This window comes from Grus americana, chromosome 3 (genome assembly GCF_028858705.1).
Source record: "Grus americana isolate bGruAme1 chromosome 3, bGruAme1.mat, whole genome shotgun sequence".
Taxonomy (NCBI): Eukaryota; Metazoa; Chordata; class Aves; order Gruiformes; family Gruidae; genus Grus; species Grus americana.
This window is the reverse complement of record NC_072854.1, coordinates 62,027,751-62,289,285: the sequence shown is the minus strand read 5'-3', so window position 1 is coordinate 62,289,285 and position 261,535 is coordinate 62,027,751. Positions and strand designations below refer to the sequence as shown.

The 261,535-nt window shown below is 42.0% G+C and overlaps 7 protein-coding genes, 1 long non-coding RNA gene and 3 other non-coding genes across 18 annotated transcripts; 6 read left to right on the top strand and 5 right to left on the bottom strand.

The window, feature by feature from the left end:
• Positions 1 to 124,433: 124,433 nt before the first annotated feature.
• Positions 124,434 to 158,561, bottom strand: LOC129204922 (uncharacterized). The gene is made up of 4 exons (XR_008576535.1): positions 158,443 to 158,561; positions 152,333 to 152,606; positions 143,496 to 143,585; positions 124,434 to 124,769 (listed from the first exon to the last, which is right to left on the bottom strand). It is a non-coding gene; the product is annotated as an uncharacterized LOC129204922 (long non-coding RNA).
• An 11,064-nt stretch (positions 158,562 to 169,625) lies between these two features.
• Positions 169,626 to 173,621, bottom strand: RPS12 (ribosomal protein S12). Its single transcript, XM_054821733.1, has 6 exons — positions 173,520 to 173,621; positions 173,330 to 173,381; positions 172,810 to 172,926; positions 171,067 to 171,169; positions 170,487 to 170,588; positions 169,626 to 169,712 (listed from the first exon to the last, which is right to left on the bottom strand). Exons 2-6 carry the CDS (start codon positions 173,341 to 173,343, stop codon positions 169,650 to 169,652), a joined length of 399 nt encoding a protein of 132 aa, XP_054677708.1. The 5' UTR covers positions 173,344 to 173,381; positions 173,520 to 173,621; the 3' UTR covers positions 169,626 to 169,649.
• On the bottom strand, positions 170,042 to 170,176 carry LOC129205468 (small nucleolar RNA SNORA33). Its single transcript, XR_008576753.1, has one exon. It is a non-coding gene; the product is annotated as a small nucleolar RNA SNORA33 (small nucleolar RNA).
• LOC129205469 (small nucleolar RNA SNORD100) lies at positions 170,656 to 170,739 on the bottom strand. Its single transcript, XR_008576754.1, has one exon. It is a non-coding gene; the product is annotated as a small nucleolar RNA SNORD100 (small nucleolar RNA).
• LOC129205457 (small nucleolar RNA SNORD101) lies at positions 172,046 to 172,120 on the bottom strand. The gene has a single exon (XR_008576743.1). It is a non-coding gene; the product is annotated as a small nucleolar RNA SNORD101 (small nucleolar RNA).
• Positions 173,622 to 178,813: 5,192 nt separating the features above from the next.
• Positions 178,814 to 196,607, top strand: SLC18B1 (solute carrier family 18 member B1). 4 transcript variants are annotated; one of them, XM_054822084.1, is made up of 14 exons: positions 178,814 to 178,951; positions 179,777 to 179,916; positions 181,015 to 181,110; positions 182,778 to 182,851; positions 183,638 to 183,785; positions 186,620 to 186,776; positions 188,304 to 188,440; positions 190,091 to 190,192; positions 191,185 to 191,276; positions 191,943 to 192,038; positions 192,830 to 192,904; positions 194,320 to 194,413; positions 194,507 to 194,553; positions 196,040 to 196,607. In XM_054822084.1, exons 2-14 carry the CDS (start codon positions 179,785 to 179,787, stop codon positions 196,110 to 196,112), a joined length of 1,323 nt encoding a protein of 440 aa, XP_054678059.1. In that variant the 5' UTR covers positions 178,814 to 178,951; positions 179,777 to 179,784; the 3' UTR covers positions 196,113 to 196,607. The 4 variants fall into 4 exon arrangements, with proteins under 4 accessions (XP_054678059.1, XP_054678056.1, XP_054678058.1 ...); XM_054822081.1 differs by lacking the exon at positions 178,814 to 178,951 and adding an exon at positions 179,087 to 179,261; XM_054822083.1 differs by lacking the exon at positions 178,814 to 178,951 and adding an exon at positions 179,093 to 179,126.
• A 1,794-nt stretch (positions 196,608 to 198,401) lies between these two features.
• On the top strand, positions 198,402 to 204,877 carry LOC129205069 (pantetheinase-like). Its single transcript, XM_054822085.1, has 7 exons — positions 198,402 to 199,084; positions 199,180 to 199,310; positions 200,181 to 200,373; positions 200,907 to 201,198; positions 202,237 to 202,610; positions 203,973 to 204,143; positions 204,557 to 204,877. Exons 3-7 carry the CDS (start codon positions 200,254 to 200,256, stop codon positions 204,674 to 204,676), a joined length of 1,077 nt encoding a protein of 358 aa, XP_054678060.1. The 5' UTR covers positions 198,402 to 199,084; positions 199,180 to 199,310; positions 200,181 to 200,253; the 3' UTR covers positions 204,677 to 204,877.
• Positions 204,878 to 205,950: 1,073 nt separating this feature from the next.
• LOC129204080 (pantetheinase-like) lies at positions 205,951 to 217,167 on the top strand. Of its 2 annotated transcripts, none has more exons than XM_054819371.1 (8): positions 205,951 to 206,164; positions 208,280 to 208,511; positions 208,616 to 208,746; positions 210,977 to 211,169; positions 212,640 to 212,931; positions 214,084 to 214,457; positions 216,247 to 216,417; positions 216,677 to 217,167. In XM_054819371.1, exons 2-8 carry the CDS (start codon positions 208,299 to 208,301, stop codon positions 216,776 to 216,778), a joined length of 1,476 nt encoding a protein of 491 aa, XP_054675346.1. In that variant the 5' UTR covers positions 205,951 to 206,164; positions 208,280 to 208,298; the 3' UTR covers positions 216,779 to 217,167. The 2 variants fall into 2 exon arrangements, with proteins under 2 accessions (XP_054675346.1, XP_054675343.1); XM_054819368.1 differs by having other exon boundaries at positions 206,036 to 206,164; positions 208,270 to 208,511.
• Positions 217,168 to 218,818: 1,651 nt separating this feature from the next.
• On the top strand, positions 218,819 to 227,157 carry LOC129204079 (pantetheine hydrolase VNN2-like). 2 transcript variants are annotated; one of them, XM_054819366.1, is made up of 8 exons: positions 218,819 to 218,954; positions 221,097 to 221,328; positions 221,433 to 221,563; positions 222,664 to 222,856; positions 223,394 to 223,685; positions 224,647 to 225,017; positions 225,177 to 225,347; positions 226,647 to 227,157. In XM_054819366.1, exons 2-8 carry the CDS (start codon positions 221,116 to 221,118, stop codon positions 226,764 to 226,766), a joined length of 1,491 nt encoding a protein of 496 aa, XP_054675341.1. In that variant the 5' UTR covers positions 218,819 to 218,954; positions 221,097 to 221,115; the 3' UTR covers positions 226,767 to 227,157. The 2 variants fall into 2 exon arrangements, with proteins under 2 accessions (XP_054675341.1, XP_054675342.1); XM_054819367.1 differs by lacking the exon at positions 218,819 to 218,954 and adding an exon at positions 219,507 to 219,834 and having other exon boundaries at positions 221,212 to 221,328.
• Positions 227,158 to 232,052: 4,895 nt separating this feature from the next.
• On the top strand, positions 232,053 to 246,008 carry TAAR1 (trace amine associated receptor 1). Of its 3 annotated transcripts, XM_054822461.1 has the most exons (6): positions 232,053 to 236,524; positions 237,722 to 237,801; positions 240,941 to 241,068; positions 241,342 to 241,408; positions 242,677 to 242,899; positions 243,282 to 246,008. In XM_054822461.1, exon 6 carries the CDS (start codon positions 243,386 to 243,388, stop codon positions 244,385 to 244,387), a length of 1,002 nt encoding a protein of 333 aa, XP_054678436.1. In that variant the 5' UTR covers positions 232,053 to 236,524; positions 237,722 to 237,801; positions 240,941 to 241,068; positions 241,342 to 241,408; positions 242,677 to 242,899; positions 243,282 to 243,385; the 3' UTR covers positions 244,388 to 246,008. The 3 variants fall into 3 exon arrangements, with proteins under 3 accessions (XP_054678436.1, XP_054678434.1, XP_054678435.1); XM_054822459.1 differs by lacking the exon at positions 241,342 to 241,408; XM_054822460.1 differs by lacking the exon at positions 241,342 to 241,408 and having other exon boundaries at positions 232,053 to 236,557.
• A 5,827-nt stretch (positions 246,009 to 251,835) lies between these two features.
• On the top strand, positions 251,836 to 253,786 carry TAAR2 (trace amine associated receptor 2). Its single transcript, XM_054819422.1, has 2 exons — positions 251,836 to 252,082; positions 252,669 to 253,786. The coding sequence occupies exon 2, from the start codon at positions 252,692 to 252,694 to the stop codon at positions 253,784 to 253,786; it is 1,095 nt and encodes a 364-aa protein (XP_054675397.1). The 5' UTR covers positions 251,836 to 252,082; positions 252,669 to 252,691.
• Positions 253,787 to 261,535: the final 7,749 nt, after the last annotated feature.

The following is a 261,535-nucleotide window of genomic DNA, read 5'->3' as shown; positions in this document are numbered from 1 at the left end:
CAAGGCATTTGACACTGTCCCGCACGACATCCTTGTCTCTCAATTGGAGAGACATGGATTCGATGGATGGACCACTTGGTGGATAACGAATTGGCTGGATGGTTGCACTCAAAGAGTTGTGGTCAACGGCTCAATGTCCAAGTGGAGAACAGCGACAAGCGGCATTCCTCAGGGGTCGATACTGGGACCGGCACTGTTTAACATCTTTGTTGGCGACATGGACACTGGGATCGAGTGCACCCTCAGCAAGTTTGCCGACGACACCAAGCTGTGTGGTGTGGTTGACACGCTGGAGGGAAGGGATGCCATCCAGAGGGACCTTGACAGGCTGGAGAGGTGGGCCTGTGCGAACCGCATGAAGTTCAACAAGGCCAAGTGCAAGGTCCTGCATGTGGGTCAGCGCAATCCCAAGCACAGCTACAGGCTGGGCAGAGAATGGATTGAAAGCAGCCCTGAAGAGAAGGACTTGGGGGTATTGATTGATGAGAAGCTCAACATGAGCCCACAGTGTGCACTTGCAGCCCAGAAAGCCAACCGTGTCCTGGGCTGCATCAAAAGAAGTGTGACCAGCAGGTCGAGGGAGGTGATCCTGCCCCTCTACTCTACTCTTGTGAGACCCCACCTGGAGTACTGCGTCCAGCTCTGGGGGCCCCAGTACAAGAGAGACATGGAGCTGCTGGAGAGAGTCCAGAGGAGGGCCACGAAGCTGATCAGAGGGCTGGAGCACCTCTCCTATGAGGACAGGCTGAGAGAGTTGGGATTGTTCAGCCTGGAGAAAAGGCAGCTCCGGGGAGATCTAATTGTGGCTTACCAGTTTCTGAAGGGGCCTACAGGAAAGCTGGTGAGGGACTGTTTATCAGGGAGTGTAGTGACAGGACAAGGGGTAATGGGTTTAAGCTGAAGGAGGGTCAATTTAGATTAGATGTTAGACAGAAATTCTTTACTGTGAGGGTGGTGAGGCACTGGAACAGGTTGCCCAGAGAGGTTGTGGAGGCCCCCTCCCTGGAAGTGTTTAAGACCAGGCTGGATGGGGCTTTGGGCAACGTGATCTAGTGGAGGGTGTCCCTGCCCATGGCAGGGGGGTTGGAACTAGATGGTCTTTGAGGTCCCTTCCAACCCAAACCATTCTATGATTCTGTGATTCTGTGAAATCAAATTGATGCTACATGTCGTGATTATAGAGGACTTTTTCATCAGAAAGAGTAGTTAGCATTTCAAGCACTTAAGTGATACTGTTATTATATCCTCATTCACTCAGGTTGGTTCTTCACTGTTTCAGTTCAAAAGGAATTCAGAGGATGCAAAATGATATGTCATGTAAGGACTTCCTAACCTAAAAAAAAATATAAAAATCAGGCCTCCCTTTTCAGTGTGTGTTGCGTTTTTTCCACTTTAGTAGCCATATTTTTATGCAGCATTTATTTAATTTCTGTCTAGTAAAAAAAATTCACCCCATGTCTTCGCTTCTAAAAGGTGAAAAAACTCACAACTTCTATGATAAATCTTGCTGTGCTTCTTTAAAGGGTAACTCACTTTAAAAAAAAACCAACAAACTGTGGTGAGGTGTATTACTCAAGTCCTGAATTTCACGTTAAAAACAAATAAATCACCAGTGAAAAGCAATCAAGTATTTGGTACTGAAAAGACTTACTATAACACAAAAATGAAATACAGACTGTGAATTATTGCAGGAAGTGCTTATAAAGTTCATTATCACTTTTCATATTTTCAGCAATTTCAAAAGCCAGAGAGAATGAATATACTTATATTTTATCTCAATCTTTCACTTTGCTTTACAGTTCCTGCCAGGAAACTTGATCTGTAAGGCTGAACTGTAGAGACATTCCTATTAATTTAGATATTCATCTCAGCTACAGTATGCAGCGTTGATTCCTTGTTAGACTGAATGGTTAAAGTGAGTATTTGCAACTTTGATTTACATCTTGCAAATTGTATTATTTATAGCAGTTTTGCCCTAAAATGGCTAGTTAGCAGAGTTCAGTGAAAGTTAAAATGACTTAAGCCTAATGTTAGATCATGCATGCTATACAGTGCTGACTTTCGCTTCTGGAGAGCTTGATTCCATATTTACAACACAAACCGCAGAGAAATGCAAGCCAGAATTCATCCCCAGTTAAAGTAACCCACAAACATCTCATTAAATCATTCAACACACAATATCAAAAGCTGAAAATATGGCTACGCGCTTGCATTTTCCAGCTCCCTGCATGATTTTAGCTCTTAAATGGTGTTCTACCACAGGAAGTGATGGCACATTGTGTATTTGATATCCAGGTCAAGCAGAACCCCCAAAAATGTAAGAACAGAGGATGACTAGAGTCAAGTACTGCTCAGTAAACATTAAAATTAAGGGTTTCTTTTTAACTAATATCACCTCACTCATCCAACTTTAAAGAAGAGCCCCACAAACAACTGAAAGGACAAAGAAAGTTGGAAACTGGAAAACTATAGAAATTTCTGAAGGGGAAAAGTTTTATGCCAGCTTCACTGTTAAAGGGATCACAGTCAGCTCTAATCATATTAGGATTTTCATTTGGCTCCAGCACGACCTCTAATTCCTGAGACAGTCATGTGCTGGGCTTCACCACAGAGATGCTGAATCAGTAACAGTCTCCTCAGCGCTCTCCCATCCTGAAAGGAAATGAAGAAAGGAAAGAATACGTTATATGCCAAGCCACCTGCCTGGAGACACAAAGTAAGACTTTTGTTGTCTTGGATAATTGTATATAATTATGTTTTTTCACCTCAACATTTCATTTCAGACTTGGCCATGGGAGAAAATTCCATATTGTATTGATGCTTTTCTTCAATTAACAATACTAATAATATAAAATTTGTAAATGTCGCCTCATGCTGGATTTACAAAGTCATTATGGAACCAAGCTAAAGTATCCTCAAAGAGAGGATTCTGTCCTTAAAATTATGTATGCAAAGAAAGGAAGACTGGATCATTGCTCAGAGTGCTTGCCAATGACTGGTTAGACCTAAATTACTTTCCTAACCTGATGAGTGTGTAGTTTCTTACAGGTCTCGTGAGATTAATTACATGGTGACAGACATAGAGCTGTATCTTGCAGGATATCCTATAGGTGAGGTGGAAAGGACATGACCTTGCACAGGGGATTCCTATGAGAGGGTGGCAAAACGCATTTACATGAACTTTCTTCCTGCTGCCAGATCTCTAACTGCTGATTACATTTTTGCATCCTAGCCTTTTTAAGTGTATAATTCAGCCTTTTTTCTTAGCAGATCATTTCCCTATTTGACCCAGCCCTCTTTTTGTGGTCTGTAGATCTATCTCAGCACAGGCGGCCACAAAATCTGTCTTTTGGGGCATCAGACCCTTTTTCCATGGACGCTCACATGGCATTTTTACTCTTTGTGCTATGTATAGTGCAAGAAGGTAGGAAAGCGCAATACCTTTTTTTCTGAAGGCAATGGTGCTGCTTTGGCATATTTTGCGCGTTACCAAGCTACTGGGCATACATTCCAAGTAAGTTCGAATGTCAGAGCTACTACATCTAAAGGGCCACATTAAAGAGATCCAAAATCAGCCCAGTCTTTTTATATAAAGAGCAGTAAAAGCTCTCCAACTTAACCTAATAAATTACTGTTATAAAAACAGTTTTATGTAATGTGCAGAAGTCTAAGAAAAACTGTTTTAATGGTTATATAAAAGAGAGATTTGCAAATCTGTGAATATAAGTTAACGTTATGCATTTTTCAAGTAAAGGGAAAAAAGAGGGCCTAAAAATTGCCAAAGTAAAATGCAGAATAATGGAGTCTCAGTTTCATTTTCATCCAATTAACTACCTTGAGAATGAAAAAGCTGTTCTACAGAGTTCCTTTTAAAAGTTGGATTAATTTAAGTTTGGAAGTCAAGTACTAGGAATCAAGTGCTGTGCCTGCACTTTCCATGACCAGCTGAAGGAGACGAGAACAGACAATGACTGAGCAGAGCTCTGATGAGTAATTCACCACATACATACACAAAATTTTGACTATGATGCAGTCAAAGGGGTTTTGGCTATTGACTTGAATGAGGTCAGGATTTCAATCACATTTATCTTAAAAAACTGTAACTCAAATTTGAGAGAAAAGGAATCTAAGTAATTGTCAGGGGAAAAAAAAGAAGTTTCAGGGGTCTGAGTTTATTTGCAAATCAAAATTTAATTTCATTAATAGTTTTGGTTGAAAAATAGGGATTTGTTAAAAAATTGTAAAGCATTGAATTTGTTTCAAACTCCACTTTTTTCTGCTCAGAATGAATGAAGGTTAAACTGAAATCAAATAATGGGCTTACGCATCTGAAGATGTTTCATTGTGTTTTGTGAAATCTTTGTGTTTACACAAATGATAATTTATTTAATTTCCTTGTTTGTCATTTTACCCCAAAATTTCTGTTTCAGTTAGACATAAATTGGCAACCTCCTTTTCTTTTTGATGTCAAGACTGAGAAGCCCATTTTTCACAGAGCTTCAAATAAATCATATATGATAACACATATGCATCTAGAAATACATTTTTTCAACTGACTGTCGAAAATTGCAAAAACTGACTCCTGAAGTCAGACAGAAAAAGATTAAGACAGAATAACAGATATTCAGTAACAAAACCATGAAATAACAATAAGAAAGAGGTTCAAACTTAATAGGTACGTCGCTTGAACCTGAATACACACGGTAAGTCACAGGGAAGAGAAGGTGACCTTCTATGCCCAGACACTATTACATGTGCCCTTGTAAATACATCATACCCAGAGCTGTCTTACCTACCCCTTTTCAAAATATCCTCAACCCAGCCTCCACTTTGTGCTCTAAACATTTCTGCAAGTACTTTTTTATTCTGTATTGTCATTTTTGCACCTAATTTTCAGCCACTTTTTAATAAAATGTAGCGTACAGCCTATACAGACACGTTCTGTAATTCTGCGTGCAGGGCTCAGCACAGCAGCGTTCCTGTAACTGACTGGCACCTTGGCCAGGGTACAATGCAAATATTAAACAATATTAGATGGCTGGGTTAGCCATTGCTGTGATTATCCTGTGATCTAGACACCTTCTCACCGTCCAAACATTTTAAAAAGTTTCCATTCTTCTTCGTGCTAAGTATATTTTAAACACCTGCTGTGTCTATTGCCTTCTATCAGAAATTATATTTGTAGGTGTCAACCAAACCCTTGCAGCTCACCAGTTATAAAAATACTGCACATTGTTATCTTGTTTTTCCTTCCCTGGTGGAAAACAGCTTTAGTCTCTCAAATGTTTCCCGTGCATTGTCCCATCTCCAGAGCAATGGTATACTTTCTGTGAGCAGACCCAAAGTGTCCAGTTTTACGGAGGAAATGGAGCTAGCACCTCATACAGTCTCCAAACACTGGAACTAATTTGGATTTCTCTCCTCATTCATACACTCAGTCTTCTCCACCCACTCTGCTCCACCTGTTTTCCTTTTCTACTGAAGTCATACAATGAACTGATGACTGAAGATTTTCCTATCCACAGTCCTTGCAATTTCTTTCCAAGTCAGGGGCACAGCATGATAGCTGCACTTAACTCTATTTTGATTTTTGGGCCAAATTCAGCACGGTACCACCCTGTACAATCCACTTGAAGTCACTGAGATTACACAAAGAAGAATTCAGTCCACTGTTACAAAGGCTTTAACATGTTTTCCCAGCTCACTGTGAGCACTAATTGCCTAGAAAACTCTCACTTCATTTGTAGTATCTGGCAACCTTAAATCTGTTTTTCCTTATTTTGCCTCTTTGGTGTCTCCACCCGCTGTGCAGTGCTGCTTTGCTTCCTGAATCATCTTGAGTGTCATTCAATACCTGCAACCAGTTGGACACCCACAGCTTCATTCATTCCCTTCCCTTCCCTTATCAGCTCACTCCTTCACTTCCCCATACATAATCTAGTTACCTCCAGGCAGTGTCTCCCCGCTGGGCACCTCACTGCACTCCCACAGCTGGGAATCCTCCTCTTTTCTCGTTCCCTGTGCCCAGCTAAAAACTACGAGGATATCCTCACAGTATTTCTCCAACTCATTGGCCGCTCTGAAAACCCAAGGGGTCTCCTGTATCCCTCGCAGCAATTTCTCAAAACACGATGCTCTCCTCCCATCAGTTCTAATGACCAAAACCATTTCCGGCTTGCGCATCCCATTGCACCACTTAACCCTCTCTCAGTGGGAAAATCCCAGCAGTGCCAGGAAGCCCCAGTGTGCCTGGAGTTTCAAACAGAAAATCTGATGGGGAACTTGGCACGAGACAGTGCTTTGCCCCAAAGGACATACAGTACAGTCTCTAGAGGGGGTTGAAAACACCCCGAACTCAACAACAACAGAAACAAGACAATGGCTGAGAAGAAAGATCAAAATACAGGTAGGTGACATATCCCAGAAGGTAATGACAGACACAACCTTCCCGGGACCAAGGTCCTCACTTCTCCACCTGAACTGCAGGCATCAACAAATGAGATTCACCTGCATGTGACCAGAGAACAATCAGGCCACAAGACTCACAAATCAAATGCTTGGCAGCTGAATTTGTGTTTGGATGGCAGTGAGCTGGGGCAGTGCCCTACGCATTGCTCGGGAGTAAGGTAAGTGCTGAGGATGGGCCGAGTGCAGCATATGCCACATCTGTTATTTGCCAAGGGGAGGCTGCTGCATCTGTGGTTTTGCCACCAGCTCCTCAGAGCAAACGCGTTCACTATAATATTCCCCTGAGCAGCAGCTGCAAGAGGATCACTTAAAATTGCATAAAGCATTAATCTGAACTCTGAGACAAGTTTGGTACCGCACAGTTGGACATAAGCCAACGTGTCCCATGTAGTAAAGGGGAAGGGGGGAGGGAAGAAAAGAAAGAAAGGAAAAAAGAAAAGACAGTCCTGTCAGTGGTTTTAAACTGCCACTTTTTTTTTTTTTTAAATGGAAAAATTGTTACAAATGGGTTCTTCAACATATGTTACTAATTTCATTGTACTGGCTTCTTGCCAGTTAAGCATCAGTCCTGGTTTCTTTGCTTTCAGTTTTAACTAGCAAAACTCATGAGGTCATTAACGAAAATGGACACGAACTTTTTTTTTCTTGCACACAACTGCTATGGAGCAACTGACCCTTCTGAAGGTTTTTATTTAATAAAACCTAAGCTTCTTTTTTTTTTTTTTAATAGGGAGATGTGCTCCTCCGCAAAAATCTGGCGTTTCTACTATAAACAAAGCAACATGTGAAGGACTTCAAACACATTTACTGGTACTGGCAAGACTAACAAAATCAGAAACTTTAAAAAACACTCATAAATGTTAAGTAACATTTCATAAAGCTACACTGCTATTTACTTTGCTCAATATGTATACGTGCGAGAGACCAAAGCGGTACTGAAAACTAACAATGAAAGAGAATGTGGTTTGATAAAAATATCTACATATGGAAATGTTGATTGAATGTTATTAATGTTTGATTTGGCTTGCAGAGAACTGCAAAATCCACTTGAAGAAAGAATGCCATTTCATGGATTTCTGTGCAAAGCAGCATCTCCCACATTGCAAGAGCCACGCTGAGCCCTTAATCCAGCGCACACACTTGCTGTAGGTGCAGGCAGGGAGCACAGGCTCATTTGAAAAAAGAACTGGTTTATTTTGCAAGTGGAAACTGGCATTATTCATCCCAAGGAGTGGAAACAGAGATTTGGAACTGCCATGAAAATGGTGCTCTTACTGGTCGCTAAGGGTGCTGGTGCCGCTGTGCTGTTGCACCCCAAATGCCTGCAGTCTCCACTCCCTGTCTGCTTCCTGGCCAGCCCATGATGGCCAAGCCCGTTGTGAAGTCCTCCGCAACCGCTGCTCCCAGTACCCATCTCCAGCACTAAGCTGAAGGCTGTGCTTTGTAACCTAGCAAATGAGAGGAGGAACAGGATCCTCTAAAGGCTTGGCCCCACTCTGCCTCCTGCTTCCCTTCTGCCATGTACAGGTAGCGGATGTCGTTGGATGGTGGGCGCTGGACAGGACCTGGGAGGGGAAGTCAGCACTAATGTCCAGCAAACCTTATATATCGTACCTATCTACTTCATTATACCTGTAAATAAACTGTCCTTTAGGAAAGGAGAAAATAAGTTTCACAACAGCAGGCATAGCATCTATGGGTTATTATTATATATGGCAAAATAAGTACTAAATAAATTAATTAATAACTGCATCTTCACATTCAGCAGACCTACCAATATGCACAAATAACAAGGCTGGAGAAATGCATGCTCTTAGTACTTTTATCCTTGTCCTTAATTCCCCCCCTTCTCTCCTGTTGTTTAGTGCATGGTCCTATTACATCATGTCTAAAATTAGATTGCAGGATCAGGCTTTCTTGTGAAATATTTAGTGCTACTTTCTTTAGGCGAGACCAGGAATTCTACAGGAAAGGCCTTTTTTCACTAGTTTTTATGTCTTAGCCTGATCCTGCTGTTGCCAAATGAAAGAATGTCTTTTTCTTGGCTTCAGAGAATCTTGGGCTGGGCCATGCAGCCAGAGACCACAACATGGCATACTTGTTAGATAAAGGAAAATGTATGTATGCATGTATAAATAGCTGATCTGCCTGCTAGAGAGGATTAAATCATGCTCAGAGATTTATTTTCTAATTAAAAAATTATGATTCAAATAGAACCCAAGTCCTTCTCCTATGCCTAAGCAGCCCTGCAAATTATACTAGGAAGAAATACAAGAATACATCTTACTACTCTAAAGATGCAGGGACCATAGTAGCTAGATAAGGATATGCAGATGCAATCTAATATCCAGAGCTCTGTTACACACAGCTATGCATGTGCACACACGAATGTATGCATGGTTTCCAAGAAAGTCTCTGGTAGTATAGGCTTAGAAAGTACAGTTTGGCTAGATAAAGGCTGCAGATCACTACCTTAACTGTTTATCTCTTCCATCAAACTATTTTTGCAACTTTGCTGTAATTACATTAAGATGTTTTATTTGGTGGAGAAGGATGAATGAGAAATTAAAACTGCTACTTAAGGGTTTATGTAACTTCAGCTCAAATTCATGTTTTACTCAGAGAGTCCTCTGTGCTTTAAATTAAGTGCCTCTGTTCCATAAATATTTATAAATGTAAATTTTTCCCTCCTCTCAGATGATTTGTGAGAACAGGTACTTTGAAATATAATGGGGTATTTTTAATAGATCCCTATCTTGGCATGGTCTGTTCAATTCCTGGTTGCTTTGCTTTCACCCTCAGGAATATTGCTGGTCCTGAAGATCCCCCAAAAAGTATCTGGCTTCTAGATCCCCTCAGCTGATCACGGCAAGGACAGGCCACAGTAACTTGTGAAGCTAAACCTATAAAATGATGGTGTTCTTTTGCTTTAGGTTTGATTGTCTCAAAATGCATCCATGAGAAAACAGATGTTTAGGTAAGGTTCAAACTCATATTTGTTGGTCAAGATTTACCTCACCTAACTTTAGACATGTGAAAGTTTGTTGGCTGAGACTGTGCCTACATCAGCATTTTGGCTGCAGGCAAGCAGCATGGTTTTGAAGTGAATCCTCTGATCGTTGCCCCTTACTGCACATTGGTTTGGTTTGCAGAGCAATTTCAGTGGGTTGAAGCTGGATTCCTCTAGAGGGAAATGAGACCGGAAGTTCTACTTTCAAGACCAAAATGCTTCCCAAGCCCTAGTGGGGACATAAGGTTGCTAACCCTGTACTGGTCCCATGGGCAGCTCTGAACCACAAGCATGAGCTCAAGCAACCCCCCTGAACTGCACGCGGTGCTGATGTTGGGGCCCGAGCACCAAAGCTGCTTTGGTCTCCTGGTCTGCTCCTATCACATTGAGATACTTGCTAACACTGACACAGGCCAGCTCGTGGTTGGCCATGTCAAGCCTCCTTTATGGGCATTAGAAATAAATAAGCAGAGGCAAAACATCTTCCTTATCTGAGACAGCTATCTCAGGATAAGATAAATGGAAAGGACAACCAGCTTAGATGTACGCAGTCAACTTTGGTGTCCTGAGTGAAGACAGTCAGTCCCTGTCCCACATGCGCAATTCCAGATATAGGCAGCAATAGGTGAGGAACCAGCTGCAGACCACTTGCATGTGGTACACAGAAGGAACAATGCTGCAGCCCTACATGGCAAGAGGGGACGTGACCGTCAGGGGAATCTTTGCTCAGGGTTTCATCCTGGGCCCCTGTGCATGACCGTGATACAAGCTTGGGGCAGGACTTGCAGAGCTGAATGCACCTGGGAGCAAGGAAGGACTTCCCAGATTCTATCATTGTAAAGGATCTGCCCATTCCTGACACCTCCTGCAAACTCAACCCTTCTAAGCCTCGGAGGGAGTACTGAACTTCTCCAAGTTCCTTACAGCTCCCTACATTTTACTCAAAAAAAGAAAAAAAAAATCCCTCAAAGAAACACACTTTTTATCTAATTAAGGACCACACTTTTTATCTAATTAAGAACATAGAGAACCTATCTGCATTGATAAAACCTATTTCATAGAAGCTATATAGAACCTATTCTATACAAATATCATCATAACATACCTCATAAAATTCCTGTTTTCTTTTTCATTTAAGATTAACTTCTAAGTTTCAAATTGAGAGAAGTAGGTTTATAGTTTAATTTACCCTATGACTAGTTATGTTCTGTTTGAGAACGTCTACATTATCCATTTTCTGGAGCGCTAAGAACTCACCATAGCAGTTGCCAAATATGTAAATGTTGCAGCAATTACATTTTCATTGCCCAGGAAAAATGACCTTGTAAGATTTTGAATGGATGCAGTTCTTTGGTGCTGAAAATATTTTTTACAATCCAGAAAAAGTTTTTTTTGTTATCCCTTACTGTAGTAGGGGCCTAATACACACTCTAAACATTAAAGTTTAATAGAAAAAGTTATGATATATTTGACTGATTATTTTATCAAAACATTCCTTTTCTGATCTCAGAGGAAGACTGAAGCCAACCAGAAATACACCAATGATTTTGTCATCTATCAAAGATTTATTAGATAACATATTTCACAAAGAAAATCTATTTGTCACATATGCTTGACTAATCTATTAAACAGGCATGACTTCAAAGGATACATAGGTGCAATAACCCATTCACACAGAACAAGTGGCAGGACTGGGATGTAACACTTGCAAATTTAAAGAAAGTGGCATAAACATATGCTACAGAAAGGAGAAATATCTACATACATGGCAAAAGGCAAACTCAACTGAATTTGTAATCTGGCTATGCATAGCTACATACTGGTTCTGGCTATAAATTTTTTAATAGATATACTGCTCTGTCAAGATCAAAAGTTTCTGAGGAATGTCCTGATTTTAAAAACATTTTGTTTCCAAGGGGAATGACAAGATACATATGCTTTTCGGTTTTACCACAAAAATACATCTTTGATTTTACACTTTGTATATTGGAATATAAAGACTAATATCTGGAATGAAAGGAATTGAAATCTACAGGTTCCTTGACCTACAGACATTGTTAACAGCTTAGTTTACAAAATATATTTTTATTCTCATTCTGATTTGAATCAAAATTAATTTCATTATATTCAAATTTTGCAGGTTTTAATTCTGACAGGTTCAGTTACTCAAGCATTGAAGCACTTCTATTTTAATAATGTCCTTTCCTCATCCCCAGGTGATATGTGGCCAAGAAGCAAAATAAGAAAGCATTGGCCAAGGTGGTAGCATTTTGTTTCTGACTGCAAAATGCAGCATACATGACAATTACATTATCTTCTCTGTTATGGGAGGGTATATCCTACGACACGCACTTTGAAATTGTACGTGGTACTATTGTTCTAACTTACAAACATAACAACAAATATGATAAAGTGGCCTAATTATTAAATCATGCATTGTGCCTGGGACAATGTTTACATGCTTGAAAACTAAATTCTTCCTGTTCACATTGCCATTTGGTCTCTTGCAGTATTTAATACTTTGCTGTTGAAATGGTTTCTCTCATGCTTTGGATTCCACCTCATTTAATCTAGGATGCTGAGCACTGAGAAGTACATGAATCTTTCACCTTTGGACACTTGGAATGAAAAGCAGAAAAAGGAATTACTCTTGCCTTAACAGGAAGCGTGTTGGTGTTGCCAACACAATGTGTCATTTGCCCGTGCAGAAGGAGGATCATGGCAAGGACGGTGAGATATAGTAGTTGAACCTTTTGGGCTAATAGTGCAGCTCTCATGCACCTTGACATTACTCTTTCTGGCCTGAGGAGGAACGGTTCAAATATAAATGAAACAAATGAAAACACTCAAGCTCCAAAATCCATATTGATTTCCTGTTCAATAGCACAATCTGAATGAATGATCAATATTTTCACATCTTCATTTGTGAAAACGTTCCTTTTTAGATACTGGGATCTGTGAGTATATTCACAGTATTTGCCTTTGACAATAAAAATCTCCCTGGTATTGACTGCACAGATAAATAAATATTTTTATTGGGGGGGGGGGAGAGAGAGAGGGAAGATCCTGACAAGCTATACACACATAGGGTGTTTTAATGACATGATTTCGGCTCATTTGCATTTCCACCAGCAGAACTCATGGTGATTGAGAACACCTGAAGCCAGAGAAGTACCAGTACCTGAGAGAGGGAGTTGGTCATGCTGTCAGGAGGTCTTAGAGCACATGGCATCAGCTACAAGGAGGTTGCACTGTCAGAGGACTCTCTTTAGAGTGTGAGCATGTCCCCACCATGCTCCTGTGGAAAGAACCAGCTTGTAGATTGCCTCCTGGAGATCATCAGGTTTTCAGTGGAAGCTACTGAAATACACAGTCAGATTTGGTTTGGGAACCAGACACCACTGACTGCAGGATCCTAGATCTCTTTTAACCTTTTGGAAATGGTAACTTGCCTCTTTTGCTCCTAACACAGATTCCAGCTTCTGCAAAGCTCAGCAAACAAGGCTGGAAAACAAGCTGAATCTAGAAAACCTATGTGAAATCAGAAAGAGAATCTCTGGCCTTCATCAGAGAGGCACTGCTCTGCAATGCTTAGCTTGTTACATTTTGCTCTTCACTCTCTTTTAAAGATCCATGCCTTCCCAATGTTCAAAATAATGAGATGTTTAAATTAATCCAAGGAAATACCACATAATAACTTGTAATTCCCATTCATGGCAGTGAATGGGTGAAGAGAGAGGTAACTAGTTTCAAACTTCCCTGCTGGTCAGCCTAGCTAGAAGTCTTCATAGGCCTCCTGCTCCTGCAGACATCCCTGGTTTTTTAGGTCTCCAGGAAAACTTTCGCTGGCACGGGATGCTGTAAATGGCAGGCTCATTTCAATGCTGGCAGCCTGATGCCTGTCCCTGGAGAAAATAGGCTGACTTATCTTGGCCAGGGTTTGAACACACAGCTTTTGGACAGGAGCTTGAGCAGATTAAGGTGCATTAATTTGCCTAACTGCCCCAGCTACTATGCTTGAAACCTTAGGGCATCAGCTTAGTTTACTAGGCACAGCATCTCTATGTACTTTTATTTCACTGCTGTTTTATAGCAGGGTATTGTCTTGTACAGTTCTCCTTATCTACGCTTTTAATGGGTGTTTATAGTTTGTGGCAAGCAAATAAATAAAACACCCTTTTAGAATTAGAAAACTGAAATGTAATACATATAAACCAATCAAGGCAATCCTACAATCTGACAATGATTAACCACAGCAGCAGCAAAGTGAAGCTGTTTGTATGTATTGGAATAAAAAAAAAACAACAAACCCTCCCAACAATCTTTTTCATAGGTCAGTAACCAAAAGTACATAATATACCATGTGTTAGATTGAGCTGATCATCAACAATCAAACAGATTTCACTTGCACGAACTTTGAAGTGATTTTATGTTGACTGCGCAGAGTATGCGTGCACTCCCCAGGCCCTTCGGCAGGACTACGCCGCGAGCTTGCCTGGCTGCGCTGCCTGCGCGCTTGCTCGGCTTTGCCTGGAATGCTGTGGTTTTGCAGTCCAGATGTATATGTTGGTGGTGGTTTGGGGATTATTTTTTTTTAAAACGAATGGGGCTCATGGAAAGCAAAATAAATATCGTGAGTTTGCATGTAAAAACACGGCTGGAAGATTCTAAAGTAGAGTAAGATCATTAAAATAAGAACAACTTTTCTACCTCCAGCTGTCTTAATTGACTGCCTGAATATTTTCTATCTGAAAATTATTTATCAACGAGATCCTTCACAAAAATGTGCTCATTACCATGAAAACTTGTTGAAAAAACAACTGGGCCAGTCCAGCTAATTTCAGTGTCAAAATGTCTCATCAACAGGATTGTTCAAAGGTTACTATAGTCCAGCATAAAATAAAATCAAAATCAGGATGGAACACAGTATTCAGAATTTTATTTTCAAGTGAATATCACACTCAGTAGAATAGAAGCTGAATAATACATGGACACTTGGGTCAATGTGTCAAACATTTTTACTTGAGAGCATTTCAACCTTCAAAACTTTTCCACTTTTGCCCAACTTTAGGTAGATCAGTAATTCTGACTTAGCTACATCCTTGGCTATATGCAAACTTGTAGATGTGTCATGGAAGGCTGTAAAAGTATTTTCTGCTCCTATGGCTGTTAACATTGCTCTGCTTTCTGGTTGTGGTGGGCCCTGCCTTTGCAGATCAGAGATTTCCAAAGAATATTAGTTATGACATTTCGGGGCCTCGCCAGAGGCAGAAAGTTCTGGAAAACTCAAGATGTGTTATTAAGCACTTTCCAGCTCTGCTTAACACACATCAGGAGTGAGGATAGCCACCACGCTTGGCGCTGAGTTTCAGAGTGTCCTCGGGTTTGGCTACGGGCAGTGCAGGCACCAGCCGGGGGAGAGCAGCAGCCCGTGGGAACAGCGCAGCGACTCCACGCCAGACCATGCTATGGAAAGAAGATATGCTCTCTGCCGTGCAGAGCACTTTCCATTAGCAACTTGAAAATCTCATCATTTCTTCTTACTATCCGCATTGATTTCCAAAGTCTTTTCAAACCAAATTTACATATGTGTCTTTCATGAAATAAAAAAAAGCCGCGCTCCTGTGTTCTCAGGTGCATTCCCCAAAGCATACGTTCTCCGGCCCTTGTGCCTCTCGAGTCCCCACTAACACGGCAGGCTGTCTCTCTCGTGCGCTCTTTCCCTATACACTGTTTTTTTCCTTGCCAACATCTGCCTCTGCTCTCTTTGCTCGCTTTCCCCCACCAGGGCAAACTAAGGGCAGCAGAGGGTCGGGCTGGCTTGGGGGATCACAAAGCTGGAACCCATCGGCAGCTTGATCCCACCGGGGGTCCCTCAGCTCCAAGTCCATCAGTGGTCTGGAGGGGGTGTACCCCAGGGCACAGAAGGAAATGGCAGTGGAACAAGCGTCCTTGTCAGGGATGGGCAGTCACTGTCTCCTGGAGAAAAAGGAGCTGGAAAAAGGAGAGAAAAAAGCTATGCCTGCTCATAACACATTGTGGGATTTTCCATGTGTTTGATGGTGGGGGTGCCACCTCTGCTAGGTATAATATAGTTGTGATAAAGCAGTTTACCCTTGCAAGGCAGCACAAATTTACTTGGGTGACCTAATCAGTCTTTCTTCAGTATTTTGGTTTCAACGTATTTAACTTCTGAGCCATTTAAATTGCAAAATGAGTGAGACTGTCCAGGCTGCCAGCTGTATGTGTCATTAAGTACTGCAGGGTCATCGTTCAAAGGACCTTTGAGTGGAAAATTATATTTGTGATATGGGACAATAGATACAGTAAATTGCTTACTCTTTTTTTTTTTTTTTTCCAGTTTAAATGACTGAAATGTTTACATAATGTAGGTATGTTCAAACCAAAAATGATAAATGAACAGTCTTTAATAGGAACCTTGATCTCGGAGAACACCCGTCAGTTTCATAAAGTTTTGGATGTACAACAAAGGAATAAGTAAACCCACATATATACAGATATATATACATAAAAATTTATATATGGACATATATATCACCGTATAAGTTCCTACACAGGGAATATATAGAATTGTAATTCAGCCAGAAGAGAACGAGGAAAATATAATGGCAAATGTTTTTGCTGGCAAACGGTTTTCACATCTTCCCATTCTTGCTGACATTCTGCTGCTCTTAAGGCATAGGACTTACTCGGGTTTTATTTATGCTTATATCACTAGGCTCCCATTCAGGAGTATATCTGCATTGAGTATCTTCACTAATGAGTGACAAGGATGTTAACTAATCGGTTTTGTTGCAATGTGAACATGCAGAGTCAGCTACAGTCAGGAGGTTTAGTAGCACATTTTAAAAAATGCAATTCCCATCAGCCTGGCATTAAGTTATTCCCCCAAATGGGCAGCCTCCCCCCTTTCTGACAATACTATTTGGTGCTCACAAAGAGCTTTTACAGTTGGTTTCTGAAAGCTGGAGCAGTGACTACAAACAAGCTTTTCCTCCTTTTGGGGGTTCAGTGCTCTCATGCAGCTGTTGTTTTAGCCTCCCGTACAAATAGGTTTAAAAAATAGGCACTTCCTTACATATAACTATTCACGGCATCTGGAATGACAGGGTGGGCACATTACAGTAAATGGTGTTTAGAAAGAAATGTTGTGAAAACAAAGAAAGCCACATAGGAAAACACTGACAAAACCATACAAATATGTGGCTTATCTATTTTGACTATTTGCTTTCTTTATGTTTTGGAGGTTTTTACAGAATGCATGTGGCCCTCACTTCCAGGCACACAGTATGTAGTTTCAGGATTCTCCAAATGGAGAGATTAGTCTGAAAAACTGTGAATATAATTAGATATGGAATACTTTTAACAGCTGGAGGGATTTCACACTTACAGCCTAATTTACAAAACTTTGGGCTTGGCACTGTTTCAACACTAGCACTGGAAGTAATAATTTCTCTGGCATTTTTTTGGCTCCTGAAATTATTTATGTCTATACATATATCATTTTAAAATCACACACACACACACAAAGAATACTTCTACCTGGTTAGTGATAAATGAGCAACTTTAGAAGCAGTGTCAGAAGTAAGTCAGAAAAAAGTGATCCCACACAAGGCCCATGCTTAAAAATTACAGCTAATTTCTCTCCCTGTTTATAAAAAGTCTTGTAGAAGTTTTCTGTGTCACTGAAAGTGTTTCAGACATTTTTCTGATACTATAATGGAGTTAATTTGTATGAGATTTACAAAGCAAAACCACTAGCAAATAAGCAGCACATCAAATACGGTACCCAGGAAAACAGATTTATCCAGTAGGTGAACCAGATGCCATATCCGAGATGAAATCTAAAAGAAATTAGAACAATAACAATACAAAGAACAGATGATTATACTTACCATTTTCATGTCTTTTCTTGGCTGTGTTTTAATAGCAGAATAAGATGTCTATGCAGACTCTGAAGTATCTTGTAAATTGCAATCCCAGCCACTCTTGCTCTGACAGCTCCCGTGCATGATTTCCTTTCACTTTTGAGGCTCTAGAAGTTAAATGCCGTCTTAGCAGAGTATGCTAAAGTGTTCCTCTCAAAGGGAGAGGGTTATAGCTCTCACTAAAACAATAGCTTACTGAATTGAGTTAATGACTGTGTAGCATCCCCAGACTGTTAAGTCTATATTAGAAGAAAAATATATGTTTAGTTCTTTGATACTCTGTAGATCGCTAATACTGATAAAAAATAGCGTAAGCCAATGACTTTGTGATGATACCCAAAACAGTGCTTTTCAAAACATGTGCCATTCCTGGAGAAATGCACCGTGTAAGGTCCTCACAGTGGTGCATACTTAGGTCTTGCATTACATGGATAAATAGTTCCAAAAGAGTTTTTACACAGATACAAATGTACACTCTATTTGCAGCCAGTGAAGGGGGAAGATATTCATATCCTTCTCCTAAGGTTTCAGAATAGGTTCATGCCTGCAGACTTCTAGGTTACAGAGCTAGTCTCCTCTTGAAGGAGGCACTTGAAGGAGTAGGCACTTGAAGAGGCACTTCTTGTGTTGTACAACCTCCTGCAGGTGTACGGTTGTGGACCAGTCTCGTGGACTTCAGTGACTCAGTGAATGTATGAATGCATTTACAGCCATTTTTTTTTAACTTCACTTCCCACCTGCCCCACACCACTGGTAACTCATACACTGCCTGCTATTTGGAGGAGGAGGGGCTCACTTGCTCCACCCATTAGGGTCTAGCCTGGACCCCATGGGACTCAGGCCTTTACCAAACATGCCGATAACAGGCATGGATTTGGTGACTCAGACATCTACTGCAAGGAACTAGCATTGCTAAACGTCATTTAATGCCACACACCAAGTAACCATCCCATAGTGAAACCTCTGGCTTTACCAAGCCTAGGTGGGCTTCGCATTGGCGATGAGGTGCTGAGAGGACTGAGATGCCTTCAGCAGTGCCCCACAGCGCACACCGACTGGGCTTTGTTTATCCTTTCAGAGAATGCTGACCCCTCCTCAAACTTTCAGCCGCAATGGAGTTTCATTAAGCTATTGCATTATGAATAAAAATAGGTTTTCACTTAAAGGCACAAACATACTTCTGCTTCTTTCCCCATTCCATCCCTCTGGAAGCAACTTTTGAATTTTGCAAAGCTGAATGCCGTAATGAAAAAAACCTACTATTCTAATATCTTCCTTTGTACTGCCAAAACATCTACCTCTACCATTAATCACCAAGAGGGCTTACCCCAAATTCCAATTCATTACAGCAACAAACATGGGCTGTAAGCATTCATTAATACCTCAAATAGACAGGAAGGAACACATAAGGACAAATTCCTCATTGATCCATATGTTTAATATATAGCACGTATGTTAAGAATTACATCTAAACACTGTGGCATGTTTCAAAAATAAAAACCAATTTGGGTAGTCTGAAAAGGGTTGTGTTTGAATACATATTGATAGCAGAACAGTTTTATTGCTAGAGAAAAGTCACTGCAAAAAATGAATCCATAAGGGTTATTTGGGTAAAATAGATACAGAAGAGAGAATTTAATTTGCTTGTACCCAGTTCTGCAAAAATAAAATAAGTAATGAAGGCATATTTCTGTAACTCCATGCCTGTCACATTTGGACTATTGAAACGTTCATGCATCTGATCCAAAATCCTCTAAAACCAATCTCTCCCCAGCCTCTGGATCACGTATGTAAAATCAAACACACAGATAAATCTTTACCAGATTGGGTTGTAAATAACTACACTTCCCGATCCATCCCATATTTAATAGCTTTAATCTCTTTCCGTGGGCCTTTGCAGACACCATCTTAAAAAATCACTTCCATCAACTCCAACAAGCAGCTGAAAAGGAGCCTCCAGGGGCTGTAACCCTGCTCTGGCAGCTTGAAGTCAGGGGTCCCCTCACCTGCGTCCCCCCTGGTGTCTGCCAGCTCCAGGTACCCACCCTGACCGTGCCCCTGTGCACTTGGCATAGAAAATCGGGGCAGCCTCAATGAGTTTTCCCACTGCCTAGCACACACACCCTTGCAAACCTTACCTCTCCCATTCTGTTTTTATTTTAGCACCCATGAGGGGGGAGGTGAAATACAAGATATTCACGTGCCAAAGAAAGGATGGATCAGGTGTCAGCTGACAATTGTCTCCGCTAAGGAGGCAACGTCAGGAGCTGGCAAGATCAAACGCCGGGAGGAAATATGGTTGTAATATTAATAAACACCTGTCTGGTATTACTGTACCTGCTGGACTTCTCCCAGAGAGATAATTAATCACCTAAACCTGGCAAAACAATCTCCTAAGGCCCATCACCATATGCATTACAAGGTCAGTCTGAACCTGCTCCAAAACCCGTGCTGGACACCCCATGAACTCCAGACGTCAGCTTTTGAGTCAAGGAGAGCTGGCAGTTCCCGTTCCTCCCTGTGAGCAGGATCAAGAGGGATGCTCACTGGAAAGCATGAGGTTTTTGGGGCACAGCTGCCACTCTCCCTCTGCAGCATTGGGGAGGCAGGGGCGCAGGGCCAGGGAGGTGCCTGGCGCCCGGCGCTGGAGGGGCTTATCCCCTCATTTGCACACATCATGGTCCAAGCTGGCTGGAGTCCTAAAACTCACTAGAAATGTCATGGGCATCCTCCAGCTCCTTGGGAAAACTCTGTGGGATTACTTTAAGCACATTATTTTGCAGGATCGGGGTCTGACTTGGCTATCCAGTCCCTTGGGTATAAAGAGGTCACTCACTTGACCTGGCTGCAGCCCCCATGCTAGCCTAGCGCTGCCAGAACATGCTGCCCTCCCACTTTAATCTCGCTGTGCAGACAAACCCTGATTCAGTTACATAAATAATACTGACCCACTGGAAGCCATCCAGCCATTAAACCTCTTGATTCAGAGTTTAAGCCTGAGATCAGGATGAGGCCTAATGTGTGTGGAGTGGAGATTATCCCACATCTGCCAACCGTGGTACGCCGGCATCTGCCGAGCACCTGGCGGGGGTCGCGGTCAGATCCACCCTACGGATCCAGTAGAGCAATTCCTATATTCCCTTCTCTTATTCAAGTGCCAGGACGTCATCAAATATGTATTTCTAAGACAGATTGGCCCCTAATTGGATAGCATGCGCGGCAGCCCCAGCTGAAGACAGCATGTTAGCAAAAGTAACTGTGCCCCGCTCGCGCAGCCCACATGCAGGACTGCTGCTGCCAGAGGTGCAAAGCCTTGGTCCGAGCTGTGCCGCCCAGCTACGCACACCCGGGCGAAGGTGTGTGCACAGAGCACAAACAGCCTTTTGCATTGGCCTGTTGTGCAGTCATTATCTCTTAAGAAGTGGCGTGAAAAGGCATCTGCAGGCTTTAGAACTAGCAAAGGACATAGGTTAAGATCCAAAGGGAAAACTCTCATTGTTTCATGAGATCCCAGACTTTATCCATTACCTCCATACTGCCTACTCCACTTCAATGAATGCTCTGTTAGCCCTTCCTCCTTCAGCTGCACACAGGAGTAGAGCAGTAGCCCCATGGCAGAATATTCATTAACACAGAACCGGTGTCCTTTGTCTCCCTTGCACGCTGAGCAGTTTTGTTTCACTTGCACATGTGCTCTTCCAGGCTTCTTTCTGCAGGTTCAAACCCACAATAACTAACTCGCCTTCATCTGCAGTATAGTAGGCTGCAGCTATTGCAATAAAATAGCTGTGATCTTCAGCGACTGCAATAGGACGTTGTCTTGAGATCAATTTCCTTTTACAATAAAGTCTTGGCTTTGCCTGAGCATTTATGAAGTGGTGGGAGGCCATTATCCATTGAAATTATCTCTTCCATATACTATACCATAAAAATATGGCCCTCTATGTGTAGTCTTATAAAGGTATTTGGCTGACTGACTGACTTCAACCACCCAAGAAGAGTAATAAGTTCAGTAATCCTCTGGAAATGCATAGCCTGGAGTGTGTTATTGCAGCTAGTACACAGTGCACTCTACAAAAGCAAATCACAAAAACAATTAGATTTGTGCATTTACAATCCTTGATTGATACAGCCTTGAAATAAATCACAGAGTTAGAAAAATATACTGCTGGATTAGCAAACCACATTTATAGTAGTGTGGCTTGCAATGTCATTTTCCTGAGATATTTACAATACGAACAAAATCAATGACAGTCTTGAGCAAGCTGCTGTTGTTACAGGGCACTATAAATAGGCTGTGCATCTAAATTTTTAGTGTGTGCAGAACAAATGCAACCAGGTTATAACTTGGAAGTATAGGTGGGGAAAGATTCTCAGATTGGTGTCTGAGGATGGCCAGCCTAGTGAGCTTTAAAACTGCACTTGAAAAAAACTTTTATCAGTGGGGCATAGGTGTATTCTGATGCCAGTAATGGACAGAGGAGTTATTTTATCTGAAAATAGTATCTATGAGGGGCTAATTTGTTTGTTGTGGAGTAAATGTGTTATGTTCACTGATCTTCCTCGTCCAGTGTCTGAAGGAACAGGGAAAAAGATCTTCAAGCGTGTAGCTGCACAGAAATGGTGTAAGATGCAGAGCCTGGTAGAAGTCCTAACAGGCTTCACAGCATGTAATCAGACTGCTTTGAAGTTTGACCACAGTCATCACCGCTACATGGTCAACTCAGCAGCTGGGATATTATTTATCAGGGAAGCATTTCTACGCAGCATTGCTGTTAGGTGTCCTTCCCCCTGCAGCTCCCATTGCCCACAGCACAGTACCTTCACGGTATCCCTGCATCTCTACAGAAGTGAGCCATCAGCAGGAGTGCAGACTGAAGGCCCTTCTGGACCCACAATTAAATATAGTGATGGCAAACCGGAGAGTGTAAATTCTCCTTGAGGCCATCATACCTAGAGAGCAAAAGTTAACAAAGATACTGATGGAAGGAATAGATACCTTCCAAAATAATAGTACTACAGTTACAGTTTATGCCACCCCAAACAGCAGCATTTCATATCAGCAATCAAGGCTGTGAGAAAACAGCAGTAAGGGAGCGGGGAGGAAGGGGGGCAGAAGCATTGTATGCTGATTTCAGAGTGCTTTGTAATTACATTAGAACATTTTAAGACACAAGTTGATCAAAAAAATCAGTCACCAATTATCCAGTAGTCAGAAGGCTAGTGTATCAGGGGGTTTTTACTTTCAACATCAGCTGTGCGAACCAATGTTTTACAGGGGGAGACAAAACCATTGCTGGAAGAAAAAGCACAAGTGGTATTTGGAAGCTGTTAAGTTACCTGAGTGAATAAGCAGCTCATGATGCCAGCCCATCTGAGGCCACATCATCTAGTTTAAATATAGCCTTTAAAACTGTCCAGATCATTTACAATTCCCAATAAGCATCTACTGTGTTTAAGATCAGTCACAGCTTTTGACTCCTGGTTTTGAGAGCAAATAAATGGTTGTCTGTCGAGGGTGAGTTAGACAGGGACTATAAGAGATTGGCTCTGTTTCCGCTGTTGTGGACTTCAGCCAAAGAAGGAAGGATTATCACTACTAATACAGCATGGGACTTTGAGATGGTCTATCAGATCATGGAGCAGAAGAAAATGTAACCCAAACTCAAAATGTAAAAGAGAGGTAACTAGCATGGCCTGACTTTGACAGTGTCTAGGCAAGGGTTCTGCTGGAGACAACCATTTCAAGCCCATGCTACACTGTTCTTTCTCCACAATTTATGCTTCAGCAGCAGGAAATGAACATTTAAAATTTGGACTGAAGTTTGAGGTAAACAGTGCACTTTCTTCCCTTTCTTTTGCATCTGCCAGAGTACAGAACTCCGAGGACAAGGAAGGATTTTACCAGTAATATTTATTGCTGAGTCAAATCTCTTAATATTTGCACACTTTGAGGCCCGCCCCACAGCCAGCATAAATCAACATAGTTATCTCAGAGTTGCATTGCTTTGCTCTGCTGATGATTCAGTCCAACAAGAATAAGAGAAGAATAAAAATAGAGACCCCTGATTGCCAGGAATAGAAGAAAGTCAGAGTAAAAAAGGCCAGGCAAAGAGAAAGTGTTGCTTATGAAGTTTGTGTATTTTCTTAGTACTTACTTGTTACAGTAGACGCCCTGCAGGTCAGATTTGATTAGTTGAGAAATTGCAGCATGGGATCAATTAATCTAGCACTGTATTTCAGGGAGTAGTTTATCAATGGATTTCTTTACAAAACAGCCGGACAACTATTTCATATTCCACTGGTTCCACTAAATCTGCATAGAATAGAAATCCTGCAGCTGCCTCTATTTCTTTCAATCCCCTAGCTTCACTAGCCTGGTGAGGACGCTGATGGCTGTAACGTGCCAGTGTAATCCAAAGTGAGCACTTGGTTCTTGCTGAAGAAGATATTCATAATATGATTTGATAGTCTCAACATTTTTGTTTCTGGACAATTTTATTATGTGAAAACGGTCTGCCTTGTAATAGGTGTGGTCAGCTGAACTGCATATGGAGAAGATGCTCTGCGTGATGCCTGAACACCAGTGCACAGGTGATGGACATGCGCTCCCTCCATCCTCCACACACAGATGGGCCTGAGGCTGTTCTAAGAGAGCAGTTCAGATAAGGATGGGATACAGCCATTTCCCACAATGTAGCACAGTCAGAAAGATCCCCCAAAAGAGTTTTTATCTCCCTTTTTTATAGAGACTTGGCCCAGCTGCTTTAGCCAGGTTCCATTTGTGGAGCTTTTTTATCTTAATGACAGTCCCAGAGTAACTTCAGCTGTCTCAGCAGTATTTCGTCAAGACTTGTGAAAGAAGCTTCCCAATTTTGTGGAGACTTAGGCCACGAGTCCCTCAAAAACATGGGCTCTGGCAGTTTTCCAAAGAGCTATAACATAACACATCTCTGGCTGCACAATCAGTGATTTTCAGGGCTCAGATAGACTGTGTGCAGAGGACTGGATCTCATGATGAAGGACATGATGGCCCCTGAGCTGCCCCTGTGTGGAGCAGCAGTGGCTTGGCTGGGGCCTCTAGCACCTTGTGGACCCAAAGTGGGTGGGAGCATTCTCCATCCTAAAGAAGATGTGTAAAGGTAAGCAGGGCTGTTCATGCAGGTTGTAATCGCTGTGATATTCTTCAGAGACATTGCCCAAGAACTGTGCTAGAAACAAACCTTGAGTGCACACACTGCTACAAAGTCCTACTTTGTCCACAGCTACTACACTGAAATATCTTCTCTTGACCTTTTATGGGAGATATTTCCCATTTTGCTCATTATCTTTGAGACAACTTGAGAGCTGTGGTCAGATACGCCTTAGACCAGGTTGGTAGGTTTACTTAGTTCTTTCAGAACCTGAAGAGATACTATTACTGTACACTAACAACATGCATCTACAAATACCTCATTATGTCTATAAATTAATTAGTTCCCATTTACCTGTTCATGTAAAGGAAAAAGCTCAGATAATAATGTACTGCAATCAGGTTTCAGGATTTGACTACCAAGTGCTGATACTTGCTAAATAAATAAATAAATGAAACAATTGATTCTGAGGACATAAACTTTCATTGAGAGGCACTGCAGTGGCCAGATGTAGGCACTTCACTGCTAGAGGAAGAATAAATTTTAGATAGGCTTTTATTGCACATGAGGCAAACGGCTTTACTTTCTCTGTTTAACACAAATACGCAAAGCTTGCCTTTGTACCACAATGCTACCACTCTCTTGGCAGCAATATTAAAGAGGTCCCCTTGTTTTGTTGGATATTAATACCAGGCTGCACTCTGCAATGTGATTTTAAAAATAGAAAGTAAGTTAATTGTTGCTGGGAAATTTTAATTGAGGCTGATTAAAGGAAGCAACAAAATATATTGACTACTAAACCTCACTTCTTGTTTTAAGTGTGACCTGTAACGGACTTCTCCAAATCATTACGTGGTCCCTCTAAGCATTCCAGGTTTTTCATTTGAAATTCATTAAATGTTTGTGTGTCTGATTTTTTTGGGGGGGGTTCTGAAAAGTTTTATAGTCACAGCTGCACTAGTTATGGATAGGTTTATAGTGCCTTGCCCATCAACTGGCCCACATGTCCAGGCCAGTTTGTTTGATACCCTACCTTTCACAAGCATTCAGCAGTTCTGGAGGTGTTCTTATAAAGCTGCCAGTAAACGTACCAGCTGGACTCGTTTATGTACATGAGCAGCCTCATTCCGGCTGACTTACAAAAAGCCAGTGGCAGTAAATCTGTGGTCAGTCCATATATGTACTTTAAAGTATTTTTTTACACTTCTGAAAAGAAAATAATAAAATATTGCTAAGCTTTTTAGTAAGTTATATGTGGTCTTCAGAAGAACTTGAATGATCCGTGGTGAACAAACAAACTTCTGAGAGTCCCTTTTTCTTTCCAGTAAATTCTTTATGCTGTTCAATTAAAGCTGTTAGAAAAGTCTGCTCTCTTAGAAGCTCACTGGTGGACTGCATTTTTGTAGAAAATCATGTGAACAAATTGTTCATTATTTTCTTTTGTGATTGTTGCAGGTGCAACATGAATAAAGGACTTCTTGAAGACTACAAACACCTTCACATTGCCCAGGGAGGTTTGGTGGTAAACAACGCTGGTTTAAAATGTTCGGATGAGTGGCAGAATGAGAAGGTGCAGACAAGCTACCATGAATAATACATGCAACAGTTACCTCAACAAAAATTAGCACAGGTGAAAGGACTTCCAAAGGAAGGAAGGGGGAAAAGAAAAAAAAGAAATAATAAGAAGAAATGTTTTTTTCAGCATCTCCACATTTACTCTGAGAGAGATCCTCAGCATAATGAGACGGGATGTTAAGAAAGGGAACTGCTGCTCTCTGACCACGTTGGCCCACCTGCCAGCATCATGCTACTTGGAAAAGACTCTTTCTTCTCTTTTCCCATCCTTTTTCTGGATCTACTCATAGCTCTCCTGTAGTGTGTGTGAATGTCTCAGTGCTGATATCAGTTAGTGCAAGGTTTTACTAAAGTTTACCAGTAGAGATTCCAGTCAATCCCATCTGAGATGCTTCCTGCTATGAGGGAATTTACTTCTGCACTTCTAGAAAGAGCAAGGTCCCCGTGATTTCTATTTCTTTAGGAAAATGAGAGCTTTCAGCTAACCATATGTGTTATTGCTGTAGTTCACTGGTGTTTTTTACCAGAGCTAGTTTTCAAATTAATTCTTTGACAGCATGTCTACTGAACACAAGTTACAGCTTCATGGAAACAGTGGACTTTCTTGCTTTGTGTTTTACCACAGGAATACTTGTGGCATGTATCACTGTCTCCTCTGCTCCCCTACAGTCTCTGTAGTTTTTCCTATGAGATAAGTAAGTGCGTTCAAGCTTCAGTAAGGAATATAGCTGGGATCTTACCAGGATAGCTATCGTAGCTGTATTTTTCCAGCCATAGTTCTGTTGCAATAAAAAGATACTAATACACATTATTGGTATCTGTGCTCTGTTGCAGTCCTAGGACAATTTTCATCTCTAACAGTGCACCTTGCCTTCTTCCTCCCTAGTCTAGAATTTGTTTTGATGGTTGCCACCAACTAAAAATAAAATGGTTACAACCTCCATATGGTACCCTGCAAACTATAAGCATTAAGAAATGAAACTCAGAATTTCCTAAAGCAACCTAATACTCACTTTGGTTTGGGGATGTATTTTTGACTTTGTTAAAATGTATTTGCTACAAGCAGCTGTCCTGTGTTCTGGGAGCCCTTTCCAATGCTTCAAATTTCATAGCAATTAACAGTTGCAGGGAACAGTCAAAATACAGTGCTGTCGACCCGTACAATCATAAGTCTTTCCTAAACCCACAGCTTGTAAGTCATGGAAATTCATGCTCTAGGAAGCTTGGAGCCAAGCTGACCTGAGGGCATGGAGGCAACCAGCTGTGCTGCCAGCAAAGTGACCTGAGTCAGGGGCTATGGCCAAGCCCACAGCCCCTCAAGCGTCTGCACTGATGTTCATGCTTCACGGTTAATCCAGCCATCGGTTGCCTTCTGCTCCTCACTTGCATGTCCCAGGATAAAGCCTTTTTCCCCAGCTTTCCAAAGGAAGGAAATAAATACTTCTCTCTGGCAAACCGAATGATTCTCACGTCTTAAATAGCACCAGTAAATCTGTATCAGTTCAAATTATTGTTACCTGGTCCCTTTATTAAAAGTGTAGGAGAGGTGGCAGAGGGTTGTTTTTCTGTGTCAACGTTTCATTTCCTCCCAGCATGAGAAATAACTTGGCAACTGGTTTCATCGGGTGGAGAATTCACAGCCTACACATTGCACTCAGATTGTGCCCTGACAGTTCGAAAACACTTCCAACGTTACCCACCTTCTTTGGTTATTTACTACAGAGAAAATCAATAGGTTCTCATTCTCTCTTACTTTCTCAAATCAAGCTAGTTGGTTTTAACGTTAACCACTTTTTATTTATATTTCTGACAAATTGCAAAGATTTGACCTAAGGTGTGGAGCTAGACGTTTCATATCTTCTTACCAGTGCAATGTTTTTTGGAGACTAGTTATATCATTGTAGAGAAATGCAATACAAACTTTATGTGTATGATACTAAGGGGGCAGCGTCTAGACAGAGATTGGGTGCCTCTAGACTTGTGTCTACTACAGGGATTGATAGAAAAATGAAATCTCTTAGTAAAGCCTTCCTAGAAAACCACATAAGCATTAATGGCTTTATTTATGGCGCTAATATTTTAAGCATAACATAATTGTGACTTCAGCCATTTGGAATAGCAAATGAGTCAGGGCCTGATGCGTAACTCCTAGAAGCAAATGCAATAGATTGGTGTTCAGGTTGGTTTGGGGTTTTTTTACCTCTCTTTAAAAGAGTACCTTTCAATCTGCTTATGTCATTAAAAGAAAGGTCATCAGCTATGGCTAGTACTGATATTTTATTCCTAGTTTAACTGCAAATTTTTAAATGCTTATGTGGTGTGCAAATTAGCTGCTGAAGAGCAGCCAGGAGTGGCAGGTGAACGTGGCAGGGGATGTCAGAAGTGACTGAATTTTGGAAATGGGATGGCTTTCTTAAAATAGATCACCAACATGAGTCATAAAGAGATTTCAGGGAAACTCTAACTCCTACTGTTAGACAGTGAGGTAGAAACGTCTGTAGGGTCCCAAGGCTGGATCCAGAAAATGGCAAGATTGTGAGTACTGGAAAAAGTCAGTGGAATAGACTGTCAATAGCTTTGCACTTTTTACATTACTGTGCTTTATCAGAGCATATGAAAATACTTTGTGTACATATAGTAAAATATGTTGTATTGATTCACGTGCCTCATGTTTGGGAGGACAAATTCTGAAGATCCAAAGAAAGTATGCTATATTTGAACAGTTCTGTTTTGTGTGGAAGTGCAGACACTGAAAAAAATTGTAAATTTGAAGAACCTGAAAAATGCCCTTAAACACATGTTTACCTTTTGGAAATATTACAAGAACATAGCAGGGAGCTGCCTGTCCAGAGGCCAGACACTAAAGAAGGAAAACAAAAAAGATTTACAAAAGCCTAATATGAATAAAATTACTCTCCTAAAAGCCTAATACAAATAAGATGCAAGGGGCGACTTGCTCTGAGGTCAGCATGACTTTCACTTAAATGCCAGTGTAGTAAAATCTATGGCCCACATCTTCAGAAGAGGCCACTGGTTTGGGATATCTTGAGCATTACCTTGGTACCCAAAGTTCAGCATCGCAGTATGTGGCATCCCAAACCAGCAGCTGCATTTGAATCTTGTTCTTATTATTCTTTCAGAAAATTCATTGCAGTGTAGGGGCTGTCAGGTCGTAGTTCTGTTCATCATTATTACTGACTTGTTAACATTTCTCTCATGCAACTTCTGCTGTAGTGGATCTAAGGTTTATTATTATGACATAACCTGGAAAACATTTTAGCTTTTTTTTCTTCTCTTGGCAAGAAAACGCTCCCATTCTGGGATGAAAAGATAACACAAATGAAACCAGACAAGGATCATTACATTTGCTAATCTGAAGTGAGAGATTAATGTTGTACTCTGGACTAGTTCTAAAAAAATGCAGGGTTTTACTCCATTTTCAGAACAACACCTGCATCTGCTGAGGTGTGGAGAGAGGGAAAGGATCAACACTGATTTTCCAGTCTCTTTTATGGAATAAAGGTAGTGCTGTCATGTTTTGCAGCTTAACGACTTAAGGATTTGCATGTCACTACATCTTGTCCACTGTCACTTTGTTAAAATCAGAGTGCAAGAAAGCAAGAGAGGGCTCATTAATTACTTCAGCTTCTTGGTAGTAAGACATGCCTTTGATTTTAACTTTTTATTTAAAAATGTAAAGCAAAGTTACTAACTTTGCGAGACTGTAAGGACAAAGAGCTCCTTCTCACTCTGGTGAGCAAGGGAGCAGTGAAATATATTGAGCCAGCGCTCTCTTTGTTACATTACTCATTACTGCTGGGGCTAACTGCTTACTGAGCCCAGTGGCTGGTAAACTGAGATGAGTTCATGGGTCCTTGCTCGTATGCTACTCTTCAGCTTTGTTGTCCAGAATATACACCGGGCTTTTCTGATGCAGAGGGTTACAATGCAATGGTACTCTTAGGACCCAGCACGCTCCCAGTGCTTTGCTGTTTGTGAAAGATGTGCTGTCTCGTGCTCAGCATTGCAGATGACACTCCCAGTTGGAGTCTTGCGTTATTAGTGCCTAAATTAAGCTGTGTGATGAGAAGATTGTCACACAGTCACACGGCACTGGCTCTAGGTCTTGGGTGCCCCTAAACCTGGGAACGGGAACTGCAAGGATGGACCAGAAAGGAAATGCAATGCTTGTGGCTTGCCAGCCTCACTCCAAATCAGCTCTCACAGCACAAGCACTAAGGTTATTGAAATATATTGCAAACCAAAAAAAAACCCCAAAACACCAAACGCCAAACCCCAGAACAGTTCTTTTGCTTAGAAACAGAGATACAGAGGAAAGAGAAAGCAACCTGTATTGCTGCTGAAACTTCAGATCAGATCCAGTGGACACTTCCTGAAAATGCAATTTCTCGACTGGCTTAATTTGATCAAAGTGTGTTTTGCTGCTGGAAAGGGTGCTACTGCCATTTTGCCTACTTCTGCTTACATACTTCCACGGTGTCTATGCAGGGCTGTCTTCAAGTTACCACAAGGTTGCACTGAAATTTGACATCTCTAACTCCCATTCCTGTCTATGAAGCTTCATAAATTAAATATTTAATCAAGATGACTAATTTTAATGTGTATTCCCATGAATTACCTACTGTCTTCCATCTAACCTCCAGAAGGCTAAGAAGGTATAATGAGGATGAGACATTAACTAGTAAGGCTAACAAAACCACACCAGCTATGGTCTAATATTCAACTCAACTCAAGACAAATTTTTTATTCACTATGAAGAAAATGCTCTCTGTTGTCTGGGTTCCAGCTTCAGTGTGTAAATTGCTATACACTAAAAATTGTATATTGAGGTTGTAAGGGACCTCTGCTCATCTGGTCTAACCTCCTTCTAAAACCAGGGTTGTTTCAAAGTTGGATTGCTCAGGGTTGTGTCCAGCTCCGTTCTGAATATTTCCAAGAACAGAGACTTCACAGCCTCTCTGGGCACCTGTCCCAGTGCCTGGCCACTCTCATGGCGATATTTATTCTTCCTTTCATCTAACTGAAATATCCCCTGCTACAACTTGTGCCCATTGCCTCTTGACCTTGCTGAGGTGCTCTTCTGAGACGAGTCTGGATCCATCTTCTGTATAGCGCCCTTTAGGTAGCTGCAGGCAGCATTTAGAGACCTGAGGCTTCTTCAAGCTAGGCAGGCTCAGGTCTTCACGTTTTCTTCACAAATTGTGTGCCACAGCTCCCTAACCACACATGTAAGTGATCAGCTGCACTTTGTGCAAACATGTGAAAACCATCAGGCGGTTCATGACTAGCTCTTGAATGAGACTTGACACAGAAGTAGGTAAAGAGCCTTGGATTCAGGGTGAACATTGCCAGACAGAGGAACATGTGATAATGCAAAGGGGGAGAGTGCTCCAGAATATGTTACCCAACTTCTCTTGTCCTGTGCCAACACGACACCTGAGCCCTCTGTGTTGTCACCTCTTCCTACAGCACCTCACAACCACAGGAACAGATTTTCACATGTGCTCATGGACGAAGGCTTTTTTGAGAAATATGTGGTGCAGTATGGCAGTTGCCAATGTGAATTTGGGCAGGATGAGACAGAACAGACACAGAACTGATGGCAGTCTAAAGTTTTGCTGCGAACAAGCAGGGATCTCCTGCCTATAACCTCATTTAACCTCACTGGAACATTAAATATTAGAAAACTGGAAAATCCTGAACATCCCCATAAGTGTTTTGCCTTTAACCTGTTGGTGGGTCTGATTTTATTCACTTTTAAATAAGACCAGGTTTGCCTTATATGAGGAGCTAATACGATAACTAAGCCCATTTTCAGCACAAGGGTGCAAATATCTTTTTCATTGTTCCTTCCAAGGCTTCCAGAAGAACCACACTGTGCAAGAGGCATTCAATGTCAGCATTTCAGGGGTTCACTGTTAATGATCATGGCTGTGGATAAAAGACTGGTTGGCAAGTGATACCCTGTCACCCACTGTTGTGTCATATCCAATATCTTACATTAAGGATGCTTTAGGGGAAATAATAATAATTTTGAGGGGGAAAAAAATTAATAGAAGTAGAGGTTTGGCAAAAACAAATGTTTTATCAGGAACAGCCCTTGCCAAGCATAACATTTTCTCAGGAGCCAGTCTTGGCAAAATGAATGTTTTATCAGGAGCAGAAGTTTGGAAAAAGTAACATTTTATCAGAAGTGGAGACTTAACAGAAAATGCCTTTTTATCAGGAGTGAGGACCATGGCAATTTAAGGAGAAAGGCTTGCTGAAAGTGGAGTTTTATCAGGAGTTCTGCTTGAGGAAAATAGTGTTTCATGAAGGGCAGGAACTTTCCAAAAATAATGTTTTATTAGGAGGAGGAGATGGATGAAAATAACATTTTATCAAAAAGAAGGGAGGAGGGATGGATTTAGTGAAAGTAGTGTGCTAACAGCTTCTACTTTCCAATATGGGAAGCTTTGCTCCTGGAAAAACATTATTTGCACACTGAGTGCTTGCCCTAGCTAAAATGCTGGTTTTGACAAGCTGTGCTGCTGATAAAATGTTATTCTTGGCAAGCCCATCTCTCAAAGAGATGTTTTTAAAAAGCTCTCTTCAGAGAGAAGATGTGCAAATTGACTATAATACCTGCAGCAGAGCCAGGTACCTCTGTGAGCCAGTTTTTCATCTGCTTATTAGCTCTCCATGGCTTCCCTTCCGCCTTTTGCTTTACAGTGATGATGTTGATGCACAGTACTTTGGATCCTGAAACACCATTCTGCTTCCAAATGAAGGCTCCTCCATCATTTTGTTTCCCTCGGCCTCTCACTGACTCAGACTGGTTGACTCTTCTCCAAGTGTACGTTATGCATCCTTTCCCACCAGGGCTCTGCTCCTCTCTCCCCACACCTGGAAGATTGCTTACGCCTTGTTTCTAATTCCTCCAGTCAGAGTTTGACACCACTGGGCTTGAGATGTCCCTGAATGGAGTGAAGGACACAGTGGCAAAAGCCATATGGAAAGGTCTTCATTGCATCTTTTTCTGGTAGTAAGAGACTAATCACAAAAGACTGAATTTCTTGCAAAGTACACTCTCACAAAGAGGGGCAGGATAACAGGTTGAGTCACTTAATACATCTCCATACCTCATCACATCTCAAAGTCATGTTGTACAATACATTCATGTGCTTCCCAATGGAGTTCTGGGCAAATATCCACGGCAGGAGTCTCCCATACATGTTACCTGTAGGTATCACCACTATGAAGGAACTAGGACCATGCGTGAATGTAGGACCAGAGCCTCTTAACAATTTGTGGCTTGAATATAAAAGTTGAGATGGCATGCAATAAACTGGAACAGGAGAGCGTCAATCACTACGACCGGATGGATGGGATTCTCCATAGACATTGCAGGAATTTGCAGGGTGTCATCAGAATCACTCACTGTTTATTTACAATGTCACTGAGCACCAGTGGGGAACCATGAGAAAGGCTGACTCAATAGCTATTTTTAAGAAAGGTGACAGGTGTGAGCTGGTTGTCATAGGCCAATCTGTTGTCCTCCCTTCCAGGTACTGTAAGACACCAGGAATGACATGGCTGGCTATTTTGAGAAGGGGGACTCTAAAGCTGATTTCAACTTGAGCTCTTCTTTTAAGGCTGTAAGAGGAAAGGTCCTATAAGGAACTGGTGAATGAAAATGGACAAGCATATGTGGTGCAGTATGTTAACTACTTCAGCTGAGAACAGGATATGGGACATGCAAAGCACATGAAAAATCCCACAGATCTGACCAAGAGGACCTTAATTTTCTTACTATCATAAGGAAGAAAGACTGTCCTCCAGTGTTTTAAAATTTTCCCAGTGCACATTGTCCTTTTATCCAGGTCCCACTGAAGCATTTCCACATTTGAATATTGTAAGTTAACATCATTGCATTAGTGATTGTTCTTCATTGTAGCCAAAATCACTGTGCCATGAGAGATTGACTTATTACTTGTACTATGAGCATCTGTATATCATTGAGTTACTGATGAATTGTCAATGTAGCCTCTAAAAAGGTATTTTGTTGTTTTATAGTTCGACTCTTCATGTGAGAGAGGAGGGATTGCCTTTTAACAGCAAGAGAGTCAGGTACGATTCAGTTTTTCCATGGGTGAATAGATCTAGGTAGTGAAGGCTTTTAGAAGAAACCCTAGATGTTTGAATCCATCTTTTGCGATTATCAACAGCAACTGGCAGAGAAGCTACACACGGGGCGGGGTAAGGTGGGTAATGTCTCCTCTTGGTACCAAGTAGCAGAAGAAGCTGCAGGCTTGAGGTGGTATGGGCTGACTAGGGAGGGTTCAGGAAAATACACCCAGGTCTCTGACTACTGCATTTCACTTCAGGTTCAAATGAATCTCATACTCCAAAGAAGGTCTTACCTGAAACCGCTGACTAAATTTTGTTTTCAATTTGAAACTCTAGGAAACTGCTTTCATGGAAATCTATTTGTACACGGTTTCTACCAGAAGCAGTAAATTCTTTCCAGTTCACTGGAGGTTTTGCCCAGGTGATGCTAACCCAAGTTTACAGCTGTGACATTTCTGCACATCTGTCCCTGCCGCAAAGCTTGGCTTAGCTCTTCTGGACACCCCGTTCATGCCCTACAACTCCCACTGAAGCAGAGCGTTCCCCAGGGCCTTGCCTGCAGAGCTGGGCTGTTCCCTGCTAGCGTTATAAGGGTATGAGTTGCGCCTGAGGTAAAGCACCCTGCCCATTTCAGCCTCTGAGCTGGAGTATCCCTAGAGAGCACTTTGCTCTCTGTCCGTGGCTCTGCTCGCAGCAGCGCTTACTCTGCGCTTCCCTTAAACAGGCAAGAGAACAACAGGTGCAGCAGCAAGAGGGCATCTGTCCTGGTTTTTTTCTGCTGAGTTATTCGGTTATTATAAAGTACTTATTAATAACATAGGACTGTTGTTGGTTTTTACACTTGATTTCCAAAAGATGATTTGTAATATGGTAAGGGTGATCTAGCCCTGTGCATGTATTGAGATGGGCTGGAACTATTTGTTTCAGGTTACACAAATACTTTGCTTGACCAGAACCAAAGCAATGTTTTGGCTTGGCTGCTGGACCAAAAAAAAAAAAAAAAAAAAAAAAAAAGCTGTTCTACACATAAGCCTAACCCCAATGCCAAGTAGTTTCTGTCGGAAACCGTTTGCAGGGCTCCTTCCTCGTGTAGGATTTTTCTGTGCATCCCCAGCTGCAGTCCTATCATAGTCTTCCAGGAAACACCATGACAGAAGGACTCGCAAGACCTTAGACCAGAGATGACTCTCAGCCTGATGCTGTGTGTTTATTATAGTAAGCTATGTCATTGACCTCAGGGGGACAAGGGCTTGGCTCCTGGCTATTGAAATTACCACTGATCTCTGTCTAAATAGTTGCTGCATTTATAGCTAGGCAGAAGATTTTAACAACTGCGGAACGATTGAAGGGAAAATTCATAGTAACATTTAAAGAAAAACTGTAATTTCTTTTTTTGAGAACAGTAACATTAAAATTCAGCCTTTACTCACTTCTATTATAATGGCATCCAAGTTATTTTCAGACTTTTCCAAGTTTCAGATAATAGTACTTCCTCCTCCTCAAACCTTGTATTTCTCGAACTCTTAGTATTGTAATACCCTGCAATGCAAATATTGCATTCAGTTCTTTTCCCCTCCCTTTTTGTCTTCCCTGAGAAAACTGCAACACAAGTAACTTTCATGCCTTGTTTTCTCTACCTATATTTCTGTCTCTGAAGGAAATGGTAATGATGCATTTAAACAGCTGATAGAGACCTTAAAGCTTGTCCTGTAGCTTAGGAAAGCTTTCTCCTCCCCCTTTTCTAAATTCTACTTTCTTTGTGTTTTTTTTTAAAAGAACTTTAACCATCAGCAACCTCCTTCAAGAGAGGGCCTACCATTTTCTGAGAAAATTCAAGCAGTTTTCAGGCTTAGGATCTACTGGACATGACTGTTATAGAGCATTTTCTGTAATAACCATAGCATGCTGTTTAGCAGAAAATACGGAACTGAGCAGTACATATGTATATTTTTTGCAGTGGAAAGCTCAGCCCATGGGCTGGACGACGTTTTCCCTTGAACGCGCTGCAGGCTCGATGCTCCCGTTCCGCAGACCCCCATCTCCATCCCGGGCAGCAGCCCCGTGGCACGCTGCAGTGGTTACAGAAAGGATGGCATTTTTCCCTCTTCCTTTGAATTCGCCTGGCTTCGGGGCTTTAAGTGAGACCATTAGTGTTATTGAACTTAGCATTTGGTGGTTTATATATGATAAAGGGGTTATTACACAGTGATCCCTGTATGTTTAGGTCAGCTGTGGCAATCAATCAATGGACACTTTGCTTTTGACAGCACATGCTTCCATAAAAAAATTCTCTGGCAGAGCCCTGTTAGCTAGTAATGACAGAGTAACCTCTGTCAAGTAATACACTTGATAAATTTTACATGTGCTGTTGACTGACAGAAGCTCCGGCTTCCTGTCTGACCAGCATACACAGGCTTCAAAGAGCACAGAAATCCCTTTCTTCTCCCCGAAAGGAGCGCCTGAAATCCATGCAGGTAGAATCAGACCTGTCTCTGAGGGGGGAATAAAACAACGCCGCACAAAGGAGAGCCGCCTTTATGCCTTTACAAAACTAAACTTGCTCTTTCCCCTTTCCTTGCCTTTCCCTGTCAGTCACAATTACCGGAGACTTGCTGACTTCATGCAAAACACCCGCCTGGGCGAGCAGTCCGGGCTGAAGGGGGTAAGTCTCCCTCCCGGTCCCGCCGGCCATGGCTGCCTATCTGTGGGATCGGCGGGACTGCCGCGGTCGCCCTTTGTTTAGTCTGGGCGGAGGCGGTAATTGTCTGCAGCTGCGGCTCCTGCTTCCTCGCTTGCCTTGGGTAGCTCCGAAGGTACGGCTGCAGCGCAATGGGTCCACAGAGGCATCCCAGGGCTTCCTAGCGTGCTGATGCTCACCGGTGTTTCGTCATGGTCGGACAGTGGGCAGCAAGCCTGGGCGGCTGGGGCCACCCCCGGGCAACACAGGTAGCTTAGGTGTGCACGGCCACGGCAGAGGCGCCTTCACCACACAGACCCCCATCGACATCCGTGGTGGTGTTGGGTAAACAGGTCTGCTGGGCTCTCACTCTTAAATGCGCTGACCACATGGGGATTTCCAGCCAGCCACATTCCTGGTGTCCTCTCACCATCATGCCCAGGCCAGGGAGCATGGCAGGCTTTAATCCTTACTCTGTCAGCTGCTCCTTCAACACCAGTTTGCATTTCAGCGTAGATACTGATAGCTGTCTTTAGCATGTTACGAAAAATTAAATTTCCATGTGGCCAAGCAGAGCTCATATGAAGGAGGCTTAAACCCGCTTGCTCCTTCATTAACCACGTGTATCTGTTTGGTTTGGAGAGAAGGGGATTTCATCATTCGCTTCCACAGGGGCACAATCTGATTATGTGGGATTAAGCCTGAAAACCACCCTAATCCTAAATGCAGCAATACGTAAAGACTGTCGAGTGTGTGATCTCAGCTCCCGCGCTTGGCTGCATGGGGCAGACCCGTGAGGGAGGAGCTCGCAGCAGCACCCCACTGTCAATTACCACATGGACTAATTGGAGTGTAATTTAAAGGGATTCCAAAGCCCACTTGTCAACAGGTGTTCTTTAGGGTTTACTAATCAAAACAATCCTGTTTATGGAAAATGTTATTTAAAACCAACATGTAGGCTGCAATAATAAAGTGACACAGTTTCTCAGCAATTGCAACATCACTTGGTGAAAGCTGGCCAGAATGAGAAAATATAAACCTGGACGCCAATTGCATTTGTGCTCATGAGTTCAAACCATTGCATTTAGAAAAAAAAAAAAAAAAAAAACAAAACCAGCATTTTTTGCGCCTAAAATGCTCCTTTAGTTTTCATATATGTATCTCCTAATACCAGGATGAGTTCCTCTGGGACTACCAAAGCCAAACGTGTACTGAAATAGAGTCTAAAAGACTAATTGTGAATTTGCTATGTCTGTATTTTTTATTTGTTATGAGCATACTTTAGGCTTTCAAGTAGAATGCAAAATGATGACATGGGCAGTTAAATAATACTCATAATCCGTCATTCATTTGGTAAAGGACCACTACATAACTTCTGATATAATAAATCTTCAAAATATATTTCTCCTTTCTTCCCTTCCAACTTAAACTTGGAAATCCTATCAGAGAAGTTGCATGCGGAGATTTTAATTATGAACTGAAAAGAATATATTCACAATGAACAACCATAAGGAAAAGTGCTAAACTTTGGAAATGTAAACGATATAGCAATTCAAACCAGTCTTAAAACTTCTGAGATGGAGAAGATTTAAAGATGAATATTTCTTCTGGTGGGATATAGAAATCTTGATGACATCATTTTATATGGTGAAGTATGTGGTTACAGAGAAATAGTGCTTCATTTATTCACAATGGGAAACATCTTTTCATTCAGGATATTTAAAAATGATCATTTCAAAAATAGTTATTCGAGGAATTCATTCAAAGTCAGGTCAGAAGTAATTTCTGATGGAGACAGATCTTCTGAAAAGGCCCATTTCACTCATTTTCCCTGCTACGTAAAATGTTGAGTGTGTACATATGATGATTAATTAGGCACATTCCATCTAACTGTTCATTAGTGGAGCTTGAAATGGTGAGGAAGGAATGTTGTAGGTGAACTTAAACTTTCCCATAAAATATAAGCTTGGAGATAAAATTCTGGTTTTCCTAAAAAGAATATCAGCAGCATGAAACTTTCACCCCCTGTAATTAAAAGTTTACTGTTGAGTACATTCCTATTCTCTCTCCTGCTGCATTTAACATCTTACGGAAGAAATTCAATGCACTACCAAGGTATCCTTTGCTCTAAACAGTCTTAAGCAACATTTTGAGAGAGTTATAAACTGTTTTTCCCCATCTTCAGCCTGCAAATGTGGTTGGAATACAGTTTTAAGCAGGATGAAGGATTAAACAAACAAAAAATAATGAAAAGTCAAAATATGCACACTGTGCAAAAGCATGGTCGAATACATTTTGCCTTGTATAAACTTCAACCAGTCTATGTGGGTTTTAACATATTTCCATGACTTTAAATAAGAAAACATCTTAAAGCACAGCCCATGGGAAACCCAAGCTTGATTAGTTTTACCTTTTACTACAGCCTGCAGAGTGTAAAACACAGCACATCAGAATTGAATTTGTCATCTCCAGACCTCACAGGAATTTTAGGAACTAAATAGTTAGGAAGCATCCTGGTACTTCTCCTTGCTTTAATCATAGTAGAAGTTTCAATTTAAACATTCAGGAAATCTCCCTTATTTAAAGCAATCAACTCATTGCTGACAGGGTCTGGCTTTACTGTGTTTAATTTTTTGGCATCATGCAAAACTTGATTGGTTACAGCCAGTGTGTGAACAGGTCCTTTCCCTCCCCCTCCTCCCCAGAAAACGTAAAAAAAAATTCCCCAGATTTTTGCTGTATCATTCCCAGCCTTACACATCCTAGTATGTGAGCAAACCAATGGGATATTAGTGCAAAACCTCAAATGGAAAATGTATATAACAACTAACACAGCCAAGGAAAACCTTATTGCCAAATAGCTCTCCTATGTCTTTCAGCTGCAAAAGCTTAGAATCCATTTTTTTGGTCCAGTTATTTAACTTTTTTGACCCTTATTTTGAGTGTGCCTCTTCTCATCTGGTTAGTCATAGATTCACAACACATTTCTAAGACTGCGACCTACTCTGGATGAAAGAAGAAAGCACTCACCTTCCCTGCGTCTTTGAGCTGTGGTGTTGGTATTCACATAAATTAGGTTGCACTCTCAGATAAGGAACCTCTGGTGAGCCCCAAGGCTGTCTGCCAGGTCTAACATTTTAGGATAAGCATTGAATATTGACCACAAAGTAACATGTAACTCCTGATTAAAGACTCTTTTGGTAGGATGGGCTGTGAGTAGATTAGAGTTTACCGCTTCCATGCTTACCTCAGCTGATGAAGTATCTACAGTCAGATCTCACATGGAAACCATATCATTTTAGGAATCCGAAGAGATGATACCTTGGACCAGTCTCCTCCGACTCTGAATTGCACTTACAAGGCCCACGTCTGTGAGTGTGAGTCCATCGTGGCTCGGGTGAGCACAGGCTGGAAGAACACACACTCAGGGTCAGAGAAGGATGCCCTAAACCAGATAGGTTTGAAGAGCACCAAGCAGTAAAACAGGTTTGAGCTATCTTCCTGGCATATTTTCCCACAGGACAGGGGAAAAGATAATGCTACAACACACAGCTGTTCCTAAAGCTGCAAAGATCAGTGCGACCTGCACAAAACCTCTGCTCACAGATCAAACAACTTTCAGCAGCTCCTTCCTCATTCTGTGCTGGATGAGGCTTTGGGCAACCTGGTCTAGTGGAGGGTGTCCCTGCCCATGGCAGGGGGGTTGGAACTAGATGGTCTTTGAGGTCCCTTCCAACCCAAACCATTCTATGATTCTCTGCTTGCTTTCCCCTGCTGTCCACCTACAGCCTACTGACGCACACATTCACAAAAGACAGTCAAACAGGGTTTTGTCCCACTCTTCCTCTACCCCGTGCCTGTGCCTGCACCCGCACTCACATGGCAGCACGTGGTCGAAGGTTGCCCATGAACGTTTGTGTGCTGCGGTTTGTAGGGGCAAGTTCAACACCTTGGATGGGAAATCACTGAGGTGTGAGCCACCAAAATATGGCAATTTTGTTTTTTCCTCTTTCCTTCATGACGTTTAACTTTCATCAACAATAATTTTTTTTTTCTTTCCATCCACCATCCACCCTGTGGCTTTTTTTCCAGCACAACAAGGTGTTGAATCCCACAGAGAGGCTGAAGAGCTATAAGCACACAGCTCTTCTGCTCGCAGCAACTGTACGCTGCTTCTATGCCACTTCTTCCTTGCTGAGTTTTACTCAAGTGGCAACAAGGTTCAGGTGGGATGGCAACTCTTTTTTTTTTGGGGGGTAGGGAGTAATAATTAAACAGTTTTATTTTGTGTTAAAATGTGTGTTAGGTTTTTTTCACTCATTTTAGTCTGGTTTTATGTGGCTTCCCTGAAGCTGCTTAGATAGTTGGGAAGGTACCATGGGGGCGGAGGGAAGGTGCTGGGGAAGAGGCTAGGGTAGAAGCACGCTGGTTTTCCGAAGGATACAGCTTCAATTTTATCCAGCTAACACTAAGTAGAAGTGGTCATATTAAGTAGTCAGTATTTACAGTAAGTATTTCACTGGATGATGCTGTGCCAATAAAAAAAGTACACATTTTCAGATCCATATACAGTTTCTAATATTTTCAGAGTCTATAAAAACTCTGTCTTTGACTTGCTTCATTCTCATCTGTGAGCATACTTACCTCAGAAAGCTTAATGAGTAATAATGCTGGAGTCTCCATCAGGAAGCAATGTCTCCATCTTCCTAAACGTCTATTGAAACTTGAGACCCAATTTACTCCAGCAAGCTGTTGCAGTTACCACAACTACTTCTGCAATATAGATTTCTTTTTAAAAATGTATTTTCTTATACTTTTCCTCAACTTCATCCAGAGATCTAGATCCAAATGCAAAACCTAGTACCAGGAACATGGAAGGTATTCGTCTAACTCTGAAAGACTTAAACTTATATCTGTGTCTCTGAAAGCTGTGGACACTTTCTTTTTCTACAACCAAGAAATCTCTCACCTTTTAGTTACACTGGGCTTGTCACAACTGCTACAATGTACAAATGAATCAACATAATTACTGGTATCAAAGTCAACATGATAAAATATCCATAAAGTGCATAAATATTGGTAACTTGTGCAAATGATAAGACTGTAGACCCTAAATCAGGAAAATTTTTCAGCACATTGACTACTCAGGCTTATTTCTTTGATATCACTTTCCCAGTTTAAAGTTTGACTGTCCTTGACACTGCCTTGAACAGGGGATCTGTGCTTGTCAGATCATAACTAAGAAGGTGATGTGAACTAATCAGAACAGCCATTAGGCTTGTACTGAGGAGTTGACATTTCCTAATATGAAACTGTGCTGCATTTCTCACCCTGTAGTAGTTCTGTAAGCCTTGCTTACAGCTGCCGTGGATCATTTCTTGAGGACAAAGTCCACATAGCTCACAGGCTGACATTGCAGGTTGGCCTGGCTCCACTTGCACAATTTCATGGCTGCAAATAAGCATCTCTTCTTCATTTTTCCCTCTATTTTTTTTCCTATGGTCACATTCACAGATTCTCACCTTTTGCATTGTTTCTGTGCAAGCTCTTCAGCTTCTGTTTACACCATCACAAATGCAAGTTAGCAGAGTTCTCTGTTCCCTGTATTGTCCCTGTCTTTCCATTTGGTGAAAGTTTATTAAACAGAACATTACAAATAACACCACATAATCCTAGTCTCCTGCTACCTACTGGACTTATTGTGGCTCAACACAAGTAGAATGAATGTGGTATAAATCTTAAACTGTGCTTCCTTTCCTGCTACTTTGGGCCAGGCTGTGAACTCACACTCGTTAACCATGACTTGTTCTAGTACTTCTACTGTCTTGTGTGCCTCTTCTTCCAACAGGACCTAGTTGAATTCAACAACAGTTCGCTTAACTTGAATTAAGCATTGGTTTGCTTAACTACTTTTCCCAACTCTTCATGAAAAACAAACCAGAGTTTCTCCTTCAAGGTTTATGCTTCAGGCTGGCATGAACACCTCAAAAACCAAGGGGAAGCAGCAGTTCTCGGCATGTACCTCGGCAAAGTGGGGCAGAGTAAAGAGCAAGACCAACCTTCTGGGGAAGAATGAAGACTTGGTGGTATATCTCCAGGGTGTATTTCACACAGAATTGCCTTACAGGTGGGAGGGCAGGGAGACTCCTGGTGCATCAGAGGGTCATGCAGCTTGCATGGGGCATGGAAAGCCGGCTCCCTGTTCTCTCCAGCCATGCCCTTGCATGAAGGTCACGGGCAGCATCTGTTTTCTTCATGAAGGGTCATCCATTATAGCAGTAATTCTCAAAGCAAAATCTATCTGCAGACATGACGTGGTTTAGCCCCAGCCGGTAGCTGGGTACCACGCACCACTCACTCACTCCTCCCCTGGCAGGTTGGGGAGGAGAACGGAAAAAACAACGGCAAAGCCTCGAGGGTTGGGATAAGGGCAGTTTACTGGGACAGCAAGGGAGAGGGAAACAATCAACAACAGTACTGATAACAGATATTCACAATGGGTGATAACAAAGAACAATTTACCGATCCCATGACCGACGGACCAGACGCTCAGCCTGTCCCAGAGCCACACCGAACCCGCCCCTGCCCGACCGGCCCCCTTTTATGGTGAGCATGATGTCAGATGGTATGGAATAGCCCCCGGCCAGCTTGGCTCACCTGTCCTGGCTCTTTGTGAAATTAACTCTATCCTTGCCAGAACCAGGACAAGACACTATATTTAAGAAAAGACAAAAGAAAAAAAAATAATTCATGCAACTTCTAAAACAGATCAGAGTCATGATCCTCACATGGTTTAAATCAGTAGAGCAAATAACACAGTTAATAATGTTACGTTGATTTATGTGAATGAAGTCTAAATCTGACCAATTGCATCTTGGCTGTGGTGCACCCCGATAAGACATCTAACATGTTATGCCTGTCAGTTTCCCTCAGATGCTTAGCACATGCCACTAAAGCTGAAAAAAAAGGGACATGCTGAGGGAGTATCACTGCATTACTGGCTACATGCTTTTTTTTTTTTTCTTTTAATAGTCGTGAACAGGGAATGAGAAGTGGGGATCAATAGTAGATGGCTGTATTTCCTGAGCAAACATGGCTGGAGCTACTTAGTGCTTCTAGCTTGTGTAGCGTCCTAAGGATCATTTAATTTTTCTATTAAGGCCTGAATGGAGTCAATAGAAATATTTTTTAATTAACTTCGGAGCATACTAATGAGACTGATATATGTCTTGTTAAGCACAATGAAGGAGCCCATCCACGTTAGACAACCATCGTGGAACTATTGATAGAGAAAACCTATGCAATGACAGGCTCGTGTTTCTCTCTGAACATAAACTATATACTAAACATCTTGGCAGAACATATATGGAAATTTTGGGCAGAGATAGATTCACATCTATCAAAATGGAATTAGTATTACGTATCTTAAGTCCTCTCACACTTTTGGAGTGGAGATGAACCTCCTGCTTTATGACTCTGCTGACCAGTGTTGCATAAAAAGTCCAAAATCAAGCACAAGATTAATTTAGGTTCCTTTTTCCAAGAGGCTTAGCCTCAATTTCTACATTGAACAACTTGGTAGCTTTCTATTCTTTATTCTGGATCAGCAGTCTTTGGCTCTCTATCCTATATAGGTAGTCGTGTCAAATTGAAAGGTGCGAATCTGATAGAATAAAACGAATCTAAGCAGAGGTTATAGATGGAATATGCATAGTACTAGGAATTAAGCTTCTGTGGAATGCAGATTTACAGTATGGTATTTCTATGAAGAAATATATCCATATTAAATAACTTGAGCTTTAGAAAAAGAAAGCTGGAGTCTTAATAAAAGCTAAAAAAACCCCCCTCACATTGTAAAGATGGAAATCTCTCAACACCAAGGCTTATGGGGTCAAATTCCAATGCTCTCAATAATTATTATATAAATATGGATTAAATTCTCTGAAATCAGTGGATTTGCTTTATTGGTACAACTGGGGGAAAAAACTGGCCCACTGGATAACTGATGTTAATGCACATCTATCGAGGTAATTTCAAGATAAAAGAAAGGTCTGAGACATTAGATGCAATCTCTTAGAACGATTAATATGCAAGAAGATTGATAGGTCCAAACTTCCATCTCAGATATTGCATTTGGATTCTGGAACAATATTGAAAAATGTATTGTGAATGCTCAAGCTTTAAGATAATATTGCCCTTAAAGATATATAGAGAATAGTAAATCATATTTTTTAATTATTTTGTCATATTGTTTGCTGTACAGAAAAAGATGTTTCACACATTAAATAGGCAACATCAAGACACCATACAGAACAATTGCAATCTACAATAATGCAGAAGGGAATGACAAAGTACGGAGAAAGCTGAAAAAAGGGTAACACAGGAAAGAGGTATATTTAAAAGGTCACAACATAACTGAATGATGTTATGTCATTGGAAGGCCTACTGTAATACTTTTAGATATTTTTTGCCTTTTTAAGTTTCCTTAAAAGAAAAATACATATGAATAAACTGATTTTTTTGAGTAGTAAATATTTTTATATGGTAAATATATTTAAAATAAAAATACAAAACAATTTAAACATAAAATAGATTAAAATACTTTAAGCAATCTTTCTTTTATAGTTTTCATTTCAGCTTTAACGATATCAGCAGTATTTCTTTCTGTACATGGCTGAATGTGCATTTGCTTGCTGAGAGCAGAGAAATATTAGAAATTCTTCTTGAATAATAGACTTGACTATCTGTGGAATTTATTTCTCAAAGTGTTGAATCCCTGCTAGAACTAAATAGAAAACAACACATACTTTCTTTTTTCAGATGTGTATTTCTATATTTTTGGCCTCTTGTGGGACAGTTAAAGCCGATTTTCACAGGCCTTGTTCAAGTGAGGTGACCTTGTTGAACTTCCCACTGACTTCAGGTTGTAGCACTTTACACCTCCAAAACGCAGGCTCTGAGGATCTTTCCTGAATTAAGCCATCTTCAACAGTCAGGCAGTAACAGACATCCTGACATCCCAGGATAACAGACAGTGAAGGATTTCTGTAAGGAGCTTGCTGAGAAGCCCATCAAAACCAAAGAAAATGGCAGGTAGACTGAGAGGTTTGTGGGGTGGGCACCACTTTGGTCTACAGGACAAATCCCAAAAGGGCTGTGCCCTGTGCCTCTGGGGAATTCCCCAAAGATTAAACTTCCTCAAAGGCGTCTTTCCTGCCTCCACTTTGGCCATAAGACCTGAGCTGTATGGTTTAGCCTCCATGGTAAACTCAGAAAACAAAGAACCCAAAAGAGAGTGGCAAGTGAAAAATATGGGTCATATTCCTCTGAGCACCAACCTTTACCCAAGAGGCCTGCATACTAATAACTCACTTTGTAGGAAGACAATCTTTATTAAGGTCAAAATAATACTGAAAAAAAAAAAGATAAATCACTCTTAAACTGAAGAATAACATCAAGGGAGGGGAATAAATATAAACTGACACATAAATTACAACCACAATATATGTATAAAATCAGCAATACAACGTGATTTATGAGAGTATAGGGTAAGATCCCATGATTCAAGATGCCAGTAGGTCCAACAAGCATATATAATTATAATAAAGCCAGGTTTTCCAGAATGACCTATTTGGAAAACATATTGTTATTATTAGGTTGCTAGTGCATTCACTGGATGTAAATCAATCTCTTCAGTGTAGGTGTTGACAGTAGCAGTTCTGGACATGACAAAACTTTATGATACCAGAGCATCAGCAGTCCCACCTGCAGGATTCATTCATTATTTATATGTTTGGGTGTTTTGACCAAGAAAACTCCCAAAGATGGTAACTTTCTGCTATCTTACAGGCTTGTTATATAGCCTTTCCCTTTACGCCTTATTCAGTATTAATTACCTGATGCTTTGCATGTCATTAACTTGGCTTCTTCTATATGAGACAAAATCACAGTCAGGTTAGTCCTTTTTTTATTGCTAGCTGGAGAGGTTACAGACTTAGCTGACTTCAAGGCAATGAAACGTGTAGCCCTGCTATTTTATTACAGTAAGACCTTATGTTATGTTTGAGAATGGCTTCAGGGAAGGCCTGTGCCAACAGTCGTCTAAGGCAATGATGCAATTTATTGCTAGAAGGCTGCCTTTCACCAGGGCATGAACACTCAGCAAGGACGGCAGTTTAGCCCGTTCTGACAACCCAGTGCACTGGGATGAGCATCCTTGGCTTGCCAGCGTTATGAAGCTTAGGCAGAGGGTTGTGCAAAGGTGGGGGCTGTGCGGACGTCTCTTTGTGGCTCATTTTTATAGGTGAGGTTTGCAGGGGGGTGTGATCGACCCAAATACACATCAGTTGGAGAGATGAGGCTGCTATGTGATTTATCTATCATTGACCTGAATCTCACCTATGCTAAAGGTTTTTTAAATTGCTCTGAATGATTGCCCAGTGCCAGCGTGCAAAACAACTCTGTGTACATGGCCCAGGGGATCAGTCACGTCACCAGTGTTACACCAGTGTCACACCGAGGGCAAAGGAGACAAGATAGTCTGCTGCAATCATCCAGGCAGGATGTCTTAAGTATCTCCCCCCCTAATCTGAGAAGGTGGCAGTAGATACTCTCCTGTCTTGGATTTCCAGACCCCTTTGGGTAGGTCAGAGATAATTTGGCATGGCTGGAGGAACAACATGCACGCTGTGAAGCTGTCTTTCCCCCCCCTGCTTATATGCCCCAAAATGCATCCACATGCTTGTGGTGTCTCTTTACTCCCTTGAATGGGAGGGAGCTCTTGGGCTTGTGCTGGTGATTCCCAGTTAATTCAATGATTCAAACTGGGAAAGAAAAAAAGTTAGAAAGGTCAGCTGGTATTACCGCTTTCTTTATTCTACCAAGTGTCTGGAGTTATGTTATCATCTTCATGCGCTATGGTGAGTGGACCCAGTAAATAACTTATGCCGTGCTCTAATGAGTACTTCCAAAGGAAGGCAATTTAATTAACTTAGAAGACAAAGACATAAAGGGGACACCATCCTGCTCTAATTCAGAACAGTTAAGAATTTTATTAGTAAATTCTAGAATAGCTTACAATTCTGTGCTTTCATTTTGAAGTTCTGGACTATGTCCAAAGTCAAAAATTAAAGCCATTTTCTCATCCAAACACACCCTCATCTTAGCTTCCAATTGCACATCAAAAGATCCCATAATTTCCTCTTCAAAACACTAAGGTCTTAGGTGCGGAAAGCATCCTTCCTCCTCCCTGTACCCTCATGATCCTCTCGCTGCCTGCTCTATGGCTGGTTTCACTGCCCTCCCAGGACTGGGATCAGCTAAGCAGGGCACAGCAAAACACAGCAGCTTGACTTTGCGGGGTTCGGTAAGTGACCTGTAGGCTTCATCTGCATTGTTTTGTGTTCTTTTAATTTTGTAAGAGGCTGTAGTGGATCTCTTTCTTACAGCTATTATTTTGGGGGAAAGGAGTTGCATTTTTGTTCTTCCTGCAAAGTTTCACCAGTGAAATGTGTGACAACAGAGTGAATGAAGCTGGAGATACAGCAAACTAATAAAGAAAACCCTTACACGGCCTCAACGAACTTCATTTGCTCTCCCACTCCCTCTTTTTTTTCTTGTTTCATCAAATAAAAGAAGTTCTTTCTTTCTTTTTCCTACTTTAGTTTAGAGTGCTTTTAATTATTTTTTTAAAGGACAGCTGTTTGTCATGTTCTGAAGGTTAAAGTTGGACTTAAGCAGCTTACCCTGCAGAATGAAATGTAAAGTGAGGATTTTTTCAGCACATAGACAAGTATTTTATATACTGTGATTTTGGTAGGAGGTTATTTTTTTTTGAACAGTTCATAAAGTGACTGTTGTGACCGGAAATTAGTTCTAGAAGTCAACTACTAGTTACTTTCTCCCTCCTGCTCTCATTTATATTTTCTTTATAAGTTTAGTGAAATAAATACTGCTGAAAAAACATCTTTTTGGCTTCACTAATAGGAACATAAGAACAAATTAACTGAAGGTTAGTGAAGTTTCACTGTGTTACCCATGGCCTTGTCAATCTTTCTAGTCTTTGGGAGTTTTTTTAATTTTATTGTGGATATGGTCTTTTTCTTTCCCTTATCTTTTAAAACTTTCTCCCAGCAAGACAAGCTGAAGGCAAAGGTACAAATCTTTAAAATCCCTGTGAAAAAAGTCACCTTGTTTCCATCTTTCTTCTCCTTCCTAATGATGATGATCTCACTCCTCTTCTGTAGTTGAAAACCACATTTGTGGCTACCAATCAGTCGCAGGCTTTCAGCCAAGCGTCACTCATTTTTTCAGCCTTCTACGCCACTAATGATCCCTAAAATCCCTTTGGGGTTACAATATTTACACCTCCACAACTAGATAGCTAAGGAAAAATAAAGTGGGCAGAGTCTGCTGAATTATTTTGGCATTTAAACTACTTTCCTGTACTGAGAGTGCAGGCATATCGGTACTACTTAGAAGAAAGTTAGTCAGTAATGAAGTCGTCAGCATCTCCTGTCAGTGCAATGCACTGAGCTGTCAGAAGTTGTCTAGTGGCTCTTGCTCCTCTCTGTTTTCCTTTGTCACTGTTCTTTTGTGTCTTCCAACTTCCCTTCCACTCCGACAGCCAGGGCAACTCAAGGTAAAGGCTGTTTCACAGATGCCAGCCATGTTACTGAAATGTGTAACATCTTCCTCCATCCCAGGCATTGAAGTGGATGAATAAAAATATGATCATACAGTAGAGGGAAGTAAAATAAAATCTCACTTGCATACAGTCCACCGTTCTCATTAATTCAAAACCAAGTCTAGAGCAGGCGTAGCCTCCTATAATAATTCGTAATGCACAAAGGCACAGCTGAAACTATGTCTATCAACACAATCTTAAATTTATGGTTTTTTATTTAGACCAAAGTAAGGCAACACATTTCTACATGACTTCACATAATCCTCTGTGCAAACATTCTAAGGACCTAATTAACAGGAAATTTTGAGGAAAAAAAAAAAAAAGATGATGATGAGGGCTATCTAAAGGAGGTTTTGGTCACTCTGGAGCCATATAACAGCAGCAAAACCAATTCTGATCAGTAATTTTTAGACTTGGAGACTTAGTGAGTTTTGGGAGATGGGAAGCAAAATAAATGACAAAATCATGTGCTTAAAATGATGTAAAAATAAGTGAACAAGGGTTGAAATAAGAAAGACTCACTTTCTACCTGCCATGTCCATTGTGACTCCTTAGATATTCTCTTCTGAGAAGGAATCAAAATCCACATGGTGGCTTACTGTCAAAAAAATACAATTTGACACAGATAGATTCTTCCATTATATCATTAAATCAATTTAGAGCTGCTGCTGTTTCCATTGTATCATTAAATCAATTTAGAGCTGCTGCAACCCGTGTTGCTCAAAGAAGGATGTATTTCTCTGCAAGTCTTGTTTCCTAGCTTTATTAAACTGTGAATACAAGAATCATGCATGACCTGCAAAGGGTATAAGGTCAGCTGGGTTACATCACTATTGGTATGTGAACCAGCTGTCAAAAATGCAATAACAATACACTCTGGGAGATTACGGAGCTGGAGGACCCTAGCACATGCAAAGCACAGAGGGTGATTTTTCAAAGAGGTGTGCGCTGTCATCAACATCGGAGAACGGAGCAACTACATTCCTTCACTGGATTTTCAAAATGTACCTTATGGCACTAAGACACAAGCAACCTTCTTAACTCAGCCTTTTTGTTTAAAAAATACAGTTTTTGTAGGACGTTATTGACAGTTTCATCTCTGTAAGTAACTGAGTCTGGTACACAAATTCTCAGTGCTTTTCTTGTCACATTCAGCACTATCTCCAGGCTATTCAGAAGTCTGTACTACTTCTGCAACTCTAATGCTGTGAAACAAAGAGCCAACATCATGCTGCGAGGTCATTCAACATATGTGACAATTTGTGATGCATTTGCAAATTGAGTATTTTGATTAATCATACAAAGACCATGTAACTAAACTAAAAAAGTTCCACCTTACCACTAAATAATTCAGTGTAGTAATAATAATCACATGCCACAGTGGCGAGTTCAGTGAAAATTAGATGCAAAAATAGTAGATGTATTAACTAGGCCAGATTGAAAAGGCTTTTGTGATCTTGTGTTTAACATTGTCACTGGCCCATCATACAATGTCAGTCACTACCTTTTGCCCAGGGAAGCATTCAAAGTGGCTGCTGAGACTTCAAGATTACTTTTCAGACCTCTGCGCATGCCCCCGCAATGTGATTTGGCTCCATGTTAACCACCGCTTCAGAATGGGTGCTGTGACTCATGCCCTGAATTACACTTTTGAAACTGGGCTTTAATTTCTTACTTGTTCATAGAGTCCTAATTCAACTTTCTTAGAGAAGGTTGTCATTTTCCTTTCATTTGCAATCTGCTTCATCAAGCTGCTGTCTTCTGGCTTTCTCTTTGTACATGCAGTAACCGTAAAGACACCGTACAGTATACCTTAAAGTATCATCCAACCTCTATAGAAATCCTGATCCTTTAGAGCAGTGTATTTCCTGTACACACATGTATCTCACTAGCAGCTGTTCCCAAATATATTGAGGTCTCTTATTTTCAGGTTTTTCCCACTGTTTTCCCATGCCTTTCTTTTTTTCTTACTGACAACCATGTCGCATAACATTTGTCAGATTAGCTTCTAATGACTTTGAAATGTATCATAAGATTGGAGAGAAGCATTTCAAGAGACTGACTTCTTGCTTATGTCAGTCTGATACTTTTTGGCAAACAAGTTTTAGGAAAAAAAATCCCAACCATGAATCTTTGAATTTTTGTTGCATGAGTGACACAGATACAAACCTCTACAAGAAGTACATGCCTTTTTTTTTTTTTAAAGTATTTCTGCTACAAAATAGAGGTAGAAGACTGTGTGTGCATGAAGAACCAAAACTTTTACTGAGAAAAATGTGCATCTTTCTTTATCAGACTATTCAGTTTAGAAACAGCATAAAGAAATAAATGAACATTGTTGCCACATTAATGATTTTTAGCTACAAAAGCTACAGTAGGAAAAAAAATGCTAAATACTTTACTTACATTAACTTGCTAGAAATTTCAGGTCCTCCTTTTGAGCAGCAATGAATGAATGATAATAAAATGCAAGGCATTAGTCATACCAAATACTTTGTAAATACCATGTAGAATCAATTGCTGGAAACTCTTTGGTAAATACTATAAACAAGAAACGTATTTGTAGAAATTACGCTGACTTACTGGCAGAAAGATGGGTTACATTTGTAGGTATTCTTTGCAAAGAATCATTCAACCAGCTGTACCATGTACATATTCAATATTAATATATATCACTAATGTTTACATATAGCAATGAGAAGTACTCTGGGGAAAAATGAAGTTTTATAATACATTTGCCATTCAGTTTTATTTGTCAAATTTCTAAATGTGATTCACCCATTTTAAGCTCCAGCTTTTCCAGTAGAAATGTGTGGGTTTATGCAGCCTGTTTCCCTACAGCAGTGATTTTCAGACCAGGATTTGGGAGACTGTAAGAAGTGTCTAAGAAAACCAAATCTAATGGCAGAAGAATTAATTTCACTGTGCAGAAGTTCTGTATTAGAAGATTTTGAGAAAAGATCCAAGTACCAGAAAACAGCAAGATTACTATTTCTGTATCAGTAAGACAGAAAATTTATCTAGATCATAGTGTTGTTTGTCATGAAAATTAGAGATTAATTTTAGAAACTCAAGATGGATAGTTTCACCACAGAACTCTGGAGACTTTTCTTCCGAGTAATACACCTCAAGGATATTTTCCTTACAAACTGAATTATACTTTTCTGATTTTCATCTTATTCTTCCTGATTGTTCCCTCTTGCATCATCATGGTATCCCCACTGTCTTGAGTGTTATCACTTTTCCAGCATTTACAATGTTTTATTGTGTCCCCTCGTTAATCATCACCTAGATATGCTACACACTGGTAGCTCTTTCAGGGGAGTCCAAAGTTTCTCACTGTAGGAACAATCCCAGCTTCTTTCCCCAAGAAAAACGCTCCAGGTGTTAACTCTGGACTTTGCTTCCAAAAACACTTGCCTTGTACCAACTTTCTGTAGTAAAAATACCTATCATAAATATCATCATCATTATTTATAATGATAAAAAATTGAGGTCTCTAAACAGAGATTTTCAGACTGGTCTCCATCCTCCATGGCTCAGAGAATATTTTTCAGCAGACAATAAATTGAGTGAAATATGTCAGATTTTTTGTATGGTAAAGAGAAGATTAGTATCAAATGATGAGACTGCTTTTGGCCAAAATATTGGGAAAAATAGAATATGTTAAAGTACTGAAAAGTTTTCTTCTGTACAGTATTTTTGTTTTCAGAATTGCCCCAATATTTAAAAGGAACTGCAAGGAAGAAGAAAAAACATTAAATTATCCTGAAAATGTTACAGCAGGGGGCTGAAGAAAACTTCTAAGGTTTCTGATTTGAGTCATGTGAGACAGACAGCTGAAATACATTCCCCAGGTTCCCGGTGGAGGCCTGATCCGGCTTATACTTGTGTATCTCTTTACACCTGAGTGCCTCAGCAGCAGGAATGTGTCGATCCTCAAATGTTCTGTGGGGAAGAGGAGTATTACTGCCCCGTTTTACAGATGGGATGGTGGGGCAGAGGGCGACAGTGGCTCCTGGTTCACAAATGCTGCCACTGATGGAAAAGCACCAGTCCTTCCTTCCTGTCATCTCACCCCAGCATCGTCCTTCTCTCTGTGCCAGCAGAAGCACTTGCGCCATCACCAATCAAATCCTAAAACAGACACCTTCCTGTGTTTAAAATGAAAGATTTTCTTCTTTTGTGGAGGGGAAGATGGCTGGGGCAGTTCTAGCACATGCATGCCCTGCCCTGGGTCCCCGCGTGGCACCTCTGCTGACTGCACTGCTGCTTTTGGTGGCAGCTTGGACCTCCTCGGCACAGAAAAACCGGTGCCAAAGCCCGTGTGAGAATTTAGCCCATGTGCTTAGTGCAAAGATGTATCTGGTAAAGCAAGGAAACTGCAGCAGCACCTCCCAAACTTGAGGCAGTAACTAATGGCTGGATCAGCGTTCGCCTCAGTACTGAGCTGGGAACCTCCCTAACTTAAAAGTGTAAGTTTCTAGAGCTACAGAGCACCCAGCAGTAGCCAGCAAAAATATATTATGTACACAGGTAATCCTCCTAGGACTAACTCTAGATTTACTAAATTTACTGTATGCCAATAATATTTAAACAAAGATCATTAGTTGATCTGTCTTTTATTTTGTTAGTAAAAGTCAAAAAACAAGAACAAAGGGAAAAATGGAGCCCATTATACGAATTGTAACTGGAACTGTTTAAAAATAATTGAATGTGTAGCTGTGGGCATAGCCTACAATGTAAAGTAGCAGCAGTTATAACTATTCTTCTCTCTAGGTCAGAAAGAAAGGTGGGCTGGAAAGAAGACAGTACCTACCTGCCAGCATTTTGTTGGCACATACACACACAGCACCACCTCTTCTATCTTATGTTGAAACTGTGGGCATTTGGGGGCAGAGATCTGACCACATAACGGCCTCCTGTAACAGTACTTCTTCTGAGTGGAGTTATTTTTTGATTCTTATTTCAGCTTTGTATTTTACTCCATTCATCATGCCCACACACAAACTTTGGTGCTGTCAGTCTCTGCAGGATGATGAAATTGAAAAGAGAGGCTAGAGGCAGCTTTCCACCTTCATTCAGCTTTCTCATTTTCCCAGTTTACTGGTGAAGACCTAGCTCACAAGCACAGAGGCTTTTTGGAAGCAGCTAGAGCTCATGAAGGCATCACGTTTGTTCCTTGGTCATTGGTTAGTGACCTTAAGCTAAAGAACCCCTCTCCAAGGCCATGCCATGGACATCACTACCCACTATTGGTTGCTACGGATCCAGACTACTTCACTGGAAGTGATTACTTCACTTAGGCTACGTAACTCAGCTATTCAAAGGTGCTCAGGGTCATCCCATCACCCCCTGCCTCCCACTTCCCCACATTGTCCCCAAAAGACACCATTCCCCCAAACAGTTATGTTCAGAACAACTCCATTTACTGCAGCGAGAAAGGATTAGGGGAGATGCCCTGTGAAGGCCAACAGAAATATCTAGGGGAGCATGGAGCTAATGAGGATTCGTCAGCCCAGCGTAGCTTGGCAGCCTGGCTCCTCGCACCTCGTCTCAGCTAAAGCTGGTACTCAAAGCCGAGGGCCAATATACTGCCTGACTCTGCAGCGAAGACATGCTTAACGGGGCTATTACATTTTCCACGTAAGGGAAATCCACCACTATTTATATCCAGCTTAGTACTTCAGATTCAGGCAGAATACTTCTGAAACTACATCCATCCAATATTAATAGCATCTGTCTCGCAGATTAACTATCACATTGTGTTTTTATTTAAACATCATCACTGAGCAATCACTCACTAAATTATTTAAAGGAAACAACAAAAAATTGTTTTAAGGTCACAAGAAGGATGTCAGTGGGCCAGTATTACTAAGCATTTTAAAACCTGGAAGATTTCATTTTAAGGAACTGTAATAATGCCTTTCTTTGGCATATGTAATTCTATATTTTATATTTATGAAGATGGACATTTCTGAAGTGTTTAATGAGCAGCAATATAGTTGCTCAGTTAAAATGCAAGGCCTTATACTATTTTTAATATTATCCAGTAAGTAACTCAGTGCCATATGCTTCTGTAGTTTGACTGCCAAAGAATTCAGCAAGTTGCTTTGGAGGCTGCCTCAGAACTCCACACCCCAGCCAAAACCACGTCCGTGGTACAGAGCTATTGATGTTCTACCACTGTGGAAAATAAAAATGGCCCCACAGAGAAGTTACACAGAGGCTCTGCTAACTCCATTGAACGGGATGTGGGTTGGAGCAATGTATGGAATCAGGGCAAAGCTTAAATACTAGACATGCTACACTGGAAAAAAGCAAACAGCGAGGTGCTTACTCCTCTGGATTGCCAGATGACCTCTGCTCCCCAAAGCATAAGCCACACACTAAACTTTCATGCACTGCCTTAGGGTACATTAAATGTTTCAGACTGGGAAATGGCAAGAGAGCCATTCTACTTCTGACTTCTGCCACTGTCCTTGAACAGGAAACCCCAGTCACCCAGGAATTCTGGAAGTGATCACGGACTGCCCAAGAGGCAAAGATTTCAGAATATTGCCAGAGGAGGAGGTGATGCGTGCCGAAGAGACCCCACCGTAAAATAAGCTACTGGAAAAAGAGAAGCCATATGCCCTGTTCACTGATGGGTCATGTCACATTGTGGGAAAACATTGGAGGTGGAAGCCTGCTGTATAAAGTCCTACACGGCGAGTCACAGAAGCTGCTGAAGGACAAGGTGAACTGAGTTAGTTTGCAGAGGTGAAAGCCATCCAACTAGCTTTAGATATTGCTGAACAAGAAAAGTGGCTGATGCTCTGCCTCTATACTGACTCATGGATGGTGGCAAATGCCCTGTGGGGGTGCTTACAGCAATGGAAGCAGGGGCAAACCCACCTGGGCTGCCCCACTGTGGCAAGATACTGCTGCCCAGCTAGAGAAGCTGGCTGTAAAGGTACGTCATGTACATGCCCATGTACCCAAGAGTCAGGCCACTGAAGAACATCAAAACAACCATCAGGTGGATCAGGCTGCTCAGACTGAAGTGGCTCAGGCGGATTTGGACTGGCAACATAAGGGTGAATTATTTATAGCTCTGTGGGCCCATGACACCTCAGGCCATCAAGGAAGGGATGCAACATATAGATGGCCCCATGATCAAGGGGTGGACTTGACCATGGACGCTATCTCACAGGTTATCCATGAATATGAAACATGCACTGTGATCAAACAAGTCAAGCGGTTAAAACCTCTATGGTACAGAGGATGATGGCTGAAATATGGGGAGGCTTGGCAGATTGATTACATCACACTCTCACAAACCTGCCAAGGCAGGCACTATGTACTTACAATGGTAGAAACCACCACTGGATGGCTGGAAACATATCCTGTGCCCCATGCCACCACCCAGAACACTATCCTGGGCCTTGAAAAGCGAGTCTTGTGGTGACATGGCACCCCAGAAAGAATTGAGTCAGACAATGGGACTCATTTCCAAAACAACCTCATAGACACCTGGGCCAAAGAGCATGGTATTGAGTGGGTGTATCACATCCCCTACCATGCACCAGGCTCTGGGAAAATTGAATGATACAACGGACTGTAAAGACTACACTGAGAGCAATGGGTGGTGGGACCTTCAAACATTGAGATACACATTTAGCAAAGGCCACCTGGTTAGTCAACACTAGGCGGGCTACCAGTAGAGCTGGCCCTGCCCAATCGAAACTTTTATATACTGTAGAAGGGGATAAAGTCCCTGTAGTGCACATAAAGAATATGTTAGGGAAGGCAGTCTGGGTTACTCTTGCCTCAGGCAAAGGCAAACCCATCTGCGGGATTGCTTTTGCTCAAGGACCTGGGTGCAGTTGGTGGGTAATGAGGAAAAGTGGAGAAGTCCAACATATACCTCAAGGGGATTTGATTTTGGGTGAGAACAGCCAATGATTTAAATTGTTAATAGCTACATAATACTGCATGTCATCACTACTATGATTGCTGTATGCCATACCAATGGTATTACATTAAGAATCACCCAGACTAATGATGAAACCGAGCAAGGTGCAGAGGTGATGAAACCAGAACTGGCTTCAGCAACGAGCACCCAGCAACTTCCTCGAGACTGACATCTTCAACCTGCAGACCGTGAGAGTGGACCATGCCAGATACAGCAACTATGAGCTCCAGATGCAGCGTGTAACAATCCAACATCACACACCATCTCTCTTGCCCTGAGAAACTGTTATGATAGATGGAGCCAAAAAGTCATGTACTAAATGAACTCAATGGAAATTTTAGAGGGATGGTCCATAGACTAAGGGAATGATATCTGTGTGTACATATCAGAAGACAGGAGAAGTGATGGTGATTAATTGGAATATATTGGCAAGTATAGGACCTGGGCATGACGTAGATGGTATGGAATAAGGGGTGGATACTGTCCTGGTTTCGGCTGGGATGGAATTAATTTTCTTTCTAGTAGCTGGTATAGTGCAGTGTTTTGGATTTAGTATGAGAACAATGTTGATAACGCACTGATGTTTTTAGTTGTTGCTAGGTAGCTGTAGTGTCTACACTAAGTCAAGGGCTTTTCAGCTCCCCACACCCTGCCAGGTGCAGAAGACGCTGGGAGAGCACAGCCAGGACAGCTGACCCAGGGTGGCCAAAGGGATATTCCCGACCACAGAACATCACACTCCAGATATAACTGGGGAAGCTGACCGGGAGGTGGAATTGCTGCTTGGAAACAGGCTGGCCATCAGGGGTTTTTTTTGCAGGTGGTAAGCAATTGCATTTGTGCATCACTTGTATTATTATTATTATTATTATTATTATTATTATTTCTTCTTCTTCTTCTTCCTCTTCCTCTTCTTCTTCTTCTTCATTATCCCATTAAACTGTCTTTATCTCAACCCGCGAGGTTTTTTTCCATACTCCTCCCAATCCCACTGCAGGGCGAGGGGTGAGCAAGTGGCTGCATGGTGCTCAGTTACCGACTGGGGTTACACCATGACAGCCACCTACCTCTCATCTCAGCAAGTATAGGTGACTGAGCTAGAAACAGATGCGTGAAGGTTAGAGAATGGGAAAAGAAAAAAGAAATTATCATCAGCAATAAAAAGTGAACATGAACAGAAATTGAAGAGATCCATTAGCTATACACATACATTTATTTTGTTGTCTTGCTTTGCACTATATAGGTTATTTTGTACAATGTTTATCTGTTAGGTACAGTATCTAAATCTTTACTTTTTAATTGTTTACCTTACTGGGTAAAGATTAAGCTCCCATTTTGCACTGACTGAATTGTTTCCGTAGCTTGTAACAGCAAAGCACTTCTATTCCCATCTTATTTTTTAACACCATGCAAAATAGTTCTGTTTTTCAGTAATCATGAGGAGCCACAAAAAATCTCAGTGTTTTCATTCAACATCTGGATACTCATTGATCAGCCCTGCACTAATAGAAGCCCCAGTATAATCTAAAAACCAGACCCAAAGATGCACACCAGGACCTCCTTAAGGTGCAGTTCCCACGGCACTGTCATCCTGCAAGGACTGCAGTAATCAAGAGACTCATTACAATAAGAAATTGCTTCATTTCTAAATCAGTTCATTTTGTTGTAGTAGTGCTGATTTGATGGTAGAAGTGTGATGTGATGAGGGCTCTGAGCTCAAAACCTCGTCGTCTTTTTCTGGCTGCAATATCTGGTTTATAAAAGATGGACCCTCCCTACAAGCTTTACTTTTTGTTAAATGAAGACAGATAAAAATCTTCTCTCTCCTGTCAACAAAGCAGCTGAACCTCCTGTGCTTAATATGATAGAAAACAACAATTAAAATAAAATTTACCTCACACATACACCAGTCTTAGCCTATCTGGACATTTTCTATACAATTTCATATTTTTGGCCTAAAACCAATAATGGTTGAGAAGGGACATAAATGGAAACAAAGGAGTAACAAATCTGAAACAGATGTTAGGAAGCACTCCCAGCACAGGAGAGCTGATGTACTGAAAAGCTACCTGGGGGCAGGACATTAAAAGATGCCTCTCAAGAAAGCCTGTGAGGAAGAGCAGAGCAACGGAGGAAGGCTTGATCCAGATATACCTCCTCGTCCTCCACACCTCTCACTTCACCACCTCAGGGGATTCTGCTTTTCTAACACAACATGATTCTGTGGCCCATTCAAGCCCACTTTAGAACAGAAGTAAAAATGTGAGGGAGAAATTTTGAGTGAATTTCAGATGAAAAGAGTAAGAAGGAATAAAAGTGCTGTTTTGTTCTTTCCCCTCTAACAGAAATAGGCAAGAGTGGCCCAGGATGGGACTCTGAGAGGATTAAAACCCACCATCATTAAAACCCACCATCCAGTATCTATCTGTGCCATTAGCACTTTGTTCATTAAGCAGATAATTTTCACAGTCTGGAAGATGTGTGGGAAATGAATCTTTAACCAATGCTGATGACCATGTCAATAGCTATACAATTTATAGTGCGCTTTTTAGGATTGTCTCTAAAATACCAAAATTACTACCTGTCGAATAGGGCACCCACTATGATTAGCCCCACGTAGCCCCTTCAGTTATCCTTAATGATTAACAATGCATCCTGTAAAGTACTTTGCAATCATTGACATAACCCTTCAAAACCAGGGGAAAGACAGGCCTAGCAAGGGGAAAATGAGTTATAGGTAACACGGATTTCTTTATCAGGGACCTCAGGACTCAGTCCTCAGTTCCTACCCTCAGTCTGCTATGGTTACCTTCTCAAAGAGGGCATTTGTGTGTTTCTGTCTCTTTTTAAATGTGGACAGAAACACACAGGGAAATTAATTCCTTCAGGAGACCAGAGTGGTCTGTTTTGAGTGGCTCAGGGGAGGATTTTCAATTCTCCACACTCCTAAATCCTGCGGATACTCCTCAGACCCTGTTTGTTAGTGCCCATGGGACATATGCTAAGGTTGGTGGTGATGAGGGACCAGGAGGTAAGCTCTGCATTGCTGAGCCCAGAGGCAGTCTAAACAATGAAGCCTGAATTACACCATATCACTCGTGACATACGAGTAACTAAAAGGCAGAGCTTTAGCAGCAATGTTCTTGATCATCAGCTCCAGAAGGCCAAACTCAGGCAGCTCCAACCTACTGGCATTTCTAGAGTGACCAGTTCTAGTCCACCCTCGCAGGCAGTAGTAGGAAAGAGTGGTGCTTGTCTGGGATGGAGTTTTAACCAGTTCCTGGCCAGAGTGTTCAGGATCTTTTCATGCCTTCATGGGACAGGGCAAAATGCTGAACCCCTCACTACCTTCTCTTTAGTGATCACTTGTTAAGTATGCCACCTGCTATTGAGCATGGGGTAACTCACGGAAGAGGTGATTCGGCAGTCAGAAGTGGGTATCACATTTGCAGTGACTTTCTGTCTGGTGGACGGGTGCACGTGACTTTAGACCAGACAAAGACGGTTCGTGTGCACTACTTTTTGTCCATGCATCACACTCTCCAGCTTTCTGATGCAACATGGCAATCTGCCACAATGGAAGGCACCAATGCCAAATGTGGATTGACTAGCATTTCCTCCCCTCTGTCAACAGCACAGGTTAACACTGTGGGTGCTTTGATGGGTCACGGTCACACGGTCTCTTCTCTCCATGTTAGGGCTGCATCCTCTCCCGATTACTCTAACAGTTATTTTGTTGTTTATGGTCTAACTTGTTTCTCATTTCATATTTGCAGTTATTCTGGATGCATTACTTCTCACTAAGAGATCAGGCAGTAAAGAAATGATAAGGGAATAAAATACAAGACTTTTTAGAAAGTAGCTAATTATCAACCCAAAGTCTCCAGTGTGTAGCAGTTTGTATGTGCAAAACTTCAGTTTTGCAGAGGGTCTGAGTCCTAGATGTGATAGTATGCTGATACTTTGTCATTAGTATAGTGGTCCTGTGTCTTTACAGTGATTACAGTATAGATATTATCTGCATTTTTCTAAAGCTATAACTACTTTTATCTAGGTAGAAATACTCATTCATGCTCTCTGGGTATAATTTCCATTACAAACACATAAAGTCTGCTTTCTTCCTGACCCAGAAATACTCGTCTAAACTACAAAACTCTGTGCTACAGAAGAGATGCAGCATCAGAATTCAAAGCCAAAAAATTCCATGTCCACTAGGAAACCCAATTATTTTCTTGTTGAGCTCAGCCCACTAAGCAAAACATTTGCATTACTCACAAACCAGCAAGCCGCCAACATGTTTAGAAATGAATGCAGTTGTGTTAAACCCCGCTGCACATCCTTGCTTTCTGACTGTGACTGCAATGAAAATCCTTTGCAGCTGTCATGTGAGTGGATAACACAAATGATGCCTGGAGGGGATATGCTTTAATTATGAAATGTTAACTTTTTGTGACAGATAACAAACATGTAGCCAGTCAAGTAACAAGGGTGTCTCAAACCTGGCTTTGCATATACATGATATGATCCCCTCTCAGTAACTAAATTCTGGATAACAAAATAAGAAGGGTCCTAGTTTCTAAAAGAAAACTCTCTTCTTATTAGGAGAATTATTTGCAGACATAATGTGTGCATGGTGCTGGCACTTTGGCAGTGCATGTTGCAACTGCCTTTTCCCAATTTCCTTCAGACTCTTCCTTTTGGTAGTTCATGTTCCTCCTTTGAAATCCCATGCAAGTTCCTACATCTTCAGTGTTATCACTTTTCACTATTGTTTTGTCTTCTGAGCTAGAATATGCTGACTTGTGGGTCAGTAAAAGGTTATTAGGCCATCGTTCTTTACAGGGACATGTTTTTATTACTGTCCTAGTGTGGCCTGTTAATCTCCGGATCATCACACATTCTGCTCTTCAGACCAATCTCTCCTGCTCTTTGCACTATTTACTTTGGTTAGGATTTGCTTCATGTTTGCTGCTGCCTTCATCTGTTGGATGCTTTCCTGTTGAGCCTCTATGTTAGTCACATGCTTTGCTTCCTCTTACTCCACCACACGGGCAGCTGCCAGCTGATCCACTTGGTATATCCTCAAGCTTCTAGCTTTGCCATGTTTCCCCAGGATCCTCCTGCCATGCCGCCACTGCCTTGGACTTACATCCCCCCCCGCCGTCTGTCCTTAATCTGAGTTACCTGTCGAACCTGGATCTGGCTGATTCTCAGCACGTTTGTCATGGCTACCTGATGGCTGAGCTAGTTCATCTTCCTGCCAGTCTCTTAGGCCTGGCACTGTCTTACCATTGCTTCATGGTGACTCAGGGAAAGGTGGCTTGTGATCAAACTGCTCTCAGTACTGAATATTTTTAAGCACTCAGTAATGTAGCATAACCCATTATGAGAAGCCTTTGGTTTCCTAGCCCCAAGTCTAACTTGTGTATTTTCCAGGCAGTGGTAAGTGGCTACAAGCGTGCAGCCCTTCCCCCTGAAAGTGAGCCATGAGGGTCTGTGCCGGTCATGGCAACCGTTCTGGGCAAGGGAAGGATTTACTCCGAGATTAAATTATATGCTTGATGACAATACACCTAAGTTAGGGCTATCATTCTAGCACAGTTTACAAAAAAGGTGTTAAAAAGATAGATGAAGAGCTGGTATGTATGCATGCATGTTAAGTTGTTAACTATGGAAAAGAAAATTTATTCACAATGCCTGGGCTGGAATAAGGGACCCTAGAGCTCCCTTCCTTGCCTGCACAAGCTACCTAAGTCCCCATATGGATCACTAGCAACCCTGGCAGGCTGCTCCTCCTTCCTCTAGGAGAGACAGAGGCAGGAATTTGCAACTGCAGAGTGGAAAATGATCTGCTGCTCATGTTTACAAGTGTCCAGCATCCCTCGTAGCTTCAGGATGTCCTGGAGGCACTTGGTCCCTTCATTTTTTCTTTATGTAGGAAAGCTGTGTGCTGCCCTTTCCCCTCATAGAATCAAGGATGCAGTCTAACCATGAATTAATTACTATTTACAATACGTCTCAAACTCTGTCAAGTTGCTCGAAAACATAGTGAAGGTGTGGAGGACAAGGGAGGGAATGGAACAAGCTCCAAATAAACAAGTAAATAAGCAAGCCAAGAAGCCTACCAAAGAAAAAACAAGTTAATGCGCAATGCCCTAAATCTGCTCTCTAGAGCAGGTTGACCACTGGTCTCCAGTTTTTCACGTTTGGTGCCACATGGCGTATGCAAGCCATGACAAGACTCTGAGGAATCAGGGAAGCTGGAGTCTGGCTGGCATATGAAATCATTCCTGAAGTGCCACTGCCTGTGACACGAGGGATCGTTCCAACATCTTTGCTTGCCTTCAGGACTTTTTTCTAACAGGTGCAGCAGATGAACTTCTCTTACAGCCTTCCTTGCAAGTACGAGACCAACCCACTGCGAATCCGGTATGCCAGACGACAGAGGAAGGTGGCTTTGCTCATACTAGCAGGACTCACAGCATTTTTGTGAATGAGCAGCATTCTGCAGAAGGAAATACTGAATGCTCTGATTTACTGTCACGTGGGACTGGGAGCATGAAAGGCTTGGGCTTCCCAGCAGCTCTGTCCTGCCACATGAACTTCAGGGCACTCTCTGGGCTGAGAACCACCCTGAATTGCAAGGCAAAATGCTACAGCTAGGACTGGAAATCTGCTGCAGCTCTGGGGTGGTTTATGTGCCCCAAACCCTGTGGTGACCTAAGTGATTAAAACAGTGGGGGTGGATTAGGTCCTGCTCAGATCACATCTCCCATGGGAGGATGCCCAGGCAGGTCAGTCGGGGTGGTGGGAGTCACGTCGCAGGCTGTGGTCTCGGGTAGGTGGCAGGGAGCCAGTACCAGCCTGCAGGACTGTCATTCCTCCTTCCCAGCTCCTGACCCTCATTTCAGAGAGGGGCAGATGTCCTCCTGGCCTCTGAGAGCAGCCAAGGCAAGTCGGACTGTGGAGGGCAGGCTTAGGTAGCGGTACACGGAAATGGTTCACAGTTCAGCTGTTTAAAAGGTTGAGGTAAAAGGGACAAGGATATAACTCTTGAAAGGACAGATAATAGCACTCCCCAATAGGTCCTGCGGTTGGTTTAATAAATAGTTTATTTGGTCTTCAGCTTCTGGAAGTTGCTGGAGTTATGTGACTTAAAAAAAAAATCCACAAAGTATTGACAATTATTTCATCACTTGCTTTTTTTTGCAAAGACCTAAAAGTAAGGATTTTGTTTGAAAAGAGGGGATGGTGGTGAAGATTTGTTAGTTTAGGTTTCCCCTTAAAAATTACTTGCACCAGAAGCAGGAGAGGAAGGAAAACCGCCTACATTTCCTAGCTAGGAATAATATCCATAACTACAGAAGAAATCCAGAAACAAGGGTCTGGGCCTCAGCAGACTAAAAATCCCTTACCAATCTTTCAGCACAACCTCAGCACACTTTATATGTGAGAAGCGATATTCATTATTTGAATTTGTGCAGCATTTTACAGACTTAGACACTTATTTTCCCCTGTCCTTCCTGAGGGCTTTCTGAGTTAAAATAATGGCTTATTATTTGGGCAGAGAAGCATTCCTGAAAAGTGTTCTCTTTGCTTTTGCTCATGAATTACTGATGGAAATGAACAGCTGGTAAATTAAGTCACCCTGGTACTTTGGGGAAAAAAAAAAAAGATGCTTCAACTTCAAGTTTAAGATCTATTTACCTTTCTAAAGAAAGAGAGTGGCTTTTCTCTCTACTGTTATATACCGACCTTGGTTCAGTCTTCATCAACTACATTTGTCCTTTGGGACTCATCTGCATTGAAAAAAAAAGAATGACAGAAAAAACAACAATATTGGATGATCTGATTACAATATATATTTGGTTTTGTAATTGTTTAAACATGGCTCCATACTGTAGCGTAGACAAGAGCTAACTTGATTGTAGCTTTGAGGCTATGGTTGGAGGTCTTTGTTGTAGTAAAATACTGAACTTACACTTTATTCATACTATGGAGATAACAGCCACACAGGTGTCCTTGTTTAAAGACCAAACACGTTTGATTCATGTGCCAGACACATGTGCAATTATTTGGTGACACAAGCCTAACAGCATGGATATCCCTTTTAGCTCTGACAATATTTGGTGCCGGTGGTATATTTTTGCAGTTGTTTTCAGTAGAAGTGAGCTTCTGACGGACCACAAAGGAGCGATAGTGAGACACTGAACTCACAGCCTGAAGGTAAAGCTAAAACCATACCACCTTTTTCGAAATTTCTTATTCTTTTCCTCGGTGCTGGTGAAATTCAATGAATGACTCCTCAGTAGCAGATATTAAGAACTGCTACAAATCTGATAATACCGACAAATATCTTGTTGAGTCATCAAATAGCACTGAAGTAGGTGCTCATTTATACCACATATAGGTCTCATTTATACCACAGTGCTGATCTGAGGCAAGCTGTGTTGTGACAAAGTATTTAACTCTGTGAAATGTCTCACCTCCCCCTTCCCAAAAATAAGCATGGAATTTGAATGATCCCAAATTCACTGTTGTTAGTGACAGATCAGATTGGGGAAAATTCTGAAAGTTTTTTTGTTTTTTAACCCTTGCTTTTATCACAAGTTCATATTCCCCATAGTAAGATTTAGTCCTTCTGCTATAAAATAAGACATCATGGTAAAGAAAGAGGAAAAGAGAGAAAGAAAGAAAAAAAAAGGTTTCCTGAACTGCTTATAGTATTCCCAGAGGACATCTTGGCATCAACTGGAAAGTTTCACAAGCTGTCTGTGAACATCAGAGAGTAAATGCTCATTCGGGCTGTGGCTTTGGTGAGTCAATCTGCTCACACTTCATCAGGAGTGTCAGGGGATCCTGATAAAATGATAACGATGCTGTGCACTGGATAGAGGAGAACATAAATAAGCTACCTAATTCCATTTCTTTTAGCATTTCTTTATATCCATATGCTCGAATCATATCACACCAGCCCAGCCTTTGTACTCAGAGAGTTCCTCTGAATTGGATTAGGTAATATATTGAAAGCCATATTTCTTGCAGTGTCTTTGGTGCCTCTTCGTGTGCGTGTGTGTGCATTATTTCCCTACGACTGTGTTTTTGTATATGCAGAAAGCAATTAAAAGCTGCTTCTCCCAGTCATTTTGCTAGAAATCAAGGTCATCCCCTGGGAGTCATTTGCTTGTGATGAATAGATGAATTCATGTGTAAAAATCCAAGAATATTATGGAAGAGTTTTATTTTGATGCAACAGACAGCACTGAGTAAGCAGTTGGCAAGCAGGGCACTGCTTTCCCCGCTGAGAGCTCTGTGTTAAATCAAAGCTTTGGGATACCTCTCCTTTCCCACTGGAAAGGGAGCTAGTGACAGCCACCAGCCCCCACGCCGCTCTGAGCAGCTGAGCAGAGGGCAGCGTGGGAAGCACGGCTCACCTCCGAGCTCACAGGAGACCACTGATGCACCTTGCTTCAGTTTCAGATAAAGGCATCCTGTTTTACTTGGCTTTCCTAGATGATGAAATTAAAGGCAAAAAAACCCTCCCTCAGGAATACTACCCCAGGGAATACCATGCATAGGACAGCAGACATATTATCCATACTTGTTATACTGAATATGCAAGTTCTTCATGGAAGGTCTGTTTGTGTGAGATATCTGTAAAGTACCTGGTGCTGTTCCAGTACGTGCTGGTAAACTAATAATAATAATTTTGAATTCCTTCTCTTTACTGCTGGTCGTCAAGATACTTGCATATGGACAGGTATGATACTGTGTACCCAAGTGGCTTATATACTAGACAAGCATCTGCAGACCCAGCACCCTGGATATTGTTTACTGCTCTCATTTACTTAGCACAAGTTTTTGCATATATTAATTCATAAATGTATATTATACAGCTCCCTGCTCCACACCTCTACCCATGCCCTCACTAAATCCCAGTGAGCAGCTCTCTCCTCCTGTGCAGTGCGTGCCTGAGCAGGGCAGTCAATGAGAGGAAACCAGAGGCAGGCATATTGCCCTTGGTTCGCATACTTAGAATTGGCAGTGACCTTGAAAAACAGAGGGAAGGAAAAAAATAGGAAGACTTTTTGTCATCCCCACAAGCTGTTCCATAATTGTACAGTTGCTAGATCTGATGCAAAGGGGGAGTTCAGAAAATGCAGTTGGGGATCCCAGAGAAAATGGGGCCATCCCTTTTGGGTAGCAGCCCACAGTTAGATCAAATTATGCTGATCATGAAACTGTATCCTTAGACAGGAACCCACAGCTGCAATTGCAGAGAGAGTCCTGGAGCATGCGTGGAGCAACTGGAATATTCTGGAAATGCAACTGGAAAAATTCAGGAGTTCACAGCTGAGCATGTGCAAAGTGCAGTGAGTCAAAGGTCTGCAAGTTGGCATCACTTGGGAGATTTTCCTGAGGATGCCAAAAGGCAGCACACTGCTGGGACAAAGAACCTTATCTCTACCAAGTTTCAACCTCCAACAATATATTGGTCAAAGAGGAGGCCATGAAAGTATATGTGAGTGTATATTCTGTCTGAAGAGTAACTAAAGAAAAGCTGAATTGTTTTTACCGCCACTTCCCAGGAACATTCATCCTGATGTCAGCTCTTTGATGGAAAATTTCATTTGGAATGATTCAGTTTAGGCAACAGAAAGTTGTATGACTAGATAGAGAAGTGATGGCCCATCTGCCCGCTTTCAGGTTCCAGATGCCACCCACTCCATCTGCTGTGGTTTCTGGTTACCCCTGGCTCCGCGCCCTCCTGCTCGAGCTGCTGTTGACCATCAGCCACCAGATGTGGTCGCTTCTGCCATGTCCTGGAGGCGAAGAACCTCAACCGGGACAGCATGTTACCCTGGAAAGTCATCCCCTCCCCCTTCAGGTGATGAACCAAGTCTCACAGCAAGTCAGCTTTTGTCAGGCTTTACATTTGTGGCAATTACATTTTTCCTTATCCTTCTCAGTTCATCATGCCATGCTTCTCCATTCATCATCCTCTGAAGCCTCCGTCTAATATTATTTCATCTTGACCATGTAGATCAATAGAGATGGGACTGAGTATTGCCTTTTAGCACAGTTACAATGATCTCAATTAAAGGGAATAAAAGGCCCCACAGAGATCTATACAGCTGGAAAGATTTTCACTGAAATAGTAATATGGAGCCTATTGGCTTCCCCTCCCTCACTGGATATGATTAGTTTCCCATTGAGCCTCTAACTCTCTCTATCTCATTAATACACTGCATTTGACTGAGCAACAGCTACAGCTGTTCATTTTATATTCCAGGTATCCATCTCACAGGCTAAGACAGACAAAATAATTACACAGGCCTCCCCTTGAGCCTGACCACACTGAAATGGACTCCCTGCTCAGTGGGAGGAAATAGGAAAGAAGGACAAAGACTGGACTTTGCCACTTTTCCAGGAGAAGTTCAATAGAAGTTGGCCATGGCTGACCAAGGAGGCATGGTAGGACCCGGGCAGGGAGAGAGATACTACTCCTCAACTCCTCTCCCTCTCCCTACTATAGTCCTTGCCTCAACACACACTCATAGATCTGTGTGATTCAAATATTTTGATGTCCTAATAGCAAAAAGACAATTGTTCTGCTTTGTGCTGTAAAAGGGAACTCAGGAAAGGAAATCCAGAAACAAGGTGATGAGCCATCATGAAATGCCTGACTGTCCTGCTCTCAATTACAGTAGGATCCTTTTACACTATCCAGCATGCAGAGTGAATGCACTTGTGCAGAGAAAAGAGGTCTCATGGGAACAGAATTCAGGTGATCCTCTTATTTTCACTTAAAACATCGTTAAATCACATTTAACCCAGACTCTTACATGGCTATTCAGATAAGTACTATGGAACTGATACAAATGACTAGGAGCTTACCCTCTCACCTCTTAACTGGTTCAAGGAAAACAAAAGGTAGATTTTTTTGCAAGTCATTTCTCACTCTATCAAAGGGCACTGTGGCTGCGTTGTCACAGACCTCTGGGGCAACAGGCTGCATGATACAAATCTAGATGACAAAACACATTGGCAGGGGGATAGTGTGATTAAAAGCATTGCAGGAACAGTGTGAATGAATGCTATTTCTACATTGAACATGGCAGGTGTATTTGTCTTAATTAATGATAAAGTAGAAAAGGAGAGTAACCCAGCATCAGCAGTTGCAAAGTTCTAAACATACAATAAAATTTCTTTGGAACACAAACCTACTTAAAATTCAGTGTTTATTCTGCTGTTGGAATGATGAAAGACTGTGAAATATGAGCACGCAGACTTTAGGATGTCTGCAGGTACAGTGGTGGTTTGAACACCCTGGTGCTGAGTATATTAAAATCCCCATGGATGTCTATAATGGTCCTTCCACATATTGCATGTCTAGTATCTGTAGTACTCGGCAAATTTAGCACTGGTATATCCCTAGCATGCAGGCTGAGGTTTCAAATTACTGATGAGGCCTTCTGCTTCTTTAAACATGGTATTAAGAGTACCTTAGAGTTCTGAGCAATATCACCCTTTTTTAGATCTGTCCATTCATCATAATATTGTGCCAGGGTTTGTTAGGTAAACTTGATTGACAGACACCCATCTTTATCCTCTGCATGACTGGAGGTCAGCACTGGTGGAAGGTAATGCTTTTTTAATTAGCTGCTAGGGTATTAAATTTCCTTTGTGTGGATTGCATGTTGCATTCCTGTGAGTCACTATCTGAAGAGACTGTCTTTGCATTCACTATTCAGTATAACACAGACAAGTGGAGAAGAGTCATAAAAGATTCATATCAAAGATGTTTATGAAAAGTCTTGGATTTGGACAACCTCCAGGTTTTCAGCAGTGACTATAAGACAAGAAAAACAATGGCTTTAAAATGATGATAGAAACCAATTCAGAGACACGCTTTACTCTCTGCACCGGGAATCACAAAACCAAAATACTGGCTATAAATTGCGGATGTCATCTCAAGTCCTCTATAGATACTGATTTCTCAGCTAGAATCAAAAGGAGTATGCAGATAGGGACAACAAATCAGGTGTTCAAAATGACAATAATCCGTAGAATACCATTGGAACTGGATTTTTCTTTACCTAAAATCACCCAGTGCATAAATGGGTTGTGGCAAGCACTCTAAAAATTTCCAACAATCCTCTAAGAAGGTAGGGGTATTTGTTTGAGGAAAACACAATACATTTGAAAATTTATACAATACTGTTTCTGATAAGCTTACAGCAGACTAAAGATGAAGGGAAATGGCAGAAGAATGGAATGACTGGGCATCCATGCAGATTCCACATAGGTGGGCAACAGGTTCTCCATGCTTTTAAAACTTACGTGGAGTTATTTATTGTTACATGCAAAGTAAAAATATGTAAAGCACTGCTACCTGGACTAAGCTACCCCTATGATTAAAATTCATGTGAGACTCCTAAACTCAAGGGCTTCCTTAGCAGTGCTTGGCCAATTGCAGCTAAAGGACCAACAGCAGAATCACTAGTGGCAGCTAGCACTGAAGATACTCTTCAAAATAGGGTTTACTAGAACCACACAGCGTACTTAATACATGAATGCAACAGTGAATTTTTGGAAAAATGTCCCCTTTCTTTTCTGGTTGAAAGTTCCACCTATAAAATGTTATCATAACTAAGCACTTGCTCCTGCAACTAATTCAATAAAGCTATAACTCAGGCAGGGACTCATTTACACTTAGATTATCCCTGCAATTCAGAAAAAGTTGAACAAAATGAGGCCATACATTCTGTGCATATAAACAGTGAGATCTGGCCTCAGTCCAGGTGGTGTTATATCCCATAGCATGCAGAACTATACGCATATGTTATGTGTAAACATTCAGAAATATACTTCGGCTTTCCCTTCAATAAGCTGACTCCGTAAGTGTTTTCCCTTGAACTGGGGAATTGCTACTTAGAATAACACTTCCTAAGATAATGTCCCAGTGAGAGAGAGAGGCATAGGCTGATGATAAATCTTGCTTGCACACAAATTACTCCGTCTGTAAGGGAAAGGGCACTGCAGACAGGACTGGAAACACTCTGATCTCCAGCTAGCTCCAGGTGGTCTTAGCCAACTTATTAGCTACGGTGCAGAAAACTAAACAAAAATGCGTAATAATGTCCAGGATAATCACATAACATTGCAAAAAGGTTATTTTGAATCAAACTTACAGGCTGTTCAGAGAAGTTTGTAAATGACTGTCTGTTTCCCTAAGCATTTTCTGTGTGAATAATGTCATGTGTTATGTGTCATGTGTGAAGAAGAACTTCTGTAAAATATTCCAAAGTTTTATCTGAAGTTGAAAGTGTTGCCTCACTTTTTCTCTCTTCACACATGCACACACAGGGTCATAAGACTTATTAGTAGAATCTATATGCAAGCTTCTAAGTAAGTTTCACAAGTTACTTTTCTTTGTATGTGCATATGATGATGGGAGACAAAGATGCAGAAGGGGAAATAATATTTATGAGTGATCGTTCAATTTTTAAAACATATGGAGATCATAGTTTTCAAAATAAGAATTAGTTGCTTATGAAAAAGGGAAAAAATGAACAGAACTGTTACTTAAGTCTCAGCTTCTCTTATGTTTTTATAGGACATTTTAGAATTTTTAATTTCTTTGTGATGGTTTCAGAAGTTCATTTAATTGATTTTTCTACTACTTGCTTTCCCTAACCTGTCAGCTTGCTTGATGGTAAGTAATATCTGTCATACCAGTGTGGAATGATTTCTGGATCCTTGGTTATTCTCAGCACGTGTTTACAGTGAACAAAATGTGATGTCTGCATTTCGAATATATAATACACTTTTTGTTTAGAGATGAATATAGACTCCAAGATTTAAGGTGGCATGTCAGTTATAGGGCAGGATATTTGCTGCATGTTTTTACCTTTTCTTTCTGTAGTGATTCTAATTTGGGAGAGAAGCAAAAGAAAAGTTGTCTTTACTTTTCCATCACATTTAATTGGCCTGTGGAAAATGTAGGAGTCTCACTCAAGATTTATAAACAAATACACCATTATGTTTCTCATTAGTTCGAAGAATACCTGTATAAGTGGTAGCTGTCAGATACAATAAGTGCCCCCCTCCTTTTTTGCTTATATAATAATCCCAGCATTCAAAAGACTAATCACTACACACTGATCTACAAAGCATCTTATTTCCTCATCAAATTTCCCTGCTGGGCTTAGCCATGCTTGTCAACTTCCCAGATCCCCCTTTCAATAACTGGTTTATTCTTAGCATCTTGCCAAAATGCATTCCTAGGAGTAAACCACGGAAGAATGAAGTTCTAATTTCTTTATCTCTCTCAAGAAGAAGTTTCTACCCGTGCTCCTGGGAAAGGTCACAGGTAATTTTGGCTGCAGGTTCCCTTGAAAGAAACAGGCATGTACAGCACATTGGGGCCCTTTGTCTACCAATACAGATGACCACCAAAGATGACAAAGGAGAAAAAAAAAGGAGCGGAGAGGAGAGGAGAGGAGAGGAGAGAAGAGAAGAGAAGAGAAGAGAAGAGAAGAGAAGAGAAGGAACAAGAAAAATAAGAATCAGAAGAAAAATCAGAAGAAAAATCAGAAGAAAAATTAGAAGAAAATGGAAACGGAAACAGGAAAAAGGAAAAAAGGGGAACGGAAAAGACGGAAAAGGAAAAGGAAAAGGAAAAGGAAGCAAAGAAATTGATCAAGCAATAACATGATCTCCTATGTCAGTATTAAAGTCAGCTACAGCTCCTAGGTAGTGCCAAACTGAAGTTCAAAGACAGAACTGCCCTGTCCTCTAACCCTCAGCTGTGCTCTCCTGGTTAAAGCTGAACCTCCCCTGTCACCCTGGACAGGGAACAAAGGCGAGCACTCACGTGCCCAGCTCACACCCAACATGATGCAGAAAGCCAAGCAGCTACACATAAATGATCACGTTCTATCTGTTCTTTGGATAAATGTGCTCTGCAGGTTCTAATGCAGAAGCATCAACGAAGTTCTAACGAAGCACTGTTCCCCAGATTCTGTACTCGTCTGCGAGTTTAGCCAAATTGAGTTGAATAAGTACATCCCTATGGAGCAAGAGCTGAAAATGAGCATTTACTGACTTTCTAAGCACTAAGTGAATTAGGGATGGATTATTAGCTTCATTTAATGAGAGTCTTACTTGTTCTTTCTTGTAAAGACTAAGCTTATTGATTTTACAATCTTGCCTATATTTTCTGATGCTTTATTTATTACTAAAATGCTCATTTACTATATTCACATATATGAAGTAAGTATCACTGAAAACAGAACAGCAAATGGAAGGAAAACTGTAAATTTTCAATATTGTTTCACCTCCTACTTGATGTCTGTCATGGGTTTCACACAGGAAGTTCTGCATCAGTTGAATAACCTGAAGCATAGCCCTTAGCAAGGCATGTCTCAGGTGCCTTCCTTCCCCATAAATACACCTGTAATACTTCCCGAGCCCACAGTTTCTAGGCACGTTTGAAACACAATGCATGATTTGCCAACTCCTACATGAAAAATGTTATTTTCTCCAGATCACAGCATACGAAAGATAAAAGATGTCGTGCTGCTCTATTTTTTTTTGTTGTTGTTGTTGTTGTTCTCTAATTTTGACTTTTACCTTATTTATTTGTCCTAAATTCATAGGCAGGTCCTATATACTAGTCTACTATATCAGAATCTAAATTACTCAATTTCTCCACCTGCAATAAAATTACCATTCTCTGCAGCTCTGCTTTAAACCTGTTAAACCCAATAATCCTTTAGATCAAAACTTCTCTCTTTTACTCAGCATGAGTCAAAATTATATTTACTGTATAAACAATGATCTGCTTAGAAAATGAAGATAACAGGTTTTTTTATGACCAGGGATTTTTGGTTTCCTTTATGCAAATTACTCTCAAATCTTGACATTTTCCTTTTCAGTAGGATGAGTATAGCTCTATGGAGAGCAAGGAGAAAAAAACAGGTTAATTTACAGCGTGTAGACTATGTATGTGTGGATAATGCTCCCGGCTGCCAATGCACTTTAAAAGGAAGAGACAAGATACAAAGGCTGCTTCACTGTTGTTGAGGTTGGACAAAAGAGCGATGTGGAGACAGAACATCTCCTTCACAGCTAAAGAGCATTCTCAATTCTCCCTCTCTCTTGTTCTTATCTCGCTCTCAGGTTACTGCATTTTCTGTTCCCCTCATGCCACTGCAGTAGCGTTGAGGACAAGTGAGATAATGCTTGGCCCAAATCCAGGCAATCATTTTGGAGTAATTAGTTTAGGCACTGCACACCCAACCCATACTTTTTTTTGGGGGGGTAGGTATCAAGTGGCTCACGTTACCTGATTACCTGCCTGTGTTCGCATGGCCAGCCCCAAGGTTCAGTTAAAGCTCGTCCCCAGGTAGCAAGTTGAGGGCTTAATTGAATGTGTCAGTTTGTTCTGACAAACCTGGCTCTGCTGCAATGAGTTACTTCTCCTCCTGCTGCTGTACGCGACCTCCATTTTGCTGTTCTACTTCTTTGGCACTTCTAGCCCAAGAATAAAATCTACACTGTGATGATCTTGGAGCTGCTGTTAATTCTGATATTACTTCCCCCCCCCCATTTATTTGGAGAGCTGGGGAAGAGCAACGTGTACTGTGAGGGACAAGCAATTATTCACCCTGAGAAACCATGGGCACAAGTAGCTAGGTGTGCACTTTTCAGGTGGATGCTAGGATTTGCAAAGGTACACGCAGCGAGCATCCCCTGCCTTCCCACTGATTTTCACAGAAATTAGGCAGTTGTGCAACAGAAACACACTCCTCTTGCATTCAATCCTCACATGAGAAATGCTGTATAGGGACAGACGATGACTGCTGTTGACATGCACTTTATGCAGACAGCTTCCTTGCTAGGGTGGCGGTTTTGCACCACTTACTTTACCCTGCCCCATCCAGTGCTTGCTGACTGATCCTTTGCCCCCCTCCCCATGCACCCCTCGAGCCCAGGGTCTCTCTGAGCCAAACTCAGTGTGCATTAACCAGCAATGGCATCTTCCCCACACCCCTTCACCTACACACCTCCTCCCTGACCGCAGGGGACTCTTCTAAGGGCAGGAAGGAGCTGGAGCTACGTCTCCACCTCATCCTCACCTTGCCCCTTGTTGCTGCGACTGTGAGCGAGGCAGCAGCTTTATGCCAGCTGTGAAGGTAGCCTTGTGCTGTGGATATATATCCACCAGGAATCGGGCCGAGGCCGCGAACAGCTTCACAAAGACGAGAGAAGAGCTGTTGGATGCTAAAGGCTCCCAGCCAGTACTAGCCTGGATCAGATACAGATTGGCAGCCGCGAGGTGCGTGGCTCCAATTTCCCATTACCAATTCCCCCGAACTGCTCAGTCTCCCATGGTGAAAGCTCTAATTTAGGAGAGATCCTGTAGGTCTGTGTTGTTCTTGTCCTCTCTGCTTTGTTTCTAATTTTTAGAAGCAAGTCCATGAAGTCTTGCAGCCAGATGCCCGCTGGGTCTCAGGTGAATGTAAGCAGGCATCCTGAGAATAGTTCAACTCAAGTACTAAAGCTGTGGTCGCTATTTATATTCCTAGAAATCAGAGCAAATAGCAGTATTTCAGTCCCATTTCACCAAGCTGATTAGCTTTGCAATCAGTGCATGAAAGAATTTGAATTCATCAGCTACTCAGAACTTTTAATAGCATAACCCAAGCAATGGAAATAAAACAGTGGAAAGACGACTATATTTCTTTAAACAATTGATTGCAAGGCGAAAAACCCCAGAAATATATTTGCGGTTAGAATTTGATCAAATTTGGGTAAGAGGTGCAGACTATTCTTGTAAGACACAGTCACTGTGTTAATACAATGCTGTTCAAGAGGGACCTTGGTGATTTCAGCGTTACTTGATTTCTTTAGAAGGCAGCCAGATTCTGGACTGGTATGAATGGATTATTTCCTTCGAAGCTGGCAGAACTGTGGTGACTGCAACAGCTGAAAGTCTTGCTCTGCACTGCATCAGCACTATTATTATTGCAGTTTTCATCCAGTAAAACTAAGTAGATCAACATAGTCATGACTCGCTCCAAGTTTTTCAGCAGCGTAGGAGAAATTGGATGTCGTCTCCAGTGGATAAGGGTCCAGGGACAGGCTCCTTCTGCCAAGAGAAAGACAGTAGGAGGAGAAAGGTATGTTTAAGATGAAGAAATGTGGGGGACTGGGCTTCCTGCTGCCCCTGCAGCAATCAGGGGAATAAAGGGGAAGGGGCAGGGCTGTTTCAGAAGCCCTCCGGGCCCAGCCTCCCCAGCTCAGCACCAGCCGGAATAACACACCGGGAAAACATTACATCATGTCTGCGGGTGCTTTTATCCCACTGCATGCCGGGTGTGACGTGAACCTGCCCACTGTTGGCGAAGCACCAGTATCCCTCCATGCCAAAGGAGCCCTCCACACCTCGCCCGGGAAGCTCTGCCCCCCTCGCCCCACCGTCTCTCCAAACGCCGTCCAGCAGCTCAGCAGCGTGCCCGCCAGCACCGGCGTCCTCCCCGCAGTCTTTGCGCAGTGGATGATTATCAACATCGTGCCCCAAAAGTTTAGTGGCATGAAGTGAAAACGGCACAGTGTGAAACAGAAATGGGGAACGTATGGTCGCCATACAGCATCACCTGACTTGAAAGTACCTCTTTTTTCATTCAGTAGCAGCCTTTATATTAGGGATGGGCAAAAACCCGGGGTCCACATCTGTTACACGAGAGGGAAGGTCCTAAGTTTAAAATGAAAAAGTTCAGCTTGATACATGGTGGGTTTTCTGGGCTTTCTTTAGAACTGAGGCACAACAGCAAAACAGGCTCCCGATATTACAAGCAGGGTCTAAACTTCATGACATTTTTCTAGCAAAATAAATGCTGATGATTTCTTTATTCCTTTGTCTTCCTTTCTGAGCTCTTTCAATTCTTTTAAGAAATACAAACTCCTAGTATCTGGTTTTGATGGATGCAGCTTCTGACAGAATGATAAAAAGATAAATAATGTAATTACTGATTTCTCATAGAACGGTGCTATATCTGAAGCATAACCAGGAAACATTAAGAAGAGATTGCATGAGTTGATGAAAAAAATCTGCAAAAGACCAAGGAGATGTGGAACTGTGGATCAATCACCTTGCCACCTGACCCACTACACGGCACGATGGCAAGCTAAATTAGTTGGAAAGGAGAGATCAGGATTTGTAGTTTAAACAAATAGAATTAGAAGCAGATAATCCAAAATTTTGCCAGTGACATTGAGAAAATCATCAACAGGAATATTGTTCTTTCTCATTAAAAATAGTGTCAGCCTGTGGGGAAGACACACTTCTTGACAAAAAATCACAATGTAACAAAGACATAATCTAGTCATTATTTTGGACACATAAGATATTTAAAATTAATGGCATTTTTTCCACCACTTTTAAGGGCATAATCTCATAACTGAATTAGGATTTCCTGCAAGTTTCACAGTCCAAAATGGCATGTTATATGTATTTTACTTTTTGCTAACCTACTACTCAATGGAAAGATTAGAAAAGGATGTAAAAATCATCAGGCAGAAGGTCTGACAAACCATTCATCTCAACACCCTGTAAAGATAATTCTCAGCCATCTAAGAGGGATATTGAAGAGGTTCTGGCAGATAAACAGACTGGCAATAAAAATCTCTAGGGAAACATTGATTTCCCATCATTGCTAAAGAAAGAATGGATTGCAGAAAACAACTGGCTACACAGGTGGACTGTTTTCAGTACACCATTTCAATCTGTCTGTTGCCCCTGAAAAGAAAGGATTCTGTTATTCCGCAATAAGGGAAATCATAGACAAGCGTAGGTTTGGTCAAGAAAGAGCTAAATAAAAACGAATTTTTGTATTTTAAAACCAGACACAAGAATCCATTAGCAATTTTCCTGTTGGCTGGAAATGTTCAAAGCACATTTGAAAAAGAAAAGAACTGTGAACAGACAGACTTACTCTGAGGCACTATTAATCATTGATATCTTCATTTAATAGTCATGATGGGCTTGACTGCAGCTGCACCATATACCTGGAGAGGCGATATATTATGCAGCATTAGGAGCTGTATGGATGGGAAATTGTGACCTTGAGAGCTATGCCTCCTTCTCTGTGTTTTCTGTTTGCTGGAAAAAGGACCTCACAGTTACTTGCCTATGGTCCACATTTCGAAGACAGGATGGGTAAGAAAACTCTGTCATCTCCTGCCCATTTGTGGTGTTGGAAAGCAGCAGCTTCCTAATGCACTGTCTACTGCAATCTTGTCTCTACTTGCTCGTCTGGACCCACCTCCCATATACCTCATGCAGGGACTACGAAGGGGCTTCCTTAAGCATAGCTTTTTGCACAAAATCTACCTATGTTTAGAAAAGAAAACAGATCACTTTTTTATCCGTGTGTATGCAGTAGGGAGTTTTTGGTCACTTTTCAGCCTCAGTTCAGTTTTAAAAAGTTTGAAATTATTCAGCAAACCTGGGAAAAAACCAAAATTAGGATGCTTCGGAGTTAACTCAGTCATCACTTTGCCAACCAAGCAGTCCCTGCTCTGACAATTTCCTACTCCTCTTGTCCTGACTATTTTGTCTACTGCTCTTTCCTCAAACAAGTCACCTCATGCCATCAGCGAATATAAACACGACTCTTCTCCTCCTCACTAGGTCAGAGGGAAGTGTTTAACACGCTGGAACTCACCAGCACCAGTTACTTTTGTCTTGACAACTGAAATTTTGCCAGAAGAGAGAAATGGAGGCATCCCATCAATGTTTGGAGCCATTAAATGTACACCCGAGCACCCTCATAGCTACTATTACCAATTAACAAAACCCCGGCAGAGTATTGAGGAAACTTGCGATCCGATTCTGTAAATACTCACCCACGTGAGGAGGGCTGTGCAGCTGAGTGGCCTCAGTGACTTTACTACCAACGCCCATGGGGATAAAAAGCTCCCTACTCACTTAAGCATTTGCAGGAATCCTAATCTTCGCCTGTGCTGTTCCTAAGTGTGTGATATGAAGAACAGTTCTGAGACTTTTCATCACTTGTCATATTTTTGTAAATTATCCTACGCATTTTAAAGTTTTCATTATTCCAGTAGTTACCATGTTTACACATAGACACACCAGATAGGTCATGGTATTTGACTCTGGACTTCTTTTTTAATTAGTTTTGCTGACCAGGGACCCACTGTTGTTGAAACAGATGTTGCAGCCCAATAATAGCTCTCAGCTGCCAACAGCAAACTGTGGAACTCGGCCCTCGCCATGCAGAACAAATGAGTGTAATAAGAGGCCAGTGAGCTCCAGACAACAGGGACACTCCACAACATGTGTGTTTACCAGCTCTGTCTTAAGGCACATAAAATTTTAAACACACTTCTTTTTCTCATCTAAAATGTAACAGCTGAGCAACTATTTCTCAAAAATGCACGTAATGCCACAGAATAAACACATTCTTTTCATTCCTTTGTCCCGCATGTTTGTTTAACTATCTTATTTTTGCTATGAGTCACATGCAGCAGGGATCGGACAGGCTCTTCCAGACTTGAAAAGAAGACCCAGTGAAGCTCAACCTGGGGAACTCAAGTGAAACCTCCAACAACTCATGTCCTCTTCAGACAGGTACAGAAGGGAACTGTAACACTTGCTTTCTCAGGCAAGAATGAATTAACTCCCTGTGAACACTCACTGGCTTTTCTTTAGATGGACTGAGGTTCTGACCCAAGGTGCTGATCATCCTAAATCAATATCCTCTCCTGCATGATAAATCCTGTACTACAAGGATTGAAAGACATAGGTCTAATTTTTCTACCTCAATATTACACTTTTTCACCTCCATCATTTCATTAAATATCTGAGATGCAGATTATGTAAAACCAGACTTTATTTTTTCTGTCTTGTATATTAAATTATTACTGTCCAGTGTTTCTTTATAACCTTCTTAAGTCTTTCAGGCTATTTCTTTCACTTTAGAGAGAGTTATCCAGTACTATTAGCTCTTCTTAGGTAAAATTCATTTTATAACATTAATAAAAAAATTACATAGATCAGGCACAGTGTTGATCTCTGGACATGTCTTTGTATCTGCCTGTCTTTCAACAAGGGCGTGAATATCTTTCTTAGGTTGAATGGTATATTAATTTACTAGCAGACACGTCGATATTGTAGAAATAATGCGTTTCTGTAAAAATTTCTAACCTATGTGTAAAAGTAGGAGTATCAGTGGGCATGGCTATTTAACAACAGGTGAAAACAATCTTGAAAAGCAATGATGCTTATGCAGTGCTGGTGGAGAGCAAATTAGATAACAGCTTCTGGTGTAATACGGTGTAAAATTAAAGAAAAGCAAGAACCCATCATTCACATGGTTACAAAAACACAGAGGCACAAAGTCTCATGTACAGTTACTGTAAGGCTCAACTTAGGAAACTGTTCATTTTTTAGTATTTTAATACCACAAAAATGCCAACAAAGGATTCAGAAAACAAACAAATGAACAAGCAGTTAGAAGGAAGCTAGAAGGGCAGCTGAGGAATGGATGAGAGGTGGATTGACCTAGCATCAGTGATGTGGGAGTGGCTACGTGATGGAGGCAAACAGAGCACCCAAATAAAACATGGGAGACAGGATGCCATTCTGCTAAAAATTTTATTTGACTAAGCTACATTTTTTTATCCCATCAAGGGCTTTTCCAGCACCAGCAGTGAGATTTCTAAATCCCTTCTGTAACTTCAGAGTGCATTTCAAGTGCCACTGTGACTCATCACAAAAACCCTCCTGGGACCTTGTCGTTTTTATTTACAACTATGAGAAGTGTTTAAAGCAGACGTAGATAAACATCAGGGTGAAGAAAGGCCACCCAACATAGCCCAGGCTGCTGGAAAAAGGGGTAAATCCATCCTCCCATCGTCTCTCCCCACCTCGGCTCTTGTGCCCATGCAACCACACCACGAATGGCTGCTTACAAATGGTTCAAGCAGACCAGTGGTCCACCCTGGCTCGCCCAATGACCACCCAGTCTCTGGGGACAGCACGAGGGGAACACCGAGCACAGGCAGCTGAAGGAACTGTGCACCGGGACACCTTGCCCTGCCTGCGTGTCCTTAGTGCTGAGCAGCGACAGCAACGAGCTAATGGGAACTCAACTGAATGAGGAGTCTGCTGTTTCCTCACGTCCTCTGTAGCTGTAACAAGGTGGGAGTAATATTTTGGGTATCCACTAGATCTATGAGATCCTGATTTTAATGGGTGTTCGTGAGTACAGTAAAAAGGAAATGAAAAGGAAAGGATTTAGAACAAATACTGGCTTGGGAACCTTTCTCTAACACATATACAATATATAAATCTGTCTAGTAAAGCGAGTACCGCATAGATTAAAAGGCTTGTTCAGTCCTGGTCTGGACGAAGCACAGTAGACCACGGAAGCCACAGTCTTTCCTCTCTTCCTGACAAACACAGTTTTCCCTGCTCATGGTGATTAGGAATGCCGCTCCAAAGATCATTTCTCAACCTCACTGTTTTGATCATGTTACAGCTCTCTCTCTTTGCCTCGTCTCTGACTCGTCAAACATAAGCTAGCAGGCTTGATTTCACAGCCCACTCTTGTCTCAGTCAGCACCGAGAGCTAGACTCCCCCCCAATCCATCTGTGTTGAATTTTTACATTTGTAAGCAACCACATCTGTGTGACTCCTTGCGTTGGGTAGAGTTTGCTGTAAACATCCACAAAGTCAGCTGTTTTTCAGACCTTTTCTTAAAACTCCTTTGCCCTTATACTCAGGAAAGAAACCAGTAAGACTTCTGATGGGCTGAGACCTCTGCTCGTCTGGCTGACAGACACTGCCTCTGCTTGTACTCCTTCTGCAGCGGCTTTCTCCTGACGTCCTTCGCTCTGGTCTTAGACTTGATGCCAAAGTCTTGCCTTGATGGCAAAGCCAACCAAGGGTGTTCCTGCTTCTCCCCAGACTTAAGCAGAAATGAGCTCAGGATTAGTCAAATGATTTAGTGTATCCAAGCTGTAGTAGCTTCCCAGGCGGTAGGTGCCAACGACGTCCTGCAAGCCAGATCGCTTTCAGGTAGCCCTATTTGTAGTTCCCAAAACGTAAGGCATTTCCTTGGGAGTACAATGGCATTTAAAGGATGTTTTGAGACACTAACGTGGCAGTAGTCCCCACTCAAAACTGTAGAACGAAGCACTTTTCCACTCACGCAACAACTTTCCCCATCCTTCTAGGAAAAAGGGCAAACGCCTTTTGTTTGGGAAGGACTGCATACACACACACTCCAAGAGAAAAAAAGAAAAAGTGAGAGAAGGAAAGAAAAAAGGAAGGAAGGAGGGAAGAAAAGAAAGAAAAAGAGAAAGGAAGGTATCTTGCATATCTCTGAACTACAGGAAAGCATCTGGCTCATGTCTGTAACAGAGAGAATAAGGATCACATTCCCAGAGACACATAAACGTTGCTTCTAAGACAGAACGTATGATTCATTTTGCTATCCTAAAACGAAAGGTATCATTTGGCCTCCCTGCCTGCAAAGTAGACAAAATGTATTGCAGGCGTGTATGTAGCAAAAGAGTTTTCTCATGTGCTTTTATTTTGCTGTCGGTCACCGGAGCGTGCGTGGCGCTGGCTCCTTGAGCAGCCGGGCAGGCTGGTTGCAGCAGGCTCCAGGAGCGGGCAGGCACAGCGGGATCGGCATCGCACGCCAAGGACGAGAGTTGGACCATCGTGCAGAGGAGGAATTGTGAGCACGTTTAACGCTGTAATCTTAGTCCACTGATAATTGTCCTACTGCTGGGGAAGTCCGACACAGATACCCGCCTCTGCGAGGGCATGTCTCCAGGTTAAAAAGTGGCAAAGGGTATCAAATGGAGCATAATGGAACAAGATGGGAATGGGAGTCAGTGTAAATTATGAGGTCAATGCACACTTACTCATTTTAGCTTTTTTCTATTTAATACATAGAGCTGTAGCAGCTTTTAAAGGTATGCCCTTTGTTTCTGCATATGTGTGCTTTTAAGTGCAACATATGCTCTTTATATGCATGCATGAGCAGTTAACTTACGGAATTCACGCATCTTTCTGTGTCTTGCATATTTAAAGTGTTTTATAAATGAACTAATCTCTCCTGCTTTGAGTGTAAGACAGTAACTAACTAAAGGCAATTATGAAGAATTGTCCTTTATTGGCAAACTATTCCCTTAATGTCTTCCTTGAGGTTTTTGTTTTTCAGAGGGGGTTTTTTGCCTTCTTCTGGAGCATCTGGAGGAGGTCAGCCCTGGAGCCGGATTTCAGCCTGGAGAGCAGCACAAGCCTGTTCCAGGAAGGCAGTTCCCCTGTTCCTCAGAGAATTGTCCAGACTTTATGGGTTTGTCTACATTCTTCTCTGCTACAGCTAGGTGTGCAGTCAGGCATTTTTATCATGCTTCCCTGGCATGGAACTACAGCACTGTCGCATTTTTATATTTTCAAATCTGTCCTGTTTCCCTGGTGCTGTTCCATTCCCAGTTGCTGGCATCCGTGAGCACATGTGATAAAACCCAGGAGATATTTTCAAGGACACTTAGTTTTCTTCCCCAAAATGCACTCCCCCAATTGTAAAACCTTCTTTTTCCCTCCTGGCACTGTAGTGCTTTCATAATACAGAAGGAAAACAGGGATATAAAAGCATCTTTTCATTCCAGCATTTTCTCTGCACTGTGTGCTGTGGCCGGCCAGCTCAGAAGCCCAAACATTGAGTTTTTCCAGCAGAAGCAAGCTCCGAGATCACTCTAAACTGCAGTGAGAGGAACTGAACAGGAGGAAATGCACCATTTCAACTGGAACTGAAATCCCTCAGTGAAGCTGTAGGGGCGTTTTCTCAAGGAATTTTTGGGAAGGTTATCTTGTAGGCACAATAACTAGGAAATGAAACGGATCATCAAGAAAATTCTTTGGGATTTTCTTTTTTTTTTTTCCCAGTGCCCATCAAGGAAATGGTTCCCTTATAAATCAACTCACTTTTTCTTATTAAAAATGATTTGATCATGTAGGCCTGGGGCAATACAGAGTTATGTGAAAGTTGATATTAGAAAATGAGGGAAAAGAGAGAATTAAAAGCAAGATGAGGGAAGTAGATGCGACGCCCACTGCTATCTGTTGTGCCCAGTGGAAGCCAATGGGTCTTTCAACATGCATCTAAAGTACTTTTATTGGATTTTAGAGTGAAATTAAACAAGTCATGTTTTGTTTTCAGGGAGGCACACTGAACTCACCATGTCCATCTTCCTCTTTTCATACCAGCAGAACTAATCACAATTAAACCTTAAACAAGACAGAGGCTCTTATATTAATTCTTGAAGAAATTATTTGCAGTCTTCCCTTCTGAAAGTAAAAGCGTGCTGCCCACTTCTATAGGTAAGTTTCTGTTGCACAGAAACACAACACAGCAAAGGTGCTTCCTCTTTCCCTCCCACAGGTCTCCCACAACAGCCTGTCTAGCAGCTCCACAGCCGTCACCTTGCGTTTTTGTCGTGCCGTTACGTCCGCGCAGAGCGCAGCGCTCGGGTATCGTCTTGCATAAGCACACACCATGCGCAGAATCATGCCATGAATCAATAATGCCGTCTGGGAAAGGGCTTAGAATAAAATATGACAAAGAGGGTGCAAACCTCACCCAAGAGGAGGTTTCAGTGCAGGTTGCACATGGCTGCTTCAGCCCTCGGCGGGCAGCGACAGCCGAGGAGCGCCGGTCCCGGCCCCGCGGCCCGCCCGGTCCCGGTCCCGGCCCCGCCCGGTCCCGGTCCCGGCCCCGCTGCCCGCCCGGTCCCGGCCCGCTGGGGTTGCGGCCGAGGACGTGCCGCCGGGCCGGGCGGCGGGGGCCGTCTGCTGCCCTGGGCTGCCCTCTGAAGGCTGAAGTTAAATCCACAGCGCTGGATGAAAGGCGCTGCTCTGGCTCCCCAGCACGTTATTTGGAGGGGACTGCAAAGTTTTGCTGCTGGGGAACACCGGGGAAGCAAAATAAAGAGAGCCGCGTTTGCAAAGGTTATCAAGCACAAGAAAGGCAGCCTGCGTGCGGGGCAGCGGATCCCTGCCCCCGCGTTAACAAACACCTTGCAGCACTGGAGGCAACTGAAATATCGAAATCCATTTGTCTGACGTATACTTTTAAAAATTGATGCTAGGAATTGGGAAAATAAGGAGTACTTTAAAGCAAATGCTGGCACCGACTGTATGAACAAGTTAAGCTGTGCCGCTCTGCTTTTTGTCTGCTTGAGGCTAAGAGCAAGTTGGCGCTTTATAAAAGAAAAATAACCTGCATTGCCCTTACGCCATCCTTATGTATGACTGCAGTGCAGAGAACCATGAACTGTCCACCCTACAGCAGATACAGGCCTCTTTGTCCCTATCTATCTGAACCTATCTATAGCAAGATTTTGTATAGACTAATCATGTTTGCTCATTCTGCTCATTCATATTTTTCTTCATTCACATTTCTCCTTACTCAGATTTGTAAAAATAAAGCATTTCAGTGACAGACAGTTTGCCCATCGTGGGGAGGGGAAACGAAAGCACATATGTTTCAGTAGGTATCACATAGATTTCTTCCCAGCCCGCATTGCTGGCTAGCTATTCTACACTATTAGAAACGTGATTGAAACCATTAGCTCAATTTTAATGAGCTCCATGTGCCATTTCAGTTTTTTCTCCTGGAAAAAAAATGTCTATCATATAATTCTACACACACATAATTGAGATAAATCCCAATTTGGGCCATTTCTCAAATGTTTGGTTTAAGACAATCCTTTTTAAAAAGACATTGGTGAAAAATAAACACAATTACATATACATGATTGGTTCTGCTTATTGCTTCCGCTAGGCATTAGGAAATCTGTGTGCATGTGTGTTCGTTTATACAATGATGCTCACAGCTACAGTGAATTATGGCATGTTATAGCTGTGAGTGTACTCTGAACCAAACTGCTTTCTCAGCCTGATTTCCTAAGGAAATGAATCTTATACCAACACGAGATACTCCAGTAACTTCTGAATCCTTTGGCCTCTTTCAGCTAAATTTGATAAAGGTGGTACAGATCTCGAAGACAGCAAAGCACCCACTGGTGTGGGAAAACAGGTGGCAGGCTAAAAGGAAATGCCATTAATGCCCATACCCTGGGTATGCCACAGCATGACCCTGCTCCTTATTAGACTTCAGAGAATCCATGAGGGAGCCCGAACCCTGCATTTGGGACCCAGCTCTATTAGAAAACCTGCCTTGAGTTTTGTGAATTGCCTGCTTTTGTTTTAAAATAAATGATCAAATGCCTTCTTCACTGATGTGCTCTGTAACAGAGTGATTTCTTCCTCCATTAATTTATCTGCCAAAACAAGATTTCTACAGTTTATTTGTACTTGTTTTGCACAGTGTGTAGGATTAAACTAGTGCTTCTGTTTCTGCACTATGAAGATGAAACCAAGATGCAGAGAGGTTAAATGAGTCCTCCTGAAGCTTCTAGTGGTTGACACAGGGACTGGATCACAATCCAGCGACGTCTGTATTCTGCCTGGTACAAGGATTTAGGCATAAATGCTGTTTTCTGAACCCGGGCGGGGGGGGGGGGAGGAATAGCTTTAGAAAAGCCTCAAAGGTTTCTAGTTTGCAAAAATCTCCCATTAGCATTTGCCCATGTGGATACCATTTTACTTCCTCTGCAGTCCCATCAACTCTATAGCAACCCACGTTACACAAAACCAAACTGTTTGAAATAGGTTTTATCTCTACTTTCAGGTGAAGGGTCTAGCTACTCACTGGTCTATACTACTGGTGAGCTAAACCCTCTTGCTTTCATCCTAAAAAACACCAGCAGAGATGGACAAGAGCCTATGATGCCCTCTGGGGCTGACAGGTCCTTCCCCACCTGGATCCCAAGGCAGGAGAGACCTGTTCAGAGGAACAATATTGCAGCTGGCATGTAGGAAACACGAAATAGAATCCTGCATGTTCTCTGCCCACCATTATTTTGTGCACTGATATGGGGTACTAACCCCAAAAGTGTGTCATAAACAACAGAGTTTAACTCAGTTACAAGGCATAGAGTCTATATGACAAAATGAAGCCTAGTGGAAGTTAAAGACGAGATTCTTTTTCATGGAGTATGGATCTTGATCTGAATACCTAAATGTAGCAAGCCTGAATTTCTCTTAGTTTTCAGTAGGATATTTCTTTTTCCCATCCTCCATTACAGAGAAGAATAACTATTTGCAAAAGGAAACTATCTAGAGGTAGCAGAGTCTTTACTAACAGCAGGGCGGGGAGAAATGCCTCTAACTCTCTCAGTGGCCCACAGGTATCATCTTTACCATGTGAGAGTAAAGACAAGTTCAGCTGCATGTACAGCTTCCCCCTTAGTTAAGGTACATCATGTAGACAGCGGTACTCTCTGACCAAAACTATGCACTTGTCAGCTGGGCATCTTGAATTCAAGGACTTACTTAGAAAATATTTAACCAGCAGAAGAGAATTTGACAGAAAACTGTTATAATTCAGTATTTAACCTATTTTTGTAATTACTAGGGCTTGAATTACAGTAACTCCATCTGAGATGGGGCCCAGATGCCAGGCACTATACAAACACCTAATAAGAAACTGCGGCTGCTCTGAGTCACTTACATCCCAATCCTGCAAATGTTTAAGAATGTGTTTAACTTTACTACTGTCAGTATTAATGGAGCTGCTCAGAGAACTAAAGCTAAAGAGATGACACCAACGAGAGCCAGAGATTTTGAGACTGAAGTGTTTAGGTGTCTAATTCCTACTGGTCTCAAGATGATAGTTTGGATCTGGCCTTATGTGACTTAACGACATTTACACAGCAAATCTTAAACAGACCTAAGGCAAGTGCACACATTCACATAATTTGCCTTCCATACCAGTGGAAGGCTACTTCCAATATGCCCTTCTTGAATGTCACCTCATTAACTTACACGGGCATTTTTTAACCGAAACGTCCAAACTATCCTAATATTTGGGTGCTGTGCTTTTCAGCTTCTCAGGGCAGGGTGCAGTAATGCCCCTAGTGCCATTTGCTCAGCGCCCTGTGCCCTGAGAGCTGCCGGGTACCCAGAGGAAATACCTTGGTTGCACCGGGGCAGCAGGCAGGGGAGAGGCTCTCGCTTGCTACAGGTGCTGCCCGTACCCTAAACAGCAGTATTTTAAAGATCACTGTGGATTAAGAGAGTGGAGGGGTTTCTTTCTCTTCTTGTCCTCCCATTCCCCCCCATCCCTTCTGGTGAGGCTGCAGGCTGAAGTCCCCCTCCCCGCCACCTTCTCCCCCTGTTTGCTCCCTCCTTTCTCTCACTTTTTTAAAAAATACAGTTTTCTTTCAAGTCCTCTACAGTTACAGTGTTTCGGCCATCAAAGTCCCCTCCCAGCCATTTTCATTTACCTTGTGACTCTGACCCTTTGTAAGGCTGAGGATATTCAGAGTAAACCGATCCCCGAGGTCCCCAGGGATGTTATTCTCATTTATTCACTCAGCCCTTTGAATGGAGCAGCCTGGGGTTGGCAGCGGTTCAGCAGCCTTGCATTCAGAGTGCACACAATCCTTTTTCTTTCAGGGGGCCCTTCAAAATAAGGCCCGAGGTTTGCCGAGGAGCTTGAAGGGCTGTCAGTCACACAGCAAGTTACGTTTCACTCCCGGCCACCACTGAAAGCGATGAGGAGCAGGCAGTAACTGCAAAGGATGATCTCTCAGGGACATGTCTTCTTCGCCAGCGTGGCGTGCTCTGGGGACATCCGTGTCCGCCGCCAGCAAACCCCCCCGACCTGGCAAGGACGCCAAGCCCTGGGACGGGGGCCAGAGCGCGGCCCCCACGGGAACAGCTGTGCAACGGACACCCCCTTTCTTCAGGTGCGTGGTGGGCTGAGGGAGCACCTCTAGTGCCATCTGCGTGTCCACCGGCAGTCATTACCTGCGACAGCTGGCCCTCCTTTGCGGGAGGGAAAAGGCCCCTCCTTTGCATTTTCATTGCAAAATGTTTGGGAATGGTCCCCTGGGACTGATAAGACAGAGACACGTCTGTGAGTGTCCCGGAGGGAGGGAAGGCTGTAGGAAAAGGCTCATGGTTATGTACCACTGTACCTGCCAACTGGTGTGTCACAAAAGGCTAAAATTACCAGCCGGTCATTATCTGATTAAAGAGAGCCTTTCATTTGAGATTAAAAAAAAAAAGAAAAAGAAAAAAAAAAGAAAAGAAAAGAAAAGAAAAGAAAAAGAAAAAGGAAAGAAAAAGAAAAAGAAAATCCTGGCTGAAAGCAATACCTCTACTAGGTTACCAAACTTACTAGACATTGCGCTCTTTGCTTTTTACTTCTGGCAGCGATGAATAGCAAAGTTAGAAAAAAAATCAAGAAACGTGGGGAGAATAAACATTTTGCATTAATCAAACATTTTCTACATTTCTTTCCTCTAACACAACATGATCTAATTTATCTCCCTTTTCACATAAAGGCCGTATTTTTTAAAAGAAAGGACGACTGCCCATTTTACATATTTCCATTTTTGTTCAACTGATTCAATAAGGAACCTTCCCTGGGAAAGCTATTCAGGTTTCATTAGTTTACAGTTGCCTTGGAATCCCTTTGAATTACAGCAAGCATAAATTATCATTCTGTCAGCTAACATCAGAAATACCTCTTTAAGGCTCCTTGGACTCAACAACGGCTGCTAAGGTTTGGGAATAAATGTACGATGTGCCGGGGCTTCACCAGCTGGTTAATGACCTGCTGCAGTAGTTATAGGGCCCAAGACGAAGCTGAGGAAGATTAACTAATCTGGCCAGTCACTAGTGTGCTGGCGCTGAGCGCCGAGCAGCGTGGAGTGCGTGATTGTAAACTTTATGGTCTGACCTCTGCTGAATTAGGAGCTGGGGTTTTGGGGAGTTTTAATGTTTTATTAATAACGTTTCCAGTGTTTATCCTTTCCTGTTTGAGTGACTGAAAAGGTAATTTCCAAACACAGGAGTCAAAAAGGTGCGTTTCTTTCAAAAAATGCCGTGTTCTCTACATGCAAGTCAAACAAACATCGTTCAAGCTTCAAATTATCCCTGCGTTACAGCCGACAAACCTGAGGTCAAATGTAGTTCTTCTTCTTTGTTCATGTCTGTTCAGATGGTGCATCCTTCAATTGCTAATCGCTGAGCTACAGATTAAATCCTCCACCTCTGCAAGCCACCAGCTCCAAAAACTCTCAAAGTTCAATAAAATCTGAAACTTTTCTGGTCTCACCCATCTCCGTTGTGTTTGATTTCCTATCCAGGCAATGTGAAAGAGTAACAGGAAGGGAGAGTGTTCATACAAGATTGGCATGGCTAAGAAAAAAAATAGGTATGTTATTGTCGTTACAGTGCAGCTAAAATGAACTCCCTTTTAACACATCTTAAATCCTGTCACTTTTATGCAACTGTTTACTCTGCTACCCAACCAAGGATATACAGACAGTATCTCTTAAGTATGAAATATTTTTATAATGAAACACTCATCTTCTGGATTTCTTCATATGCAGGGAAAAAGTATGTCTGATGTTAAACATATTTTCCTAGTTGGTTTCTACTTTGGACAGAGGAAAAGAATTGGCAGAAAATATATTACCTTTTTGGTGTTTTTCAAACTGCTACAAAGCAATTCAGCCAGACTGGATGACATCAGGAAATCCTGTCTCCTGTCTCTCCCGTGGTACTGACCAGTACCAGCTTGGGTGGGCATCTGCGGGGTGGCCCACCTAATGGAGAAATTTCCTCCAGTTCCTGAAGCTTGCCTGCATAGATGAAACTTCAAAGTATTTATAAACCTTGCAAAGTTCTTTGACTTAAATTTTCTATTTTAACTAGATGTTCCCATTAACTCTAGAAATCTCATTTCTTTTTTTTTTTTAATCCTTCTAAACTATTTATCTTATGCTAAAGAATTTCACAATCTCCATGAAATATTAAAGTAACTAAATTCATGGTGGAGTGCCTCTGAGTCACGTTCAGCTGCCTCCTCATGCTGGAAGGATGAGGCTCAAATTTGAAACTCTTTGGTGCCTGCACTGCTACTGGCAGACACATGCTCTGCCCTTCGTCCCTAGGGCGCAATGTCATCTTGATGTTCTCTGCAACCCAACTGGCTTATACAATGGCTTATACAAACTGTGAGGAGATACACACACCGGCATGTGTGCCACGGGCAATGGCCGGACCGCTGTCCTGGCATACGGAGAACCTGGATTCAAATCTAGTCTCCAGAAGCCAAGATCCTATTTGCCTTTACCATGGTGTTCTCTTGTGAAAGGGTTGCCCATCTGCTGTATCTCCATGCTTTCTGTGAGAAAGGAGGTGTTTTGGTGTTAGTTACACAAGAAGGTTCCTTGCCACGCACAGCGAGTGGAGAAATACACTTAGTTCCCAAGACTCTCTGCCTGACATTTCCTGATTGTTACCCTGTGATTTTCCACTCCAAATGCAGATCTTGGTGAGGTTTATTCTTTACTGCTTTATTTTTTTCTCAAAGTGGACTTTGTTAGACTGGCTATTGCCAAGGTGCTTGAATGCTGCTGTGAAGGACAACAACAAGAACTTGCCAGAATACTGTCCTGCAGCTGGGTGAGTCTGAAAATGAATCAACTACTAGCAGCAGTATAAGGTATTATAATATCACTAGCTAGAGAAAACTTGAGAAATTGCAAGATTTTTTTTTCCTTATCCCACACAGGATGAGTAGTACATTTGGGGTCAGACACGACTCCAGGCAGTCAGGTCAGAAGTGCTCATATGGATGCAACTAATGCATCTCGTCTCTTCTAACATGGAAAAGTGTGCACCGCCCATCTAATTTTCACAGCTTTCTCTGTGTCAAGAAATGACTGTCAGAGAGATGCCATTCCATATTAGTTTCTCTCAAAGCATAAGGCTATCTCGTGATTGCATAGACACAGACATGCTTTTCATGTCCCTAAACCAGAGTTTGGGAGGGATTACCCTGTTGTGCAATGAGAAGAGTGAGTTGCAGGGGTTTAGGAGCTTGGGCATTTAAGGGGAAGGGCAAGGGGTGTTTGCATCGTGGAGAAAAAACACAAAGGAGGGAGAATGTGAGAGGATCACAGCCACACTGGGGAGAGGTGAAACATGTCGTTCTCTGCTGCTGCTGGGAAAACAAAAGGAACTCTAGGGGAGTGGGAAAGAGCATGTGAGCCCTTGGGAGGGAAACCAGAGCGAGCTCAAGGAGTGAAGGGAGCAGTATGCAACGGAGATGGAGAGTGGGAGCAGGGAGTTACATCATCTGACACTCAGAGATGTGCTACGGGCAGTGGACGGCTCTAGGTTAGATGAAAAGAAAGTGAAGGGATACAAGCAGGACAATGGGCAGCACCAACACATCCTTCCCCTTCCCAACCCTCACACACATAACTAGAGAGAGGCAGGGTAATGGCACGGGGGGACTTGGACAGAGTCACTCATATGTTTATCTAACAAGCAGAAAATGAGGCTGAGACAGCAAAAAGAGACCCTGCCTTTCTCTGTCATGCCTATGTTAAATCTTACTCCTCCTCTGTCTCATCTTGATTTTTTTTTGCAGTCTGCCCCTTTAAAAACTACTCACATAGCCCTGTCTGAAGCTGAACCAGCCGCAGGGAACTGAGACAGCCAGCCATAGAGATGTTATAAAATTCCCTCAGGGCCAATTTATTAATTCTAATGAGAGTTGTGTGTGCTTAGAATAGATACGTTGCTACAAGGGAGGCCTTCATGCAGCCAGAATCACTTCTCATGGCTCCGCTGAGATGTAATCTACCAGTAAAAGCACTGCTTGAACAAACGTTTTTATTGTAGGGTAGGTCTCCTCCCCTCCCATACAGCAGCCCAAAAAGCAGCGCTCTCCATCCAAACACCCATGGGCAGACCTGGAAAATCATCAACTACTTGGCAGTATTTAGAGCCATTGTTTTTTAAAACAAAACTTAGCCTCGTTTGTGATGTAATACAGCTGAAGCGTGACATGCAGCATCCCTAAGACGTGTCGCTGTGCCATGCCGCAGCATGCCTGGCCACCTCCCGCAGCCCGGCTGGTGCGGCACAGCGTGTGCCAACAGGGCAGCAAGGGGTGTCGGGCATGGGAGGGGGTCTCGCAGCAGAGCAGAGATTCGGGACAGTGCTGCGGGTCTTTTCACAGCCCAGCGAGTCCTCTTGGCTCTTTCAGCTACGACACGACCTCCGAACAGCCTGGGATGGAGAAAAAGCGGCGGTGGCAGTGAGCTGTGTACATCCCGGCCCTCTCACGGCTTCGCAGGTGAACAAAAGTGACTCCCCAGGAGGGAGTCATTTGCTTTATAAAGGAAAATTACTTTAAACTTCCCCACTGGTAGTCCCTCCCATTCCCCACCACATTTGAGAATCACAGCTAGTGGCAAAAGCAAAACTGAAGCTCACTAAGAGAAAAGACGTGGCCTGGGAGAGGCCAACCAGTTTTTAGACTTAAAAGAGTCTTATGCATGGGACCATATTGTCAATTTTTCAAAGACCCCCATGAAAAAGAGCAGGGCTTTACTAAAAGCTGATTCATTACAGTAAAACACTATCCAACAACCCCGATCCTCTGGTTATGGTCTGAGCTAAGCAGAGGTAGTAAGTCCACTCCGGAGATGGACATCCACTCCGGGGATGGACATCTGTGCTCGCAAACTGGGCTGTAGGATCAGGGCCTCTCTCTTTAGCATGTCTCAGGTCTTCCCACACACAGCGCAGCTTTTGCAGTTTCACTCCAAGCACTTTGATGTTTCCTCATAGGTTCCTTGAGTTTAAGACTAAAAGGCTCATTAGATATGTACTTGACTTCTTGCCTAAAGATGGCCTCAAAATTTTACTGCCTACCTCTGACTTGAACTTAGTAACTTGAGTGTGACTATTATACATCTCCCAGAAAGAAATCCAGGCTTAATCCAAAGTTGGCGAGATAGCAAACTCTTCTTTCCCTTACTAGCTTGTTTCAGTGGTTGATTTCCACCTCCCCTGAAAATCCCCTCTTGTTTCTACATTGGATGCATTTGGCCGCAGCCTCCCCCCGTGAAGATGCTCCAGAGCATCCTGAGGCTCAGCCCCGCGCACCCGCAGGCAGCCAGAGCTGTCAGAAGGACTGGAAGGGCCCGGGCAGAGCTGGTGCAGCGTGCAAGTGACAAGCTGACCCGTGCCCCTGCCAGCCATGTCCCTGTTGCCGTGACATTTGCCTGCAGAACGCAGGACTTTCAAGGCATTTGGCTTGTAAAACCGCTTGCAAGTTCGTGTGGCGACTTACCTCAGTGAAATGCAGTGCATTTTGTATAACCTTACAAAATAAGTATCTTAACGATGTCGCTGCGCGCTTGTTCTCAGCCGTATGTGTGCTTGGATGGGTACAGACACACAGGCAAGGCAAGGTTCGTAAGTAGAAATATGTCTTTTCTTAGGCAAACTACTGTAATTGGAAATGGCTGACAAGCCCCTCTTTGGTCTGAAATAGAAGTAGCAAGCTTTAAAATTAAATACAAGTTGAGAACAATTATCCTGGGCGGAGCAGGAGTTCAGAAGTCCTTATACATGTGGGAAGGGCACTTTTTCATGTGATTTTTTTTTTTTTTTTAATATAGGAAAAATATGGAGCAAAGTAGAATTATGTTACTATAGACCAGGAAAGCCTCTGCCTCCAGTGCAACCCTACAGCCGGCTGTGCAGCTGGGATTTGTCATAATGTCAAACAAAACGTAACCACATGCCTTTCAAATGCATTCCAGGGGGACCTTCAGCTCTGAGTGGCACGGCCACATCCAAACAGGGTGGTTTGCAGGGGAAATAGCTGATGGGCTTTGCCTAGGGCACAATGCTGCAGAGCTGGTACGCCATACTGCTACAGGGATCTATCGTGTAACATACTAGTATAGGATTAGTGTTAATGTGTTTCTTCTGGGTTTAAGCTGAAGGAGGGTCCATTTAGATTAGATGTCAGAAAGAAATTCTTTACTGTGAGGGTGGTGAGGCACTGGAACAGGTTGCCCAGAGAAGCTGTGGATGCCCCCTCCCTGGAAGTGTTCAAGGCCAGGTTGGATGGGGCTTTGGGCAACGTGGTCTAGTGGAGGGTGTCCCTGCCCATGGCAGGGGGGTTGGAACTAGATGGGCTTTGAGGTCCCTTCCAACCCAAACCATTCCATGATTCTATGATTCTCTCTCTGTTTCTTCTAGAGCCTCAGGATTGCAACCGAAGCAGAGGAGAAAGGGAGGATTTGCAGATAGGCAGAAGGGTGGAGAGTTGACGGCTGGAAAGAGTCATTGAGCATTGGTACAGGAGCCAATGCTGCAAAACCATGGGCCTACAAGGAGCTTGGCACATGCGAATAAGCCCATTGAATTCCGTTATTTTCAGTCATAAATGTGTTTAAGACTGGGTGCCACGGTAACTGGTACCATAGCAAGGAGATTGAGCATTATGATTAATCTTATGTATCTTATGTAAAGCAAGGTAAAATAAATACCAACAATCAAACATTCACACCAAGAGCATTTAAATGGCACTTTTTTGGTCTTTATTCAGTAGGAAAAGTCAAAGGTAAATTAACATACTAATAAAAATAAGACATTGTTAGCAGTTCCGCTTTTCTGATGAAATCAGAACTGAGAAGCTTTAATTCTCTGAGGTTTTTATTTGTTGGGTATTTTAAATTTTTATTTTACTAACCTCCCACAGCTGCCACCATTCATGACATGCTTAGCAGAAATTCAAGTGTAACTGAAGACCCAGCCAAATTTCTGTCTGCTGGTCTCACTGTCAGTATGTCATGTTTCACTTAATTTTTATACGGTGCAACTGGTGGAATAGACAAAGGAAATCCCTAGCACAGAAGTTCTCTGCCAGGAAGTATCAAACTGCTTTTTTTCAGAAGAGACTAACACAAACTGTAGATAAATGAAAGGGAAATATTGTTATGTTAATTTATCCTAACAGAATCTAATGAATATTCCTCCTAGACGGAATTTTTTTTTTTTTTTTGTTTTTGTTATGCAGCAGACCAAGGATTTGTCTACAGCAAAACTGGACTTCTGATATTATCTTAACCTGCTATGACTGTACAGAGGGCTTATGATCCAAGGTAGCTGTATTGCTGCAACACAAAACACAGCTGAAAATGACAACTCATTCTCTGTGAGCTCTTATCGTGAGGCAGCAATAAAGTCACTCCACCAGCCATGGAAAAACTTGTGACAAAACCAGTAACAAGCAACTCCCTCCCTTGTTTTTCTTCATTGTTTTGCATTGTTTTAACCCAGCTCACAGAAATCATCTAAACTCCAGTATGGCTCCACAAAAGTTACATTTGCAGAGCAAGGTAGGACTGATCTGCTGAGGTCTATCATAACCTCTGATGATAGTCTCCAAATGATAATCTTCAAATTTAGCTTCACTGCCAGAGAAGCTGCGTGCAAACTTCCCACCTTGTTAACATTTGTCTTCTGTGGATTAATACTAGAAATGGGGCTGGACTCAAGAGCTGACCTGTTTCCCCTTTCCTTGATTATTAGAGAAACTAAGGTCTGAACTTAGAAGTTGTTACCTTGACTGAATCAAAGCCACAGAACAACACCTGCTTGGAAAGTTTGGATATGGATCAAGACTTTGTAGCTCAGGCTGTTTCCCCAAAAAATGGAGTGCTAAGTAATTTTGCACAAATCTCCTTTTTCTCTTATCCATTCCAGCAAAATACACTTTAACAATCAAAAGTAATGTTTTATAATTACATATTGATTAAAAAGTTATTTCTGTAAATAAATCAGTGAATATGATCAAGTGTTTTAGTTTACAAGGGATGTGTGCATTCTCATATCGTTGGATGAATCCATTACTCTCCTAAAAAAATAAGAATACAGTTGTTTTAATTCTAGTTGTACTTCTCATTACCAAGGCTTTTTCTACCTTTGAGAAGGTGGAAGCAGTCCTCATAAAGCTGTGTCCTTAAATGTCCCCTACTTCACACTTGAGAGATATGCAATGCCTCTTGTTAGGCCATTTCAGCGTAAAGCCACCAAGATGCTGTTGTGTCCTAGCCCCTACTGCACCTGTGTCAGGAGGGTACCTTGAAATTACCAGGTACTAGAGAGGTGCTGTTCGATCTGGGCTCTACTTCACAGTGTCTTAATCCTTGATCAATGTTTGGCTTCTGAAGTCAGTAAGAACAGCTGAATGCAGCCATGACACTAAACCAGATGCGATTATGACTTGCTAAGATGTATGACGTGCAAGGTTTTGGCGCAGTATTTTAAGAGCCTTTTAACAGAAGAAGGAAGGTAGAAGCCAGGAACATGCTGTAAAGAACACAATAAGTAAGTGAATCACTCCCAGGCAGGAGGGAAAGAAATGACCCAGTCCCCTGCAAATAAACTCCTTAGCAAACAAAGCTGGATCACTCCTCTTTATGTAGAGAAGCAGCATGACAGTGGATGGTTTTTAGGTTGTTCCACTGTTAATAACAGTAGCAGGAAAGATGTGACTAAAATCTTCCCAACGCCATAAGCTGCAGGAAAAACTGGAGGAGTGACTAAGGGGCATCATCACAACATCAAACACAATCCCGGTCAGGTAGGGACAAAGTTGGCACTAGCTCATCAGACACACAGATGTACACACATATACACACGTGCACATGCATGCACACTCCCCCTCCATCTCCCTTGGGAAGGAAGAAGCCAGTCTCCCAGTTGAGGCTGCTTAATGGCAATGGGTGCTCAGGGCTGCCAGGACCCCAGAGGGAGCCTGTGCCAAGCCTAATGCAGATATTGCCAGGCTGTGGCAAGGTGTTTCTCCTGGTGAGCAGTAGCCAAAGTCCCTCTGACAAGTAGCATCCAGTGCAGAGAGCATCTGAGATGCAAGGCTTGCCACAAGCTCCCATTATCGTATGTAACAGAGGTGATGTACTGATACAAGTTTCCGACAGAAGGGGCACTGCATACAGTGGAATCAAAATCTGAATTAAGTCATCTCTTGGATCTATGGTTACAAGTAGTACAAAGTAGGACAATACATGAAACTGAAGGTTTGACCCCTTGAGCTGTTAAACTCCTTAAGGTGCTTTCGGTCCAGTCCCTCCTGCAGCCTTTGGGTACAATCTTTGCCTTTCCTTCTAAGCTGCTGTGCTGGTCTTGATCCTTAGGGGGCTGCCAGGCTCCACTTCAGAGGCAGCTTGAGCTCTATGGTGATGCACTGATTTTTAGTATAATTAAAAATTGGTCATTTACTTTGGAAAGGAAAATCCTTTGGAATAAAATATGTAACACCAGCATTAAACACGAAATACTGGTAATACAGTGACACTTAACTTAGATAACCAGCCAAAGGACTGACAGAAAGTTGTGCTGCTTGGTAGAAGAGGTCTCCTGGTATTCAACAGAGCTCAGTGAATAGCCAAATTTTTGTTTGTTTGAAGTCCTAAAAAAAGCACTGCCAAAAAGGGGAGGAAAGTGAGAAAGGGCAATATTTTGCTCCAAATGAAATTAATTTTGGGGAGACTAGACTGAAAAACCCAAAATATTTCCATTCCAGTTCAGGCCTTTTGAACAGAAACAGGGCAATTGAAACAAAGGGCAATATTCTGGCAGCATGTGTAAGTGTGCTATTTTTTTACTCAATAGCATAGAGATGAAGGCAGCCGCTTCCAAACTAGAGTATATTAGGAAAGCTTATAGGGGAGATTGGAAGGCCTCAGAAAAGGGGTGCCAAGGGAAAAAGGTGAGAGCTCTTGTCTCCAGGGCACTCACTGTGGCACTCTCAGGCTCGATTCCTGCCTTTCCTTGAGGAAACGGGAACCACCCCACCTCCCTGAGTGTACAGGGGGTGGTGGAGCTCTCCATAGCTAAAGAAAACTTACCTAAAAATCACCACCTCTCCAACTGTCAGTACCATGAAGCTAGATACCAAAGGACTTCTCTGAATAAAACTGTTTAGCAAACTCAGATTAATGGCGACAGAGTGACGGAAGCATCTTTTTTCTGGTAAACAGTTTATTGCTAATAAAAGCAGTCCTGGCCCGAGATGGCAGCAGCTCCAAAGGTGCCGTAAGATGCTCTCTTCAGGCAGGTACCATCAAGTACAAACATGATTGTACCCCACATATCTGTTACAAATGGTACTAACTCCAGCGTGTTTAGCACATCCCAGAAGGCTGGAGGATTTATGTTTGGAGACAGCTGCCGAGGCATGCACAGTGCGACCCATCTCGCGGTAGGTCGGTTCTCCTGCGCTCTCCTCCGTGCTTTGTCTGACCGGCCCATGCGGCACCAGGGCACCTCTCCAGGCTTCTCCTCTTCCCCAGTCTCCTCTGCTCCTTGCTTAGTAGTAATGTGACATGAGAAAACTCTTTAAAGAGCCAGTATCAAGGGGGAAACATTATTTTGGTGGTTGTTTCCAGGCATAAGCTATCATGACGGTGTGCATAATAACTAGAAGGTGATAGAGCAGTAAAGAGTTTTAAATTTTTCTTTTGATTTGGTCTCACTGGAAGAGTGATTAAGAGCATGAACCAGTGGGATTGTTGCTTTTGCTGTGTAGAGATCAGTCAACTAGGCAGTAAATATAGGCAAATATCTCATTTTATATTGGCAGCAAATGAAACGGTGGGTCCATTTTGATTATATGAATGTAAAAAATCTTTAGTATGACACATTTGATTTGTAAATGTAGTGAATGAAAACCAAAATAGTCTCAATTTTAAAATTAAGCAAGTTATTTCATTTGGACAGGAGTTAAATTCAGTGTGGAAATGCTTCCCATAATATGGCAAAATATAAAAGGAGTTTTATACAGTAACATACCTGTTATATGTACATACGCGTACGCATACTCCCAAACACACACGAAGATGTATAGGTGTATATATGTATGTGATAGCAGAAATATATAAAAATGGAGCCAATACTGAAATCTTACTGAACCCTAAAATGCACTTTAGCACAAGTATAATTGCATCTACACTGGACAGCTTCAAACACAAAATCTGCTTTCTAACATGGATCTCTGTTCTTGCCAATTAAAATGGGAAATCTTCTTTTGAAGAGTATCCATTTACATCCTGAGTTGCTAAGCTACAGAACAGAAGGGTACTGTTATGCACATCTTGTTTTCAGAGGCCACATCTCTGCATTCAAGGACACCAGCACATATTGGTTTAGTTGTTGCCTTTGAGAGCAAGTGTTTTACTGAAGCCCTTGAAATTCTGGCCCAGCAGTGGGAATTTTGCTATTTAAAAAAAAAAAAGAAAAAAAATGCAAAACTTTATTCATAATCTATAATCTATATTGACTATGACCTCATTTTATCCTTGCAAAATGTAATGGTAGAAAACTGGAAGTGTCTTTTGCCGTGTTTTTCTTCCTACACAGGCTGGCAAAGAGTTAAAGAGTTCTGCCACACTGGTCGCACTCCTTTCATCTCCTCAGGGCACTTCTGCAATGGCTCCCTCCTACAGAATGGTTGACCCAGTGGACTGCAACCCTCCTGCTAGCTCTTCTGAAGGGGACCAGAAGTGCACACCTACCCTATCAGCATCTCTATTAATCAGTCCCATAGGAGAAAAACATGAAATACACGTGCTTTTAACAGTAATCCATGGACATCCCTCAGCTACAGTCCTTACAGGTATGCTACCAGCCCCATAGCTTTTAGTGTGCATGTTATCCAGAGCTGCAAGGATGTGTGTAGCTTTTCCAGGTTTCACCCATAACCTACTGGAGATACATCTACATAGATGAGGACTAGCATGTCTCGTTCTAACACAGTAGCACTGACTCCATTTAGAAGCTGTAGCAACATGGTAGTGTGTGTTTCCCCTTATCTTTGCTGCTTGCAGCAAGGCAGGTGTAGAATTTCTAGACGAGAGCTGGCTTATACCCCAGCTTAGAAAGAAGCAAAGTCAGCTTGGCCCTCTACAATACAATATTAGATTGCGCGTACCAGAACATTAGTCACTGGGTACCATGTAACAGCTGCTCTTACTGTGGTCCATGCACCACGGATGGCTGCAGAATATCTGCCAGGGTGACGGTCACAACATTGTGTCTCAAGGTGCTGCATTAAACTGTGTTTCCAGCTGCTAAACACCAGGAGAAATCTGCTAAATACGTAAGAGAGTTTTTTGTGCTACGTTTTCACTTGCTTTACTTGCTATAGAAGCAGTAGGTGATGAAAAGGACAGGATGAAAAGTGATGTGTATGGCCGTGAAAGAGAGAGAAAAATACAGCTGGGCATCTCTAACAAGATGCAGTGCAATTTATGAAAAAAAAAAACAAACCAAGAAAAAGAAATGGTTGGGCCGAGCGCCCTAGTGCAGCACAGGCCCAGATTCTTTGCAAACAGGAACTAATTGCTAAAAGCTCTCCAGAGGATTTTTCTTCATTCCTTTCAGTTAGCATTGGCAAAGAGTTAGAAATTTCATCAAGAGGAATGATCTCTTGTAAGTCTTTCTTTCTTAAATCTTTTTTCCCTCTTTACTGATGTGAGGATTGGCACCAATTTAAGCAACTTCTTTCATCTCTGAACATGGACATTCTTAAATTGGTTTAACAATTTAATCCATTTAGCTGAAGTCCAATCCAGTCAAATCCATTCAAGAATTGCATGGAACAGACCCTCAGTGTTTTACCCAAACCACTGCTCCCTCAGCAAGAAGAGTAAGAACGGCAACTTCAGTCAACGAGCTCATGTTGCTCCTTCTTCTGGTAACCCACCCTGACACCCTCGGCTGACTCCTGGAAGACTTAGGGGGCCTTGTAAATGGGCTTCCAGTGAGAGAGAAATCAGTGTCTCTGAGGTTGACTGTGGCTCTACAGGTATGCCAGCTTTATTTATACCTACATGAAAGCTGTTAAAAAAGAGGCAATCGCATATGGCCTCTACAAAATCTCTGTAGCTTAGGGTCTAAACTAGCACAGCAATACTGATGTCCAAAAAAGTAATCCTCCTTCAGAGCTGTCCTTAAATATCATCAATATTGCAGGCAGCGATCTGCCAGTTGAGGTTTTTCCCAAGGGATTTTTCATGTAGTAGCAAAGATGAGTGTCAACTTAGTATTTTGGCACAGGCTAAAAATTTGCTCCTAACTGAAGAAAAGGATGGTAAGTCATCTGGCCCCTCCTGCCACATCACACAGTTAAGTGGTGGAAGGGTTAATGGTTTTTGCACGCCTGCGTTATGAGGAAGCTAATGACTGAGAAATGAATTTACAGTTCTGCTAACGTTTTGCCCAGCTGGCCAGTGGCACTCCGGGAGCTTTGCTGGGCACTGAAGCATCCAGGAAAGCCCGTTGTCACCAGCACGGCGCAGGACTGGGCTGACCCATTGGTTCTTCCTGTCTGCCCGTTCCAGTCTGCAGCCTGCAAATTACAGACTGCACTCCCACTGTAAAACACACACGCTCCCGTCCCCCAAGTTCGTTATGTTATTTTTATGTTCATGAAAACATTAAAGTCAGGGTAAAAGGGACAAATAGTCCAGATTTGAAGATTTTCCAGCTAGACCAAAAAATGCTGCATGGCATGTGTGTTTAGCATTAGGAGGAAAATAAATGTGCTGTTTTCAAATTTTTGCTTCAGGGTCAGCCAACATCAGTCTACCATGTAACAGCTTTGAGGGGGGAAAAAAAGCTTCATTTAAGGATATATCTGCCAGAGTAAACAGTGCCTCAAACCAGGGAAATCTAAAGCACATGCCTTATTGTCAAGTTTGGTTTAACTTGTTTTACAAATCAAAACAGCAGCTCAGTTTTTAAAACCTATTTTTAAGTCCACTAGTGTTTTATCAAGGAGGTTAAAGACCTACATTAGTGTTTCAGTCCCTGCATTTTAAATCAAATATGATGTACCAATTTCTCATTCATGAATTAACGTCTTATCCCATTCTTACATGCAGCTCTTCCTACCTCTTTATCACGTCTCATAAATCAGAGGGTAGGACTCCCCATTTTAACTGCTCTGATATACCCTGCGCTCTGTGGACAGTCTTTATGTAGCCACTGGGGCTTTGTATGTGCTCCCTGTAGGGTGAGAGCTACTGGTCCCCGATACATGTTGGAGGCATGCAAAATTTTGTCCTCCTCTGCGTGAATAGGAGGAAGCTTGTGCTCAGAATTTACTTTGCCTTAGGAAACAAAGCGCATACCAGAAAAGACACTTCCTGCACGTAGGATATGTGCAGACAATTCTTCTGATTAATGTGGGAGTTTTTGCATGCATATCTGAGGGAAGAATTTGGCTCTTCACTGTTTAAATAAAACACTGAAGAGTATTTAAGGAGCAAAACCAAGTCTGGAATGTTTTGAAGACATTTCCAAGAAACTCTAAGAAAGGAAAAAGTCTTTGCCAAACATAGACAAACCTCATCAAACCCTATAGCTTCCTTTTAACTTTTATTGTTTCTGTTCCCCCACAAACCAATCCTCAGCAGGTAATTCTGCTTGCTTGACTGTGGCTGAAGTTCCATGATTATTTTATCCCAGAAGCCTCAGCTGTGTTGAAAGGGGGTGAGTGGAGGTGGTCCCTTCCCCCTTCCCCATCTACCCAAAGCTACTTGTGCCCTTGTGGCTGTGTGTAATTTGTTTGGTTCTGCAGGGAGCCGGATCAGGGAACTGATCCAGCTGAAAATCAGCTTTCCCTCACCCAGCCCTTCATTGCACCTTGCTGCTCCAGCACTGCACGGCTGCCAGAGTGGTATTGTGAGCACAAGGAAAGGATGGGGATATGCGGCCGGATGAACAACAGAGAGGAGGAACTGGGGTTTTCATCACAGCCCCCACACAACACCTGCTGAAGCAAACACACAACTTGCACCTGAATCTAATGGTGGTGTGCTGGTACCAGTCTCACTCAAGAATTGTTCCAAGACAAGTGGTAATTAAACACTCTGCATGTCCTCATTGAACATAATGAAAATCCAGGTTTTTTTAAAGACCCTAAAAATTAATTTTAAATTTAAACATTGCATTTCCATTTCTCAAATGTCAATTTCCTGTTTTCGGCTGAGATGATAGAGTTAATTTTCTTCCTAGCAGCAGGTATAGTGCTGTGTTTTGTATTTAGGGTGAGAATAATGTTGATAACACACTGATGTTCTTAGTTGTTGCCAAGCAGTCAAGGACTTTTCAGCTTCTCATACTGCCCAGCCAGCGAGAATGTGGGAGTTGCCCAATAAGCTAGGAGAGCACAGCCAGGACAGCTGACCCAAACTGGCCAAAGGGATATTCCATACCATGTGACATCATGTTCAGTATATAACTGGGGTGTGGGCTGGGAGACAGTTTGGCTCAAGAACTAGCTGTCGGCTTCAGGTACTGAGCAATTGTGTTGTGCATCACTTATTTTGTATAATAATAATAATAATAATAATGTCATCTTCCTTTTCTGTCCTATTAAACTGTCTTTATCTCAACCCACAAGTTTTACCTTTTTTTTCCCCTCTTTGATTCTCTCCCTCATCCCACTGAGGAGGGGGAGTGAGCAAGCAGCTGTGTGGTTGTTCTAGCTGCTTGCTAGGTTAAACCACGACAGTCAACAACAGACTTTCCCATCAGAAGGGAAGATGCATTTCTCTGAGACTGTATACAGCATGCGAAACTGTTTCAATACGTGGCATATAACCATGCACACTGATGCATGATAAATAAGGAGAATCCTAAGTGGAAAGACATTCTTATTTATTACTGTCTGTGTTGTTGCATCAGCTATGTGCAACATTGCTTAGCATATCTATTGTGAAAGACTGGTTTGGTCGCATCAGATGATAAAATTTTCTCATCTTTAGTGTCAATTTTTGCATTTGTTGATTTTATGTGAGTAAAACAGGCACAGTTATCAGGGAGCCTACTTCCTTATCACTCTGGCTTTTGGGGTCCTGGTGAAGCACTAAGCAAGCTTTGGATGCCACTGTAGTATTAATAATTCAATTTTAAAAAATCTCTGGACACCAAGTATTTACTGTAAAATGTGATCTAGATCAAGCAAATATAGGAGATGCCCTATTTTATGTGGAAATCTGTTAAAACTGAAGCCATCTCTCTAGAAAATCCAAAGCATTACTTAATTGACAAGTGTTCAAAAGGTAAAGAGGTTAAAGTGATGCTTAATGGCCAAATGTTGAAGTTCATTCAAATCTGCGAGCCATTACTTACTCCAATAGGACTGGTTACCTGTGTGCAACTGCTCACCGATATCAATGTGCGTTCAATAGATACCATATCTTTCAATAAAGCTGCAGTAGATACGGTCATTCAGGTGTGAAGCTGCAGTGAGATCAGAATTTGGCTTCAGCCGGTATGTTAGCAAGAGCTGTAACAGAAGTATTGACTGTAGCATGCAGTTGGATTCAATGAACAAAGGAAATAAGGCACACATGATTCCTGCCCAACATTATCCAGATTGTTTTGAGATGGGCTGAAATTTAACTTTTTAGAAGGATCAGTGTTTGAAGTGTTTCTTCGCTCTTGGGCACTGAAGCACTGATTCAGCTTCCAAGCATTCCTGTGAAATTGCTTAAATAGCACTTGCTGAGGCCTCCCATGCAGAAACTGGGGAAGCTTCATAACTCCCCGGCAGCGCTCAGGAATGAGCAACGCATCGCCAGGCAGGCGCAGGGGTTTCAGCAAAGGGGTTTGCACAGACCTGACTCTCAAGGAGGGAAAGGGGAGTTAGGGGGACATAATAAAATAGCAGCTTGGAAGAGGTGAATGCTCAGCAGCAGGAGAGACCATCACCTCCTGGGCATCTCTCGGCTCAGTGCTCCCATGGCTGGCTGGTGTGGTTGCCATCACAGGTTCTTCTTGTCCCCGTTGATGTCCAGACCAAAGGCAGTGCTGGACGGCCACGGCTGGGGAAGGAAACCCCAGTTGGCTCCTTGGGGCAGCGCTCGGCAGCCTGCGCCAAGGATGGGGCTGTGCTCTGCCCAAACCCTGCTGAGGTGGCCCAGTGATCACTCCCTGATGTGCTGCTCAGTGTTTGGGTATGTTTGGATGCCTAGCCATGCTGTCTCTGAGAGCTGCTTTGGCTTTGGAATGCTTTGGCTCTCTGCAGAGGAATGGGTAACCCTCAGTGCTCCCAGAGGACCCTCACCCCCCCAAAAGGGAGTTCATCCCACAGAAGGTCCTTTTTCCCTCCTTTCTCCTTTTCTTCTGTGCCCTCCAGTTTGGAACTTGTAGCTCAATCCCACAAGCTGTGTCCCATCTAGAGTCACCCTCCACCCCATGCATGGGTGACAAAACTGGGGGACACAGATGGTAATTTTGCCCCATTATTTAGCAGCAGGAAAAGGAAAAAATAACTCAGACAGTTGCCTGCATACAAATGGCCCCTGTCTACCCAAGCAGTTCCTTTTATTTATGAAAGATATTGGCAAAGAGCTGCTTCCCAGCAAGTCTCCATCTGTCTGGAGGCCTGCGCTGCCCGTACACCTGGTGTCAACAGCAAGCGCCTCGGTCTTTCAAGGTTTCAGGCCATGAGGACCGCAAAGAAGTAGAAACTGCTTTCAGAGGAGTCTCTTTGTGTCTGTCCAAGAACAACACAAATCAGGCGTGGATCAGATCAGTCACATACATCCCTGTTGCGGTGTTGTCTTATGTAAACAGCTTATCCAAACCTACTCATTGACTGCAGTCTTCTTTTGTCACGTTTGTGGAGGAGGCTGCAGAGGACTTGGACAAATGTCTCGCAGCAGTGCCTTGTGGAATAGGATAGCTGAGAAACCATCCCGCTTGGATCACTGCGCAGAAAGCCTTTGTTGCCAAGAGCCAACATCTTTCATTTTGCTTCAGGCTCAAATTTAGCATGCAGACATTCAGCTCAGAGGAAACCTTTTTACAGCAGCTGGCCATTTTAATTATAGAAAGAATATAAACAATGAATTTCTAATATTAGATACATTTCTCACAGTCCTTGTTACTGAAAATAATGTCTTAGGGCCATATCCAAGGCCCACTGAATCAGTGGAAAGCGTCCCACTGACCTCATTGTGATTGGATCAGGGCCTTAGTTTCTTAAAATAAAATTTTACAAGGTGCAGGCTAATCCTATTCCACATATTTTTAGTAAAATGCCTGAAAGGTTTTTTTCCCCCCATTAAGATCCATAAGAAACCAAGACACAGCCACAATAACCTCTTGGCATCAAATATTTCATCAGGAATTTAAATATAAAGAGGGAGGGAGGGGGGGGTTGAGACTGTTTTACACCTGGGCTTCAAAATGGCTGGCTCGGGGTGCAGGTCCCGGGAGCAGCAGCGATGGCCCATCGCGACCGGCAGCGCTGCGTTTGCTCGGCAGTGCCCCGAGAGCAAGGGGCGGTCAGGCCTGCCCCGGGAAACAGCAGCCAGCCAAGCACAAACCTGCTCTGGAGCGCTTACCAAATTCCACCAATATTAAATTTATTTGATTTTTCATATGTAGCCAGGCTCTTAGATGGCTGTAAGGAGCTAGAGCTACCAAAACACTGCGTGACAAGCTGTGCCTGCGGTACGTCCAGCCACACCAGGCCCAGAAAGCAGTAAAGTACTCCCAAGAACCTCTGATTTTGTGATTTTCCAGCCTATCTTCCAGCCCGTAAAGTTTCAGATAAACCTTAGATAAGCAAATGGGTGGGTTATCGAAACAAAAATACCAACCTGCTCCCTTTATTCTACCCCCGGCTGCTGGTGCAAACTGAAAAGGAAACATTTTGAAAGGAGCAGGGAGGTTAGGAGCGAGCGGAGTCGCGTGCAGAGGTTACCTCTCCTGCACCCAGAGGAAATTCCCATCTTTGGCGCTGCAGGAGCAGCCAGGCCGGCAGTCAGGGACTCCCTGCGCTAATATCTACAGCATGACAAAAGGTGTCATTTTTAGAAGATGTAAAAGCTATGGAGGAAAGAGGAGAGGAAGCAGACTGCATGGGGAAAAAAAAAAAAAAACATGAAAGTGTAAAAAATATAGGTGACACAAACAGGAAGGTAGTGTTCCCAACACACCCACTCTCTGGCAGTTATTGCTGCTGTGTTTCTGGGGTTGCTTTTACTTTTTCCCTCTATGAGCTGCACGCTACCTCTCATAAATTTTCAGGGCCCTGTTTCCAGCTATGTGTAAAGCCCATACCCCGCTCCTGGCCAGTTTGGTGAGCCCTTCGCACGCCAAAGCAGTGTAAAAGACAGGGCACAAACGGTACTGTGCCCCAAACCAGAACTGACCCAACCACTGCCATCTGCACAGGACCTGATGCGATGTCCTCAAAATTTGTGGATTTTAATGGGATCTGGATGTGGAGTTCAGCTAAAATGCGTGCAGTTGCAATTAAGTGCACTCACAACCTGAACACGTTCAAGAGTGTTTTGACACATTGACATGCAGATATGAATGCCATGGGTCAGACGAAAGAGAAGGGGCTAGAAAAACACCAGGAAGACAAAATGAATCCATGACAGCACCATCCAATTTCACCATCAGGAATAATGTATTTATTTTATGCCTGAGCCAAAGTTTAAATTGCCAACAGCTTTGTCATCATACCCTTTCACCCCTGGCTCACTTTTGCATACAGCATATCACAAGACACAACAATTCATTTTCTCCTGTCTTGCTTCCTGTCAAACCCTCCTGCGCATTGCGTAGGGATTTCTTGCCCCGTAACTGGGGATTAAATAGCCAAGTGATTCAACAGTGCAGCCTAATGCACACTTCGTTTGACATTTCCAGATTGCGCTAGCCCGGTCTTGCCCCCCCTCCCTTGGCCCTCTGAACACATGTTCATATTTTAAAATTAATTTTAAGTTTAAAAAGTATTTTTCTCTAAGCTAAAGAATATCTGAACGGTGGGCACTAAGCTGGGGGACTCCTCAAAAAGCAGGCAAGTCCGCCCAGGGAGCCCTCCAAGCATGGAATGCTCATGAGTTTTCTCCTCTGCACTATCTTCAGGGTTGTCCAGACCCAGCAGAGCTGAACAGAGGTGGGAAGAGCCCATCACTGTAGCTTGGCCCCCCAGATCCTCCTCAGCAACACCAAGGCAACCCCTGGACCTCATCCTGAGATCTGCCTCTCCAAGACAGCTTAGGAAAGGAACCATAGGAACAAAACAAGGGCTAGAAAAATATGCTTTAAAACAAGATACACAAAGAATACATTTTATTGTCATCAAAAAGAAGGTTAAGGATGACTCTTGTAAGCCGATGCACCGATGTGCCATGTTAAGTATCTACATAAGGATTCATAGGGACAGAACAGCTTTAGATCACCTTGTCTGATCTCCTGAATACACACATTGCCAGATTTTACCCAGTTACCCCTCAAATTAATCCTGACTTTGTGTAGATCAAATGTTAGTATTTCCAAGCTTATCTGGGTGATCAGTTTGTATTGAACAACTTGGCCAACAAATTTAATCAGATTTATTCTTGGCATATATTCAAAGGTTTATTCAATGACTGTGAACTTGTGGTTTCAGTAGAGCAACTGGTCACTCAAGTTCCACTGTGTTGCCCCAGTTCTTGGACTAGATGACTTGACTTAACCATTCTTAACCTTTTTTTCTGAATTCTTGAAATCATTTCATTTAGTCAACAACCATATGTTGTAACGCAAAAGAAACATGTCTGCTACTCTGCTAAAACTGACCCTCCAAAAGATTCGTGCAACTACAACTTGTATTTACAGAAAAGTGCACAATAAGCAAATGAAGATGCTTGGAAATGCAGCCACGGGAAAAGGTTTCTAGATGTCATTGAAATGTCTATAAATAAGTTTTCTCACTACTTACCCTAGTGGTTCAGCAATCCAGACTGCGGGTAACATTTTATGTTGGTGTAAACGATACCATTTCCATTGGCTTCACAGGGGATGTGACACTGAACCCAAAGCTAAATTTTGCATTTTTGTGTTTGGAATTTGCAGACAGGAGAACAGACAGCTATTTGTAGTGGTACTCCAGTCATTTTTAACAACAATGTGCAGAAAAGTTCAGCCATCCATATTCATCAGCAAGAGGAAACGCCTCATAAACTCAAAATGCTACACTAAGGACTCTTTCAGTTTTACTTCTCCCTTTATTTCCTTAAAGAGTGCTTTGTTTCCACTGCTGTCTTGTTCCCATTCAACTCTGAGAAATACAACCTGCACGTTTTACCAGTCTGCCCACCCCCAGATACGCTTACAGCCAAATATTGCTTCCCCTTCACTTTTTAAAACAAACATCCTCTCACTGCTCCCCCCCTCGCTGCTCGGAAGACCCTACAGAAGCGGCCGGGATACTTTGCAGATATTTGACAGCCAGCACAGCAGCGGCGTGTGTTTTTGGAAGGAGAAACTGCAAAAGGCTGAAGTGTGCTTGATGCTGGGGCACCCGGCAGGACAGGGTCCCCCCACCAGTCCTGCAGGCCACCCTGGTAGCAGGGTCTCCTGGGGCTCTCCTGAGCCCACTCCTAACCGGCCGTGAGGGGAGCGGCCGTGAAGGACGGTGCTTCCCAGGGCGCTTGGATGCTGCAGCCGGTAGCGGTTTCTGCCGGGAAGGGGTGAGGCGGGCACGGCTGACAGCCACCAGGCTGTGGATAGGCAGTCTGGGTCACCAGGGTTAGGCTCAGGACAAACTAATGAGCTCCCTCCCCAGCTTAAAAATAGCTTGGTTTTCTGCTGTTTACTTTCCGTGACCACACAAACTTCTAGTTCTGTGAAATAAGGACTTCACACCCTTTTGTCTAGCACGGCAAGTGAGAGCAGCAGCACTGGTCACACGCTCTTCAAACCCACTCCCCTGCATCGGCTTGGGTTTTATGCTTCTGGAGGTATTTCAAGTTTGCATGTAGCAATTGCCAACCGCATTTGTCATACCAAGATACATTTTTCAGCCCAAAAGATGAGTTGCTCAGATGTGGCAATTTAATTATCAGCCTTAGAAGTGCTTTAAAATGTAAAGACTAAATAAACATTAAACCAAACTGTGGGTCACCTCGCTATGAGAGGTGAGCAAACCCTGCCTATTGACCTAGTCACTCCAGGTTCAGCTCTGGAGCTACCCAGCTGCAGTGCCCAACGAGGGGTGCATTCCTAGAGGCACAAGTTACACCCAAAGAGTAGCCAAAGGTCAGTGTTTGGCCAACATGGGCCACCAGAGCTTATACAGGCCATACTCTTAGTCAAAGGATGGTATTTCTGCTCTGTGAGGTCTTGCAGCTAAAATTTTCATAAGGACTTCATTCTCTGAAGTTCATCTTCAACAACATCTGAAAATTTGACTCTGTGAAGATATGCAAGTGCCAAAGCTGCATGTGTACTAGTATTTAAAAAGTAACAGTACAGTCTTGACCATATGGTGCTTTTGACATAGTCTTGAGCTCCTGATACTCTGTTCTTGAGAAGACTATCCAAAAACTTCTTTGTCTCAAAGTTAATGACTGAAATACATTTTGCTATCAGTGCTGCAGGGAGAGTTGGATGGGTTGGTTCTTCTTGTCCAGGACACCTAAATCATTCAGTTTAATTGCATCATTGATATAAGCTGTTACTTTCTAATTTGCCTCCAGGGTCTCCGTAACTACCACTTGGGATGACAGGAGGAACACGAACAAGAATCATAAGCACCTGACACTGTCGGAAACCCCCAGGATCACATAACAGCCATGTTGAGGTACGTATCAGATCTCACAGGGCACATACCACTTTTACCACTGTAAATACTACCATTACGCAGGGTCATGTGGTTTTTAGAGAAGTAACCAAGTATAGGTGGTAGCTAACTGCCTTGTAAATGATGCCCATTATATGTAAAACTGGATGATATGTACAGCATTTTTTCTTTCTTGCAAACTAAGCAGAAAGCTTTTTCCTCATTTCAATAGTTACTGAAGCACCACTAATAAGTGAGGATCTCTCTGATCTACCTCTAAAGAGAACAGGGTGATGAAAAAACATCCTCAAATATGAGAATTGTTTCAGGGAAATATCTACTAAGTCTTTAACAGACTAGCTGGTGCCTATCTCACTGGGATTAAGCAGTACCATTTTCAAAAAGTATTTACTGATATTTACAAAAAGGATAGCCATAAGGAAAATTTAGTCACAAGTATTCAGAATTTGCAGCAGTGATCAAATACTAGGCATTAATTTGCATCTACAGTTCAACTAGAGGTTCAAAAGGCAGGCATGTATTTGGCAAATAAATAGCACTTCGTCAGTGAATTTGATTTTTATTATTGGAGAAGATCCCACTGGATAGGGCATTTTGGATAGACTTACAAAATTTAAAAGCACAGGTATGATGATAAGAATAATGAGCATGGTAGACACATTTTGTTGATTTTCCCAGACAACACTGTCTGTGTAGGAATAAGGTATAGATAGGGGAAGATATTTCCTTTACTTAGGTTTCTCTGTCATTGATGATGCCCAAAAATAAAATACATTTATGTTTTCTGAAGCCTAGTCTAACGTTAAGAATTTTACTTTCTAAAAGTTGAGAGGATAAGGTCTGCACACCACTGATGAGTAGAGGCTGTACCTACAGTGACCTCTTTGCTATGATAGGAGAGAGCACTGTCCAGATTGGCCAACAGCAGATTATGTACCTGCAGGAACCATCCCCAGAACCATCTAGCCTGTAAGTTTTGAGCTTCTTTACTGGGGGAACTGGTACACAGCCTGATACATATTATATCCACTGTAGGGATCCCACAGGGCATTCACACCCAGTCTCGGAGCAAAGAAGTTTAGATACCAGCAAAAGTCCTTCCATGGAAACTTTCACACTGATATAGCCTACAGTGGCATCCTGTGTCCAGTCATGGGCTCCCGGGTACAAAAAAGACATTGCCATACTGGAGCCAGGCCAGTGGAAAGCCACCAGGATGGTCAGGGCTGGAGGCCCCGGTGTGGGAGGAGAGGCAGGGAGCTGGGCTTGTTCATCCTGGAGATGGCTGTGGGGCATCTACTGCTGGCTTCAGCTACCTAATGGGAGGGTGTGGGGAAGACAAAGCCAGGCTCTCCTTGCAGCTGAGCAGCAGTAAGGCAGGGGACAAACAGCACTTGTTATAGTATGAAAAACAATCTGATTAGATATTAGGAAAATATTTTTAGCATGAGGGTGGTCAAACACTGAAAGAGGGGCCCAGAGAGGGTGTGGGATTTCTGATCCTGGAGATATCAAAAATGACTGGAGAAAGTCTTGAGCAACATGATCTAAGCTGGCCTTGCTTTGAGCTGAGGGAGTCTGGACCAGGTGATCTCCGGAGGTCCCTTCCAACCTAAATTATTCAGTGATTCAATGAGAATGGGTCTAAGCTATACCAGCAGGGCTGCGCCTCCTCTATTAATTGTCAGCAATTTTAACTGTTACATGAGAGTTTGAAATTAACTGGATATATAATCAGCACAGGAAATGAGATTTTCTCCTTTAAATTAAACTGTCATGGTAGGGAGAAATGTAAGCAGGGATTGATAATGTTGTGCAGTATGTTGTATAAAATCAACTGCTTTTGTTGCTTTTTCATTTCTGGGTAGGACTTTACCTTCCCGAGTACAAAAGAAAAAGTATTTTAAAGCAATATGAAAGACAGGTAACCACTCCTTTTTTTTTGCTTTTATGTCTCATCGCTCTGCCATCTTCTATACATTATTTTTGTTTCTATCACGTGGACCTAAGAACTGTTATCATTGCTCCATTCCCTCAAGCTGCTTTATCTTCTCTTTGTCTTTTCCTTCACTGCTCTGGTTCCTGGCCCTCCCTTTTCCACTCTTTTGCAAATGTTAATAGCTGCCTTCAGCTGTACCTGATCTACAGATAGCAGAAGAGCCAGAGGCTAATCTAACTTCCTTCATGTCCAAGGAATTAAACTCATTTTCTATATGAGTAGCTGGAAATAATGGCAATCACTGTTCTAGAGAAGATCACCAGGGCCTGTCCAAAACCAAATCCACATCTCAGGAGGGGGCTGGGACTTGGACTCAAACTTGGGCTCAGACTTGGAATCAAATCATATTTTGGGAACAAGGAGACTACTTTTTGGCAAAATGGCTGTTTGAGAGAGGCAGAAAAGCATTTGTGACAGTCAAATGTTCGGGATCCAGTGGCAAGACAATCCTACAAACTGTTTGCAAGGACACTGTCTGTTGCCATTTATTTTCCTTATATTCCTCCAAACAGGGTTTGCATGCATTCCTAGTTAATATGTTGAATTGCTGCATCAGTTTCTTCTCCTAATGGAAATAGCCTGACAAGCCCATGGGTGTTAGCTAAAACCCTGCATCAGCATGGTGACAGCACAAGTAACCAACACAGAAAGCATGTTTGACCTCTGAGAGAAACCTCTTCTGCAGCCAAAGATAAAAATAGCAAAACATCAGTGTTTAATATTTAGCAGGTATAAACGGGGTAAATCTGAACCTCGGTGTGATAAATCTGTCCTGAGGGTCTTCTCTATACACTTTTAAACTTCATCACTTCTATGGTTCTTAGACAACTACATTAAGCTGAATGTAAAATTGAAAGAACATAGGCATACGCTGGGATAAAAAGTTTTTGGGTTTTTTTTTTTATGAAGGCGGTAAATACAGCATCACATTTAGATTCAAAAGGCATTCCTACTTTTTAAGGTATGGAAATAATCAAACAATAGAACAAAGCAATGAAAATTCATCTGTGAGGAATGGTTGGGTTACTTCTGATATCACAATGAAATCATTTATTAATGACATGAGCTACTGACCTAACCATAATTCTGACTATGACAAAGTCATTAATAATGTCTTGCTTAAAATCGGTTTCATGCAAGGTTCACCTGTATGTGTTTTCACCTGTGTATAGGCATGTAACAGAATAAATCTGTGCAGCTTCATTTTTGAAACTATCTGTGTTCAAGCGAACCCAAGATAAACTTTGCGTTTCTTAAGGGACTCATTCATTAAACTTAAACAATTAACTAATCCGAGATTTACTTTTAAAATCTCAAAACATCAACTAATGCATACAAGGGAAAAGATTCTGACCACTAAAAGGATATGATTTGTGTACAATGTCTTTGAAGGAAAAGTTCAAATCAGCTTTCATTGCCAAAGGCCTATTATAATCTGATGGGGAAATAGTTCTAGAAGTTGGTCTTTATTTGTATTAGATTAGATAGTGAATTATCATGTGGCTTTTAAGTGGTCAAGAACTGAAGAATAAATGCAATGCTGTAAAATGTGAATTCCGTAACATGGAGCCGTTGGTGAGAAAATGCTGTCCTCACATAGTGCATTCAATTTATATGGCATCTGCAAGAGTTATAATGGTAATACTGACCTCAGAAGTGCAAAATACCAATGCAGTTTTCAGGAAACAGCAGTGTTTGGGTGGCGTTTCTGACTCAGTCTTGGGATCCAAGGTGATAACAGAGTCTGGTGAAGAAGCTGCGGTGAGAGCACAAGCTTACTGACACAGCTCCTCGCTCTGTGAGCAGCGTGGGACACAGAATGAGTCTCCAACAAAACCAGCCGCTTGTGAACCAGGCTCTTAGCACGTGCAAACAACAGTTTTCTCAGCTTCCACACCATACCCTAATTGAGTACCTGCAACATTTATCTTATATTTAGCATTACAATCAGTACTAACTTCAGAGGTGGCAGAGAACAGTCTTGCCACTGCTTCTTTGACATTTACAGCGTGTTCTCCAGCCAGCAGTTCAGCTGTTGTTCCTGTATGCATTATATGCCAAAGACAAAAGCACACAAAAAAATTTTGCATTTCTAGGAGATCCACAGAGGAAACTCTTCCATTGGCTTTGGAAGTAGGCATGTTTGGACATTTTGCTACAAGTTCTTCCTCCTAAAAACTCAACAACAGATTATTTCTGGGCTTAAAGTGGTGAGATAGCTGCACTTAAACAGGCAATTCTCATTTGTTGGTATGTATAGGAATAAGGATTTTTTTTAAAGTGGGATTTCTACAATTTCCTATTAGAAAAAATTGGGTTCATCAGAAATGGGAAAAAAAAAAGAAAAAAAAAGGTCATCTTTGGCTATTGCAAAGCAGTGGGATTAATACATGGTACAAAGCTATGGCTCCTCACCTGAGATACTACAGTTAATATTAGGAGCTCCCAAGCTACTGCAATGCAGATTAAACAGGTTAGCTGGAGCTGTCAGTGCTGGGCAGGCTGATGGGAATGATCCCTTTTCTTGGAATTGCAAGGGAGAAGGAGAAGAGTTGTAGGAACTGTGGCACTTCAGCTGGACGCAGGACCTTCCTAAAATGCATTATCACATGGAGTTGAATGAGCAGGGCTTAAATTTGGAAAGCTTTCAAAGAAAACTCAGAGTGACAAATAAATGTGAAGCAAGACTTAGTTTCCAGAACAGAAAATTCATCTCAGGAAAACTCAATAAGCAAAAGATCCGTGCTTTTACAAAACTCACTCTGTGTACATGTGTGCATGCATGCGTGCACATGTGTGGTTCCTGTGGTTATGGTATAGCAGGCCATTGAATTATCAAACCAGTAATTTTGCCATTAGTTTTTCAGTTTGCTTCTTGCATGCATATTCTGTGGTCAAATCCATTAGTAAGTTATAGTGATAAACACCTGGAGTCTATCAAAAACAAAGAGAGTCTTATTCTGTAGGTACAACCAGCCTGGTGAACATACCAAGCAGAGACTAACTGCATAATATAGAACTCAAACAGGAATATGTTTTTTATGATGTGCCAGCATAAGGGAGATCAAAGACTAAAGCCAAATAAATAGCAACTGGGTACCAGCAAAGGAAACATATTTAGACCTTAAAGTAATCAGAAACAAACCCAGTGTATGCCAACACCCTCTGAATTCAAAAGTAACATTTTCCCCCTCTTCATAAAAGGTTCAAGAGCTGGCCAATTCTGCTTTGGTTTTAAATCTACTGTTTTTATGACTGGGAGGGAATTTTCATTTCTCACAGACAATGGAACGTGAAGCCCAAGAATCATCCCCTCACCCCGTCATCCACTTCTTTCTGGTGGTTTTAGGGAGTTACACCCCCTGCTGCCCTCTGATTGAATTTTCCTTGGCTGCTTTGTGGAATTTGCCAGTTTACATTAACCATTTATTGAGCTCGACTCCTTATCTGGAACATCGCCTGGCAAACTGAAACAATCTGTCTGGCACCTGGGGAGTGGCAGAGCAAATTTTTCCAGGTGGTACAAGCAGACACCCAGAATTACATGCCAAGACTATTTTGTGAGGCAGTTTGATCAAAAGGAAAAAGCCAAATGACTAATGTTCAGTGTCATGTTTAGTACCTGCAGTGTATCTACATAAACAGTTTTAAATGACTACTAGTACTAAAAAACACTTGCAGGGTGGGGGGGTTGGCGGAGGGGTTGGAGGGGGGAGTAGGGGGAAGATACAAGGGTGGCAGTGAATTGACAGGCTGAGCCTGGGGGCAAACAGTTACATCTGTGCTTGATTTGTCAGGGATTTACATTAGTGAAACTTTAACTCTGCAGATGATAAGTAAGATTACGCTTACAGAACAAGTTTATGCAAATAAAGCTTAGTCTACTGAGCGCATGAGTCCAGACGCAGTGGATTTGGCAGGTTTCACCGAGGCTGGTGGCTGGGTTTAATAAGTTCATTTACATAAAGGATTAGGACATATGGAAAAGTAGCATGGCAGTTTACTGAGATATAAATAACGTTAATTGAGAGGTCACAGGTATGCAAAACACTTCGTACATCCAACAGCCAATCATGGAAAAAAAAGACTTGCATCTTGCTCTTGGTTAAATCAAGCTAAGCTGTAGGTACTAGGTGCCCCATGCCCGTCTAAATGCCACTCCTGATCTTAGTTCCCATTACAGAACCCTGCTTCATGACAGGTATGCACATAAACAGTCCCTTTTTCTTAAAAAACCAAAATCAGTTCATACCAACTAGCATCAGGAGACAGCCAGAATTCAAAGAATGTGTAGGAAATTACTTCAAATCTGTGATCTAAATCAGCAGTGGAGTAGATAATTCAGTTTTACCCAAAAGCCTGATAACCTACTCCCTTGGTAACAACATCTCTTTTCAGCAGCAGCAGTACTACTGAAAAGTATGTTTACACCTAATTCCAACTTGCTTTACAAGTTCCCTCATACATGCTTACTAGACTTTTGGCTTTGCAAACTAACATCTGAGTGAACTGGTAAGCATGAGATACCAACAAGTAGTACATGATCAAGGCGTTTGCAAGAACTACACTGCACCCCAGGATCACTTTACATCTTGGTAAGCAATTCTAATTCCTTTTCATTAGTTTTAAGAGTATAAAATGACAGAGTTTCTCAGCATAAACCAACAGGCAAACCTTTTGCAAAGGACTATAATGTCCATATGTTTATATTTCAAGCAGCTTCCAATAAAGGTTACTTTAAAACAATCTAAATGTTGCTTGCACAGAGCGAAAAATAGCTTCTTTTGATTTTTTCTTTTTCCAGTTTTTTTTATAAGCCTTGCTTAGTTCTGTCCCTTCTCCAAGATATTGAGTACATGCAAAAAAAAGATTTGTCCACATGCATACTCATTTAGACATAGCACGTACACATGCCACATTGAGATGTACAGGAGAACAACCATGCTAAACTCATCTGAAGTAGTATACTGCTCTGTGACCTGGTTGTGCAAAAGCCCTGTGTGAAGTGACTTGGCTTTAACTTTTACCTGAGATAGAGCGATCTGTTAGAATTGCTGCAAAATACACTGAAGAAATATATATGCACAAAGCAAAATATTTCTACCACCTGGCCTTAAAATGGTCAGTTTTGCTCTGTGCAATCCAATTATTTCATTGCTATATTCAGACGGAGTGGGAATCTGGTTGAAATATGGCGCAGGAGCAGCTGGGCTTATGTAGTCAGTGGGAATGTTGTTGCTGTACATATTGACCTTATCCAAGCAATTCAATATGTAAAACTAAAAGCCAAGACATATAAGCATGAGGTATGAACATATCAGCAGCCATGTTCAAAAGGGATTAGCTTTTGGAAGGGCCACTTCAGCTGTGTGCTGCTGCTGGCATCTGTTAAGAGCAGGGGAAAACACTCTTCATGTCTTGGTCCATGAGCCAGATATATCACTTCATTCATCCTTGCAGTGGGATGTTGATAGCATCTGAAAGCAAACAAAGGTGATGATTTGGAGTGGCTGCTAGTGGGCACTCGATGTTCTCTTTCCACTTATCATGCTCTGTTTTGGTTGGATTGTTTTCCCAACAGACAAGATTATAGCCTGCCTTAGAAAAGTGGCCATGTTCACTAATGATTACAAATTATGATTGCCATCCAAATGTAGATGAAGTTACAGCACCCCAAGAAATACGGTCCAACTAAATTAATGGGGATTGTACAATCCTGATTCTGTTTGTGAACTTCTCACCTAAGGAAATACATGCCTAAGTAATTTCTTTTCCTCCATTGTTTACGGTAGACAAATGCCAGTAATCTTCAGCTATTTGGTTCTCTCTGTGGCTGGACTAGTTAGTTCCAGCCCATCACTGGCACAGGCTGAGGGGAGAGAGCTTTTAGCCTCTGCTGCACCTCTTTGGCATTCAAGCCATTACCCACTCCTGAGTCAGCTAGCTTTGTAAAGTCAGAGTTCAATTTCATGCTCCTTAAGAAGCATTACAAAAATTATCTTCAATTTACTCTAAACGTCTACATCAAATTCCAGTTATTACCAATCTACTTTTAGTCCTTACTGCAGAATATTCATGTCTAAAAGAATTATGTAAATAAACTGCATATTAACTACCCAATAGGTTACAGGTAAAATTGCCCTAGAATAGCCCCAGATCTGAGCTAGAGAGGTATTGTTGCAGAGGGCAGAGTACCTCATACCTCCATGAATCATTCTGGCTAGTGCTGCCCAGTGTACAAACTTTCTCTTTTCCACGTCTCATGCAGTTTGTTCCTGAGGACACTTGGTAAAAACAGTCCTGTTTCCCTTGAAGTGAAGATACAGCATTTTCCTAACACGGTATAAAATGTACAGAAAAGCAGCTTATTATTCCCTGTCTCTGACCAAGTTAATTGGATATTAAAATTAGAATCATCTTAAGTAATCTCTGTCAAATCCCATTAGCTTCCTTGCTCTCTTCCAGAGTATCTGCTGAATGATACAAAGCTTGTAGAATCATTAATCATTATATACCTTTTGAGTGTAGCCGAAGTATTTTATCAAGATAAAAGAGACCCTGAGGCTTCCCATCATCCCCACCACAGAGAGAGCCCACCGTTCTCCCATGTCATCTTCGGCTGTAACCAAGAACAGCAAACTGGAGGTACTAAGCTCTGCTGCAATCATAATTTTCACAGTTGTTCATGACCTGGGTTGAGAATTTAAATGCAAAAATATACCAAAATCCAAAGCTATAGTTCCCACAGCAGCTATAACTCAGTCGTTGGTATTTGGACATACATTGTAGACTATAGACACTGTAATGCAAAACACTAAAGCTACCCCTGGTTATGGTTGGCTGGGGGAACCATAACTCTGAGTTTCCTGACTTTTGTGTTAAGATCTCAACCATAAATATTGCTTTAATGTAGCTTTGTGCAGTGGGTTTACATTGGCATTGGGAGGTGCTCAGACGGAAACAGTAGAGAATTAGTGTGGTATGCTTATTAAATGAGTAATGCTTTTAGAATAATTCCTGGGGTGAAATCATGGCCCCAGTGAAGTCAGCGGAGCCAGGGTTTCAACTCAGAAACATCTTATTTATTCAGGGAAGAAAGCAGCAAATGTCCTAGTGGTTTTGATCTTCATTCTAAAGTAAAGAATTTCAGATCAGCTCCCTCCCTCCAAATCAGGGCTCTAAAGGAGTAATCAATTTACCCTAAAGGAGTGATCAACACCTGCAACAAGAAAATGGGGTTGGGGGCTAGTGGGGAATTGCCACCACAGAAAAGCTTAGAGGTTATTTGGTTTGTTTTGTTTTGCTTTGTTGTTTTCCACATTAAATACCCCAAAGTGTCTATATTTTCACAGAAAGTTATTTGCCAACTAAAAAAATTTCTTGCTTACTTGAACTTTTCCCTGTTTATCAGTGGATGACAGTAGAGTTAATGTGGAAGTATCAAGCAACTGAAAAAGGGTCCCCACTGAAAAAAATTCAGCAGAAAAGGATCAGCCAGTCTTAGTATTAATTTCAGTTGTTAATTTCTGCATGCTTATTTTGAAGGAGGAAGTGAAATACCATTATTTCACCTGGTAGGATGCTAGAGTACAATTCTTCTAGAAGATTGTTTTTTAGCTTATCATGATTTAGCTTGCACAAAACAGCCTACTTTATTATGCTAATAAAAAATAAAGAAACCAGAGATGAGCTGGTCACAAGAGGAAAAAAATTTTGCATCTTGCAGTCTGTGACCAGCCAGAGGAATGCTCCATTTGTGCCAATCTGCCTTGTGTTTTCAGCAGGGAAAGACACTGTGCAAACTGATAGCAGATGGTAGAGCTGAAAATAGGTGCTTTACATGTTTGATTGAGAGCCAGCATTTTGTCATTTAGTTGTCTCACGTCATTGCACTGCGTTATGTTGTGCAATTGCGTGTGACATGCAGAAATCAGCCTTACCAACACAGTATTTTCTGAAACAGGACTCTTGCCCTGATGCAGTGGGTAAGAACTTGGAGTGTTTACTGTTTACTGTTCTTGGAAAGGCTTCCTTCGTTGGAAGCCACCCTCTGAGGAAAATTTTTGCCAGCTTATCCTGATGGGAAGGGCTGGTGGTGGCACTTGAAATAATATCTGTTCAAAGACTCTCTGGGGAAGAAATCCATAACCCTTGGCAAAGGCTGACGCAGGGAGGGGGTCTTCGGAGAGAGAGAGGGTGGTCCCCGCAGAGCGCTTGTGAGCCATGCAAATCCAGTGCCACCAGCTTGCCTTGCAAAATGAAAACGTTCCCGCTCCCTGCCAAAAAATGTCATGTGGCAGCACACTGACATCCCCCTATTTTTAGCTGCAAAAGCAGCGATGAGTTCAGTTCTTTCTCTCTTTGCTGAAGCAAGGCTCTTGGACTGCTTTGTCATGAGCACGAAATGGTGCCTGTTGACTGAAGTCAGAATGTGCAGGTGCTGAATCTCTACCCTAGTGCACGGTAACCCTGTTTTAATCCGTTGAGGTTTTTTATTCATGAATCTCAAATCTATGCATTTCTGTGCTGGTCAAACAATAGCTTCTCTTCTCCATTACATTTCCTCATCTAAGCAAGAAAAAGGAGGAGAAAGGAAAGGATAGAAGACAAAGATTACTGCATGTAATAATACAAGGCAATCTTCTTCCATGAGACTGTTTCCATCCTGATGCCTTTGCCTCTTTCTAGACCTTTTAGAATGCCCTTTGCATAAAAAAAAAAAAAAAACCCAACCCTAATAAAACTAATAACAGGAAAACAGGCCTCCAAAATTTCCAGTTAGAAGCTAATGAAGGCAGTCATTAGCTTCATACTTTCTAGTTTAGGCTTGTTGAGCTTGTCTTGCCTGGGAGTCTCTTCCCTCGGTGATATTTCACTGAGGTGTGATCTCTCCTTGTTCTGCTTTTCAAACTTCCTGCAGTCAGTGGATGCCATTCCCATAATTTCCACATTTACTGACATTCCCAAACTACATTAGATGTTTTCCCCCTTTTGTTGTTGAAAGCTATGTTAGAAATCAAGAGATATGAAGTTGAGACTGTAACACAAGCCAGGATAAAAAGCCTGACCACAGTGCTTCAAATGTCTTCCATGAGTTTCTTTAGTCAGTAGTCTTGTTTCCTCTAAGGTAAAAGCCAGTGGAAAAACATCCATCAGTTCCTATAGTGTCAGGTGTTGGGACAACACAACACAAAAAATTAAAGAAATTCTTGTATTCAGTCCATCAAAACTGGTAATCAGTGCAACTACTAGCTCAGTCCTCATATAACTCCTGCTTCCCTCCTCCTAGCTGCGTAATAAATCTGAAAGTAGTTAGAGGAGGAGCAGAAAGGTAAGCTGGCTGCTATGTCCCCTTTGCTGTCACCCTTCTAGAAATAAATGTAAATACTTTGTTTTGATTAAGCATTTTCAATTAAAACATTTAAATTCTTTTGACAAAAATATCTCAGGGCATTATGGCAACTCAAAGCAGCTGAGGATGTTCCTCCTAAAATGGTCAGTACAGGCACCCATGCTTAAGAGGATAAAGCATATTTGGAGGGCTTTGCTTTAGAGCACAAATATATTCATGGCCATTTTACTTTCAAAATGAGTGAGGCTATGCCTGCTGCATTACAGCTGGAATATGAAATTCTCTAGAAACAAAGACTGGCTATGTTTTCTTAACTGTATATTAAAATAACAGAGACTGTAAGCAACAAGATATGGTGATTTAAATGTCTCAATTGAAAGTTGTTGCATGCATATCTTTGGTAGATGTTTTGGCTAATTAAAGAACTAGAATCAAATGAACCTTAACATAAACCCTTAAGAATATTACCATTGCAAAAATTGTCAGGAGAAGATCCTTGTTTAAAACAATGCAGTCTTCTGTGGCATGGGTATTTTTAGAGGGATTTTTACTTTGCATTCGACACAGCTTTATGTTTACAATTTGTTACGCAGTTTTAATTCTGGTTTTTTGTAGTACTTAAGGTATGGGTATGGTTTTAGTTTAATTTTTAAACTACACTGCTTATTTATTGATTTCTGATAGAACCTGGAAACAAAACAAAAATTAGAGAAGTTTTAAAGACTTGTTTAAAATGTTTGTCAGATTTTTAGGTTAGAAAATTAAGAACATATGGCACAAAAGTTAAAGATAACACATAAATTACCTATGACATAGAAACATAAATCCCTCTATATAGTTCCAAATAGATTGAATTTTTTTTTTTTCCAACTGGATTTTCCTTGAGATTTGCATCCAAAGAGCCCATCAGCTTCAGTGGGAGTTTGGAGTGGTACCTTATGGCACGATCAGTCCTTCCTGCTGGTAATTTCTGCGGGACATGCCCTCATCAGAGAAGCAGGGCCAGCTCAGCCCCTCATGGCTTCAGCTCCCGGGTAGCTCACCCTCCACGCCTGGAAGGGAGCTCGGAGTCCCCACAAGATTTGGGACCTTTCTGATATGCTTCTTCTAAAAGCTTCTCAGGGGTAGTCTGTTGGGGTCCAAAGACCTTAAAAGCAAGAGCCAAGAAACAGAATATTACTTCATGGATTAAAAGCTAGGCTTTCAGTAGAGACATGCATGTGGACCTCCCTCGCAGTATAAACTTTCTTGCAGTCACCAGTTTCAATGGGAGCACATTTAGCTATTTGCTATTTATTCATTTTCTAACCTTTTGCGCTGGCATGTACCAATAACTGGTCCAATACCCGTCACTCCCATGGGACAAAGAACCAGTACAGGTCTCTGGAAACTACTGAAATCAATAGAGCTACTTCAGATGTGGACGGGTTTATATGGAAAAGAAATCTTGCCCATACTTCATACAAGGGATCTTTGTTGCTGAAATCTGTGCCATAATTGCGGGTTTGTTTGGTTTTTTCAGCCTTCTTACTGGCAAGTGCACCATCCTGACCTTTCTCTTTCTTTCTTTTGGAGGCTTTTTGCATAATGGAGAGGTATTTGGCAGAGGTATGCTTTCTTTTTTTTTTTTTTTTTTTTTTGGAAGAGCAATGATCTTTCCCTGGGGTACATTTGGATGCTGAAGCAAATGTAATTCTGAAAAGCAACTTCTTTTTTTTTAAGGATATTCACAAGTTTGATCAAAGACAGGTTTTTATCTAAGAGGATAATTCTTTTAATGTTGAGCTGAAATGTCAAATGCATTATTTACTAGGAGGTACCCTAATCTGTACAGAAAAGTGAATTTGCTCTCTAAAGCTGTAGCATAATAAACCATGCTGTCTGAAGCAAAACAAAACCAATACCACCAATACCATACATCTGATGAAGGAAAAAATGCAGCTTGCATATTGCCAGAGTAGTATTTTTATCTCAGGACAGAGCTAGCGGTATTCACACACTTGCCTATTCCCCTGTAACAAATGGGAGATTTCAAATAATATCTCAAAGGTCAGACACAATTTGAAGACCAAACCACTGCTGAAAATGAACTTGAACTATACCATTGTTTTGGTGATGTGGTGCTTGAGCTATGGCTGGTGATACTGTTCAGCTACACTGTGCATGGAAAAAACCTTTCAGAGAAACTACTTGTATTTCTCTGCCACGCACACAGTCTGTAAACTCACAAAATAGAGTCTGAGGAAAAGGTGAAGAGTGAGGTTCAGACTGCTTCCTACGGTGCGCAAAGCAGGGCTGAAAAGCTTTAATCCCTCCAAAATCGGAAGGAATGATTCAACCAGCTCCAACAGGCCTCCAGCACTGGTGCTACCTGCACTCATTTTGGATCCAGGAGTTCCTGGTGGATGCGTTTAAGTGCCCAGCCATGCACAAAAGCACTTTTCCATGGACCACATAGCTTAGCTCCTGCGTAAGCAACATCACTGTTTCCATCTGTGCAGGATGGGGCCTCAACTCTGCCTTACCCTGGCTACTTGGTAGGTGGCCTTGGGCGCAGCTCATGCACTTGAACAGCACGAAGCATATTACAAAGCAAAGCAGCCATTGCGGTCTTTGTTCAAAATCACTAAAGGAAAATGTTGATGGTGCTAATCCATGGCTGGGATTTTAAAATATTATAGAACTTGCCATTTCAAAGCACCTTAGGCTCCAGTCAGTGCTCAGCATCAGTGGGGGACATCAGGCCAAGATAAAGGCTGGCAAAAAAGGGGATCTCAAAACCAGGACACTCAGAGAGCAGAGCCAGATCTATACCTTTTTTCTTGCATTCAGAAGAGCTTCACAAAGAAAAGGATGCAGGACAGAACCATAGGCAAACTCAGTGCTTGCCCCATCTAGTGTATAAGGGATATATAGTCATATCCCAGTCCCTCCCCTGGACAGATGGAAGTCACCCTCAGCAGGCATCTCCAGTGGTCAAAATATCAGCAAATATGAGGCTGTGACATACAAATTGCTAATGGTTATTTTCTATCTATTTGAGATATCTCTTCAAAGAAACTCTTATACACTCTGGTGTGAAGTTCTAAAATTAAATTTTGATGGAGAAGTTCTAAAACCAGGAGGGAGGCTGGGGGTGAGAGTTCACCAATTCAGTCCAAAGCAGATAGAAATGAAGTTATTTTACAAGCAACATATGCTTAAAGAATCTCTTCGTTGCTTTAAGGAGACTGCAAGGGAGTCTGAACAAGCTGATGCAAATGCGACTCCCAAACCTCTGAATTTTACCTACTATTGTTAATAACATCCAGAATAGAAAAAAAGTCTTCTAAACCATTAGATACAGCATCTTGTTTTCACAGTCATCTTCCTCTTCTCTATGTGCTTTCCTAACTCATTCTTATCACATTTACATTTGTATCTTCACTTGCCTATTTCACAGATTACACCAAGTAACGTATATATTTCTCTAAAATGTGACAGAGATGAGAATGCAAAGGCATTGATTCAGATTAATATCTAACTTTTGACTCATATACAAAAGGAGGAAACCAGACATCGGGTTCTCCTGGTGCTCCCTGTCATATCACATCATCATAACAAAACGGCAAAGTCTGGAAATGTCATATAATCAAACATTCACAGTAAGATGAAAACCTGGTGAAGTAGCGAAACACAGCTATGATGAGGTCTGGTTTGCAACATTCAAACTGGTGTTCATGGAACTTGGGAAAGAATGAAAACTTTGCTTTTGACATTTTGAAAAAGCGGCAATCTTAAATCAACTCTGGTAGTTCTGTCTGAGGGTTGGCATGGATTTACTCAGATAACTTCATCCAAGTTCTCTTGGTTGGCCAAGGAGATCTTAAAGTTAAAAACCAGATAATCTAGTAAAACAAAATAAAAGGCCTAATTAGTGATGGTAGCTCTGGCCTCATAAGAAAATAATGTGATGGATTTGGAACACAGATCAGAGCACTAGCTCCATAGAAGTGTTATTCCAGCCACAGAAGGTCTTAAATGCACCTTTTAAAATGTATAATATAATGCCAGATGGTTAAGCCACATCTGAGTTTTTCGGGGCATTCAGTATGCGATCAAAGTTAGGTAACCACTGAAAGAGAGTAAAGTTGCTAAGGACCTGCCATTATAGTTAATGTGAGCACTGATAAATTGATTCTTGATCTTGTTCAGAAAAACTCTTGGTGGGTGGCATTTCTGTGAAATAGGTGTTAACTGGAATAGCCCGGTTTCAGGTCATGTTTTTCAGCTGAAAGTGTAGTTCTTTCTAGTACTTTAATAAAATAAAATTAATATAAAGCAATAGTTTATCTAACTAATAGCCACACTTCTGAATTCTCTTGTTATAGTCAAAATGACATCCAGCTCTGAATCAAAATCTGGGCAGTTTCACTCCTGAACACAACCAGTCCCTGGCTGGTCTGTTTGGCTGCATCTAAACTCTCTTTTGAAATCCTTTTGTGGGTGGTGGCTAAACTGCTCAAGTTCTCTGATCTAGCACCTGTCAATATTGCTGTCTTCAATCAACTTGTCATTTACAGGGTGAGATTCAACTTTACATTAAGACACATAACTTCAGATATGTGCACGTAGGTGTTGAAACTGCCATTGTAGCTAATGGAGATCTACTCAATGCCATCAACAGTGCTTGAATGGCAACTCACCTCGACCCAAACTAGACACTTAGGGAATGGTTGTGTTTAGGTGTACAATGCGATTTGACATGCTTTAGGGTATCTAAAACACATCCATAGGGCAGCTAAAGGTGACACGTGCCCCACAGGAGACCCGTGATTTCCTGGACTGGCAGCTAGGAGGTCAGACAGGACACTCTAGGGCATCTTAAATAGTATGGTTAAGTGACACCTGTGCGTGGACAGATGAATTCAGTGACTGGTCAACCAAATCTCTCTTTAGACTCCACAGACTGGTAAGTTCTCCATTGACCAGACTGGAATTCAGACACCTAGTCCATGAGCAGATAGACAGCTAAATGTAGAAGCCTTAATCCTGTAGAAGCCTTGGTCCTACCCAAGCTATTAGTCTGCAGTGTGTAAAGACACATTCAACTCTGGCTGCCTAGGAGTTCACAGTCCTTTACATGGGTCCTCTACAGGTAGGCTCCCAGGTTGTATTATACCTCATATTGGGTCCTTAACAAACAAATCCCACAAACATAGCTGATAAACACAGAGGTGGCAGAGCCTGGGGGACAAACAGCTGTCCATCCAAAGGTAAGCATCTGCTCAGGCCTGCACTAGGGGACAATGTGGGCTAAGATTCCAGATTCTTCCCCTTCCCATGGGCCTTGAAGATAGCCTCAGCCCATGTCTGAACACCAAAGTGCACCCATATGGTAAGAAGAGTCTCCACATGGACTCAAGCCCAAGTTCACTCTTGTTTCCCAAGATTATTTATTCATCTATCCCAGAAATCCACTGGTTACACGCAACACTGTGGAGTGGGGAGCAAATTCATGAAAAGCAGACAGTACTGCCATGGTATGAGGGTGACCATGGAGCATGTCCTTGTTCACTATGTCAGTAGTATAAAGGAAGAAGACAGAGGAGTTGTCTGGGGGAAAAAAAAAATCACTTAGACCAAGGACATCATGAAGACCTTGCCAAGTGGTTTTATGTTGTCCAAGTTAAAATTGTTACTCTGGTATAAAACTCATGTGAACAACAGGAAACAGCACCTACATTTTGCAAGTAACAGTGAAAGGTAACAGATATATTAAGTAATAGGGATACAGGTATGGATATACCTTTCACAACAATAGCAGAATTTTCCAAGTCACCAGTCTAAAAAAAAATGCAAAAGAATGATTGTCTTCAGTTTTTCCTTACTTGATCATGGTTCAGGAAGGAGCTAATGAGAAACCATTATTGGACAAGGAAATAGCTTGACAGTATGTTATTTATTTAGTGCCCCTGCCCCCCTGCTGTTTTGCTTGTAAACAATTGCAAGCACAGGCTGATCAGCAGATCAGGCACCGCATGGCGACTCCACAGCCCAGAGGCTGCGTATAAATATGTTTAAAAGAGATGTCCAACTAGATCCTCAGCAGGTGTCCTTCACAGTAGCTCTATTAAGGGCCTCGCTAATGCCTAATTAAGCCTCTCTATATGCCTAATCCCGATGTGGACTTGATTGATTGAAGATTTTTCTGGGTTTATCCCATAAAGTCATGACTTGTTGCAGTTCTTGCATATAGCCTTAACATTTTGGTGGTTCATTAGTAGTAAACACGGTTGTTATAAAGTTATAGAAGTTATAGCTTAGGGCATGAAAAGCAATTTGGGAGGATTATCTGTTTATTTTTCACTCTATTTTTAATGGGATGTTTATACAATCCCTTAATATTAATTTTCCCCATGACTTCCACTTTCTAGTCATGCAAATTTGTCAAATATGTAGCTAGGACTTTTTTATTTCTTTCTTTCCTTAATGGAAAACTTGATTTTTAAATAAATATGTACAGTCTTGTTAGGCTCTGTTTCTTCCACCTATAAAGCATTCCAACTTTTCATCAGAAAATAAATAAATATTTAAAAATCATGCTTTTAAGCTTTGAAAATATCTTTACATTTTTAGTGAGAAGGAGGGAAATAGAGGATTTCCTCCCACTCTACCAAATAAAGCTAAGTTGCTTTATTACTAAAGGCATGAGGTGGCTATGCCTCCCACCCCCAGTAAGATTTCCTAGGTATCTGGATGAGTTGCTCTGGACATGCCTAGAATGCATTAGCCTCAGCAACACTGAGCTGCTTGGCATCTGTGTCAATGATATCAGGACCACTGCCGAGACCGCCCAGCAGGATCTGACCAACTAGATGGTCTCAGAGCACACCGCAGATTGGTCCCTGCACAGCACAGAGAACCTGGTACAGCTGCTGCCTCACCTCTTATCACTTCTGGTTAAAACCCCCACTTACCTGTGGTATGGGAAAGTTGTTCCAGCTGTTTCTCCCACGCTCTACAGTATCCAGAGTTATGGTCCTCCTTGCCTATCCTCCTCAAGTTGTTAGACTTTCCATTGACTAAGGAATCAACTGTCCACTGAAGAAAGGACAGGCAAAGCCCTAACTTCAAGATCAGTGGTTGGCATTTGGGAGAGGGGAGACCTATAATGTACTGACCTGACTGATGCTCAGCTCTCCTGTGTTATCACCACCATTAGGTTCCCTAATTATTGCACTAAAAACACAACAGCTTCAATGGGAAGAATTAAAAGAGATCCCCATCAGAATGCCATTGGGGTGTGGCATTTGGAGAATTTATCAAGGTGGAGGGAAATTCGGCTTTACGTGCACTTCTGTGCTGATGGAGGGCCAGGATGGAGGGGACTCTCCTGCCCTTTGCTGTCATTACCTCCCAGTGGCCAGCAGGAGCTCATAACCTCAGCCAGGCTGCTCTCACCACACACCAACACTCCAGTTTCCCAGATCCAGCAGGTCTCCGTTTGTCTTCAAAATGTGTAAGGCTACTGCCAAACCCTTCTCCTGCTTTTCCATGGTCTTCTGCAAGCAGGAGAGCAAACTGGGTGCCATGCTGCAGCTGCTTCAACCACACTCCTGTCAGCTCTGTGCCTCAGTCCGTGCAGCCATGTGCTACTTTCTCTGCCTCTCTGGAGAAACCATTCTACAGTCTAGTGGTACAAGGATGCAGGTCAGCCTGCACCTATATAATTTGCAGATATCCCTCAACATTTTTCTTCCTCGGGGCATTGCAGTGTGTTTAATGAAGTCTGCAAACTCGCCAGCTCCCCAGGCGTCCCTAATTAGGCACTTGTGATATGACAAGCTTCTTAACAATATTATTTACTTTCCCTGAGACATAGCAAGGGAAGGTTATGTTTCCCTCCCTGCAGAAACCAGTAGCATGATGGATGAAACTTCAGGAAATATTGTACTGGCTGGTTGTTTAAGTTTTAATATAAAACATACTTGTGTCTGGGTTGGACCTGAGTTTTTCAGCAACCTGAATTCCTGTAAGGATATTTTAATTTCCTTGCTTTGATGCAATTAGGCTTTAAAATCTTTCAGGTCTTTGGTTTTGCTAGGAAAGAAAAATCATTTTCATTCACACAGCTCCTTTTGATACTACACTAAGATGTAAGAGGGGATCCCTGTCTTCCACTGGTGGTGTTTTACCTCCAACAAAAGGAAAAAAAATCCCAAAATGATTCAACTAGCTTGTCAGCCACATAGGCGAGCATGCACACAATAACCGAAGGGAAAGAGGAGAGGACAGGTACCGAGGCGACGAGACAAGCACCCTCAGGGGTGCCACCCTCTGCAGTGTATTCCTGTGAGGGAGCAGAAATCCCCCACCTCTCCCACCACTTCCTTTTCTGCCCCAGTCAGAGCAGGGTGCTGGCCTGGGGTGCTGGGACCTACTTTGGTAGACTTCCCTCAGCAGCTTAAATTTAGAACCATGTGATGCTTTCTTCAAACTGAGAGAAATGGTGCTCTTCCCTGCAGCATCCACTTTCCTTACGACCTGTTCAGCAAAATGAAACCCAACAGTGTTTGGAGATTTCCTGGGATGGAGCCAATCAATCTTCAGTACCCAGTCCCTGAAATGGCAATAAAACTAGATATGGCATGTGAACCACAACTCCCCAGTAAAGTCTCTGGGAGTAATGTAGAGCTGCTTCTTGCTTACCAAATGGAGTGGTTCCACCACTGCCAAGGAAGCTAGCAATACTCTGCCAGTCACCTCCATTACAGACTTCCCATGACTTAAGCATCTGGACATCTCCTTTACTGTGCTACTAAGCTGCTGTCAGGACTAATAGCTTTTTCCAATAGTATTTTAATCTCAACCGGAAGAGTAGTCTCAGGGAAAATATAAACAAACAAAAAGTCCACCGCATTTCTTAAATCTCAAAAAAAAAATATCTTCAGATGATGAAATTTAGAACTTCATTTTACACCTGTGGATCAGCCTTAATATCAGGAAGTGCTGGGAGATGGCTTCTCTTGCACTATTCTGAGGGGGAAAAATATATACCAAGCAAATTTAGATAGATAGATGGATAGATAGATAGATAGATAGATAGGCATTGCAGGGAACCTGACACTCATCAATACATGCCAATGAACCACCAGCCAAACCAACTTAGTTATGCAACAATACTTGGTTTCTCTCCTTTGCAGCACCTCATGCCAAGGAAGGATTATAGCAACAGCAATTTGTTTCAGATTTACTCTGTCAGATCAGCTGCTGATAGCTTCAGACCACCCTAATCTGGGAGAGAAAATGAAGCTATCTGTTGACAGAAGAGCCATTTGTGATTTTCCTGAGGCACTTCATTGTTTATGTAAAATCATTAAAGAAGCTGGGGGTGATAGGAGTTCAAACTCCTTTTCAAAAAGATAACCAGAGACTTTAGATTTATGATTCTGTCTCAGTTCTCCTCATGAGGTATTGCAATCTTCTTGACTCGGATGAAATGCAAGTCTAAACACCAACTGTGACCACAGTGCCTGCTACTACAAAATATTTGGTTTCTTCTCATAGAACACTAAACAGTGGCTTAGCTTTGGGAGCTGTAAATAAATGAACTGCATTTTGAAACAAACCCCAGAGTTTACATCATCTTAACTATAAACTGTAAATTAGGTGCAATGGAAGTTACATTAGATCTTTATATGCTACTTAGAGGTAAGGCTTTCAGAGATGTCCAAGGAATTTAAATATCCAATTCCTATTAATTTTAAGAGAAAGCTATGCTCAGCTCCCTCAGGTAGTTTCAGAAACTTCATCTTAACAGACTGTGTTATAAACCCTAAACCTATTAGATCCTTGGAGAGATTCCCACTGACTTGAGGAGATTTGGATCAGGCTCTAGTTGCCTTTCCAGGCCAGGGATCTCCTCCTTGGGCATCAGGGGTCTGCAGCATAGCAGCAGACCTAATTGCAATCCCCTAATCTGTCATTGCAACTGTTTTTCCCTAGAAACAGAGTGAAAATGGCCAGTGTAGTGCACAAACAAACTTGGAAAGACCGCGCACGACTCCTGCACCCACCGAAAGAGTCTGTAAATTTGCAGACTTTCTTGGTTGAGGAAGCCAGCAGGTGCTGTAGCCTCTTCATGTGCCTGGAGAGAGCAAACCACATGATCTTGTCAGACAACTTCGATGCCAGGAGAGAGACCCAGAGGAGGATATTACATTATTTTATACCAAGGTTGGCAAGACTGTCAAACAGCTTACGTCAACAGCAAAACTGCCATCGCCTGCGGTGGTGTCAGATCTCCCCCGGCTGGAGTGCCTGGGCGCTGGGGGGATTGCAAACCCCCAGGCACTGCAGGCACCCTCATGGCTCAAGTTCACCTCTGCATCTTCTTACCATAAACTCTGACCAACACGGGGAGGGCACGTCCTCAGGTCTGAGCAGTGCTGACGCACTGTAGATGTGTCACCTCAGGACCTTCACCCCAGGACCAAGCCCTGGCTCAGCAGTGTGTGTCTGTTTCCTACAGCATCGTTTGAGGGAACTAGTTAAGTCTCCATCTTTGCACAACCATGCTCTTTTTCCGTGGGACTCACTGGAAGCATAATTTAAACTGAAGTTTCTTTCATACACAGGATTTAAGTTTGCTTTTTCATCATAGGAACAATGCTGTTTGAGAGTCCAGATGACATAATATTGTATATTGCAAAAAATGAGAAAATAACCACAGGTAATTTTAAACCAAACACAAAATTATATTAGTTGCACTTGAATTTAAAGCCAAATTTTGGATTAGGGCTCCATTTATTGGCAATTCTGGGAAAAGGTTTCAGTATAATCCCCAGTTAATGAAACCTTTGCTAGTGAATTTCCTTTGTCAACACTGCATTTAATGTGAGAAGTGCTTATACCTGCTAGATCATCAAAACCTGCAAAGCTAATAGACTCAACTGGAATGTAAAAAACAGGGAGGATTTTCATAAAACTTTAATAAAAGATTTTGGCCTAGAATGATGTAGGGTGATTCCTTTAAAAACAACTCTACAATTACTATTCTCCAGTTTCCAAATACTTTTTTGCCATGAAAATTGACAGACAGCTATGCTAAAAAAATATATATTGCAAAGTATTTCTTGGAAATGTTGCACAAGAAAAAATTCAATTGTAAAATCCCTAGAAACCTAGCCAAGCTGAGCCTGAGGTTTAGATCCTTTTGGTCTAGCATGGTGCTTACAGAGTCGGACAGATGCCAAGACCCAAATAAACCGGTCAGAGAGAAAGGCAATCTTGACCATTGCTAGCAAGCAGCAAGAACAGAGTCTGGGTTAGTTCGGCGAAATGCCGGGGCTCCCCTGCTGCAGTGCCAGGTTTTTCTCCGTGTCGGGACACATGGAGACGGACAGGAGCATGACAGAGAGGAGATCTAATCCGATCTCCATCCGGCACATCCATCCCACCCTGCCGCAGGGGCAGTCTGGGTTTCGCTGGGTAGGGATACCTGCATCGGAGGCATTTTAGAAAAGCCACCTTTAATGAAAGAGCCATAGGGTGGGTTTTTCCTGCATATTTTTGTGAGACTTCTGTGCCACAGGTGAGGTTGTTGATTCTGTTTGTATGTCACTCGGAAATGCTCAGGGGCTCTCTCTTACTGGTAGCATTACTTATGGTACAGCAAAAGTGTCTCCTCTTTCAGGATTTCAAAGTAAAAATGCTTTTGACCACCACTACATGACTCTCTTTTCCCACAACTTGGAAAATTGCCATTTTGTAGTCAGCCCCGACACTACTTTGTTTCCCTTCATCCCATTAAATGCTTCTTGCACTATAGTGTCATTCCCATAACTGGTTATCCACCTGAACTTTAGGCACTCCCTTCCTCCTTCTCCTATATGAAGCCATCTGCCAGAAGGACTTGGGATCCAACAGTGGGAAAGACTTTTAAAGAATCCTTCCTGCTGCATGTAGCATGTGCTGAGACAGGACTTTGGAAATTCAATTAATGCTTCCATGAACACAAGTTATGTGTGAACGTGCCTGTGGCTGTGTACTTCCCTATGAAACCTTAGAACTAGGATTAAAGTGACTTTCGGGTCAAGCTGGATGATTGCACTAAAAAGAAACACTTTATTTTTCCTTTAAAATTTTAAACTCTTCATTTCAACTGTGTTGACTTTGTGTTCACAAAAACAGGAATGCTCATGGAAACAGTATTAAAAATATTTTTAAATACTCGGGAAAAGCAAATTTTGAAGTCCTACAAAAAATATTTGCAGTGGAAATCTCATTCCCCTCATCCAGTCAGGAAACAGAAATACACCATATACACTGTACAGCCATTACAGCTGTTTGAAGTGTGCCAAGAACTACTCATAAATTAACTACAGACATAGAATTTTGTAAATAAGTTTGATTAATAACTAATCAAAATCTTCTCAATGGCAACTCAACTGAAAAAAAGTGGAAACATTTGTTGGAAAATAAGGTAGTACAGCCTGCATCTCTAGCTTGAATGCCCAGTTATCTGAACAACTGTGTTACTTTCTGCCAAACGTATTCCAGCTGACTGGTAAGAAAAACTTCTGCTTTATTTTTCTTCCCTTTTGCTTGCCTTATTGCTAGCTGAGTTTCTCACGACAGGGCTGCCTGAGTGGGATCTATGGGACTGTGTAGCAAAAATCCTAGGAAAATAAGGTAACTGCCCTTCACCAGAGATTTATCCCTGGGTACAATCCTATACCAGCACACAGACCTCGTCCTGATTTCTTGCAAAATCCCCTTCTCACATTTATGCTTGATGTCTCCATTTTGAAAAACACCTATATGCATGCTTAAGCTTCTCTCTGTTTGAAATGTACCTTAATGTGCTGCAGACCTGTGATTGATGTTAAGCACGCTCTAAGTTTGCTTTTCTGTAGAAATGCTTTCCTGAATTTGAGCTTAAGCAGCCAGTTACCAGACAGGAAAACAGCTTCATAATCTTTTCTGCTTCTAGTTTATTACGGTTATAATCACCATAGTGTGGCATTTTCTAACACTGTACAACTGATCATATCCTGAAAAAAATCATGTTGTTAGTTTGATATCAAGCATTAGGTGAGAGAAAGCCAAACGCAGGATATCTACAGTTGGGATTCCACTTGAGTAGAACATCACCCTTGTCTTCATTCTTCTAGAAGAATGGGTGGAAGAAACACAAGCAGAACAACAGATTTCAGCGATAGATGGGTGATGTGCACATCAAACTTCATACATACTCCTTGAAATATGGACTCACCCAAGCCGTCACTGAAGCCAGTTTCATGTCAATGAATTAGGGGGTTGAATTCCTCTTCAGAAGTATCACTCTCCTGGTTAGTGAGGATAAATTAGCATGACATCTGCCAGCAGCTAATGCTACTTAAGTAAGCAAGGTTAAAGGAAAATTACTATCTGAAATCCCAAGGCTTTCTAAGTGCAAAAGTTTTCCTCCTTTCCCATGTAAAAAAAAAAAAAAAAAAAAATCAGTAGGGCTATTTTAAAGATTTCCTACAGACTAAAAGTTCAGCAATAGTGTAAACCTCCATTTTGAGTTGTATTCTGGTGAATAAAGGTAGATTAGTTACTGGACTAAAAACTAGAAGTTGTCATAGAATCAGATTACATTTCAGAAGCAGATAGAGTTGGTCCATCAGAAAAACTAGTTTTCAAAAGTAAGGAATCCTATAAGCAAAACTGGGAGAAGATTAGATGGCAAAACCTCGAAGTGCTGCTTAAAAATAATTTATGACATTATGAGAAAAAGGCCCAAGAAGACTATTGCACAACCGAGGATGACAACTTTGGCTACAAATGCATTGTGACTCAGTGGCAAACAGGAGGGAAAAAAACTCAGAAACAGAGTCATAAATAACAAATCCAAGACAAAGGTACAGCAAGCAATACACACTACAAAGTGTGGAAAATTGATAGAGAAAGCCAAAGATGTTCACCTGATCAGAGTGGTGATAAAAACAATCATAAGAGCAAAAGTAAACATAATGTAGAATGAGATGGCAGGGGTTAGAATATGTAATAAAAGTGCTGAAAAAGCAAAATAAACTGTTCTCTTCTGTATTTTAAAGACCCAGATGCAATACTTTCCAGTGCATTTGTAACTTGGAACATCTCTTAAGAAGGAACATTTTATGCCTAAACAGATCGTACGCCAAAGGGGACATTTTAAGTGGCCACATGTGAATGCGTGCATCTGGGAACATGGGGTGTGGGTCACAGACAGCAACGTGGGAGTCACAGTCCTGGAAGGAACTGATGCTCGTGGGAACTGAGGGGTCAGCGTGGCTGACTCTGTGTGGCCCTCATTCGAGCCACAGCATGAGCCCTCAGCTTGATTTTCTAGCAAAAGGGGTGAGAATGGGGGTGCAGTATAACATGGTGAATAAAAAAGGCAAAGGATGGTGTGAAGCCACCAAAGCAGGAGGTACCAAAGGGTATGGGGAGTAGGAGGAGGGAGTCCTAAGCTCTCTCCAGAGGTGACCATGTCCCACCAAGACAGTGAGCCAAGATGGAAGTCTCCATCTCCCACTTCTTGCTGAGGGCTGGGACCTCACAGCAGGATGGAGGACACTGGGGCCGGGCAGTCCCCTGCTAGGTGCTGAACCAGTTTGCAACAAAGACAGGTTGGCTCTCCCATAAAGGTCACAATCCAGATACTGTCCTGATATTTCTTTTAAGTACTTACCAGCCACTCACTTCACTGCATTTCTAGAGCCCACAAATCCATTTGTACCTCAAGTGGGATGCCTGCACACCCCAGCCCTGGGGGGCTCACAGGTTTTCTCTGCTCCCCCTGAAGGAGGCTCCTCCGGTCCAGTGCCTTTTTGGCTGAGGGGACAGACCCCTTTGATTTACTTTCTGAACACTGGGATTTATTGTGATTTGCAATGATTCAGCCCTCAGCACTTGAAATGTTTATGACATTTTAAAATATTAAGAAATATAATAGTCACAAGTATAACATAAATAAATTTAAATATAATAAACTCCTCTTGCTTCCTGCCAATGCAAACTATGAAATGAGAAACTCAGGGACTGTCTGCCTGAGGAGAAAGAGACTAAATACACTTATATACACATGGAAGCCAAGGGATTTCTCCTTCCTGGGAAATGTCTTGAGGCTTAAACCCATACACCAAAAGAAGTTTTTTGCTGTCGGTTTAAGCAATCCTCCTTAGGGCCCTTTTTCAGAAGCCCATCTCAGATGACCTGACTGAAGGAAAGCATACCCTCAGACAGCCCAGTAAACCACTGCTCAAGGTTTGGCCACCAACGGGCCTTTCCTAAACCCTTAGTTTTTAAGCACTGAGGGCTGACCAGCATTTCCCCCGCTCTTCTGGTATTCCCCATGTTGGTGTCTCCCCATTTTATGCTCGGCCTGCGAACTCTCCACGGCAGTTATGGCACCTTGGTTTATGTTGGCATCATGCTTAGCGCCGTGGGACCACGACCCATGACCGCGCTCTCCAGGTGCTATCGTAAGACTGGAAAGTAAAGTGTGCAGGTGTGGTACTGCTACCACCATGTGCAGGCGAGAAATGTAAAGAGCAAAATGAGCACAACTTGGATACTGGGTATTTCAGAGGCAAATGTAACTTACAAATATTTGAAAGACCTCCTATATCTCTAACAGAGAGGAATTATACATAAAAATACACAACATTGTATCAGTGGATAAGAAAGGGGAACATTAGAGCTAACCGGAGGAAAAAGTACTTCTCAGAGGCTGAGGTGTTAGTGTACAAAAGAATTTTCTGGGAAAGTAATATTGCCTTCAGCTTTTAGGCTGTTAAGTACTGTATTGGAGAAAACTCTTTATAGATACACAATAAAGAACAATCTCGTGCTGTCAAAAACCAGAACAGATTATGCAGATTTTTCCTCCTCTGGAGCTGATAAATGTAAACAGCTATCTCTTTTTTTCCTTTGAGGTATAATATGATATGAATCTCACTCTCCTTTGAATGAACTAATTCTTCAGAAATATTGTCCAAATAGTCCAGAAGTATTTTCAGCATTTAATGGTTCACATTGACTAACCTACGTTCAAAAATAACAAGAAATTTCTTTGGCTCTCCTTCTGTTTGAGGAAAACATTTTACACTTAGAAAAATAACAAATAAGAAATAATTATTCTTGGTTAGCCAAACACTCCACCAGATTTTTCACCCTTATATCCATGAAACTTGCAAGAATCACTGACATTTACATACATACTTTTAAGGCACAGTTTGGCTCAAGGAAAGAAGCAAAAGAATCCTGTGTTTTCACATGACATCATTCAAACTTACATTTACTTTAAATTCTAATTTTTATTTTCTATAATCATGATTATTTCCATCACAATATTTTCCAATAACTGCAATCACATCAGCAGGACACAGGAAACCAGTATTAAACCCTGTATTTTACAATTCGAGTATTGACATTTGATTCTGCTGGATTAAATTTGCTTAGTACACACTTAATTACAGTCAAATCATTATAAGCTCTTCAGTCAAATCATTATAAGCTCTTTTCAAAAAATCTGATTTTGATGTTTGATGTGAACAATTTCACTGTTAGACTAGACAGTGTTAAGCTTGTCTGTGAGCACAGGACTAGCACAGAGCCTAAATCCTTTGCCATCCCCTGAAATCCTCTGAAAGGGCTAGACTTCTGCACTGCAACCTGTGTATCACAGAATTACATTGTATTTCAGTGTTTTAAAATTTGCTGGCTTTTAAAAAAAAATATTATTTTGAAAACCAAAAGCTTTTATGAGTGAAATACTCTCTTGAAGTGCTCAAGCCCTTGAGTTCACGTTCAACAACCTGAACTAACGCTCAAAGCTAAGAATGTTCTCACAAACACCCAAAGAAGTAGTTTGTGTCTCTGGTTGACAAGAACTTATTTACTTCTAAGCCAAACCTAAGCCAAATTCATTTTCTTCTCCAGAAGAGAAGGGGAGAAGAAAAAAATTAATCTTTGCATCTCTTTCTCCCAGTTCATAAAAGTGTGTAAATAAGTTCTCATCACTTCATTTTGTGGAAGTACAAATAATTCTTCATAGGTGAGTTTCCCAGTTATATTCAGAATTGTATAGCGATCCCACTCCGTTTCATGCAGCTGTTAAAATACTGAATCAAGTCATTGTCCTCTATTTATAATTTCAGAAAGAGCATGAAGTATTGCCCAGTTCTTCTAAATCAGGCTACTTGGCAGAAGTGGCTTAAAGTAAAATAAAAAAGAAATACAAACAAACCCTGGAAAATATCTTTGTGAAACCTGCAGAATTTCAAGGAGAGTTCAAAATAAAATTATTTTCTTTCTCCTACTGCAGTAATTTTTTTAATCCAAAACCAGAGACCTTCTAATCTAGAAGTGAATTCTCAACAAAGATTACTTTACATTACAACAATAAATATATTAAAATATTGATAAAAATGACAGAATATATTAACAATTGCTACATAAAATGTCATCCTTGTGAAGAAGAGATCTTCCAAAGAAAACAACTTGCATATGAAGTATTTTTACCTAGCTAAAATAGAAGGTAAAAATGAAGGCACGTTGCATTACAGCTGCTACCCTTGTTATGAGTCAGCCTCTCTGCCACTTTGGTCCCACCAGGTAGTACCCAAATTCCTTAAGTAATCCCACTGAATCCAATGGGAAAGCTCACAGAATAAGGTACAACTATTGTGATTAACAGTGGCAGAATCTGACCTTAAGGTCATTTTAATAAGCATTCTGGTGACTTGCTATTTCCTAAGGACTCCTTTTCATAATACATTCCATAAAAATAAGCTCTAGAAAGATACGGTTTCTCTTGCTCCAATATTCCAGACATTTGGAAATTCTGATGAGAACAAAAAGCTGCCTGCTTGTCATGCCAGTGGAAATGTCCAGCAGACCATCTGTTCGCTGAGGGCCACGTAAATGACAAGGTTAAAATGTCCCCTGTGGGCCTATCCTGGAGCTGGCTTTTCACCCCTGACAAGCCAAGACCACAGGTCTGATGTTGTTCTCTTGGTCTGCACATCACAAAATTCCCTACCTGGCCAACAGGTACCTGCTTTGGAGAAAACGGAATGATAAAAACTAAAGGTGACAAAGCTTTATGAGATCATCTTGTTCACCGTGATCCCACGGCAAGATTATTCCCTACAGGATATTCTTCAGTACTTTGTCTAGTCTGGTTTAAAGCCTCTACGGCAGAAGGAACATAGACCAAGACTGAGCAAGCTTGGCAAAACTGCGTGGGGAAACTTACATTATCCCAGCTGCAAGCCAAAGAGTATTAGTCCATCACTTCTAAGAGCACAAAACCTACTGACATTTTAAGCACTATATTCACTTCAGCTAACATCAGTCCTCAGCAGGGCTGCAGCCGCGCCAGGACCACGAATACCACACATACCTTCAGGACCAGAGCGGGGCTGGGGAGTGGCCACACAGATGGCAGCGCTGGATTTGCTTTTGTGCATGCACGGACATGAAAGAGGTAGGTAAAGCCTTTAGAAAACCACAAAAGAGGTGTTTAATCTTCAATATCAGGAAGCAAAGAGGACGTGAAAAGACACACTTAGCTGCAGAACAAGCCACGTGGCTGCATTACCCAGGTACTAGCTAGGCTGGCAGCCAGAGAAGCGATGCAGCTCCAGCTGCTATGAAGCTCCTCTAAAGCAAGCAAATGCTCCTAACGCAGAGACTTACGTCCAGCTCAGTGTTACTTTACTGGGTGAAAAAGATGCTGATGACGCTGTTAGCTTTGCCAGGGCAAAAAATTCCCAATTCCCTAACTTAGGGACTGTTGCAGGGAAAGAACCGCATGATCTTGGAATAACTTCTGCCCTTGCAGCTTCCACTGCCGATGGATGACTCCTGCAGCCAGCAGGATCCAACAAGATCCAGCTCTGCTGGATCAGGAACCCATGATGGAGGACACCCACAGGGAGTTAAATACCAAACATAACCATTCCCCTCCAGTAACTTTACTGATGTACCTAAGCCTAAATGCTGAAGTTTTAACTTGCTCCTGTTACTTTAAGTTACTTTACGTAAGTTTATACTCCAAGATAAAGGTAACACACAAAAATGTCAAACTATTCCATAAGTACCAATTTAAAGTTCTAGAAACAAAAAGTGTCTTCCAAAGTCTAGAAATATCATATGTAAGCAGAACTTGTTGATAGTATTTCAACAGTAGAAAATACAAATGTGGTCTATTCTCTCTCCACATGATCTTCTAGCTGTTGTCTCTGTGCAATAAGAAAATAGCACATGGTTTATGTACTGATCTGTCTAGCACAGAAGAAATGGGAAAGGGACAAACCAACTGGTGCTGTCGCTGAAAAAATACTTCAGGTCTTGAGTGCAAACTCTAATATCCTACAGAGATTAATATAAGCATGCCAGGTTTATGGTTATTCATTATTAAGCTTCTGGGAAAATAGAACAATATATCCTGATTGTTTTAAATACATATTAGATCCTCTGAGTCGCTGCTGATTATTTAGTCCATATTTCTGTTGCCATATTTCAAAATTACCTGAGAGAGCAATCTGAATTTGTAAAGTTACAAGAAAAATTGGCAAAAATAACATTTTTACCCTTAAAAAGGACACTTAAATGCTGATTGTAGCAGACTCCCATCAAGAGACCAGCCAGAAAATGGAAGGGAAGAGCAGGAGACAGCAAACAATAACTTTGAACTGACCCTCAAATGTCAGCTACCAAACGACGCTCTCAGGATCACACAGATTGTATTTCCCATAATGGGACATAAAAGCCCATCGTGTTCAGCTCAAGTGAACAATTTGCTTTGGTCACAGGACTAAGAAGCGAAATATTTCTAGCAAACATAGGTACTTACACAGTCCTGGTTTAAAGTCTGCTCTTATCCTGGCCTTGGGAGGGCCAGAGTAACCTGGCCTGCTCCATTTCAAGTGTAAACAGATCTCTCCTAGGTAGAGAGGAAAGGGTACGTTAATTAGCCAGCTTTTCTTTTGTCTTACAAAGCTGTTTGTTCAGGTGGGGAGGAGAGAGGAGGGGCGCTGGAGAAACAAAACAGCCCTTGCATAAGAGCCTTTAGCAATACACCTGAGTAAGAGAAGATGCCAGCTGAATTCAGAGAAATAGCCCTCACACAAGCCCTGAGCAGAATTACAGCACAATTTATGTTAACTGAGATCAATTTTTATGCATATCAGAGGAGCACGGCATAGCCTGGCTGAGATCAGGCACTATCCTGGTACGTACGGGAATCACTGCTGAGGAGTCCACCATTTCGGTAGGCAAGACAGAGAAGAATGAGGGAAAATGAGTGTATGAGATTAATTTTGCAATGAAAAAAAGAGGATTAGGTAGACCACACATGGGTGGTCCAGAGGATAAGGAGACCCACACTGGCACATGTGATTTCCCAGCACGCTCTCCTCTCGCACTTTTTGGGTGCGATGGGTTCAGCTGGGGTACCCGAGAGTTAGTCCCTTTTACAGAGCCTGGCCTAGTTACTGGTGAAACCCTTAGGGCATGTCACTGCCTCTGAAAGCCTGGGCCCATGCTGCCCACAGACGTGGCTGTGGAGAAGAGTGAGGAACAGCAGAAGTGAAAAGGTTAAAAATTTCATAATCTATTGCCTTCGTTTTGCACTCACCCCACCTAGTCTATCTTGCCTGCTCCGTGAGGAAGATGTATCTCTAATCGCTAAAGAGCTGATGATTATTTTGTCTACCACGCACAGCAGCTCTCATTGCCAGGACACACAGATCATCCCATGGCTCCAGTTCTCCGGGGATTTGTGCTGCTTTCATAGTCCTGAACCTCTCCTCTTCCTAAAGACAGGACTCCCAAGAAGGGCTGTATGTTTTATATGCAACATCGAGGTTGCTAAAACAATCAGTTCACCACAGTTTTCCTCCTTAATATACACGGCTGATTAACCACCACAGCTTTAGGTTCATAATTCAGCAATTCTACTGAAAAAAAAAACCCAAAACCTGTATTAAGTAGAGGGTCATGCTCTAAACTCAGCCGGTGGAGCACATCCAGTTTTATATAGCTGTATCCAAGATCAGAATTTGATTCCAGCATTACTTAGAGCTTAAACAAAACCTCGAGATGGGACCTGCCAGTAACAATAGGGGCTGAGAGGAGCAGACCTCGCTGGCTCTAAGTCTCCTCGCAGCATGCCTGGCGTCCTTGGTAGCTCCTACAGGGAACCCTACGTTCAGATCTTCATCAACAAATGCTTAGATCTCCTGAGTGGGTATTTTGTGGATCCTTTTGACAACTGTTGATGTGCTAGCCCCCAAAGAGGAGAAGAAGAAGAAAAGCAACCCTAGGTTTAAAGTTTCTGAAAATTTCAGCCTGGAAATTGCACAGGGGCTAAGGATTCAGCCCAGACTCCCCCTCCAACCTCAGCCAGATCTGCATCCAGCATTCCTCTCTATGTTTACAGCTGGGGAGAAATTGAATTACCTACATAGTATTATTTTAGCATAAACGAACAGGAAGACTGCACCAAAATTGATGACCCAGCGGGTGTTGCCCCTCCCTGACTGTACTGTATATGCAGAGCTTTCTAGACTCCAATTTATTGGTTTGTCAGAAACTTCAGTTATTTTCATCAAGTTGAGTTTTACATTAAACATTCCTCCACTTAATTGGAACCATGCGGATACATTTGGGCAGCATCCATATTCCTGCTCAAATAAAAGGGGTACTTTGTTACAAATTCAGCATACTTTGCTGTTAAATTATATTTTGCTAGCAATTACAATTAAATATGAAGTTCACACTTAATAGCAGACCTTGTAATCACGTGGGAGTAGTTCTCCTTCCGTGACCATCATGCATGGGTGGGAGAAGGGAGAGCCCTGCAGTCTCATTTTAATAATGAAATAAACAGTTCTGCTGGTGAGTAATTCAGGGATTTTAAAACAGGGCAGTGGCAGGATGGAAATTGTTTAAGAAGCTTATTTAACCCTCTCACCTGCTACTTCTAGCTCTCTCAAGAATTACCCACCACCCAACTGCAGGCAGACAGGAGCAGCACCAAAGGATTTGGGAAGGGATCAGGGAGCGGGGCCTGGTTTTATTCTTGCTTTTAGTCCCCTTGTGGAAATTGTTAAGGATAGCAAAGTCATACTTGCAGAAAGCTTTAAAGTTCTCTTCTTTTTTTCCCCCGTTGAATTCTGAGTTATAATAATAACATTTCTCTAAAAATGTTCTGCTTTTCTGGCATTTGCCTTGAAAAGCAGGTAATGTTCTTCTGCTAATTGAGATTTCATTTTAAATTTAATCTGTGGGTTTATATTTTTACGCTTGTTCCCGTTAGCTGTAAGTGTGCTTGTTATGGAAAGGTATCAAGTGGTTTCATTAGAAGATGAAGAGGAGACATTTGCTATGGAAAAGAGGATTTGATACTTCAGTCGGCACAAAGTAGGGTCTTTCAGTTTTAAAAACGGAATGTGAAATATTGCAACTATTACATGTTATTGAGGTATTTCTACTATCCTGAAACATGTTCCTACTGACATGTCATGGAATCATAGAATACAAATTACAATGAAAAATCCAAAATATAAACCTTACAGGAAAACTTTCTTATTCTAAATCTTTTTTTTTCCCCTGAAAACAACGCTTTAAATTCGGATTTGTACATAAGGAAAACTTATGAAAGAATCTAGGGGACTAGGTCTGAAGAGACACTGGGATGAAATCTGCTTTACTAAAACAAAGAAAACACAAGATTAACTTGATGAAAATATTTCTGTCCAGCTCAGGCTAATTTCCTAGTCTTTGCCCTTAAAATATCTTGCTGTCTTGCAAATGAACCTTATCTCCGTGCTGTTCATTTTGAAGCAATTGGAGCTTGTCCTCCATGTACAGTTTATACTGCCCAGCTACCATCACCCATCATCAACCCAAGGCACGCCTTGCTTTCCCTCCACTAAGCCAGGTTCAGAATGTTTGAAGCACAGCTCCGTGTGTGTCCAACTCAGAAAAAAAGCAGATGATGAGATTGATGCTGGGTCAGCAATTCAAAGAAACTGTCGTTGCTGATGACGGTGGCTGCTCGTGTTTGTGGTCACACATTAGTGGCCAGCTGGAGAGGTGGACGTATCATGGGGGCTATGGGGACAGAATTTACGTCCAAAGTCACACAACTTCCACACCAAGACTTGCAGCGCATACCGCAGAAATCTGCACCGAGCATCTCCTCCCTGCAGTGTGGAATTTAAAAGAGTGTTTTCCTCTTCTTTAGCCCACGTGTATATCCCGTTTCTTTTCACCATTGTTGTTCCTGCATGAAGTGTGCTCGGAGTAAGCCAGCTGTGCGCAGGAATAAGCCTTTCATTTCTCGAGGTTGGGGGAATTAAATAGCTCTGAGAGCTACAGAAAGCACCATCCTACAATGCTATCACCCTGTTTCTGATATCACACCAGGGAACTAAACCCACAACATGACATTGTTCTCACTGTAGAGCCCATTTCACTGTTTCCCTGGAGCGAACTGCTGAACATTTCTGGTCATTCCCAGAGCTGATGCTCTCGTAGGGGTTGGTCATCCACAGAGCTAACATCTCTCCTGGGGGTTCTGAAGGATGGTGAACCACTTCCCTAGGCTGAGCCTCTTCTGCTTTTATCCCTCCTCTCTCCCTGTGCAGCTATTACACCTGTAAATACTGGAAAGTCCAGCTATTTCAACTACAGATGGGTGAACCTCGGGGTGTTTGAAGCACTGAAGATCCCTCGAAATACTTTGGGGGTTCCCAGGCTAGTTCCAACGCAGAAAACACTTTTACTTGGTACAATTTAGCTCCATGTTTCTCTATCCACACTGTTTTCCAGTCGCAATTTCATTTTAAGCTGAGAAAAAGATTTTTTTACACTGGGGCTTTTGTAAAAAATGACAAACATGACTGCACAGAGAGCACATGGAACTTTGGAATCTGTGATGTTTTACTTGTTTTGAAATTTTACAAAATAACAATCCTTAAAACATCCTAGAAGTGCCCCTGCTCTGTTATGAAGTCCTGATGGGTCCCAAAGGATTTCTCTGGCCAGTGCCTTGTGGTTTATTTCCCAAAGATTCTCAGTGCCGTGCTCCAGCTCACGCTTTCTCTGGAGGTGGCCAGATTTCCCCAAAGGCAGACAACACAAGAAAATTGCAGCTGAAGAGACAAAACCAGAAATATTCTACTGAGCCTGAAGCACTGTATTTCTTTCAGAGCTTGAATCCAAGTCCCCTTCATCCTGCAAATATGCCTGAAAAGGTATTGCACTGAAAGAGACTCTGCTTTGCAGCGACAGATGCCTTCTGCTCTTTAAACAAGTCCCCTTCAACAACACATACTCTCATCTGTGCATTTTTAATAGAAGCATAATTTTTGTCATATGTTATAATGAATAGCATACAACTAAACAGTGCATAAAAGACTGTAATTCCATCTGGGAGTTTGTTGACATTGATAAACCACGCGTGTTTTGCTTTTGTGGTTCATGCCATTACAGCAGCTCAACAGGATTACAGTCCTGTTAGGTATAGCTGGTTATAGGTATTATACCATATGATAATGACTGTATGTTTTATTAAAGAAAAGCTTTAAATTTAAATATGAAATTGAAAATTCTCATCAATGGTCTGATAATATGGTGTTAAAAATCATCTTTATGTTATTACCTGAGTGGCTTGTTTATTTTATTTAAGATTCCTTACCTCACGCAATGAAAACACTGTAGATGATAGATTTAATTATATCTATACTGAGGGACCAAAGCATTTCCCTTGTAATTTTGTGGCATCGCTACTTTTATAGCATATGAAAACCAGAACATTGTGCTGCCCATAAAGGCAAGTGAACCAGACAAGTCTAGTAGTTTCATAGTCTAAACTGAGTCAAACAGATACACACAAAAGCAGATAAATAGTGAAAACTGTGGGTGTACTCTCTGTTTTTTTTCTCCCAGACACTAACAGTGATAGCAGTGGCACTGCTAAGGATTGTTTAAAATATATAAAACCAGTTTCCTTTAATTTGATTATAATTAATAGATCAGCCAACCCATGTGTGTATTATTTCCCTCAAAATGAAGCTTATGTTAAGACACATTTCCCTCTTGTCTGCAAGTAAAGATATGAAACCCGTGTGAACAGGAGCTTTCATTCTTCTGCACTTAAGTCCCAGGTTGTTTGTTTCACTATGGGATTTAAAAATCTCGGTCATGCATCCTGTTTCTAGTGTGGCCTCACTCTGCTAATTGCCATTTAGTTCACAGTGAAATAACTGCACTAATGACTTCAGCAAAGTCCAGATGTTCTAGGCCGGACAGAAGGGAAATATTTCTCATCTGAATTTTTCTACTCATGCAAAACACTGGAAATGGTCACCGCCTGACAGAAGCCTGAGGGCACTGTGTCTGATGTCCTGTTATTTGGCTCTGCCCAGTGTGCTCTGTGGAAAGGTTATGACCTGTAACACCCCCCTGTATTTCACCTTTTGCACCAAATAAACATTTAGCAGCACCGGCAGGAAAATCACCAGGACGGGTCAAGGCAGCCCACAGGCTGTAGAAGCTCTTTTGCTGGAGCCTGCACGCTCTGGATCATCATCTGGAGGCTCTGCTGGTGATGAGAAGCTTCCAGGCAGAGACATTTGCAAAACATCTGCTCTAAAGGCCAAGCTACCATTTAAAGTGTTAGGAGATACTGGGGTACATTTGCTCATTTATCCCATTTTCATGCAGTTTCGGACTCCGCTCTAGACTAGAAGAAAATGAAACTCAACTTTCAACATAATGGTTCTTCCACCCTGTGGCTAGGGCCTTCTCTGTAATACAAGATCTTTGCAGACATAGCTTTCACAACAAACCCTCTGAGTGGAAATGTGGTGTATTTCTGGTATCTCTGGTAAGAGACTTTTGCTAGCGATGTTTATACCAGCTACCCAAATGGCATAAGTTATACCTCTCAATAGAGCTTTTTGCTGGTACAAGAACATTTACCAGAACTGACGATTTAATTAGTGGCATGTTTCTTTTCTTCTCTTCCCGTGCTCTTAGCTGACAAAGCTGTATATGCAAAATGTTTGAACGCAGACAGACCTGTTACTTCTGGGGAAGCTGCACAATGGCCAGCAAACGATTCCAGTATTGATGGGGGGGTTGGGGGGGCTGAAGCAATACAGCCATGATGTGCGGTGAAGCAGCCTTCTCACGGATCCTGGGCAATGTCCAACAGTAACACACAAAAGTCTGGGGTGGGATTTGGGCCTCAGGTTGCTCTTACAGAAGTTGTCCAGAGTCAAGGTAGAAGGAAACAGAAGACAGCCACGAATGAAGCTAGTTTCTCCATGATTTAAGATGCCTAAATCCTTTCGCTCAACATGTATACTAAATTCTCATTAGTCTTAAAATATCACAATGATCAGAAAACCTTCAGTATGGCACCTCCCCACTGAACACTGTCACCCAGATATACCTCCTCACTTGACAAACCAACACAGATCTTTCCTCTGCTAGCACCCTACAATTAGGATGACACCTGGGAGGGCAAGGTGGAAAGGGAGAAAGGCTTGTGGGAGGCAGACTCTCCTGAACATTGTTAATATCGTTGTCAGATAAATAATTAAATCATCCTCATTACAAATACAATACAGAGAGAACACAACTTGATTCCAGGTGGGGTCCACAACACTGTCAAATTTTAAAAATATTGTTTAAAGTAGGCAAATTTGATCTGGAGCCATTGAAAGAATAAATTTGGAAGACCACCAGGTCATTTTTACAGAATCCCTTTTGTAAATGTAATGGCAGTTTAATGGAAGTTACAGTATATACACACATAAACAAGAGAAAATTAGTGTATATCGGTTATGATAATGTTTTCTGCTGAGTACTGAAAAATTACTGGAAAACCACTTAATAACTATATAATGTTTTATAATACTGTCAGCTGAGTGATTTCCTGCTCTAAGGTTTCCCCTGCAGTTAATTTCACTGGGTTACATTCAGGGACTGTTCCTATGCATACAAGCGCTCTTAGTAGTTACCTGTTTGTGATGACATAAAAGGGGGTACAGAACCCACCCTCTGCTCTGCAAAAACCCAGAGACATGAGATAGTTTGGGTACTATAGGCAGGCAAGAGAAAAGGCCATAGAGAAGTGTTTTGGTATTTAATTTCGAAGCTTTAGTTTTACCCTAGGACGAAGGAGCCTGAGCATCTCTGCCACAGCTCAGTCAGGAGTGCTCCAAGCTTTATGGACAGCATCACTACTGTAATACAGCTAATAATTTGTTTACCTCAGGACTGACAAATTAAATTATTCAGAAGAAATTAATCAGGAAGCATAAAATTAAGACACTAGGGCAGATCTATGGCATGGGTATATCTACCAGAATTGTTAGGCAATTTACAGTTGGCATTGCTGAGCACAGCTGAAGGTGGTGTCACCTGAAAGAGGTTCAGCTGTGCAGAAAACCCCCCTTAGCTCTTTCGTCCTCCTTCCCTTCATGTGGATCACCATTTGGATCAGAGCTGCATCCTCCCCGTACCACACTGATCTCGGTGCTGATCTGCAGTGAAAGGAGTTTAGACAAAAGGTGGGCACACAGTTCTGATTCCTTATTACGAAGGTGGGAGAAACTGAGTGTCTTCTGTCTTTCAGAGTTTTTCAGAGGGGAGGAAGCACTCTAGGCATTACTTTTTAGAACATACCATCCTGAATAAACATGCTGTGGAAGAGGTGGCAAGGATCTTCTGTTGTATTAGGTATTTTCATTCCAAATAACTTTATTTCTAGGACTAAATAATCTCCAAACCTGATTTAAGAGTTTCCCTATCACCTTCCACTGAAGCCAGTGAGGATGAAGAGCCCAGCTGTGTACATCTACTTGCCAGTTCTTCCTTTAAAAGTAGGGGCACTTACAGCGTGCTCACATTTACCGGGATCTGTTTAACTGAGTTTCAGCATACCTTACCAGCCATGTGGGTTTGCAGTCTCATAGATTGCAATCTTTGGGTATATCCAGCTTGCAAAACTGGGAGCAAAACTGCAACTCTGAACAGTTTTTAGGTGGTTGTGGTCAGGGTAAAGCAGCCATTTGGTACTGGGTACACACTATTTTTAAGCACTGACCCCACCTTTGATCCTCTTCCAATGCCTTCCCCCACATACAGCGCACTAACAGAGCACAACACGCTTCCTTCTCTGCGGGAATTCCTGTATTTTTTAAGGAGGGAGATTCTCTCCATTCTTATCAAAATTGGAGAACTGACAAATATTAGTGGCTGCTACTAAGACTGCAGCAGGAAAAAACATGGAAAAAGAAAACGAAAGGTTGTTCAACTCAGGCTTTTTCTGTAACATATTAAGTCATGGCTACTTCAGTGGGGGACTCTGACCCAGACCCAGCCTGAGGTGGCTTTGTTCACAGCACCACAAGGGCCCATGCACCAGCGGTATGCAGACATCTGGGTCGGTCCCAGAGGCTCCCTTTGCAGTTCCTGAGGAGTGGGTGCTTCATTTTCACTCACCATTTTAAATATCTACTTTAAGATGAGATTAAGTGACCCCCATATTTTGTTTTCCATTGGCAATAAGGAGAGTCAGGGGTGACAACTGTACCTTGCAGATACATAAGTTTGATAAACCAGCCTTGAAGTCATAAAGAGAGACAACAAGGGAGAGATCAGGGCACTTACCAGAAGGAAGCCAATAGCATTCCTGGCATTTTGTCCCATGGACTGCTTCTGCATTTTTCTTTGGAGAGTCATTGAAGGAATAAAGCCCCAAAACAAAGTCCCAAGAAATTACTTGGACTTCAAGGATGAAAATTGTCTCTCCCCGTTCCCACTTCAGGATTGTATCCACTGAACTACAGATCAGGATCTCTCGTGCCTCCTCTCCTTCTTGCCCCAAGACTTTAGCATTCCTGGCTGCACAGGTCCACCTTCAGCATGGCGGGGGGGACACTACCTAGAGAGATTGAAAAGGATGGATTAGTTCGGAAGAGAAATCAGTAAAAATTGCTACTACAGAAACTTCCTAACACAGGAAACAGCTAAAAAATGGACATTCATTTGCTAGAATAAAAATATACCCAGTTAAAGTATTTCACATCTAAAAATTCTTAAGCACTTCAGGTTTTTAAGCACAAATGAGTGTGAAACTCTGACAACATTATTATTAAAGTCAAGAAAGAAATGGGTAGAGATAACATGAATATCTGTAAGTACATTACCTCCTTCATGGAAGGAAACACATGTGTATGCACATGTGCACCTATATGTGTACGAACACATGCAGTGGGGGAGTCAGGAAAGGAAAAAAATTTATTTTCCTAGACTGCCCAGGGAAAAGAAATTCAGATTATGGTGTATTTTTCCTTAAATAAACAAACTAAAAGTTGCGAAATAACAAGGTAGAAATTTCTCCTTTCCATCAGCATGGATTTATGAAGTATTAGACTATAATACCTTTTCTAATATGATGAATTTGTAAATGTTTTCAAGAGTAAAACAAAGAATATTATGTCAATCTAAAGAATATTTTTTAAGATAATGCTATGATTAAGAGAAAACATTAACTGCTTGATGCAAATGGTAGCTGCTGTCTTGATTTTTTACATATAACAATGTAGCTCATGTTTAAAGCTGTAAGGATTTGTTTGGGCTACTCATAGTCTTTCTGTTTGCCTTAATGTTATCCTACCATACTATCTTCTAAGTACAGGAAGTTTACTTGGAAACGTTTATTTATTTTTTTCAGTTGACCACAATTCCTTGAGATAATTGTTTTAACATTGCCTTTATGGCTAGACTGTTTCAAGTCTATGTAGCATACCAAAATTATCTTGCGAGAAAATGTTGAATTTCCTTGTGAGTTTTCTTCCAGGATCCAAAACTTTAAAAATGCTATTCTTTTCTTCTCTGAGGTCATTTTCTGATGATAAGAGCTAGTGGGCTTCTCAGCTCTCTGCTTAAAGCATCTTCAAGGCATTTCCTTCCACCCTGCTCTTTGTTTTATGAATTTTCTCATGGCTATGCAAGTAATTTTCACCAAGGTTCAGCACAAAGTTTCACTAACAACTGCTCAACAGCTATCAATGAGTGGACTTCAGGTTTTCCAGGCCATTCAGATGCTGCAGACTGCCTTCGGACCTGGGAACCGCTACAGCCAGAGACAGCCAGCCCCTCAGAGATCGGGTACGGGACTTCCTACAGAAACCAGGGAGACATTACATGGGGGAGACTTGGGTAGGTCTGAACAAAATTAATTCACCATCCAGTTATAAATCAGCTCACCTCCTGCACAAAAAATAGAGTTGGCACACACTGACACTCTCCCATACCCAAACGTTACAGTAGTCATGTCACAACCTTGAATCTCTCATTGGCACATCATATGACTATCAAAGTACAGGATGATGGCAAGTCATTTGTATTTTGGGGGACTCTTTACCAAATATTCTGTACGTTAAAATTCTGTTCCACTATTACCAGTAGACTGTGACTTTGTGTACAAAGATTGGGATTCATGATACGTACATCTAACACAATGCAGTCTATGTCCTAAAGAGCTAAGTAAATGAAACACACAGCAGAAATAAAAAGCCACATTACCCTCACTCTTTGTAGTTGGTGAGCTGAGGGACAGATTTGCTCTAGGTTCACAGTCATCACTGGCAAAGCTGGGAAACGATCCAAGACCCGTGTCCTAACCATAAAGCCATGCTTGCTCTCCTGGCATAGAGAAAAACAGGAACATGCCAGAGACGCAAAGCAAAAGCCAAGTTGTAGAATGGGCCCCTAAAGTATTTTGTTCCCTGGAGAGAGATTAAAGTCTTGCAGTACATATAAACACCTGCCTAATGATGACAGAATTGAATTTATTGCTTCATGCAGCAAAAATGCCTCAGAAATAAGATACTAGGCGTACTATTGAGATCATCCAAAACGTACCACGTGTTGTAGTTATCACAAACTTCAGGTGATCAGCCTGAAACATCTGCAGCGTATGTACTATCTGGTGAACACCAAGGCACAGCTCGTAGAAACTCTGCCCGGGACTCTCCAGAGATTGTAAAGTAGCTGAGACATGATAGACTCGAAAGCACACCTCACTTCATGAACCCCCACCACTACCCCAGCACAGCAGCTCCAGTGGAAGCACTGCCAAATGCCTAAGCTGCGCACCCTTTCCTTCAGCTTATCACACTCTTAGGTTAGTGAAAACACATTTCTGAGGCTGGGATAATAAGTTTGAACTGAGACCTTGACAGAGAACTGCTGCAGCTTTTCCTTCAGGAATCAACTATCTTCTATAAGCACTTAAGCCACAATGTGTTTCTAAAAGAAGAAAACTGGGCTTCAGAAATGTTAATCATATGCAACATTTTAAACAATTTTTTGTAATTCCTCTTGATACATTCACATGGTCAAAAAACAAAGCTATATCATAACCAGCACCTGTTGGAACAAGTAGTATCATGCCCATGCAAAAAAGTTTTCCAGTTCTACTGGGTTTAAAGTTGGTATGAGTAAGGGTAATTTCCATTAAGCTGCCTATACTAAATCTGAGAGTGATGTTAAAGGTGGGGTACTGAAATTATATATTGGCTGTAATATGGTTAAAATCCTGGTACAAATGGCAAAACAATCTACACTGCAGTCATCTGATATTGTTGGATTTCTTTTCTCTTATGAAAAAAAGGTTTCATGGCTTTTTATTGATAGAAGATGTAATCAAAATGGTCACTCTTGACTGAGGAGAATTAATCACACAGGTTGAGGAGGAACTGTATTTGCAGATCGTAAATTAGGTGAAAAAGATCCATGTTTATTTATTTTCATTTCTTCTCTGGACAAAAATCCCTATTTTATTATCTGGAGCAACTGGCAAATATTTTAAAATACAGTCCTTACAAATTACAAATTTAGCTTCATTCCTCAGATCTCAAGCCAACAACAGCGAAGAGAAAGAAAAAAAACAAATAAATCCTTGCCCCTACTCACCCTTTCACCACCTTCACGATTCTGTTCCTCTCAGAAAAACTTAAGAGAACTGGTGAACTTTGCAGTGTGCCAGAGAAGCCGGTGCACATGGGCTATTTTAGATCAAAGGGAGAAATGCCTTCTGAAGTGCCATGAGCTCCCTCACTATTATACCAAAAAAGTGCCAGTTCACCTTTTCTGCTGGATGAAATATCATGGAGAGAGAAGAGCTGATGTCTAAGACGGGCAGACCTGGGTCATTAAAGAATGTATGGAGTGGAAAAAAAAAAAAACCCAACTTTCAACTCCTTTTGGAAATAGCCCATCCTGGTACACAAAGGCAATATACTTGCTGGGCAATAGCCGACGTGTGCCAAATTCAGCCCTGGACTGACTTCAGATTCTGAGCTGGCTCAGTAAGTAGTTCCAAGTGAAATGCAACACAGCAATGTAATTCCCAAGATGACAAAGGCATAGAAGGTATGGCCACTGCAAAACAGAGCAACCACAGAGGTAAAAAGCCCAAGAGCTTTTTAATGCAATTACCTACAAGTAAAGCTGACTGGATTAGGTATGTTCGCAGTTCTAATATTCTCAACTTAAGTGATAGTAAAAAGTCTTATTGCTTCTTTCACTTCTATAATCTACCACCCTGAGCCACCTTCAGTCTCTACTAGCCTTTGGTTTTGAGCCAGCTGCTAATCAAGAAGATTCCTGAAAAAGTCTAGTTTCTTGACTTCCAAGGGATTGAAGTAGTCACCTCCTCTTTGCTTGCTTTCTCTGCAAGTGCTAACGATTCCTTTTGTAGCTTTTTATGGCTGTGACCATGAAACCAGACATTTTGGGCATCCATTTCGGCTCTTTTAGCACTCTTGGGAGCCTGTCCGTCATATCCTTTCCTATCAGAAATGCCCCACAGGGTGAGACCAATGTCCATCACCCAGTTTTCTGTCTCCCATATTGGATGTCACAGAAGTTGCTTAGGGAGAGCATGTGAAATGAGCCACTATCTGAGGTCCAATCCTCATGCTCCTCCTGCATCCTCCTATTAGATTTTGAGTGTCAGAGGAAACGTCACGGCCTATTACCAATACTATCTGGTTTAATTTGTCTAATCCATTTTGAACCTCTTGATGTGTTCTGACTCCGCACTTTCTTGCAACAGCAAGTTGTAGAAGTTTATCGCATGCTTTGAAGAAAGACACTTTTAAAAAGCTGTTTTAAATTAGATCCTATCAGTTTCAATGCATGTTCCCTGATCTACTGTTGTAGGATTTAGTAAACACGTTTAGCACTCATCTTCTTCACTGCCTTCTTGATTTTGTAAATCAGCTTCATCCCTACTCAGCCTTCTCTTCAAACTGAAGTGAGACCATAAGCCTACTATTTACTCGCCCTTAATAGTTTTAGATGTCCTTTTCCATGCCTTTTTTTCTTTTTTAAGAAAAAACTAGACTCTTCTTGAGATGTGGAGACCAATTGTATGCAGTACTCGAGATGCGGAGCCAAGAAGATTTTCTACAGTGGCAAAATGTCATCTTTGGCCATGTTCTCAGTACCTTTCCCAATACGGGCAATTTGGGCTGCAGCTGAACATGGAGCCAATGATGACAGAGAACTGCTAACTCAGCATGGATTGGATTATTCTAAAGCACCACTGAACTCTGTTGGAGATGCCCAAATTAACTCCAGACAAGAGACTAGATCACACAACAGCACAAGATAATGCCATGCAGAGATACTTGCTTAAGCCCTCGAAGATTTATAACTACATTACCGCAGTGTGCAGACTCCTCCTAGATGTGGCAGTACCTTGCCCAGCTAGGGTGCCTACAGTCACAGCGCATCAGATAAAACAGACAGGCCAACAGTCCCTCCTGTGCATCTGAAATGTCTTCAGAATGATACCTCTCTTTTGGGGAACCCTCTCCTCTCCCCGCAAGATGTCCAGAGCCTGTATCTGATGTGAACAACATCTGAAGTCCATGTACTGTAGATTTAATAATTATCAATAAAAATGAGTGACTAACAAATTCTTCCCAATTTAAAATTTGTTTTCAGTCACTTAGAAAATTTTCCAGTACCCCATCTGAAGGCCAAGGCATAGCTGTTATGTCACAGAGCAGGATGAAAAGTATGAACTACTTCCTCTTCACCCAGTGCTGCAAGTCTTCTCCCTCCCTATGTACACCACTGATGCACCTCAAAAAATATTTATGAGTTCTCATTCAAATACTTCAGCTGATAAATTTAATATCACGTTCCCTGGGGTAAGCAAAAAATAAAATATTGCATTGGCCTTCGCACATGTGGAGATTATATTACTTTACAATGAAACCCAGCAAGCTGCACATTACAGTTTTTACCACAATCTCCTTGGTAGGAATGTTTCAAATACATTGCATATGTGTGAATACAATATAAGCATACTGAAACGCTTTGAACACTGTAATACATCAGACACTTGAGGCAGTGGAGGAAAAAAAAAAGCCTTCACCTATTTTGGCTCTTATCTTAAGACTATATTGTTCTTTACATGCTTAATTTGACACTGGTGTTTTCTAGTCTCATAGATGGTGCTACTTACAATGTACAAAGCGAACTTCCAAACAGCTGACTAGACTACTTAAACATATCCCCCAAACCTCTGTAAGTTTGTACCCTGTTCATGAAATATGTCTGTGAAGGAAAGCAGACAGTTGCTCTGTGCGATACAACTCTGCGAAAAACAGATTAAAGGAGTCACAGCTGTACAACAAAGTCCTTTAGTTTATGCAAACACATTCTACACACCGTAAAAGTCTAAACATCTGACTTACTTGGATTTTACAAGGCTGCAATACTGGAAAATACGCATAGAAATCGACAACATTCAATGGCATTAAAGAGTTTCAGTTCACATTTGTTTCCTATGTCGCCAGCTTGCTGGGATCACCGCAGCACCTGCTCCTATAACTCCAGTCCCAGGGAGCCAGGCACTTTCTTCTCTTTTTTATCTTTTTTTTTTTCTTTTTTTCCCACCCCTCCTTCCCCCTGGCCCTTTAGCTGTAGCACGGGTGCCATCTCCTGCCTCGCCGGGGAAGCGCTGCCGGGAGCGGCAGGCCGGCACGGCCGGCGGAGGGGCCGGGGCGCCCCGGAGCTGCCCACCGACGGGCGAGCCGCCCCCCCCGGCCCGGCAGCGGCAGGGCCCCCGCGGCTGCCTGGGCTGCCCACCGGCCAGGGCACGGTCACCGCTTGGTTTTGCGGTCCGTACGGGATGCGCTGCATACCGCCCGCAACGGAGACACCGGCCGGACCCCAAGGTGCGGCCTCGGTAAAGTGCTTGGCAAGCGGGAAGGGATTGGTCTTCACCGATCTCCCGAAGGGGATTATGTCCCCATTCTACACTTTAGGACATCGTAACACACAAGCTACAGGCACCCATCCATGTAGACCAGCCAATCTAGGACTCTTGTAAACCTCTTTTGTTTTTTTCTTTTTTTTTCTTTTTTCTTTTTTTCTTTTTTTTTCTTTTTTCTTTTTTCTTCTTTTTCTTTCTTTTTTCTTTTTTTTCTTTTTTTTTCTTTTTTTTTCTTTTTTTTTTCTTTTTTTTTTCCCACAAGGGAAAAAGCATGCTTGGTAGCTTTCTATGCTTAAACCAAAATGTCAGTAACTGGGAATGTTCATCATTCTCACAGAACAAGGTACAGGCAACTTGGTGTACCCAAAAAAATTAAAAGACACCATCAGTGCCTTTTGTGAACATTTCTAAGTGACTTACTGACCTCCTCATAAGAGCTCGGTGCCAGAGGCAAATCTGCATCACCGTTTTTAACCACAGAAACATACAGGTTTGGGTGGTGGGTTTTTTTGGTTTTTGGGGGTGTTTTGTTTTGGGTTTGTTTTTTTTTTAATACACACCAGCTTTCTTCACAATAGAGCCCTGGATCATTTTTAGGGTCTGCTTTGCCTTCTAATTACATAAGACCACTGTAGAAACAACAGCATATAACATGCATATACATGCCAAGAGACTTGAACAGGGTGGCACATTCAGCCTTTTTTTCCCTAATATTATCTTGAGCTTTGTAATCTGCCTTTAAAATGGCATATGCATGCCTATGCATGCATGAATCTTCACTCTTCCACTGAATTCTTCTGTCCCTTCACAGTCATCTTTCCTGTGGACCAGTGCTAGAGGGCAATGAGAAACATACTTTGCCATTTATTTCATGGATGATTATTGGCAAGAAATCAAGGTGACACGGGCCTCTTGAGCCCAAATACCAGATTCTCCTGTGTCTCTGATTCAGCCTCTTGCTATCCCTTTTCTATTCCTGCTCTGCCCCCACCTACTATTAATTACATTGACCAGTCTGCCTATTCTTTCCTACACATCCAATCCTCCCCCTTCACCCATCATCCCACCAAGAAGAAGCGCTCCTTCTCTCCCTCCACTTCCCTGTTATATCCCAAGTCCATGAATGGAAACACTTGAACTTTCCAATGAAAAGATTTTAAGTTAGCTGAGGTTTAAAAAAAAGAAGTAACTAGACCCCTATCAAACACCTCATAGTCAACAAAAGTCTCAGAAATAGCTATGTTGCTTTCACTAAAGTAAAAAAAAAAAATAATATTTGAGATGGACTATCTACAAGGAACAATTTCAGTCCGTGGAAAAGCAGCTTAGCAGAGTTCTCAACAACATAATTAGGATCTTATAGGAAGGGCTAACTAACATTATCTATATTCACAACCATACTAGCTCAGTCAACAACGAAATGATGGATTTTATCATAAGATAATGGAGACAGCCATACAAAGGGCACTGCAATTCCATCCCTGTTTCTTGGTTGTAGGCCGGTTTGGCTAAAAGTTTTTTTCCTCTTCTGAATATATGCAAAATCACTCATAGCTCATGTCCAAACAGCATTTTTAGGGTTGTTTTCACACAATTGCAAGTAGAAGAGGCACATATATTCCAATTAACTTTCACGTGAAGAGGACATGTAAATAGGCTTGAGGGTCAGACAAAAATGATGATGCTGTTCACAATGACCAGAAAAGGATCAAGACGTGCTGGTCTTGAAAGGAAATGTTGAAAGCTGTCATGCTGGGTTTAAAACAGATGGTTAGATAGCCACGAGGGAAGAGTCAGAACCAGCTGAGATTTTGATTTGGATATAAAACATATCCATGGAAGGAATAGAAGGGTGAAAATCAGTCTCTGCAGAAATGGGAGTTGAATGTATATGTTTTTTAGAATTACAGTAGCTTGCTAACTTCCATGCACATAAAGGCATTTCTTGTACATGTGATAACAAACGTTATATTTTGCTGCCCTGAAAAAAGCAAAGCTGAAGGGTGTTACCTGAATATTGTCCATTCAAATAAATAGATGAAAAAGAGAATATATACCATAGCTTGTATTGACATACAAACACTTTTATATATACGGATATCTGAGGGTGTTTCATTTTTTTGTGGAGGGTTCTACAAAACATGACCTCCATTCCCTTAAACACATACTCTTAAAACTAGAAACATTTTGGGTTTTTTTCCCCCTATTTGCCTTCCTAAACCTGTCCTAAGCATCTGTATTATGTTATCCAACACACTGGCTGCTAACAATACAATCAATATAAAAGGTTACTTACAGGGCATGGCTTTTTTTCTGTCCTCAAAATACAAAGCTTATTTTAAGAGGGATTTGAACTCTTTCACTGTGGAAAATGTCTTAGAACCATTGAAAAAAAAAAAAAAGCATACTGGAATTGCAGATATTTGGAGTATGAAAACAGGAAAGTTGCTTTAATAAACATTTTTCTGCACATCAGCATAAAATATATTTTTTTCAGTTTCATAACTTGATTGTAAAATTTTACAGGGCAGGAATTGGCATGCCAGGCACTGACCTAAATGCCTATTATTTCATTGATTTGAGAAAAGAATATCTGACCACTTACGCATTGGTATTTTTGTAGAGAATTGACATACAAACTCTATCATGCTTCAAACAGTAAAACTTACTCTTATTTTACAAACAGCAGCCTCAGTCAGGCTACAGCAAAGATGAACAGATTCCTGACATTGACTGAGCTAGAGGACTACTTGAAGGTAACAAACTTCCAATCGGTTAAGGAAAACAGACAGGTTGATTTGTATATAAACATTTTTCCCCTTGTAGATCTGTATTTTTATATAACCCTGTGTGGTGGGTTGACCCTGCCTGGGGGCCAGGTGCCCACCAGAGCCGCTCTGTCATTCCCCTCCTTCACTAGACAGGGGAGAAAAAGTACAACGAAATGCTTATGAGTCGAGATAAGAACAGGGAGAGATCACTCACTAATTATCATCACGAGCAAAACAGACTGAACTTAGAGAAGAAACTCATCGAATTTATTACTAAGCAAAACACAGTAGAGGAATGAGAACTAAAATCAAATCTTAAAACACCTCCCCCCACCCCTCCCATCTTCCCGGGCTCAACTTCACTCCCGGCTTCAACCTCCTCCCCCCTCAGCGGCACAGGGGGACGGGGAATGGGGGTTACGGTCAGTTCATCACATGGTGTTTCTGCCACTTCTTCATCCTCAGGGGGAGGACTCCTCTCATCGTTCCCCTGCTCCAGCATGGGGTCCCTCTCACAGGAGACAGTCCTTCATGAACTTCTCCAACGTGAGTCTCTCTCACGGGGTGCAGACCTTTAGGAGCAGACTGCTCCAGCGTGGGTCCCCCACGGGGTCACAAGTCCTGCCAGCAAACCTGCCCTGGCGTGGGCTCCTCTCTCCACAGGGCCACAGGTCCTGCCAGGAGCTTGCTCCAGCATGGGCTTCCCACAGGCCACAGCCTCCTTCGGGTGCCTCCACCTGCTCCAGCGTGGGGTCCTCCACGGGCTGCAGGTGGAATCTCTACACCCCCTCATCCTTCCTCCATGGGCTGCAGGGGGACAGCCTGCTTCACCATGGCCTTCACCACGGGCTGCAGTGGGATCTCTGCTCCGGCGCCTGGAGCACCTCCTCCCCCTCCTTCTGCACTGACCTTGGTGTCTGCAGAGTTTCCTACATCTTCTCACTCCTCTCTCCGGCTGCAAAAGCTCTCTCTAACTTGTTTTTTCCCTTCTTAAATATGTTATCACAGAGGCGCTGATTGGCTTGGCCTTGGCCAGCGGCGGGCCCGTCTTGGAGCCGGCTGGCATTGGCTCTGTCAGACACAGGGGAAGCTTCTAGCAGCTTCTCACAGAAGCCACCCCTGTAGCCCACCCCCGCTACCAAAACCTTGCCACACAAACCCAACACATGCTGCTTTGTGCCTAATAATCTGGCAGCAATATGAAATATCAGATGATCATTAAAAGGATTTTTTTAAACCAATCAGGTACAAACAAAATTATTTCAGTTCATAAATTTATGAAGAGTGTGGTTGTTATTTATTGAAAGTATCCCCATTTTATGTAATGCTATTGCTTGCACAGTTCTTAGTGAAGCTATTTTAAATACTTTTGTTTGTACTATAAAAAGTCCCAATTGCTTTTGAATTGGAAGAGGAGGGGAAAAGCTCCTGTAAGTTAGTGATTTTCAAATTAGTTTCCAATAGTTCATATCATATAACATGACCCAGACACTTTTGGAATTAAAAGGAGGAAGCATGGTTACCAATAGCTGAAAGTTCAGACATTGGTATAGTGGTTTACTTCCATAAAAGATTATATCATCATTTAGAACAGGTCAGCTACATGAAGCAGTTAATATGGATTTAGGGCTTTTTGTAGGTGGACCTTCACTCAGAAATAACGCCAATGCATGAGAAAATTAGGAATGTGTGTAGGATCGTTGTATATGAGAGCATACTAACCACTTCAATTTGTTAAAAAGACTCTCAAAATAAACATTTGCTTGCTGACCAATGGCTGGAAAAATTCCTCTGTATTTACTTAACTGTCTAAAACCATTGAGAAAATTTGCAATGACTTTTTTCCTTCAGACTACATAAGTCTACACAGCCACAACTGTGCTCATCCAACATTCAGTATCTGGTTCAATGGCCTAACACAAATTAGGCTTCACATCCCAAACACATCATCTCCAAAGGAGAAGACAAGGCTGACAAATGGATGTATTTTCAGAGTTGCTTTACACCACTGGAAGAGAGACCTTTGTGAGGTCTCCAGGAAAGGGACAATGTTCTAGGGACCATGTTTGCACCAGCTTCAGCAACAAGGACACAAGAGGGGCACTGGCTTGCCGTTGGGATATCCAGGTTCTGTAGTACAAAGAACAAGGAGGCAATTCTAAATCAGGAACATTAGGCAGAAAATACTGGGGTTTATGCTTATTTGTAACAAAGTGTAAAGGATACCATGTGGTTTAATACTAAATATATTTTTTCCTTCATGTGGAATTAGTGCTCACCTTCCATAAAATACTTCATGCATTAAATAAGACCGGAAGATATGATTTTCTCTTGGCAAAGCAGGCAGAACAAACAATGCTCTCGAAAGGAATGGTTGGAGCCCGCAAAGGTGCTTATGCAGCACGGCGATTTGCTGCTGACAAGCCCTGATCCCCTAATGTCTGTGCTACTGCAAAACGTATCAGCATATTACAATGGCAGATCCTGATGTGAATGAGCTGTCCTGGTAAGAAGTTATCTTCAAGCGAGCACTCAGGCTCCCGCTACACATTACAAGCACACATATTTCCTTCTTAAAAATTAGCATGGAGTAGCACTGCCGTTATCCTAGACTCCAAGGGACTGAAAGAGTAAAACGAGCACTGTCATGGGAAAGCGTGGAGGGCAGGTATAACCAGCTCCCCTATGGGAACAACTCCATCAAAGTAGGAGTTCTGCAAATACACAGTGGTGCTGTCCAAATTCACAAGGTTTTATGATCTAAGGCAAAATGTACAAGACAGAAAGGCAATACTAGCCAGGATTACACACAGGTGGTTCCAAAACAAAATGAGCTTAACTGTTCAAGATTTTTCTTTTTTTTCATCTCACATAGGATGTTCTTCCAATACTGTCTAGAAGTCTGTACTTAGCACTTCCACAATGACTTACTAGCATTTCCTCAAAGCACCTTGTTAGCTTTCTACTTCACACAGAAACATAAGAATTTAGGCCTGGAAAGGACTACCAATCCATGCAAATCCACTAAGAACTGGTATTTTAGTCCAGAAAGAAATTCATTCTGCTTCTCTGCCAGCCAAAAGCCACAAAACATGCATCGCTGAGCAAACCATTGTACATTATCCCCGTTTCTCAAAGAAAACCTGCAAGGGACATTAAATATGATCAGCAGAGGAAGTCAGGGTCAGCCCTGGAACTCTAACTCTCAAGTTTTTAATTCCCAGTCTCATGTTTAACACTGTCTAACCACATTCTTTCAGGGGACAGGTAACGGGTACCTTTAAGGTGATGACTACAGATGACTATATAAAAAGTAATCCAAAATCTACTCCTCTGAAACCTTACCCAGAATCCTGCAGGATGCATCAATGACAATACACCTTCTATTGCAAAACAAAAATACCATCTATCAAGAAAGTGTGAAGAAACCAGGTGTCTCTAGTTTACAAAGCAGAGGTCTCAGAGAAGCATATGCTAAGTCTTCCAGTATGAAGGACTAGCAATCACTTGTCTGTCTTGGCCAATTTCAATAAAAAACAAATTAACTTTCATGAAAGATTAAGGTGAAACAAAGTTTGGGTGGGAAAATTTTGGAAATAAATCAACCGCTAGGGACAGTCTTAAGTATAAAGTATAGTAAATATAAACTGAGTCTTACTCAGTTCTCCAATGCTGACCCCATATAGCGTCTAAGGTCACTTCCAGGAAACAAAACATTACAGGAAGAAACTTAACTTGATAACCTAAGCATTTTGATCAGAAAATTAAAATCTCAACCCAATTCCTTCTGGCAAGAATATTTAGGAAGTGTTCTTTCTGTTCCAACAAAAAAAAAACCTTGGCATAAAAAGAGAGTTGTCATTCTCTAGTATTAAAATTCACTGCCATGTAAAATGATCAAGTGACTTATTTAAAAAAATCATAGCCATGAACTTATATTGAGGTATCATTCCATTGTTACAAAAGAAACACTGCCTAACAAACTTGCTCCTGGACTACAGCTCTCCTTACTTGAATGCCTTTTCCCTGAGAGTTAACTGATCACACTTGATTGCAATTTGGAGGAAATGCATAACCCAGCTACTGCTTAAGTAGCAAATCCAATATCCCATGGTATAAATGAAACAGAAATTTTGATAATGAAGATGTTTATTTTCAGTGTGAGGGGGGAAAAGTTAAAATGCAATGAAGAATATACTGTGAAGTTGAATAGTCAAAGTGTGCTGGACTTACTTCCCAAATTGTTTGCAAGTTTAATATATGCAAAACTTAAGGACCTATTTACATTACAATTAAGACTAGTAACTTGGCTAAACATATCAACTTGCAATTCTTAAGTCTTATACAACTATAGATTCAGTGTGCATCTTCCCCATATATAGCTTTTAGAAAAACCCAAAACACTTGTTGTAAGGAATTTCACTGCTCCCATAAAAAAATGCAGTATACTAACTCCAAATCCATGAAAACAGACATCTCTCCTACACTTAGCATGAATCCAAAACTGGTGCTATTGTACTATGCTAGCCTAGCCAAGTGAATGGAATCTTACTGCAACCTTCTTGCAGATTGCAAATGCTCACAGAACATTTTTCTTTATGCAGTATATCCTGTTTCTCAAGAATCTTCCTCTGAAGCACTGTAAATGAATATGCCCCAAATCAGGAAATTATCTCCTTACATTGCAGAAATTATGTCCTTGTGGATAGATGCTCTTCCGCTTGTATGCCATACAACTATGACTTTGCTCCTAAAATGCAATGCCACTGAGGTAAGAAATACTCCAGTGTTAATAGTTGGACAGGAAATCCAGTCATGAAATGGAATGCAGCGTATTACTTCAAATTGGATTTCTCCATAAATATCGAGGGAAGTGCAAAGGAGAACAACTGCAGATATTAAATACACAACACAAGGTGAACAACTTCCACAATCTTTATTTTTATTCATCCTGTTCAGGAATACTCCTTTTCCTTTTACTTCAAGATCACCTCAGAATTACAATTCACCTGGACATAAACATTTCCTCTTTCCTCTTCCACCATCCTTCCTATTCCCCCCAATAGCAAATTAGGAACTGAACCCCTCAAACTTTAGTATGTGTTGGTCTAAGTGCTTCACCCACAAAATACCATTGATTTATGAATGTCATCAGTTAATCCAGCAGGCAGCTAAAACCACACAGCTGTTCACTCAATCCTTCCCCCCCCCCCCCCAATCCAGTGGGACAGAGGAGACAACTGAAAAAGGTAAAAAGTAAAACTCATGGGTTGAGATAAAGACAGTTTAATAGGACAGAAAAGGAAGAGAATAATAAAGAATATGCAAGTGTTGCACAGCACAACTGCTCACTATCCAAAACTGATATTCACCTAGTTCCCAAGCTACACCACCTCCTGGGCCACCCTGCTGGTTGGCAGGGCAGTATGAGAAGCTGAAAAGTCCTTGACTGCTTGGCAACAACTAAGAGCATCAGTGTTATCAACATTCTCATCCTAAATCCAAACCACAGCACTATACCAGCTGCTAGGAAGAAAATTAACTATCTCAGCTGAAACCAGGACAAGGAGAAAGTTGTACCAGCAGAAATCTTCCATTTTGAGTTGAACTCAAGCTAAATTAAGTTTCACTTAGAAGGGCAAAAGAAATAATCTAAGGTCTTATTTTTTGCCCATGCTGAAGCAACCACAATTTTATCAGATAAGCTAACCTGCTCCAGGGCTAACTTCACTGTCATATATATCCAGAAGGTAAATATCTATAGATAATTTACTTGCCTAAACTCCCTTTGTAGTCAGCGAAGTGTATCTGAACCAGCAGCCACACTCTTCTCTATTCTCCTGGGTCATGTGGTGTTAAAAAAACAAAATGAAAAGTTGTATTTCAGCAAAAAACCCCAATCATGGAAAACCTCAGTTTGCTTGCACAGGCTTAGCAAAGACTTCTTTAAATTTGAATACTTAAGTCTACAGATTTCACCTTAAAAAAAATCTTCACCCACTAAACTGGAGGAGCTTATTTGATTGCACACTTGTTACCCCACATCCACAGATGTATGGAATTAAGATGACTTTACTACTCTAAGAAGCAATTTTAAACATCAGCAACACACAGGCCATTGAACCCAGGTACTGGTCTCATTTTGGATCTCAGTTCCTTTTGTGAATTTAACTCTGATGTAACAGCCAGCCAAGGAAAAGCAAACCATAAATCCTCTTAAGACTGCCAACACTACCACCATTTCAGACAATTCTTTCTCTAGAATATAGCTGTAAACATTATAAAAATATGAAGAATAAATAGCTTAAATGTATCTAAAACTCTTGGGAAGATGCAGCTTAAGACAGGAGAAAAGATGAAGTGTGCTTTGGTGTGCTCCTCTATACAAAAGTCAGATACATAGTATTTTTAGCCAAACTCAACTAACAGTTTTTCAACAGTTACTCTTTCAACTCCATTTAAAAAGGAATATTCTTATAAATTATTTCTGTGTTTAAAAACCTCCACTAATTTAATAAGATATGCACTCTCATCTACAGATTATTTCTGTAGTTTCAACTATTCAAAAACATCCAAATGGAAAATGGTATCATTCCTACATTTGCATTAACAACTTCGCTCTATTTTAATACGAGCTTGACATGAACTAAAATGTTGTTAAAAGCTACTGTAAGTCCTCTACTGAGAAATTCAGACAAGACTGAACATTCTATAAAGTTTGGTACAAGGATACATTTCTTGTTTTTAACCAGACTTGGAACAGGTGACTCCATTAAGTACACCTGAAAACACTACTACAGGAACCTCTCCAAAATCCCAAGTCACCCAGATGTAGCTACTAGAAAGTTGTGGCAGGGCCAAAACCAAGACTTCAAGAGTTTTAATGTGAGCTATAAGAAAATGCATCTGAGCACAGCACCTGGAGATGCCTACCTCTACACTATGAGTGATTGGGGATGTCAAAAGGGGTTACAAACCATTATGAAATTCAAGCTCAAGAGCCTGATACATCAGAGATGGCATTCCCATCTCCTCAGTCTACAGGTGCCCAGCCCCAGATTTTCACATTCATGTCCTGCTTGCAATTGCAATTCCTTATGACTCTTTAGAGCTGCTCCACAGAAAACATAAGCCAAAACAACTTGCAGGAAAGAAAATAATCTTACATTCCAGTCTGAATCCCGCCTTTTTCCAAAAAGCAAAAAATTTTATCAAAACACAATTTCTGTACATTACCCAACTACTAGGGAAACCAAGACACTGGGCAACTCACAGTTCAACACTGCCTTGTTCAGGCAGTAAGATCTCAACTACTTGGCTACCTTGACTACTGTGAACTACAGAATCAGATTCAGAAGTACATGACAGTATTTCTTATAAGCTAATTCCACTCACAGTTTGCTTCAGAATTGAAGTGGGGGAAGTTCCCTGAATAAATTAAAGATAACATTTAAAAAATCCCTGCAACACATCATAAGACTTGAGTAACAGTTAAGGCTGTTCTCCTTATTTGTTTCAGCAGAGGGAGCCAAATTTTCATCACAGATTCAGTAGTACTTTGGATTTTCCCTAACAAGTTATTCAGAATCCCTGCAAGAAGTACAGGCCTAAGCACTGCCAAACTAAGGCAGTAATCAACCATCAGCATTTTTGCAACTGAGAAGCTGTGCAAAGTTCCATAAGTTGGTAACCTCTGGGGTAGGAAGAGGAAACAGAAGCACCCTAGAATAGGAATGGCAGAGATTGCCATTATCTTTTTAGCAAGTTGCCAAGGTTTACATACTAATAAAGTACACTAAGACCTGCAAAGTCCTTTCATCTTCTGATGTTATCCTTTGCAACTCAAAGAACTATTCCACAGATACCCACCCATTAAACACACACACACCAGTCAGGTTCAAAATTTATTTTCTATTCATTTCTTGCACTTGAAGTACTCTTCGATGACATCTTTGGCCTGAGATTCCTTGCCATAGTCCTGTAACACAAGATATCCCATTAATAAGATAGACCCATTCAAAAATTTACCACCTATTTTTAAAAGGACAATTGAGATTCTAACATTTTCAAGGCATTCCCAAATATTCCCAAAATTCCATACAAGTAACCTCAAGCAATCTGCCAGCTGCTTTCCCTCAATTCTCTAATAACACTATTCTAACAAAGGACTATTCTATTTCATTAGGTGTAACACCCATTGGTACAGATCCAAACAAATTCTTCATTTCCACTTAAAGCCAAGTAAAGCATGTGAAACAGTAACAAATATATGAACACACATGCAGAAGGCATTAGCCTTTATTGTGAAGATGTAGCCATCTCTTGGGACCTCAAAGACAACAAAGTCTTCAAGGCTCGTACTGTGGCTTTACTTTACCAGTGTCATTTTAAAATATGCTCTGCAAAACATTTTCAAGTTGAGCAGACACATTGAACTGGCATTTTTTTCTGAAGCAACATTTAACCTCTTCTAGCTAAAAGGTCTTGCCTTTAATGCTTACTGGCAAGCAGGCAAAGATACTTTAAGGACTAACAACTCACAAACTAACTCACAAAATGAATAGGAGTATTTTAAATAAACGTGAAAGGGAATATAGAAAAGGGAAGCAGTTTATTTTTACTACCAACAATGGAAAGCAACTGTTTAAAAAAAATTAAGAGATCTATTTAAGAGTCCCTTATCTAAAGCAACCTTATCTTTACCACTTATTTTCAAAAGTCAAGAAATAAGCTGTAACTAGCATCATCTTACTTTGACAACCACACAACTGCAGCCCACCACTTTGCGAGGTTTTCCTTCTCTGTCGATCTTGCAGAGACCTACCCATTCACCTAGCTTCTTGTTGTCATCAACCTGTGTAAAACATTGCATCACATTAGAACTAGCCATTTCTAACATAACTGGGTCCAGCAAAAAAGCTGCTGTACTCTCAGTATTGGGTAACGGATGGCTACTTTCCTCACAAGCATCAGTAGAGGGAGCCAAAGTATCATCATTGTACAGCTTAAGTATTTTAGTTTGGATAAAAAGTCATAGTGAGACTCCTCCCATGCACCACAACATGCAGCATTAGTTCTATTTCTTCTTATTTATACAAGACAAAATTTCATTTTAACTTTGCGAGATACCTGATACACATTCTTTGCCAGTTTTTGTACTGCTTCTATGACAATCACACAGAACTAAAACAATCCCTGCTGCTAGTTTTGCTTAGACAAGCCATATACAGAATTATAGCAGTTTCAAAGGTTCAGCTCTCTATATGCTGAAACAAGCAGCTTATATAGCAAGATAACTGTTCCAAACTTGTGTGTTAAGTTCTGATACTCACCTTTATTAAGTTGATCTGATGTTCTGCACAAAGTGCTTCCACTAATTTTACATACGTGGGTTCATCACAATTTGAAGCCAGAACACAAAGATGGGCTTGGCGTCTAAAAAAAATGAAAACAAATGTCACTTCAGACACTGCTTAAACTTTAATAAATAATCAAACCTGAAGAACAAAATTCATTGTGTGCATTTCTAGACAACCACTTCCTAAGTTTAATTTTGGGTTTTAAGACACCATATGCTTTTGAAATACTAAATATACTTTTGATATGACCTACTAATTTTTATGTTTTTCATACACATAACAGACTACTCAGACATTGTTAGCTTTATCAGACTCTATTCCAGTTTTGGAGGCTTCTAAAAATCCCAATAAATTCTCAGCCACTTGATAAAAGGTGCAACAACTGGATAAACACCAGGTCCCACAAAGAACTGGCATCACTATTAGAAAACAACCAAGTTACAAGTTACTACTTCTTGTTTACCTCAGATTACAATAATTTTAACATCAGAACTGCCATTAGTAAAAGCTTGAATTTCCACATCAAGTTGTTATAAGCTCTTCAAAACAATCTTTTCTACTTACATTCAAAGCAGCTGTTATGACAGGGCCTCAATTCTAATTAGGATCTTTGTATACTGTGGTACAATGTTAACAATACCAAAGGGATACCTGACAACACAGAGAGCTGTGTAGGTCTTCTATGCTTAACCTAATGTAATTCAACCATTGCAAAGTCAGTTCTCTTTGGCCTTCATCATGAGCTTCACCAGAATGTTTCAGAAACAAGCTTTCCAAGCAAGAACCATCACACACAAATGTGTATAAACCTTGTACATACATCATCCTCCTAACACACAGCATATGAAGTTACAGCTGAACTCAAAAGAATTCTTACAAACCAGCTGTCAAGTCATTTAAGTTGCATTTCTCCTCAATTATTCAGTAACTTGTCTTAACTTTTTGCATACAGGTTTGTCAGACTGTTGTTCTCACTCATAAGATGAGTGAAGGGGTATCCGACAAACTGTTAAGTCATCATCCAAACACTGTAGCATTATACTTAATCACTAACAGGAATGTGCCTATAAAAAGACACACAGGTGTGTGTGTGTACATATGTACACACATATACAGAGTACTTCAACCTACCAAGAAACCGTAACAAATTACCATGGTTAACATACACAAGAAGTTTAATATTTTGATATTGTACCAAAGCAATTATTTACAGTTGAAACACAAAATATGAAGCTAGCAGAAAAGCAGAGGCAAGCTATGAATTTCAGTTTTTCCTCAAAAAACCCTAAACCAACTCTTCCAGGTTAAAGCTGACATACATATTAACCCTCCCAATTAGAATTCTTAGAAACTTTGAGAAGAGTTTATCTTTTCTTAAAACACAAGATTCTTGATCCCCAGATTTCCATAGCTACAAACTGCAAGCATCATTCCATTTTCTTCAAATAATAAATCCACATGAAAACTCAAAGGCACTGGGGTCACAAAAAGACAGAACCTAATAAACTATATGCTGTCATTCTTGAGTCATTGAGTTTAGCATCTGTATTTTAAGTTAAAGACCCCAAAACAGAGACCAAAAGACAAAACTCACTGACAGAAAAAAAGTTCTTGCAGCAGCTTTCCACTAAACATCTGGACAAAGTGAGCAATGCACGTGTTCAACACACCTCACCCAGTGTTGCTATTCACCATAGGCAAAATGGGAACACTTACTTGTCCAAGGCTTTGGCTGCTTCGCGAATACCACGAGCTAGGCCATCATGGATAAGTGCGGTCTTCAGCACTTCTTGCAGGGCGGTGTTAACGTCCATTACACCTCCAGCAGTAATGCTAAAGAGAAGACAGATATTGCTCTGATCGTGCCATCACCTTGCAACTATAAACAAAAGCTTCCCGTTCGCCTGCAAGCATCCGATCATTAAGAAAATGCAGAAGAAAGGCAACCTAAAGAACTAAGCCAAAGGAGAAACTAAAAAGAAGAAACTGAAAAACTAGGAGAGATTAAATCCCGCTGGCTGTGCCCACGCTCCCTCACAAGAGGATGCCACGCACACAGCGACGCTGACAGGCCGACGGCCGCAGAGCACCCAGCCCCTCGCCTGCAGGAAGCACGCGGCAGCTCCACGGCAGGGCCCGCGCGGCCGGAACTGCAAGGCCCGACACAGAGCGGCGCGGTAAGGCGAGACGCGCCCCGTGCGGCCCCTCCGCCCCCATGGGCCCCGGCCCTGCTCACCCTTCCTCGGCCATGGCGCTCTCGGTGGGTGCTGTTCCCGCCCGGGTTCCTGCTGCAAATACAGACACAGGCCGCCTCGGTGAGTGTCGCCAGCCGCCCCAGGGCCCCCGCCCGGCCCGCTCCCGCCGCGATGCCCCGCCGGCCACGGGGATTCAGCCCGGCAGGCCCCAGCGCCATTACGGCTACTCACCCCTGCCCCACCACGAGCTGCCAGCAGAAAAGGAGGCGGGCTTTCCGCCTCACGCTCTTATAGCTTGCAAGGACCCCATCCCGCGCGGTCGCGGAGGCTGTCCGCGGCGCTGCCTGATCCGCCACCTCGCTCGCCGCCCTCGTGTAGCCATGGAGACGGCGGCAGCGAAGCGGCGGGGCCTCCCTCCCTCGGTGCCAGAGCAGGCCCGGCCAGGCCCGGCCGCTGGGAGCGCGGCCTGCTGGGGGGATAAGCCAGCTGCAGCAGCCGGGTAGGGGGGCTAGGAGCCACTTGGGGTCGGGTCGCATCATCTTCCGCAGGGCAGTAACTGCACCTGTTGCTGCTGAAGTGGTCTGGCTTCAGATGGCACCGTTCCTCGGTACCTGGCAGCCTAGAAGGAGGCAAGGAACAAACCTTACTTAAATCTCTGCCGTCGTTTCCGCAGGGGTTACAGCACTTAGCTGTAACTCGGAAATCTAAAAAGTGTAACTGCACATTCCCGTTCCTGTCAGATGCTGACACACACTATGTGCGTCTGGGCATTGACAAGTGATTGAGCTGATCTGTGCGTGTGCAGCACGGCCACCATGTTTCAAACATGTTACTTGCTCAGGTGCCGTCAGTCCCATGTGGGACTTAGTCCGTCCTGTCTGTTTCAGACTTGACAATTTGACCGTTAGGTGGTCTACATATTGACATCTTTGTAAAAAATACGTAGCGACGAAATATAACAAAATAAGTAACAAATATTGATAGACATATTTGTCACCAATGTTGTCAGTCACTTTTTCCACAACATGTCCTTGTTCGATCCTCCTGGTGTGGCTGAGTGGCAGGCTGTAGGCTCAGCCCAGGTAGTGAGGAGACGCTGTGGACACAAGTGACCTACCTGGGCTGACAAGGGCAGGGGAGGGCAGAGAAGGAGAGGGAAACCGCTCAGCTAGCTCTGACCTGCCCACAGACCTCAGGCTCAGGCAGCACAACCCTTCTGAGCCTGCCTGGCGGGCTGTGCCTGCAGCACTCCCAGGCTCCAGCTGTCTCCCTCCCTGACAATACCTCTGAGGCAGTCAGGTGCATACCCTTTATATTACAGAGATCTAGAAAGGGCAGAAGCCAACCAGAGCCCTCTGAAAAACAGCCACGGAGACAGAAGTGTAGGGTGGCAGCACTCCTCTCCTGCACTCTGAGCTACTAAGGGCAAAGCCAGTGGGAACAACACTGCCCGTTACTCACATTGGCAGCTCCAAGGTCCATACAGCCACCTCCAACTACTGCCATATATTGCCTGAAACTCTGAACTGCAACCCCAGTTGCAATACCCCAGTGGGTTGCAACCACTGCAACCCCAAGACAGGTATTCTCATTTAGCAGCTCCTGTGGAACATTTGGCCATGACTTCTCCCTTCCTTCCTCCACAAGAAGTGGGAACATACAATTTCCTTCATACTGCTCAGACCCCAGAAAATACACAAACACACACAAATTATAATGCCCACCTTCCTTCCCTCTTCCCAGGGAGGATGTTCTTCCCTATATCCATCTATCACTTAATCTTCCTGTGCCCCTTAAAAAGTCCCAAAGACAACTAATTTACAGAGTTTTTATACTGAGTGGAATAATAGACCATTATCTCCTTCGAGGTCATCACAGGATAACAAGAAGTCCTTAGCCAGGGTTAATAATAAACATCAGTATTGCTGAATAAGTGCAATATATATTCTGTCCAGGAGATGGAAGTATGCACATCTGAAAGATTTGCATTACAGCAAAAGTGATAATCACAGTCAAATTATAATCTAATGTTCTGGAAGTTGAATATGCAAAAATAGTTTTCCTAGCACAGTTGCAAGAAAACAAAGCCATGCTGAGATAGAAGTTATGTATATATAGAGAGGAGGTTGGCACTGAACTCTGTGTTGAAATGTTAGTTTAGCATAGTAGGCATACATATTTGTGTGTAATAATTAACGGAAGTGTGCGATCCTGTTTGAAAGGCCACACCGCTGCACGGTGTGTTAATGTGAGCTCAGCGTTCATGTGGGCGCTTTGCACGCTGTTGGCACTACTCCACCTGCTCCACCTTTCTGTCCAGATTCTGACAAGGAGTGGCTAGTTTCTTAACCTCTGTATTTTCTATGAGAGTTATGATGACCCTTTAGCACCCTGCTGTTTAAATGCTGGCATATAGCCACAGGGTATGACACATTTAAGCGAAGGATTGCACGCGAGGGTGGGTGAACGGGGTAACAAGCAGTGTGCTACAAAACGAGGAGCTGCCAGAAGAGCCAGCCTGGGCTCTAGAGGGCTGCAGTGGTGTCAATGCAAACGCCCGCCTAGTGTTTCGCTGCGCGGCCAGCCCCAGCAGAACTCAGTCCCCTCAAGATTTGCTTATATTGTAAACAGCATAACATGCTGTCTGTAAACTTGGATTTGGGGAGAGAAAAAGTAGTAATAAGCTGCTATCATATGATCTTCAAGAATTTGGATTCTCATCAGCCAGCTGTTTGGGCAATCCATTCGGACTCACCATCTTGCTGCATATATTTAAAAATCCTTCGATTACAGATACTACCCTCTGTGCTCTCCATTCAATTCCTTGGCTCCTCCTGACTGTCCCCCCTTTTCAGGGTGGCAGCCTTCCTCTTTTTTCCCTCTGTGATCAAAACGGCAACTGAACTTGGGGGCCTTTTCAGAAGAGCGGTACTACCATGAAGGTATAATGGTTCACTCTGTCTGAGCCATCCTCTTCCTGCTCCTTTTTGCTTTCTCTATTTCCCTCCTTGACTCTTGCTGTGGTAACCTTTACCTTCACCCTGTGCTCACCCCTGCAACCACAACCCATCTTTTCTTCAAAATGCCAGACTCCAGCGATAGCTTAAGTGCTGTGTTGTAAACTGTGGAGACTCAGGAGCTGAGTAAGAGTAGTTCAGACAGCGGCACAGGCGGGCGAAAGTGTCAGGTATTACAAACTCCCAAGAGAGGTCCACGATACTGCTAAACTCTGAACAATCAGTTCAGAATTTCAGTTCTAAACAATCCTTGCAAAATTTATTTCCCTCTGACATCTGTTTCTAGAAATACAAAGCACAGGCCTGTGCTATGATTAAATTTCCAATATCATAAGATAGAATTATCTCATTTTCCTTCCAAAACAGACATGATTTCTCAGTCTTGTGGAACATCGAGTTGGAAGCCTTACAAATAACATCAGTGCACATTTCACCCTATTCTTCCTAAACAATTATCTTATTCATTTCCTGGTCACACAGTCCAAAAAAAGGTTCTGCATCATAAAGATGCGAGGCCAGACTATTTTTACTGATTTTCTTGCCCTATATCCACAGAGGTCCTGCTCACCAGCCCAGAGGGGAGAGATGTGTTTTTCCAAGCACCTCCAAGTAACGGTTCAGAACAGCCAACCACGTGCTGCTACTCAGGAGCGCAAGAGATGTCTGCGTTGAGTTTCAAGTTCCTGGAGAAATTATGGTGAGACCATTCTGGTGTCTCAGAAAGAGGACAAGCTATGGCATTTCGATACTGATTTGAAAGGAAGAAAGACCTTGATGTCATAATAACTGACCAAAACAGTTTGCTGGTTTTCATTGCCTTTCACAGATTCTGCACTAGACTTTCAAAGGGTGCGGTTACCATGTGGTTATGTTAGAGCCATTTTAAACTCTTTCCAAATACCTGTGTGCAGCCACCATGACTTCTGGCAAAAGAAATAGTAATATGATGCAAATAAGCACTGGCTAATTGATTTCTGGATTTTAATGCAAAAGTATTTCTAAGATTTCTCCAAATATACAGAACAATAATGAGGGATATGTATTCCCACGTGCTGAGCTTTTCAGAATGTCCTGGATGTCCATGAAGGAAGCTGCTCTTAAGGCAATTGTTCTTAATATGTTTTTATCTTGTGGACAGAAACAATGGATGTAGACCCTATTTGTAGTATTTATAGAGGGCTAGTCCTCCAAGGCTTGAATTCTACATACTATTTGGGATCTAAAAGACACATTTTTTTAAAGTTGCTGTAGACATGACATAAGCAAGAAAGGCTTGTATGCTTTTAAGAAAATTATTTTTGCTAGACTTGAAAAACTATTGTGACAGGCTGGCAACAAGTCCCAGTTCAAAGGCTAACAAATATTTATAGCTTATGAAGAATATATGAAGAGTTAAACATGTTCCACCAATCGGTTTCTTCTGGCACTAATGAGCAGTACTGCATAAGTAAACTGTATGCACGCATATGGAGTTCATAGCCCTGTTTTATTATTGGAGCCATAGCTCTTGCTGATCACAGTGCATCACTACTACTTCCCACACCTCAGCCTTCTACTGCACGCACTGACGTTGTGGAAATCTGAGTCAATAGGCTTTACTGGATTACTCATTACTTGCATGTAATTATTAATCAGTGAGAAGAGGACTGGATTTTGAAAGTGGTTGTAATCTGTTGAGTGAGAGTCTTGCCTGAAAAGAGCAAGTAGTTGGACTGAAAACTATTTGCACCTCCTAAACACATTTGACTGTCTAACTCTAGCCACAAAAATGAAAGCTTTATTCTCTCGCCACAATTTTAATCTCTCTCTACAAGTTTCTCTTATTTGCTCTATTTGTGTGTCATGCTTTGCCTGTGTCACCTTTTTCTTATTATCCTTTTGCCAAACTCAGCATGACTTGCAAGTGCTCTTCCTCTTTATTTTTTGGGCGGTAAGGCTGTTCAAGGGGCAGTATCTGTGAAAAGGATTTATGTTTATGTCTTTTTCTGGAGGCAGACAGGAAAAGGTCAAGGTACTTCTTAGGGATTTTTCAACTTCACAGCCATAATATATGCCACAACAATATATTGTCAAAATAGGCTTCAGCAAAGGAATGTGTGGCTGTTGTTCTTTGTGGCTGCTAAATAGTTTTTATGTTTCCTAATCTTGTGATAAGAAAGTAATTCTGCTTTTTACTGTCACATGGAGAATGGGATTCTAAAGTTAGGCACATGGCAACATTTGCTCTGAAATGTCCTTATTATGCGTCATTGTTTTATAACTAGTGACTAGATGGAATACTGATGGCCTAGTTACAACAGTGCTTTTAAGAGGTAATTACTGTTTTTTCTCTTCAAGCAATAGGTGGTCTGTCTTTTATTACATTTTGGTCTCCAGCTCATGCCTCACCGCCTTCCTCACTTTCCTCCCCTCCAACTTGAACCAAACGGCGTTGCTTGGATCACCTCTTCCTCGTCTCCAGCCTGAATTTACTCCTGGCTAGTTTACAGCTATTAATTCTTGCGACAACTTCGTAGTTCAGTTCTTCTGTTACTGTTCGATGGATCCTGTAACTTGCTAGAGGCTGCGTAGATGATCAGCGATCTTGCTAAGGAGCCATCACGAATCCCCTGAGCCACATACGCCTCGTACCCTGGGAGCCAGCAGGTTATTATCGGATGCCCAAAGCCCGTCACCGGCTGCCGCCCGCGGTGCTCCCCGGGCAACCCCGCAGCGGCGCTCCCACTGCCTCCCGGCGGGGCGTGGGGCGCGGCAGGCCGCCCCCGCAGGCTGAGCATGCTCAGTGGCGGCGGACGGGGCACCGGGGCTGGCGTTGGCTCCGGTACGCTGGCAGCCCGCGGCAGCCGCCAGATCGGGCGGCGGGGAGGTGGCTCAGTGCGCCGGCCGTAGCGGGCGCGGCGCTCCTTCCACATGGGCAGCCGGGTGGCGGACGGCGCGGGGAGCGAGCGGCCCCCAGGTGGGAGGCCGGTGATCGGGGGGAAGCAGCTGCCGCGCCTCAGGCTCTGCCTGCTGCGGCCGGGCCAGCGCTGAAGGACCGCTGCGCCGCACCGGAGCCTGCGCTGGGAAAGGGAGCGGGAGTGCAGGGGGTGGGGACGGGTTTGTCCCCGAGGTTGAGTCCCGCAGTGCTGCGTAACGGGGCTGTCCTCGCGAAGCGTGTGCGCCCACGCCCGGTGTGTGTGCCGCGGGCGTACGCGTGGGGCCGGGCCAGGAGCACGGCGGGACAGCGCCTGCAAAAGCCCGTGGGCTGAGGGGCGGCTGCAGGCTGGCACCGCGCGGGGAAGGTGCTGCCCTTACGGCAACGTCTGCTCTGCGGCGTGGGAGAAAAAAGTAGTACGGCTTGATTTCATTCCCCAGAGCCGGGAGACTAGACGTTTTGTGCGTATTTTAGTTTTCAAACCTGATTTGAAAATTGTAATTCCCTCTATCAGTATATAATACTTTTTTTTCCCCCTCTTTCTTTTGCATTTTAAGACGATGGCATGCCAGAAGCAGTTGGTGAGGAGTCAAGGCGGCTTACCAGAGAACAGCTATTTACAATGGCCGCAACAGCTTCTATAAACTTCAGTTCAATGATATGCTATTCAATTCTGGGACCCTTTTTCCCTTCAGAGGTAAACCAACAATTTAGCAAGCTACTCTTCAGATTATTTTTTGCATGTTGAAACTTTTAAGAGGGTCTTGAACACTGTGGTACCTTCATGGCTGGCTCTAAGCTCTGAGTTAGACTTTTGAGTTGTGGGAATTCATAGTGATAGCCTGACGCTAGCTAAAATAGATTAGAGTGTATATAATGGTGACCTGGATCCTGTCTATGGACTAATTTCATCTTCCCTGTGGCTGCAGAGGACACAGCAAACTAATGAAATGAGATAGAAGTTGAACTGGATGCTTGGAGAACTGAAACAGTTTTTTTCGCCCAGTGTTGCACAGCAGTTTGGTAGTAGAGCTGAGATTAAAACTCTGCCCATGTCCTGACTTGCATTTCAGTGCCTTAGCCACTCGGTGACTTTTTATTTATAGCTATCTTTCTGTTAACTCACGCTGGGCCATCATTAACTGTGTTAAACTTTCTGACCTAGCAACTGGAGGGGGAAAAAAATGATCTCTGCTTATGTTGAGTGAATACAATGTTTAAATATAGGATGAAAAAAAAAGGTCATGGTGTCTCTGCAGCAGAAGTCCATTTCTCTCATGACCAAGTTGTTCCCAAGTATTAACAAAGAAACGTTAAGATTATTTTTGCTCTAAATATTCCAATGTACTGCTTGTACCCAAGTAAGTGTAATTTTCAGTTGGATTAGTCAAAAAATTGCCTGGTGCTAGTTATCGGGAGCCGTGATACAGTAAAGATAACGGATTATCTCTGTTCACTGCCCTCTCACCACGTGAGGGATCAAGGCTTTGTAGCTAGCTCCATTGCACACCAGCTGAAGCCACCTGTATAAAGTCTCGTCACCTGTTCAGCAAACACCACAGTGTTGAGGAATGAACATTGCTTTTCCTTGATTGCATATAGCTTAAATAGAAGTGTAACATGTCCACAAATTGCTGTGTTATTACCTTATGAGCCCCTACTGCCTTTGAGAAAGGAAATTGCTTTGTAACTGCACTAATAGAGAATTAAAAAAAAAAGTGAATGTACAAGGCATGAATGTTATTCACCTCAAGAATTTGCCTCCACCTTTATGCAGTTGTGATCTTCTTTTCAGGCAGAAAAAAAAGGTGCCAGTAACACCGTTGTTGGCCTGATTTTTGGATGTTTTGCTTTGGTCAATTTCTTGACTTCTTTAATCTTGGGAAATTATGTAAGTATAATTGAAGGTGTAACTTATTTCTGTGATGACACAGGTTGGTACATGAAGACAGTTCTCTAAAGCTGAGAAAAGAGATGTCTTTTCAGTAGCACTCCTGCAGGCTTGTGTCTGCAGTAACTGGACCCTGGCCAGTCAGTCTGAATCTGATCTAAGTCTTGTCAGTACAATTTAAAAATTACTCTTCTGTTGTTCTCAAAGGTAGCATAGGGTGGTGGATATGTACCTGTTTTGTTTCTCTGGTTAACTGTTGTGTTTGCTTCAGAGTAAGCTGCTGATCAAGTCTCCTTTCTGTTGCCTCCTTTCCCCCTACTCCCCGTTTTATTTATATCACTTACTTATATATTCTGTTTGGTTTAGTGTTTTGGTTTTTTGGGGGTTTTTTTTAGTTAGCTGCACCCCTTCTTCTTTTCTGTTATGTTGTCCTTTTTCTTAACATTTCCTCGTATTACGACTCTGCTACTTAACTTGGTTTTCTCCTTCCACTTCATTATATAGCAATGTGGGATAAATGTATCCAGTTCTTGCAACTTCAGTTTTCCCACAGATTCAGGATTTTTCTTATGCTAGAGAACTTACAAATACATTATTTAACAGTTTGTTTGTTTATATGCTGGAGCACTGCTGTCTATGCTTTTTCAGCTAGGGCTGCTCAAGCTCATTCTCTTAAGTAGGGGCTGCTGCAGTTTTACAGTATTCTCTTTCTTTGGCTGGGCAGTCTCTTTGCTGACCTCATGGTGAATGATTTTCTCTGGTGGTGAGGTTGCTCATCAAGGTGTCACACAAGTAAGACCAATCTCGGTGCCCGTGATGGCATTCAGCTATGGCACAACCCTCACCAAGTACTTTGCAGAGGAGAGAGTGAGCGAGCACACCATCCTTGCTGCAGACAGGTGAAGTGAGCACCGATAGAGGTGGGCAGTCCAGCAATCAGAAATCCTGAGGGTTTCAGTGAATCTTGCCAAAATGTGGGCTTTAGTAATAATGGCTGAAACACAGGGACTTTGTCCAGGCCTGAACAAGAAGAGTCTGAAATACCTGCTGTCCTTAGGGGAAGTTACAGCATGGGATTAGAAGCTCAGATATGCTTTGTTATGGGATTGAGTTACCTTTACTCCATGCCTTTCATCATCCTTCACCCTGAAATGAAGGAAGGTGGAGTCTTTTCTCTGATGATGAATGGGGAAGCCTGAAGGTACCGTGCTTCCTATGCCAAAGCTTTGTACTATTAAAGGTTGCGATAAATTTGCTTTAAAATCAGCTTCCATTGACTCTTCTTAGCCATATATGTGACAGGTTTTTCTGACTTGGCATGACTGACGGTGCTGGAGGGGGAATGTATTACTTTCTGTTTGTTTATAACGAGGAATGCTGCTGTAACTTGCTGCTCTGCAGAGGCTGCAGTGCACCGCTGTGAAATAGTTAACTGCACCATTGTCTTACCATTCTGAAAACTGGGTTAAGTCACTTAACCGTTCAGAATATTTTTAGGTTCAGTAGTGCATGAAGGCACACCAGCAGGATCAGCGTCTCCAGATCTTTTAGTTACATATGCTATAAACTGCCCATAATGTTTTGATTTCTTAATAGTAACTTACTTTGAAGGATTTTTTGATCTAGGCTTGAAATAGTAACTTGTAAAAATGGTATTTAATTTACAGCTTACACATATTGGAGCAAAATTCATGTTTGTGGCAGGGATGTTTGTTTCAGGATGTGTGACCATTCTGTTTGGGTGAGTAATTTTTGTTGGTTAGTTTTGTTGCATTTGTCTTGTAATAATTTTCATCCATATGAAAGGATGGACACAAACCAAAACTGGAAATTCTTGTGCATTTTTCGGGTGTTGGTTAGATCACCTAACTTTTTGCATCTTTACTTTTTATCTGTCCCTTGCAAAGCAGAATGAACACTTCTCCCTTTCAATAGGTTTCAAAGCCTACTTAGTACTTTGAAAGCAAAGGAGGAAGGTTCTACATATTTAAATAACTACCATAGTTGATGAACAGCAAGGTGGCTGTCAAAGTGCACCAATAAGGGAACTATTTCTGCATGTGTTAATTATTCTTTTCTGTAAAATGTAGAGTGCAAATGAAAAGCTTTGCCTGGTAAGTGGAGAAGCTAAGCCGCTCATTTCAGCAAAATAAAAGTTTTATTAACAATGAAGGAAGCTCTTACTAGATAGTTGTAACTCATTGTGTCATACTTCTTGCACAGTTGCTTGGAAAAGCTATGAAATACAATAGAAGATGGCATTAGAGTTTTTCACAGGTTCGGTTTTTCGTGCTCTCTTCACCACCAGACAAAGGGGAAAGGAGAAAGTTGCCAGAATTAGTTTGGTACAGTTTGCATGACTTCCCTGATGTGATTAAAAAAGATGTGGCAACAGAAAGCATTGAGTGTCTTGTAACTGTCCTTTAACAAATAAGAAACGATGCTGCAAGGCCTTTAGTAGGTGACTGAGTAGATGTTGCATCCTGAGAGATCTCCATTTACTGTTTTGTTGGGGGTTTTTTTTCAGAATGCTGGACAAGGTGCCAAGTGGACCAATATTCATCAGTTTGTGCTTTTTAGTAAGAGCAATGGATGCAGTAGGTTTTGCAGCAGCAATGACAGCATCGTTTTCAATCCTTGCAAAGGCATTTCCCAATAATATAGCTACTGTCCTGGTAAGTGCAAAAACTAGTGTTACAGCTAAGTAAGTACCTGCAGTATGATACATTGCCACTAGGCAACATAAAAACAGGAGGAAAAAAATCTGCTGTCTCATATAGGCATATTTGAAATCGTCACGTTGGTAAATGAGAATCACAGTCCTAGAACAAGTTTAGACCTTAGAATAACTCCAATTAGGTATAAATTAAGCAGTATGTATTAGTTGCTTATGTTTCGAAGACAGCTGAGCACCAATGACAGTAGTTATCTCTTCAGTTGAAATCAGACTATTAAAATACTAACACAGCTTTTAGTGACTACTTCTACCTGGACAATAAGAATCCACGTGGACTGATTCAAGAAGTTTGATTAATTCATTCAAATAGTGTTGATTTAAATGACTGAAAGATGCAAAACTGGAAACAATTTTGATTTCATTTTTCTAATCTATTGATAAAAGTGATGTATGAGAACAGGACACCTAGAACTTCTTGAAATTTGGAGGGCACTATTTCTGGTCATCAATGATTCATTTCAACCAGAGATATTACCCTTATTTAGTTAGTTTTTATGGTGTTAGGGAAGAAGAAAGTGTTGTATTTAATAAAATGCTGCTTTTCCTTTTTCAATAAATTGTGGTTTCAATTCAAGTATAGACTGACAGAAATAACTGGGTTAAATTTTAATGAGTGAACAAATGTTAAGAACATCCACAGAACATTTAATAAAATTGGAAAAGTTGATGCTTTTATTAATATTGTTGTTAAGCTATATAGTTACTTCTTTAAATAAATGTCTATAAAAATATGACCTCCTAACTAGCAAAAAACCAACTAAATTGTATCAACAGTGGGGACCTGGCAATTTCTTTGGAAAGCAGGTTTTGGATTTATTCAGACAATAAGGTTAAGATTTCCTGATTGCAAATTTAAATGTAATTTAAATAGGTAAGTGCAGTAACCTTGACTTAAAGGGACTTAGTTATCTATCTTATATATAATAAGACTTCATAATAAATGAAATTCTATGGTGGCAGCACAATAAACGTGATGCATAGCTGAAAATGGTATGTGGTGGTGAAGGTCAGCTCAAGACCACAATCAGAAATGCTACACAGCTGTGGTTTAGTGGCTACCTTTGTTTAAAATCTAGAAATGGTGCTGTCAGAAGACAGATCACTTTTAAATATTGGTCTGTTTGCCATATAATACATTCTAATGTCTTGTTCTGCATGAGAATACAAGCTTTTCAAATTTGTTGATGTAGACTTAGTGTCCTTAAATGGACATGATGGAGAGTTCTTGTTACTGTGAGCTCTGCTTGTGGTGGTGGCAGAGGCAGAAGAAAGAACTTGTTAGTTGAAGCAAGGCACATCCTATGGATAAATCATAAATCCTGAAGGAATGGATGAGGGATTTTTAGCCTTGCTTTTCATTGCCCTTCTTGATAGAGCTAGATACTAAAAAGCACTTTTCCTCTCCTTACCCTTTTGGTACCAGTTTTCAGTGCCCCTTTTACCCATTGTGTACCCTAGGGAATGTATGGGGAAGTTATTAAATGTAGGCACGTCAGCCTTGTTGAAGTGGAAAGTTCAGCATCTGTCAGCATTATCCCTCTGTTGGAGGAGGTATGAACTTCAAAACATAAACAATATCACTTGTCTTACAATATCAGGTTTACCTTATCCTCCCCAATCTGTAATAATGCAGAACCTCAGCTCCACCCCCTCCCCCACCAATAATTCATTAACTTTAAGGGGCTAAATGATGCACAGCCTGATTTGAACTGAAGTCTCACCAATCATAAATAAAAGTAAAAGCATTATTTGGATGCAGTTATGTTAACTCCTGGGCATTCCATGTGTTGAAGTTTACCAAAATCTCTCAAATCTATCTAGAACTAATTTTGAGGACTTGCTAGTCATATACTGTTGTTATTTCCTTTCCTAGGAAAGGAAAAGGTTGAGACCCTAGGGTAAAGAATTTGGCTATTGTTGACTGTGCCTGTTCTTGGGCCATTTGACCACTCTGACTTGAATCGGTAAAATTAAAGATGAGGATGAATCCCAATACTAACTTTCTGGGTCCCAGAAGTTAGCAAAACTTTAACTGTAAACAGTTATTACCACCGGCTGTTATTTGTTAAAAGGGGGTGGTCTTAATTACTGATGAGTCAAGTATTGAGGCAGATGTCGACAGTGGTGACTATGGTGTTGTAACACAAGATTTAAGTGTTACTGTAGTATTGTCCTTTTGAAAATTAGTATCTTCTGAAAGATGCCAGATTATGAAATTATGGCCAAAATAATCTGAGCTATCCCCATCACAATTTCACTGTTATTTCCTACCCCTAGTCAGTGAATCCAGGTGGTCGGTTATAGAGAGAAAGCTTTAAGTTGGCACATGTACCTCATCCTGTGAGATAATGACCTGTCCGAGTAGGCTTGTTTGGGTCCGCCCCCCAGCTGGAGTGTAACTGCAGCTGGGAGAGGTGATCACTTCAGCCTGAGTTGTCCTACAGATGCTTTCCATGAGGAGAGTGTTTGTCTTGCCTCAGGACTGGGATGTGTTAGGTGACAGCAGAGTGGCTCATGCTGCGGTTACAGGTGGTTCCCTATAGTGAAGCGAAAGAAGTGATGGCTGTCACGCAGACAACTGTAAAATTCCTTTTGCTATCCCACTTTGTGCAGGTCTACTGGCTGCTATCCCCTTTAGTGATGCTGTGCCTTTTTCTTTTCACTAGCCTGCCTGTTGTGCTGCTCCTCAGAAAAATGGATCGCTTTTATTGTTACACTAGAGTTTCTCAGCGTTCAGACTCTTTTTTGCTTGCTTTCTTTTTCATCCTTTAGGGCAGCCTTGAAATTTTTACAGGACTTGGACTGGTGCTGGGCCCGCCTTTAGGTGGCTTTTTGTATCAATCATTTGGTTATGAAGTCCCTTTCATTACACTGGGATGCGTAGTGTTGCTCTTGGTGCCTGTGAATATGTGTGTATTACCAAAATATGGTAAGCACTCTTCTTCCTTTCTCCTCATTCACCTTAATTTCTCCTGTATATAACTGTTTTAGAAAAATACCAGTTTCTGGAGTCTGGTAAAACTCAGAGGACAAAGCTCCAGCTGAATTAACTTGTGATCTTGATCAGGCCTGTGTTTTAACGCAAATTAAAATTAATGCGTGCAGATGGCCTGGAATGAATCCAACACCTCATGCCCATCTCTGCAAACACTAAGAACTCTTTGTGGAAGTGAACTGAGATAAATTTTTGTTTTCTTTTATCTCTTTAGCTTCAGGGCTTGTAAAGGATCAGTTGTGTTGTCTTTGTATCAGCTTGTCATTACATCTAGTTGAAGAAAAGGTGGAGATAGTTTTTGCCTAAAACAGGAGAACTTGACATGTTTGAGGGGTTAACGGAGGGAAGAAAAAACGGAATTACAGGGAGAACAAAAAGGGTTTATTTGTACTGAATGATGCAGGATTTGATTAACATGAGAGAATGGCAAAGTTAATAAGGGAGGGGTTTAACTGAAGTGTTGGAGGTCATATGAATTTGGTTAAATTTTAGATGGTCCTGCTTGGACAGAAAGTTAACTTGTACAGAGAGTTAAAGTCTTCACACAAGATCGTTATTGCAAGGTTATAGTTCTGTTAGTCTTATCTAAAGACTAAAAGTTACTAAAAACTAGTAACTTAAATACATTTTTAAAAATATTTTTTCCTCTTAAATATGAAAACCTTGGAGAATAACTTCATATATATTGCCTTTTAGAAGAAACTTACAGTGATTAACCATGTGCTGCTACTGCTGGCTTTCCCCCTGCCTCCCCAAGCTCTGAAATTGTGTGGAGTCATGATATTACTAGCCAATTTGAAACTATGTTAAATAAGTGTTAGCTCTGAGCTGGTGGATGCTAATGAATGAACTTTTAGTTCTGTGCATATTTTAAGACCACATTCAACTATTAAAGCACCAACAGCATCAGGAAGGAAGCCTGACTTAGAAATGACATCTAACCATGACATCTGAAAGAAGCTTCCTGTCTGGAGTACAAATTGAACGTGTAGGAGACCCAAATGACTTAAAAATTGGGGCAGATCTCAACTAATAACTAGCAATCTTTTTATTTTACTTTCATAGCATGTTTCTCTGATAGGATATGAATGGTTCACGCATGTGTGCATGTTCTTTAAGTTGAGATGTATCCATGAGATTTTCATTGTTCAAGAGCTAGCGGAGAAATAACCATATTTTCACATAATTGGGAATAGTACATGCTATTGTTCTTTTCAAATTGGGGATTTGCAATGTTGGAATCTAAATTGTGTACTTTTCTTCTTTTATTCACCAATCAAATTTTGTTTTTTAATATAAAAACAGTGTAGTCTGTAATAGTCTACTATTGATTTTCATTTGTTAGATAACGAGTAATAGGACTAGAAAAAGGGAAATACTGATTTCTAAAGCAAGATGATCAATCATGAGCTTATGCTGCTGAAAATAATGCAATTTCCCCTCCCTTTTCTCTTGAAACAGATTCAGTCCCTAGCAAGGACTCCTTTTGGAAGCTCATTCTTCTGCCAAAAGTCTTGCTGCTCTGTCTTACTATATTTTCTCTAAGTGCATGCTTGGGCTTTTTGGATCCCACAATGTCTCTCTTTATCCTAAAGAAGGTAAGTCCTGTTAACATGCAGAGAAGTCTTGACTTGCTAAATAGTAAATAACTGGTTATAAATGCAGTTTAAATATCCTAAACAAAATGAAGCCTAATTCAACTGCATTGCTTTAATTAACTGTTAATAACGTGATTTCCAAATAACTTGATTTCTACTGTTGCTGTTGGGTCTCAGAATGAGGCCTTTAAAAATGTGCTTCTTCCACTTAATTGGCTTTCAGCTGCAGAATACCATCTCTGAACAGGGAATAGCAGCTGGTTTTGGAAACGAGAGACTTCTTTCTGAGAGCAAATTCTGTAAAACTGCAACAGTCACTGACAGTATTATATCTCTTGATGTGGGCATTAGTTTTCAGTGACATGTCATGGCCCTACCTTCTCTTACAGCAATGCCAAAATTAAACTGATTGCAACTATGTAGCCTGCCAGCTGACTTCACTCACTCATTAAAACAGCAAATGCTGTTTTATTTATTTACTTTTAATTGCTTTTAATATTTATTTATTTGTTTCCTGATTAATTTTATTTATTTATTTTCCTAATGGTGTTTAAGGTAATGAATTTAAAAAACAGTTTAAGATTCTGTTCCCGTGTGAAATTAAGCAATGCTTTTTGAGTGGTTTATTTACTAATTGTTTTTCCAGGGAATAGCATTTCCCAGGTGGTTATGCTACTACTTTTTGTCTGTCTGGTCCAATCCTTAGAGCACTCATACAAGGTGGAGGAGACTTGGTGCTAACCTCTTCCGTCAGTGGATATGTGAATGTACGTCTTCCACCACCGAGGAGGGATCTGTAGTTACTCCACTGTAGATTATTGCACACTGGTGTGGCTCTTCTGCTTTCCCTCTGCTCTGTGCTAACAGATACTTGCTATGAAAGTATTGTAGCCTTCTTGGCAGGTGTTCTAACCACTAAATTAGAGTTATTATCATGTGCTTGCATATGGCAAGGAAATAGTGAATATTTATGTAGTCCATGCTACATGAAACATCTTGGAATACCTTCTAACTGGTAGTTAAAGCACTCATTTGAGAGACTGGTATGCTTTTGGTTCATTACACATTTTGTTTCAATACAGAAATGTGACTCTGCATTAGGAAAATGTAGACCTCGGTGTTTGCAAAAAGCCTCTTACTCATTCTCATAAAAATCCTCCTTTGGTTGAAAAGACAGAGTTGTGTTTTATAGCACTATTTACTTTTAGGATGCACTGATTAGCAGTGGATGACTATAGTATTTATGCTTCTCTAAGTGGGAATAAAACTGAAGATTGGAGAGGTAAAGACTAAATCCATCTCAACTTCAGTGTCTGAAGTGTCTGTTTCAGTGTGCCAGATATTAATGATAGAATCCAATGTGCTGGTGTAGGGACATAGCATAGTGTTTGCTCCTGAGATTATTTAGGCTTTATCTGAGTACAGTTGTGTGGGGTGTTTTCACTCCATGCTTAGAAATGGAAGTGGAAGGAAACTGGAGCTCTGCTAATGACTTCAAATGCTTGAAAAACCTCTGTATGGTATCAGTAAAATACTTAAAAATCATGCGTTTCAGTGTTTTGACCTAAAATATTATTCTTCAATTGTCCTTTAATGAATGTAGCATGTATGGTTTGTTAGTAGGTTTTTTTTTTGTCTTCCTTCCCATAGTTCAAACTCCCAGCTGGTTATGTGGGTTTGGTATTCCTTGGTTTGGCACTCTCATACTCCCTGTCTTCTCCCCTCCTCGGGCTCCTGAGCGACAAACTGCCAGTGAGTACTACCCTTCTGTACGTGCAGGGTTAGTAAAGCACTCTGTGCATTTAGGTAAAACTGGAAGACTCCCCATATTGAAGCGGTGGACGTAGGCCTGGTCCTGTAAAGGGATCTGTCTTTCAGGACCTTGCACATGCACTGAATACTGCCAACTGGAAGGTCTCTTTTGCAAGGTCCAGGCAATACATGAATGTCCAAATTATTAAAGGATATTGAACAAGTATCCTGTAGTTGAAATGTGGTGAGCTTTTCCAGTGGACTAAGCACAACCTATTTCCAGCCACTATGGAATGGAGAGTGGGAAAACATGTCCCGGTTATTCATGCTTTTGTCCACATCTAATTTTATCAGCTTTTGAATACAGGAGTAAAGATGTTCCGATTAGCTGTGTTTGACTTTATGTCTTAAAAAGTGTAACATCCAAAATAGATCAGCATACTGACTGACTGTGGTTCTCTAGCTCTTAACTGCACCATGGAAAGAGACTTTGGCATTGATATATGTAAAACTGCCTGGTTGGCAGCCACTGCTAATTGATCAAGGAAACCTGGAGACTTTGAATGCTGTGCATGAAGGACAGTGCCAGTTTTCTGACACTGTTTTTTTCCTGACACAAACTAATAATGGCCTTTGTACATGAGAATTACATGCAGTGCTGCATGGTATTTCTTATACTAAGGAAGAGTAAGAGCTAAAATACTTTGCTAACAGAGAAGCACTGTTACTCAATATCCTGAAATGATCTCTGTATTAAGCAGCTGCTGCCACTGATTGCGTTGGTGGTGAAGATGCATGAATTCAGTGTTTCTTGATGGTGTTCAGAACTGGCAGAGAAATTGTGGATTCCCAGTTTGTGTATAATGATGGTCTCTGCAAGAGCAGTACTTTTCAGGAGTTGAAAATTTAGAAGAGGGGTATTAGGCAAGACAAAATAGTTAGGTTACAAATTCACATTTTTAAGTTACGCACCTCTTCATTTTCTTTCACAGTACCTCAGGAAGTGGTTGCTCATATCTGGAGGCCTAATGACAGCACTGTGCTTTTTCATGTTAGGACCTGCTCCTGTGCTGCACATTGAAAGGTACAGAACTGCCTCTTCTTGAACCTGTCCCCTTATGTGATGTTTTTGTCATAGCTATCATGACCATAGTCATGTATGCCCACAAGTCTATAGTTAGCACCTCTGACCATGAAACAGGTTTGGTTTTTTTAACTTGAGACTATGAATGTAAAGCAGCAGAAGCATCTGAAAATTGAGATCTGCTTTGTAAAATATATCCTTTTTCTTTACTTTTTCTTACTGGCTTTGCCTTTGAGAAAAGGAAATCAATAAAATCATCAACATTCTTTGTCTTAGCAAAGTCTATTTGGGTATAATGTATCAGGCTACAAACTGTACCTGCAAAATCCTTCACTTGTGCAACAACGCAAGTCTGGAGCTTGGATATATGTATTGCTGAGTTAAGCTTGTCTGTCCATCTCTTTTCTATGTGCTCCTCTTAAAATGAACTGCATTTGATAAGGAAATGTTTAACTTGAGCACAGGATTTTTAAATTCTCGTACAAAGTCTTTTTCTAAGCATAGAGCTGTATTTTCCAGTCTTAGTGTTCATTTAAAGTAGAGTTCTTCTCGGCTTCAAGAAACCTAGTTTTCTGGTCAGTCATGGAGAGCTGATAAACAGCAAATGGTGTCCTTATTTGAAAAGAGTCTTCAGCAGCTAACTTCTTTTAAATGCATCTTTTTCAGTCAGCTGTGGATGTTTGTGCTAGTGCTGGTTTTGATTGGCTTTTCCATTGGCATGAGTGCTATCCCAGTGTTTCCAGAGATGCTGCACTGTGCATAGTAAGTAACTCAGTCCAACACATCTTTCATGTTACTGACAGTAAGAAACTGCAACTAGTTTTCAGGGGTGAATATGAAGTAGGGTTTTGGTGTGGATTTTTTCCACCTTTTTGAGACAAAGGCAGTGAGTAACACTTAAGTGTTTTCACTGCTCTTGTCTTAGTTTTTTCTGACTGAGCACCCCAGTCATCATACTCCAGATATAAATTTGCAAATGTGTATCTCAGTGTTATGAACACACTGAAGTCCATCAGACTTTGGGTCTCATAGTATGGGGCGACCTGTGTGTGCTTTCATATAGATAGGATTTATTTCAGCTTCTGAGGATGATTAATAGCAAGCAGTTTTCTCTGGATTTTCAGTCTGCATTGGCATTAACAATTGAGCCTACAGGAGTCATACTTGCTCACAGTACAAGGTCTGTACTGATGATGATGACTAGAAGGGTCTAGATTTACTCTTATTAGTATGTTCCTCTTGGAACCAGGTCTTTCCTTAAAAAACAACTGTCACTGTTTTACACTTGCCGTACGAAACATGGGGAATGAGCGATGGTGTGGTGTCTCACTCGGAAGACATCAGAGATGAGAAGTAGCACTGCAATCCTTCAGAGAGGCAACAAAGAAGAAAGTACTGGGTAAAAAGACATGATTCCACTGTACACTTTTGCTTGTTAACTATTTGTTATGTGTAAATTAAAAGGAGGGGAAAAAACTTTCTTTATAGAGGAAGGCTATAGAGTGAGACATAATAATGTATTGTACTACTCTAACTGGTCTGTCTTTCTGCAGTGAGAATGGATTTGAAGAAGGTCTGAGTTTGCTGGGACTGGTGTCTGGGCTCTTCAGTGCCACCTGGTCCCTTGGGTACGTATACAGTCACCTTTTTGTTAGCCGTGAGTGCCTGGTTATTCTATGATATTGCCACATGAAAGCCTGCTGCATTGCAGCAGGAAGTCTTGCATTGCAGTCATTGTGATGACCTTGATTCAAAAGGTTCTTGCTAAACAGATGCCTGGTGAACATGTTAAAACAGAGCTTTTTATCCAACAAAGGGAATGTACTCTGAACTTCTCTTCCTTGAAATGTATTGCCCTGCATATCAAAAAGCTGCAGTGATTAAGTGGATGTTAGCTTGCCCTTCTGTGTGATCATTTCTGTTGTCACTGAGATATTTAATGCTTAATATACAGAGAGGTGGGCCATCATTTTTTACAAGGCTAAGTCTGCCCACATGGAGTGAGGGATCTGCTCCTGACTAATTCTGTTCCCCCTCTTTTATTTTCCACATTGCCTCCTTTTGTCTGGGATAGTTTAGGGTAGAGTCTTCTCTTTCAGCCACAGCCGTATTTCAAGGTCTGTGTTTGCATAGCTTAGCAGAGTGTGTCTTGTCTTTCCTACCCGGTGATCATCACAGAAATGAGTGAAAGGTGCTACTGGCTGAGTGATGCTTCAGAGTTGTCACTCAGTGGGATGTGACAGAGTCACCCTATTGACAGGTACTTCCAGGACTTTTTTATCTGTCCTTGTAGTCCTCTGTGGCTGCACCATTTTTCCCAAGCTAACTGAAGTTCTAACTGTCCTGTTTATTTGGCATATGGTTCAGTACAGATACGGGTAGTATAAAGTTACCAAACCCCAGTTTTATGCTGTTCTCAAACATGGTTTTATTATGTGACTTGCTGTCAGGAAGTGTCTAGTTTTACACAGTTTTGTCCCCTACTGTAGTGAGAGACCATTATCATGTAAAACCTTTCATAAAGTGACAGCAGCTGTGTAATCCTTCATGGCGTTCTTAGAAAGGCATGGAAGCGCAGGCCGGTTACATACAGCACAACCTTGCAGTGACCACGTCTGTCACGATGTACCTCCCCGCCTGCCTATATCCACCAGTCTTTTGTCCTGAAATTTGAAAGGTTTACATTTTGAGGGATGAGAGTTTAAATTTCTTTTATGATAGAAGTGATAGAACTGTTAGAACATGGCTGTTAATGGGGCCTCTAAGCCATTCCAGATAGAGGAGTGCATTCAGCTTTCTGGTGTGGATCCTATTTCCAGCTGAGGAGGTAACGAGATGGGTTTATTGGGGCCATGGCAAACAAGGATTTAATACTTATCGTGGATTATAGGAAAGTTAGGCCTGTAGAGGACAATCCCTTTGTTGACAAAGGAGAGAGAATCAATGGAGGGAGGCCACAAAACGCAATGAAAAAGTTCTCTGAGAATATGATAGGTTAACTTTTTTTTCTGGGAAGCCAGTACCTCATTTTGATTTGTTGCAGGTCGTTTGCAGGTCCCACTCTAGGAGGATTTCTAAATGAAAAGCTGGGTTTTGAATGGGCATCGGCCATCCAGGGAGGATGGGCACTGTTAACTGTAAGTAATTACACATTTTTTGCTTTTGATATCTATTGCAATTATGAGCTATTGCATAAGGTTATTATTACAATTGTAACTGTTTCCTCAAAGGGTCTTGCAGCTGGAATATTCTATATCACTGAGGCAAGAAGGAGAAGGTATGTTGAGATATTTATGCTTTATTTTACTTGCAGCCATATGAAGCAAACCTTTGGAAGCTGTGCTTCCATATCTTCCTTGCTACCAACCTGATAATGAATGACAAAATGACCAGTAAAAATACTGCTTAAATACTTTGTCTATATGCCTTCCTTAAATCCCTAATGACCTAAACAGAGGACCTAAACCAGGCAATGCCTATTCTACACAAGCAACAGGATGGTGGCATTAATGAACAAACCCTACTGATGGTTCCTCTCAAGAGGATGTCTGTGAGCTGGAATTGGATGGATGGTCACATCCAGAGAGTAGTGGTCAACGGTTCAATGTCTGGATGGAGATCAGTGATGAGTGGTGTCCCTCAGTGGCCGTATTGGGACAAGTACTGTTTAATACCTTCATCAGTGACACGGACAGTGGGATTGAGTGCACCCTCAGCAAGTTTGCCGATGACACCAAGCTGAGTGATGCGGTTGACACACCTGAGGGAAGGGATGCCATCCAGAGGGACCTGGACAAGCTTGAGAAGTGGGCCCATGTGAACCTCATGAGGTTTGACAAGGCCAAGTGCAAGGTCCTGCACCTGGGTCAGGGCAACCCCTGGTATCAATACAAGCTGGAGAATGAGAGGATTGAGAGCAGCCCTGAGGAGAAGAACTTGGGGGTGTTGGTGGATGAAAAACTGGACATGACCTGGCAACGTCCGCTCACAGCCCAGAAAGCCAACTGTATCCTGGGCCACATCAAAAGAAGCATGGCCAGCAGGTCGAGGGAGATGATTCTCCCCCTCTACTCAGCTCTGGTGAGACCCCAGCTCTGGGGTCCCCAGTACAAGACAGACATAGACCTGTTGGAGCGAGTCCAGAGGAGGGCCACAAAGATGCTCAGAGGGCTGGAGCACCTCTCCTATGAGAACAGGCTGAGAGAGTTGGGATTGTTCAGCCTGGAGAAGGCTCCAGGGAGACCTTATTGCAGCCTTTCAGTGCTTAAAGGGGGACTTATAAGAAAGATAGGAACAGACTTTTTAATAGGGCTTGTTGCAACAGGACAAGGGGTAATGGTTTTAAACTAAGAGAGGGTAGATTCAGAGTAGGCAAAGACAGACATATTTTACGATGAGGGTGATGAAACACTGGAACAAAGGTGGTAGATGCCCCATCCCTGGAAACATTCAAGGTCAGGTTGGATGGGGCTCTGAGCAACGTGATCTAATGAGAGATGTCCCTGCTCATTGTAGGGGAGGTTGGACTAGATTACCTTTAAACGTTGCTTCCAACCCAAACTGTTCTGTGATTCTGTGAAATGATAGGTGTGAAAGCAGTAGGACGTGGTTCTGTGCAATAGTGGGCAACCAAATCCAGTGATCCATGTAGCTGTTTCCATGTAAATGTGTGGCTTTTTTGCTGTAATATTGGTATTGTATAGAAGTATCTAGAGAATATTAAAGCTGTTTCTTCTCTCCTGTTCTTTTCCTCGTGCAAACAGTTCCAGTTCCAGCCTGCAACATCCTCCCGGTAATAATGAAGAAAGAACTCATCTGATGGGCAATGAAACATAGCCAGACATACTTTCAATTCTTTGTGTACTACTGTGGTTTAACCTAGTGTTGAGATGAGTGGATTTAAGTGTGTTTCATTATTCTGGAGCTGGGATACATGATCCCTTAGTGAACAACCAGCTGTGGTTTAGTTGTAGCTGCATTACTGTTTTGAAACACTAAACACTGACTGCCTTTCTTTTGGAAGTCCTCATGTGGAGTGGCTGAAGTGATGAGTAACCCTCAGATGTCAGCCTGTTTTACTGCATTCCATATACAGTGCACCACTGTATGTGAAGAGGTGTGTTTTCAAATGTCTGGTTTCTATATTTGAGCCTGCTGTGCATTATTCTTGGGTAAAGCTACTATTTTGCCACCATGATTTTCTGTATTTTTCTAAAGAAAGTTTGTTATCTTGTAATACTTTAACTGATAATATAAAATGTTGATACAGAATTTAAAATGACAAGGCATTAAGCACAATATTGTTTTCAATAAAGCAACTTTTTTTCCTAAGTTTTGTGAATTTTCTTAGACAGCGAGAGTCTAAAAGACTTGGTGTCTACCAGCACTTTTATTATCTTGAAAGTGCCTGAAAATGGGATGCAAAGGTAATGAAGAGAAGACTTAGCATCTCCACACAGAACTGACTGATCTTCAGTCCTGGAGGAGACTTGGCATCGTGTGTGTATGTGTGTATACATACAGGCACAGATGTATATATGTTTGTATTGTATACAAAGACTCAGCTTGGTGTGCGAGATCTATTCTACTAATAAATGCGAACTGGAATGTTTGTACTAATTGCCTCTGCAACAGTAAATCTATCAAAAATCTAGGGCTACTATTTTCCAACAATGGAGGTGGAAAAAAATAATCTTGCCTACTCCAGATGCTTGGCAAAAAAAGGCAAGGGTACCTGAGACAATGGCATGCCTCGCAAACGCACACTAGGCTGCTTGATCTCAGTTGTTGCAAAAGTCTTTTAGTTTGTCCTTCAGTGCAGAACTGGGTCCTAGAACGGGCTTAGAAAAATGGTGTAATCCTAGCAATTTCTATTAGCTTCTCTCATGAGTAGTGTCCTGGTTCTGGCAAGGCTAGAGTTAATTTCACAAGGAGCCAGGACAGGTGAGCCAAGCTGGCCGGGGGCTATTCCATGCTCACCATAAAAGGGGGCTGGTCGGGCAGGGGCGGGTTTGGTGTGGCTCCGTGATTGGTTGAGTGTCTGGTCTCGGTCCTTGGATCGGTAAATTGTTCTTTGTTATCACCCATTGTGAATATCTGTTATAAGCACTGTTGTTGATTGTTTCCCTCTCCCTTGCTGTCCCAGTAACCTGCCCTTATCCCAACCCTCGAGGCTTTGCCGTTGTTTTTCCGTTCTCCTACCCAGCCCGCCGGGGGAGGGGTGAGCAAGCGGCGCGTGGTGCTCAGCTACCGGCTGGGGCTAAACCATGTCAGTAGCTACTGCAATTCACATGAGAAATACTTTCTCTGCCAGAGCCCTTTATAGGGCACTAGCAAGAAAAACTGCTCCAGTAGCTAGCTGAACTGTGAAGCCCCAGGGTGCCAGAAGGCAGGCTTCCCCAGGAACGTCCTGGCAATAGCTCCCTTTCCTTTTGTATCGGTGTACAACTCAACTGGGAATGTACAACTCAACTGGGAATGTACAACTCAACCTGTTAGAAAGTGCTGACCCTGCCAGTGCCCACGGTGGGGCAGGTGAGAAGGAGCTGAGAGGACTAGAGGTGGACACAAGGAGGACAAGATGCAGATCTGTAGATATAAGACTTAATTAGCTCTCTTTGTGAAATGACTTGTTCACTTACCTGACTTGTGCTGTTAGGACCTGAAGGGGCCAGGATTACCAGAAGGGGCACAAATGTCACTGAAATTAATGAGCTGTCCTGCAATGCCTGAACTTCTCCAGACCTCCAGTAGAAACTAGATAGGCTTAACTAACCCCTCTAGCTTTCTGGCAACACATCTTCTCCCCTCTATTCTTTCATGTACACAATGGAGGCAAAATAAACCTGAAGAGGAATCCTGGTTTCCAGATTTGTTGCTGAAATAAACTCACAGGCTTGTTCTGTCACGATTATCCAGGGAGCCACGGGTAAAGCAGAGCAGTGGGATCTCCTATGGGAAACTCAGCAAGCCCTTGGCTACTGCTGTGCTTATCTCATGCGGTGGCAGGTCTAAGTACCCATCTGCTGTTACTAACAGAGTTATACAATCTGTGAAGCTGTGATAAGTAAGGACTGTGCCAGGTACAGCCAAACTACACTGGGCTAGGTCGGAGCAGCCCTGAGCTGGGGTGGCACAGGTAGCACCCATGCCGCAGCATCGAGCTGGGGGCTGGCCTCCTGCAGCCCCGCCTGTACCCTGTACCCTACAGTTTGGGCAGGAACGTGTCCGAGCTGGTCTTTGCTGAGATTTCCCAAACTCTGCCTTGTTTTTCTGCTGTGACCTGGGCTTGCCTTGAACTGTGTTTCCACAGCAATGCCACGCCTGAATCATTTGTACCTCTGGCGAGCGACATGTTTCTTTAGCTGCAGCACAGCGGTGACTTCTCTGTCAGGGGCGTAAGGTGGAATTGCTCTATGCTGGCAGCTCTCTTGCCTTTGATAATGTGAGACTTTCCGGGCAGGGTGATTGCATCTTGCGGTGTCAGCTTTCTGCCACTCTGGGGAATTCCCAGGTTTTGTGCAAGACTTTCCCTTTTAAAGCCCCTTGGCTTTGCTTGCCCCATCTTCCTCTTGGGTGACTTCCAGGCTCCAGACATGGGGCTTCCTAAAGCTCATGCCTCCGCCGTGCTTTTGGTGCTGTCTGCTCTGGAGGCCTGTGCCCTCGACAGCTACGTCGCAGCCGTCTACGAGCACAGCGTGGTCTTGTCAGAGGACACTGAAGTGCCGGTTTCTCCTGAGGAGGCCTTGATGCAGATGGACAAAAATATGGCAATTTTGGAAGCAGCCATCAAAGCAGCAGCCAGACAGGTATTAGGATAGAGTTAGAGACATTAATTTTGATAAACACTGGCCATTTATTCATTTTCTTAATGGTGTTTTTTGGGTTTGTATGTTGGTACCAGGGTGCCCATATCATTGTGACTCCTGAAGATGGCATTTACGGCTGGGTCTTCACAAGGGAAACAATATATCCTTAACTTGAGGATATCCCAGACCCACAGGTCGACTGGATTCCCTGTGCTGATCCTGGAAGGTATCATCCCTGCTGTGCATGGGGGAACAGTCCGATGGGAAAGTCAGCTACCTTTAGAAGTGGTTGTTTTAAATGTCTTGGAACAACAGCTGTGAAATGAAGGCAGGTTAGACATCAAGTTGTTGCCATAAATAGCTTCAGAGAACTTCATTATCTTTCTCTGTCATTTTTTCTCACTGTAATTCTTTTGTTTTCAGTTAATGTACTCAGAAAGGTTGAGATTTGTTTAAAAGAAAAGCAAAACCTTACAGAATCTACATTTCAGTAATGTATTCCATGCATGTTGTAGAAAATGTTTAAGATGCAGAAATATTAGGAATATTTGTGAATAAAATAACAGCTGCTACTGAAAGGATATACTGCACAATTTCAAATTTATATTTTTGAATCATGATGTGGTAGCCTTTTTATTCTATTATTTTCCTTAATAAATTGCACCATTTTTTGAGGCTGCAATATTTGATGAAAGATAATGAAATGCACCGTAGAAGAAACAAATCCTAAGCTACCTCAGCACAGCAGCTGAACCGAGCTGAATCAGAAAGCTGAGATTAGCCCATGTGTTGGTGTAACATCAGTGCTGTACCACATGCTGGCAGCAGAAGGGAGACTCAGGTGCAAAGATTCGCTTTCACTGCGAGGAAACCCCCGTGTTCCCCACTTATCTACCATGAGGTGTAGCTGGAGTTTCAGCACACTAAGCTTTGAAGCACAAAGCCGCTGCCTTCCGTTGAATAACAGAAAATGACAGTCTTGTATTAGAAATGACTTACGCCTATCATCCTTGTGATCTGTAGTCTTAGTGTTGGCGTTTTTATGGATTGACTGGTTTTGATGTTCTATTTTCTTTCTTCCTTCCCTGCTGTTTAGGTTTGCTCCCTCACCAGTGCTGGAAAGACTGAGCTGCCTCGCGAGGAATAACTCCATCTATGTGGTTGCAAATATGGGAGACAAGAAGCCCTGTAATTCCAGTGATCCAAGGTGCCCAAGCGATGGCCGCTATCAGTACAATACCAATGTTGTCTTTGACTCAGAAGGGAAACTGGTGGCTCGTTATCACAAGGTGAGAGGATTTTATGAATTTCAGGAAGTGCATGATCCTCAGGTGATTAAAGATGAGAAAGAGAAGCTGCTTCCCAGGCTTAAATGTATTTGTACATAGAGTCATTATAGAGCGGGTGTCAGAGGACAGGTGAAAGCCACTGCCTTAAGATATCTTCATTCCTGCTATTCTGAATTTAATAGCAAGTAATTAAAAGAGATTAATTAAAACTCAATAAGCCCTCTATTTTTACTGCTTCTCAATAGGAAGTGACACATGAGATATTAAAACAGTAATGCCCTAAACTCTTGCTAACTAAATACAAATCCCCTTCACTGGTATAAAATCACAATCATGGATATTTGTGCTTGACTCCTCTTGCAGTGGTATGAATTCTCCTTTTTCAAAATTGAGATATAGCATGTTCACAAAACATATTCTCCATTACTTGTATTTAAGTGAATGAGTATTATACTCAATATTAGTCTGATTTAAATGGTTTGATTTATTTTCTAATCTTTTTTTTTTCTCTATTCCTTCCTTTCCATGAACAGTACAACCTTTTTGTGACAGAAAAACAGTTTAATTACCCCAAGGATCCAGAATTTGTTACTTTCAATACATCCTTTGGCTACTTCGGCATTTTCACTTGTGCAGACATACTCTATCATGACCCAGCTGTGGTCTTGGGAAGCAGATTTCAGGTTGACACCATTCTGTTCCCAACTGCTTGGGATAACACTCTCCCACTGCTGTCAGCGGTCCAGTTTCACTCAGCATGGGCTATGGGAATGGGCGTCAACTTTCTTTCAGCAAATATACGCAACTCCTCTTTAGATATGACAGGTAATGTGATATTGTTCTAATTGATCTTGTTCCCATGGGCAACATTTATATCTATGCAGTGCAGTTGACCCAAGCAGAAATTCCCATCAGCTTTAGGCATGGATGCATGTGTCAACAGGATTAGGACAAGAGAACTTATACAGATAAAAAGGAAATCAAAATGTGATATGTTAGAACTCAGAAATGCTTACATCAACTAGAATACCTTTAGTTATCTGTTAAATGATCAGTCTTGAGAGTTTAAGCATGTGATTCTTCATCTTCTGGCCCTGGTGTTTATCCATGTTTTGGCCATGTGAAGGCCCAAACTTTTTTCCTCCACTAGGTGGAAACCTAACTCTGAGAAATGTTCTTGTGAGTCCTGCAAACATCACTTCTAGGCTGGAGACCTTGTGTCAAGTTTTCTTTGCAGGCTTTGTTTTCATTGTATATTTTTCCTGAGCAGATACTAGAAGTCAGGCTCAAGTTTTGTGGGAATGTGCTTGCAGAAGTGAGAGAAAACTTACTGGTGTTGCTGAAATGTAGCCCTAAGCTTTGCCTTCCAAATAAAAGCAGATATGGGCCATTTCTTTAGTTCTCAGTCATTGATGACCCTATGCCATACAACTAATATTCTTTATGGATAGGTTTTACTCTGGGATTTAAAGATTTATGTATTTATGTAAAGAGCTTGCATAAAGATGTGGCTTTTGATAATATCTTTTTCTTACAGAATTTATTTGACCTAACAGTGTTACCATTAATTTTGGTGAGAAATACTGAGATCTTCAGCCACTTAAATCATATATAATGGCATACAGTTAGCACGGTAATCTTGCCACTTACAATACACAAAACATCAGAGTTTGGTCTACTTTCCATTGATTGTAAAAAGCATTAGGTTAGGATTGCAGTCTGTGAAGGCTTAATTTAGTTTCAAAACAATCCGGTAAACATCAGAATAAAATTTGGCACGTTTGATTAGTGAAGACTGCTTACTTGTACTGTACGCTTGCTTTCAGATTAAAAGTTAAGCTTTCTGGTGTTATGTGTTTGCAGGGAGTGGCATTTATGCCCCAGATGGTCTGAGAGCATGTTATTATAATACAGAAATGGAAAATGGTCACCTTTTGGTGACAGGACTGAGCTCACACCCACGTCTGTCTCCTAACTATCCTGCTGCTGTTAACTGGAAATTGTATGCCAGCAGTATTGAACAGCTTCCATCAAACAATCACTATTTCAGTGGGGTTGTTTACCATGATCTCTTCTCCTTCACGGAGCTCACCGAACCCGAGGGAAATCGTGCCATTTGCCAGCAGGAGCTCTGTTGCCATCTGAATTACAAGATGGCAGAGAAGCAGAAAGATGACATTTACGTTCTGGGTGCCTTTGATGGGCTACATGTTGTTGAAGGAGAGTATTATTTGCAGGTAAGTTTTCCGTTCTTGAGCATTTGTCTCATTTTTGATTGAGGGGATTTAAGAGGAGGCATATTTTAGGTCCCTCTATAAACATTTGTTTTCTTCATCATGCATTTTGACTTCATTAGGGGTGTTGATCCTGCTTTTCTGTCTGTGTAATAAATAATGAAAGTGAAGACCCTGAGTTCACCCTGTGCTACAACACTTCAAGGAGGTTTCCATATATGTGTACAAAATGTCGTGTCCTGTTTTCAGCTGGGGTAGAGTTAATTTTCTTTCTAGCAGCTGGTATAGTGCTGTGTTTTGGATTTAGGATGAGAATAATGTTGGTAACACACTGATGCTTTTAGTTGTTGCTAGGTAGTTGTAGTGTCTACACTAAGTCAAAGACTTTTCAGGTCCTCACGCCCTGCCAGGTGCAGAAGAAGCTGGGAGAGCACAGCCAGGACAGCTGACCCAGGCTGGCCAAAGGGATATTCCCGACCACAGAACATCATGATCTGGATAGAACTGGGGAAGCGAGCTGGGAGGCGGGATCACTGCTCAGAAACAGACTGGGCATCAGGGTGGGGGGTTCCGCATATGGTGAGCAATTGTATTTGTGCATCACTTGTTTTGTATTATTATTTTTTTCCTTTGTTATCCTCTTAAACTGTCTTTATCTCAACCCACGAGGTTTTTTTCCATTCTCCTCTCCATCCCACTGTGCAGGGGAGGAGTGAGCGAGGTGCTTACTTACCAGCTGGTGTTAAACCACGACAGGGGGAGATCATAGAGTTTCCCTATCTTCATAGGGTACTCTTGTCACTGCAGACAGCTGTTTTCTCCTCAGTTGATTATGCTATCGTGCTGATGCGATTCTCTAACATGCAGTTATCTCACAAAATGAAGAAACGAAAGACGGATATAACCTTTGTATTCACATGGCTTCTCAGTGTATTGGTTCTTTTAAATTTCATTGTTAGGCTTTTTTTAATGTGCTATATCTTCATAAAATGTCTCTATATCTTTCAAGTGTTCCCACTAGAATAGGCAAATAAATATGGCTTCAGTTTTTTTAGGAAACTCAGCCATAGCTCAAGTAACTTACCTAGGTCATAAACTATTCCACATCTATGACTAAATGCATATGCACTATGCATGAATGTACACATAACTGTGTACACACAATCACAGTGCTTTGCTGCGGTGCTGGCAAAGAACTGCCTTTTTACAAAGTTTCAAGTGCCAAGAGCGCCCATCGATCCTCTTGGCCTAAATAAATGAGTAGATGTATTGGATAATCTCTTCATCATGACAGCTTTTCTGACAACCAAATCCAGCTCTGGACTGTTGAAAGCTTAGCAGTATTTTGCTTTTTCCTCCCCGCAGATATGCACGCTGCTCAAGTGCCAGACCACAGACCTGAACACATGCGGGCAGCCGGCGGAGACGGCTCAGACCAAGTTTGAGATGTTCTCCCTCAGCGGCACCTTTGGCACCAACTACGTCTTTCCAGAAGTCTTGTACAGCGGGGTGCAGCTGGCCCCCGGGGAGTTTGAGGTAATGGGGCACCCTTGTGAATTGTCAGACTTGTAACACAGATGGTCAAAAAGCCCCTACAAGACACAGGAGCAACTCCTGTGTGTCCTCTATTTCAGTAACTGGCTTGAGTTCAAGGCAGCTTTATTTCTGCCTGATTTTCCTGGTTGCATTCATACAGCAGGTCCATTTCCCTGATTCCCTTCTTCCCCAAATGTCCTAGAGCAAGATCTTACTCAGGACAGAAAGAAGTGTAGTTTTTCTCAGATTTTGTGGTGTCTCCAAATGAATAAGAGACTCGGGCATGCTTTGCTTTGTCTTTTTTCAAGACATCTCTCAACCAGATCAACATTAATTAATATATTCTTTTGTGTTTGTCATACAATAGTACTGCTTTGCTGAGGTTGCTGTTTATTTTACCTTCCCATAACTAGGTGCTAAATGATGGACGTCTGGTAAGTCGGACTAGTACATCAAAGCCAGTTTTGAGTGTAACACTCTTTGGGAGGTGGTATGAAAAGGACCCTCCACACACAGAGCAAGCTTCGCCATGATTTCACTGCACGTCCTTTAAGATCTCATCTGCTTATTTCTGTAATTAATCATAATTAATCACAATGTCAATTAATGTTAATTAATGTTAATACACATAATTGTAATGACATTCTATTGCTCAAATTGCCAATGACAGCATAGTCATTGCACATTGATTTGTTGACTTGATTTTGCAGCAAAAATAAATTACTCTTTTGGGCAATTCTGTACGTGTTTTTGTATCATTGTTTTTGATTGTCATGGGTTTGACCTCGATCTCACAGGGGGCAATAGAAAAAAAATTCGTCTGACTTTACTGGTAGGATTCAGGCACACAGCAGTGGATTGTGGCCCAATAACAACCAATTTTTAATTCTTTGGCAGGGTATTAGAAGTCATTTCCACAATATTGTTCTGCCCCATCTCTGAACACACACTTTTCTAAGCCAGAGATTAACAGATCCTTTGAAGGCCGATGGTTGAACTTTTAAGTTACAATTTGCTTTGAAAATGAAAACAAGCCTCCAAACACATTGCTTCAAAAACAGTTATTCAATGGAGCACACAGTGTAATAGGTTATCATGCCACACCCTAACGTACAGCTGGAGGAGTCTATTTGAATCTTTCTGGCCACAGTTTTAGTGTGTGGAAAATTCCCTTTCCACAAAACTATTGATAACTGTGTCACCTTTTTCAAGCAGTCAGGTGGGTCTGTATAAAAAATTCTCAAAAAGAGCAATTTTGCAGGTGCCTATCTGTCTTCCCATGAAATGGTTGTTCCTGCTGGTGCAAGGGAGAGTCAGGACTGTGCAGGCAGGTGTCGGGAAAGGCTGACGAACAGCCTGAGCAGATTGAACGCACTGGCACGTGTGCAGGTGCAGGCCCTGCAGGCTGTACCTTCTAAGCAAGCGGACTGGATCACTTTGGGTGGCGTGGCTAAGATTTCCATGTACTGTTCATTGTGTTGTTTCTTCTGCAGGTTTGTTTTGAAATAAAAGCACTGTTCACATTTAACCTGACCAACATAATGAAAAATAGACTTGCAGGATGTAAAATACATTGTTTTTGAACAAAGTGAATGTTCTAAAAATAAGATTTTAGTCTCTAGATGTATTAAAGTGTAACCCTCTACAATTTATATAATAGAAGTAATGGAAAACACTCTGTTTGTAAAGAAAAAGTACTGCATTTCTACATTTATATCTGCGCCCTAGGACACGGTATCCTGTTACAGCTCAAGAAAATAACCATGTGGTGTTGCTAAAAATGAGCGGCTTCTGATTTCCTCACCACTGCCCGTACACCCTCGCTGCTTTGCAGTGATTGCATGGTTGCAGGCGTGACCCTTCGCACAGGCTTCTCCACAGCAAGATTAGCCCGTCGAATAGGGAGTAGTCTTCCACGCAGTCTCTCTGAGCACAAGGAAAGGAGCAGGAGCACAATGTGAAGATGGACTACTTCCGCAGCTAAGCTGATTTAGCATCAAATCACGTCCTGTTTCACAAAAGTAAGTCCTCAGATAGCTGCCGTCCTCACGCAGTAGCGGGGAGACCGGGAAGAGTGCAGTAGAGGGGTGAGGAGAGTGGGCTGGGAAGATGGCAGCGTGAAAAGTAGAGGGAGCTCTAGGATAAATTTCCTCTTACGTTTCCCACAGCCATGTGTAGCCTGGACGCTGTAGTTTCGTTAAGTTTTATTCAGGGGGTTGGTTTGTTTAACTGGAGTTAGTTCCTTGCTCCTGGGGGAGCTGCCCATCTCTGCAGGCAGCAGGCGGCGGTGCCTGCTGGTACAAAGGCAGGCAGGGATGCCTCCATCCCACCGCGCTACAGACACCCCCCTGTCCTGGCAGCGTGACGTGAACTTTGCAGGGCACTGCCCCGGGCCCTGCACTTGAAACTTTTCCTGCTCAGCCCTGCCAGGGTAGTCACTTTTCTGGGCTGACTGTTTTCCTAGCTGTTGCTAAACAAGGGAGCGTTTACTGCTTCCTCCTTCCAGCTCAGGTCTGATTGTGGTTAATGTGATTCAAGCCATGTTTCATATGATAAGAAAAATGGGTGGGGGTGGGGAGGGAAGGCTTCCAAGCTATGTTACGTCAATTATCACTGAAATCTCTATTGCAGCCTTTTAAACGCTCGTATTTAAGGCTTCTGAATGAGCATGCTGTATCATAGAATCATAGAATGGTTTGGGTTTGAAGGGACCTCAAAGACCATCCAGTTCCAACCCCCCTGCCATAGGCAGGGACACCCTCCACTAGACCACGTTGCCCAAAGCCCCATCCAACCTGGCCTTGAACACTTCCAGGGACAGGGCATCCACACCCTCTCTGGGCAACCTGTTCCAGTGCCTCACCACCCTCACAGTAAAGAATTTCTTTCTAATGTCTAATCTAAATCGACCCTCCTTCAGCTTAAACCCATTACCCCTTGTCCTGTCACTACACTCCCTGATAAACAGTCCCTCTCCATCTTTCCTGTAGGCCCTCTTCAGATACTGGTAAGCCGCAATTAGATCTAGTAGAGGTGAATATTACCAGATGCAAATCGATGTTCCTAATGCTTGAAACCCTCAGTCAGTGCTACTCTTGCAGGGTGCTTGCATTCACCCACAACATTTCTGTAGAGATATTGTAGAGACAGCTCTACAGTGAATTCTGCTGTAGCTGAAGGCAGGCAGACTGTTCTACTTCCCACTATTCAGAAAACCTTTTCCAAATGAGAACACTGCAACTATTAGAAAGAAAGAAAAAAAATTATGTAATAGGAAAAAGTGCATTTGAACTGAATTGAAGGAAAAGATTAAAAAATAAGTATTCTCAATACACAGCATATTCCTGGGGACAGGAAAGATGCACCTGGTGAACTAGCCTGCCCTTCTACTTCAGGCAAGTGGCAGCCAGGCAATGAGGCACTCAGTTAATGGTCTGGCTGGTGGCTTACCTGCCTGATTTCAGAGGAAAAGATTCTCTCTAGAGAATTTTCTGGTGGAAAGCTGTTGGAAAGTGATGTACAGCTAGACAGAAGCAAATGGGAGAGCCACTGGGATAAAAGCAAGGGACAGTTCTATTGCTGGCACGTTAAGTGTATTACATCTAAGTATAGTGAGATGCTATGTAATGACTTTGGTTTAAAGAAACTCTGGGAAGCAAGCTGCACATAACGGTACATAGCACAGGAATTGGGGAATATGAAGACACTAGAATAAAGCAAACAGTTTTTAAGACCCTCAGTTTTGCCACTCATACTTCACAGAAGGGTGACACATCCACTCTTCACCCAGGTATCAGAGTTGAGCCAACATAGACAGCAAAACTCTGTTGCAATCAATGACAGAAAAAAGTATAACAACAAAAATTGGATCGTTATTTCTAGCCATGTGTTTAATAACTTATTTTTTTACTGGCACAATTACTCTTGGCATTGCTCAATCTTTTAGTCTCATTGAGTTGCAACATCCTTACTGTGTACTGCTGTAATTTTCCACATGTTACTAGCAACACTTGATTCCAAGGTAATGCTTTAACAGACCAGCACTTCCTCCCTCTTTCAAAGTTAAACTTTATCCCTCTTTTCTTTTCTATGCAAGCTCCTTTTGTACCGTTTATTCATGACTCAGTTCATTCCAGGAGCTGCGAGGCACCAGCCATGCTCCCTCCCCGGTCTCTCCTGCACGCTGCGGTGTTTGCCCTTGCAGCCCTTCAGGCCCTTGCCTCCGACACCTTCATTGCAGCCGTCTACGAGCACGCAGTCATCCTGCCAGATGCCACTGATGAGCCTGTTTCTCCTGATGATGCTTTGGCCCTGATGAACAAAAACATGGATGTCTTGGAAGGGGCCGTCAAGGAAGCCGCCCAGCAGGTACTAGATGTATTGTGAGCGTTGCTAATTAGTGTTCTCTGCACCTGCTGACCCTCCCGGTTACCTGTTGATGAGTGAATTCTTAACGGATCCTGTTGTGTCAGGGCGCCCACATCATTGTGACTCCCGAAGATGGCATTTACGGCTGGCTTTTCACAAGAAAAACCATCTACCCCTACCTGGAGGATATCCCTGATCCAGCAGTGGACTGGATTCCCTGCACCAACCCCACAAGGTGATTTCTTCTGCAGTGATTTATGTGCTTTCAAACTAGTGTCTCCTGGAGTCGTGAGATGCTCCAAATAAATGCCTGAGAACTGCTAATGCTTTTGACATAAGGGTAAGTTTCAGTTCAAGTTGCATATGAAGGTAAGTTAAATGATAACATATATAGCATGTCCATGTGACTAAATGTCTAGGGAGCCCTGTTTAAAAAAAAATGTTTTTTTGAATTGAACACTTTAAAGAGAAATTCAAACAATATACAGAACTTGGGTTGCTCAATGTAGAGGAACTTCTTTTTTTTTGCATTTGAAAAAGCTTTGATGCCAGAATATGCTGCTTCTCATTCTGCTTTCAGTTTTGTCACAGTATTTTGGATAGAGCTGACTGGAAATTCTTCACACTAGTTTTTATTTGTTTTGTTGGTTTGTTTGCATTTTTTATAAATGCCATGTTCAAATAAAAGCACACATTTTTGTGGACAACAAAGAACTAGTTTCTGAGCAGCTAATAACAGAGGAGATGAGATCAGTAGTCCAAGTCCAAACATTTCAGTGATACAAACCCAGAAAGTTCTAATCTTAGTTTTTCACAATTAAGATAAAGTCTGAATTGCTAGAGACTCTGTGCTGTAGAACATGACCTGTCATTCAAGCATCATGTTCCAGCAGAACCGTGATAACCTGTAGCCGAGTGCTGGACTTCAGTTCCGTACAGCATGCATACATGCTCAGCCATGGAACTACAGCTGTGGTCTGCCTTTTTCACCATGGCTTTCTGCACCTGCTTGATGATGAGGTGCTTAGACCATAATATTACATCTGTGAGGCTGTAATTCCTCAATTGTCCTGAGAGGAAGATTCACAATGGGGAGAAGTGCAGGATGTGCAACTTTTTAGAGACATAAGTAGCTAAAATGTATGAGTCTTTCAGTGAGTGTGGGCTGTGGGGTGGCAGGTCTTTATTCCAGTTCTCCACACAGTTTTTGTGAAGGTGATCAGTGTGTCCCGTCACTGCCCCAAATCAGGTTTTTCATTAGCACCTTGTGGGAATATAACGCCTGCTATCAGTCTGGCATGCCCTATTCCTTGGTGCTACCTATGCATGTTGCATGATGGTCCTCCTGTATGCCAAAGCCATTTGTTGTGGTTTAACCCCGGCTGGTAACTGAGCACCGCACAGCCCCTTGCTCACCCCTCCTCACAAGGGGGTGGGGAAGAGAACGGAAAAAAAACCTCATGGGTTGAGATAAAGACAGTTTAAGAGGATAACAAAGGAAGAGGAAGAAGATAATAATAAATAAGAATAATAAAACAAGTGATGCACAAATGCAATTGCTCAACACAGGCGGAACATCCCCCCTCACCCCCAGTGCCCAGTCTGTTTCCAAGCAGCAATCCCACCTCCTGGCCAGCTTCCCCAGTTCTGTCCGGAGCATGACGTTCTATGGCAGGGAATATCCCTCTGGCCAGCCCGGGTCAGCTGTCCTGGCTGTGCTCTCCCAGCTTCTTCTGCACCTGGCAGGGTATGGGGACCTGAAAAGCCCTTGACTTAGTGTAGACATTGCACCTACCTGGCGACAACTGAAAACATCAGTGTGTTACCAACATTATTCTCATCCTAAATCCAAAACACAGCACTATGCTGGCTACTACAAAGAAAATTAACTCTATCCCAGCCAAAGCCAGGACAGCCATGTGCATTGCCACCTTACAGAGGGCAACGTCCAATCTCTTCTGGCCTACAGGTGCTGCCAGTTTATGGCACATGGCCTGTCACATCTTGAAAGGAATATCCCACTGCTGTTCATGCCATGGCTAGAGGACTGTGTGCTTCCGTCCATGGGAGGAGATAAATGCCTTTACCACATCAGCTCCACTATTCCACAGTTCGACTCTGCTTGGTGTGTCGAGGGCCCAGAGCTATAGTCCTCAGTGCCGCTATGCCAGACACTAAGATATTCTCCTGTGTGACCCAAGTTAGTCTCTTCCTCTGCCCAGTGATTCTCCTCCTGGCCTTTCCCAGCCGCAGGGTTGCCCGCTTGCTGCAGAGCATGTTCTGGGTGCCCAGGGGCACTGGCAGGCAGCCCAGGGCCGGCATGTCCCTCTGGACACCGACGGGAGGGCTCCAGGACCTGCAGGATCGCAGGCACAGCTGACGTGCCCTCGGGGCCTGGTAATGGACAGCACTGACAGCACAGATTTTGTTAGTCCTTTTTTTTTTTTTTGTCTAAAACACATTAGATTTGCTCCAGCACCAGTGCAGGAACGACTCAGCTGCATGGCCAGGAATAACTCCATCTATGTGGTTGCAAACATCGGGGACAAGAAGCCGTGTAACTCCAGTGATCCTGGCTGCCCCAGCGACGGTCGCTATCAGTACAACACCGACGTCGTCTTTGACTCGGAGGGGAAACTGGTGGCTCGTTACCACAAGGTAAAGTGGCCTTGGAAAGTCAGGAGTTACTTTTTCACAACTTCCAAAATTTCTCCATTTGGCAAAAGAATTAAATACCAGTCATTTTCCCTTGGCATGTTTTTGCTTCTGTTTATAATTTAAAAGCATATCTCTGTTGCTGTGAAGTGTTGACTCCAAATTTGCATTTGCTGTCATGTTTCTCAAAACAGACTAGAATAAAAAATGATTCCTCAGGTCCAATTTAGCAGCGTATGTTTTTGGTTGACTTCCTCAGTTCATTAATTCCCTATTGCTGGAAACTCTGCTGCTTGGGCAGCTTTATTTTTCAATGCCAGCTTTTCACCAGACTAATCCTTCATGTTCCAGGATTTTAAAATGTTCATCTGCATCTCATCTTACATGGGCAGTCTGGTTTAAGGAACACAGGCCATTTCCTATCAATTTTTTTTTTATGATGATGTTTGTGCACAGTTTTTTGCATAATTTGTATAATTACCTGGACAAACCCATGCTGGGTGTAAAAAGAAATGAGGGCATTGAAATATTTGTACCCAATGAAAGTATCTTCTTTCAGTTTTATGTGCCTACCTGCAAGGTTCATCAAAGTTGTTTGGGGGTTGTGTGCTGGATAGCATGTTGATGTGGCTAGAATTAATTTGGTTGTTTATTTAATGCACTTTGGGCCCAGTATGTCATGTAGCTCTTCAGAGATTACATTGAGACAATTGTTTGTGAGCAAACTGGGTGACGTGGATGCTGATACCATGGAGGCTGGTCCCCTGTGCGTCATTCTGGCATGGCCCAGGTGCCAAGTTACAAGTTCAGTAAACTTGAACCTACTTTTTGGCTTGGTGACATGTGTTTATAGTCCTGGCAACCTGGAGATTAAAGGACTCTTTTAGTAAACGTGAATGCGAAGGAAGAATGAAAATGTTGAAAAGCTGAGAATGTCGCAAACTTGGATTTTTCTGTTGGCTGAGGTCATCTGCCTTCCCCTCATCACCGCTGCCTTTGTCTTCTGCTCTGCTCTGCAGCCTCCCTGCAGTGTCACGCTTCCTGCTGGTGCTGTGTGCTTCCAGGTCTTCTGTGCATCTCCACACCAAGGTCACCAATCCTGTCTCTTGGCACCAGATCCTCCAATGATCCTCTTCATTATTATTTCTCTTCTGTGTGTCTTTCAGGTCACCAGAATTATAAGCTAGGTGGGGCAACTGGAGAGATTATTTTTATGGGAGTTGCATTTGGCTGACACCAACAGACCTGCAGATGGTTGCTTTCCTAGTTAGACGCCAGGGCAATATGGGTCTCCCCACATCCACCTTTCAGGCACTATGGGGATCATACACTTTTAGCCTTACTTCCTACATGTGAAGGCTTCAAACACAGGTTAAAAAATTTCTCTTGTAATTTTGAAAAATTTTAGGGAATGACTCCATGATATTGCAGTAAGTTTCTTTAACTGGTTTATCTTTTTTCCTTCCCCTACAGTATAATCTCTTTATGTCAGAAACTCAGTTTAATTACCCTAAAGAGCCAGAAGCTGTCACCTTTGAGACCCCCTTTGGGAAGTTTGGCATTTTCACGTGCTTCGACATCCTTTTCCGTGAGCCTGCCGTGGTCCTAGTCAGCGAGTTGCAGGTGGACACCGTGCTCTTCCCCACGGCTTGGATGAACGTCCTGCCCTTTCTGACTGCAATTGAGTTTCACTCTGCCTGGGCTATGGGCATGGGTGTCAATTTGCTTTCAGCAAATACTCACAACATCGGCTTGGCAATGACAGGTAATTAATTCTCACTCTGTCTGAAAAATCTTTATAGCCATGAATTGTTATTCCCTGTTCTGCAGGGTGATTTTGCAGAGGAATGGAATGTATTTATCTGGAAGGTGAAGAGCCTAATCACTGAATTTTAAACCTGACAACCCCTGTCCCTACTGGTGCTATACAAAGAGCAGGAAAACTTGCAGTGTTTTCTTTTCTTCTCCCTGGCTTCTTAGGATTTTCCTTTCTTTCTTTTAATGCTTGTAAACAAGAAGTGAGTTACTGCCCCTTCTATCTGAGTAGAAACTTTTGAAACTTAAGTTCTTATCCTCTCCACCAGTAAGTCTGCAACTGAATGCCAAATGATAAATTCAATGCATGGCTCCATTTACTCTGGCCAAATGAAAGACTTACTTATTTGTAGGTGTTTTTAACACAGTTATGGAAAAAGTGTTAAATTTTCAGACCTGTTGCAGTAATGTTGCTAAGAAGTCTGCATTTTTTTTAGAGTGTGGCACTGACTTTCTAGAGTTTAGCTTATGGGAGAGATGAATATCTTATAGTTAGACCAGTATCTTCACTGAGCTGTTAAACCACAGTATTGGCTTGGGGCTTCTCAACTGCTTGTTGTCCATTTTATGTGGCTCTTGGCAGTGATGGGTATAACAGATCTTCTTTGATTTCCCTCTGTCGCTTGGCACTAGTGAAGTGTGAATTCCCCACGTGGGGAGAGGTCCTCAGACAGTGTAAATGGGGCTGGACAGCTGCTATCTCCTTCTCTGTTCACCAGGACAGGCCTGTGATACTTGCCTGTGTTGTGTTTTGGATGGTTTGAATTGGTAGATGGTCCTTTTACATCAATTAGCCAAGAATAAAGGAATTCTCAAGCAACTCTGTTGCATACAGGAGAAAAGAGAACTGGGGAGGCCATAAATACAACCATAACATAGCATCCTCTGCCTTTGGCTACACAGAGCAGACCTCACACAGGGAAATAAATGCTATTCTTTGCCAAAGCATGAGCTCTGTGTACCAAGTTGCTAACAATCACCTTTGGTGAGACTAAAATTTCTGTAATATTTATAAATAACAGATAAGCTAGCAGTAGGGACAATTAAAAGGATAATATGAAATTTTTTATTCTTTTTGGACTGACTATTGTGCTTTCCTCAGGGAGTGGTATTTATGCACCAGACGGAGCCAGAACATACTACTACAATATGAAAACTGAGGATGGTCACCTCCTTGTTGCTGAACTAGATTCGCACCCTCGCCTTTCTCCTGCCTCCCCGCCTGCTGTCAACTGGAGCTCATATGCTTTGAGTGTCGAAAGATTCTCACCGAATGACCATGAATTCAGAGGACTCATCTTCTACGACTGGTTTACTTTCACTGACCTCACTAAGCCTGAGGGGAATCTCACTGTTTGCCAGAAGGACCTCTGCTGTCACTTGAACTACAAGATGGCAGGGAAACAAGAAGAAGAAGTTTATGTGCTAGGTGCTTTTGATGGGCTTCACGTTGTTGAAGGACAATACTACCTGCAGGTAATGATTCTTTGGAGGGGGAGTACTTATTTTAGGAAGCTTCTTTACAGGGAGAAACCTTCCGCTCTGTGGGGGAAAAAAGACAATGGCTTTTTTGTATGCTGGAGTCCTGGTGTCTTATTTGTTGAAAATGGGAAGTAGTTGCTAGAACATCCAAGCCTGCTTACCTTTGAATCCAACATCTGTAGTGGAGAGGTCTCTAACCTCTTTTAAGTTCCCAGAGTGCGCTCACTGTTTTTTTAGCCATGCAATATTGGCTGAATTTAGGTCCTCTTCTGTGACTATCTGCAGTAACTGTTCTGAATCTCCTCTGTAATCTTCATCAAACAGTTGCTGTTAAAAAAAACAGTTGATCATATTTATTTTTATGAGATGCTCTGATAATTTAGTCTCACCAAGATGTTAATTTTTTGTCCTTACTCAAATCATAGTAATGAAGTTTACTGAAATGACATATGACTTTTACTGGAAATGTCCACTCTTCCTCTCTTTTAATCAAAGTTTGGGATGACAGTGAGTTACATCCTGGTTGAATTTGCTTAAGGCCTTATTAGAAAACCTTTGCCTTCATAATTAAGTTATTGTGCCTGCAGATTATTGGTTTTTTTAGTTAGTTACTTCTGTCTGTCAACACAGCCTTTGCATATCAGCTGGTACAGACTCCAAGATATGCGGGGAAGGTCTTAGCCAGCAAACAGCTCATGTAATACATTTAAGAAGGTAGCTTGAATAAATTCAGTTCTTGGTGAGCTCGCTTGGAAAATTTATTTCACTGGAAACTATGAGATGGTCTCTACCAGTACCATTTTCTAGAGAAGACAGGAATTTCTACTCTTCCTTTTTCCCCTCGGTATTTTTTCCATTTCCTCAGAACATACTAAGAGAATTAGATTCTTTCTTTCTGCTTATTTGCATTTCAACAGGAGACCATATTTGCTGATGAATAATACTTCTGATGTTTGCAAATGTGCTTCTTCTATCCCCCAATATCTGACACAAATAGACAAACTCCTCCATCACCTGTCAGCAAAAAAACCCAACATCCTTTGAAGCTTCACGGGAGTGCTAGCCCTATTTCACACAGGAGTGGTAGCCCTGTTTCATACTTCTTCATGGTGTCCATAACTGTTCATCAGCTGTAACCTGGAGAATTAACTTTAAGGACAAAACATTGCCATCCCTACTTTCCTTTATGTGCTACAACGGCTAACACAAAACTGTAACAGAGAGTGCTGACTTCCTCGCCTTGACATACATTCACCAGGAGTTGGATGGAGAACATCGAGTTCATTTTTTCCATGGACTAACAGACCATCTAATGAATTGTCATTAGCAACATGCACAAATACCAGTAAGAGGACCTGTGCGTACAGTTGCACAATGTACCCACGAGGAGAACTTTGTTTCATTTGTCTAAAATTTCCATTCACCTAACTCATCGTACTGAGACATGTGAGAAGGGAATCTTCAAATAAGAGAACTGGAAATTGTAAGAATTAGTGGCAGTGACAGGATTGACCTTCAGGGATGAAATAAGGTGCTCTGGCATCACTTACACCAGAAACTAAGGTTATTCCTACCTACTAAGGCAGTGCAGCTCTGGAATACCGCCAGTGAGATCAAGGGTTGAAAAAAGCAAGCTACAACTAAAAAGAAGTTGCTTAAAGATTATGAAAGAGATCCTGTGACGGTCACCTGCTCTGACACACACTAGCTTTGATGACACAATGCTTTCCTGCCAGAGTATTTCTGTCTTGCTAAATATGTTATTGTCTTCTCCTCCCCGCAGATATGCACACTGCTCAAGTGCAAGAGCACAGACCTGAACACGTGCGGGCAGCCGGCGGAGACGGCTCAGACCAAGTTTGAGATGTTCTCCCTCAGCGGCACCTTTGGCACCAACTACGTCTTTCCAGAAGTCTTGTACAGCGGGGTGCAGCTGGCCCCCGGGGAGTTTGAGGTAATGGGGCACCCTGGAGCTGTGTCATGCTAGGTTCTCTGCAGGGTAGTCATGGCATAAATTGTCTCAGCACAGCTAAAGTGACCTTGCTCATAGTGAATCATCAGATCTATTAAATACCTTTTAATGAAGACACTAGTTTCAGTAAGTGATATAGCCTGACGTACCTTCTTCCTGTTTTGTCACATGGTTCTGAGCTCTTAGCATGTTCATATGGGTACTCCTCTAATTATGTCCTTCTCTTACATTTTTCAATCAGGTATTAAAAGATGGGCGCTTGATAAGTAAGACAAAACCAACAAAACCAGTCGTCACTGTGACTCTTTTTGGACGGTGGTATGAAAAGGATCATCTGAAATAAGACTGACAACCACCAGCCTTCCCATGATGGAACCATAACTGAAGCTATACACTATTAATCTCATGTCCAAATGAGACAGAGCATCCTCTACTACAACAATCCCCATTATGTGTCTTATTTCCAGTTGCACGAACTTCTTATCAATGTGCTTTGTTTAGTAACAATGCAGCATTATTGACAAGTGTCTACTTCTATATCATAAGATTACTAATCTTTTATTAGTGAAAAACAGCAGTTGTGTTTCTCTCTCTGTTTTCTGGATTTTTATTTTTCTAGCCCTCAGAAAATCTATATTGTGAGCCAGTGAATACAATCTTATTAAAATAGCATTGCATATTTTATAATTGCAATTATTATGTGACCAGTAAATAAAACAGTGAAAGATGTGATTCGTGGAAGCTTCATACAAAAAAGCTCAATAATGCTTTGTCTCTGATATATGACCACTTATGCTGACCTATGCAAGTCTGCTCTTTTACCCCACTTATACATTTTTTTCCCTATTTGTGTTGCATTGGTTTTGTTGCCTTTATGCCATCGGTGCATGTCATGTGGCACACGGCAGCACAGAATAGTGCATCATGAGACTGAGCGAGAACTCCAATCAAAGACGCAACCCTGAAACAAAACCTGCCACGCTTCTTGGTCAGAATGCAACAGGAATCATAATTTCTTTGAAACCTCTGTTGAACCAAAACTGGGAATTGAAACCTCAAAATATTCTGCTTGCCCGTTCTGAACAACAGCTTGTCAGCTGGATGTTATTCAGTGCTGGAACTCTTTGCATCCAGTAAAGAGGTCACCAGGTGATCTGGTATCATATAGCAGCTCCTCTCTCCCATCTTCTCTCTTTCTGGTTGTGTATCACCAACGTATGTGAAATAAGCTTTGTCCTTTGCTCCTTCATGATAATGCTGGGTGGTGCCGCCCTGCAAATTCATTTACTGTATGGATTAGAGGGGGTTAGATTTTTACTGAAGACCAGCTACTGTTGGTGAGAAGGCACTGCTGGTGAGAAGGCACATCTTTGCTTCCTCTTCTCCCCCAGCGACCTGTGCTTTGTTGCTGCTGCTGGACCCTAGTGACCTTCCTTCAACGCATCAGTGTATAAAGATGTGTATGGTCTGTGGCTGTGTCTTTAAGAGTGGTCAGAGACCCCTATTAGTGTAATTTCTCCTTCCTTTTCCCCACACTAGCATGTGGGGACCATTCCTGGTCTCAGCATTGTGCTCTCAAGGTCCTCAGTCCCATGTACTTCTGTTATGGAGCTGGTGAGAAGTTGGGTGTGCAAATAGTATCCAAACCCCAGCGCTGATTATCACTGCTGTGCACCATATGACCTTTTCTGTTTTCAAATGTAAATAGATACTCACATGTGACATAACATAGTGTCATGTCTAACATAGTGACGTTTATCAAAAGCCCTAGACAAGATACTCACGAAATCTCAGCACTGCCAGAGCCATGGTCTCTTAAAACCTTGTTCACTGTTGGAGTCAGTTACTGCCTGGCACAGACTGATCCCAGTCTGGCAAGGGATTATCCCATGGGATCCTCTTCCCATGGGTACAAACTCAGTGCAGAGACTGTACTTGAGCCTCGGGAACCTGTGGGTCATACCGCAACTCTCTCCCAGGGAAAGGATCTGGATTTGCAGGAGGCTATGGCACGCAAGAAGGTCTCATCTTGCAATGCAGAAGGGATTCAGCGAGAGCGCGTGGCTGGTCCAGGAGCTGAGAGTCACCTCCTTCGGGTCCGTTCACTGCTGATACCAGTCCTCTGGCTGAGGGAATGTGTCTGCAAGTAGCATATGATCCCAACCCTGAATCTGGTGAGTATCTTGAATTCAGGATTTGGTTCAAAGCCATTGTGGTTTGGTTTAGGTATATTTGTATGTTAAATATTTTCCTATAGAAGACTGGCATAAGCCATCACGGCACTAAATTCTTTTTCCTGCAAAAATTGCATAACATTTATCATTGTGAAATGTGTTGTGTGAAATGAGTCAAGCATACAGAAAGTAATCCTATGCAAGTCTACCCATAATGCACATACCGACTCACTCTGTATAAAAGACAAGGCTGCCTGTAACCACGGATAACAATAAACACCTCTTCCAGGGAAGAGTGGCAAAAAAGCATTCCATTACCTGACAGCTGAGTAAGAACCAGAGAAGGTAAGAACCTTGGGTAACCAGCTACAAGGGATTTTGGGGAATGTGCAGCTTTAGCTTCAAGATTTCTGATGAGGTGATCTATAGACATAAGAAGGCAGGCTGCAATAGGCAAAATTTAGAAATTGTGGCTTCCATTCACAGTGCTTAACAACAGAGACCTGCAGGGACATGAGATCTTCAGAGCTTAGTTACTGAGTGATGTGCTGAAGGGTCTGCTCAGACAAACAGCCTGCCTGGCAGCCCCCTGCGATGTGGAGCAGCCCCCAAAAGCCACACAACTCTGAGCCGGCGCTGTGCTGAGCTGGGGTGGCACAGGTAGCGCCCATGCCGCAGCATCGAGCTGGGGGCCGGCCTCCTGCCTCCTGCAGCCCCGCCTCCACCCCGCGCCCTCCAGTTTGGGCAGGAATGTGTCCGAGCTGGTCTTTGCTGAGATTTCCCAAACTCTGCCTTGTTTTCCTGCTGTGACCTGGGCTTGCCTTGAACTGTGTTTCCACAGCAATGCCACGCCTGAATCATTGGTGCATCTGGCGAGCGACATGTTTCTTTAGCTGCAGCACAGCAGTGACTTCTCTGTCGGGGCGTAAGGCAGAATTGCTCAATGCTGGCAGCTCTCTTGCCTTTGATAATGTGAGACTTTCCGGGCAGGGTGATTGCATCTTGCGGTGTCAGCTTTCTGCCACTCTGGGGAATTCCCAGGTTTTGTGCAAGACTTTCCCTTTTAAAGCCCCTTGGCTTTGCTTGCCCCATCTTCCTCTTGGGTGACTTCCAGGCTCCAGACATGGGGCTTCCTAAAGCTCATGCCTCTGCCGTGCTTTTGGTGCTGTCTGCTCTGGAGGCCTGTGCCCTCGACAGCTACGTCGCAGCCGTCTATGAGCACAGCGTGGTCTTTTTCAAGACATTTAGAATAGAATAGAATAGGATAGAAAAGACTGTTTCAATTTGAAGATACCTACTACAATCATCTAGTCCAACTGCCTGACTGCTTCAGGGCTGACCAAAAGTTAAAGCATGGCATTAAGGGCATTGTCCGAATGCCTCTTAAACACTGACAGGCTTGGGGCATCGGCCACCTCTCCAGGAAGCCTGTTCCAGTGTTTGACTGGTCTTGTCAGATTACACTGAAGTGCCAGCTTCTCCTCAGTAAGCCTTGATGCTGATGGACAAAAATAAGATTTCTGGGTGAAATTACACAGTGAAGAGGAAGATATTGTCGGGATGAAGAACATATTCCTTGGTTTCTTACAGAGCAGTAAATATGATTGGCCAGTTTATGTTCCTTTACCTTCATAGACGTACCACAGGTTCTAACAAACGGGGTTTTTAATGAAGCACCTGAAATTATAGTAGTAATATGCTATTTCCAAAATGCTATGCAAAAATTACTTTCCAGAAGAAAAAAAGTCGCTTTGTATGAGCAATTTCAAATTGCTTATTGTGCAAAAATTGCTTCTCATAACAAAAACAATAAAAAAAAAATCTGTGTTGTTTAATTCTTTCTCACGATACAAGCGAGTGTGTTAGCAGAGAGATCAGCACAGTTCAAGGGTTAGTTTATTTTGCAGTGTGAGCCCGGGAAGGAGGACGCTCTCAGGGCACCTGCTACAACTATAATAAGCCCATTGGCCAAAGGCAAGAGGCATGGCAGGACCACGTGTCTCATAAGGGGAGATGAATTGGCTACACTGTGAAGCATGAGGGCTGTACTGCACGCAGGTGGTCTGCCTTCAGCCCTGGCTGAATTTGCAACCGATGGCAGCCATGCGCAGCAAGGTTATGTGGAGTAGTGTGCGCTAACCAGGGGAGTCTGGGCTCGCCCCGAGATGGGTTTGGAAGTCTGGAGAGGGATGTATGAACAGAGTGTGGAAGTGCTCCTTCCATGAAGGGTCTTGTAGATCAGCATGGCTTCTGGCATGCTCTCTTAGCCTTTTGATCACGTTTTATATGCAGCATTTCAAACTGGAAACAAGATTCAATTCCTAGAAATGTTTCTGTGACTTCTTACTATAAATAAATGTCCTGATTGTTGGCAGAACTCTACTGTACCTTCCCAGATTACTCAATAGAAGATAATTTCCAAAGCAAACTTATTAGTCTTTACTCCTCCTCTTTCTATCTGGTTTATATTCCCCATGCCCAATCCAGGAGCTGCGAGGCACCAGCCATGCTCCCTCCCCGGTCTCTCCTGCACGCTGCGGTGTTTGCCCTTGCAGCCCTTCAGGCCCTTGCCTCCGACACCTTCATTGCAGCCGTCTACGAGCACGCAGTCATCCTGCCAGATGCCACTGATGAGCCTGTTTCTCCTGATGATGCTTTGGCCCTGATGAACAAAAACATGGATGTCTTGGAAGGGGCCGTCAAGGAAGCCGCCCAGCAGGTACTAGATGTATTGTGAGCGTTGCTAATTAGTGTTCTCTGTGCCTGCTGACCCTCCCGGTTACCTGTTGATGAGTGAATTCTTAACGGATCCTGTTGTGTCAGGGCGCCCACATCATTGTGACTCCCGAAGATGGCATTTACGGCTGGCTTTTCACAAGAAAAACCATCTACCCCTACCTGGAGGATATCCCTGATCCGGCAGTGGACTGGATTCCCTGCACCGACCCCACAAGGTGATTTCTTCTGCAGTGATTTATGTGCTTTCAAACTAGTGTCTCCTGGAGTCGTGAGATGCTCCGAATAAATGCCTAAGAACTGCTAATTTTTTCAAGCTATTAAAAATACTGCATACCGTAGAAATGAGATGCATCAAAAAGAACTCTTAATTAAATGGTAATGGGAATATGCAAGGCAAAAAGCATTGAGACAGTCTCACTTTTAAAAATTGCAAAAGGAGGAAAATGAGGAAATTTTAGGCAAAATCATTATTTTTAAAACATGTAAAACTTTACCACTACAGATCAATTGTGAATATCTCCTGTAAGTATAAGCTAGTTTATTATCATATCAGATGCATAGATTAGACAAGGTGATTCAGTCCTCAGCTCATGTGGCTGGGTGATTTCTAAACCAAATTGCACAAAATATTCTGAAAGAAGTGCCTTTTAGAAACCCATCGGCTTGCACGGTCCGCTGTGTTACACAGAGCTGCTCTGAATGTGGGTCAGCAGGGGACACCAAGAGGACCAGGTTCATTTCTAAGTTAAGCTTTTCTGTTATTCTCTTCTGAGGCTTTATGAAGCCAGATTTCAGGAGTCCTCAGCTCTGTAAATGCTGCGGCCACTTTTTACTAAAGGTTTATGGGCATCTGCCTTAAACAAAGTGAAGAGTCTTAAAGAAGGCTAAAACGATCTTTTGAAACCAAGGCTTAGATCTGCCTGAAAAATTATTTTTAAGTTATTTTAAGTTTATGACAGCATATTGATTTATTCTATCCTGTTTTCTGCAGCTGCCTATATCTTTTTATGTGTGTTAGCTTGGAAATATATCCTCACAGAAAATAACACTGTTCAGGGTACAGGAAAAAAGAACACAGGGAGACCACTTTTTAAAGCTAAAAGAGACCGGCAGTTCAAAATGATCCTACAAACAGAGGAGAAATTGAACAGAAACTATGATTTGATCTATCCCTTTTTCTGCACCTGGGGATGCACAGTTAGTGGAATAGTAATTTTGAATGCATTTTTTCCACATCTGAACTTAAACTTGTAAAATTTTCTGGTTTGGTGGTTTTTTGTTTTTGTTTTTTTTATTTCACCAAAAAATGGATTAGATTTGCTCCAGCACCAGTGCAGGAACGACTCAGCTGCATGGCCAGGAATAACTCCATCTATGTGGTTGCAAACATCGGGGACAAGAAGCCGTGTAACTCCAGTGATCCTGGCTGCCCCAGCGACGGTCGCTATCAGTACAACACCGACATCGTCTTTGACTCGGAGGGGAAACTGGTGGCTCGTTACCACAAGGTAATGACTCCTGTCATTGTTTATCAGTATATTTTCCACCTCTATGGTACCAATTTCAGCTGGTTTATACAATAACTTTACATAGTTGTAGAGTGACAACCAATCCAGGATGATCCGATGCAAGGGTCTTATGGCCAGAAGGAAAGTAGGCAAGTGCTTGATCGATCAGGCATTATTTCCAGGAGCACCACAGCTGCAGAGCGCGTGCTGGATACCAAACACCTAAGGGCTACTTTTATGATACTAAATGGGAAAGAAGCAGTGAGAGTTTTCCATACTCGGTAAATGTTAGCTGGTCCTCGGCACAGTTTTAGCCAAGCCAGACAGCCAGGCATTGCTTCCAGGGGGCAGCTGGGGCGCAGCCACCCTGTTTTGCAGGGGGAGAGGGTCAGCTGGATGGATGCAAACGCGCTGTGCTGGCCAACTCAGGTATCTCAACCCCCAGCTTTGCCCTAAAGCCTATCTCAGACGCAAAAGTAGCTGTTCATAATCTTGCCTTATTTTTAGTTTCTAATATGCCATTTTCTTCACCTGCAGTACAACTTGTTTAGAAGAGAAACTCAGTTTAATTACCCTAAAGAGCCTGAAGCCATCACCTTTGAGACCCCCTTTGGGAAGTTTGGCATTTTCACGTGCTTCGACATCCTTTTCCGTGAGCCTGCCGTGGTCCTAGTCAGCGAGTTGCAGGTGGACACCGTGCTCTTCCCCACGGCTTGGATGAACGTCCTGCCCTTTCTGACTGCAATTGAGTTTCACTCTGCCTGGGCTATGGGCATGGGTGTCAATTTGCTTTCAGCAAATACTCACAACATCGGCTTGGCAATGACAGGTGAGTTGCATATGGGACAAGGGAAATTGTCTTCAGAGTTCCAGATTCAGAAGCAGGCAGAAATGCTTTACAAATAGAGACGTCTCTAGAAAATAGTGTTTCAATCAGACTAAAAATCTTCTTGATGGTGCATTGAACGTACTAAACAGCTTCAGGCAAGAAAATGTTGAATGTTCTGGGAGAGGTAAAATTAGAAATCCAAGACATAAAATTTTGATAATTTAAAAGTGAAATTTTATTTCAAAAATAGAACAAATTTTCACTTAAATTTTCAGCCTCTCATTTAGAAGCAGCAGGTTTTGTTTAAAATACAATCAATAGTTAAATGGAGAAAAAATGTTTTAAACTTAATAACCTAAAACTAAAAGGAGGATTCCTCTTGGATATGGAATAAAACATTTTCAGGTTTTTGTGGCTCCTGAAGAATTAGAGATATTTATGTTTTGGTTTGATCTGAATAGATATTTACTGCCATTTTTTTTCTATAATCTGAGAAAACGTTGCTGTAGCTGCATCTGTAACTCTCCCCTGAAGCCAAAGCCACAAAGGAACATTTTTGCCTGCCATAAATAGACTAAGCTGAGTTCAGGCCACAGCCCTGGGTTTCCTCCTGTGAAACGCAATTACCCACATGATTTCCTTCTTTGGCAAATACACCACTCTTGGAATTCTGATTTATGTTTAAAATAACCCAAGTTCTTAAAAAAAGGGGGATGGTCATGTGTAAAATCGGCATTTAAGGCTCAGATTCAAGATCCAGTGAAGTACAACATCTGCGAAGTTTAGGTCAGGTTTTTATACTATGATGGGTATTTTAGTGGTTCTGTGCTTCAAAATTCTCCCAAAATTCTCTGTAACAAGTTGACTGAAACTAGCATCACCGACAAAGCCCGCCGGTGTGGCCCCTGCCGTGCCGTGCTCCGGGGGGCCGGCTGATGAGGGCTGGTGGGTGTCCTTGCAGGCAGCGGGCTGTTCACGCCGGAGGGACCCGTCGCCTACCATTACGACAGCAGGACAGAGGAGGGACGTCTCCTGCTAGCCGAGCTGAGTGCACGCCCCCGTCTTTCCCCCACCTACCCGCCTGCTGTCAACTGGAGCTTGTATGCCACAAGCATCAAGAAATTTCCAGAAAAAGACACTTTCTCAGGAGCTGTTCGGCGGGATATATTCACTTTCAGTGAACTCAGGCACAAAGCTGGAAATTACACGGTTTGCCAAGGAGACCTCTGCTGTCATTTGGTCTATCGGATGCCAAACAAGAGCAATGATGAAGTTTATGTCCTGGGTGCATTTGATGGGCTTCACGGTTCTCTCATAAAATACCATTGGCAGGTAATTGGTTTCGTGGGGGTGAGTGTGGGTTGTATATGCCTACATCCCAGCCAACCCAAAACCCTTGTCCAATTCGGCATCGTGAGAACTTTTCTTGTTATCAAATCCAGCTCTGGATTGTTGAAAGCTTAGCGGTATTTTGCTTTTTCCTCCCCGCAGATATGCACGCTGCTCAAGTGCCAGACCACAGACCTGAACACATGCGGGCAGCCGGCGGAGACGGCTCAGACCAAGTTTGAGATGTTCTCCCTCAGCGGCACCTTTGGCACCAACTACGTCTTTCCAGAAGTCTTGTACAGCGGGGTGCAGCTGGCCCCCGGGGAGTTTGAGGTAATGGGGCACCCTGGAGCCATTCTATGCAAGGTTTTCCAGGCTGTGGTGCTGGAAATCAATATGGCAGCAAAGTCCCTTCCAAGAACCACTTTCTTTGGTTCTGCGGACCATAACTCAAGAGGACATTTAAAAGGATGGATTGAATTCATCCTTACTGATGAGAATGTATAAATACTAATGCTGATAATCTCTTCAGTGCTCTCTTTAGCAAATATGCCTTCCCACTTCAGGTCACAAATCTATAAATAGCAACTTCCAGCGAGGTATTTTCTACAGGTTTCTGTTGATGAGCATTTTAGGAGACAAATAAATCAAATACTCTGAGAAATTGTCCAAGCAAGAAAAATTACTAACGAGTATCATGGATAAGAGTAGAGATCCTATGCAGTTCAAAATGTTGAAAGGTATTTTTGAGGGGTTTGTAGGGTTTATTTTTTTATTTGAAACTTCATCATATATTTTTGCCAAAACATGCTTTCATTCATAGACTAGGTTTATGTAAGAGGCTAGATGAAATCATAATTGATTTGGAAGAGGTATTTAATAGCTTACAAGAGACAATGAAGACAGTGAAAAAGACTTGAAGAGTTTTAGGGGAAACAAGGGTGATATTTTTACAAGGTAGAGAATGGAAAAACATTGCTCACCCTGCCTATTTGTTTTGAACGGCACTTCTGTAAAAACATACGCATCAACAGCTTGATTTGGTATGCTAAAATATGATCATGGTCTAATGTAAAAAAAATTTTATATTTTCTTATCAAATGCATGCTTATCGTTTGTCACAGAGGCTCTTAAAAAGTGCACGTGTTCACAGTCTATGAACAACAGTGATTTCAAATTGATCTGTAAAAAGTAACTAAGAAAAACAACATATGGCCAGTAGCCTGAAATTCTCTGTTTCCATCTGGAAATTGTTTTGGGGTCTACAAATCAAAAAAGATTTAAAAGTACTGTCCTAGATATGTATATAACCTGCATTGCCATGTACGAGTAACTAATGAGAACCTAAAAAATCAGTTATTGTCATTCTCGCCTTCTTATGAAGCAGAGAAAATGATCTTTTTATTTTTCCACAGATGGAGCTGAAGGAAGTTTTAAAGACCTTCAGGTCCAAAGAAATGTGGGAAGGCAATGGCACAGCCAGAGTGCATTGTGGTTTCTTTCATTCTCATGATTGTCTTCTAAAAGTGCTGCATCAAAATGTCCAATCTCTAAGCCCCATCCTTTCTGTACCATGCAGTACTGCTACTCTATTAGTGGAATATTAGTATCATTCTTTCTCTTTTCAACTAGGTGCTACGTGATGGACGTTTGAAAAGTAAGCATGGCACATCGAAACCCCTCTTAACAGCGACGCTTTTTGGACGGCTTTACGAAAAGGACCTGCCAAATCCTCTGCGAACCTCCCCGTAATGTACCTCCTTAGCTGTTACACACACCGTAGACAGGAGGGGAATTTCCTACAGAGATGCACCTCCTTATGAGCCGTGGCAGTGATCCTGGATCATTCCTGTTCTGTAGCCTTTCTCAGCAGCAGTGGCAGTTGAGTTTCTTTAGAAGAAAGCAATGTGATCGCTCTGTTGTGTACCTATATCAATGGTGTATTTTTTTAATAATGCTTGAGCCAGTGCAACTATTTTTTAGTATGACTGCTGTGTCGTGAAATTTTAAAATAGAAATTTTATTTTTTTTTTCCAGAGATATCACATAGATTGCCAGGATAACACTAGAAAGAGGACTGATACTGAAATGTGTGAAATGTGAAGTTTGCCAATTTGCTGCAGAACAAATCTTTGCAAAGGAAGCCTTTCTGTCCCTTTTGCACCTTTCTGTCCCTTTTCCCCCTTGCTGTTTTTCAGACTGTATAAGCACTAAGTATCCATGTTCCTCAGCCTTACACACCAATCAATAGGGTCTTCCTAATGCTTAATGGGCCTTGGCCCCATTCTGACCGAGGCACTGTACATTGAAGGGAAAACCAGATTACATATAAACAGAGTATACCAGCACATTCTCCTAGGTATTTGGAAAATTTCTTCAAAACTGTGAAAACATAGGAAATAGGTAATATATTAGTACCTGAAACAGATTTTATCATGTAGTATGAGAAATGGGCATTATTTGGGACTTCTGGCAACAGCACGTGAAACTTGGCAGTCCTGGGCCTGGTGTGTGTGTGTGTGTGTATCGTTCTGCAGCAAATGGGCCTCATTTGCGCCACATATGCCTTGGAGCGGTCCCTGCCTCAATGCTTACCCCATAGCCTTTTGCATCTACTGCCCTTCACATCACTGGCACACAGCCTGCGCCATGCTTAGCACTGAGCCGCCCTAAATGCAGTACATTACATAAAAAGCACTCTGTGGCTTCCCACCCCACGCACACCAATGTATGTTATCTAGGAGTTGCTGAAATCATATGATTTCTGTTATCCCATGTGCTGCTGCTTCTCAGCCCACAAGTTTGGAGGTACCTTCCAGGACTTGTTTCATCCTGGAATTAAAAACACTCAGGGGAGGGACTGTACCGCTTGGGAGCAGTTATTCAAGACAGGCAGGGTCCCGAGGTCACGCTTGCTGGTGGCTTGTCCAGCACCTCACCCTTTTCGCACCTGACTTGTGGCTGTAAACCAAACTAGTCTTTCATCACACAGAGGAAGTTTTGGTCAAGAGAGATTATGACTGACCCATGGCAGTACCAGTCTCATGGGGCCGTTGGGTGTGTAATGGGTATGGGGTCCAGAACTGCAGACAGCCGTGCTGAAGCATGGGAGCTGATCCCCACTCCCCGAGCCAGTCTGATACACTCCAGGACCCCCTTGTCTCGCATGTGAGAAGCAACATTTTGGGAAAGGCAAATGAGGCTGCACATGCTGGTTATGATGGTCTGCAATGTCATCCCATTGACCACGCAGGTCTGTTGGTTTGCACCGGGGTCGGCACAGTCAGGCACAGAGTGGGAAGCGTCTCTGCAGCAGAGCAGCCAGGAGCTTTCCCTGGGCATGATCCCCGTGGTGGTGCATCCCGTCCATCCTCAGTGCTGCTCACTCAGCCGTCTGCCCCCGGAGAGGTCAAGGAAACACTCCAAAAAAGGCAAAAGCTGCCCTGACATGTAAACCCCAGTGCTGAAAAAGATCCTAGAAAGGTTTTTAACTTGAAAACATGATTCTCCCTGCTGCCCCCGAATTTTGCTTTCTCCCTCTCTACCCCAGAGGAGGTACCTCTGCTACCTTTCTGTTCCAGTCATGGTTGCTCCCTGAGATAGATCAGGCCACGGCTCCAGCAGGGTAGGGCTGGAAGACAGAGGGAGCCCCGCTGCGGGGGACAGCCGCTGCCCCTGCAGCCCTCTGACCATACGGGTGCTGCGGGAGCTGCAAGCTTGTGTGTGGAGCCAGCAGTGCACCTCCTCCTCACACGCCCTGCCGCTCAGCTCCATCTCCACTTGGCTGCGCTTCAGGTGAAATATGCTTTTATTACTTGGCCTAGAATTGTTCATGTGGAAGTAAAAAAACCAAACAGTAACTGCTGCTGGAGTGGCATGTGAACGCAATTTGACTTTTGTTTTTGTTGTCACAGTCAAATCGCTTGATTAAAATCTTCTTTGACTTGTTGGCATCAATAGCTTTACATGCTAATCCACAAAAAGAAGAATCTGGGGACATTTTAGAAAGAAATGCCTCACAGATGCATCAGTGGCACTTGAAACAAATACTTTGCAGGTTGCTGGTATCCCAAGTATTTCATGCACTCCAAATGGATGTGGGATTTATAAAAATGTTTCTGAAGCTGAAGAGGAATACAGTTGGGAGACATGGACTGAACAGAATTGCAGACATTCAGTATACTATTACTAGGTTTATCTTTATATATCAGATTAAACTTTCCTAAACTATCTGTACCAAAAAAAGTCAATAAGAGTTTATTCAAGCTCCCAAGTTAGTGTTAAGGAGATAGGGCTCCTGGGGAGATAACTAGATTTTAAAATAAATGTTTTCTCTTTATTCAAGGGTAGAGTTTACGCCACGTCCTCCCTTGTCACTATTCAGGCTGTGATAATTGAACATAAAAATCTCTCACATATCGCTTGCTGGCATTTCTGAAGCGTGGACTACTTCCCAGACACACGCAAAGCTGGCTGCCTTAGGCTGTCAGAGTTGGAAATGGGCAAGATACAATTGATATTACTAGTTAAGCAGCTTATAGGACATCAGGACAGTACTGTTGAACCTCATCCATTAGGGATGTAGAAGTCCAGGACTATTTGAAAATTACACTAAAACCAAATTTGAAGAATGGTTGGTCTGTAGTTTTCAGGATTTTCTGCCCAGCTTTCCTCTCCCTGAGAGGGTAACGAAGGTGCTATACGATGGACCACTAGGAGTTTATTAATCCTTTTCTCATTTCTGATGATAAAGCAAGAATTTAACCAAGCAGAGGATGAATTTGCATGGACTGTTGCAGCAGTCTCAGAATAGCTCCATCATTTTAATGAGCAAGAACCATGAACCCTGCTTTTGGGTAAGGGTTCCTTGGAAGGAGTGCAAAAACCAACCAGATCTTCGGCTGAGGAACTCGGACATCACAGTGACTAGATGAAGTTCACTTTTAGGAAATGTAAGGGTTTTTTTAATATATGACAATTTCAGATGATGCAAATTACAGAAACATTTAGAATACAGAAGCAGAGAGATAGTGACCAATTCACCTAGAACAGTTTCTGTTGAATTCATGGAAAGTTAACAGGCTATGCACTTACTTTCCTACGTGCTAGGTAGTTAGAAAAGAGAGAATGTTAGTTCATTTTTAGGGGAAAAAAAAAAGGCCTCTCCCACATTTTCCTCATGGGACAGAATTTGAGTTTCTGAAAGAACAGGAATGTTTACTGACTCTGGGACAGATATGCCAGAGGAGAAGAATCAAATTAATTTATATGTAATTCATGTCAATGACCCCACCTCAAAAGCTATTCCAGATGGTATCCTAATGAACCCCATCCTTTTCTGAGCTGGAAAAGCCTGCTCTTCACACGTCAGTATTTCTTCCTTATACCTTGATGCTGGCCAAAGCAAACAAGACCCACCTGTCCATGGTGTCTCTGATCACATGGAAAGAAAAACAAGTCCTTAATAGATTTTATTGATGCAAGGCATCAGATGAATGTAGAAAAATACTGCATTAAAACAACTGTGATCCAAACCTTACGGCTGACTAAAGTAAGACTGGTAACAAATTTAGGGAAACTTCACCTATGAGTAAAATCTAATGTACTTTATTGTACATATTGAATTAAAGCAAGCAGACCTTGAGCAAAAATAAAGTATCTATCTCAGTAATCTGTGTTTTCTTAAAGAGAGCAGGACACTACAGCCATGTCCTTGTACGCATATTTTCGTCATTATAACCTCAAGTTATCCATTAAATGACGTGGAACAGCGAGGTGCAGTCAGAGATTGTGCAACTGTTAGACCCAGTAATACAATAGTAAATGTTTATGTACAACTTGTGTTATCATAGATGAATTACTGGCAGTATGGGACACTGTTCACAGGTACACAGAATCAGTGCAGATATAGTTAGTTGTAGACAGAATGACCATGACCTGAGTTTCAGCTGAAGTATTTATAAATTTCTAATGAACCAAAAACCAAATTATAACCCAACCTCATCCAGACAGTGTTTACAATGTCACCACCAACCATCAGGGCAGGAAAGCTGAAAAAGACAAATAACTTGCACATGTCAATAAAGACAGCAGCAATTGTTATAAGGTCTTGTGGTGGGTTGACCCTGCCTGGGGGCCAGGTGCCCTCCAGAGCCGCTCTCTCACTCCCCTCGTTCACTAGACAGGGGAGAAAAAGTATAACGAAAAGCTTATGGGTCAAGATAAGGACAGGGAGAGATCACTCACTAATTATCGTCACGAGCAAAACAGACTGAACTTAGAGAGGGAATTCGTCTAATTTATTACCAAGCAAAACAGAGTAGAGGAATGAGAAATAAAATCAAATCTTAAAACACCTCCCCCCACCCCTCCCATCTTCCCGGGCTCAACTTCACTCCCGGCTTCAACCTTCCCCCCCTCAGCGGCACAGGGGGACGGGGAATGGGGGTTACGGTCAGTTGATCACATGTTGTTTCTGCCACTTCTTCATCCTCAGGGGGAGGACTCCTCTCATCGTTCCCCTGCTCCAGCATGGGGTCCCTCTCATGGGAGACAGTCCTTCACGAACTTCTCCAACATGAGTCTCTCCCACGGGCTACAGTCCTTCACAAACTGCTCCAGTGTGGGTCTCTTCCACGGGGTGCAGACCTTCAGGAGCAAACTGCTCCAGCGTGGGTCCCCCACGGGGTCACAAGTCCTGCCAGCAAACCTGCCCTGGTGTGGGCTCCTCTCTCCACAGGGCCACAGGTCCTGCCAGGAACTTGCTCCAGCGTGGGCTTCCCACGGGCCGCAGCCTCCTTCAGGTGCCTCCACCTGCTCTGGCGTGGGGTCCTCCGTGGGCTGCAGGTGGAATCTCTACACCCCCTCATCCTTCCTCCATGGGCTGCAGGGGGACAGCCTGCTTCACCATGGTCTTCACCAGGGGCTGCAGGGGGATCTCTGCTCCGGCGCCTGGAGCACCTCCTCCCCTTCCTTCTGCACTGACCTTGGTGTCTGCAGAGTTTCTTACATCTTCTCACTCCTCTCTCTGGCTGCAAAAGCGCTCTCTAACTGTTTTTTTTTTCCTTCTTAAATATGTTATCACAGAGGTGCTGATGGGCTTGGCTTTGGCCAGTGGTGGGTCCATCTTGGAGCCGGCTGGCATTGGCTCTATCAGACACAGGGGGAGCTTCTAGCAGCTTCTCACAGAAGCCACCCCTGTAATCCCCCCCGCTACCAAAACCTTGCCATGCAAACCCAGTACAGGTGCACCACAGCTAATACAGGAATGCTGTGGCTTGTGATGGACTATGAGATGTCATGGAGACCAACACAGAAATAATTCCAATGTACCTTCTAAAAATTAACTTCTTGACACTGTAGGCAAACAGCACCTCCTACTGAAGCCACGGATGAGCATAACAGCATTACCCAGTGTTGCCTACCTGTGGATCAGACACAGCTAGAAATGATCGGTCGTGGTGACACAGAAACTTAGCATATTGACAACAATATGTTAATTTCTTTTTCAGTTTAGAAAAGAATTAAGAATTAACAGAAGCACTTGTAGCACCCATCTTTGCAAGTATTAAAATGTTTCTTGTAGCTATTCATTACTATAATGTTGTAAGTGAAATACTCCATTGAAATACTTTCTTAGTAATCCATGTCAAATTTATGAAAGGTTTTGGAAAAATCTAAACCTCATTCTGCAAAATTTATTAAAATCTTAGGCAAAATACAATAATGATATGCAGTTTTAATGCCTTAGCATCAACTCCATTAAGTTGAGCAACGAGAGTACAGTGAACTTGAGGCCAATATCATTGCTATGTTACTTACAGACTCTTCAGGATACACTGCCCCCATACTTGTTAGAGACTTTCCTAAGTTTTCTATAGTAGTATAGTATTCTATAGTATTTATTACTGTGCTGGCTAAGTGCTGCTATCTAAGACCTAAAGTGCTCTCTTTTCTTTTTTCATTTTGTCTCCACTAGGAGCCAGAAATCTTGACTTACTGCTCTTTTCACTGAGGTCCAAATGGGGGCAGTGAGTTTGCTATACTACTGTTAAAATCAATGGTGGTACGTCAGTTTACATCTGATGATTGTGCATTTGCAGAAACAGAGATGTTCTGCATTTAGTCATGAATTCAATCAGTTGTATTCTGTGGGGTTTTTTCAGTGTGCCGTGCACAGAGGCTCTCACACCACTTGACTGGGTTTGGTTGGGGCTGGAAATCATCAGCTCTGCCCAGGAGAGTTCACGGAGACAATGATCCATATAGATCCCACCTCGGCAGAAGTTAGGTGCGCTGGCCCAGTAAAATCCCCAGTATCTTGGTTTGTCACCCAGCTGGCAAAACGTGCAAAAATTGATCAAAAATGTACAAAACTTTTCTTCCCATTCCCTACTTGGTTAGTAGTTGTCTCCTCCAGTTTTCTCAGAGATGTTCTCACGCTGAGTTGGCTGCAATAGCTAACCTAACCAAATTGTGAAAGCACAGTGTAATTCATTCATGGAAACTTACTGTTCAAAAGAAGAATTATGCTTGCCTAAGTAGAAATCAAATATATCTGGCACTGAGATATAAAAGGGAAGAGCAAGCTGTAAAAACGCAGCCATTAACGGACAGTGATGTACTTCCTGGTAGCTAGACTGAAAGACAAAAAGCTTTGGCAGGTGTGGGTAAAAATACATGTGTGGTGCCTTTCATAACAGATGTCATTTAGCTATACCCCAAGAGTATCAGGTGGCTGTATGTATATGGACCAGAGCTATTAAAAAAAAAAAAGCTAAAGGTTGATCAATCATGATTACCTAGCAACAGGCTCAAACATTCATTTTGTTGAAGAGTTTCCAAGCCTATCTGTAATGTTACACTAGGCATTTTAGGTTGTTTATTCACGTTAACATTAGCCTCTCTTTGCAGGGATTCTTCCAAGTTCAGCATTAGACTAAACAAAAAGCAGGCACAAAACCTCTTGCATTTGAGGGTCATGCAACACTTAATGTAACCACTCTTGTGGTTTGCCAAGGGAATCTTACAATGCCAGTTGTTTTCTGCTGAGTCTTTTCTTACAGATTGTTGCTCTTCTGTCACTAAGAATGTGACCCGTACCCCTCCTTGATTTGCCAAGGCTCATCATTAGATAATATCTTGATGTCTTATGAACATTTGCAATCACAGCACTTCCATGAAGCTAGGAGTAATTTTTATCCTATAATGCAGATGAGGAGATGAAGTGCAAAGAAACTGATGTTTGCAATAGACACTAATTTAGGCAGCTAACTTTAGATGCCAGAATATTTCATATTAATAAAAATTGCTGTATATAGTAAAAAAATGATTGCCACTGGCTTCAGCTGCAAGTGCTGACTACCTGTGAAAATCAAGCCCTGGCATGCACCCAGAAAATGAGGAGCACACGTTCAGCGAAAGCTTCAAAACCTGTGGTATAAAATGACCCACCTAATATCGTGTAGTAACAGATGCATATACAGCATGTTAGAACGAGGGAAAGGAGGAAAGGGACCTGTGTAAGGGGATCTATTTAGGGCATTAGTCCGCACGGGCAGCTAGGGCAAGAAGGCATGCAAGGCACAGAAGGAAGAAGCAGCAACAGTTGCAGATAAGAACAAAATGGACTACACAGGGAGGAAGAGGGGAGGGGGAGGAGAAAAGAGGGAGAGATTTAGTTTCTCTTCACCAACCCTCACCTGCACAGACAAAAAGTTATGCAGGCTGGTAGAGGCACATTTAACCAGGTAAACCTCCAGTTGCTGCCATCTGTTCCCTTTCAGTCTCACAGGTATTGTGTAGGAGATGTCTAGCAAGCAGGGACGTGACAACAAATAATGAATCCAATTCAAACTGACTCCAATGCACCCTTACCTCCCCTTCGGTGATCCAAAAAGCACATTGAAATGACATACAGCAGCTACTGACAAGATAAATGAAGCTCCTTGCTGAAAAATCAGGCTGCCCATGCATGTCTTCCTGAGACTGGGCAGCGGAAGGTGGGCACGAAAGGGCACAGCCTCCGACGCTGGTACTTTCTGCACTACTTGAGTTGCTGTTCCTGCAGCATCACGATACCAGCGACGCTCATGCACAGCACTGCTGCTTCCTGCAGCAGCAAACAACTGTGGAAGCAAAGAATGGCACCGGCAGGTCTCCCCCTTAAAAACGGCCCCCAGTGCAGCAGCACTGGCATCTGCAGTCAGTTGGACTTGCAAATGGCAATTAGAAACAATCAAGCATGTTAAATATTTCTAGGAAAACAGCATGCGCCTATTGTAGCCAAATGCAGCGTTTGTGAAAGGCAAGAGAGTAATGCGTGAAAAGGGAGGCTCCAGCAGTTTGTTTACTGACATATAAGCCTATATTGGCAATTTTAGGTTTCAGTGGCTTCCGTCAGAGTAGCCACACTTCCAGACCAGAATGTGACAGTTCAAGACCTTCATTTCACCAAAGGTCCTCCCTCTTGTTCAGCCCCATGTCCCCTGTGTCACCTTGCCAGGGCAATACCTTCCTATTTCCCAAGCCCACCCCAATCCCAAATTCCCAGGGAGAAGCTGCAGCTTGAGCCACGCAGGTCCCGCTCAGGGCTCAGAGAAACCCCAGGGGAGCAGGAGTTGAAAGGCACAGCTCTCCACCAGCGCAGCCCACCAGCCGATGCACACAAACTGACCCAAAGTGGGTCAGTTCTCCTCCCTGGGATTACTTCTTTCTGGAAGGACTCTCCTCCTTGGGTCCCACAGCAATACTAAAACTCTTAACTGTTTGAAGATGCGGATGACGGTCAATGAGCTGTGCTTTAAAAAGCAACAAGTTGCAGTTTGGCCACTGCTGATTTGTAATTTGGCCATATTTAGGTATAGTTCCTCTGGTATGGTAAAAGATATACAAATAGGCAATCGACACTTCTTAAGTCCCTGCTACAAAGCATATAAACACCAGAGCATTGTAAATAAAAGACAAGCAGAATTTTTTAATAAGGAGGAAACAGTTCTCTTTTTAATCAGTATTGTTCTCAGATGCTGTTGAAGTATTATGGGTGGAGTTTTTTTGAAAATATCCAGTCTAGGATACACAAATCAAATTTTCAAAGATAACTGAAATTGCTAAAGTTTGGCAACATTATGCAAAATTGAAAGGAGGGCAAGAAACATCGGGCTCTCTTAAAACCAGCTCAGTGCTGTTAGCTCCATCTGTACTTTGGCCATAATAAACATTTATCATTATTTTGTATGCTTCTTTCCATAAGGCTGGCTTTAACTTAATTCACATGCAGTCATCTTTGCATATACTAGTGGCTTGTGTCAGAATAGATTTATTATCTACTTATGTTCTCTGAATATTTAATATTGACGTCATCCTGTTGATAAGATTTTTCCAGCAGGCTGTAAACCAGAGTCAGACCAAGCGTGCAGCTGCTCGGCTGTGGGATGCGTGTGGGATGATTCACTATCACGCTGTATCCGCAGGCTGCGCTGGTTCGTGATGAGGAAATAACTCCTGAACAGGTACCGTCTCCGTGTCATGCAGTCTGAAATACGGTGAGCTGCTAATATGCTAGGCTGGGATATTATTTTGTTTCAAAGATGAATCTTCTATGGCTAGCACTGAAGCTAATAGTCATTATTTTGCACAGATCACCGTGTTCTTTCCGTAGCAAACAGCAACAGAACCAACAGCAATGAGGTTTTGCTGGTGGCCGACAGGATGATTTAAAAAGCTATTAATTCCCAGTAGCTGAAAGAGGAGCATAGGTAGGGGGCAAAATTCTTTTCAGACACAGCTATGAATTCAGAGTAAGGCTCCTTACTTTCTGTGAAGTTATTCCTGGGCCATGAGGATGCAGAATGACAAAGCTGGGATTGTACCTGCTTACTGCTCACTGCCTCCCTCCTCCGCATTCACCTTCATATCGGAGGTGGTGTTCGGAGGCCACCGAATATCTACAAACCAGCCACAGTCCTAAATTCACTCCCGTGGGTTTGGTGGGTGGACAGAAGAACTGGAGAGGCACATGGGAACTGCCCCGCTGTGTGGGTGTCTCTGCTCTGCACCCCACTGTGGCTGGGGGGGTTCGCTCGCCCCACCGGGGAGAGAAGCGAGGGGCTGCTCCTGCCCTCTGGGGAGCCCTGGCACTGCTGTCTGCCGGAGCAGCTTTTGCGACCAAGCGGAGGCGATGGACCGCATCATGGCATTACTTAGCAGGGCTATCAAATATGTAGAACATGTCCCCCCCCACCCCGTGCAGAGATAGTTTCTTGGCTTTGGATGGGCATGTTTTGCTTTGCTGTAAAAACATTATTTTCTTGGAATCTCTTATTCCTCTGTGCATTTCAGAGATTTGCATTTATCTTGAGGTTTGGATTTATAGTCCTCATCTTAAGCACTACGCTTTGAGAAAGAGCACAAACATTGCATTACTCTGTATAAACAGCTATTTTTACTTGGCATGCAAAAATGATGGTCTTCACTGAAAAGTAAGGATATAAACCATGGGAAAAGATCTAGAGGTCAATCATATCCGTTCTTCTTTAAATTCCCCTGGTGTAAATCTAGGCTAATTTCAGATTGTCTTCAGTGGAATTGCACCAGGTTTGCAGTAATAGCATTCAGATTAGTATTTAGGACATCTTCTCATTTAACCATATAATGACATACTTATTTTGAACTAATAACTTATTGGGAATTTGTGCATCTTCCTCCAGATTTCAAACATATGAATGGAAACTTAAGAAGATAATTTTTGTCAATGCTGTGCTTTTTTTTCCTGAGGACTGCATAAATGGTGAGTGGAGTTAATATACTTTCAAAATTCCTCTCCAACCATGGGGCCACCTTAGAGCCTTCAGGAGTTTTAAATCCATAGCTCCCCTTGCAGAGAGCCAGTTTTTAAAATGAACCATATGAAAATGAGAAACTTTCCTTTGTCTAATGGATACTGCAAAATTATATTTTCTGCCAAATGACCAAACTGTACCCATAGCTAAATGCAGGCTAAAAGAATCGCAGTAGAAATCAGTGCTGTTCTGGCTTGTATTTTTTTTCATGGTAATAGTTCTCATTCCTCAGCCCTGTTCTGTTCCTTCTTATTTCCAGTGCCCCTTTCACAGCCTTGCCTAAGAAGGACAGAATCATTTTTTAACACGTTGTTCACATGGGTTTGGTGTCTGGCAAAATTGCTATTTCCATTCCCTTCTGGGCTGTTTTCTGTTTTTTTCCACTATTTTATGTTTGAAAAACAAACAAACAAGAAGTGTAGATGACCCAAGGTATACCAGACACTGTGACAACATCTCTTTTTCTTAGTTTTCCAAAAATCTGAAAACTAATTGTTGCAGAAAAGAAAGTCACAGCAACAATTTTGTAGACAAGTTTTTACTTTGAACTTTGATGTATAACTGCTTTACTATATTACAAACTCAAAAGACTGTTGAACACTGACTATTTGTAAGTGCTCTGAGGTCTCCCAAAAATAGCGCTTGACATATTTCTCTTTGATATTATAAACAGCAAGTTTGAGAATATTTTCATGATCCACATCAGCATTAAGCTGCAAGAAAATGCCTGTTTGAAGCATCTGCACCAACAGCATGAAAGCTTGTTACCAAAGCGTTCCTCATTGCTCTACATCAGTTGACAATTTGGCCTGCTTAATTACTTAATTATCTTGATATCTTATAAACTGCCACTTTACATTCATTTCAGTAAACATACCATTTAAATACCACCCTTCCCATACTCTCAGCTTCCTCTAGGTCTGTGGTTCTTTCCGATGTGTATGGGTCCTGCAGTGCAAGCTGGTGCATCCAGAGATAATGAATGCTATGTGCAATGCCTGTGGGTTGGTATTTGGTAGAAGAGTGAAGGGCATCTCCGAAAATAGTCTATGCAGAGACATCCTGCTGTGCTCTCCTGTAATTTTTCTTTTTAAAATACATTTAACTATTTTAAAGTGTATAGGCACTGCTGGTAGCCAGCTGAAGAGCAAACATGGCTTGCCCCTGGGACCTGCACTAGGAACGGCTGCTCTCACATCTGTCATGGGAACTTCCTTCCAACAGCATATTCCAGTGATAAGAGTACGAGTGCAGGCACAGAGCAGGCAGACAAGACACGATCGTCATATAGCCATCTGAAAAATATATCATACCCTACAACATATTGTTTTGCATCATCAGGTTTTGACTTTTCATTTTATTTCATCTTCCTGACAACTCCTAACCCTTCCAAAGTCCTCAGCAGGTTTAAAAAGAAGCAGATTGCCTCCTGGAGAAACGTCGCACATGACAGGAAGAATGGCAAGTTGTTCTTGCATTTTATTGCAAGTCAGGAACTGGAGGGAAACGTTCCCAGACCGGACTCAAAGTCTGGTCGTGAACGAAGGCAAAGCGAAAGCCCAGACCTCACGGCTGGTGGCTGCCGCCCGTCCGCAGTGGAGCAGGGCAGCTCAGGGCAGGGGGAGGCTCCCCAGCCCCAGAGGGTCCCCTGGCTGGTAGCTGCTGGGTAGCTGCTTCTGAAACAAGCATTTCAAGCAGAGCTGCCTCTCCAGATCATCCTCTTGAGTTTTGGCCACTGCATCTCTTGAAGGAGAGGGGCTGCAGGAGACCAGAGTGTATGCATGCATAGATGTCCTTTGGCTAAGTCCCCATAATGAGCTGGCCACCAGACTTCTTTAGAACTATGAGTATTGCACAGAGTAAGGCACCATGGGTTTGTTCCCCTAAACTTTACCTTCCTATAATACGTATGTGTTAGGATGGTAATTACCAAGGCCTAAACCTTCACTCCTCAAAGAGAAGCACCTGGCTCCAAGGATGGCCCACAGCTATGAATCTCAAAAGGGTGAAGGCCTCTCTCAGAGACCAGTATTTGGGTGCGTAACATTGCTTTGCCCAGCTCTGAGCAATTGGACCTGACTCCTCTCCTCAACATATCGTCTTGACCCTCCCAAGTGGTTTCTCACTCAGCCTGACGGTTGTTTCTGCACTTGTTTTAGTTTGCAAACTCTCTTCCCATAGCAAGGAGAACTTTGCATTGCAACACCTCAGTCCTTTTATGAGTGCAGCCTCAGGAAAAATAAAAGAACTGAGTTGTTTGCATTCATTTAGATTTTTGTGCACATAATATAATGAAGCGGTTAACCCAGGTCATGCAGCAGAGTTTGCAAGAAGTAGTATCTTACTCTACCTTGTTGCGTATGTCCCTGAGGCACCCGGCATAACTGGGCTTTAGCTGATGGTCACGATATCAACAGTCTTTTATGTTCAGCAGTATCACTGTTTTAAAGGGCTGCATAGTCCTTTGTTGAGCAAAAAAATTGATGCTCCTTCTCTGTGACTCCAGTACAGCCAATAATAGGTGTTTACTTTAAACACCTTTTTAGTAGCTGTACCTTGCAAATAGCTGTTAACTGATTAGGCCGTTAGATTAAGCCTGCTTGTTCAGTAGAGTAATCAGAACTAGGCTGATAAATACACATCATGTCACTCTGTACACAATATACCTTTTCAAGGAAATCTTACACGCTGCTGTAAACTACCTATACTTACGTATTTTGCTGTTTTTTAGAAGCGTACAGAAGGGCAACTACATGGTGGTTTTTGTTCTGCACCGAGATAATCTCGGGCTGCTCACAATGTGAGCACAGCGTTCAATCAGAGAAGTAAACATACTTCAAATGAGTTCAGTTTACCTATAAATAAGGCCTATTAAACAAATATGAGTGTTACAGCCATAATTTTGTTCTTAAGTGGGTGACAAAATAAACAGTTTGAGCTACTATTCCCATTAACAGCTTCTCCTCAGAGGAGGGGCCAAGAACTCTATTCATTGCACCCAATGTCCTCCAGCAATGTGCTGGGACTTCTGGAGGCTGCTCCAGCTGTGGATTAAGTGCTTGTCCTCTCAAAATCTGTATTATCCAGAACTGTTATGATGGTGAAGAGGCTCAGCTGTCTTTTGAGATGGTCTTTAAAAGGAAGGGGTGTCACTCAATCAACAGAAAACAAATGAGCATCAAGAGCAGACTTCTACCCAGCGTGCGGGGAGAAAGGTAGGAGGACAGGTTTTTAATTTGCATTTTATTGAATTTTAAAATTTGTAATTAATTATGGAAGAGAAGTGTTCTGCTTTCTTGTTGAAAACTTCTTCAGTGTTCAGCTTATTTGGACAGTTTGGCACATGAGTTTTGATTTATTTTGTTTTCATTTCATGCAAAGCCACACACTTGATCTCAGTATGCTCAATATTTTAGTTGGAGGTTGGAGTTTCTTCTTTCTGTTTAATGAAAAAACAAAATCCCCTGAAAATAAGATTTTTTTTTAAGGAAAAGGAGTTTCCAAGAGAGATATTATTTCTTCAGGCTAAATGATTTCCCTGTCAGAGAACAATAGGTAAGTTATTCCTTTTTCAAATAGAAAATTAGAGATAGCACCTTAAATTCTTTTTGGTTGTCTTTATAGCCTGTTTTACCATATTTGTTTACTTTATTTACACATAAAATAAATGAAGATCAAAATCTATGTGACACATTTATAACCTGAATGTCCTTAAAACTTTTATAATTATCTTTAGCATATACAGTTAATTTGGTGTTTCATTCTTTCTGCTGTGAAAATTGGTAATTTGGGTTACTAAAGATCCATCTGGCTGTGCTTTCTCTGTCTTGGGTGTAAATGCACCGAAAGAAGGAATGATAGGCAGGAAAAGAAACATGAAGAGACAGACCAAAAGTGAAGGAAAAAATAGATGGAGTCATAGATAAAGTAAGGTGGAAAAGAGCAGAGATGTTGTTAAACATTAGCAGGCAGAAAAAAGGGGAAACAAGAAGCACCCAAAAGAGTAAATAAATGTACTCGGATTCCATGTGTCCTGTTTTCCTGAGAGTGCCTCTGGATGCACCTTGTCCCTGACACTCGGGTGCCACTGCCTGGCACGACTTGAAAATCCCTCTGTATAACACAGGCTGTTAGTGGTAGCTGCCAGGGTTTCACAAGCTACAGTTTATCATCTATATTCAGCTTCCATTTAGCTTCTAATGCGTGGTATGCTTGTAATAACATTTGTTTTGATATGGGAAAAAAATAATTATTCTGTATGTTCTCTTCAGAATAACTAGAAGCAGCAAAGTCCTGAAGCAAAGGGGTTAAATTAGTGCGGGCTGAATTGCCATGTCAGTATTTTTCCGACTTAAACTACCATATTATACCATAACGATAATGGTAGTGAATAGCAGGTGCTGATGTTATTTATTTTTCACAATAATACTATTTTTCTGTTAATTAAAGGAAAACCAGATCTTTCAACAATGAATATTGCTTGTCAAGTGCTCAAGTACTTTCATTAAATGCTTTCGTAAAAAGAGAGACTCACAAAAGGGACGTGCTAGTGCATACAGCGGTATTTGTGTCCTCAGATGCAGACTGAACCAACGTTCAGAAGACATATCTCTCCATGTTTGTGCCTTGGCTAAAAACAGTATAAACATAATAAATACACATAACAATGCTAAACTACTAGCACTGAAATAAACTAGAGCCCGACAGAAAAGGTAGGATGCTTCTTCAGATCAGTCAGGCTCTTCCATTATATTTTGTCAGCAAAAGGGCAGAAGAGGGTTTTTTTCTCCTCTTAGACCTTTTCCTTACATCTCCGTTTACAGGTGGAGCCTACCAGAATTCTGCAGTAAGACTTGATTTGGTGAGGCAGTGCCATCTGCCTGGAAGCCGAGGGCTGGTGGAAACTCTCTGGTTTGGCCAGGCTGCGCAGCGGGCTCAGCTGTCGCTATCGGGACGGGGCTGCAGGAGAGGGGGGCTCAGCGAGGGCTCCTCAGCTTCAGCCTTCTGGTTTAGACTTGTGGATCCTAGACTTATGTATAAAAAAAGGTAAGTTGAGGGAGCTTCAGAATCTAAAATTACTGATTTTCAAGAGCAAAGTGAGAGATACAGGACTCCAAGCAATTTTGATGAAGATGGCTGTTTAAACAGAAAATAACAAAAAAGACTTCTCATCTGCCCACTAGACAAGACATCGCCCAGTGCAGGCCTCTGGGAGCCACTGCTGTTCCGGTGGGAGGACACCCCATTATACAGTTTATTTCATCAAATGAGATTCCCATTTCAAGGGAAGTCTAATGATAAAAGTGTCATTCTGTTAAAAATATAATTACGAAATAGTTTAATCCTTCATAAATAATGAAATGTGAATTTCCTACACATCCAAATAAATGAAGGTTTTCACAACTGCCCTTTTTTTCTCTCCCTGCAGCTCTCTCCGTACAGAAGAGAAAAGAACAGTTGTAAATGTATTTCAGCATTAGGAAAAACGGTACCTGTGCTGCATAACTACGTGAATTTGAGACCTCAGTAAGGATGCAACTGTGCTGTGAATCTGTAAATGGCTCTTGCATAAGGAGCAGCTGGTCAAACAGTATCCGTGTTTCCATGTATATCTTCATGGTTTGCATTATTCTGGCCACAGTGGTTGGAAATTTGACGGTTATCATCTCAATATCACATTTCAAGCAGCTCCATACGCCTACCAATTTCCTGATACTTTCCATGGCTACAGTAGACTTTCTGCTGGGATTCCTCATCATGCCTTGCAGCATGGTGCGCTCTGTTGAGCACTGCTGGTATTTTGGGGAGCTCTTCTGCAAGATCCACACGAGCACGGACATTATGCTGAGCACGGCTTCCATCTTCCATCTTTCCTTCATATCCATCGACCGTTACTATGCTGTGTGTGACCCTCTAAGATATAAATCAAAGATAAATACTTTTGTTATCCTGGTCATGATATTCATAAGTTGGATGGTCCCTGCTGCTTTTGCTTTTGGGATGATCTTTCTAGACCTAAATTTGCGAGGGGCAGAAGAGATTTATAATCATGTCCATTGTGCAGGAGGATGCTTTGTCATTTTTAGTGAAACTTCGGGTGTTGTGGCCTCCATAGTGTCTTTTTACATCCCTGGATTTGTTATGCTGTACCTCTACAGGAAAATATACTTTATAGCCAAGAGGCAAGCAAGATCCATTGATGCAATTAGCAAAAAAAAGACACGATTTGAAATGAAGCACCACATTTCATTCTGCAGAGAAAGGAAAGCTGCAAAGACATTAGGCATAATAATGGGAGTGTTTCTCATCTGCTGGAGTCCATTCTTCTTCTTTACAGCAACCAATCCATTTATGAATTATGTGATACCTCCTATTCTCATTGATGCTTTGGTTTGGTTTGGTTATTTGAATTCTACATTTAACCCAATTGTTTATGCATTTTTTTACATGTGGTTTCGCCGGGCATTAAAAATGATTCTGTTTGGAAAAGTTTTTCAACAGGACTCGTCCAGGACTCATTTGTTTTTAGAGTAACATGCTTTAAATGGTTGGATTCATGGCTTTGACTTTTTGTCTGGAGGCTGAACTCCTGGATGTAAGAGCTGAAAATGAAGGAAACACCTATTTGTTTAGTCATTTACCAAATCTGGTTTCAGCACATGAGCAACTATTGCGCTTTATGTCTTCTTTCATTCCAGATTGGGAATTGTGTGTGGTGTTTTGATTATAGCTATTTATATGCAATGCACAGGAGAGCAAGGCTTAAGTTTAAAAAAACTTACAGCAGCTTATATCCCTGCTCTTAATGATTAAGAAATTATTCCAATACAGTAGGTTAATTTCTTGAACAAGGAGTGCTTATATTACAATATTTGTGTTTGCTTATTGTCCTCTAGAAAGAGCAGAAAAGCCTTTCCTTTTGCATTTCTAGACATCTTTGAGTAATAACCCAAAGCTTTTAAGTTTTGTCTCTCCCCTTCAGTATCTGTGCAGAGGTCAAAATGCCCATAACCAGCCATACCAGCACTCTCTGTGGAGGGAAGATGGGACAGAGGAAAGTCATGCTGCTCCTTCTGTTTCCATTTCAGTTAGTGCTTTTCACTTATGGGTTTGTCACTTAAAGGCTTTGCTGATCAATGAGATCAAAAGCATGTTTAATTAATCAAAGACAAGGAAAAATACAATGTATGGAATGAAAAGCAATAGCAAAAAGCAACATTGAACCTGACAATGCCAGAAAATTATGCTTGTCTAATGAATGTTTCAATGTAAAATATTTGCCAATTTGCATTTTACAGAACTTTTTTTTAGCTTGGACGTATTGTTATTTTGTCTGATGGCAATGCTGTGACAGCAGATGAGGAAAGTATATAGAGAATTGTGAAGAAATGCTATGGTTGACCTGAATGGAGGGTGAATGGGGCAAGGTGGATGTGGAAGCACCAGGAGTGGCAGAAGAAGGGCTATAGGAGTGGTTGGGGGGACGGCACCTGGGTGAGCAGGCTGTCAAGGTTACATCTGTGGGCAGCTTCTCAGGACACCCAGATCGGGGCACAAAGGACAGGCGAGTAAGGCGCATGGTCACCAGCTGAAGAAGACCCACAGACTGTAATTTTTTTAATCTATGACCTGGCTTTTCTAGAGTTAACATATCCCCAAACAGAAGGAAATAATACCTCTGGCCTGATCCTGTGACATCTGGTTGGACTGTGAAGGACTAGTGCTGGGAATGGACAGGAAAGGATTAGTACCCGAGAAGACTATGGACAGAAATTGATGACTCTGTACCGAAGTAAGAGCTATGCTCAACAGTAAATGATGTCCTCCATTCATGTTACTTGTATAAATGCACATCATATGCATAGTTTATCTTTCTTTTCTGTGCTTTGTAGAGCACTGAAGCACTCTACGCTGTAGACCATAAAAGTTGAATGATGCTACATTTCAGCAGAGCATAATATCAGGATTGAGATAGTCTCTTCTACTGTTTCATTGCCATCTTGTAAGTTTGCACTCTCCAAAATGACATAAGAAAGGAACAATGAAATATACACCACATCAGCACTTGCACTGTGGAAGATAATCCTTGTTAGTGACAATATGACTACTTTAATACTTTATCTCACAGAAATAAAGTAAGCTAAGATTAAAAAAATCTATCTTTCTGATAAATTAATGGGTAATTCTTTTCTTCCTTCATCCCCAGTAACACTGGCCTGATGCAGTTAATTTTCTCATGCTCGGTGTTAACTTCTGAAATGAACTGCGTGATCACTTGGACATCTTGATATCTCTTGAAATAGCAGTTTCTGAAGTGCTGCCAGGTGATACCTCCTTTCTTCTGGTGGTGTTGTAGATTGAAGGAAAGTGATCTTTACCTATGAGGAATGTTGCCCATCTGAGGCTTTTTTAGTATATTTAGTAAGTTCAGCACATATTAACATAGTCCCTTCAGGAAGTCAATGGAGAAGTTGTTTCTTCTCCCTCATCCACTGTCTGTCTCCCTGAAAATCTGGAAACATTACTGTCTTTCCAGAGAATTTCAGCTCTACCAGAGTTCACAGCTGGTCAGTCTCTCTTCATAACTTGTTCTGGCATCTTTCTGGTATTATTTTCTGGTTGCAGGAGGAGTTTGTGAATTAATATGATCCCATCTTGCTTGTGGGATAGCCTCTAGTTCAAATAGAGCACACGCCTCTGCAATCTGTGCCTAGAGCCTCGTGAAAAGCTAATCGGCCTAAAACCATAAAAAAGAGACCCACACTCCTGAAGGCTGATAGCCATCTAACCTAAATTTAGACATCTAGAAGTTAGGCACTACATCTGCTCTAGTCATTAGTAGTTCTCTTTATACTCACTGTAGAAAAACAGCCACCTTCACAGCGTGTTATATCTCATCAGCTTGTTGATTTTTAGGTAAGATGAATTGCTCCTGCAGATGTTCTTTCTCTTACTACCAAGAGGGATCTTCCAGTCACTGAAATAGATGCTTTGATGATTTTAGACATAATTTTTAGGTAAGTGAGATAAGGATCACTCAGATCATTCAGCTATCATTCAGATAGCTGAATCCCACACTATGGAAAAGTTGGGAGGATCCTGGGACTCCAAAAATGCTTGTGTCAAAGGTCAGTTTTCTGGAACTAGCAGTTAGATGTCTACTCAGGAGCAACTCTTGACTAGTAAGAGCTCTGAAATGAGATTTTAGATCTAGGCAGTGATCCATGGAGCTACTACTGAAGATTTGCCTGAATAGCTGCAGCTGGGAGATGGTGGTGGAACGGTGGATTGTGAAGTCCCAGACGCACACACAGTTCCCTATGTCCTGCCCTGGAGCACATCAGGAGGAGAGCAGGTCAAAAATTGTCAGCAGCTGGTAGGTCATCCTGAGGAGATGCCAGGGAGGGCAGATAGGGGAGACCTTGGGTCAGAGGAGTCCCAGCCATCCCATGTATGCTGTGCAGAAGTTTGGAGGGTGTCATGGTTTAATCCCAGCAGGTAGCTCAGCCCCACCCAGCTGCCCGCTCCCTCCCAACCCCTTGCGCACCCCCAGCCTACTTGCAGAGAATGTCTTGAGGCTGTGCAAACACTGCTCAGCAATAGCTAAACCAGGGGCTTGTTATCAACACTGTTTTCAGCACAAATCCAAAACACAGCACCGTACAAGGTACTATGAAGAAAATTAACTCTATCCCAGCCATAACCAGTAGAGAGGCATCCCAACATCATGGCTGCACAAGATCACCACAATCTATTTAGTGTAAATGGGAAAAATAGGAGAAGAATTTTTCAGTGTATAGACCAAGAACTCTCCTGCAAGCTAGTCTAGCCAAGGTGTCACCAATATTTATTCTCTGCAGAAGTAACAAGGGGCTTCCACACACAGACTGCTGGTGACCTTCATCCACACCTAGGAGGCAGTTCTCCTTCTTCTTAATAACCTACAAGTGTAAGTCAGCTTTGTGCATGGCCCAGCTCAGAAAGTTTCAGAAATAACTTTTTCCTCTGGTGTCCTATTACCTAAAGGTGGCACCTTCCCAAAGAGCCTCCTTGCCTTCTGTTTACAGAGTGTCTTCTCTAGCAGAGGAACTTTAATGAAGTCCCAGGTTACTTTCTCTCATTAGCTCTAATCACAAGCAGCACAAAGCTATTTCTCACTGTAAAGGGGATGGACAAATTAGATGTGTTAATGATGCTGCAGGGACTCTGAACCCAAGATTTTGATAAATTAGGAGATCAGAAGAAAAATGCCTCATGCTGTTGTCCTATCAGATTATGAGTTAGGTCTGGTGAAGCAGAATGTGCCTTACTGCAACCTCAAAGTGTCATCACGTAAATGAAGTGCAAAGGGTATTGTTAAATTCCTTATCAACACATTTAATTAGTGACCTTATTAAGCAATTCCCAGATGGCTATCTTTTTCAAAACAAATGAGTCTCCAGTGGGTGATTTCATATGTTTTAACTTCCCTTAAAACTTGCACTCCAGCATGACGAAAGGATCTTTTTCACCGGTAAACCTATGTCTATTCATCTTGCCACCAATGAGCACAATTTGCAAATCTTCCTCTCATGCTTTGTACAAAACCGGCAGGTTTCACGCAGTAAGTTTCAAACTCACAGACTGCCGCCTCTCCTCTCTGCCTTAGTGCCTGTAGCTCGTGCTTTGACGGTTGTAACGCGGTGGGCTGACATCTGCTGTAGCCTCAGGCACGGTGGCCCCATCTGCGGCCAAGCCTCGTGGTCTGCCCCTCAGCCACCAGATGCAGCAGGACAGGGGAAGAGGAGAAGCACCGGCTGTCCAGGCAGGACCCTTCTAGAAGCCTCACAAGGAGAGCCGCATTCCAAAATGGGAGTAATTTAAACAGCTAGATAGAAAAATACATTAGTGCAGTGTTCAAACAGAAAAACTGAGCTCTTAAACTGTGTAAATATTGCAAAGTGTATGGCTTTTCTTAAATCATTAACTCATCTAGGTCGTGCGCACTGTGCACTCTCTGTCCTCTACAATGCGTGAATACCCATTCAACAAGGAAGAAAAAACTAGATACAGTCAAACATATGATACTTAATGTGCTACAAGTCTTTTAATTCTGCAGTTTTTCTGATCATCTTCGTTATCTACAACACTACTTCCACACTACTGCATCTAAAGACATAATTCAGAAAAAGACTATGCCTATCCGTAAGCACTTTTTGACTAGTCTTTTTCCATTAGACATAGCCTAAATTTCATAAACTTCTGTGATGAAATGACTGGTCTGGTAGATGAGGGGAGAACAGTGGATATTGTCTACCTGGACTTCAGTAGGGCTTTCGACACTGTCTCCCATAAGATCTTTATAGAGAAGTTAATGAACTATGGGCTGGATGACCAGATAGTGAAGTGGATTGAAAACTGGCTGAACGGCCAGGCCCAGAGGGTGGTGATAGTGGCACAAAGTCTAGTTGGAGGCCAGCAACTAGTGGTGTCCTCCAGGGGTTGACACTGTGTCCGATCCTGTTCAACATCTTCATTAATGATCTGGATGATGGGGCAGAGTGTACCCTTTCAACCTCAACCATTCTGTGAGTCTGTGATTCTATGAAATTTAATTCTCATAATATTTACTGAGTCTTGCATAATGTCACATAGTCTTGCATAACTAGATTTTCCCAACTAAATTTAATTTCCTACTTTGTAGGTTTTTTATTAAGTTCTTTTCACCTTCATGCTGCCACTTTAAATCCAACGAACTACATGGGTAATTGAAAATGTTTCCATGTGATGACTACTCAATAGACTTTGTAAAACAAATTCATTTCCTAAGAGATTGGATCCACAGGTAACTTAGGCAGTTGGAATTCCACAACCCACTTCTAGATGTCTGGACTTCTTATTTCCCATAGGTATAGGAAAAGTCAATCTCCTTAAACACTGAGGATTCACAGCGTATGGACTAAAAGATATCTGTCAGTTAGAGAGAGATCATTGAAAGCAGAGGGCATCCTATACCCTTTGGACTTTCTCAGTTACCAACAGGAGAGAACAGTTCTTTGAGAAAATTTGAGCTTGTCTTTTGCTCTCTATTGCTGTGATTTCTGCTTTACTGAAGCCAGCCCAGAGGAATAAGAGCGGTTAGCCAGATAGTTCTCTCCAATCAATAATTAAGAACAACATGGAAATGATGAGGTACAACATGAAGGAAAGTCATAGGCTGTGACAAAATCAAACTGTTTTACCAGCAAAAATAACGACTACGACGATTTTCTATGCACGCTGCCTTTGCAGTACAGCAGTGCCTGATATGACTAATTCTCAAAGACAATTTCCAAGGTCCTTTCTGTAGTCTTGCTTTAACCTAGTTAAACAGTTTCGTTTGTAAAGGTTTCCGTTTCTGTCAATTTGTTAGCAGTTTTTTGATATTTCATTTCTGAGAGGTGAGGTGTCAAACTGTTCCCCCATCACTGTCTCCTGTCCCATGCTGAAGGAGGACCAATGGTGAGGCGCATGGGACACCGCTTTCTGAAGGTAATGCTTTTTGAATTGTAGCCTCTATCCACAGATTTATTTATTTATTTATTTAATCTAATAGAATTGTGTCTGCACAGATTTCTGCATGGATTTATGTTTTAGTAACTTATTTTAATAAAGGATCATTTGTGTGAAGCTTGCATATCTCTCGTTTGATTACTTAAAAATAAAGTTACTAGATATGTCTGTCTCCAAAATACTGACAGATCTCAAAGATAACATTTCTTCTGTATACAAGAACAAAACTTTACTATTTTTGGAGTCTGTAAATGATTCTGTTGTAGATAATCCCAGTGATTTGCATTTTATTTCCAACAGAAAATTTCCTTGTCTCTCAAGCAGCTGCCATAAGGGTAGATTCCTTTAGATGTTCTTACTTTTCCCTTAATTCATTTTAAAACCCGTGTCCATTTTCTGCCCTGTTCTTATGACATACTGTATATTGCATGCAATAAAAATCCAGTCTCTGCTGAATAGCAGTCATTTACCATTGGACTTGTAATGCATTTTCAATGCACCTGCATAAGGGTCAGCATTAAGTCTGAACGTCCACCTCTGACCTCAGAGAACTCCATTTATTCATATTAATAGTGAATTAATTTTGTCTTTTTTTGTAAGAAAATAAATACTACCTTTCTTATTTTTGATTTTTTTATAAATAACAGATTGTCCAATAACAATGATAGATTGACCTAAATTAACACTTCTTTTTATCTGTTTCTGTAACGTATGGGGAAGATTTTCTATACATTGTGTGAAAGCTGCTTTTACAGTCAGCATGACAGAAAGTGCTGTTTCAGCCTATTAAATTACAAGATGGCAATCATCTTCAAGATTATTAAGTATCTAATTTCTAAGTTTCATCAGAAATGTCAATTATTAAAAAAATGTGAAAGATAGAATGCATTAGCCACTAAAATAGATAAAAAACAGAACATCTTTTCTTCACCTTTACATTTAGCCTCTCCTTTCAAAGACTCTTTTTGATATGACCTGTATCTATACTAAGTCACCAAAATAGCTCACCTATACATGAGGGTAAATGAATTAACACACCAAACAAAAATAATAGTCTTGGGAATACAGACACTTGGCTTTGTTTATCTCCTGTTGATGTAAACCTCTAAATTATATATATATATTTAACTCAAAATCTCCTGGGACTTAAATGTAATGACATAAAAGAAAAATAAATTCCCACCTTTCACTAATCTGAGCCAGGTTACAAAGGGGGTCTGCCTTTTACAGACATTGCAGTTTTGCAGGACAATAACAAAACAGGAAAATGTCTACTTAAAGAATCTATTGGTGGTATTACTAAAACAGATGCAGGTAGGGTTAGCCTATAAAACTGACCTCCAAGCATTCTCTTTTATCTTTTGATGCTCTTTGTCTGTATTTTCTTCCTTTCAGGGTGATACCTATTGGAAAATCAGTGGACCAAGCTGCTTCCCAAGTTCCCTTTAAGTGGGTTAAATTGCTGTGGAGAAGAGTATCTCTTTCTGCCTCTATTTCTAACTATGCTCTTCGCCCCAAACAAGCTATCAGGAAAAGAGGTGGCAGAAATGGGTCTGGCTCTCCCTTTCAGTTAGTGGAATTATAATGATAGAAAACAGTGTATATGTAGGGAAAGAAAAGAATATTTCTTATCATATCAATTTTACAACTGATTTCCATCAGATGTGTTCATTGCTAATACTTCATAATCCACAGCAGGTGAGTTTAGCATCATAAATAATTTGGAAAAGGGGATTTTGGCACCTGATTTGTGATTCTTGAGATGAGTGTTTAGGTGAAAAGCTCATTAACTGAAATCTCCAAGAAAGCTGAGGTATGGGAGCTCGCATAACATTTCTCCTATAGAAAAAAGATCAATATTCTAAGACTGAAGATATGAATAAATGTGTTTACAGACTGAAATGAACTTGAGGGATTTCTTTATTCATGCATTTTTTTCTTCCACCACTTTAAAATTACTAATATTATGATGTATATAAAGAACCATATTTTACAAAATGCTTCAGATACAATAGAATGCACTAAATAAAATTGATGGTATCATGTAATTCAGTTAATTTAAGAGGTAATTAAGTTTACTTTCAACTGCTTTGTTTTAAATATTTTTTGCAATGAATTTTGTAATAGCTTCCAGTTATCAGATTTCATGTACCAATTCAGAAAAATACTAGGTTGCAGTTGGTCCCTATTTAAACCAAGGGAAAGTTTGCCTCTGAATTACTGCATTTCACTCAGTAATTTAATTCATGCTCTAGGCTTACTTTATCTTGTATTCTCATGTTAGGATTTGGAATCTTTTGGAAACGCATGAAAAAGAAATCTGCCTGTGGAACTGCATCTCCAATACAAAAATCTAATAAAGGATTGATTATGCTCTCTCCAAATATCTCGAGGGATTTGACTGATTGCTCTGAGTTTGGAAATAGCTCCTGTCCTGAGAGCTTTAGGTCACCAGGAGTACGAGGGATGATGTATCTATTCATAACAGCGGCCTTCATTCTCACCATCTTAGGGAACCTGGCCATAATCGTTTCCATCTCGTATTTCAAGCAGCTTCATTCTCCGACCAATTTCCTCATCCTATCCATGGCCGTCACGGATTTCCTGCTGGGCTTTGCCATTATGCCCTACAGCATGGTGAGGTCTGTGGAGAACTGCTGGTACTTTGGGATGACGTTCTGCAAAGTTCATTACAGTTTCGACCTGATGCTCTGCTTAGCTTCCATTTTCCACCTTTGTTCCATTGCCGTGGATCGGTTTTATGCAATCTGCCACCCTCTGCGTTACGGCAGCACCATGACTGTCACTGCCGTAAGGCAAATCGTAGCCGTGTGCTGGTCACTGCCTGCTGCTTTTGCTGTGGTTTTCTCGGAAGCTTATGCTTCTGGAATTGAGGGCTATGAAATGTTGGTTAAATGCTTGAGCTTGTGCCCTATTGTGTTCAACAAACTGTGGGGGGCTGTTTTATTTACAGTTGGTTTATTTGCTCCTGCGTGCATTATGATAGGGATTTATCTTAAAATTTTTACAGTCGCCCAACGGCACACATGGGAGTTGAGCCAGGCACACAGGCAGACAAAAAGTGATAAGAAAAATGAGCTCTCTAAGAATAAAGATAGGAAAGCTGCCAAGACACTGAGTATAGTTATGCTAGGTTTCTTAATATGCTGGTTTCCTTGTTTTTTCGCAATCTTAATTGATCCATTTTTACATCTCTCTACTCCTTTACCTTTGTCTGATGCTCTAAACTGGCTTGGCTATTTAAATTCTTTCTGCAATCCATTAATATATGGCTTTTTCTATCCCTGGTTTCGGAAAACATTTAAATATATCTTAAAAGGCAAAATATTTAACCCGCATTTTTGTACTATAAAACTTTTATCTGAAGATCAGATAGAGTAATAGATTCTACTAGTGACAGCAGCTCTAGAAATGAAGAAGAAACAGTGGATTACTGGATATTCATGGTTCAGTAAAAGCCTGAAATGTGCAATATGAATTTTATGAGTCAGTCCTGTAGAATTATCTCATCAAATATTTCTTTAATAAATCAGACTCATTTTCTATGATATTTATTTACTACTTGTGTGGTAAACCACTTTGATAGTGTTTCAAAAGTTTAAGTCTTTCTAGATTCTCTTAATGCATTGGTTTGGGTTTTTTTAATTTCAAAAAGTATTTACATACAGTCCATAAACTCAGTATTTCACCTAATCTTGTATGCATGCAACTAATCTTTCTTGAGGTTCACCATCAATATTCTCCTGAACTGAATACATCCCAGGCTAATATGGTGACAGTCTTTTGTGACTGGAGCATTAGCAGATGTACAGTCTGCTGTTATTACCAAGCAAATAGAATTGAGGTGTAATTTTGGCTTGAAGTTGATCTTTTCTCCTGAAAACAACAGAATCAGGTTTTTAGCCCTTATCCTCCGTGTGCCTCGTACTCAGGAGGAGTATTGGGGAATCAGAGTACTGCTCACACTCAGGTATGTGCTTGTCCTTTCTTTGTTTAGGCATTAGGCTCCAGATGTTATAAAATGTTCTTGCTGACAGCCCACCCCATATTCACTTCACCACACTCTTTATCAATGAACTGTAGCCCCTAATTGAGGTCCTTGCCATGCTGAGCTCCCTCTGATGTCAGTAGGAGTCACTGCCAGAGCCCACTTCAGTGACTTGATTAAAGTGAGGTGAGCTGAGTTGTTGTTATTGAACATGGCTACTGCAGTCTTTTTAGTGTGAGTTGTGCCTCTGCCTTACCTTTCCTGGTATGCATACAGCGTATATTCAACCCTTACTAAAGTCTGACTACCAAAAAGCCATCCACGTTTATTCACTTCTTGGCTTATCGCATCTATATTAGTATGACGTACCGGTGATAGCTGCTCGTTTTCTGAGCTGGAAACTTTTTAACGGATCTGTGATAACATGAACACATTCTATTTTTGATCTGGAAAATCCCAATTCACCCTCACCCTGAAACACTTGAGACAGCAAGGAGATGGAAGGTCACAGACTTATCTGGGGTGGTGTGTAAGGCTCTCACCTTTTGTAATAAGAAACATAAAACCCAAGGCCTTTAAGCTGATGCAAATGCTCTCTGCACAATTGCCACCAGCTGAACAGCCAGAGCAGGGAACAGAGCCGGGCTGGATGCAATAAGGGCTTTAGGCACCTAGAAGTTGGATAATACATCGTCCCACATCATTGCTCCATACATGTCCAGGGAGACCCCTGGATTAAACATGAGGGCAGCAGGAGGGGTGCTCAGGGAGAGCAAGAAAACTGAGCAGCAGGTTGCTTGCAGCCAATGGCCCAACTCTGGAGAGCTGCATCTTTTTAAGACAGCCCAGCTCTGACTTTCAGAACCTGTGCTGTTGCCTCAGGTTGGTCTAGACTCTGATCTAGACACACAGCTCTCTGGAAGCTCTGGTGATGCAGAGAGCAACCTTTGCAGACATTTCACATGAGACCTTACTGGCTGGGGTACCATCCGGGATGCTATCAGGAACTTTTTGCTTCTCCTTTAGGAGCTGAGCCACATGAAATAGTGTTTGGGGGCAATATGGAGAGCCTGCGGTGTGCCGGTGCTGGCAGGGAGAGGGGAGCTCCATTCCAGGTTGCAGCCAGCTGTGCTAGGTCATGTCTGTATGCAGCTCAATGTGGCTCCTTCAAAGAAATTTGCATGCCATCAGATCTGCCTTTGTGTTAAAACTAGTCCATGAGGGGGTTTTATTGAAAGCTAACAAATGCTAAATGTCCCTGACATCCTTCCAGCAGTGAAACCATGAGTCAGATGATGGGCCACAAAAGATTAGATGTAACACTGGACTTGGAGGCAGCTACAGATCCTTTTTTAGTGTGTTCACAATGTTTGCTGCCAGCAGTGTTTGACACTGTATTCAACTATTCTGCAGAGTGAGTTTTAATCCCTCTGTTAGTTACACAAGCATGTGTTAAATTAATGTTAGGTGTCTAATTAAGCTTCTAAGTCCACATTTAGGCATTTCTGATTTTTTTTCTACATATGAAACGTCTAGCTGGTGACACATGATGGAATTAGAGACATTCTAAGTAATGATTAAATTACTTCATATATAAATATATAAATATATAAATAGCATAAATCATTCAGCCCAATACATTACATCTCCTACAAAGACAACATTTCTTCCAGACTGCAAATCTTCAAGGAAAAATTTTGAGCTATCTGTGAGGCTTCAGTGTGTCATGTCCTTGTGTGTGTCCAGTGTGTGCCCTTGGATGGTAAAGGAGTATCTACTTAGTTCGTCTTGCTACCCAACTTGCAGCCTGCAGCTAGATCTTCTTCAGTAGTTCTTCTCACCAACGGGTCTTGCAATGTGTCAGACGGTGGAATTTGGTTCCTGAAAGCCTTTGTGGCATGCCATGCTGTTCCCCCTGCTGTTAAACTTGAAGCAGCTGCTAAACTTGGTGCTGAACAAAGCACTGCTTTGCGCAAAACCTAGGGCATCAGAGTGATGGGGATTTTTTGTGGACCACACCTGCTGGTGCACAGGAGAACCTGAGTGTCTGTGGGTTTTGCTATAACATATTCATCACATTCAATTCAACGGGGTACATCATTTACATTCAGATGCAAGTACTGCAGATCTCTTCATTTCTTTCTCTCCTTCAATATCACAGTAAGTTGTTTTGTTTTATTTTTTCTGAAACACATGCTCACCCACTAATCTATTTTTCCAAACTGCACAGTGAACCGTTTCAGCATGAATTCTGGTCTATATCAAATCCACTGTGTTCTTCTCCTCAGGGCAGCAGCCAAAAGGTTTGGATTTCTTATATCTTTTTTACTGTGAATTATTCTAGCAAGAGCTAATGTTGTCCTCGGAGGGTATATTTCCAATCCTGGATTCAGGATGGAGTTCAAGCTCCTACATCCAGGTGGGCACCTCAGTCTGAGAGCACCCCCCTGGTCCTCTTCCTCTCTGGTACATCCCAGTGTGAACATGCAGGACAGCAAGACATGCTTAAGAGCATCCCAGCCAGGTAACCCACACTCGGCCTCCCTCTTGCAATGCCTCGAACAGAAAATTCAGAGCCGTCTTCAAAGCCAGTGATTTTTATTCAAACGATTGCTATATTTTTATTCTTTAATGGTTTGCAACTCAGTAACTCACGTAGTTAAGTTAACTTACATAATAGTTAAGTTCACTATTATATTTTTTTCATCTTTTCTGTCACAGCCTAAACTGTGAGAAAGGATTTCCTACCCCCTTGTGGAGCCCACAGGAAAAAGCAACTTTAAAGAAAAAAGCCAACATCTATTATTAAGACAGGGATAAAAAAAAGTTAAACCTTTGGGTTGCAAAAACACCAGCTGAAAACTTTTTGAGAAATAGATTGATTTATTTTTGCAAGCTCTGTGCTGATTTTTATTTTATACTTTAATATTGCAGAGCACTTAAATATTTAGCATGAAGTCACTGATATAGCTATGGTTCTGAAGGCAGGCATCTTCTGGAGGTGAAGAAAGTGAGCAATAACTTAAAACATCCAAATGTCAGTTCTCTGGAGACACTGCAGTAGCATTTCCAAAGTAAACTCTTCAAGATTTAAATTAGAGATTTTGGTTTACAGGCATTAATTTTTCTATTTAAAATGAAAATATACCAAAGAAGTCAGATAAGTTCAGGTAAATTAATGCTCAATAGCCAGTGTTCAATTTTCAGCTATAATGGGGTTTTTTTGACAAAAAAACACACAACATTTTAATCAGCTTTAGTGAAAATTAAGCAAATGAAAGTAACCATTGCAAGAAACTCATGACAAAAGGGCATATACAACTGTAACTGTACTATATTAAAATAATTTATTTATTCTTCCTTTTACATAACCTAATCAAATCATCTTCCTATTGGATCGGCTGTGTGTCAGTCTTCATGGCTGCAGCAGCAACAGAGCATCGATGAAGCATTACAGAGAAAACTGACATAGAAAAGGATGTGCAGTTTCTCAAGAGACAGCCATGAGTATTTTTCGCTATATATAGGCCAAGAATATTCCAGTTTTCTTGTAAGAAAGGAGGAGCGTTTCCAGTTGTATTTTTAATTACACATTTCCACCAAAATGGAAGATGGAGAAAATCCAAAGTGGTGTCGGATTTTAATAAGAGAAAGGATATTTAAACACATGTAAAAAACCCAATCCTGTCGTGCTCTGGGGTGTAGACGGGAGCGAGATGTAGAGGCAGGGGAAGGGAGCCCTCTGAGGCAGGAGGGGAGAGGAAGGCAGGCAAATATTTATGTGACGCTGATGGGGAGCAGCCTTCTCGTGCTGCGTGCCTGCCAGCAGAGGCTGTAGCTGCAGCAGGCCGCAGGCAAGGCCAGGCGGGACGGGGGCACCTGGCCGGTGCCACCAGCCCACATCAGCGCTTTCATACTGGGCAGCTAGGGACATCTGAGCTCCATCCTGAGCTTGGGATCCTGCCCTCAGACACTTCAATTTCAGAGCCCGAAGTACGCTGACATTGCAGGTGGAGCCGACACCAGCGGAGCTAAGGGCCGGATTTTGTCCCCTCATCCTTCAGCTCAGATGCCAAGTGACAGTCACAGCAGTTGCGACTGTCACATTTGTCTCTAGACCTGATGTAACACTGGTTTAAAGATGCATGCTGGTATAAAGATACTTCTGCAGATATAAAGATATGTTTTAAATAAATCAGGAGAGGCAAAATTTGACCCAAAGAAGGGAATGTGTGCTCAAGAACATCTTTTTCACAGAAAACCTTTCCCCTACAGATCTTGTTTGCAATGTTTAAGCAAATTTGTTTTATCTGGTTTTTTTTTCCCCAGGACTGGCTGCAGTCCAATACTTTGGTGAATACTTCATGCTGCCAAATCATGACTTCATCCAGTCTCTGGAGCTCACGGCTGGTTTATTATTGCATTGACTGTGTTAAGATTATAGGGCCTAGGAAGGCAAGGCATGGGCTTTGCCCCTGTGCTACGCACATGCAAACAGGTGGAACCGTCCTGTCCAAAACGGGGGGGGAAATACGTCTGTAACTGCTTCCATCCATCACCTCCAGCAATCCGCTCTCCCACCAAGTTTCTGGCCTCCTCCATGGTCAAAACTGACTTTTCCTCAGTGCCATGTTCTGTCCCACAGCACAGCCAGCTCCATCGAATTGTGCCGGTACCTTGGGGCTCTCTCCTGCAAACTCTACGCACCTTGTGACGCGGTTGGGTGTAGCACCTCTCCTTTTTGTCTGATTTCTTTCTCTTGACTGTAATTAGACCATCTTTAACCCACTGCATTACATCACCAAAGTGACCATCCCTATGATAGAAGTAATTTTCTTAGATAGATAGTCAATTTTATTCTTGTTCGCCTTTAGCATGGTTTTCTCAGGGTTAAATACTGACCTTATTGGAGAATATATGGCACCTATTGCCTGCAGCGGTTTCCATGTTTCCCTTATACTTAACAAATGCTGAGGAGTGCTGGCTTCCCCCTTTTCTCCCTCTGTTCCAGGCGCAGTGATGGCAGAGATAAAAGTCCACGTATTTTCTGTAGCAAGAAAACATTCCAGATAAATTACTAAAATTCTCCGTGTGTTACAATGAGATGCAAGAATCAGAATTCCTTGAAAAACCAGAACAATGTAAGAGAAACACCATGTGTGATTATGGAAATCTCGGGGCGGGGGGGGGGATGGTTGGTTGGTTTTGTTGTTGTTGTCTGCCGTTCCCGCGATAGTTGATCTTTTTATTAACTTTTCAGCACCTAAGGACTTGTGCAATGCCACCTTCTGGCTGGATTATTTCAGCTCTGCGTGCAGCCCTATCACGTAGGGTTTGGTTTACCCTTTGCTTCAAAAAACTTTGAAAATGGTCATTGCAGGTGCATTATTCAGACCCTTCTATTTTCAATGTACTCTACTGCCTTCCTGTAAAAACTTGGTTAACTAGTCACACTCCTTATAAATGAATTAGCAACTCCTGGCATTACTTTCAGAAAACTTGCAAATATTTATATGTGTTCTTTCATCTTTACAGTATTTGCATATACTGCCAAATATAATAATAGGCATCCTACAGGTGTGCTTACACTCAGCAAGATAATACAATATTCTAGGAAATGTTGTGGCTGGATGCTAGGAAATGACCCAGCACAGTGACAGCCTATACAGGGTACATTATCCAGATTCTCTGCCATGCGCACAGAGACACAAGCTATGTGGCCACAACACTGATGAGCCATTGTGTCCAAGGGCCAGCGTGATTCTCAGGTTTAAGCTGCATGAGGTAATTATTTAGATACTACTGTCTGAAAATTAGCACCCTTGTCAAGTCATCCTGATCTATTAACCAAACCTTCCAAATTAACAAGGGGAACAGAATGGAGTCAAAAAGCTTTTTCCAGCTGAAAACACTCCGTTGCCTTTACATACTCACAGGACTCCAGAGACAGTCAATTTTTCATTCTCTAACTGAAAAATATTTTAAATGTGGGTTGATTTAGGGTATGATGGTCCAGCCTCTGAACAACTGCCTCCCTCTCCATGTGCTGCCCCACGCTGCTTATGAAAATAAGTTATCATCAAAATAGTAATCTATGAAGGTGGGTACATTCCCTCAGAGGAATTAAAGATTAGGTTTTAAAAAAGGGTGTAAATGAAATATAAATTTTAAAAAAGAAGATCATATTTGTCAAAAGTTTCATGGCCAAAGCTTCGATTCTGCCTTCCCAGTGGTTACAGCACTGTGCCCCTTCCCCACAGTAAGGACACCAAAGCGATGGTTGGGTGCTGCCACAGCTGCTCTGTTGTGTGAGTACAAAAGGAACGTGCTCCTCTTTGGGGAAGCAGGACATTCCAGCGCATCTGGCTTTTCTAACATTATTATAGGCAGAAACGTGACGTCTATTCCTCATGACAATTTAGCAGCAATCAGTATCTCATTCAGTCAAGTCAAACAGGAAGAAAACATGTTTCTACAGGGTTTGAAAGTGATGTTTGATGCCCATGGATCAGCCCTGGACCAGAACATCCCCTCTAGTCTTGCAGGCCCCACACCAGCCAAGCAAGGAAGAAATTGTGTGCAATTATACTGACCATTTCTGCTTCCTTTGGTGGAAATTGCAGGAAATGAGTGGTATCTGCCACTCTGGTCTGGGATCAGCGGTCTGGCTGCAGGTCAGTGCTGGGCAAGTACCTTGAACCAGAAGAAGACAGGTGATGGGGAGGTCTGCTTTAACCTACTGTGTGCTCTCCTGCTCCTTGTGCCACCCAGGGCAGCAGGAGCTGCCCATGACCAGGAGAGTTTGGCCACCTCTGCCTGCTTTGTGCCACTAAAAAATATATAAAAAAGCAGCTTTGCATGGGACTCATGCAGATGCTTGAAGGCCAGTTGATGCTTTTCACAGGTGGACTACTGGTGGCTTGTATTTCAGTATTAACTCTTTATTCATTTTCTTCTGCCAGTGCTGTGCAGTATGACACCTTACTTCTCTCTCTCCTTTCCCTTTTTATCAGCTTAAAAATCTTAAGTTTCTAATTTGGCTTCTGAAATGTGTATTAACAGGCCCTATTAACATATTGCTTGTTTTGGTTAGGTTATTCCCAGTGGCCATGTGGTTTGCTTGCTGCAAACAACAGCAAAGG

Coding starts and splice junctions, on each gene's coding strand:
- RPS12 (XM_054821733.1), bottom strand. Junction 171,170..172,809: donor GCAGCCAAAGCCTTGGACAA/GTAAGTGTTCCC, acceptor CATTTTTTTTAG/ACGCCAAGCCCATCTTTGTG. Junction 169,713..170,486: donor GCAGTTGTGTGGTTGTCAAA/GTAAGATGATGC, acceptor CTTGTGTTACAG/GACTATGGCAAGGAATCTCA.
- SLC18B1 (XM_054822081.1), top strand. CDS start 179,216: ATGGGCAGCCGGGTGGCGGACGGCGCGGGGAGCGAGCGGCCCCCAG. Junction 179,262..179,776: donor GGGGAGCGAGCGGCCCCCAG/GTGGGAGGCCGG, acceptor TTGCATTTTAAG/ACGATGGCATGCCAGAAGCA. Junction 186,777..188,303: donor GTGTGTATTACCAAAATATG/GTAAGCACTCTT, acceptor CTCTTGAAACAG/ATTCAGTCCCTAGCAAGGAC.
- LOC129205069 (XM_054822085.1), top strand. CDS start 200,254: ATGGGAGACAAGAAGCCCTGTAATTCCAGTGATCCAAGGTGCCCAAGC. Junction 200,374..200,906: donor TGGTGGCTCGTTATCACAAG/GTGAGAGGATTT, acceptor TTCCATGAACAG/TACAACCTTTTTGTGACAGA. Junction 202,611..203,972: donor AAGGAGAGTATTATTTGCAG/GTAAGTTTTCCG, acceptor TCCTCCCCGCAG/ATATGCACGCTGCTCAAGTG.
- LOC129204080 (XM_054819371.1), top strand. CDS start 208,299: ATGCTCCCTCCCCGGTCTCTCCTGCACGCTGCGGTGTTTGCCCTTGCA. Junction 208,512..208,615: donor TCAAGGAAGCCGCCCAGCAG/GTACTAGATGTA, acceptor CTGTTGTGTCAG/GGCGCCCACATCATTGTGAC. Junction 211,170..212,639: donor TGGTGGCTCGTTACCACAAG/GTAAAGTGGCCT, acceptor CTTCCCCTACAG/TATAATCTCTTTATGTCAGA.
- LOC129204079 (XM_054819367.1), top strand. CDS start 219,733: ATGGGGCTTCCTAAAGCTCATGCCTCTGCCGTGCTTTTGGTGCTGTCT. Junction 221,329..221,432: donor TCAAGGAAGCCGCCCAGCAG/GTACTAGATGTA, acceptor CTGTTGTGTCAG/GGCGCCCACATCATTGTGAC. Junction 225,348..226,646: donor TGGCCCCCGGGGAGTTTGAG/GTAATGGGGCAC, acceptor CTTTTCAACTAG/GTGCTACGTGATGGACGTTT.
- TAAR1 (XM_054822459.1), top strand. CDS start 243,386: ATGCAACTGTGCTGTGAATCTGTAAATGGCTCTTGCATAAGGAGCAGC.
- TAAR2 (XM_054819422.1), top strand. CDS start 252,692: ATGAAAAAGAAATCTGCCTGTGGAACTGCATCTCCAATACAAAAATCT.